This window comes from Saimiri boliviensis, chromosome 4 (genome assembly GCF_048565385.1).
Source record: "Saimiri boliviensis isolate mSaiBol1 chromosome 4, mSaiBol1.pri, whole genome shotgun sequence".
Lineage (NCBI taxonomy): Eukaryota > Metazoa > Chordata > Mammalia > Primates > Cebidae > Saimiri > Saimiri boliviensis.
In genome coordinates, this window is record NC_133452.1 from 36,762,442 (window position 1) to 37,050,799 (window position 288,358).

The window sequence follows — 288,358 nt, forward strand, 5'->3', positions numbered from 1 at the left end:
AGACTATATACTAGAGTGCTTTACAAGGATGTAGGACTAAAGGGCAAAATATAAAGGGAGGTAGTTTATAAAGTGGTCAGAAATATTTATCAACATGGGAACACTCTCCCATGACAAAGAGTTCAATGCCGCATCAGTCTGCTATTGTTACAACCAACCACAGAATCTCAGTGATATACTACAAAGAACTTTTATTTCTCACTTTGCTGAGGTTTGGCTGATACAGGCTGAATTTGGCAAGGATTGCTCCAACCTATAGGTTGAAGCGAGATCTTCAACTCTTGTCTTTCATCTTCTTTGAACCAATGGTTATTTAAGGCATGGTCTTCTCGTGACCAAAGACTGGAATTTAGAGGACCAGCCCAATTGTGCATCCATACTTCGAGCCTCTACTCCTACCATGTTCAATAACATCCCAATGGTTCAAAATAAGTTCTGTGGCCAAGTCCAATGTTTTAAATATCTAAAAAAAAAAAAAGAAATTTTTTTTACATATGACATAGTTGTCTACCTAGAAAACGAAAGGAAGGTATAGATAAAATATTAAAATAATAAGAGACTACAGCAAGATGTCTGGGTACAAAATCCATATACACAGGAAATTGCATTATTATTTGCTAGAAAACAATATTTTAAATATAAACTATAAAAATATAACATTTACAGTTGAAACAAAAAGAAAAAATGTAAAGATAAAAATCAAACAAGAGATACTCGGAATATGTATGGAGAAAATAGTGAAACTTTGAAAAATTGAAGAAGACCTAAATACTTAAAAAAAAAAAAAAAACTCATGTTTAAGGTGGGGATACACAAAATCTTAAGGATATAATTTCTTTTCAACTAATTTCCAAACTTCATTGAAAACCCAACCAAGTTTTAAAACACAAGCAAATTTTTCTGGTGATTTTATGAATAATTCTATAATTTATACACAATGGAAAAGACTCACAAGGAGCCAGAACATTGAGAACACAACAAAAAGAGTAAGGATAGAGGTGAGATGTTATAAAGCTAAATAACAAAGCCGTAATATTAGAATTGAGATAAATAATTTTATCAACTAATCAGAATAAATTGTCCAACTTAAGTCTCACATTGGGGGTTAGGGCAGCTGGTCATCCATATCAAAATACAATTAAATCAAATCTTTACTGTATGTCGGTCACATCCACCCTCTCACGAAAGAGTAATCCTGATGGATTAAAGACTCAAATTTGGTAAACAAAATTTATAAATTTTAGAAGACAATGCAAGAGGAGATTATCACAAACTTGAGATATAAAAAAATTTATGAAATTATATGGAACAAAACTATTAAAAAGTTGATAAATGTGAATCTATTCAAATTATCTCCATTGGTCAGAGTGAGTTACCATGGGCAGGAATTCTCCCAGGTCACGCATACACGAGTACCAAGTGAGTTCCCACGCTACAGTGTCAGAGAATTCCCAGGCAGAAAACAAGGGATCAGAACCACACGGTTGGAGGAAATGTATTAGCAGCTGCATTCACACAAAGCCGTTTACATAGCATGTGGAACTGGGCACTCCATCAATGGCTGGATAAGAGGCAGAATTGAAAGTATATAGGGTGGTGTACAAGTCACCTCATGAAAGTTAATTTTGCTAAAATTAGTCAAATTTATTTTTGTTTATTTAAAGATTTTTACTTAGATAATTTATATGGATTATTTAATAATTCCAATACCTCAGGTTGATTGTGATCACTACTGAAACCCACTTATAGTGGTTTTTTGTGCACTTAATGATCTTTGATTCTGACCTTGATATGATTTGTCTTTGTCCATGAAAACTGATGGTTTAAATTGAGGATGATTACCTTGGGAGAATACTTAAGTTTGTTTCTATTAGAAACAGGAAGGTATTACTGGCCTTGGACAACTTTGTCTTCCCTGGGGAGTTCTTGGGTTAATAATCCTAGAGTTTGATTCATTTCACCCATTTTGTTCAGGGTCCAAGACATATTTTCCCAAATGTAGCATGAAAACAGGCATGTTCCCTAAAAGCAAAGTTATTTTTGAGTGTGTTCATGGTTCCATTTTCAGCTCATGTTTTTGTGTTGGGGGTCACAGTTTCTTTAGAGTTTTTCTTTATTGCCTGCAAGTATGGAAATATGATAAAAACGTTTTATGGGGAAGTTATTTTTTTCCCCTATGAGAATCCTTCAGAGTATCTCGTCTACCATACTGACAAAAGCCGAAGTACTGAATACATAATTTTGGACAGAGCCTGGCAGCTTGTAGTTGGTTGCCCTCAAACTACATTAATGCCTACTTTTCTTTACATAAAACATGCCATGTTTGCTGCTAGCTATGCATTGCTCCTTTTCATCATTTAAATCACTTTAATCACTTCAGTGTAGAATTTTCAAATAATCTTACAATTGCTACAAGATAAGGTGGCATGAAAGATTGCCAGTGGTTTTCCCACTCTTTTCCTGAAACTACAGCTCTTTCTCTGTTTTTATATTAGGGGAAAAAAAACAAATGCCTAGTGTTTATAACTTATACCTTGATAAATTAAACGATATCACAAGATAAAAACCAAGAGCTGACCACAGCGCTAGTAGAAACAGTTGATAATTTGGTCAGCAAATTCCAAAATAGTTGCAATTATGTTTTTACTTTGCAATACTGGCCCATAGCCAGATAGAAAAATGCACGTCATTTTGCTATTCAAGTGCAAGCATACATCATCTCAAGCTTAAATCACATACTGAACAATGCCATTAAACCACTGTAATTTTCCTGCTTTGCTGGGGCTCTAGAATATAAAACATTCTTGGCCAGGTATGGTGGCTTACACCTGTAATCCTAGCACTTCGGAAGGCCAAGGTGGGAGAACTGCTTGAGCCCAGGAGTTTGAGATCATCAGCCTGGGCAACATGGTGAAAACTTGTCTCTATTTTTTTAAAAAAGCTTAAAAAATTATTTTTGAAAAAAGGCAGAATATAAAACATTCTCTCTGTCTCTCTCTTTTACATTCTTGAAACCACAACTTTTAAAGCCTGTGAACTTGTAGTCAGAAAAACATAATCTACCATCATGCTTTTTCCATTTTATTTCACAAATAAAACAAATTGTGAATTTAAAATTTTGGCTTCATTTAGAATCCTAAAAGCTAAGAGCAAACATTTTTCCCCCTCCACTGCTAGTTGAAAGCATACTTTCTAAACTCTTGTTTATTCAAGTAAGAGTGCTCCCTTGTAGAGTTCCTGGTCATATTTCGCTAGTAGTTTAATTAAACTAAGAAAAGAAGTGAATAATGTGATCAGATAAGAATTTAAAACTTCATATTTCATGATCTCCTAAAAATATTTTCTATACCACTTTTCTCCAGCTTTGAGTTAAATTATGAAACATTCATAATTTTACCTTTTAATATGTTTTTCTTACTTGAGAAGAAATAAATTATGAAATATTCATAATTTCACCTTTTAATATGTTTTCCTTACTCAAGAAGATGAGACAATGAGTTTATGCTTACAGAAATGAACTCATTCTGTAAGCTTCTACTCCAAACAGAGGTAATTCAAATAAACATTTCCACTTAAAAAAAAGTTGGACAAAATACTTCTGGGTATATTCTCAAAGGAAATGAAATCTACTAAGATAATAAAGAATTATTGGGACAGATAATGGAAGAGGATAGAAGTCTGGGAATATGCATCTGAAAGTTGAAGCTACTTACCCACTGAGAACACTGCTTCATTCTGGATGGGGCAGCTGTAAGGCTGACCTGTGCATTTGACAAACCAGCAGGACCAGGGATCAGAAACTGGAGTTCAGGGCCTGCCAAAATGGTAAAGTCCTGTTAATTCTCTCTGCTTTTGCTTCACTATATCTTTGAAATTAAGAGTGAACTAGAAGGAAAGAGATCTTCACAGTTGCCAGAACTTAGCTTTACATCGTGAAATGCTTGAAATTGGACTGAATAAATCCCACCTTGCCAGTTCTGCCCAGATGTCTGGCAAAAGCAAATGTAAATCCTCCCTGAAGGAAGATAACATCATTTGAAGCCTCGAATCAATTTCTATAAACAATTTTACAAAAGCAATTAATGGCATGTAACAAAAAATAATAAGTCACACTAAAAGAAAATAACACACCTAAGGAAAATAGTAGAAATAAGAATAAGAAACAGAAATTTGTACAAAATGAAGACAGAAGACGCCGACTATAAAATAACTGTGCTTTTTATGTTCAAAGAAATAAAAGACAAAATTGAGTATTGAAACTGGAAGTTATAAAGAATCAGATAGAAAATGTAGAATTTAAATGACATTTATCAAGATTAAAAATCAGTGCATAGGTATAACAGTAGATTTGACCTAGCAAAAGAGAGAATTATTGGTAGCTGTAAAATAAGAAAAATAAAATCTCTAGAATAAGAAAGATAAACGGAGAGGGATAGAGGGAGAAGAAGAGAAAGAGAACGTAGGAACGGTGATGGGAGATTTACAGGAAACATTAAGAATTCTAATGTGTAAGTATTTAAAACAACAGACATAGAGGAAAGGAAAGCAGAAGAAATATTTGAAGAGATCATCACTGAGAACGTTCAAAAACTGACAAAAGGTATTAAACTACAGATTCCAGAATGCTTACAAACTCCAAGCAATTTTTTTTTCTTAAAAAATCACACCTAGGTGCAAACTTACTGAATAGAGAGAGAGACAGAGGAATAGAATAAATATCCTAAAAGCAGAAAGAAATATAAGACAGATTATCTTCAAAGACACAAAAAGTACACAGAGAGCTGTCTTCTTAACAGGCAAAAAATAAAAGCAACAGAATGAAGTAATATAGCTATAGGTCTGCGGAAAAAACCTGCTAAGGTACAATATTATACCCAATAAAAATATACTTGAAGAATAAAGGAGAAGTAAATACTTTTTGTACAAAGAGAAATCAAGAGAATTCCTCTTCTAAGCACTTGCACTAAAGGGTAGTCATCAAGCATGAGGAAAATAAGTTCAGATGGAAGGCTGGGATGCATGAAGAAATGGAGAGCAATGAAAAGGGCAAATATATTGGTAAAAACAAACATTGATTGTGTATAATTACAATAATCTAAAACTGAAATAGTGAGACATTGGTAAAAGGATAGATTAGGTAAATGGATGAGAATGAGAATCACACAAGTAGACGTGCATATATAGATGACTGATTTATGAAAAAGTTAGCTCTATAGAGCAATGGGGAATAAAATGTGTTGAGACCATTGGTTATCAATATTTTAAAAATGGAAGTTGTTCCTCTACTTCAATAGATATACATAGAAAATAATTCCAGGTAGATTTTTAGATCTAATTGTAAAAAGCAAATAAAAACAAACATTCTAGAAAATACTATAAGAGAATATCTTCATGATCATATAGTAAGAAAAAACTTTCAAAAGACAGAAAATTCACTAACCCTATAGGCAAAGATTGATAAATGGCCTACATTGAAACTAAAAATATCTTTACCAAAAGACAGTTTCAAGAGAGTGAAGAGGCAAGCCAAGGCTGGGAATGGTATGTGCAGTACAAGCATCTGACAAAGGGCTCACATACCAAGTCTACAAAAAACACTTAAAGATAAATAAGAAAAAGGCAGCTCAATAAAAATAATGGGCAAGAGATTTGAACAGGTACTTCAAAGAAGAGAAAAATCCAAAGCATTCAATAAACATCTGGAAGAGGGTTCAATTGTATTAGTAATATGGTTTGGATCTGTGTCCCCATCCAAATTTATGTTGAATTATAATCCCCAATCTTGGAGGTAGGGCCTGGTGGGAGGTGATTGGATCATGGGTGCAGTTTCCCATTGTTTAACACCATTCCTGCTTGTGCCATCATTGCCATGGTGAGTCCTAGTAGAGATCTGGTTGTTTAAAAGTGTGTGGCACCTCCCCTCCTTCCTCCTGCTCTGGCCATCAGTCCCACTTTGCTTTCTGCCATGAGCAGAAGCTTCCTGACACCTTTGCAAAAGTAGAGGTTGCTATGCTTCCTGTACAGCCTGCAGAACTATGAGCCAATTAAGGGTCTTTTCTTTATAAATTACTCAGTCTCAGGTATTTCTTTATAACAATACAAGAATGGACTAATAAACAGCCTGCAGAACTATGAGCCAATTAAGGGTCTTTTCTTTATAAATTACTCAGTCTCAGGTATTTCTTCATAACGATACAAGAATGGACTAATAAAATTAGCAATAATTAAAATGTAAATAAAGCCAAAATGAATAGCTACCTATCCACAAGAACTACTAAAAAGGAAACAACTGATAGCCACAAGTATTGGTGAGGATGTGAAACAAATAAAACTCTCATTCCCTGATGATTGAGTTGTAAATTGGTATAACTTCTTGGAAAACTGTTTGACATTATTTACTGATGTTGAACTTACACATAACTTATTGACTCAACTATTTCTACCCAGTGGCAATGAGTGCATGTACTCCTAGAGACAAGCATGAGAATGTTACAGTAGCATTGTACCTAATAATTCCAAACTAGAAATAACTCAGAAGTCCATCAGAGGTACAAGAGACAAAGAAGTTCTGGTCTAGCCATACAATCCTGAATTATTTGATGAACAACTAAAAACAACATTGTGTATGAATCTCACAAACATAAAGTGAAATGAAAGACCCCAGACTAATAGACTGCATACTCTGTGATTCCATTCAGGTAAACTTCAAAACTCTGTCACTGAAAGAGAGTGTTAAAAGATGCATGCTAGTACAGTTTATCTTTGAAGACAAGCATGAATGTCATTATCATAAAAATGATAGTAATAAAAATTTTCAGAGAAGGAAGTAAGGGATAATGACTAAAGTACACAAAGGGCTTTTTGAATTCTAGAAATTTGCTATTCCTACTTCATGATTACAAGGGCATTCACTTTGTAATAAATCACTTAACTTAGAATTTTTGTTCTGTTTCTGTTCTATATATGTGTTTATACATTACAGTAAAAAAGTTAAAAACTAAACCAATCTAAACTAAACTAAATAAAATTAATATTGGCTCAAGAGTCTACTTTTTCACAAGAAATCATCTTTTGTGATTTTTTTTTTTCAGGAAGAGAAAGAGTAGAGAATTGATACGTAAAGTGTAGAATTGTTATCTTGAGAAGAAAACGGTTTATACATTGTGAATATAACAGAAGTTCGTGTGCTTGTGGTTTTGTTTCATTTTGCATTGTTTTTAACAGTTCCTACAGAGATCAGAACATACTGCTTGAAGGAAACTATTTTTTTTCTTTCTTTCCTTTTCATACTTAGAGAATACAAACTGAAGAAAAAACAAACGACTAGAAAGAATATATTGTGATACAAAGTAACTGAAATTCAGTATGAGAACGTGTTGACCTCTCCCTTTTCCTTTGTGTTGACTCTTAGTTCATTTTAGCAGACTGCGTTTGAGTTGGTACCTTCTGTCTTTAGTTTTCTCCTTTTCTCTTAGGCATTTCTTCAAATTACAAGTACCCCCAAACAACCTTAATTCAAATGTCTTTAATTATAACTTGAAATGCATGATTTCCCATTTTCTATTGCTTTAAAATTTCCCAACGGTGATGACTTCACTGCTATTCTGAAGTTCAAAACCACATACATAGCTACTAATCCATGGTGGATTTGTGCCAAGTGTTACTCCTGTCCTCCAAACTCACAGCATTGATGAGATTGGGATCATTAAAATCCCTCAGGGATGAGAATTTTACACATTCATGCATGTCTTCTGCTCAATCCTTCTTTGCTCAAGCACAAAGGTTCTTTTTGAATTATGCTGAACATGGAGTTGGGTTATTATATTGATATGGCAGTTCTATCTATGCTCTCTTGCCCAGGACATAGATATCTTGAATAACTTATGACTAAAACGATTCAAGCCAAAAGGAGTTCTATGAGAGTAAGTCCTGTGAGATCTGACACCTATTAAATAATGTATTAACACCCCAGTTCTCCACAACACCCAATTAATTGCTAAAACCTATTAATTATTTTTTATTGAAAGAAAGCAAGCCACCATCATTTCTTGCTCAAATGACTGTCTAGGCTTTCTTACTGGTCTCCCTGGTGCTAATCTTGATCTCTTTTGAATGATTACACTAAAGATAAAGATATCCTCTTATTCACTGTTTAAAAGTTTCTTCCTTCCAAAGTTTCCCAATGTTCTCAGCATAAAGTTCAAATTCATTAGCAGGACTCCAGAGCCTTCCTAATTGGGCTTCTGATGACATGAAGATGCTCTGTGAGCCAGCATCTCGAATTACTTCTGTCTGCCCAGAATGTACCATATTCTCTTCTCTTTCTGTGTCTCTGCACTGTTCCCCTACTGAGAATGCCACTTCTATGCCTTCCCTCTTCCTCTCAGAGCTTCACATGGTTAACAGCTATTTCCTATTTGGCCTTTCAGTCTCAGCTTAGATGTTACTTTTTTTGGGTCTCCTTCTCTAAATACCCAAGTCTGGATTACATACCACCCACCATGTGTTTTCATAAGACCCTATACTTAGCCCCATAATGTTCTTATCACTTTGAATTAACTGTTCATTTCCTTTTCTGTCTAAACCACAAGTCAATAAACCCTTCGAGTGCAGGACTTTTATCTGTCACACAGCTAATACCAATGGCTAGCTCTGTGCTGGCACAGACTGGGTACTCTACTAAAAATAATAATTCAGTGTTGGATGAATGAAATGGTTCAGTTAAATGTGGGTTTTAAAAAGCTGTACTATTGTTCAGTATTAAATGTAGTTAATATTAGGTAACTCCAAATGGGAGAATATTAAGAGAGCAGAACATACAAGTAGCTGCTTCATTTATGGCAATGATACCATAAACTATAAACAGAAGGGAAAATGTTTTAAGGAGGTACTGAAAATGTGCTTCAAGTATCTTGCCAAACATTGAGAAAACCATGTTAATAGGCATTACCTCCAAAAATGGAGGTGATGCATTTCAAACCCCAAATCAGAACATATGGTTTGACTAACAATTTTTTGGAGCATGTACATCTATTTACATAGACACTTCAAAATGTTTTAAAATATATCATATTTAATTTGATGCAGTGAATTACCCTTCTTGAAGATAAATTACTTGGGAAAAAAACTATGCTAAAAATCTGAAATATGTGATTTTTGAATCTATGAGTTTAGAATGTTTTTAATGAGAACATGTAAAGTAAATAAAAAATTTACGTCATAAATTTCAGAGATAGGGCAGACTCTGGGATTGGCTCAATTCAGTGACTGCATCTCCGTTTCCCTGCTATGCCTTTAGCTCCCCTTGCCTATGTGGGTGCATCCTCAAATTGGTATAAATGGCAATAGCAGTGCTAGGCCTCACATTGGCACACCACAAGGTATTTACAGGAGAAGAGAGCACTCTCTCAGAAGAGCCTAGCCATCTTTCTTCATGTCAAATTCAATCATATATCACATATAAAATGATTGCTGTGGCTGCATTGATTTAGCACTGTTTCTGAACCTGTCCCTGTGGCAAGGGTATTGGGATTACTGTTTTTTAGCCATAAGCTTCCTTAGAAGCTAATGGACTGCCCAGAAGAGATATGGACAAATAAATAAAGTCAGGACATTCCCAGGAAGGAGAAATGGGGCAATGGTTGATGGAGAAGACAATCAACAATTTCTACTCTAATGAAGAATAGTATAATTGTTTTTTAATTACATTTTCAATTGTTTTTTAATAATTTTAATAATTGTTTTTCAATTATGCTATATACAGAAGGTATAGAAAGGGCATATCTTTATGTTACGTAGATTTTAGCAAAATTAAAATTGAGCTAAAGCTAAAGCTAACTTCAAAACTTAAAGGATCACATTTTAGCACATAGTATGTATTAATCCAGATAACACATACAAAGGCTCACCATTTCCCCTTTGGCGAGTAATAAACAAATTAGAGGACAAATTCCCAAGGCAAAACACTGTTCTAACCCAAAAGAAGTATGGGCATTTAAAAAATATTTTCTGACTGGTTAAAAAAAAGTTTGTTTGAGTAGAGTATTATTAATAAAATATGTATACATGGAAGAAATGTTTACAATTTTTAAATTATGTATATATTTTTATGGTCAAAGGACGGAAGTAGACATACCTATGTTGTTAAGTGCTTCAGTCTTTTGTTTCTCAAAAAAAGTAAAAAGCATATATAATATACAAAAATCTGTTTATGTGTCTTGATTAGAAAATGCATTTAAATTGCGTATTCCAATTTTCTGGCTTCCCTAAGAAAATCATAACCCAAATTTTACAACATGAGCAACATAAAGACAAAGCAAGGAATATATACAACTCCTTCTTAAACTGAAACTGCCTTAAAGCACCAAACAAATGATTTGCTTTATGGTGTGCCTGACTTGGCTGTACTAGCAAATTCAGCCTGAGCCACATGCCCCCAAGATCATCGCTTTCTGCCTTTTCCCACACACAAAATCTCATAATATGTGTAGTATGATTGGTAACTTTTAAGTTAGAAACATAAAGGAAATTTGAAAGCCATCTTTATTTCCTCCATTAACTCATTATTTATATTGAGAATATTTTCATTTTGTTTAATTAAGGTATGCTTTAAACTTTTTATCAAGAAAAAGCAAACTTAAAATGTAATACATTTTACATTATAACAGTTTGCTTTAATAAATCTAGTCTCTCTTCAAATAATGTTGGGGTTATATCATCCTACGTATATTAAACCAAAGTAAACATTAACTATATATATAATATATATATATATAAAATATACATATATATATATATATATATATATATATATATGTTCAGTTCAGGAGCCTAAGTAGATAATATTTTTAAATAAACAATAATATAGAACAAAGCAGGCATTTAAGAATTTTTCATATATTAAATTGTATTTTTAAAAGAAATAAAATGTTACATGTTAAAATGGATATATATATACATATTTCTTTTAGGTTCTAAACAGAAAATTTCCCTGTGTGTATGTGCGAAAAATAGAAAGGAATCATGGTTAGAAGATCTTCAGTGAAAGTAAATTTATTATTTTCCTGTTTTCACATGTATAGCGTTCACAAACATCATCCCATTAGAAGAAAGACACATGACTTACAAACTATTTTAAAAGTAGAACTTCACAGCTTCTTTTAGTGGCTCTAAACTGTACTTATTGCCAGGTTCACTGTGGTTACCAAAACCTTGTTTTTCTAGGACTGAAAGTATTTTGTTACTCAAAAACCATGTCATATTATTTACATAAATATGAATAAATTATATTTATCATATAATTTAGATAAAGAGAGCTTAGGCCAAAATCAGAATAAAAACAGGTTATTTGCACTTGAAGCAACATATCTTTGAAAAGCCCAAAAATATTTATAGAACAGCCCTCCTCACGATGCTGTTCTAGCCTTGACTCTATCGCTCTTTTCTTAAGAGTCTTCAACTTTGTCTGATTTCCAATTGCCTTAAGTGTTTGTGCTGCTATAACACAATACCATAGGCTATTTATAGGTAATTTACAAAGAATTGAAATATATTTCTTTGCAGTTCTAGAGGCTGGAAAACCCATGATCAAAACAATGGCATCTGGTGAGGAACTTCTTGCTGCATTCTTGCATGGCAGAAGGTGGAAGGGCAAGAGAGATGAACATTGTATTCTCACATGGAAGAGCAAAAAGAGACTGAGTTCACACCCACAAGTGCTTTTTATAATTGCATTAATTCATTCTGCCCTTCTGACCTAAATGCCTCTCGAAAGGCCACACCTCCCATTAGGAATTAAGTTGCATTAGGAATTAAGTTTCTAACACAAAAAATTTCGGAGGGAGTACATTCAAACCATGGCACCAACTTTCCAATTTATGTCTCCTAAATAAGAGAGGAGACTCTGTGAAGTTCTTAAAATATCATATAAATGAGGGATAAATACAATAAACACAAAACATTAAGAAAGGTGGTCTGCCACTCAAAAGGGGGGCCAAATTTTTCTAATTATTCCAATGTTGCTTAACTATGTGAGACCGTAAAGATGAGACTCCCCTCAATTTGGTTTATAAAGACAGCATAAATTTATTCCCAGAACCTGTGTACTATATTCCAAAAAATAAAATAAAATTGAATGTGGAATTATTAATGTAAAATTATTGTTTCTAATTTAAAGATTACAGATCTTTAAATGGCATTTGCCTCCCATTACATACTGACATGTAAATAAACAATAAACAAAACTAAATTAAAACTTTGCCTTGCTTAGATATGATAGTATTTAATCAGAAAGAAGTCATTTTTGGCCGGGCGCGGTGGCTCAATCCTGTAATCCCAGCACTTTGGGAGGCCGAGGCAGGTGGATCATGAGGTCAAGAGATCAAGACCATCCTGGTCAACATGGTGAAACCCCGTCTCTACTAAAAATACAAAAAATTAGTTAGGCATGGTGGCGCATGCCTGTAATCCCAGCTACTCAGGAGGCTGAGGCAGTAGAATTGCCTGAACCCAGGAGGCGGAGGTTGCAGTGAGTCGAGATCGCACCATTGCACTCCAGCCTGGGTAACAAGAGCAAAACTCTGTCTCAAAAAAAAAAAAAAAAAAAAAAAAGAGAAAAGAAAGAAGTCATTTTTCAGGGGTTTAGCATCAAGAAACTAATGCAGTCCTGCCCTTTTGTCCTGGTTCTGAGATTTGAGTTTTGGCTCAGTTTTCTGTGCCTGAATCTTGTTCTACAGTCTTCCCAGCTCTGCCCAGCATCTATCCTTTGAAAAGCACTTCTGAATTTGAACACCTTTGCTTAGTTAAGGTCCCCAAACTGCTGACACTAATCCTGAGGCTGACTGCCTTTGACTCACCTTCAGGTTGGAACACCTGGATGCTGACTTATCTGAACTGGCTGATGTCAGAGCTGTTACTACCTCCACTCTGCTGGACCAGACAGCATCTCAGAATATAGCATTCAGTCTGTCCCTTCACCATCTGACTAATCCTCATGGCTATTTAGGTTCTGGGTATCAGTCCCTCCAAGTCTGACTCCTTTTGACTACATTTAACCAAGCAGTGCCTAACAATGACAGACTATGCTTATATATTACCTCCCTACCCTTAATAATCTTCATATCTGTCCCCATAATGACAGCTAAAAAAAGAACACTGATGTGACACTACTATCAAGAAATCAATTTCCCCATGGAGACATACACACACATACACAAGCAGATACATACATATACAGACACACACACAGGAGACTAAATGACAATTAGCCTATAACTTCCTAAATAGGTAGGATTACCTTAAATATTAATGAAACCTATCAATAGATCAATTTCCTCATTCCTCAATAAGTTATGGGGAAAATGACATATTGATAGGTTTCATTAGTATTTAAGGCAGTTTCCTGTACCTCGTAGTACCTGGCAGATGCTTGTTCAGTAACTGACAAGCTATATGCCCTGCTTCAGCCATGGCCCTCCTTGCCATATCCTTCTTGTATTTTCTAATGACATGTCTAGTTTTCCTAACGACTTTGCATTTCACTGCCAAGCCTTTCTATGCCTATGACACTTTTTCTCCTCAGTTCTCAGAAGTGAAGCTTTCTGGATGAAGTTCTCTAGAAAATCTGATACCCATTGTGGTCCCACTGGTAAAACTAAAATGCCTTAAAAATATTAATTGAGTTCATTAAAAACTGTTAGAACATTTTATCTAATATGCATATTTCAAAATACATTTGAATACATACTAATATCAGTTGTATCTCTCTTCAGATTAAAAGGCACATTGTGTTTATTCACCATCAAGAAATCACTTAATATGTCACTTAGAGGGATTAACAAAATGTTTCAGGGTACTAGCGAAATGTCAGGATCAGTACTGACACACACAAGGAATGTTTCTGTTTGAAATATGGCAATACTATTAGGAGAAGAGGCATGTGAAATTCTATATGCTACTTTATTAATGTGGGCAGCAATGCAATTTCTCAAATAGTAGTTTTGTCTGACTTTCAGCATCAGTGGCAGTAAATTCAAGACACATTTCATTATAATTTAATTTATAGCATGTCTGAATCAAGTGTCACCCATCATTCCCTAACCACCTACCACCTACACATATATTTTCACCCACCCATGTTTGCTTATTGAGGCCAACCTATCATATCTTGCTAAGACTGTCTTCCTGAGCACCTCCTGAGTCCCCATTTCTCACAGCCCTCTCCCTATTTTGCCTCCTTTCATCTGTTTGTTTGTTTGTTTATTTATTTATTTATTTATTTATTTATTTTCAGACAGAGTCTCGCTCCATCACCAGGCACCAGGCTGGAGTACAGTGGCACCACCTCAGCTCACTTCAACCTCCGCCTCCTGGGTTCAAGCAATTCTCCTGCCTCAGCCTCCCGAGTAGCTGGGACTACAGGCGCGCATCACCAGGCCCAGCTTTTTTTTTTTTTTTTTTTTTTTTTTGTATTTTTAGTAGAGACAGGGTTTCACCTTGTTGGCCAGGATGGTCTCGATTTCTTGACCTCGTGATCCGCCTGCCTTGGTCTCCCAAAGCGCTGGGATTACAGGCGTGAGCCACCGTGCCCGGCCTCGTCTGTTTTCTTTTGGCCCTGCTCTCTGCGCTTTCTCTCATCCCTAAGCTACCCGGTTCCCACTTCCCAGTGCTGAAAGTGGATGGACAAAGGCAAACTGACTTTGAAACATTTAGGTGGATTCCTTGCTTTAAAATCTTTAACATCATGAAGATCTGTATTGCTTTCACTCAAACCCAAAAACCATTCCAGATTTATATAGTTTTGTCTTTTTCAGAACATCATATAATTGAAATCACACAGTATGTAGCTTTTTCAGACTGGCTTATATCATTTAGGAAAAAAATTTTCTAAAGCAAGTAATTAAGATGTAATGCATTTAAAGTTTAGAAAAATGAATATAAATGTTGAGTATAGATTAAAGTTCATAAGCATCAAATTTAAAATACATGGTCTTTGTAGCACTCAGAGGCACTGGGATGGATAGAAAATACCCAACAACGATCCTTTGTGAAAAAGTTCTTAATTTCTAACCCTGTAAATCAAGGCAGGAACTGTCCGCAGGAGTACACTGGCCAGTCTTAATTGCTGGGGATGGCTGGTCTAACGGGAGAGGTAACTTCTAAAGAAACTAAGATTTATCCACAGCTAGAATTCAAACCATTTAAGGGATATGGTTAAGAGAGTAATTTCATTCTAAATTTGTTATTTCAATACCAGACCTTTTGAGAAACCATATTATGTTTAAAAACCAAATACCCATAGGTATGATACAGTCAAAAATATCCTCCGCATGGCTTAATAGCGTTCTATTTAAAGTGCAAAAATTATACCACACAGAAGCATGAGAAAGAAATGTAATGATCAAGCGGTTAAAGGGAATGTATTCTACTTAAGGACAAGCGATTGTTTCTTGAAAAACGGCATTTAGACAAACTGCAAGTAAAAATATATTTAAGACGTTAAAAAAATTTATTGTTAAACCAACATCATTAGGTAGAAGAATGTTATTTAATTTAATACTGGAGTCTATAGATAAAAATAAAACCTTATGAATTATTCAAATAGAAGATACAGGCAGTATTTTTATTTTAGACTCTTAGGTACCACTCACACTACTGTTATGAGTCAACTACTCGTATTGTGGTATACTTGACTCATGCCAAAGCCAGGAAGTCCTGAACCAGAAATCTTCCAAGAAAGCCTATTGTTATGCGATATTTAATCTGATCTTTTTGGCAAGTAAAAACTAAGAATAATTTTGGACTGGGCTTCTGAACTTTTTGGCTGCTTATCTAAAGCAAATAGAACCAAACTCCTGAAGGCTTTTGTACTTAAAACAAACAAACAAACAAACAAACAACGAAACACTTCTTTAGGGGAAAAAAGATAATTGTTTTGTTCCTTTAAAAACTATTTCAAAGAAGATTTGAGTTATGCCTTCTAGATTCGGGCCAGAAAATTCTATTTTTTATTATAATCAGAGAATAATAAGAAACAAATATCTATGGGCTTCTCTCAGAATAGGCATATCTTTCCCAAATTCTTTAGGATGTCTAGAATAAAACTATGACACTACTAATGATTATTTAAATTTGAAAGGCTTTGGGAACGGAGAGGGCAAAGCCTAATAAGAGTTGTCAAATTATCTAAGATTTTGTCTAGTTGAAACCTTTGGAAATTACTTTTAGCCAATGGAATGGAGGGAGTTTTTTTTTTTTTTTTTTTAAATAAAAATTTTGCATATTTCACCTACAAATTTTTTTAAATTATAACATAAAAAAGTGAGAATATAGGGAAATGGACACCTATATATTGTTGGTGAGAGAGAATAAACAATTCTTAGAATATTTTAGTAATAAAAGTAAAAGCCACTAAATCATGTGCATCTTCAACTCAGTAATTCTATTTCCACTCAGGGAATGGGTCCAAGGATTTAGTTTCAAGAATATTCATCAGAGCACTTACAACGGTAAATACCAGAAACATCAAAATGTCCAATCACTTGATTTTAATAAATAAAAAAAGAACATAAACAATCCTTTTAGACCTTTTAATTTTGCCTATAACTTTATTGGGTAAGTGCTATTGCTACTCCCACTGAGGAAATTTACATGTGAGGAGATTAAGTACCTTGCTTGAGTTCATATCCCCGATAAGCGACAGAGCTGGGATTTGAATCTAGGTTACCTCAGTCCAGAGTCCATACACTTAGTCACAATGAACTATGGTTATGGCTAATATTGACTGAGTTTCTACTGTGTCCATCAAGCTGAGCACATTACCTGTCATATTAACCTCTCTAGTTCTCACAACAATGCTATAAAGTAGACATTCATTATCCATATCTAATTTGTAAGTAAATTGATGTCATTCTCAGTTATAGGAATATTTCTTCCAAGCTGGTTTTCTGCCATTGACCCTTACACCTGTTCTTAGTTTCTGTTAAAAAATAATTCATCAAGCATGGGACGGTAAGACTCCTCACTCTTAGAAAGCCATTCCTCCTTGAGACCTGAGGAGGTGCATATAGACTTGAGTATCTTTCCTTGATTAATTTCAAAATCATTCTCTTAAAAAGATATTTTTATAGAACTACATTGTAAGGAAGTGGCCCTCTTCTAGTTTCATTGAAGATGGGAGAAGGTGGATTAATTTTTATTCGTATCAGCATGTTTCAGCTAGGCAAATGGAATCAATGTGCCTTTTTTTTTTCTTGAGACTGAATCTTGCTCTATCGCCCAGGCTGGAGTGCAATGGCACAATCTCAGCTCACTGCAACCTCCACCTCTCAGGTTCCAGTGATTCTCCTGCATCAGCTTCCCAAGTAGCTGGAGTTACAGGCACCATCCACCACCACACCTGGCAAACTTTTGCATTTTTAGTAGAGACGGGATCTCATCATGTTGGCCAGACTGGTCTCAAAATCCTAACCTCAGGTGATCTGCCCACCTCAGCCTCCCAAAGTGCTGAGATTACAGGCTTGAACCACCACACCTGGCATCGATGTGCCTTTTATGTCATATTTCACTGGTTAAAATCTGTATATTACTTCTGAAATTAAAAAAATTAACATTGAGTTTTTTTCTTTTAAAGTGAATGTACCTAAAAGAAGAAATGAAGAACTTCTTGAGTTAAGAACCAAACTTCTATCTCGAGCTCTATAATATATTCAAATAACAACTGGTCAACTCTGCAGTTGTAGTTTAGCATCATATTTAATGATTTAATATTGCACTTTTTGGCCCAGCTAGTTCTCTTAATTTGTGACCTTTAATCCTCTTTGGGAAATAGCTACAATGCTTTTTGTAAAAAAAAAAAAAAAAAAAAAAAAATCTGGAGAAAGATTATACAGTAGAATAAAAAAATTATCCCCCCAACTCCTTCAACTTTATTTTGAACCCTCATTCTAGCTGATCAAGTCAGATCAGAGTTTGGTCCTTATTAAAAGTGTTAAACTTTGTAACTTATAGCAAAGATAAGTGCAGGAAAAAAGTTTTGCAATTTGAAACATTTTGAGAATCAAAAAGCAAGGCTTTGAATGACTCTGGTAATAAAGTTAATGCATAAATAATTAATACAGAGGATCCTTGGACTGAAAAAGGGAAGAATTAGTTTAAGAGGAAACCAAAGGATTAATACTGTATTAATGAATGTCCATGAATAAGAATCTTGTGCCCTGTCTCCAATTCCAGGAAAAGCCTGTGAGGGCATGAGAGGAAGAGTGATGAGCTGATGGGGGAGATAGAATAAATACCTCATACAGTTATTGTATATTTTAGCATAACAATGATGATTATCATACTTTAGCATGCATCAGAATCACCTAGAGGGCTTGTTAAGCCACATATTATTGAGTCCACACTAGTGATTTTGATTTAACAAGTCAGTGATGGAGCCTAATAATTTGCATTTCTAGTAAGTCTCAGCTGATGTCGATGATGATTAGGGAACACATTTTGAAACCACTGACATAGAGGACTTGTCTTTTATTTCCATGGTGTGCTGAATACTATCCATTTGCCCCTCCAGATCTACTTTCTGCCCTTCTCCACTTTGCTCTGAGTTCCAGGAGGCTGTCCCTGAGCAGTATGAGTGAATCAGTGAATTTCCTTCTCCTTTAGTCACTCATCCATAAGTTAGTGTGTGAATTGAACATTAGTTCAATTCATTTGAACTAATGGAGGATACTAACAGAAGGGAAAGAAGAGAATGGCATTGGATATTTATTCCCCAGGCTTCCTCTTCGCCCTGTCATGGTAGATTGACTGTCTCTCTAAAGGACACAAAAAATGTCATGAGACCCTTTCCAGCCTTCCATAATTGTTCTCTTGACTTGATCCTTACACCAAAGGTTGGTAACGGTTTCCATTGCCTGTAGCCCTGGGTTCCTCCAAATTCCTTATTGTGTTCCCAGAAAATGCCCAAATACTTATAGACTCTTTTTTAGTCTCATCAAATATTTTCAGCATAACAGATGTTTCCTGTCAATATTCTAATAAAGGAGGATAAGTGGTCATGCTTAATCAACTGGTTCCCCTACATCCAAAATGTCTAAGATGAGAGGGTCTACAATAGCTCTGCTGAGTTTTTTGCAGTCCTGAACTTGAAAGCTCTATATGTCTCTCTCAAGAATGTGAAGAGAATGGTCCTGGAGAAAGAAGGGTCCTTATTATACAGTGACAGAAAGTTTAGTAACACTGCCACTAGCAGTATTGTGGAAGGCAGAAAACCAAGTGCATCACTTAAAACTGTATGTAAGCATGCCACTTCAAGAGCAGTTGATGACCAGCCATTTTGAGCCACCAGACAGAATGCAAATCCCTCTGCTCAACTGTCCTCTCAAGTAGCTAAAGAGATTTCAATGCAGTGTGTTGAAGGTGCTGCTTTGTTTCTTCTGATGCATATATTAGAATGCAAGACCGACATGCTGAAGGAAGAACTATTAGCAAAATGCAGCCAAAAATTGTTGCAGTTGAATATTCCCAATTCTCTAAGTGGCTAAAATTAAAACATTAAGAGATGAAGAAATTGCCCCTGGATGTAAGGATCATCTCCAGAGTACTATAAGAGGAACATGGACCAAACACAAAGCTGAGGGTGTGACTATAAAATCTCTTACGACTTCATAAAGAGCTAAGGCATTGTCTCAGAACACCACTTGATCATACAATAGGGCTTCTGCCTAATGGAATGAACCTCAGTAAGACATTAAATTCAAATTAAGGTTAATTTGTTACTCAACTTTAGATAACTAATTGTAGTATAGCGTAAAAACCATATTGTGGCTGTAAGATTAATGATTGTCATGAGGCCCACTCAAACATCTTGCAGGGCTGGCACTGTGCATCACTTAGCAGTGTGATACAATGTGGCCCAGGGATTTCCAAGAAACCAAGCCACCTCAGCACAGAAGCAATTCTCATAAACCTTAAAAGAAAGCTTACCCTTGCAAGAATAGCTTAAATTCTCTTTATGAAAGAAACGTCTGGTGACTGACCTAGACCAAAAACCTTCCTAGTCAGGCAATTCTCTGACTCCCGACTGTATCTAGTTCATACCACTGGGTTGCTCCCACTCTCTGTCTTGTAAAAGCACTATATGAATGGCTTGAACATCAGATGGCACCTAAGACTCCTCTCTGACACAAATCGGACTGATGGGAAAAAGTTGCCCCTAGGGAAACTGATTAACTAGGACCACCCAAGAGCCCCAGACATGACTACTACACTGTGTTGTTGAAATTTGGGTTACTTTTCATTGCTGTTTTGCATAACTAAATTTGAGTCCTGAGAATGCACATCTACAGCATTTTAATATCTCAGAGGAAAACACAAATTCGACTGGATCAAAACTGAATTCTCATTCTCTGTCTCATCGCATGAAATAATCATCCATCTCCTCAGTCACTACGTAGTCCCTTCTTGCAGCTCTCAACTAACACACACACTTGCATTCAGTAACTGGATATCATAGATTCTGCCTCTTTAATGGTCCTCTGCTTTCATTCATATCTTCGTGAAATGCTTTCTGCCTGGATTATTGCAAACCTGACTGATCTGATGGCTTAGTTTCTCACAGATCCATCCACAATGTTACTACAAGAATGACTGTCCTAAAATAAAAATCAGGTTATAGCCCTTTCCTTTATAAAGAACTTTATTGGTTTTTGGGAGAAAGCTCAGACACAAGTCTTGCCATACTTTGATTCCTGACTATATTTCTGCTTTATCCTCCACAGCCTTCTCACATAGATCCTTTCCTCTGACCACACTAGTTTACAAAACATATAATGTGTTCCTTCTCTGTGCTTTTCATACATACGGCATACACAACAGAGGTTACTCTTTCTTTACTTCTCTCACTAGCTAACTCCTTTTTATAGTTTGAAACAGCACCAATATAATGCCCCAACTTATGGCTGTGTAACATTAATCAAATTATTCAAAATTTCTGAGACTTCATTTTCTTACAAGTGAATGGAGATTATGGTAGTATCTATATTCTGGGCTGGAAGGGAGGATTAAAGAGTTTATCAAAGTGTCCAGCGTCATTGTGTGTTTTCACAGCACCATGAAGAAATTTCTTTTTAGAACACTATGACCTTGTTTTAAGAGAGATGATGTTAGCACGCTAACATCCTAGGATACCACTTGAAATCTCAGATGTATACGTGTCACTTCAAATGCAAACACCACAATCATTCTTCTCAACCAACTATTCTCAGCCATCAGACAGAATTTAAATCCTCTGGTCAACTAATTACTCTCAAGTGTTATTATTCTATATTTTTCCTCTGTGAACCTCCTTCCTAATTCTTTTCAAAATTCCTTTTGAAAATAATGTTTCATCAAAATAAATTTTACATTCCCATATTCCAAAAACACTCCCTCTACAAACTTGTCTTAACTAAAATCTTCCTCTTACCCCAAAGCCTTTTGAAATGATGGGTGTTCATTTTCCCACAACGTGTTTATCAAAACATCACAAAGACAATATTTGCATTCTCCTCTTTCCCCTTTTCTGTGGCTACTTCTAGACCATTGCTTGTCTACATTTACAAAAAGTGAACAAACAGACAAAAAAAAAAAAACAGAAAAACTCTTTAAAGATTCAGACATTTCTTCACAATATGCCGAGTCTTTTTGGATATAGTTTGATTTCATGTTTTTACGCCTTATCGTTTGTTGTCTTTTTTAAAACACAGGTAGCACTTGTTTCTTTTTGGTGTGTTTCTACCATTTGCTGTCATCTGCTAGTTGTTCCTCGTGGTGAATTGCTTACTTAATTGTGTTTGTAATCTGGATTGTGGCCTTATCTTCAGAGAATCTTGAGAATGTGTCTTCCTCCAGAGTCCTGTTCTTTTTACATAACTATACAATTATCATAAAGTGATTATAGAAAGTGAGCATTGTTACTCCTACAATATTGTTTCACAGTTTTTGGCTTCCAGACCCTACAGAAAGAGTAAATTCAAGTCTCAAAATCACAGGGCAGAAACTTATGGATACAAATAACCAAAGAGACTCATTTCCCATCCTCACCCCAGGACTAGACAAACTCCCATGTCATCCTTTCTGCTGTGTCAGAAAACCATGGTTGAAAAATGCCTATCCTGACAGGCAGTTGTTTCTGATCCACCATTTGATTGAGGTTGTAGCCCTGGCTTTAGGCAGAAAACTAAGAAGTTCTATCTCAACATAACTTAAATATCCGCTTTCCAAAGGTATGTAAAAGCCAAAACCTTGGCTACTAAGATTGAAAAATACCCCCAGGCTACTGCAAAATAAACCCTTACTGTTCTGGTTTTCATTTTCCTCTTGGGTTCTAACTTCCAGAGATTTCCTTATATCTGCATAGATGTGCTTATATGTATGTATGCGTTTATGTATGTACATATTCTTGCAAGGTCAGTTTGGCATATAAATAGATATTTGATATATTGTATCCAGCAATTCCAGGTGATACAGAAGGGTTTTCAGGTTATCTAATCTGCCACATTGACAGAAATGGAAGTCTTCTGGTCCATTTCACCTATTTTTTTCTTTGTGGTTTTTTCTTCTATTTTTGGCTATTCAGAGCTTTGACTTTTCACGGCCCTTACTCACAATGACATTCTCTTTACCACATGAATACCATGCTTCATGGATTTCACTATTGATATGCCCAAGATACAAGAGGGTTTGTCTCAGCTAACAAGGATTATTTCCTGCTTAAAAAAGCTTTGCAGGCCATCATTACGGGCTACTGGTCAGACTATAGACTGGCTACCCCAGTGGTCTCCCAACTAGCAAAGGCTGCTGAGGACCCCATTACCCAGATGAAGGAAAGCTAACCATTAACATACTGCTTGTTCTTCTACCGAAGATTAACATTCAAAAGCAGCGCAACTGATTGGTCTAGATTTGTCCTTGGCTAGAAGATAACAGGCCTCTGATTATAGCAGTCAGGATGCTGTTTTAAAAAGGAAAATGAATGTTGAGCAGTGAAATAGAATAAAACATGACTGCATAGACAGCAGTTTCGGTAAGCCATGCTTGTCTGCCCTATATTTGCTTTCTTACTGGGAAGAGAAGATGGAGAGTTACAAAACAGTAGGAACCAAGTATTTTATACAAACTCAAAGCATCCTTTAAAAGAGTGTTAAGCACCACATTTTTTAGAAGAAGCCAGTGCTTTAAAAAACTTACGTGTGTGATAAAGATAGCTCCTGATTCAAATCTAGAAGCAAAACAAACAAGTATAATGTACATGTTTTGTAAATATTCTTAAATCAGCAAATACAAGCCTACCACTTGTTGTAAAACAGAAAGGAAAATAAGTTCTCTGCTCCCACCTCAACAGCCTCCTTTTTTTACCCCTGATTTCTCTTGAGGTTTTCATTCTGCCTCCTCTCAGTTTCTTCATGCTCTGTGCTCATTGTGTGTGAGTCATGACAAGGCTCTCAGAAGCAGGGTTGCCAGAGTGGGGCTGGCATCAGCGATCATTCCTGAAGTGCCAATGGGCATGATGTGCAGACAATTCCAGGCTCTTCTTTGCCTTCACAACTTTTGGTAACAGGTGCAGCAAATGAACTCCTGCCATCGTCTTCCTTAAATGCACACAAATAAAGTGTTACTAAGTCTTGGATGTGAAGTGCTGCCTACTTCCATGAATCATATTTTGTGTTCATGACTCTGCAACTGGGTATTAGTCATTTAAACTTAATTAGTTTCTTCAAAATAGAAAATGCTTGTGCCAATAATTTAATATCCAGATATAATTTATATAGCCATGTAATATCAAGAAAAATGCCAATTTGCATGCTCAACCAGTAACAACAAATATATATTTCTTGCACTCTGCTGATAAAACCCCGAATGAACTCCGAGAGTCATGTGTTGAAACTGGCTGCTCTCCTACATTTGTAAGGGCAGTCAGAATTAAGGGCTGACTTTCAGCGATGCTGAATCCAACCAAGAGCTTGACAAGGCCCCATTCAAGGAAAATGCAAACAGAACAAATCATGCTTCAGGCAACTTGTAAAGTTGTATTTAAATTTAATAATTTTATCAGATTTTGACTAAATGACAAAATTACATGACAGACTTGTATTTTTTTAGGTTCCGAAATCACAACTACTAGGAAACAAGCATGCCACTAGAAATATAAATAACTCTTTGAATATGGTGCTTGGTTTTTCTACAACAAACAGGTGCTCAAATGTGTACAAATGGGTCTCATCCTTAGCTTTATTTTTCTATGCATTTAATATTTGCAGAGACAAAAAAAGGGAAATTTTCATGTGTGGACTGTCCCTGAGCTATTTCTTAAACTATTTGCAATCCTCACAAGAGTTTGCTGAGGATGAGCAAAGTATATTTAAATTTCCAACTCAACCAGCAACACTTTTTGAGTTCCTACTGTGATTTAAGTATATGAAACATCTCCGAAAGTGACTGGAATGTGTTCTAGAAACAAGTGTTTGTTTTTAATTTAATAAATATTAATTTAACATCTACTAATATGGATGTGATCGCTAAACAAAATAAGCCTCTTACAATTTTTCAAAGTAGGAAATGTATTACCAGTTTTAACCATCAGAGTCTCGAATAATTGCTATTTAATGAATACTTGATACAAATATCAGTATATGATGATATATGGGGAAATTATTTAATCTGGTGCCTTCTGAGAAGGGCTAGTGATCTATGCCATAACTGAGCAGGAAATGATGAGCTGTGTTAATCAGGACCACCCTTGGAAACTTGAATTAAGTGATATAGATCAAGTGAGGTAGTTAATGGTGAATATAAAATTAAAAGGGTATGATAGAAGTGAACAGAGAAATCATGATGTGCCAAATTAAAGAAAGGGTGGGTCAAGTTCAAGAAGAATCAGAAAAAGAAAAAACAGTTAGTAAAAAAAAAGATAAAGTACCCAGTCTCGAGAGCTATTTTGGGTTTCTGATGAGTTACTGCTTCAGTTGCAAGGTATCTACTTCCTTCAAGTCCCCTTTGTTTTATTACATTGCTGGGTCTACATGGCTTGAGTCTTTTTTTCTTAGCGAACAAACAAAGAGCCCAACTAAGGTATAGTCTACGCCTGTTAATCCTGAGTATGGTTGCATAATGCAGCAGCTGTCTCTCCAAGAATGCTGGGTCTGCAGTCTCTCTGACAATTAAATGTCCTTTGCATGATCACGCATCTCCTGCTCTGGTGACAGAAGGTGAAAAGTTAAAGCCCTCTTGGCATTAATAATTTCTTCCTTTTCGGTTCCTGAGGCAAAAATAAGGCATCTCACTTGAGTAAAGATGAACCCTACAGCACTTCCGGTGCAATGACTTTACATTTCTCTCTCTGGCAGCAGAGCTAGAAAGTATGTCCTGTTAATTACTCTAGGCACTAATATATTTTTTGGTACTGTGCTATATGCCTAAAATGTAAAGATTAGTTAGACATGATACTTACCTTCAAGGGGTTTGGGCTCACACTCTAATGATAAAATTCACATGCAGCTAATTACAGAAGAAAATAATAAATGTTCTAGTTGTAGCTTGTTTATTTTAATATGTCATTCATCTTTTCCTTGTTCATTTATGAGTTATTTATTTATTCTGAATATAACTGGAATCCTTTGTTCCACGTAAGCACTGTGAATTTCTTCTTCTAATCTGTGACTTGTCTTGTATATAAACAACGTTCTAACAGAGGAAGATTTCTGCCTAGAAGTATCAGAAAAGAATTCACTATTGAACTGAACACCAAAATACATGTAGGATTTCATCAGGCATAGAGTGGTAAGGGAATTTTAAGATAAGACAGTTCATAAGAATGAGTGATGGTACAAAGTTGAAAAAAGCGTGAAGCTTAAGAAGTAGCACACCTGGAACCCAAGACACACGTGTCAAGTGAAGCACAATGGAACCTCGGTGGTGGAGGTTGCAGTGAGCTGAGATGGCGCTACTGCCCTCCAGGCTGGGCTCTTTGTTTGTTTGTTAAGGAAAAAAGACTCAACCCATGTACCCAGCAATGTCTCAAAAAGGCGGGATGGTGGGGGGCAGGAGTGGTGGCTTACACCTGCAATCCCAGCACTTTGGGAGGCTGAGGCAGGAGTTCAAGACCAGCCTGACCAACATGGTGAAACCCTGTCTCTACTACATATACAAAATTAGTTGGGTATGGTGGTGCGTGCCTGTAATCCTAGCTGCTTGGGAGGCTGAGGCAGGAGAATCACTTGAACCTGGGAAGTGGAGGTTGCAGTGAGCTAAGATGGTGCAGTGCACTCCAGCCTGGGCAACAGAGCGAGATTTTGCCTGAAAAAGTGGGGAGGGCAGAATTAAAGTGAAATAATAAAGGGCATCCATTATGCATCATGCAAAGAAAAAGAGGGAACCAGTGGAGATTTTTCTAAACATTCTTATGTAGAATCCTTTGATCTTAGTAAAATGAATTTTGATATATAACCACCATTCCAATCAAGACATGAAATATTTGAAATACCCTAAAAGGTACTTTCACCCCTTCTAAGTGAGGCCCTCCTCACCATTAGAGCTAACTATCAATTAGTTTTCCCAATCTTGAACTACATATAAATGACATTTTACAGTCTGCATTCTTTTGTATCTGGTTTTTTTTTTTTCCATCAGCATAGTATCTTTGCAATCCATCAATGTAGTGTGATTCAGTAGTTCATTCATTTTTACCGCTGTGTATACCTTACCTGCATGAATATGTCACAATATATTTACCATTTGTCTTAGCTAGCTTAGGCTCCTTAGATCAGTTTTGGTAGAACATACCATATAGAAATTTATTTTCTCACAGTTCTGGAAGCTGGAAAGTCCAAGAAAAAGGTGCCAACAGGACTGGTGTCTGCTGAGAGCACTCTGCGTGGGTTACAGATGGCCAGCTTCTCACTGTGTCCTTACCTGGCCTTTCCTTAATACTTGTCTCTTTCTCTTCCTACAAGGGACCAAATTCTATCAGGAATGCTGCAACCTCATGACCTCTTCAAAAACTAATTAATTCCCAAAGGCTAAATCACCATATACCATCATATTGTGGGTTAGGGCTTCAACATGAACTTTGAGAGGACGTAATTCAGTTCATAACATCATTTTCCTCTTTGTGAAAATTTTGATTATTTTCAGTTTAGAGCTATTGTAAATAAAACTTCCATATTTTTGTACAAATCATTATGTAGACATACAGACTCATATATTACATGTACATATCTAAGAGTGGAATTCCTAGGTCATTATGTTTAGCTTTAAAGATAATGCAAAAACAGTTTTCTCAAGTTGTAATAATCTTATTTCTCATAGCAATGTATAAGAATTTTAGTTGATCTCTGTCTGTCCTAGCATTTGGTATTGGCAGTCTTTTTAGTTTAGTTAAACTAGTACAGTATAGTGGTATTTCCTGTGTTTCAAATTTGTATTTCCCTGATGAGCAATGATATTAAATACCTTTGCAAATGCTGATGGGTTATTTGGATATTCTTTTTTCTGAAGGGTCTGCCCAAGTCTTTGCTTATTTTTTTTAGCATGTTATTCATCTTTTCCTTATTAACATATGAGTTATCTATTTATTCTAAATATAATTGGAGTTCTTTGTTCCATGTTAGCATTGTGAATACCTCTTTCTAATCTGTGACTTGTCTTTTCACTCTTCCCGTGGTATCTTATTAACATAAGTTAATTTAAATGAAGTCAGATTTATCAATTTTTTTTGTTTTATTTGTTTTAGTACTTTACATGTTCTACTTAAGAAATTTTTGCCTATCTCAAGATCATGAACATATTTTCCTATAACAATTACTTTATAAATTTTTTCTTATTCATATTTTTAGGTCTATAATCCATCTCAAATTATTTTTTGTGCATGGTGTGAGATATGGATCAGGGATAGTGCTAAAGATTCATTTATTCTTTATGGATATCCAATTGTTGTAGTATCATTTACTGTAAAGGCCATCATTTCCATATTGCAATGACACACATCTTTCTCAAATGTAATTGGCCATATCTGTGTAGGTTTACTTCTAGATTTTTAGACTCTGTTCCATTGAGTCTTTTACTGTTTTTTTTCATTGCACCTACATATACTATCTTTATAGTAAATCTTAAAATACGGTAATATAAATCCACCAAATGTGTTTGTGTTCTTCAAAATTGTCTTGTACTTTCTAAGACTTTTGCGATTCTGTGTAATCATAAAATCAAATTGAAAATTTTAACATACAGAACACACACACACTGGAATTTCATTTGGAAATGTATTGAATCAATAGATCTCTTAGGGAAGAATTTAAATTTTAACAATTTTGAGACTTCCAATTCCTGAAAATGATGCATCTCAGCATTTATTTAGGTCTTCTTTCATCTCTCAACAAAGTTTTACAATTCTCAGTATAGAGATCATATACATTTTTCATTAAATCTATTCTTAACTATTTAATTTTTTGATGCTATATGGAATTCATTTTACAATTTTTTCCATTGTTTCTTGCTAATAATCAAAATAACTGACTTTTGTATGTTTATCTTGCATCTAACAATTGTATTAAATTTATTTATTTCTATTATCTTGTTTGAAGATAATTCTGGATTTGACAATCATGTGATTTAGCTTTCTCTGATTTTTTTCAACTACGCCAACATTTTATTTATTTATTTTTGTCTTACTGCAGTGCCTATCATGGAAGGATTTTGAAGAGAAAAATGACCTGGTTGCATCAGTATTTTAAAAGATATTCTGGTAAAGGTACGGAATATATGTTGAAGGGAGAATTTAAGTCTAGAGAAAAGATTTCTCTTAAGAAACATAGGTGGGAATCCAGAGACAGATGTATATTCAAGAAACTTTTCAGAAATATAATTGACAAGGGATGGCAATCAATTATAAAAACTAAGATCTCCAGCCAGGGTGCCTAGCCATTACATGGTGTAAGGGATATTAAAAAAATAAATAAATAAGAATGAACTAAATGTAGGTAGGGAACAGATAATACAGATGAACACATTTTGAATATCTTTGATATCCAACTTGGATCCTATTTCCATATCTTAAAAAACTAAACCAATGATTGTAACACCGACAGACACTAGGTGTCTGCTCCACCTAGGGGAGGGAGGGCGGATATCCCTGAGTAACCACGGTTTGAATTCTCAGACACAGCTAAGAAGTCTAAGTGCAGAATCCAGTGAAAGCAGGTTTATTGGTTGACCAGTGGCCTGTACAGTATAGAGGCCTGGTACTAAAAACTTTGTGCCCCAAAATAGAAATAAGTTTGGACAGCCTGTTTTACTAATTAGAACCATAAAATATGAAGGAATCCAGGTAGTGGAAAGCAGAAGCCAAGCTCAGGGGAAACCTCTAGACATTTGATTTTTTTCAATACAAAGCAAATTTTACTTCATAAATTAGTAATTTTTTCATGTTCACTTAACATTTTTAAAGAGATAAAATATTTTACTCCATACTGATTCTGTTTACCTCCATTATTCTCAAAGAGAATCCTCTCCTAAATGTAATGTGCATCCTGTCATACTAATTTTAATGCTTATTTGGCATATGTATGTATCCCTAACCAATGTAACTATTTTTATAATTTTGCTAGATGTTATGAATCCACAGATAATATGTGCTATTGTTTTCTGCATTCTTATGTAGAAAGAGTAGAAGCCATGAACAAACCACAGTCATGAATTAGCCAAAAGTTTTGAGGTAAAAGAAAGCGAAGAGGAAAAGAAAAGATCTAGAGATAAGGAAAGACAAGTTGCAAAAAGTATTTACATGGAAATTCAACAAATATGAGGGACTTCAAAAAATTTGTGGGGAAATGGAATTAAAAGGTAAAAATAAAATATAAACTTTATTTCTCAACATAACCTTTATCAAGTTCAAGACACTTTGTATTCAATGATACCAGGTATTTAGTCCATTCCTAAAGAACTGAGGGTCCTGGGAATTTAATCATGTCAATGCAGTCTTTTTCACATAATTAACTGAAACAAATGAGTGGCTTTTAGAGATTTTTAAAGATTAGGAAACAAAAAGAAGTCAAAAGGGATAAAATCAGGACCATGAGGTGGATGCCTAATAATTTTTCATTGAAACTCGCACAAAATTGTTACGTTTGAGGCGAGGAATAAGCAGAAGCATTGTCATGGAGAAGGACTTGGTGAAGATTTTCTGAATGTTTTTCTAATAAAGCTTTGGCTAACTTTCTCATAAAAAGCAGGTATCATCATTCTTTGGCCCTCCAGAAAGCCAACAGGCAAAACGCCTTGAGCATCCCAAAGAACTCTTGCCATGTCCTTTGCTTTTGACTGTGACTGGACCACACTTTTGCTGTGACTGGACCACATCCACCTCTTGGCAGCCATCGGTCTGATTGTGCTTTGTCTTCAGAATTATACTGGTAAAGCCATGTTTTATTTCCTGTTACAATTCTTTGAAGAAATGCTCAAGGATCTTGATGCTACTTGTTTAAAAATTTCATTGAAATTTTAACCAGTTGAGATGTCTACAGCATTGGCTATTGTTTCTGCTATCAATCTTCAGTCCTCTTTAAGTAGAGTCTGAACGAGATAAATTTTTTCTTTGCAAGTTGATGTGGATGATCTGCCACTGCAGGCTTTGTCTTCAACACTGTCTCACCCCTTCTCAAAATGAATTATCCATTTGTAAACTGCTGATTTCTTTAGGCCATTATCCCCATCAATTTTTCATAAAGAACCAGTGATTTTACCATTTGCCCTCCCAAATTTCACCATAAATTTGATGTTTGTTCTTGCTTCAATTTTAGCAGAATTCATGTTGCTCTATTTGAGATTCTTTTCATACTGACATCCTTCTTAGGGACTCAAACTAGATCCTGTTCATACATGTTATAACAAGTTAGTACAAGTTTATTTGGGTGCAAGCATTTTTTAAATCTATGCATAGTATTTTCAGAATACACATTTTCCATGAACTTTTTGAAGACCTCACATATCTGAGTACTTACCATGTTCCAGGCATGTTTCTGGATTCTGCAGATGAAGCAGTAAACAAAACAGAAAAAAAAAAAATACCTGCCCTCATGGAAAGACTTTATGTTAGTGTGGAAAGAACAATACAAGAAATGAAAAAAATATATAGCCTATCAGAAGGGGTAAGCTCCACGGAAAAAAGAAAAGCAGGAAAGAGAAATCATGTGTGTTGCATGGAGAGGACTATTTTTAAATGAGGTAAATGAAAGCATAACTAAAATGACAATATGTGCAAAGACGTGAAGGCGGCAACAGGACCCACACTGCATATACCTGAGAGAACAGTGTGCCAGGCCAGGAGCACTGGCCCAGGGCAGCCATGTAAGAGTGTGCCTTGAGAAAGGGCACCTTTTCCTAATTCTCACAAAGGCAACCTTTAGGCTAATGGAAGTCCTGGAAATAGCCACTACAAACGCTCTACGTTAGGACCACATTTGGCATGTTCAGGGAACACCAGAGAAGACAAGTAAGGCTGGGATGGATTAAGCCAAGACGAATGTAGGAGGAGAGAAGTCAGATGCAATGGAGGCCATGAAAATACACACCTCAGATCTCTATTGTCCAGGAGGTAATTGACTGATGGCCCCGGTTGCTACACTTCAAAATCCATCACCGTATTTATGCCAAGGCCACTATTCCCACAGGGTATCCCAGCCAATACCTGGGTGCAGCAGAAATACTAAGGCAGGCCAATTCTTGAGCAATGTTGGACTTCACTGATGGGTGACTTTAGCTACAGGCCTCCCTGATGGCTGTGCACTGCCGTGTAAGAGACTCCCACCCAACCCTGCTTCCTTTCTTCTTTCCTTCACCTGAAGACTGACCTGCATTGCAGTCTTGATGGCTCTCCCACCTTCATATGGCTGCCTTCCTGTTTTCCCTCACAGGTGTGTGGGAAAATGAACTATAAATGGATTGATCACTCCCAGATTCAGTGTCGTTGGCTGGCTGATTTGATGTATCACCAATTCCCTTGGTCTGCCCCATCAGTTAATTGACCTATGACACTAGCATCTGCCAGAGTCAAGTCCAAGTTCACTCCCCTGTTTTGTACAATGTAAGTACCTGTTACTCACTTTAGGGATCCAGTCCCTTTAGCCAAATCAGTGTCCTAAGCTCCCTTCCCCTACTATCCTTTTCTAGTCCTCATTTACGTTGCATCCCATCCCAACCAAACTATGGCTGGGCTTCTTGCACGCAACACAAATTTGCTCCCATTATGATAGAAACGCTATAAACTTTCTTGTTCTTATGGTTGTAAGTTTAGTAGAAAATATTCTCATAGTAGTCAGATTTTCTATTTAAAATAGTAATCCCAGCTATTCAGGAGGCTGAGGCAGGAGAATTGCTTGAACCAGGAGGCAGAGGTTTCAGTGAGCTGAGATCGTGCCACTGCACTTCATCTGGGCAACTGAGACTCCATTTCAAAAAAATAAAAATAAACATAAACATAAAATAGTATTCCTGGAGGAGAAACTCACTTCCACTAGAACAACTCACAAGAGGTCGATGTTTATTGGACGTCCCTCATGGCCTATGAGTTTTCTTTGGGAAGTCGGTCAACTCTCCTTTCATCAGGACAGCCACAAGATTCGCAGAATTATAATGACATTGTAGGTCTACATGAGTCAGACCTAGATAAGCCATTTAATTTCATCTCTTGTAACTTTGGTCTTTTTCCATGTGCTCCAGCCACAGGGCATCCACTGTGCCTCTCCAATCAGGCTGCTCCTCTCATCTGGACAGAAAGTAATAACTCTTCAGGCATCTAATGCTGTGGCTTTATTTGCATTATTCTTCTACTCTGGTTCTTTTGCGCACATAGAAAGAAATGAGCAGCTGCTACATTCATAAAACCTCAGAAATTTCAGGCAAAGAAGATTTTAGATAAAACATGTCTACATATTTTTATATCTTTAAAAAGTTTAAACTAACTCTCCACTTTTTTCTTAATATAGTGGACATCTCCAAAGAAATGATAGCAGAGACATAGCTTGAAAACAAAAGTCCCAATGTGAACCAAGTTTAGAAAAAAAATGAGATGGAAGAATACTCAAGTTGGCTCACCTTCAATAAACAGCAAACTGTAATTTTGGAAAGGAGAAAAATGTCTCACAGAAAAATCATTTAAAAATTTGTGATGACTCTTTCTCTCCTAGAAAAGCTAACAAATTCACAAAGATTTTAGTGTAAGCAAATTTGAAGCTTATAAACAAATTTCTCCCAATGTATAAAAGTTTTCAAAGTTGAAAAGAAAATTATCAGTCCACATAGAACTGGCCAAAATAAAAATGTACAGAAAGATTTGGAGAGAATCAGGAATTGAAAACAACTGCAATTTTACCAATCTGTATCATCAAAGCCCAACCCTGCTGCCCTTGTTAGTGACATTGTAGGTGGACACTGGGGTAAAAGACAAAGGTTCTTGTAAATTCTTGGCATCGTGGTGGGGTGGCCACAGGGAGTGAGAACCATGCTGAGGAAAACAATTAGCCTTGTTCTTGGTGCCCTCAATTTGTAGGATCAAGATCAAATGTTGAAAGCTACAATGAGATAGATTTCACACAGGAAAAAGTAATATTTTTAGATGTTTAGAGATTTCCAAACAGAGTAAGCTTCCTAGTCCAGCAGTGGGATTTTCATCTTTGGTCTGTTAGAAGCCAAGCAACTATTATACTTCACAGATGGTTGTAAAAAAAAGTATTTCCCAAGCTTCAGTCATTTAAAGACATGAGTTTCTATTTATGTATTATGTCTTGATTTTTAAAATTAAAATGATACCTTCTTTGCTTAAATACATTAATGTTGAAAGCAGTAATATCTTTCATATTAAAGATTTGATGTCTTGATATTGTCTTTTTTCCCCAAAATTCTTTAAAATGAACACATAATGTAAAACAGTCACCCACGATCCATCTAAAGTCACCTCATGTACCACCAGTACTACACATTTCAACTTTAGGAAACCTATTATAAAAGACACTTAAGCATAGAGAGGGGCCCTTAATATCCTTTACCCTCTGAGATCTATGATTCTAAATAATTGATAGTTGCTGAAGTGTGACTTTTTTCTTTGGTGCTGCTTAGCACAAAGAAATCCTTACAGTCAAATAGAAACTTCAGCATCAATAACTTTTATCATTTCAAAAGTGCTTTCACTTTTATTATCTAATTTCACCTACTGAGCTCTGCACAGAAATAGTAGGGGTGAGAAAATACAAGCACATATAGTTGCATTAAGCCTAACATCATACAACTAGTTCATGGATAAACTAGGTCTACAGATTAACTCTTAGTCTGATGCTCTTTTTATTAAGAAAACTTATATTTAGTGAAGAGAATTAACTAAATCATTTGCTGTTTTATACAGCCTTTGATAAAAAATATTTTTCTTTATTTCCCTGAATAGAAAAACCACGGCTCAAGTAGCAAAGAAATCTCTGAAAAAAAGTTTGCTTGACTACTTCATCTTTACTCATTCATATAAAAACAGAATGAATAGAAAATGTTATTTCACCTAAAACAAGCATCATGGTAATAAAATTCAAATGTTTGAAGAAAGAATTTGGGTAATGCCACATTTTTTTTGCTGTAATCATTCTTGATGTTGTTTTGAATGACCTTCTGATATTCCAATAAATCAATAACACAACCTGTATTTTTTGAAGGCCTCATATACACTCAGCACTAAGACAGATTCTATGAAAGTTTAGGTAAATGTATAAATCAGTGTGTCAGCATCAAGGTTATAATCAAGATAATAAAACAATTCTAATACAAATGGAAGAAATAGCAAACAGTTTATTCGATGGAAAAACCGTACTAAAAAAAAAAAATACTCTAATGGATCTTTTATACCTTTCAATAAGACACTTATCCTCTCTGCGTTTTTTCATTTGTGAAATAAGAGGGCTATTTTTTTTCTCAATTTTTGAAATTCTAAGATCTCTTAGAGTGGATAAAATTAAATTAAATAAGAAAATCACTAAAGAAACGGGTAAAATGCAAAAAAGATCAATTTGATAGTCATTAAATACATTTTGCAAAGCACTGCTTGAAGGGATATCAATATTTAAAATGTAATTAAACTATAAGGATAAGGTAAAGTTGTAGTGGATTAGTTAACAAATAATTCTTAAGTAGCTTTTCATGCCAGGCACTGTTGTCATAGCTGCTGGTAATTCAGGCAAGAGTGCTTGTCTATAACGGAGCTTATATTCTAGGATTAGGGTGGGAAGCACCAAAAACTAAACATTAGCTAAGGTATTGTTAAGTGCTACCAAGAAAGCAATGCACAGTAACTTGATAGAATCTAGCTATAGCAAGCGCAGAGGGAGTTGCTACAGACCGTTGTTATAGAGCCCTTCTAATAAGGTGATTTCTGAGTAGAAACCTTCTCAAATGTTTAGAAGAGGTCATGCAAAGATTTTGCAAAAAAAAAAAAAAAAAAAAAAAAAAGAGTTTTAGGAGGAACCAAGAGCAAAGGCCAAGTGTCTAAGCAAGGAGCAACTAAGCATTTCTTAAAATAAAATAGAGCAAAAGCTATAGGAATAGCCAAGAAGGTTGAAGGATGCCGAAGTAAAAATGTTGATAGAGCCTTGCAGTCCTTGGCCGTATTTTGGATTGTACTGATGGCATGTAAGCAAGAATTAAGTCATTCCTGGGCGTTTTGGGTGAACTACCTCTTAACAACCACAGTACCATCAATGACTTCTGATTTCTTCTTGAAGTTCCTTCATCAAGGGCAAATTCATCTTTACTCTGGCTGGTCTCTTACTCCTTCTTTTGCCCATAGGCATCCGTGCCTTATTTCTGGTAGCTTCTTATTAGAATCTAAATCATCCCATGCCACTGTTTCACACTTAATGGTCCACAGGATGATCTCACACATCCTCTGGTCTGACAAACCTCAGGAGTGCAAATCTGAACAGAGCTGCCTCACCTTGGCTCCACAGTCAAAGAAATTAGACCATCCATCACTTGCCTTTTAGAATTTTTTTTTCAGATCCAAACACTGACTGAATGTGGGTGTCAGGATCTTATTAAAACCCCTTTCTTTTGACTTAAGATGAAAGAAGACTTACAGCATATCACTTCTCTTAATATCCTGTCCCATTTCTAGCCCTTACTTTTTCTACCTTCTATGTGGGTGACAGGTTAAAAAGATCTAGTTTTTGCCCATCATCTTTGAAAACATGGTGTTATTCAAGCTTCTAAATCTTATTGTCAGAATGTTATCTACAAGAAACACAGAGGGATATACTAATCAAGAATGCAGTCAGTAAAGTACAGAATGTGAAAAACTGAAGGACAAACAACCCAGTTTTTTCAACACATTAATGACAAGGGCAAAAAATAGGAGGGGAAAAAATCTATAAATTAAAAGAAACTAAAGAGACACACCAACCAAGTATGAGTCACAGACTTTGTTTAGATCCTAAGTCAAAGATTCTATCTATAAAAAAAGTTATGAGACAATCAGGAAAACATGAACGTTGGCTAGATATATGATGATATTAAGGAAATACAGTTAAACTTTTCACAGGAATAGTAGTATTTTGGCTACGTTAACATTGAAATTTTCTTATCTTTTAGTAACACATACTAAGATATTTTTAGATGAGGTGATACGATGTCTGGAATTTGCTTTAAAACAATCCACTCGTGGAGGGAGAGGCATAGAGATGAAATAAGACTGGCTATGTGTTGAAGCCCAGTGATGGATACAAAGGGATTCATTCCACTATTCAACAGACTTCTGTAAGTACTTGAAATTTTCCATGAAAATGAAAAAGAAAACGCTGCTTCATGGTCTCACAGCTTTCTTTGAATTGTGGCATTGATTGTCTTGATGCCTCCATTGAAATATCTAAGAGTTTCTGTATGATGTGTTACATGTGCCTACTCAGCCAATTCGTGGGCTGCCTTGTAGGCTGCTCACTTCTACCTTACTGTATTACTTCTCCTTGAAAACTCACCTTCAACAACTGCTCCACTTTCTCCTCGATGCATCAAAAACAGTGTTGGACAGCCATACCATAATGGAAGTAGCATGATATGGAAAAAAGCTCCCCGGATTTTTGGCCTATAAGTCACTTTCTTCTATTATAGCAATTCTGAAATTGAACAAGTTCTATCATGAAGTTCTGTGTAGGAGACAGCTACGGTTCTTATCAGTCTCAAGGGAGTGACTTCATTTTGAGACCAGGCACTTTAAATTACATACATTGATGCCTCCACTTTATAGCCCTTTAACATAATATTTTAATGTAGATGATTTATGAAATATCAGTTGCACCTCTGGAGTACGCTGGAATTAAATGCCATTTAAAGTCTTTTCCTATGATGACATTATGCCACTCTAGACCCTTTCTCTGTAAAATTGCTTCTCTTTTTTAGTATCTACTATAAATTTTATGATTGATTGCAGATATTTGTCTGCAGGGCCCAAAGCCCTTACACTTCTTTCTTGTGTTGCATTCCTTATTAGGTCACCCAAAAATAACAGTGCCAGAAGTTGTTATGAAGACAGACGTTTAAAGGAATTTTAGGGTGAAGCTCATGAAAAGCAAATGAAAAGAAGGAGCTACATAATATGCTCTGCTTAGTGTTTCGCTTTCTCTAAACTCAAATAGTCTTCTTTTTATAACATGGGTAAAAGAGAGGGCAAATTAAACTTTCTCACCACTATTAAACATTACAAGTTACAGATGTATTTCAACTAGGTGTCATTAATATGTCAGAAATTATTTAAATTCTCTTTCCCTTCTTAGGAATGGCAAGGAAATCACACACATACACACACAGATACACACACACAGACAGCCTCAAAATGACAATGAATTCATATCATTAAGTAGAATTTCACAGTATTCTCATTGTATTTCTTTGCACACTAAAATAATGTGTTTGTGGACAAGAAGAATAGACAAGGAGCTATAATCTCATTTAACCAGAATATGTAGATACTTACAACTTAATCTCTTATTAGCAATTGTGAAAAAAGACCAAAGGTTGGCATTGATATATTCCCCAGCTAAAAGAAGGACACAGAACAGGTCATTAAACTTACAGACAAAGTTTGGAAATATAATAAAACTCACTATCCAAAAACCATTTATAAGGAGCAAATTTATTGGATTAAGTAAAATCTTAATGTGATGAGTGAGAATGATAAACCAAATTAGCCTGGTAATACTTTTCATAGAATTGCAAATCTAACAAATCAGCAGAGGAAAACAGGTTTGATAAGTGGACACTGAAAAACCATCTAAGTGTGTCCTATAAATGTATTGAGATAACTGGGATAATGTAGCTTTGCAAATTATGAAGGAGCATACATCTGAGAGGGTGCCTGACCGAGGAATAAGTCAGGAGAGAAAAACAGCACACGTAACAAATGCAATTGAGCAAAAAATAGAGATTATCTTCAGTGACTCACATTTTTATTGATTGCTTAGAATTTCAAATGATATTATTATAACATTACATGAATGACTAGCTCTTCATAATAACTATATTTACAGTGCTCATTATGTATTAGAAACTGCTGTAAGCACTGCACTAATCTTATAATCTTCGCAACAATCCTGTGAAAAGATATTGTTATTATGCCTTATATTACCTGTGATAAACTGAGGCATGAAGAGGTTACTTAACTTGCCCCAGGGCATGGTTGAGTTACAGCTACCATTCCTTACTACCCCTTGCCTTTGAAAAGACAGGACAAACTTACATCAAATAATTAGAGGACAATTATAAATATATTCCTAAAACTATACGTGCATAACATGTTGAGAATAGATATGCATACATTAGAGAAAGGTCTGGGTAAAGGAATGAAAGAAATCCTAATATGTAATTAGGAAATTGCAAAATAAAATATTTTCACATCTGTCATCTAATTCAGGAGAGAAATAAAACAATCTGCATAAAGATGGTACAGAAAAGAGATATAATCTACCACAGTCTCAATCTGAATTAGCAAAATAAAATAAATGAACAATGTATAAATGGCATGAGAATATACTACCATCACACTTAGTCAATTTAGTTTTTGCCGCCATGTGATCATCTGGAACTCAAAAATGCTGGTAAATGGCTGGCATAGTGGCTCACACATGTAATCCCAGCACTTTGGGAGGCAGAGGCAGGAGGATAACCTGAGGTGAGAAATTCGAGACCAGCCTTGCCATCATAGTGACACCCCACCTCTACTAAAAATACAAAAATTAGCCAGGTAAGGTGGCACACGCCTGTAATCCCAGCTTCTTAGGAGGCTGAGGCAGGAGAATCTCTTGAGCCACAGCCAGGAGGTGGAGGTTGCAGTGAGCCAAGATCACGTCACTGCACTCCAGCCTGATCGAAGAGCGAGACTTCGACTAAAAAACAAACAAAAACAAAACAAAACAAACAAACAAAACAACAACAAAGAAAATGCCGAGAAACACTATCCAAACAGCTAGTAAATTTATATTTCCTGTACTCCAGACATTGCTTTATTAGTAGTGTTATTATTTTTATTTTTACTATAAAAGATCCTTGTTGTGGTCCAAAATCAATATTAAAGTAGATAAGGTAAGCCCCAAAGGAATGCAAATGACAGGCCAGCTGTAGTCAGGGCTGGTTCGGAAACAGGTTAGAAAGTCTGCGGCGATAATGATACCATTCATTATCTGACAGGAGAGAATCAGGGCCAGCCAGTGTTCCCTAGCGTGAACTTGTTTCTATCCAACGTTCTCTTCAAAGTAGTCCACATAGTGGAAAGTTGTGAAGGATATTTTATGACTGATGTTAAAAGCTTACTTTAAAAAAATGTTTAATGTAGGAAAGAATGAAATGTTATTTTTAAAAAGGTAGGATCTAGTTTAGATTTAAGAAAAATTTCTCGGCTATAAAAACTTCCAATCTCTGTAATAGCATAGCAACGTAAATTATGGACTCACCTTCTCTTAGCATTTTTATGGCCAAAGGAGAAAGTGATATTGCTGGCCTGCCTAAAATAGGGAGATGGACTAAATAACTTCAAGGATTCCTTCATGCTATAGTTGATTTTGGGGTAACTTCAGGGAAGAACAGACACAGTCTACTGTTAGGTTTTTGGCTTAGTCTCAAGTGACTGCAAAGGTTTAAGAAGACTTGAGTGAAAGCATTCAGATACATGAACTCATTATGGTATCTTAGATATACTTACATCAAAATCCTTAAGGATGTGAAAATACATTTCTACTGACCTTCTTGTATCTAGTATCTGCCGGTCCTCAGCAAATTTAGCCCTGGTGTGTCCCTAGCACTGAGGCAGGGGTTTCAAATTACTGATGAGGTCTTCTGCCTCTTTAAAAGTGGTATTAAGAGTACCTAGGAGTTCTGAGCAATATCGTCCCTTTTTAGATCTGTCCATTCATCATGATCCCATGCCAGAATTTGTTAGGTAAACATGATTGACAGACAGCCATCTTTATCCTTTATATGGCTGGAGGTCAGCTCTGGTGGAAAGTAATGCTTTTTTAATTAGCTGTTAGAGGATTGAGTTTCCTTTGTGTGGATTGCATGCTGCTGCTCTCTCCCTGAGCTGGTATCCAAAGTGGGTATCTCTTATGCCTTACATGCTCTGTATAACTCAGATGACTGAAGAACAGTCATAAAAGATTCATATTGAAGCTGTTTTATAAAAATGTTCACAGCTGGCAAAAAAAATAGAGAAAGAAAACATACTTGAAATAACAGAGTTCTCAGAAAGAAAAACGAGTGGCTTTTCTGAAGGCTATCTTGGCAAATAGTGGCTGCAAAGAAAAAACTGTTTTGTTGCAATTCTTCGGCTGCAAAAATAAAATAAACATAATTTTAACTGTAATGTGCAAAATATAATTACCTCCTAGGAACTGGTCCTTCCATTTTAAGGTAAAATAAACCCCGAAACAGTTTTGGTTTGGCAGAGTTTGCAAAAAAAAAAAAAAAAAAAAAAAAAAGGCAAGCATTCGTGACTAATTCAACAGCACTGCACTACTTCAGCATCTTTTGTGAGGCAGGGTGTTCACTTCAGAAAAAGCTGATGACTTTTATGCCTAAAATAATTAATTCAGCAATATGTGAAACAACTGTGAAATAAAAAATGGGTGTGTACAAAATACTGATACATATTCAAAACACATGCTTTTTATTTAAGTGTAAAATTGTTGGGCTATGAAAGAAACACTCAAGCTTATAATATGAACTTCTAAGTCATTTATAAATATAGTGACTAGATATGCTGGCCTGGTATCAAAGCTAAAGTTATATAAAGAGCCTCAAAGTGAATTTTCTACCTTATGAATCAAAAATAAAATCAATTATTTGTATGCAATGTATAAATAGACACAGACTCTATCTCTTTGGTCTAGTTTCATGTCTAAACTGACCTATTGATCTTCTATATGGCTCTTTTTGTTTTTAATTTCATTGATTTCTATTCTTTTATTTATATTTTCTTCTTCTTGCATTTATTACACCTAAACATTTCTTATGGTTTCTTAAAGTGAAAGTTTAGATAATTGATTTGAATGCTCTCTTCTTTTGAGATGTTTCTTCCATCATGAGCTTTTCTCTCTCTCTCTCTCTCTCTCTCTCTCTCTCTCTCTCTCTCTCTCTCTCTCATTTTTTCATTAAGAGGTAGTATGACATTTAGGTGTATGAGATCTGGACCCAAACTGCCTGAGTTGGAAAGTGAATTCTGCCACCTACCAGCCATGTGATTTTGGGAAAATTACTTAAGCTCTCTGAGCCTCAGTTTCTTAATTTGTTAAATGGGGCTAGAGATACTTTATGCTTATTAGATTGTTTTAAGGCATAAATGATAAAATATATGCAAAGAGCTTAGAAGTTTTTGCAATATGAACAATTTGCATGCTATTGCTACTGCAAGTAGCATGCGTTTATAAAATGTGTATGCTTATCAAATATATTTTACAATAAGCTAACTTCCTTTAAATAACACATCAACATTAGCAAACAATTCCTTGTGTCTTTTCACTTGTGACTCATTTCTCACTTTATAAACAAAATATTGGGTTGTATTTAGGAATGAAGAGGAAAATCTATTTATGATGTTGATGTCATCTATTACTCAATGGTCTCTAAGCTAATCATAGAGACCAGATAGTCTTAGAGAGGCCTCTGAAACTAATCACAGTTTCAATCCAGATAGTCTTGAAGAGGTCTCTGCTGTATGTCTGGTTTATGGCAACCAATGATTAGTTATAAATTGTCTTTATTAGCTAACTGAGCTCAAGGAAATTAATTCATTAGTAAGCTATGTTTTTTTCTCTTTTGACATGGTGAATACATCCTTCAAACAAACAATCACAAAAGCAAATATGCACAGTTCATTAAGAGCCATGATTATAAGACCAGATGAAGTGCACAATTTTTTTAAAGAATCAGGAATGAACTGGTTTTAGGAGACGTCCAACATGATGCAGCTTTGCTCGTTTCATGCACTACGTTAAGCAGGCAAATACTTTCTTCCTGCATCTTTAGGCTTCAGACAGAAAAACTGGTCTGTACGATCAGAAACATGAACCACATTTGATGTCACTTGAGTTTTTAGCTTGGTAAGGTTGAGTTTTTCCCACAAAGGGTCATAATGGCTGTCAAAAAAAAATCCACATATAAAATGTGCTTACCACAGTTTAAACAAGCCATTTAATCTGCAGCTGGTCTGGCTGCATGTGAGGACACTAAGCAAAGCACCAGCCGAGTTGCATGGTGTTCACGGTAGAGATTCGTGTATTTACATGACTTTTAGCCAACACCTGGTGTCTTGGCTTGACTTGTAATGTGTGTATTTGGGAGGGGTATCCAGGAGTTGTGGGCAAAGACAACTAAAATGAGAGAGAGAAAATCAATTTTATTAAGCACCTACTATGTGCCAGGTAATGTGCAAAATAAGCTCTCTACGTATCATCTCATTTGTTCAACTGAATGAAAGCAGAATTATAAAACCCTCCTAAAATGAACAGTTGTGTGAGGATTGCAGGTAACAAAGATGAGCTGTTTTGGTCTGTTGGGATATGCATCACTGAATAGGATTTGAAAATGCTCGTCTGGGGCTGGGCATGGTGGCTCATACCTGTAATCCCAGCACTTTGGGAGGACGAGGCAGGCAGATCACCAAAGGTCAGGAGTTTGAGACCAGCCTGGCCAACATGATGAAGCCCCATCTCTACTAAAAATACAAAACTTAGCCAGGCATCATTGTGGGTGACTGTAATCCCAGCTACTCAGGAGGCTAAGGCAGGAGAATGTTTGAACCCAGAGGCAAAGATTGCAGTGAGCCAAGATCGCACCATTGCACTCCAGCCTGGGCAACAAGAGCGAAAGTCCATCTCAAAAATAAATGCTCATTTGGGAAGGGTTGTTTTATGCCTCTCCTTCCTTCTATGTTACGCTGTTGTAGTGTTCTACCTGAAATAGCTACCTGAAATAGCTAGGTTTCTCATTGTTTATAGGCACACTCATATCCAAATATTAATGAATGTATGCCATTTAAAATATATTGCTTTCATTAAAACAAAGCTGTTACAGGAACAGGTTTTAGCTTTACATTTTTATTCATCTTAATTCTTTTTGGCTGTGATCTAGTTTTGAAGGAAAAATGCTGCTCCTCTGGTGTTTCATCTCATTAAAGTATTCCATGGAAAAGGGTTTGCTAGAAATGTATAAACAAATGCAGCATTATGGGTCTAATTAGCTGGAAGAATACCTGTATAAATGGAATTTGTCAGTCACAAAGCGGGGGCCCTTCCCCCACTTACTTATATAATAATCCTGGCTTTCAGAAGACTAATCTCCACACACCATCTACACAGCATCTAATTTCCTCATCAAATTTCTCTGCTGGGTTTAGCCATGCTTGTCAACTTCCCAGCTCCCTCTTCAATAACTGGGTTTATTCTTAGTGTCTCGCCAATAAACATTCCTATGAGCACACCCATGAAAGAATGAAGTCCACATTTCTTTATTGCTCCCTCTTTCAAGAAAGGGTTTTCTGCTCACACTCCTGGGAAAGGTCACAGGTAATTTTGGCTGGTCACTTTTGGGTGGCAGATTGCAGCGAGCACATTGGGCTCTTTTGTTTAATGGTCTCGCTGACCACCAAAGGCGCCCACGAGCTGCAGTGAGACCATCTGGAACAGCGACAGGGCAATAATGTAGGTAAGACCGCCCGACTCAGTCTCCCTTTAAAACACAAAGTAAATAACTTATCTTTTGTCTCAGGACAAATGTGCCTGTTCTCCAAACAAACTTATATTCCTTATTGCTTATATCCTAACTTTGTTGAATATCTAAAGAGTTTTAAGGCAACGTTTTGTGATGAAAAAAGTGGCCATGAGTGGCTTGAAAGCAAACTCGCTTTCATGTTGTTTTACAGTGGAAGTTCATTTAAATCTGTCATGTTGAATCTCTTTGAAATGGCTGTCTTTCTAGATGCTCAAAAGGAAGGCGGGCCCTCAGTAAATTGTAGAAATTCATAACCACCGAACTGACCATTTTTAAAATAGTCATCATCGGTGGTGCTATGCAAGTTGAATACTATGCCCTCCAAAAAAAAATTTGTTGCAGTACTAACCCCCAGTACCTCAGGATGTGGCTTTATTTGGAGATAAGGTTTTTACAGAGAATTCAAGTTAAAATAAAGTCATTAGGGTAGGCTCTTATTCAACATGATGGTGTCATTATAAAAAGGGGAAACTACACACACACACACACACACACACACAGAGAGAGAGAGAGAGAGAGAGAGAGAGAGAGAGAGACAGAGAGAGAGAGAGACAGAGAGAGAGACAGAGAGAGAATACCATCTGAAAATGAAGACAGAGATCACGATGATGCTGCAGAATCCAGACTGCCAGCCACCCACCAGATGCTAAGAGAGAGGCAGGAAACAGACATTCACAGCCCTCAGAAGGAGGCAACCTTGCCAACACCTTGATCTTGGACTTCTAGCTTCCAGACGTCTGAGATAATTTTTATTGTTTAAACCAACCAGTGTGTGGAACAGTGCCTTGTCAGAGCAGCCCTAGGGAAACTACAGTAGCATCAATGCTAATGATAAGTTCAAGGATTTTTTCTTTTTTCCCAAAAAATAGGTGGAACTGAAAATGCGTTCTTTGCCCACAAATGAATCAGTGGTAGTTCTAAAGGTATGGAATAGATTCTGCTGTTTCATAGGCTTCTCCTTGAGCAAATTGGACATGTTCTTTCCCTCTACTTCCATGACTAAATTGGATAAGTGGGCTGGGCGCAGTGGTTCACGCCTATAATCCCAGCACTTTTGAGGGACGGAGACGGGTGGGTCGCTAGAGCTCAGGAGGTCAAGACCAGCTTGGGCAACATGACAAAACCTTGTTTCTACTAAAAATACAAAAATTAGCTGGGCGTGAAGGTGCATACCTGTAGTCCCAGCTACCAGGCAGGCAGAGGTGGGAGGATCAACTGAGCCTGGGGAAGTCAAGCTGCAGTGAGCTGTAATCATGCCACTGCACTCTAGCCTGGGCAAGAGAATGAGACTGTCAAAAACAAGAAGGAAAAAAAAAGGATTATTAGAGCAACAACAACAACAAAAATAGGCAAATTGGGCTACGTCAAAATTTAAATAAATAAATTGAGTAAGTCCTTCCATTACCCTCAAAAGCTAATAAAACCTCTGACCAGGGTTCCTCACCTCCACAGTGCTAGCATTTGTTGTGGGGGCTGCCCTGTTCACAGTAAAGTATTTAGCAGCATCACTGGCCAGTAGATGCCAGTAACAATTTCTCCTGGGTTGTGACAATGTCTGCAAACATTTTCAGCTGTCCCTTCAGTTGAGAATTACTGCTCTAAACATATTTCCAGGGAGTAATTGTGATCTTTTAACACACACACACACACACACACACACACACACACACAAAGAATTAGAATTGACCTGCCCTAATCCTCAGGTTTTGTGGCTTTCAGAGACTTTTTCCAAATCTTAGTTAAAAAAAAGTCTTGCTTTATTCACAGGCAAACCAATTCTATTCAATTCTATTCAATTCAACGCCTCTCATTGATATCTCCACATTAGAATGGAAACTTCTTGGCATATGAATTTCACAAAACTAACCTCAGAAAGGCATGGACTAGAAGTTATTGCCTAAGAAAGAAAGCTTGCTGAGCAAAAAGGTCTCTGCCTCAAATCATCACCTCTGCCATCGTGTCATAAAAGCAGTCGTAAACACTATGCATTCCAATGAACATAGTTGTGCTCCAATAAAACTTTATTTACAAATATAGGGGAATGGCTGGGTTTTGACAAGGCTGTAGTTTGCTAACCATTATTCTAAAAAGAATAAATAGCTTTCTCTTTTCATGCGTCACTACTTACACTCTACGTGTTGGTGCTTCATTGAAAAGTCACTCCAGATAAAAACTATGCTGATTTTTTTCATTAGGGTTTTACATTCCTGTATACGATTGAGAATAATAATAATTAAATTGGATTTCTCAATAATGGGATGAAATCAGGGCTGAGGACATCAGCCATTCATTGCAGTAAAGAGAAGTTTGGTGGGTTCTTATATTTCACTTCTCCTCAGGAGGACAAATGGGATCTGCCTCGGCTGCAGGCCTAATGTACCATCCTATCCATGGCTGGGCTGCAGGGGTCACTGCTACAGCCCGTGGGCGTGTATGGGTTGGCTCTTCTCCTGCTGATCTAAACAACAGTGAGGACTGATTTCCTTGTCTGACTGCATTGGAAGCCCTGAAGACAAGGCCTGCATTGCATTCGTCCAGTGTCTCTAAGGGCCCAGCACAAGAAATGTCAGAAGCACTCAAGAAATTGTGCTCCATTCATGCTCACAAATCTTTGACCTCCCTGATACAGACTTTGAGTGGTATCGCAAAAATTTAATCTCAGTGAACAGAATACAGGTCAAAGAAAAGAGTTTAGGACACAAAAGTAGTTTCAAAATAACCTCAGTTATTTATTTCCATTTTTAACACCATAAGGGGATTTGCAGAGCAGAGATGCGTCTTTAAAATTCCTCTTTTGCCTGCCATCCATGTGTTTATTAAATTCAGCTTACTTTAAATGTATGTATTAATACCATCTACATGCAGGACAATATTCCTAATATCAAGAATGTAGAATCCTGTTTTCAGGTCTGGAAGGTCTCTCACTTTCCTACAACAAATTTTCCAGAACAAAACTCCCCCAACCCTGGCATTAGGCCTCCTGTGGGTCATCCTTTCCCTTCCCTTTCCTTTAGTTCTTTGTTATTAAACCAAAAGACCAGTCTGCTGACAAGCCAGACTCTTCTTTGGAAGGCAGTGCAAATGAAAAACTGGGAACTCACAGGAATAATCATTTAATCGCAGAGCAACACATCCTGCATCTTGATGTATGATGTTGTGTTTTAAAGCCCTAAATCAGAATTCAAACAAACTTCTGCTCCTTTTGAAAAACCAAAGAGTAGCTACTTGCCCTAAGACAGAAGAGAAAATGAGATGTTTGACAAGAAGAGGAATATAACAACCACTACTACCATTTATAATCTGATGTTCTTTATAGTAGGTAATTTGTGGCATGCACAATGTGGAGACACTTCTCCCTCTCTTGAGAATGCCAGTCCTGTTGATGTTTAAAACCTAGACACCATTTGTACTGAGCATGAATATATTAGTATTCTCTTGCTGCATAAAAAATTACTATGAACTTAGCAGCTTGAAGCAACATCCACTTATTACATCATTACATAGCACAGTGGACTTTCTGCCCAAGGTCTCACCACACTGAAATCAAGATGTCAGCCAAGGTCGGCATCCCTAGATGGGATGAAAAAAGGGCTCCGTGTCCTCTTTCAAACTCACAAGATCTTGACTGAATTCAGTTCCTTGCTGCTGTAAAACTGGGGCCTCTGCTTTCTTTCTGGATGCCAGGTGAGCATCTCTTAGCTCTGAGAGCTCCTGTAGATCTTGCTGTGGTCCTCCCAAGGGCTGTTTCAGTCTCACAACACGGCACTGACTTCTGCAAAGCCAGAATGAGCATGCCTCTGACCTCAATGAGCGCTCAGTCTCTCTTTTACAGGGCTAATTTAATTAAAATAATCTCCTTTTGATTGACTCAAAGTCAACTAAGTAGGGACCTTAATTGCATCTTTAATGTAATTTCTTCACCTTTGCCATATAACACAACATAATCTGGGGGTTGATCTCCCATCATATTCACAAGTTACCAACATTCAAGGAGAAGACAGCTTATAGGAAGTGGGCACTGGGACAGGAATCCTGGGAGGCCACCTTAGAATTCTTCCTACCATTACTATAGTGATGACATTGGCAGCAGTTCATAGCAAACCACTATATATGAGTTTAAGCAGGTTGAGCAGCCCAAATCTGAAAATCCAAAATCTGAAACACTCCAGTTCCAAAACTTTTTGAGCACCAGTAGGAAGCTCAAAGGAAGTGTTCACTGGGGCATTTTAGATATTGGATTTCTGAACTTGGGATGCTCAGCTGATAAGAATAACCCAAATATTTTAAAATCTGAAAAAAACTTGAAATCTGAAACACTTCTGGTCCCAAGCATTTCAGATAAGGGACATTCAACATATATATATGTATATATGTGTGTGTATGCATACGTATGTATATATACACATATAAAAAAGAAATGTTTGTAAAAAAGAAATTATACATACATATATACACATATATGTATATATATTTATATACATATACATATATATTATATATTATTATATATACATTTATATGCACATGTATATATGTGTATACATATATGTATAGCATATATTTAAACTTGTGTATATGTATACACACATATATACACACAAGTTTAAATCTATGCTAACTTTATTATATGTAACATTTCATACATATATGTATATATGTGTGTGTATATATATATATTTATATATATATTCTGTACAAATACACACACACACACATACCCTTAAGAACTCACTTTTAAAGATGGACTCCCAAAATATATAAAATCATGCACATAAGGTCCACAACCACCACATAGAATATTTATTATGTATTTATTAAGACTATTCCACCAAATGGCACACGCATTTAATGCTCTCACTCCACAGAATGAAGTTCAGTCTTGAGATAACTCTAATGATGCAGACAGAAACCCAGATGTGCCTTTCAGGCGATGAGTTTCTCTTGCCTGGAAAACTACAAAGTAAATTTGAAACCACGGGCAGCACGGTGGCAGTCACATGGATACAATTACAAAAAAAGAGGAAGAACAGAAACATCAGGAGCCTTTAAGCTGTTTTCTAAATTCAGAATCGGCAGAATATTTATGTTGGCAGCATCCCTTAACTCACAGCAGGAGATCTGACAGAATGTACTTTATACATAGCCCGCACAAGCCCCAGATCAAGGGGAGAGTATTTGCATAAACAGAATCCTAGAGACCATGTCATCACTATCTTTCTCTTCCTGCTTCTTCCTTCTCTACCCTACAAGCCGGTTGTATTGAGTTTCCTGGGCTACCTTCCACGAACATCAAGGAATGCAACAGAGATGAATGTTACATCGACACCAGCAGTGCCTCAACAAGAGAAAACTGTTTGTACACTCTTTTCATTTCTCAGTGCAAGCAAGCATCTAAAGACTTTGCACCTGTTCTAGTTAGCTCTGACAAATGCAGTCTGTATTTATATTAATAGAATGATGTTTTCATAACAAAATTGACGTGTAGTGATGGTGGCATTCACTTTGGATGCTCTCATACGTGTGCAGATTGGGGGAGGGATAACTCTTACATAAAGTCCTATGGCAAGGAGGAAGACCACACATCCCACACTGAATCATCATGGGAAAGCTTGAGAACTTCTTCTGGAATGACCAGAAACTCAAGTATTGGAAATTAAATTAGATACCTGATAAAGAAGGAAATAAGCTGGATATAAATGGATATTTCATGGGTAGTTCGAAGCTATGAACTCTTTTGTGTTCCATCTCCTATTTCTGTAATTTGTGTCTTATCTCCCCAGAGTAGAGCCGAGAACTGGTGAGATCATCTTTGGCTCCATTCCTGAAAGTTTGTTTTGAGTCACCAGTGTAAATATTGCCCACCCAATCTGTACATTTGCACAAATTAACTGAAACCAGCTACCCAATTCCTTGTTCATATTTGGATCTGTTGATTAAGCCTGACAGCTGTAACCTCATTAGTCCAAGCTCTGGCCATAGCTGAACAGCTGTCAGATTAGAAGGAAGTGAACTCACTGAGGTTGCCTCTATGGACCAGGCATGTTAAAATCAATAGGTGGCTCTAAAAGGCTTCAGTTACTATTTTAATTCTAATTTATGTTGTGCTGTAGGCTTTTCACCTAGATCTATACTATATGTCTGAAATTAGTTGTTTTTGAAGAAAGCAGGGACTCTCTCACAAAGCGGGAACATCGGTTTTACCTGGAAGACATTGGGTCTGCATCGGTTGGAAATGGGTTTTTAGCATGAATTGTAACACAGAGATTTTAATGTATTTTAAAATATTAGTTCCTAATATGTTTTTTGGCAAGAGTCATTCTGTTAGTTTTGACAAGAGGCCAACAGTATCCTGACTAGAAGAATAAGAAAGATCCTGTGGCTAGTACTCACTAGAAAAAGCAGATAAGAAGGGAGAAAAGGGTTAGAAAACACTAATAGGAAAGAATGAGGTTTCCCTAATTAGAAGACAAAGTTCTCAGAGTGAACTCTGTTCATTTCTACATGAATTTGTAAGGAGGAAGTAGGAAGTGAAAATTCACCATATCTACTCATTAAAAGCTGGATGTTCAGAGAAGGAGATCATTTTCCATCTGCCAAAGTGTTGAAAAGGACCCTGGGACAAGGCCAAATGCAATGTGTGAACTTTCTTGGCAGCATTTTCACCATGGGGCGATAGCAGGTTCGAGCAGAAGATGCTCTAAGAAAAATCTGAAGGCCTCAGTTCTGGTGCTAGTTCCGCCACAGTCTGCTAGTATGAGTGTTGGAAGAGTCCTCAATCTCTCTGGGTCATTTATAAAATGAGGAAGTTTCTGAGACGATTGCAACGGTCCTGTCCATCTGCAGTGATCAGAGGCTATCAGAACAAATCATAAGAATATGCTCCATCAGGGCCCAAGGTGGGTCTATGTACTAATTTTCTAGATTTAGGGAATTCTCTTCCAGTCTTTCATAGTGCCCTTTAGCGTATTATGCAGGCAGGTATTGTCCTTTGGCACCCCCTGGTGGCACCTACAGCTGTTACACCTGCTTAATCGTGGGGGCCTCACAGGTAAGAAGGGACTGGTAGGAGGAGAACCCAGGCGCTGTTTACAAAGGAAGAAAGGCAATCCAGAAGTTCATTGTTGCATTTTAGCTTTTAACTCATCCCTTCTTAGAGGCTTAGGTGAGCATGCTGATTTTTAAAAGCAGCTGTATTAATTACATACATGCTGATAAAGTATCTAACCTGCTTCAGGTTGAAGGATTTCGCAAGTGGCCAGGGCTTCTGTTTTTATTATTGTGAGAAAATAGACCAAGAAAAGAGGAAGTATTTAAGTATTTAGTGGAAGCCAAATGCTTCCTTTGCACATGACTAATTTAAAATTCCCAGAAATATTGGATAATGTGTACCCTGACATTTCCTAGGAACAGATTAAAGTAATAAAAAAGTATTGAAAGTTTCTAAGCTTTTTTCTACCCCTTTCCTTCAGTTTAAAAATCATTTACAAAGGAAGTTTTGAAGGTCAGAAGTTAGATTTTTTTAAAAAAAGGAAGAGAGAGAAAGTAGGTTCTTAATGTTATGGAATGATAAGTAAATATATTTTAACTATTGTGAGTCATGATAATCTAAATTCTTCTTCAAATCACAATCTACATGTAACTTATTAATTAGATTATATTTGCCCTAATTGTCTCAGCAGTTCTGCTGCTTTTGTTTACAATTATTCTCTTGCTGCCACTTTGGAAGTATATTGAAACTTTGTAAAAAAAAAAAAAATAGAAATTATCTTTGATTTACTGTAAAAGCATCTATAGCATTTTTAATTTAAATGATTTGAAATGCCAAAAGTTATAACTATGCAAAGAAACCTAAGCAAATACAGTATAAAGAAAAAGGAAAAAAAAACCCACAAAACTTTCATTATTCTAAGTTACGTTAATTTAGTTTGATATGATTATAACAACTATAACTATTTCCAGGTAGGGTTTTTTTTAAAAAGTCGCAGGAAAGAGAAAAGTGAATATTCCCTAAAGGAGAAAAACATTTCTTTGTCGTGTTTACTTGACTCTTTCTGGCAAAAGGCTGTTAACAGTTGTACCACACGGTTCAACCAAGGCTTGTCTCCAGAAAAAAAGTCTATATAATTGCATCTCAGAGATTTGGTTTGGAAAATCTGCTTTTGTTTCCAATGCCTTGTCTCTTTTCAACCACGTTTATAAGCGTTTTCCAAGGTCTTTACGAGCACTTTGCCTGCCTCTCCACGCTCCTAAATATCACCCTCTGCTCCTTATGGCCAGCCACGTTTTCAGCCTTGGCCAAGGAATAAAACATTGGTTCACCTCAAAGACTGCCATTAAATTTACCTCATTTATTGACCAGCAGGAGGTGCACCACCCGACTGAGGTCAGCCTTAGCTACAGTGTTGCAAAGCGCGTTGGCGCCCCAGACTGCTACCCTGTTAAATGACTGGTGGGCCCCTTGGGCCAGGTAAATCCTACTGTTGACATATTGGTGGCAATGCCCTTGGAACACCTTTGATCCATTAGTATACTCTCTCCATTCAAGGGTGTATTTTACTGTGTGTTGAATAAAAGTAACCAGGTATAGAGGAGTGAAGGAAACGAAGTGAGCTCCTACTGGAAGAATAAGCCATTTATACTTCTCTCTCTGCAGTAGATATCAGGCCTATAAGGACATCAAGTTTAAGGCAAATAAAGCCTTGAGAATTCCAGTCTTCGGATAGAACCACCATGGGGCCTCTGCTGCCCTTGAGGTGGTCGGTAGTAAACTACCTACGAGCCGGCAAGCTCACTAAAAGCCGTGCTTTCACTGCAGAATGGCCTTTTGGCATGGATTTCTTTGCTTTTCTTCATCATCACTTTGTCATTCTGTAAAAATGTGAGCTCTCGCAGCACAGTGACTTTTTAAAACAACTTGAGTACTTGAATACACTGTTACATAGTAATAGTGGCTGTAGTATCTGCTTGTATTTTTCAAGAGGCTGATAAAAGATCATATTCAACATAAGGGGGCAGGGGATTTCCTTTTCTTGATGCAATTAAGTATATAAAAATGTGCCAGATGGGAAACCCTAGGTAACTGAATAATCATTTTATTCATAGACTGTCAAATGGCATCAGGCAATAATCCCTTAAATGTTCCCATTTTAAACCCTGCAAACATGCCACTCTCAGCCCTGACCTGGAGTGACCAGGTTAGATGGTCAGGGCTCTCAAATCCGAATGCTGATTCAGGGCTTCTCTCTCTGCTGCCAATAATAGTTCGTCTAGGTGCCAAATTTAGTGGTGGTTTCTTATGATGTGGATACCTGTCCAGCAGGAATTGGACTGTGACCACAAGCCATTTTCCTTAAGTCACAGAATAACTGTCAGATGGTAACTGCTGATAGTCACTGCTCACCAGGCTCAGCAGTTTCCAAGTAAAATACTTTTGTGCCCCCTATTAATCCCACAATTACACAAATGTTGTCATTATGTAGAAATTATCTGGGGTGGTAATTCAGTGTTTGATCTTCAATTATTTCGAACCAAAACAAAACAAACAGAGCAACAACGAATTCCCTTCGTCTCTCCCCCATGGCTTGGTCCTTCTCTTCTTACTCTTGTGTTCATGATTTTCTGTTAAGCCACATCAAATCCTTTCTGGCATCAGTAAGAATTAAATTTTTTTAAGTTACAAGTTTTATTCATGCATTGCATTCTTCTGAGAGTGAAAAGTATTTCTGAAATGTTTCTCATACAGGCTCTGTCTTGTGTAGACGTGTCACATTTTCCTCTTATTTTGCATAAGAGGGATCCAGGATGCCCTCTCTGGAATAGGACAAGGCTAAGCAGAAGGTCCTACAGTAGTAAAATGCCAAAACAAGAAAGCAAACAAAATCAGAATGATAATACATTGCTACTAAACATTTTATGGGATGTTGAGGCCTCTGCATGTACTTGTATTCTTGAGTTGAGTCCAGCAGACTTGGGCAATGTGTTTCAGGTTAAGTGTTAACATGAACAGACAGAAGTTTACTCTGGGTAAGGCTGACTTCCTGGAGTAAATTTCCTAGAAACCCCATATTGTACCAATTTTTGTTTCATTTCCCATAAATGAATAGCAAGCATTGTCATGTATGCTAATACCTAAAAAAATAGTGTTCCTGAAACCACAAAGTAGCATAAGCTCTTAGCAGTTAAAACGTTTCAAATAATAAACCAAATATAAATATGTAAATATAATTTGTGGTTGTATATGTATGCGTGTGTGTGTGTGTGTGTGAGTGTGAATATGAAGGAAAACAGTAAAATATGTTTGTAACTAGAATGATTCAGATTTGAACTCTGAGATCTAAAGCAGAAAGTAAACAGTACACTAAGCTTCCCCAAAATGTGAAGGAAGACTGTTAACCATTTAGAAGCTATTGTACTTTCTTGTGCCTGAAATTGGCAGTCTTTCTTGAAATAAAAAACATCACCATTTTTATTTGAATAAGCTTACAACTTCGTATTTTCTCTCAGAAACAAATGCGTAATTGTAAAATTTCTATATGTAAAGCACCCTGTCTTCCTGAGTTTGTAGAATTTCGGGAATGATGGGGACCTGGGCTGCATGCGGGTTGACTCATTCATCTTACAAAAGAAGACTATGGGGCCCAGAGGGATGGAGAGAACTCTCCAAAATCACATAGCTTGAGTCAAGACTTTGCAGGTGACAGTAGCCTTCAACCTTTCCACTCTTGCCTCACTGGCTCACTGTCAAGCAGCATCATAAATGCTAAGATGTTGAGATTTCTCTGTCCCTATAGAATACCCATCTGGTCTCTTTTCTTGCATTTTCCCTACAGAAAACCCCGATTTTTAAAAAAGTTATAAGCAAGCCCACTTGCTCCATAGACTCCCAGCCTGTTGCCCAAACTGCTGGCTATAATTAATGACTACTAACACTCAAATTGTCTCAAGCATAGACACCTGCAAAAACTTCTTCGAAGTTTTAAACCACATACTGTACATTTCACCTGCAAACACTGGAGTAATAAAATAGGCAAAGAGGTCAAGTTACCATAGACCAAACTAGGGAATACATTTCAAGTATCCTGTACATTTGAAGACTAAAAATGGGCTCCAAATGCCCTCTTCATCCTCCTCAAGCACACCAGAAGTGTCTTGGAAATCAGTGTGATTTTTAATGAAAAACACAATCCGTTTCTGATAATCACTTCAATTGCTACATTTCCTTGGACACATTTTCAAAGGGCTTGAATGGAGCCCCACATGCAAATTATCTTCTCTGAAAAGAAAGCCTTTGCCGGCAAGCAAGCTGGCTGTTGAGTTTTTGTGGCAATGGCAAACAGATACAAGGTATTTTTAACATTCTTGTTTCGTCCTTGTCTCAACTGACACTAGTAATTTGAGAGACGTTGAGGGCGTTACTGAATATAAATTTCAAGAAAAATAACTCTTCCATCTATATTGTTGAAACTAGAATGAATATTCAGTCAAAAATGAATCAAAAAGCTTAGAGGCTGTATATGAGCGTTTGCCTTCCTGAACACAGACTCTTCCCATGATCCTTTCCTCACATGGAGCATCTACAAGAATCACACTGCAATTTGCAACCAACTGTGCTCTGGATGACAGAAATCTGTCTTACATTCATTTGAAAACTCCTTCTACAAAATTATTGCATTCAGAGCTAGAGATGACAGCTCTTTTGCAAAAGAGAAAACTGAGGTCCTGAGAGCAAAGCCATTTGCCTGAGGGTAAAGAATAAGTTAAGCCTTCATTTAAAGACCCAGATTCTAAAGCCTTCGCTAAGAAACCACCTCCCACTCTTCTAAATGGTTAACACCACCCATCTCTCATACTCAATTTGTCTTCTGTGTTTGTATTGAGTTATTCATTCTTCAATTTGTTCCTCTTCCTTCCTTCTTCTTTTCCACCTTCTTTTCTCCTTCTCTCCTTTCCTTCCTTCCCTTCCTCCTAGCTTCCATCCTTTACCCCTTACATTCTTATTCATTTACCATATGCCATTCATTGTGATGATCTTCAGAAACTAAGAAAAGCAGATGATCCATGACTCAAAGAACTTCTCATTTTTAGGGAAGACTGATCTGACTACCAACAGGTCCAAACTCTTGAATGTGGCTTACATGATCCTCCACTCTCTGATCCCTAACCCATCCTCCCTAGCTCCTCTCCCTCTTCTCTGTGCTCCAACCTTACAAGATCCTTTGGGATCACTGAATAAATTATTCCAAGCTGTGCCATCCCATATGCTCACTTCCTGGACAGATGGGATGTCTCTCCCCCACCCTCCTCATTTGGCTGGCACCACACCATCCTTCAGGCCTTAGTCTAGACACCTATTCTCAGGGAGTTCCATGAACCAAAAGACCATGTTAAGTTTCCTGGCTAATTTGCAAACGTTTGGATTATGCCTTTCTATTTCTCTTCACTGCTGAGTTCAATAAGGACAACAATCAGTGGTTTAATTAAGTTAAGTTGTTGGCAAGTTCAGCACTCAAAAGGAATTCATGCACCTTCATACAGTTAGAGTCCTCGAATGAGGGAGATATAATTCTTCACTGCTTTATTTTGACCAGACATTCCTGGGTGCTGTGCTCATTTCTGGGAGCCATGCTGTAAGAGAGGCTGAATTCAAAGGACAGCAATTAGGAACAGACAGTAGCCAAAATTACATTTGCTGGAGGAATTTAAAATAATTGGATAGCTGAGCATGGTGGCTACATCTTGGTAATCCCAGCACTTCAGGAAGCTGAGGAGGAAGGACGGCTTGAGCCCAGGAATTTGAGACCAGCCTGGGCAACACAGGGAGATCCCATCTCCACAAAAAAGTAAAAATCTGCTGGCTGTGGTGGTTCACACCTGTGGTCCCAGCCTCATAAGAGGCTGAAGTAAAAGGATCCCTTGAGCCCAAAAGGTCAAAGCTACAGTGAGCTTTGATCATGCAACTGCACTCCAGCCTTGGTAACCGACCTTGTCTCAAAAAAAAAAAAAAAAAAAAAAAAAAAAAGAAAGCAAACAAAAAAATTGAAGTTTGAGACTCCTGTACAAAACAGAGTTTTGCACTGTCGCCCAGGCTGGAGCGCAATGGCACAATCTTGGATCACTGCAACCTCTGCCTTCTGGGTTCAAGTGATTCTTGTGCCTCAGCCTCCTGAGTAACCTAAAAGAGGACTTCAGAAGGCTGTAATCACTGCCATCACATAAGGGTTTGTCATGTGAGAAAGGGATTAGATTTGTTCCATGATGTTCCAATTACCAAAACCTCAAAGCGACAGATTTTGGTTCAATACAAGCATGTTCTCCAAGGAACAGAGCCTTATCACCTATTTTCATCTCAGAACTGGTAGCTGAACAGATCACTGGCTGAATGTACAGGAGTCTCAAACAAGTTATGCTTTTTTTTTTCTTTTTTTGAGACAGAGTTTTGCACTGTCGCCCAGTCTGGAGCGCAATGGCACAATCCTGGATCACTGCAACCTCTGCCTCCTGGGTTCAAGTGATTCTCATGTCTCAGCCTCCCGAGTAGCTGGGACTACAGGTGCATGCCACCATGCCTGGCTAATTTTTTGTATTTTTAGTAGAGATGGGATTTCACCATGTTACCCAAGATGGTCTCCATCTCCTGACCTCGTGATCCGCCTGCCTCAGCCTCCCAAAGTTTTGGGATTACAGGCGTGAGCCACTGCGCTCGGCCCCAAGCAAAGATTTTTAAAGGATGATAGAGAATTGTATCTCAGTAAAGCCATTATCTAAAAGGGCATGATAGAAGAGAAGATCTTGTCACTTTATCTTCCTTCTCTTCAAAACTTCATAACTCAGTATAAAGAAATGAAACAAAATTATTACTGAAAAGCAAACAAAGTAAAAACAAGGTAGCCTAGAAAGGGAGTGTTAATGTTAGGGCTCTCAACTCTCCACCCTTAATATGGAAACTGAAAACAGAAACTATCAGTTACATTACTCCACCAGAAAAGCACAGAATGATTACTAGTCATGTTGTTTGCCAACCTGTTTCCACAACACGCAAAACCGAAGGCTACAAGAGTGTGAATCTGATAAACCATCCATCCGAACTCCTTCCACACATCACTCTGAGTTACCTACACTAAATTATATTCAGATTTTGGCAGACAAACATCTCGGAAATAAAATCACTGATTTTTCCATTAATCTCAAAGCATGAATGGAATTTTTAAAAATGTCAATCGAATGTCCACAGTGGGAAGTTAAGAGCAACCCACACGTTTCCTTTAAATATATATGTAGAAAAGTCTCCATGAATAAATGCATAACTCAAGAAATTCAAAGACGGTGAATTTAAAAAACTAAAAAAAAAAAGATGAATAAAAGTGACAAATAATCTGCTCTGTTTTTTACAATTTCTAAATGAGACTGAATTTTAAAATGCCACTTATTTAACATGCAACAACTACCAAATCAGTTCCAATACTAAGAATGTTTGCCAAGAAGATAATTTCTGCATCTCAGTCAATTTCTAAAAGAAAAACAGAAACTCTACAAAGTTCATTCTGTCCTGACATCTTTTTAGATTATGAAAGATGGCTGAGGGAAAAGAGAGCAGCCTTACCATTATTTGATGAAGGTAAACAGTGGTTAGTAATTCTTTATGGGAAATTTTATGGGAGATCCATTAGAAAAAGAACAAATTACCACATTCCCGTCGCCTCAAGATAGGACAGGAATAATCTGGCCATATTTCCGGGAAGAGAAGAAAACAGCCAGGCAGAGCCTTCTCTAACGGCAGTGTTTTCAGATGGCTGCAGAAGTCTCTGGGGTTTCTGGTTGGCTGACGGCTGGGATATTACAGTGCGGGGTATGCAGCTACGGATCATTACCGATTGGCACACCTATGGAGTGGAATTACTGCCGTCCCAGATATGCTATGTTTGCTCAAAGGCGTGCTCTGCCTTATTCAGAACTGACGGAGATGTAATTTATGGCATGAATACATGTTTTTTGGAATCACTATATTAAAAATTCTCCAAATATATTATGGAAGTTGTGTAATATGTGCCACTATTTTCCCAAATAAGACTATGCAGATTTTTGAGTTTCTTTGTCTGAATGATATTTTTCCCTTTTTTCTTTTTTTAGCACAGTGGACCAATACTGATAAAAAAAAAACACACACTGATAATCTCTCTCCACATTAAAGTATTAATTATAGAAACAATGAAACTCCAGAAATACATTAGCGAGATAGTCACTCCCAAAGACCAGGCCAGAACGGCCTAAGACCATGATAATATATTCACTAATATATCACAAAATAAGAAAAGTATGGAGGATGTAGTGGTTTGTTTTCAAAGCTACATATATTCTAAGAGTTTGTTATTTGTTCTTATTATGTCAGTCCTATTTTGTTGATATTTTAAAACAAAATCCCTCTAAGAATAGAATGATGGGAGTAGGTGGGTGTGATCTGTTGCTTGTGACCTAAGGTTAGGCATAGCCAGGAAGGGTCAAATCTAGAATTCAAACTCAGGTAACAACAGTACAGAGCCCAAATTCTGAATTAACATGCCCTTCTATCTTTTGTACCTCAATTTCCTCATCTGAAAAATGGAGAGTGATCAAATGTTTCTCTCTAGGGTGTGAACATCACATGAGTTACTATCTATAAGGTTCTTAGTGCAGGATACAATAGTCCAAGCTCTACATTACTGATTGTATTAAAACAACAAGCAAATTGGCATTTTTATCCAAAGTCACACAGCTAATAAGAGTCAGATCTGAGACCCAAACTCATGCAGTTTAGCTACAGCCTACATCCTTAATGTACCTGCACTACTGCCTTGGAATCACACTGATTCACAAACACAAAATGAGTGTGAGAGGCCACTACTAAATTAACTTAGTAGCATACCCAGTTTGAAACGTATCTGGGATAGAGACAGTCAACCACAGAAATGGGTGGTTGTCTTGTTAGCAACTAAGAGACTACAAACATTTCCTCTGGGTGGGAAGAAAAGTGCGGGACCAGGTGGGCTGTTTCCCCAGGGGTCCCAGTACTTGTGCAGCTGTTCTGTGAGGCTAAGAGGCTGAAAATAGAACCAAGCACAATTGCCAACACGGCCCAACCCTGCTTCAGCCCCTGTAGAAAAAAAAAACATTTATAGAAGGAACAATTTATTGATTTTTTTTTTAAAAAAATGCTAGATTTAGCATTAGCCATTGGTTTGCTTTTTAAAGTCTTAAGAGGGAGACGGTTGTGTTTCTCAAAAGCAGGTATATAACACACAAAAAGCATTTCAGTCATCACTGAGGAGGCTCTATTCATAATTAAAGAGTAGAAAGCATGCTCCTGTAGATGTGAAAGGAAAAAAAGAGGTTTTGAGTTTTTTCCCATTATCTCTTAACTTGGGAAGCAAACTGAAGGGGGAAAAAAATGATGGAATTTTTACAGGTTCCTGGTCCCACATCTCTCTATGTTTTGTCTATTACTTGTATTTCATCAGCTCAATGTAAACATCACTGCTCTTTCCCCTGCCAGGTTAGGAAAAACTACTTAGCCTTCCAGGAAATCACTAGCACTTTGAACTTATATCTTGGAGTGAAAATTTGGTGGAAGAATGAATCAGAAGGGCTGAGTGAATGTTTTGGAACCCATTATATTTTGTTATTCATACAGTTGATCATACCAGAGAATGATCTTGCCAATTAGCACAGCCCTTGCAAAGCATCCCACATCAGGGAAGCTGGCTAGTTAGCATCCTCTCCTGCAGCCTCAAACTCAAAATACGGCTCCAGTCTTTCATCGCTTGTCGACTTTTGTAAATAACTCCAACCATATGAAAGGGTTTTCTTTCTTTCACTGGTAACCATGTTTACTATATATATACTGTACAACATAAGTTATGACTTTTTGTTTTGGGTTCCTTTTTTAATTAGTTTTTCTGACCAGGGACCCTCTGGTGTTGAAACAGATGTTGTGGGGCCCAATAATAGCTCTCAGCTGCCAAAAGCAAAATAGGAAACTGTGCCCAGACCACGCAGAACAAATGACTGTAACGAGGGGCTAGCCGAGTCCAAACAATAGAGCAAGTTGACATTTCATATATATAGCAACTTATGTGTGAGCATACACGCGCTGTATTCTCTTCTCTCTTTTGAGCAACTAGCCTGAAAGACATGTACGAATGAGCTCCAAGGGTATTCCTTCCCAAAACAAGAACACTAATATGTACACCCAGGAACCAGCTAACTCACAAACTGAAACTCAAAGACCTTCCCTCACACGCTCACTCAGTCTATAAAATCAGACAAAGATACCTCTACGAAACTAGTTCTGTGTTTTGGAATAACAATCAGCTTTTTTTAAAATTGGTAAACCTAAGGTGTAAATGCAACATAGGTTCACCAGAAGAGTGTGCTGGTAAATATTTTAACAACAGGCTCTCTGCAGGGTCAGGGGGGCAAAAGTTATGATGTGTAGTATTTTCCCATTTTCATGGTGCAAATATTCCCACCATGATCAATTTCAAGCTTTCAATGTGACATCACCAAATGCAGAGTTGGGAAGAACCGTGCAGTTGGACACTATGTAATGGCATTAAGAGTGTCAGTAATTGAGAAATGCAGTAAAGTAATTAGCAAGTAAGGAGATTGATTTATTGCCTTTGTTTTTAATATAGTTTGCTTCATTGTCAGGTTATATGAATTAATTGTTAATTGATTGTGCTTAACAAAACAAACTTCCAACATTCCTGAAAATGTGGCAATTGGCTCTTACAATCCAATAGAAGCTGACGCTAGCACATAGCAAGATCACCACCATCAAATAAAAGGTAATTTAATGCTCTCTTCTTCTGACTGTAGTCCTCAGACCAGCAGCCTGGGCATCACCAGGGAGCTTGTTAGCTCCCTCCTCACACTTCCTGAATTAGAATCTGCATTGAACAGAATCCCCAGGTATTGTTGAGCACATTAACGTTTAAGAAACAATGAACTAAAGAACAATGTGAGTGGACACTAAATTAGGGAATTTTGAAAATATATATGCACAGTTGACCCTTGGACAACATTTTGGACTGTATGGGTCTAGCTATAGGTTCAATTTTTTAAACTAAACATGGAGAGAAAAACATAGTTTAGAGGGTGCAAAACCTGCACAGACCAAAAGCTGACATTTCTTACATATATTTTGCCAGGGCAGACTGCAGATTTTGAGTATTTGAGGATTTTGGTATACACAGAGAATCCTGGAACAAATCTCTCAAGTATAATAAGGGACGACCATGTTCAATTTTGTAAATGCTAGAAGCAAATGGATTTTTGAAGAAAGCCCCTAATAATCATGATGTTTCAAAGCAGCTGCAAAGAACTACTGTAAAATCCATAATGCCCTGAGAGTTTTGTTTGGGTGAATTCTGGATAAAAAGTGTAGTGGTCTCCCAGTGGCTTTGGAGGCAAGAATTCTGCTGTTAAACCCGTTGAATTAAAAATCCTCACTTGCTGCCAAATTTAACAGCTGAGGGATAGCAGCAAAATTATTTAACCTCCCCATACCTCAAATTTCTCATCTGCACAATGGGATCATATTAATAGTACCCATATCGTTAAGTGGTTGTAAGGAGCAATTAAAGTGCTTGCCCCAGTACCTGGCATATAGTAGGTGCTCATTATACATTAGTAATTATTTCTATTTCCCATAGGGGAAAAAAATCCAAACCATTCTCTATGTATGAACCCATGTCTAAAAATAAGAAAGGTGTGTTTTCCTTGGTGTGCCTTCTGAGAATTCTGATTTTGATTGGAAACTTTTACAACATTTTTATTCTCTAAGATTGATCACCAAAAACAATTAAGATTATTTCTAAAATATGTCCAAATTTCAGAGTAATTCATTCCAACTTCAAAAGTCACCTGTAGTAGTTCTAGGAAAAGCTCTTGCATTCATAAAAAAAGGGGGACTCAAAGATTAAGTATGACCTCATTTGCTCAATTCTGTTTCAGCTGCATGTGCTGCCTTGAATTCTGTAGCTGCAGGAGAGTTCAGGATGGCAAAGAGTCAACTGTAAAAACCTGGACTTTAGTGATGCCACTGAGCCCCTGCATTACCAAACCTGTACAACTTGGAGCAGCTCCGCATGGTGCTTTTTGTGATTTGAGAAAATAAATAGTCCATAGTGTTTAAAGTGGATGAGTTATCGAACTCATGCAGATTCCATTGTGTTAAGGAGAGGTTCAAAGTGGTAAAATGACTTGCCCAAATTAGAAGTTCGTACCAGAGCCAGGCTTGACAATACCCATGTGTTTCAAGGTGGGTTATTTGTTTTCTCTCTCTTTCTTCTCCTCCTCTCTCGTCTCCTCTCCTCTCCCTCCTTTTCTTAGTAAACTCACAGTAAACATCACCATTTCAAATTTTTTGGACAGCCTACATGATCCATTTCTACAGGCAATATGTCCAGTGGTATGACAGAGGCCAAAAAGTTCCCAAGAAGCTGTAGACGGCTAAGGAGGCATTCATTCCAAATGTGATTTGAGTAGACTTGCCCTTCGTAACTATGGCGGAGACAGCAACTGTGGTATAAAATTACACTCAAACAAATGAAAAAAATTACTCAGTTATGCAAGAAAATAAATCTATTAAACTGACTAGTATTAAGAAGAAAAAAACTATTATTTTTAAGCTGATTTGAATATTTGCAATATTCGGCCAATATTGTTGATATAACCTAGCCTTTTTTCCCCTGAAATATGCAATCCTGGGACATTTATTCAACGACTTACAAACAAAAGCAACATCGATGAAGTTCTAACCAGGAAAAAAGAAATTTCTTCAAATGATTTTAATGCAGGAAACTGGCTACACAGATGATAAAGAACCTGAGAAGCCATACTGAGGACCGTGAGAAAATCCAGAGATTAGTAACAGAAAGGATGCCATTGATTCAATAGATGAAGAAGACGCTATTATAGAAGCCAGGCCACAGGATTATTCCGGAGAAGCTGGAATAATAGCAGGCACATCTGATAGGAGCTGGAGCTAAGGAGGATATGCAGTCGTTGAAGATGCCACCAGAAGCAGAGAACTGTCCTAGGAAACACCCTGGATTTTCTCTCCTACCCTTAACTATCCCATCACAGCCACCCATTGGTAGAGTCCAGCCAGAAGCTGGCTGACATCTGCACCTGTGAAATGTAGCTTGCAAATATCGGGCACAAGATCAAGACTGGAGCACTGCAAGAGTGAGCAAAGGATCTGAGGACCACGGACCCAGGACCCTCCTACGGGCTTTATTAAACACCTTTTTTTTTCTTTTGAGACAGAGTCTTGCTCTGTCGCCTAAACCAGAGTGCAGTGCCGCAATTTCAACTCACTGCAACTTCTGCCTCCCTGGTTCAAGCAATTCTCCTGCCTCAGCCTCCTGAGTATCTGGGATTACAGGGGCACATTGCCATGCCTGGCTAATTTTTGTATTTTTTAATAGAGACAAGGTGTCAACATGTTTGACTAGGCTGGTCTAGAGCTCCTGGCCTCATGTGATCCACCTGCTTCGGCCTCCCCAAGTGCTGGGATTACAGGCATGAGCCACCACACCGGACCTTAGTAAACACTTTTAAACTCCCTGTAAGAAAACTTCCTCACTGATTCAATTCACTATTACACTTCCTGTCAATGCAGTTGAAAATGTTTCAGCAAAACATGTAGGTCAAAGATAGTTTTATTCTACCTTATTAGGTTTCTAATCAAAATACTTAAGAATTAATTCATAATTCTTAAATTAAGTCATTAAAATGACTATTTTAATCAGACACCAACCTTCCTTCTGGTGGGTAAGTGGGTATTCCCAGGTTTAAAAACAAAATAAGGGCAGACATGAGCACAGTTGAAACCATGAACTCACTCTCACATTCTGTCATCAAACCAAAAGGAGTTTTAAGAGAGGGTGAGAAGGAAAAGGAAAAAAGAAAGTTTGCATGCAAATCAGGAGCATTTTATCTACTACACAAGTCACAACATGGAAGTAATAATGAGCCTTGAATTCTCTAATAATTCACATTCTTTCATCATTTGCTCTCTGAAAGAAACCTATTAATTTTTCAGGGTCTAACTAGATTTCTATTAGCTGGGTTGAAGCAAGTGACTGTAAATTGTATTTTTATATTTTTGAAGACATCATGTACCTTTCCTACATGACATTTGTCTTAAAACATAGTAATACATTTTCTGAAGATTGAGAATTTTTATTCGTCCCATTTTTCTCTTTCAGGGTGAGTTTGCTGGCTTTTAGTCCTACCTTAAAAAGACAGATTGCAGATTCATTCTTGATTACAGACTGTGTGGGGAATAGTCCAATTTTAATTGAAATTGGAATCCCACAATTAAGTTAGAAGAGCACTTTCTCAATGGATTCTTTGGTAGGTTATCTTTTTCTAAGTTGTATAACTAGGAAATGAAACGGATCATCAAGCAAATTCCTTAGGTTTTTTCATTGCCCATCAAGGAAATGTTTAGCTCATATATCAATTCACTTTTTTCCCTTTGGTATTAAGCGATTTTTATCTACAAAACAAGACAACCCAAGGCACTACAAAATGACTTGTAAGTTGATATTAGAAAGTAGGGAAAAGAAGGAATTTTAAACACGATGAATGCAGGAGATTGAATACCAATTACTTGAATAAGGCACATACTTTTTACCATACACAGAAAACCAACAATGTGTGTGTGTTAAAAAAAAAAAAAAAAATGTCCCGTGTATTTAGTGAGTGTTTGGAAATGAAATGAGAATATTAAACTTTATAAAGTGTTTGGTTGGTTGCATTAGATGGGTACCGCTATTTCATGAGATGGATTGATGAAACACCTTTATTGCTGTCAGAACTCAATACAACAGTTCTCATCGAGCAAAAAACACTACAGAAGTATTGTCTGGTAAGAATTTAAAGTCATGTTTCATATCAATAGAAATTATGACTAAGGGCTTGTGTGTAGATTATGTATTAATTCCAAAAAATGTGTTATAGCTCTACCTGGAGAAGATCCTCAAAACCAGGATATTGAAACACTTGAATGTTCATGAGAATATTAGCGTATAGATGACTCCCAAGTAGATTGAGAAAAGAAGGAACAGGACTCCTGTAACACTGAGCTCTTTTCTAGAACAGCATATAACGTAATCTATGTGTTTGTCTGTCTTCTCTACTAAACCTTAAATCCCTTCAAATTAGGAGTCGTATCTTTTAATCTCTACCCCTAGTGTTGGCATACTTCAAGATACATTGGGAATTTAACTATGGTTTTGAAAGAATAGAATGATGAAGTAGTATAATGTTCACTTGCATTAAAACCTTTTATAAATGTAATTGAAAAGGAGTAATATCATGAAATCTAATTCTCAGATTTGATCTGAAATATTGGCCTTATAAGGGAGTGTCTACCTTTGTTCTATTCGCTTAGGGAGTTTTCACAGCATTAGTGACATTGCCATGCAAATTAGCTTTTTGGATAAATAAACAAGATTTGATTTTGCTTTGTTCAAGGAAATAATTGAATTTATAAATTGGGGCAAAATCTTTACTTAAATTTCTTATCGTGGTTTATGAATCAGTAAGATTTTTGACTTGTAATAAGATATTTGGAGCCACATTGGAAGTCATAATAATTGGACAATTACTTATACATTTAGGATGTATAAGTAATTCAAACTTTTAAATTGGTAGAACATGGAAAAATTAATATTACTATAAATTTTTATTCAAAAGATTTAGACTAAATTATTTAAATTATAATTCTAAATGCTATTTTTCTATCTTCTTTGATTTTTATTTTCATAAAGATTTTATTTACACAAAGATTTATTGCATTTCTTGAAGCTATATTGCCTATACTGTGAAGAGATTCTGAATGGCTTTTCAAAATGCACAGCAGAGTACTCAACAGTGTAGGTATTTATTATGCACCAGAAGGTCAAATTTACTATTGTTATTTTGTTATTTAAATGCCTAACTTTTCTTAGGCTGAGAAAAATAGATTTCCCTATTTAATATGGTTTTGTTTCTACTGCTTTCCAGATTTCCGATGTTACAGTTACGTAGTAGAAATTCTGTTGTTTTCCATGTTTTTTTCCCCACCAGTCGTTTTTCTTTTTATTGAGGTAAAATATACATGTATAATTTACAACTTCACCTTTTTTTTTTTTTTTTTTTTTTGAGATGGAGTTTTGTACTGTCGCCTGTGCAACGGCACGATCTCAGCTCACTGCAACCTACTCCTCCCAGGTTCAAGTGATTCTCCTGCTTCAGCCTCCCTGGTAGCTGGGTTTACAGGTATGTGTCACCATGCTCAGCTAATTGTATTTTTAGTAAAGATCAGGTTTCACTATGTTGACTAGGCTGATCTCGAACTCCTGACTTCGTGATCTTCCCACCTCGGCCTCTCAAAGTGCTGGGATTATAGGTGTGAGCCACTGCACCCAGCCCAACTTTACTATTTTTAAGTGTACAGTTTAGTGGTAATAAAATCATTTGTATTCTTGTTGCTCCCTGCATGGCCCAATCTCTCCTACCCTTCCTGGCCTCTGGTAATCAACATTCCACTCTCTATCCTCATAAGTTTTACTTTTTTAGCTCCCACATGTGAGTGAGAGCATGCGATATTTGTCTTTCTGTGCCTGGATTATTCTAACATAATGGCCTCCAGTTCCATCCGTGTTGCTGCAAATGACAGGATTTGATTCTTTTTTATGGCTGGATAATATCTCATTGTGTATGTGTACCACATTTTCTGAATCCATTCTTTTATCGATGGTCACTTAAGTTGATTGCGTATTTTGGCAATTATGAATAGTGTTGCGATAAACATGGGAGAGCAGATATCTCTTTGATATATTGATTTCCTTTCTTTTGGATATATACTCAGTAGTGGAATTGCCGGATTATATAGTAATTCTATTTTTAGCTTTTTGAGCAACCTCCTTACTGTTCTCCATAGTGACTATATTAATTTACATTCTCACCAAGAGTGCACAAGATTCCCCTTTCTCCACATCCTTGCCAACATCTGTTATTTCCTGTCATTTTGATGCAAGCCATTTTGACTAGGGAAAAATGATATTCCATTGTGATTTGCATTTCTTTGATGATTAGTGACGTTGAGCATTTTTTCATATACCTGTTGGCCATTTGTATGTCTTCTTCAAAGAAAGATCTGTTCTGTTCAGATCTCTTGCCATTTTCTAATCAGATTATTTGTAGGGGCTTTTGTTTTGTTTTTGTTTTGTTGAGACAGAGTCTTGCTCTTCCCCCAGGCTGGAGTACTGTGGCATGATCTCGGCTCACTGCAACCTACTCCTCCCAGATTCAAGTGATTCTCCTGCCTCAGCCTCCTGAGTAGCTGGGATTACAGGCGCCTACCACCACGCTCAGCTAATTGTTTGTGTTTTTAGTAGAGACGAAGTTTCACTATGTTGGCCAGGATGGTCTCAAACTCCCGAATTCGTGATCCACCCACCTTGGCCTCTCAAAGTGCTGGGATTATAGGCATGAACCACTGTGTGCAGTGGCATAATCTTGGCTCACTGAAACCTCTGCCTCCCAATTCAAGTGATTCTCCTGCCTCAGCCTCCTGAGTAGCTGGGATTACAGGCATCTGCCACCACGCCTGACTAATTTTTGTATTTTTAGTAGAGAAGGGGTTCACCACATTGGCCAGGTGGGACTAGAACTCCTGACTTCGAGTGATCCGTCAGCCTCCCAGTGTGCTGGGATTATAGGCGTGAGCCACTGCACCCAGCCCCAGCCTATTTGTGGGCTTTTTATTTGCTTGTTTGTTTGGTTTTTGCTATTGAGTTATTTGAACTCCTTATACAGTCTGGTTATTAATCCCTTGTCAGATGGGTAGTTTGCAAATATTTTCTCCTATTCAGTGAATTGTCTCATCATTTAGTTGATTATTTCCTTTGCTGTGCAGCCTACCACCAGTTTTTCTCTCTCAAACTCTCTCTCTCTAGCTCACTTTTTTTTTTTTTTTGAGACGGAGTTTCGCTCTTGTTGCCCAGGCTGAAGTACAATGGCACGATCTCGGCTCACTGCAACTTCCACCTCCAGAGTTCAAGCAATTCTCCTGCCTCGGCCTCTTTTAAAATTATTAAATCAGTAGTCATAGGAAGTAAACAGAATAGTCACTATATGATAGTTTTAAATGCCAAGTGTATGTAGAGTTGACCATTTCTTCCTGCCAGCTTTCTAGGAAGCCATTGTAAGGGCATTGGCCTTGCTCCTAACCCCTGGTTGAGAGCCCAGCCTGGGTGACTTGGGTATCATGATACTCTAAGCAGCCTCAGGCAATTGTATGAAGTGAGCACCTAAGCCAAGGATAGCTAAGTCATATGCCTTCCAATGACATTCGATACGTCCTAGATTGAAAGGAAAAAATGATGGCTACAATCATTCAGATTTCTTTTCCTAGAGATTTTGAGTTAGAAGAAATTCCCAGAGAGCCGTAAGGCCATGAGCCAGTTAATATAAATGCTGAAATGACATCATGATGCTGTGGATCATGATCAGCCAAAGCCATACGTAAGCCAAAGTAATGTTAGGGCAAAATATGTTAGCCATAAAAAAGAGGATGGGCAGGGTGTGGTGGCTCACACCTGTAATCCCAGTACTTTGGGAAGCTGAGGCAGGCAGATCACAAGGTCAGGAGTTCTAGACCAGCATGGCCAACATGGTGATACTCTGTCTCTACTAAAAATACAAAAATTAGCCGGGCATGATGACATGCACCTGCAATCCAGCTACTTTGGAGGCTGAGGTATGAGAATTGCTTGAACCCAGAAGGCAGAGGTTGCAGTGAACAGAGATCATACCATTGCACTCCAGTCTGGGCAACGGAGAGAGACTCCATTCCCTCCACCCTAAAAAAGGACAGAGTGGTTACCCAGCAGGAGCAGAGATGCCCCGAGACTGCATGGCCTGGAGGAAGCCTGGGTGTACTGGTCTCAGAATTGCCTCCTTTCCATTTGCACTTCATTAGTTCCCACCCATGCATGAGTATCCTTCCAGCAGTTTCCCAAAAGGAGAATATCTTTCCAACTTTTCTGATAGTAAATATAAGCCATCATAAAACAAACAAACAAAAAATTTAAATAGAGTAAATAATTTTTAAAAATGAAAACCACTGTAATGCTGTGATTGTTTTATTGACTAGCCATCTGGGCTTTTCTTTAGATGTATTTTGGTGTTTACATAGGATTTTTCACAGCTGGTTTGTAGCTTGCATTTTCGACTCAAATGTCATGAACATATTTCCATGCTCATAAGCAGCTTTGCAGCATTATTTCTAATAATTCATAGTATTCCAGTGTACCCATATTCTCTAATATCCAACAGAAACATCTTCATGATTGACATTTATGTTGTTTCCCATTTTATTCTATAATAAAGAATGCAGAAATAAATCTATTACAGCATTATTTATATTTTATAGATATATTTTTGTCTATTTTTGTAATTTAAAATTTTCAAAGTGGAATTGTGGAAGACAAATAGTGCATATGGTTTTATATGGTTGATTCAATGATAGAATTAGCAATTTACATTATGAGCCATTTACTCTCCCAAACCATTGTTAACACAAAGCATTAATCTTTTCCAGTCAGAGAGGTGAAAAACACTATCTGTCTTTTTTCATTTGCCTTCTTGGATCATTAATGATGTTTTTTGCTTATTTCTGTTTCTCCTCTTGTGAGGTTATTGTTCATAAACTTTGCTATTAGGGTGTGGTTTTGTTATTGATTTAAAGAGTTCTGTAGATAGGAAGATCATTCATACTTTGTCTAGCATATATGTTGTGAACATTTTCTTAGTATGCTATTGGGCTTTTAAATAGTTTAAAATATATTTTGCATTCAAAAGTTTATGACATTTCATAGACAAGATTATCAACCTTTTATGATTCCTGGTTTTCTTGTCATACTGAGAGTGACCTTCCCAAGAATATAAAAATATCCATTCAATTTTCTTTGAGGCTGTTTATGGATTTTTTTATATTTATATATTTGATTCCATCTGGAATTTATCTTGGTATGATTGAACTAAGTATTCAGTTTAATTTTCCCACAATTTTATAGAGTTAGCCCAGCACCATTTCTTGAATAACGTATTGTTTCTCCACTGGCTGATTTAAAATGCTACTTTTATCATGTACTAAATTCCATGATATACTGGAGACACTGTGTAGCATAGTAGTAAAACAGTTTGGCACTAGAATTGGAAAGACTAACTGTGTAACTTTGGATGAGATACTAAATTTGTCTAAGCCTCAGTTTCTTCATCTAAAATATGGAGATAATGGCTCATAAGACGGTGTGAGGAATAAGTGATAAAAGGTATGCAGAACACTCAGTCTGGAGTCAGGCATTATGAAAATTTCAGTAAAATTAATTACTAGCTGTACCTGAGCTTACCTCTCTCCCCCAGGCTGGAGTACAGTGGTGTGATAACAGCTCACTACAGCCTCGAACTGCTGACCTCAAGTGATCCTCCTGCCTCGGACTCCCAAAGTGCTGAGATTATAGGTATGAGTCATTGCACCCAGCTTGATTATTTTTCAGAAAACCCTTCCCTTGAAGTAACTTGAGTGGCCTAATTAAAACAATAACAATTACTTCATCTCTCTGAGTTTCACTTTAAGCATATACAAATTTGGTATAATATCTACTTCTTAGAGTTATGGTAAGAGTTGGATTCTAATATAAACAAATTGCCTAATAGAATATCTGAAATATAAAAGATATTCAATAATTGACAATTTATTATCTATTATGGTATTCAGGTAAATTATCACTGTAATAACTTCATGTTCTAAAAAGTGACAAGCAGAATTCTGCATTGTTATTAATTACTACACAAAGATGAATTCTAATAGTAAACTTAACTACACACAAAAAAATCCTGAAGATCATTGTGTTAGTCCATTCTGCCTTGCTATAAAGGAATACCTGACACTGGGTAATTTATAAAGAAAAGAGGTTTATTTTTGGTTCACACTTCTGCAGGCTGTATGGGAATTGTGGTGCTAGCATCTGCTTCTGGTGAGAGTCTAAGGAAGCTTCCAATCATGGCAGAGGTGAAGGGGGAGTAGACCTATCACGTGGCAAGAAAGGGAACAAGAGAGAGAGGGAAGAGGTGCCACACTCTTTTTAAGCAACCAGACCTCATGTAAACTCATTACCACTCATTACTGTGGGGAAGGCACCAATCCATTCATGACACATCTGCACCCATGAGCCTAACACCTCCCACCAGGCTTCACTTCCAACATTGGGGATCACATCCAGGGCACGCTGGTGCAAGGGGTTAGCTTCCCAGGCCTTAGGACTCTCCACTCCTGAGGCTTTGCAGGGCACAGCCCTCATAACTGATCTCATGGGTTGGAACTGAGTACCTGTGGCTTTTCTAAGGTCAGGGTACAAGCTGCTGGTGGCTCTACAATTCTTGGGTCTGGAGGATGGCAGCCCCATTCCCACAGTCCCACTAGGCAGTGCCCTGATGAGGACTCTGTATCAACGTTCCAACCCTACATTTCTTCTCAGCACTTCCCTAGTAGAGGCTCTTTGTATGGGATCTATCCCTGCAGCAGGCTTCTGTCTAGACATCTATGCTTTCCCACATATCCTCTGAAATCTAAGTGGATGTTGCCAAGTCTCCTTAATTCTTGCATTCTGTGTACCTGGAAGCAGCTTAACACCATATGGAAGCTGCCATGGCTTATGGGTTTAACTCTCTGAAGTGGCTGCCTGAGGCCCTTTGAGTTAAGGCTGGAGCCAGAGAGGCCAAGATGGGAGGAGCGGTGTTCAAAGACTGAACACAGCAGCAGGGTCTCAGGCCTGGCCCCTGAAACCATTGTCCCATTGTTTTGGATGTTAGCACTTTCAGTTCTGCTAATCTCTCTAGAAAGGGGTTGCTCCACAGCCCTCTTAGATTCTTCCCCTTACCTTCCTTCTCTACCACAAGACCAGGTTTTGACTTTTCCAAGTAGATTGTTAAAAGCAGCCACACTGTTTCTTGAATGCTTTGCTGCTTGGAAATTTCTTCTGCCAGATACCCTAGGTCATCACTCTTAGGTTTAATCTTATACAAAGCCCTATGGCGTGGACACAAGGCAGTCGAGCTCTTTGCTAGAGTATAACAAGGGTGACTTTTGCTTCAGTTCACAATATGTTTCTCATTTCCAGCTGAGATTTCACCAGCCTGGCCTTTGCTTGTTCATATCACTATCAGCATTTCAATCACAGGCATTCAACCAGTCTCTCAAAAGCTCCAAACTTCTCCTTTTTGTCCTGTCTTCTTCTAAGCCTTCCAAACTCTTCCAACCTCTGCCCATTACCCAGTTCCAAAGTTGCTTCCACATCTTCAAGCATCTTTAAAGCAACACATCTTCCCTGGTACCAATTTGCTGTGTTAGTTCATTCTGCATTGCTATAAAGGAACACCTAAGACTGGGTAATTTATAAAGAAAAGAGGTTTATTTTGACTCATGGTTTTGCCATGGCACTGGGATCTGTTCCTGGTGAGGGCCTAAGGAGGCTTCCAATTATGGTGAAAAGTGAAGGTGAAGCAGGCATATTACATAATGAGAGAGGGAGCAAGAGAGAGAGAGAGAGAAAGGGGAGAGGTATCATACTCTTTTCAAACAACCAGATTTCACACGAGCTCATTACTACTAATTACTGTGGGGAGGGCACAAACCTTTCCTGAGGGATCTGCTCCCATGACCCAAACACCTCCCACCAGGCCCCACCTCCAACAATGAAGATCACATTTCAGATTTGGAGGGAACAAACATCCAAACTATGTAAATCATGCTACTAGAGATGCAGGTTTAGTACTACAGTTAGTACTTTAGAACACATTGCTGGAGTAGGCAAAAGAGGAGGAGAGTGGACATTTCAACTTTCATTACTTCACTGGGCCCAAAACAAAACTAAAACTTAGTGCTAAAATTACAAAGATCTAGGTGATACTTTACAGACTTTTACCCAAAGATATGTATACAAGACGTACATGGAGGGAAGATATGCAAAGCATTTGTTATTTTTTATGATACTATGTCTAAAGGGTAAATATGAGTTTGCATATTTTTTAAGGATGCTGATGAATTCCAAATTAAAAATTTTTTTGAAAACTAATCAATGAGCCAATTTCCTAAAAGTAATCAGACCTCTGGGCCTAATAATGAAAATAATCTTTTTTTTTTTTTCATTCATTCTCTCTAATACATTCAACAACCAGGGTCTCCTCTCACAACTCATTTTCCATCATCAGTAAAAAAGAAAATTCTGCTCTCCTCCATTACCTCTAATAGAGGAGAAAGAAAATAATTTCAGAACTCTAGTCAAGATAAATATCAAATGTATTATTATTTTTATTGAACCTTCCAGGGAAGGAGAGTTTCTCATCCAAAGGTCCCACACAAAATACCTAAAGTACAGTATCTTCTCACTACAAGCAAAAATCTACTAGTTAAAAGAGGAAACAATGCATAAATAAGAAACAAATCCCAAATTATTTTTGTTTAGTAATTTCCTATTTTAGCAAAAGCATTATAACCAATTAGTGTCTGATGGTAAGAGTTTAAAATGTCTATGATACACTGCATAATATGCCATCTGGGTAATTCTGAATGTTACGGGCAGTCACCTTACTTTTCGATTCTGAGGTTATGTTCATGAAGAGAACTGCAGTTGGTATCACGTTGCACAAGCTCCCGGAGCTTGGGGGAGAATAATGACACGAATCAATAATGCTGTCTGGGAAATGGCTAAGAATAAAATATTACAGAAGGGCATGAACATCACCCAGGGGTAGACTTCGGTGCTGATTAAATATGGCTGCCTCAGCTCTCGTCCATGCAGTGACAGATGGGGAAGGAGTGCTTACTTTGGCTTTTGCTACATTTTTCTGAACTAGGGTTACTCAGGTAGCATGAAAACAGCGTGGTGCATGCCAGCTTATTTAGCTTTGCTGCACTTGGGCGCCCCCCGAAGGTCAAAACTGCACACGTAGGCAAAGAATTTCTTCAGCACTTTCAACTGGAGCTGTAATTTACAATTAGTTTCCAACTCACTACTCTTTTCAAGGCATCCTTGTAAAAAGAAGTTAACACACAAAATAAAGCATTCCCACCTAGAGTTCTTCTTTTCACCAATCCCCACACTCCAAAGGAAACAAAAAAGATAGTTCACTTGTTCAAGTTAACAAAATAAATCATGTACGGAGAATTAACAAAATACTCTAAAAGAAATTCGGATTTTAAAACTATCTAGGTAAATATCAACTTTGAATCATATTTGAATGCATGAAAAAAGAAAAAAACAAATACTAATTTGCACTGCCAGCGTCAAGAAATCGTTCTCTTACTTTCTCTGTGTGTGAACTGCTAAGTTTTGAAAAAATATACCACAAAAAAATAAATATAATGTTCTTCATTCTATCCAACTCTACTATGAACTTATCATAGTTCTAAGCTCAAAAATTCAATACAATTTATTCCACAATAAAGTTTATTCTGCTAACCCTTTTATTATGACCTTTCACTGAGGCAAAACAAACAAACAAAATTTATTTTGTCCCCGAGAGTAAAAACTGTGGGTGGCAGAGACATTACCCATTAGTAGTATAGACACTGAACTTTCTCTGCATGTAAATGTCTGTGTCCCTGGGTACTCTGTGATTGGAGAGACAGGTCCAGGAATGCTTGCTGCCAACTCAGCTCTGTTATAAATTTGATTGAAACCATTAGCTAGAATATAATGAATTCCATGTGTCAGTCTTATTTGGCATTTTTTTTCAAGATAAGATTTTTAGAACACATAATTGTGATAAAACCATTCCAGTTAATTTATGTTTTTCTTTTTAACTAGGGTTTTTTTTGCACATACATATTTTAAACAGTCAACTAGGTACTTACATATTAACTGCTGGTTATGACTCTGCTCTATAAAATTACACATTTTTTTCTGAGATGGAGTCTCACTTTGTCACCCAGGCTGGAGACCAGTGGCACCATCTCAGCTCACTGCAACCTCCGCCTCCTGGGTTCAAGTGATTCTCCTGCCTCAGCCTCCCAAGTAGCTGGGATTACAGGCGTATGTCACCATGCTCAGCTAATTTTTGTATTTTTAGTAGAAACAGGGTTTCGCCATGTTGGCCAGGCTTGTCTCGAATTCCTGACCTCAGCTGATATGCCCGCCTCAGCCTCCCAAAGTGCTTGGATTACAGTCATGAGCCACTGTGCCTGGCCTGAAATTTTTATAATAATTGAATAGCAAGTATTTTGTGCAATCTAAATCCTGAAAACTCAAGCATAATAAGTGTGTATTTCAACATTTTTGTGTTCTAAAACCTTTATTTTAAAGCAGTCACCAGTATTCAAAAGTTTCTTTCAGCCAGTATCATATATGAAAACTGAAGAAAAATCTACTATAACTTGTAAAGACTAAAGTATCCAAAATCTAAATTGAATCAGCCACTCTCTAAAGTTTCTAATTCAGATAGGTAAAGATACTAAATCACATCTTTTAACAAAAGATTTCCTCCAAGCTTCTAGTCATGGTCCTTTAAAATATGTGCACACATACAAACACCAATAAAAGGAACTACAGACCTCTTCTGCACAACTTCCATAATACATTCTTGAGAAACAGGCATTTTTGGAGAAAACAGTAACTGAAAGTCAATTTCCCGTTACTTGTAGTGGAAAAAATTAAAATGTGCTACATGCTAAATCCCAAGCCACCAAACATATGATTAAAACAGAATAAGACTCCTCTACATAAGCAACAAACTAGTAAATTAGAATATCAACTGCTTAAAACATCAGTTCCTAATTATTGAAGAGTTAATACTGCAGTTACAACATGCATTGCCTTGTGTGGAGTACGATGGCCTTAACACCAACAGCCTTTTACACACCATTCTGATGCCAATCGTATTTGGAATATAACACGAGCTTTTTCTCATAGACTAATGAGTTTGGGGGAACAGCTTTTTTTCCTTTACAAAAGTCAGCTAAATAATGTTGTTCTGAGGAGATACACATGTTTGGTTATTGAAGAACAGAGGTCTTTTAGGAAAAGGGATCACCAGGGAGACTTCTGGCAGAGTGTGCCTATGTGGCCACTGTCACTCAGTAACGCCATCAGCTGCCTCAGGAGGAACTGTTTTCTCTCTTTCTGGATAGCACCAAGCTCAAAATGAATGACCCTGTGATTGCAACGACACCCAGCCATTGCCATTGGTCTTCGTTTCCTGGAGGAGTAGTAACAAACTGCTACAAACTTGGTGGCTTAAAACAACAGAACTTTATTCTCTTATAATTCTGGAAACCAGAAGTCCTAAATCAAGGCGTCAGCAGGGTGATTCCTTCTGAACCTGGGAGGGAGAATCTGATCCATGCCCCTCTCCTGGCTTCTCGTGGTTGCCCACAACCCTTGGCATCCCTTGGCTTAGGAACACATTCCTCCAATTTCTGTCTCTGTCTTCACCTTTCCTTCTTCCCTGTTTTCTCCCCTCTCTTCTTTTGAAAGGACACTTGTCCTCAGATTTAGAGCCCATCATAATCCATGATGAGGTCATCTCAGATTCCTTAATTTAACGACATCTGCCAAAGACCCTTTTTCCAAATAAGTTTACATTCACAGGTTCTGGGTGGACATACCTTTGGAGGGGAGAAGGGCACATTTCACCCGCCCCACCATTCAAGTTGAGTTTTTCTGATATCCCCTCCACTGGAAACCAGACCTGCAGGGGCAAGGCAGTCATCTGCCACAAGGCTCCTTCATCTACTTCAGCTACTTTACCTCCTACCTCTGTCGTAATTATCATTTGCTGAGTTTTTTGTTTTTGTTTTTGTTTTTTTTTTTTTAAAGGAGAGACCTGAACTTCACTTACTTCTTTACGGGAGATAATCTGATGTAACTAATTCTGCAGAATTTCTTTAAACTACCACAGTCTATACACCTAAAAATGAGCTGAAAGAGTCAGGAGCCCAAGGGTCTGGTATGAGTGACCCTGTGTCAGGCACAAAGCAGTGGTCTCTGGAAACGTGTCAAGAATTCTTGTGGTTTTTCTGATTTCCTTGCCTAAAAACTGCTTCTAATTCACCTCCATTAAAGTGGTTAAATAGAAATCATTCTAATTGAGAAATAGTGTGTGGGAAAAAAAAAAAAAAAACAAGGAGTGATCTAAAGAAATGGCATCTTTGATGGTACTGCAGATTTTATCACTTGCAACTAAGATGACAATTAGGGTCTTGTAGCCCCCAAGAAAATGAACTCACAGGCTTGACCCAGTTTTTATTCATGTGTAAAGTAAAATTAGTTCATGGTGTTTACAGGTGTGGATGAAGAGTTTATACATTCTCGCAAGCACATACATTTATGTATATACTACCTGTGTGTAATTTATAAACAAATACTCATTGATGTCGCTGTCAAAGCATTTTGTTCTTATCAACTGACTTTCCCATTCTGAAATTCCCCTGCCCCCTGCTTTTCTCTTTTTCCTCTTTTTTATTTTTTTTTAAATGAAGTTTTCTTTCAAGTCCTCTACTGTTACAGTGTTTTGGCCATCAAAGTCTCCTTCTAGCCATTTTCATTTACCTTGTGACTCTGACCCTTTGTGAAGCTGAGCATTTTCGGAGTAAACTGATCCCGCGGGTCCCCAAGGATGTTATTCTCATTTATTCACTCAGCCCTTTGAATGGAGCAGCCTTCACTTGGCAGCCGTTCAGCAGACCAAGATTCAAAGAGCACACAATCCTTTTTCTTCCAGGGGCCTTTCAAAACACGGCCCAAGGTTTGTCGAGGAGCTTTAATGGATGTCAGTCATTTAGCATGTTACGTTTTCTTCATGGCTGCCAGTGAACGTGGTGAGTACAGAAGGAACAAAAGAAAACAGACAGACAATAGGGGAAGGGATAATTTTCTGAGCCTTTTGTGACGTGACATCATAGAGGGCATTTCTGAGCTGCCATTATTCATGATGGGGGGAGTTAAAATAGAAGAGTTAATGTGCTTGTATTTAAAGTTCCACCGAAGCCTCCTAAGCAACTTCAGAGCCAAGCTTTCAGGAAATCAGGGATCAATTTGAAACGTAGATGCTCTGGATTTGAGACAGCTGCAGTGTGGGGAGGCCCTACTTTTTCTCCCCAGGTGGGGTGATGGAGGGATGGGGTCCCTCTTGCACCATCTGCCTGGTCACCTCTGACAGCTGCCTCTCATTTTCTGAACTTCAGACTGTTTGGAGGCAGTCTCTGGGGACCAGAAGTGCAACAGGGAAGCTCAATGACAGTCCCAGCAGGCAGAGAATCAGGGACAGAGGCAAAGGCTTGGGGCTGCGCCCCTCTGTACCTGCCCGCTGGTGTGTCATACTGAGCTAAAATTACTGGCTGGTTAGTTATCTGATTAAAGAAAGCCTTTCATTTGAGGTTTTAAAAAAAATCCAGACTGAAATCTAAACCTTCTAGTAACTTACCAAAACTTTTTTTTTTTTTTTTAACTTGGGCATAATCAACATTTGGGTGGGGGAAAGTGATAAAAAGGCACAGAGCGAAACACTTTGTTATTGGCTACAGGCCATAAATTGTTCTGGGATTCTTTTTCCTTTTCTTTCTTTCTTTTTTCTTTTTCTTTCTTTTTTTTTTTTTTTTTAGGTCCAAAAGCATATATGTGAAACTATTGGCATCAGATTTAATCTTACTTATCTGCACACACACACACACACAGAGAGAGACACACACGGCTACAAGGCCAACTGTATTTTAAAATTAGTAGAATCAATTGATTAAGGTACCAGTGTTCCCCAAAAGCAATTCATTTTTTATTAGTTTTACAATTGCATTGAAATCCCTTTAAATTATAGAGTTCATGAATTATGCCTCTGTCAGGCAGCATCAGAACTACGTTTTTATGGCTCTTGGATTCCACAGAGGCTGTTGTGGTTTGAAAATAACAGAACAATGTGCTGCTGCTTCACCAGCCAGTTAATGACCGGCCTCCTAGTTAAAGGCCTCAAACCGCACAGGGCAAGCTGCGCTGGGGAAGCTGGGCTAAGCCACCCGGGCCAAGGCTGCCTGGCTGGATCCAGGCAAAAATAGGGAAAACATTCCAAATTTCATTATTCAATCCATGCTGACTTGTCTTTTTGAAATTTTATTAATAATTTCTCCATAGTTTACACTGTCTTGTTTGCTTCACCAAAAGGACATTGAAAAGTTGTGGAGTCAGTGCACGGCCTGCACAGGAAAAAGGTGAAACGCCAGGCCAAAACCAAAAGCATTCTCAATCTGTACACAGAAGACTGGGGGGTTTTAAGGGTAGAAAAAAAGTGTGCCCCTTTGTTAGGAAAAGAAAAGAAGAAAATGAGGAGGAAAAGCACAGATGGGGGAGCTAGAGAAGGCAGGAAAAAGGAGGAAGAGGAAGAGCATGGACGAAGGGAAAAAGCAGAAGAGGGAGGAAGAGAAAGACATGTCGCCATCTCTCAATTCATAAATGTATGGCCCATCTTTAGATACCAGCATGAGTGAAAGATTTACCGTAAAAAATACAATAGTCACTAACGCATACACAGAAAAAGCTTTAGAGAGCTGTATAAAGATGGATGCTGACAACAGCAACTTTTAATCTGGTCTTTTCATGTAATATTTCCACCCTACAATTCCCAAGAAAACATAACACACCTTTGCAACACCTTTTTTTCCCATCAAGGAAAACATTATTAGTGTGCACCTCTTACTTTTCTCCAGTATATCTTTTCCTTCACAAGGTACAAAGCAACAACCTGGCTGACCTGTGCCAAGCTAGATCAGGAACTATTGCACTTAGAATAAGAAATAAACCCTGGCAAAAGTTTTCTGCTATGGTTGCTGAATGCGACTTTGATTCACATGTATTTTACTGCTACTTGGCTACCTATCTTGACTATTTTTATCGCAGTTAAGATATGGTAAAAGGAAGAAAGATACAATTGAGAGGCACTGTATGTGTATTAGAGAGAGACAGAGAGAGAGAAAGTCGTTCTCTCTAAATTCATAAAAGAATCCTGAGTGCGTCATTACAGAAATGAAAATGAACTTCAGTTTAAATTTAAAGGGAAAATTTTGACCTAGATCCTGACTATGCTTCTTATATGGAGTACATGAAAGGATCGCTATAGATTCTATCTCAGATTCCCAAGAGCTAGCAGCCCTCACCCTCCCTCCTGCTGCTCAGACAGGTGGGCACGCAGGTCACTCCCGGTGGCCAGCAACTCGCCACTGTTGAGTCAGTCTGTTCATGAGTAACTGTAATTGTTAGAAAACCATTTTCTTCTGGGAGCATAAACTTACCACTCTGTGACTCCACCATTCATTTAGTTCTGTAACTCTGCAGAAAAGTCTACCCCTTCTTCTACCGAACAGCCTTTGAAATTGTTAACACAGCTTGTCATTTTCTTGGGCTAAATGAACACATTTCCCCAGTTATTCCTTATACGATATGGTTTCCAGACCCTTCACTGTCGTTCCTTTGAACATGTTCCAGTTTGCTGTCAACTTCTCCCTAAAAATGTAGTGCCCAGAACTCAATAGAGCACTTCCTGCGTGACCACCAGCAAATGAGGTTAGACTAATAATTTTCTTGATGTGAACACTGTATTTCAACTAATAGACAATAAAACTGAGTTAGGTGTTTAGCAGGAGATCCACACTATTGGGTTAGATTAACTGGCATTAAAATATGTAAATTTACCTTAAAATGCTACCAGATCAGATACTCACTATTCTCCACACAAGAAATTGATTATTTGAACCTAAATGTATGATTTACGTTTACCCTGTTGAATTTTGACTCCTTTGCATCAACCACTTTTTCTAGCTTATAAAATTATTTTCAGTAAATTATTCTCCCCCAACAACTTAGCTAATCAGCCTCAATTTTTATCACTTGCAATTTTGATAAAACGGCTTTCTCTGTCCAAGACAGTTAAAAAAGAGGGGAGTGCAAGTACTTTTACAGGCAGAGTTCAGTATGGCACCTGACACCTGGCATTCAATAAATATTAGCAATGCTTATTGTGAAAATCTTTCAGAATCCTTCCTCTGGCAGGCATCCATTCCTTCTCTCAAAACAGCAACTTATTGGCCAGGAGCAGTGGCTCACACCTGCAATCCCAGTATTTTGGGAGGCTGAGGCAGGCGGATCACTTGAGGCCAGGAGTTCGAGACCAATCTGGCCAACATGGTGAAACCCTGTCTCTACTAAAGATACAAGAATTAGCTGGGTGTGGTGGCAGGTACCTGTAATCCTAGCTACTGGGGAGGCTGAGGCAGGAGAACCGCTTGAACCCAGGAGGCAGAGGTCGCAGTGAGTCGAGATGGCATCACTGCATTCCAGCCTGGATGACGGAGCTAGACTCTGTCTCAAAAAGCAAACAAACAAAAAAACGGTAATTCATAGAGACTTGGAAAACAAACAACAGCAACAACAACAACAATGAAAAGAAATCTTAGAAAGAAAATAGAGAAGTAGGAACAGGAAAATAAAGACTCTCTCAGCATATTTGCCCTTGAGAAGGTCACACTGCTGTAGCCCATGGCTGGGCAGCTGGTGACAGTCAGAAGTCTGGGACAGCTTTGTCCTCAGAGCTCCCTCTGAGATGTGCTCTCATTTGGTCCTGGCTTTTCCTCTCTGCTATTTTAATATAAAAAAGAAAGAGCTAGTAAATTTAGAGTATAAGTCCAAGAGCTTACATTTTATTTCAATGAACAATGTTTCCATCATGTCCACATCAGTAAAATGGTGGTCAGAAATGAACGTTATAAGAATTATTTATTTGTGGTTTAGGAAAACAACCGAATAAGTTTTACTGTGGCAGGACAACATATGATAGAAGGTTTCCTGCTGACTCTAGTTGCATCTATAAGCATTTGCTTGAAGGCAATTCCCTTCAGTGAAATATAAAAAAGTATAATATTACACATTTTTGAAATATATTAAAAAGCATTATCAAAACCACTGGAAAAGACAGTTCTGAAATATGGCAATTGCTGTAACTTTTTTTTCTTTTTCTTCAATATAGCTACATGTATTTTTTATTTATAAAGTAAATAAATCAGCCGGGCACAGTGGCTCACACTGTAATTCCAGCACTTTGGGAGGCTGAGGTGGGTGGATCACCGAGGTCAGGAGTTCGAGACCAGTCTGGCCAACATGGTGAAACCCCATCTTTATTAAAAATACAAAAATTAGTCTGGCATGGTGGTGCACACCTTAGTCCCAGCTACTCCAGAAGCTGAGGCAGAAGAATTGCTTAAACCCAGGAGGTGGAGGTTGAAGTGAGCCAAGATCACACTAAACAACTGCAGCCTGGGCAACAGAGTGAGACTCCATCTCCAAAAAAAAAAAAAGAAAAAAGAAAAGTAAATAAACAGTCTTTACAATGTATACTTCTGGTGTGTATTAAATGTTTTCAAATAAATGAGGGCTTTATAAAGCAACACACTGTCTCTTCATTTCTTGTCTGTTTCCTAATTACCTGTGTTGTAAAGAAAGGCAAAAATAATAATTATTTTCAGGAAAATAGGACTTATAAAATAGAAGAAATATAGGTTTTATATTTATAAATTTTGAACCCTCAAAAATAGCCATACATTCTATAGCAAAATTAATGTAATGAGCATCCTGGAAGCAAACTGAGGAGGTGGATGATGACTGACAGTAAGTATAACACTTGCATTTCTGCTAACTTCTCATATTTCCTATTATTTTAAGGTACTCAAGGACCTCATTTTTAAGGACTGATTTTTTGCTCATATCTATATTTTCTATATAAAAATAATTTTACATGAAAAAGTTCTAATTATGTGACGTTTGAATTCACCACGGTGACTTCTTAATCAGTTTATGAGAAGGAAACAGACATGCATCAACACCCTCAGGTCTGATAAAATAATGTTAAAGAGTTGTAAAACTACAAGGATGTGATCTTTTTCAAGAGACCCCCTTGACTTTGGAAATATGTGAATAGAAAAAAAAAAATTAAAAAGAGCTCCAAAACAGAGAGATACAGTGGAAAGGGCTCTTTCTCAGACCACGGCCACATGTCATGCACATGGGGAACAGGCTGGGCCCTTGTTCTCTGACCACTTCTAGAGTCCACGAGTGCCCAGTCTTTCCATTGTGACGTGAAGGTCATTAATCATGTGCTGTCTTAATTACCAACCCAGGATCCTACAGTTACTGAGGCGTGGGTGAATGAATGGGAGTGAATGGAGAACAGGAGTCCTTACTGGCACAGGTCCTTCCCCCCATATGTACACCTTCAACTGAGAGTGGAAGCATCTGAGAGATGAGGGCCTTCACTGCACTGGCTCCTGCCTTCCCTTCCTAATGGTTTTTGGTATGTGTGCGTGACTTTCAGTTACTGATTCTTTGAAGGTTAGCTGACATCAGATACTTTAAACATCTGCCCACACACTGATGGCTGAGAAAACCAATGAGAAAGAAATTTTCCCAAGTTAAGACACTTGTCAAAAACAACTAGCTTTAAGTAGACATCACTGCACTGGGGGACCACTTGGGTTTTGTAAGACTCTGAGAGAGACGGAGGACAAGACTTTGTTAGCTCTACTTCTGCTAGAAATCTGCTTCAGACCCGGTGATGTTATTTTTTTCCATGACTCCTCTGTAAATATTTTAATATTATCCAAAAAAAACCTTTCTGAATAATTATTTACATTTTTCTTCATGAAAATAAAGGACCTGATTTGTTCATGACTTAATGTTTACTTAGCGATTCCTATATTCTAAGCATTTTATTCTAGAGTTCAAAAACCTCTCCAATAATTTTTCTAAATCTTTCACATGCACTTTTCTTTTATTTGTGGAATATTCCCTTATTTTCATTTAACAAAAAAATAGTTCATACACCCCACCCCATCCCTCGAAATAGAATAAACATTACTTTTTTGAGAGTTTGCAGAGCACAGAAATGCTTCAATTTATTACTGGCAATGATTTTATAACACAGACACTATATTTGTACTCACATTATGAAATTGGGTACTGTGTTTCAGAAGTTTGATAACTTTCCCAAGATCACACAGCTAAGATATATGGAGCTAGGAGACAAAGTACAATTCTGTTCAGAGTAATACTGATTCCCTTCTATGCTTTCTTCCATTGAAACAGTTTCTCAAGCTCTAACATCAGCCTATATTTAACACCAGCTTTCCTTAGTACATAAGGACCCTCAACTCATCAGTCAGGGCAACAGTGATCACACTCTACATAAGAAATGCCTGTATCTTCTACTGATATGCTCAGGTGCGTGTATGTGTGTGAGTGTATGCATACACACGAGCGCAGGAGAAGTGGGGAGCGGGTCTTGTTTTTGTATTAAAAAGCACAAAAAGAAATAAAAATATATTTATCTTTACTGCCAGAAGAAAAAATTATATCCATATTGCCTTAAAATCTATATGGATATTACAAATGTCAAACTCACCTTATTTTTTTTTCTAACATCCATTTGATTAGATCATTTAAAAGTTTATTCTAACTACAGCACCATACTTTTATGCATCATTGTATATTTGAAATTAAAGGGTTTACTTCGTTGGCAATTATAGGGAGAATTTAGGCAAAAAAAAGCTAAACTGTATTATACAGAAGGCCCAAATTACAGTAGTGTCCAGTTGTACACCGATTTTATCTAGACCTCAAGAACAGCACTAGACCTTAAAATACCAAACTTGTATTTGCATAGTCAGTTTTGAATTAGTAAGAAAGATCAAATATGCACTGTATACAACACAATCTAAGAGAATGTTTGCATAATGTCAGCAAACTATGATGGTTATAGTGACAGGGTAAAGCTACTATTTAAAATAATTGTACTTACTCATTTAACACTTAAGATGGTCATATGAGATGAGTACTCTTACATGCCCATTTTAGAGATGAGAAAACTGAGGCACAGACTGTGTTGATAACTTGCTCAAGATCACACAGCTAGTAGGTAGTGAAGCCAGGATTTTCACTTAAGTAGCTGGTTGTAGAGTCCATGTGTTTAACCACTACACTACTTTGATAACACTAATATTGTTATTACTATCTCCTTTTTTTTTTTTTTTGATACCAAGTCTCACTTTGTTGCCCAGGCTGGAGAGCAACGGCACAATCATGGCTCACTGCAGCCTTGACCTCCTGGGCTCAAGGGATCCTCCCACCTCATCCCCCTAAGTAGCTGGGACTATAGGTGTGTACCACCATGCCTGGCAAAAAATAATTGTAATAAAAATATTCAGAGTCCACACAGAGAAAACATCAAAATTCTACCTAAAGATGTATTAGACTCAAATAAACGGAGTCTTCACACATTTTTATGAGGAATCTGAATATTTTACATGTGTAACAATTTTATGTTAATGGCTTCATTGTAACTTACATTGAATGCCGTATAAAAATCGCTGTTAGTACTTGATTACTATTCTCTTTTAGGATACTTCAACATTTGAATTTTATCATTGAAACATGACTGACTTTTCTTAGTTTTTGTCATTTTTAACGATTCTGGCAAGTAATTTTAAATAATTTATTTGTTACTAAAATTTGATATATCCTTAATGATCATTCAGCACATTACCAAATTATAGAACTATCCTAAAATGCTTGATGAATAAATTAATAAAAGTTAATGTTTCTAAAAAAAAAAAAAAGAAAAAGAATAAACAGGTTCTCTGGACTCTATTGGATCCTATGCAGGTTGTCATAGTACAGTATCAGTTAATGTTAAGAAAACATTATCTTGCCATTTAGTAAGGTATCACTCTGAATTCTACTCCTCGCTGGATTGAGTCATTTAGCACTAGAAGGCATTTAATAGCATCTCTTGGATCTATACATTAAAAAAAAAAAAAAAAAAAAAACAGGGCCCTGGGTAGATGGTAGGAAAATACAGATGATGAATGGTTTAGCCAGGTCCCAAACCAGGGCCTCAGATTCCAAGTCCGGTGTTTTTCCCACTGCACCAGGCTCATGTAAAACTCTAAGACACATATTTAAAACAGGATATGCAGTTTGGAAAATTTACTTTGAATTAGAACCTTGTGCCCTCATTATTTTCCATCACTATTTATCTTTGTATCTTTCTGTATCCTAAGGGTTCTCTCTTTTGGATCACTGTTATCTGATTTTTCTAAACATTCCTCCTTGTCTTTCACTTTCTCTTCATAATTGCTTTCCATTTTTAGGCCTTATCTCTACTTTTTTTTTTTTCCTGAGTTCACGCTTTCTGAATTTTTTTTTAAATCCCAAGAGGAGCATTGTTTTGGTTATGAAGGTACCAAGTAACATGTCTTTATTATCAAGAACTTGGATGCTACTTACATAGTCCAGATACTTACAGATATCATTGAAATTGAGTTCCCCTTTCTAATTGTTATAAGGTTATCTAAGCCCTTTCATCCCTTTTGATATCTGTTTTGAAATTTGCTTTGTAGGCTGTGAGAATTCTGTAGATGACAAAAAAAAAAAAAAAAAAAAAAAAAAAAAAAAAAAAAGTAGAATGAGTGCGGTTAGGATAAAGAACAAGACCTTGGCATGTAATCAATATGATTCAGTGGATAAGTAGAATTTCTGACTGTTGTATCAGTTTTAAACCAAATTATGCATTGCCCAATTCAGGAACCTTGATTCTTCCAACATGCTTGAACTATTCTCTGGCAGAGTTAGATGCTTTGAAAGCAGAGCAAAAACCAACAGAGTTTATGGTGTGGTAGAGTCCTATAGCCTCAGAGTTTCTGCAAAACAGGCACAGGGACTTTAAAGACAAGGGATTTGCTCCACTGGATACATTAATGCTTACAAATACACTGTTACCATGCTTGAGTAGCCAATATTTCATATTTTTACAACTTCACACATTTCAGCATTAGGATCAGCAAAGAATTTTGAAGGAGACAACCCTGAATACAAATTCTACAGCTACCAATTATTAGCCCTGGAGCCCATGGAGTTTTATTTAACTTCCTGAGCCTCATCTGTAAACACTGCAAGGTTGTTATGACAATTAAAAGAATGTCTACAAAGTACCTGCCACACAGTGAGTTCCCAGTGAGTGATATGATGATCCTGATGTTACTAAAATCTCCCATTGATTAAAAAAAGGGAAGAGAAAGCCATGTCTCTGGATAAAGCCTCCCAGCAGATATAATTAACACCAAGTAACTTAACAACTGTAAAAATTTTAAAGTATAACAACAATTTAGAAATTAGATTGGTGACTCAATAAATAAGCCTGTTAGGGGAAAAATAAAGTATTCCTAGAAGAAAACCCACAAAAGCTACTCTGACCAATTTATAATGTTTGCATTTGTCCTTGATGAAATCAATAATTTTAAAAGAAAATTTTTAGGAACTTCACAAAGAGTCATTTCTATGTTAAAATTATTTTTCCCAATGTCTTTCATTTTGCTGTATGTAATTAAGAGATCATAAAATATTATTTGTAAGGTTTTATTATACAACATTGTATTTGTTTTGTGATTCTAAACAGTAAATGATCCAGGGAGAATCTGACACCTGGTAAAGAGAGGCAGACACCTACTCTCTGTATTATGCTTCATACATAGAAATGCTTTATACTACACTCAGAGACAATTTTAGAATAATCAAAACTAAGTCTAAAGAACAGGATAACAAATCCCTGTGGAAAAGCAAACTGGTGAATCTACACGGCAAAACTTTCTCACGTTTTCAGTTATGAAAGCAAAGTTCTCCATTGTTGCCACGGGTCCCGTGTTTTGCCATCCCTAAGCCAGACGTAACTTGACAGCAGCTAGTGCTGATGCCTCGCTTGGACAAGGGCCCTCCAGAAAGGGAGGCATGGTGGATAGACAGAGGTTCTTTTGTGCCTCTCGCGGACTCAACAGGAGGTGTCTGATGCTTAAAAGAAGAGCGATAACCCTTTTCTGTTTGCTAAAACTAATATTATTTCTATTATTCTAATTTTATTTACTTTAAAAATTAAAAGTAGTTATTTGAATCAAGCCACATATTCCTAAAAACAAATGAAGTAAGACTTTTTAATATAGACTGCAGCAAAAAACAAAAACAAAAACAAAAGTCCTGCAGCTCCCTCAAATGGGTCTTAAGTGTTGAATAACAGTCTCCAAATAATTGTTTCCTCTATCCCACACTCTTCTCCCTTTTGGTGTATTGCCCAGGTAAGCAGCCAGTACTAAGTATCTGATAACATGCCTTGTTGGACCATGTAGAATAATATTTTCTTCCAAGCCCTGTAATTTTGCCCCATCCACAATCTAAGGCTCCACGCCCAGCACATCTTGTCTCTTGGGAACCCACAGCGTCTCAGTGGTCAATAGTTATACTATTTCTACTTCTTCCAAACCAAGACAAAGATGATTTGAAATTTCTGTTTGTTTATTGTCCACTGAACATACATTCCAAAACTACTGGAGAAAATGCATAGATGAAGTATTCTCTGAATTAGAAGCCAAATGTCTCCTCAAAGCCGATATCTTTTACTGGTTGGTTATATTATGTTTGTAAAGATTATGGGAATTAATTTACATTCACCTGTACTATGAAATTTAGTAAGTGTTAATTATATTTCTTATATAAGAGGAGGCATAACTTTAATTTTTTTGCATATTATCTGCTAGGTGTCTTGATTTTGGAAATATATTAAATGTTTGTATTTACCTAAACACTCTTAGCCCTATTGTAGAGATTAAAAGCTAAAGTTCAGCTTATATCAAAAGATAGGGAATAAAAAACGTTGTCAAGGACGTGGAGAAAAGGGAGCCCTCATACACTGTTGGTGGGAATGTAAATCATTACAACCACAATAAAGAACAATTTGGAGGTTCCTTTAAAAACTAAAATTGAGCTATCATATGATACAGCAATCCCTCTGCTGGGGGTACACCCCACAGAAAGGAAATCAGTATATCGAAGAGATATCTGTACTCCTATGTTTATCGTGCACTGTTCGCGATAGCTAAGATTTGGAAGCAAAATAAGTGTCCATCAACAGATGAATGAATAAAGAAAATATAGTACCTGTACCTATACACAATGGAGTACTATTCAGCCATCAAAAAGAATGAGATGCAGTCAGTTGCAATGAACCTGGAGATCATTATGTTAAGTGTAGTAAGCCAAGCACACAACGACAAACATCACATGTTCTCACATATTTGTGGGATCTAAAAATCAAAACAATTGAACCCCTGAACATAGATGAGTAGAAGGACGGTTACCAGAGGCTGGGAAGGATAGTGAAGGGCTGGCAGGGAGGTGGAGAAGCTTAATGGGTACAAAAAAGATAGAAAGAATGAATTAGGGCTGGGCGTGGTAGCTCACACCTGTAATCCCAGCAGTCTGGGAGGCCGAGGCAGGCAGATCACTTGAAGTCAGGAGTTCAAGACCAGCCTGGCCAATGTGGTGAAACTCCATCTCTACTAAAAATACAAAAAGTAGCCAGGCATAGTGGCACACACCTGTAATCCCAGCTGCTCTGGAGGCTGAGGCAGGAGAATCACTTGAACCAGAGAGGAGGAGGTTGCAATGAGCCGAGATTGTGCCACTGCACTCCAGCCTGGGTGATGGAGCAAGACTCTATCTCAAAAAAAAAAAAAAAAAAAAAAAAAAAAAAACGAAAGAAAAGAAAAGAATAAGACCTACAATTTGATAGCATAATTGGGTGACTACAGTTCACAAGAACTTAATTACACATTTTAAAGTAACATAGTCTCATTGGAGTGCATGTAACTCAAAGGACAAATGCTTGATTTGGATACCCCATTCTTCATGTTGTGTTTTTTTCACATTGCATACCTGTATCAAAACATCTCACTTACTTCATATATATATATATATATATATATATATATATATGCACCTCGTATGTACCCCCCAAAACAAATAAAAGTCTAAAAATTTTTTAAACTCTAAAAAACCAAGTTTTTTAAAAATAAGTACACACACTAAAAATTTTGTTGATTTGATGCTAAGAATGATGTTTAAAGGTTCTCTTGGAAGATGTCTCACCCTGAAACTTGTTAAAAAAGTCTTTTTCCTAAGCTGCCAGTGACTTCTCCTAAATGATGTGTAGGAAAAAGTCATGTTGCTTGGGTTTCTGAGTCCTCAAAGGAAAGATAAGGGATGGAAAAAATTCTAGGTGTTGTTTTTTTCTTCACAGGCTAGTGGCAGTGTAAAAACGGAGAAGTAAAAATTACCATTGTCTTGATCCCAAATTGGTATTCGGTAATTGAATGCTTATGTTGAACAAAATTTGGGGCAACGTAGCTTTTCACATACACTGTTTCAACCAACTCAATACCTTCCCCACTTTTGCCCAGCTGTTCCCTTGATCTCACTAATGCTTTACATGAAGTATATAACTCAGTTTGTGAATTAGAGTGCTCCTAAACAAACCTCTCTGCAGATCACATTTGTGTAAATCAAATCACATTCATCATCCTGCGGCAAATGCAGTCTAGAACAGATTCCTCCGTGCTGTGCTTAATCATACCCTAATTTACAAACCCAATAAATTAAGACATCAGTGTATCTGACTATTTTCTGGTGTAGAACACACATGCATTTGCTCCATAGCAAGTTCATGGTGCTTCAGTACTTGACAAAATCTAAGTCTAGGAGCCACAAACAAGACTCCCTGAGGCACTGTACGTCTGAACAGAAGATGTGGGTGTGAACTTGAGTCAGCTGGAACAGGAGGGGTCAGGAGGAAAAGGTGAAGGAGATCTGTGTTCAGACTTTGGAGGAGTTCTGCAACTCTTCAGAAACAGTCTCCAAAACAATCAGTTTTATTTTTGTAGACATTTTTTAAATCTCTGAATTTCTCAAGTAGCTGATGAATACAATGATGAAGACAGACAAATTAGGGTGAGGAATAACTTAAAATTTCTCTCGATTATTGAGCATTTTAGATGGCCATAACTTTTTTTTTTTAACCACAGTTCAACTCAAGAAATATAAACACCATGTCTCCCAGATGACATATATAAGTCATATTCATGATATCCCCAAACGATTATATAACAAGCCTTCAGTTTCACAGCAAGTGGAGAGGTTGACGGTAAAAGTTGTTTTTATTTCCCTCCTCCTGATAGATGCTTGTGTGAAGTGATGGAACTCCTTATCCTACCTTTTATATGCCTTGGCATGTGGGAATGCAGTCATAGCAGAGACGACTTGAGTATATTGAGTGAGGGACCTTAGGTACGGAGAGGCAGAGGATTGGTAAAGGAAACAGGAAGATTACTAAATGGCCCTCCTCTCCTGTACTCTGTACTCTAACTTTCAGGGAAAAGTCTATGTAGTCAATCTCTCAGGGTATGGCTTAATTCTTGCTTCCAGTTTAAATGGTTCATGGGTCAACTGTTGATCTTCTCTGCATAAGACAGCCTTGAGCAATCGCCCCCTGAGCAGCAGGCTGGGCAAGGTTCCACATTCCATGGTCCTTTGCTGGAGGAGTGGGACACAGGAAGAGAAACAGAAAGCATGAGACTGCCCGCAGTCGACTACGCCAAGACCACCTTTGCTTCTGCATATCTTGAACATCTGAAAGCCTGTGCAGTTTTCTGTTTACAGGAGAAACTATCAAGGATGCCAGCAAAACACAAACAAGTTTCCTAATTTCCAATCGTTTATGGCAAAGTAAGAGTTTTCCATCCCCAGCACCGAAATATGTAACATCGCGTCGGATGTGCTGCTTGTTTACTCTTTCAACTTTTAATTCAGAAGCTCAATTTGTCTTAAATGGCTTGAAGCCCAAACCAACACAGCAGTTATAGCTCTCTGACATACTGTTTGTAACCAGAAAAATCAGCAAAGCCAGAAGCTTTCTGCTGTGAGCACTTTTGTTTCCCCTCTTTTGTTTTATTAACCTCTCCACAGCTGGTGCAGTTGAAAACACTCTTTCATCACATGCTTAGCAGAAGTTCAAGTATAGCAGAGAATGCAGCCAAGAATCTGTCTGCTGGATTCACTGTCAGAATGTCATGTTTCACTTCTAACTTAGCTCCTATCTGATACAGCTGACGGAAACAGACAAAGAAAATCTGCAACAGGAAAGGCTCTCTCTATGGACCCTCTCAAACTGATTAATAATCCAAGGATTCAAGGACAGGTTGACTAGCAGAGTAGTAGTACTTTCACATTCGTGTAAGAATTCAGGATTCACAGGACTTTCTGCTTGTCCGTCCTTTTTTTTTTTTTTTTTTTTTTTTTTTTTTGATATAGTAAACAGTCTACAAATCACAAAGCTGCTGAATTATAAAGCAATCATGCACTCTTGTCTGACACTACTTAGAATTTATAAAACAGACTAAAAATTAAAATAATATCAAAAATTTACCAGACCTCTTGTTTCCTTCTGTATTTTATATTCCTACTCTTTCTCGTCAATATCTTTTTTTATAGCCTAGGGAGTCTTTATCAGTATTGGTTACTATTCAGGTAAATACACATTTAACATACTATTGCTACAAGGTGGTTATTGGCTGTTAGAATTTTTTTAAATAAAATTAGATGAGTACTCCAGTTACTTTTCTTGGAGAGAGGATACATTTTCAGCAGCATTTCGCAAACTACATGGTTTAGGTAAAGGTTTGCCTTTATTATAATGGAAGTATTTCAGCTACTTTCCTAATATATTCATAATTATAAAAGTACTTCAAATTTAGTGAACCATTGTTGGTTCCATCTCCCAAATGTAGGCACACACAATCCTTTTTCTGCTGTGACATTCAATTCATAAGCACATTAACAGAAATTAAGTATCTCCTAACATTTGAGAAAAGGTGATACCTAGGTGATGTTTCAGCCATCATATCCTTTGCCCCAGAACTTCCAAACTGCCTCAGGACCCAGAAATGAAAGTGTGAACACCTGACAGAGCAGGGAACTTAAAGGACTTCAGAATCCTGTAGATAGTCCAAGTGCCTGCCATATAGGTTGCTAAATATTTTTAATATCACTGCTAGTGTAATAGAGGAAATATTCACTTTACAGATATTTACCTATGACATACCAGATATGTTCTAGGTCCTGGGGATGCTAGTCCTAAATGAAATAGATAAAAAAAATACCTGCAATGAAAAGAAGGGGACAGATTCTGGTTGTGTTTTTGAAATAAAGCAGTCAGGACTTGCTGATGGATTTGGTGTAAGGAGAAAGAAGAGAGAGAATTCAAGGAAACATCTTAAGTTTCTTACTCAAGCAAATGCTAGATAAAGGAGGTGCTAGTTATTTACATGGGGGAGAAAGGGAAGGAGTGGGTTGCAAAGATATGCTTCTCAGTAGCCTTGAATTCACAAAAACATATATGGCAAAGGCTGTGAGAAAACTCTGAAATGATCATAGAATCACTTACCCTAGCTATGTGCCAATTCTTCATCTATAAATCTGGGACATTAATATCTACCACACATAATTCAAGAGGTTATGGTAATGATCCAATGTGGTAATAGATACGAAGTCTTATTATTGTTGAAGAAACATGAGTCACTATCACTAACCCCATCACTCAGATTTCTGGGAACAATTATATTTGGTTATTCTAGGCTCTCACCAGATAAAAACATGAGAGGTGGAAGCTCATAGAACATAGAAGAGTAGTAACATTGGAAGGTAAGATCAGCAATTAAAATCTCCCCAAAATTAGGAGACTGTAGAGATGGTCTATACATCAGTTACAACAACATTTCAGAGATGATTTCTCAACCAATCACTTTTTTTCCTTTCCTTTTTTTTTTTTTTTTTTTTTTTTTTAGACGAAGTCTATCTCTGTCACCCAGGCTGGAGTGAGGTGGCATGATCTTGGCCCACTGCAACCTCTCCCTCCTGGGTTAAAGCGGTTTTCCTGTCTCAGTCTCCTGAGTAGCTGGGATTACAGGCCCCTGCCACCACACCTAGCTAATTTTTGTATTTTTAGTAGACACAGGGTCCAGGGTTTCACCATGTTGGCCAGGCTGGTCTTGAACTCCTAATCTCAAATCATCCACCCACCATGGCCTCCCAAAGTGCTGGGATTACAGGTGTGAACCACTGTGCCCGACTTCACTCTTCTTAACATTAATGAAAAACTGGACCAATTTTGACATTGTTTAACTTTTATTTATTTATTTATTTACTTTGAGACAGAGTCTAGCTCTGTCACCCAGGCTGGAGTGAGGTGGTACAGTCTGGGCTCACTGTAACCTCTGCCTCCCAGGTTCAAGCAATTCTCCCATCTCAGCCTCCTGAGTAGCTAGGATTACAGGCACCTGCCACCATGCCTGGTTAATTTTTGTATTTTTAGTAGACACAGGATTTCACCATGTTGGCCAGGCTGGTCTCGAACTCCTGACTTCAAGTCATCCACCTGCCTCGGCCTCCCAAAGTGCTAGGATTACAGGTGTGAGCCACTTTTCTTAACATTAATGAAAAACTGGACCAATTTTGACATTGTTTTTTATTTTATTTTATTTGTTTTTGAGATGGAGTCTAGCTCTGTCATCCAGGCTGGAGTTCAATGGCACAATCTTGGCTCACTACAACTTCTGCCTCCCAGGTTCAAGTGATTCTCCTGCCTCAGCTTCCTGAGTAGCTGTGATTACAGTCAGGCACCACCATGCCCAGCTAATTTTTGTGTTTTTAGTAGAGATAGGGTTTTGGCATGTTGGCCAGCTTGGTCTAGAACTCCTGACCTCATGATTTGCCCACCTCAGCCTTTTAAAGTGTTGGGATTACAGGTGTGAGCCACCACGCCTGGCTGACATTGTTTTACATTAGATAAATGGTATTAAGATAAATTGCAATTAAACTCTCTTACCTAATATAATTATGAAATGCAAAATAAAGGGGAGAGAAAATGAGCAAACGACGTAATTAATATCTGTCACTCATTTTCACATTTTCCCATTCAAGCCTTTGGGCAAATCGAGTCTTTGCATCTATAAGACATGGACCATGAATGCACTGCTTACACCTTCCTGAGTTGTGGAAAGAATCCAGTGAAACAGGGCATGTGAGCATGCTATTCAAATGGGTGTTGTTATTTTAACAGCAGAACATATAGAAAGTACACAGTGGAAAAACTCTTTGCAGGCTACAAAGAGTTAATTATTTGTTTTATATCTTCTTACCTCACCCCATGGCAACCACAGCATCTTGTATGTATTCCAAAGCATTTATCACCCTTCACTGGATTAAATGAATTATTATTGAAGGCAGCAGATGACAAAAATATCATGTGTCTAATATACTGTACCTAGAGGCTTAAGTTCAAAGCTTTGGCACGGTTCCTAAGGTACTTTGCACCCTCCACACCATACCAAACAACTCTTAAAATTTTCAGTAGTTCAAATTCTATGCCAATATTTCTCAGCCTACTCTTTTCCTTTCTGCTAAGGAATGAATAATTTAACTTTCTGAAGCTTAATAAAAAGTAGGCAGTATGGTGTACTGGTTAAAAGCACAGAATTAGAGTTAGGCTGCTTGGGTTTGAAACTTAGTTATATGACTAAACTTTAGCAAGTTATTTAACCACGTTGTCCTCATGCAAGATGTCCATTTCTAGAGTTGTCTGGGAGTAAACAAGCTCTTGCTTATTATGTAAAGTGCATAGATCAGTGGTTGGCATCTAGTATGAATTCAGTGATAGATGACATTATGTCCTCAGAATATGATATGGCATCTACAGTAGAAAAAAAAATTGGATGTGGATATATACATGCGACTACATCTTAATACTGTCGTATAGAAAATTACTATGGAACATCCTTGTCACTAAAACAAGAAAGATAGAGCTCAGATAGAATGTTTACATATAAAATGGATTGACTAAACAAACATTTGTGAGATGTATACTGAGTACCAAGGATTGTGTTCATGCAGGGAGTGTAAAGCAAACATATTCAAACCCTGTCTTTGAGGAATTCACACTGCAGTCGGAAGAATCAATTAGAATTATTAGAATTGAATGATGTTTGTTTATGCTAATCTAATTCCAACTTTCTTATAGAAGTAACACAATGTGAAAAGTGCTAGAACAGACAGAAGCACAGAGGACAGTGTTGTGGAATTCTGAATAAGTTGCATAACCTGGGGAAGCCATTTACAGAGCCAAGAAAAGAGGAGGAATTGAAACTGACCTGTGATACTAGATAAAATGGATTAAAAGCACTTCTAAGAAAATATGATGCTAGGTCGGACTCTTAAGTGATAAGAAGAAGCTTTATTAGATCAGACAGAATGGCGGAGCAAAGGATAGGTATTTGCAGGTCAATAAACAAGACGATGCATGCAAGGATGGCGTAACCTGGCAGTCTGTGGAAATAAATATGGCAGAAATGAAGAGTATGTCTGCATGCATTGGAGGAATTGAGGGGGGAGAGTTTGTCAAGGGTCAAACTACGCAAGGTGGGGTACATGAGGTTTAGAAGTGTGGTCTTAGTGCTGAAGTAATGAGATAGCTTTGAAGGATTTGAGCAAAGGGCCATTATTATCAGACGCATATATTTGAAATATCTGACTGACAACATCCTCACTGCATGCCCAGACTTCTTTACTCCCCTTCTCCTGCTCTATATCCCTTCATTGCACTTAACACCACCGGATACATTATTTGAGGTGTTGCTTGTCAGTCTCCCATAACCAGAAAGTAAGCTTCGTAAGGACGGATGATAAATACCTGTCTTGCATTAAACATCCCATGAGGAAATAAATAGCTGGCATATGGGGCAAATTCCATACAACTTCTCACCTTCCTACTCACCCACTTATTTAGCTTCTTTTCTTCTTGAGAGCACGCTTTTTTAGTGGAGTAGCCAATATTCGGTAAACATGAAGATTAAAATTTTAAGCAGGACCAGGTGCAGTGGTTCATGCCTGAAATCCCAGCACTTTGGTAGGCCAAGGCAGGAAAATTATCTGAGCCCAGGCATTTGAGACCCAGGACAACATAGCAAGATCCCATTTCTATTAAAAATATAAAAACTAGCTGGGCAAGGTGGTACACATTTAGCTACCCCACAGGCTAAGGTGGATCCCTTGAGCCCAGGAGTTTGAGACTGCAGTGAGCCATGATTATGCCACTGCACTCTAGCCTGAGCAATAGAGTGAGACCCCGTCTCTAAAACAATAAAGTAAAATTTTAAGCAGGACTTTCATGGTTACTTTTTTCAATCAGCTTTAAGAAAAGTCACTTAAACATCAGTAATCCATTGTGTCTTTTTCCTCAAATAAAGTGGTTAAGCATCTTGCATTATTCAAAATAGATCTCAAAGGCCATGTTCTTTTAAAAACAGGTAGAAATTGTGTGATGGAATAGCTTCATTTAACAACATTTATTTCAGAGAAATTAATAAAAGCTTATCATTTCTATAATTTTGTTTTACTTTAATACCTGTAGCAAGAAATATAATGCAATGATTTCTGAATTAGGACACCTTGACAGTGAGAGTGTTTTCATAATCTATAACTTTAATCCCTTAAATGTACATTAAGTCAGGTGTGGTGGCACGAGCATATAATCCCAGTACTTTGGGAGGCCGAGGCAGATAGATCACTTGAGGCCAGGAGTTCAAGACCAGCCTGGCTGACATGGTGAAATCCCATTTCTACTAAAAATACAAAAAGTAGCCAGATGTGGTGGTGCATGCTGTAATCCCAGTTACTCGGGAGGCTGAGGCTTGAGAATCACTTGCACCCAGGAGGCAGAGGTTGCAGTGAACCATGATCACACCACTGTACTCCAGCCTGGGCAACAGATCAAAAATTCTCTCTTGAAAAAATAAAAAAGACAAAAACAGAAAGCATTAAATTCCTTAAATAGATAGAACGACTGCATATTTAAATAATTATTTAGTTAATTATATTTAGTGAAGTTCTAACATTGGCAATTCGAGAGGGCCATCTACCATCCACCAGGTTTTCCTGAATGCTCTTATCGCTTCACTGTTTCCTTAAATTTTCTTACCACTTGGGTGAAATCAACTGGATTTCACTGTGCAGCATGGGTCACCAATCTGAGCTGCTTTGGGACCTTTATTTATTTCTGGTCTTTGATCACCAGTCTTGTCCCCTCATTTTGAGTAGGAAAATTCCATGCTTGATTCCATCTAGCCACATCCTACAGCCCTGAAAGCACAGGGTGTAATTTTCCCTTGCCATCTCCAGAGCATTTTAAGCTGCTCATGTCTCACTCCTTGATGATTTCCAAGACCCTTTCTCTGGTTGTATCTCTTGAAAGAAACCGGCTGGGGCTTCCCTGGCTGCCCCCATTGACTGACCCTGGTTTCTACGATGCCTGTACATGCTAGATCTCATTTTACCAAGTCTAAATTCGGTAAACCACAGTGGGCCCACTCTCCATCATCAGTTCAAAGCAGTCCCCTACTTATCATTGCTGCCATTTGCTTCATTTGCTTAATATTTAGGGGGCTACATTAGACTTCTCTTCTTTGGGAAATTGCTCAGCTGGAATGTGATCTCAAGAGTTCAAAATTCAATCCATTGCTTGCTGTGACTCAGAAGCAATTACTCTTCTCACTCAGAAGAAAATTTTTCTGAAATAACTACGCTTTAGAAAAGACTAATTTAAGAAAAGTTGGCCTTTTTAAAAGCCAAGGAAGTAATTTAAATATTATTACTGAAAGATTTTAAAGCAAAATATGTGTCTTAAATGTTGAATAAAAAAATTAGGTGTTTAAATTCTATCCCCAAAATTAAAAATTATAAAATAAAGAAGGAAGAAAAAAGGGAAAAGATTAGAGGCAAAAGTAGAACTCCAAAGAATAAGAAGAGTGCTTTACACTTTTCCATGATATTAAGTGACTCTGCTGATGTAGCTTTTGAAATGTCAGGAACTGTGAAGGGTCTGAGATGTTTAGACCCTACTTGTAAGTTAACAAGTTAGCTAGCTACAGTTCTGTAAATGTCAGAGAACATGAGACTTCTGGGTCAGAGACAAAAGGCTCTGTTACTCACAGCACAGCAGACAGCATGAGCTTCACACTCCCATTGGTTCCACCTTGTCCCCCTAGTCCCATGGGAGTGATACAGGTAGACCTAGGTGAGTGCTACACACAGAGTTGGTCTGTGTCATAACTGAGGAATTCCAAACTTAGGAAAACCCTAATCTAATGAGGGCTTGCCAACAAATCTGCTTAACCTTTTCCAGTGAGAGCTATTATCTTTATTATCCTAGTCAAGAAGAAAATCTTCCCTTTATTCCATAGGGATCTCTGTCTTTCAGGGCTATTTGCAAACATGCATGGCAAACAGCCTTGAAAATGCAGTCTGAAACAGAAACTGTCAGAAGATATGTAGAAATGATATGAAGAAGTGACCTAAAAATATCCATACCTTGATGTCATTTTTAGAAGTATAAAAATTTTGCTGAAATTTTATAGGAACTGCCACTCAATATTATAAAACTTCATTACAGAGTTCATCAAAGCACAAACATAATCACCATTAGTTCAACAAATATTTTGAACCTCAAAACTAGCAGAGTCATCATCAGCAATTTTTAAATATAGCATATTAGGCACATTTCACCTGTGGCAAAACATAAATTTATTTCATAAGATAGGATATTCAACTAATCTATATGACCTGACATTAAGGCATAAAAACAGCTGTGGGCTGATGCAAAGTAAGTGAACAAGAAGGATGACAGTTAAGATTTTTACAATTATGTACATTTCTAAGGGTTAGTGTTTTTATTTTTATGTAGAAACTTGAGACAGGGCACATTGGCTCATGTCTGTAATCCCAACACTTTGGGAGGTCAAGGCAGGCAGATCACTTGAGGTCAGGAGTTTGAGACCAGCTTGGCCAATATGGCGAAACCCTGTCTGTACCAAAAACATAAAAAATCAGCCGGGTGTGGTGGTGCATGCCTGTAATCCCAACTACTCAGGAGGCTGAGGCAGAAGAATCACTTGAACCTGGGAGGTGGAGTTTGCAGTGAGCGAAGATCTTACCACTGCATCCCAGCCTGGATGACGGAGTGAGACTCCATCTCAGAAAAAAGGAAACTTGAAGAGAAAACCTATTACATTACAAATGTAAAGTGGGATATACAATGATGGTTTTACATCATTTCCTTTTCTCTTGTAACTTAAGCACCATCTGCATGCTCCCCACTCTTAGCTAGCACTTCTCTTATTTATCTGAGAAGATAATTGATTAGATGAGAATCATGTCATTTTCCACCACCAAATTTACCAGCCTACCTATCCGTGTTCATATTCTTTGTCTTCTTTCTCTTTAACTAAATCGAATCTTCCTCCTCTCTTCTAAGGCTGTTTTATTCCCTCTTGAGGGAATAAATCTCATCCCTCTTGAGCTTCTTCAGAGACTTTTTCTCACAATTGTCCCCTCCCTCTCTCCTGCATCATCAACTCTTTCATTGTTACTGGCTCAGTATTTTGTAACATGCTTAAAATGCTAAAATTGAAGCATTTTGTAACATGCTTCCAAAATTTCTGGAGAAAAACCTCTCAGCTCCTCCTTTAGTATTCCCTACTTCTTCAAAAGAGTTCTCTCCACTCCCTCACCTTCCTGTCTACTCACCCCGTGATCCTTCCATCCACCACTTCACTGAGGCCATTACTGTATAGGTCAACTTCATTGGTAACATAAAGATAAAATTCTAATTCATTATGCTACTTTATGATCAGTAGATAATTGTACTCAAAAATGCAATCATCAGCTAATTTATAAAATACAGACAATTTTGTCTTCTCTACCTCACAGGGTTGTGAATCAAATGACATCATGCAAGTAAATATTTCACTAAGCCACAATGCACCACAAATCTAAGTGTTACAATTTTCAGAGGCATGGATTTTTGCAGTTCTTATCAAACCCTACTGTAACCTAAGAAACCAGTCAATAATAGAATGTCCACAGACTTTTTTGGACAAACAAATGAATGAACTGAAACACTTGGTTTTGTGGAGAAGTCTGGCTAGAAATAACCAGACGCACCCGACTAGAGTGATGTTAAAGAACACAGCAGCACCTAGGAGCTATAAGCAGAAAAACCATTCCTTCCTTCCATAGCAACATGTAGAACACCCATCTAACACCTTGAATAACAAATAAGCTCTCATTTTGTGCAAGAAATTATCTGAGCCTTCAAAGATTCGTTCTTGTCTAAGTTCCCATTCAACTGAGAAGCTGTCTCACACAGTCACACAGCAAATTGAGATCTTTGTAAGACATGAATAATTACAGTTAAAAATTATAAAGAGAAAAAAGTAAATCACAAAGATCATAAAATGAAAATTATCTCAATAATGTAAAAATATATTTATATAGAAATGTTACTGTATTAAATAATATATGTATACCTTATTTTTATATATACACATATGTACATAAAAGACTAGAATAAAACACATACAGAGGTGTGTGTATTTGTTATACAAAAAAAAGAGGTGTTTTTTGTGCTTAGGCAAGACTCAAACATCAAGACCATCAACTAAAATAGCTAAGGTAAAACATGATAAACTCAGTAAAAATATATTTCTTATCATCTGGTAAGTCATTGCTTTAAGATACAGTTAAAATAAACTCATGGACATCTTGAGGGCCCGAGCTACATACATTATAATAGCCTATTTTGCAAAATCACACTTAAATTATCATGATCTGTCCATCAAATATTTACATTTTGGTGGCCCACGTTATGATTTTCTCCAAGTCTCTGACAGCTTTTCCACATAGTCTAACGAGACACTTTGGAGGCATGACTGGTCAGCATCAGATTGAAATAAATGTGCTGTTTCCAGATATTTCCTTCAGGGTTGGCCAATATCGGTCTACCATGTAACAGTTTATGGGGGAGAGCAAGAAAGCTTGACTTAAGAACAGTACGGCCACCAGAGTAAACAATGCCACAAACCAGAAAAATTCAAAGCACATGCCTTATTGTCAAGTTTAACTTATTTTACAAACCCAAAAAGCCAGCCAGCTTCTAAAAACTCATTTCTGTTTCAATAATTTATACTTAATCATGAAGATAAGACAAATATATTTGTGCATATAAATATATGGTAAGTATAACTGTTGCCAAAGAACTCAACTTGTCACTGTTCCCATGTAACTGTATGAGAAATTGTTAGAAGAAGTAATAATAATGACAGAGAAACATCACAAAAAATGTAAGCAAAACAATATCAGTCAAGAGTTAAGTAAGACATATTCTATTTCTTTCTAAACTAAAGATACACCTATATGTACCTAAAATACAAGGTGATATGGTTTTGCCAATATATTCTCTCTTCCTGCATACCTTATATACCATCCTCCTGAATTATAGTGTACAAATCTTTGTAAGACATGAATAATTGTAGTTGAAAATTATAAAGAGAAAAAAGTAAATCACAAAGATTATAAAATGAAAATTATCTCAATAGTGTAAAAATATATTTATATAGAAATGTGACTGTATTAGATAATATATTTATATCTTGTTTTTATATATATACATATGTACATAAATGACTAGAACAAAACATACTGTAAGTTTTTTATGTGGTTATGCTGCAGTGACAAATAATCCCAGAATTTATAATAACAAATGCTTCATTCTTGCCCTACTTTCACATCAGTTGTAGCTCTGTTTTGAGTCTTCTTTTTTCTATTAATTAGTACAAAGTAACAGCCATTTTTCTGTACTTTGTTCTTCTTATGGTCAAGAGAAAAAACCTAAAGAGAAACCACGTAGTGACTTTTAAAGGTTGTATTCAGAAGCAGCCAATCATTTCCATCACATCTCATCTGCCAAAGCAGGTCCCTTAGACAAGACTCACTTTACTGGAGCAGGAGGAACCATCCCCTCACAGGGAGGACCCCACACATCACATGGAGAAGTAGTGACTACTAGAAAAAAATAATATAATTTACAGCAATAACCATGATCTCTTGGTAATGATATTAGAGCTATTTTTCTTTTTCTTCCTTATGCTTATATATTGGTAACTTTTCTATATAATGAATATGTGTTACTTTTAAAAGTAAATGTCGCACATAAAAACAAAAATAAATCTGTTAAATCATACCACGTCATTCACCTCCCACCTCACTTTCCTCCTGTCATCTCTGGTGAAATGTGTTTTGATGTATCGTTGGCCATGGGTGTTGATCTGTTGGGCTGTCCATTCTTTCTCACTGCGTCATGCGTAGATTTCCTTTCCCCACCACACAGCTCTATAAAATCGACCTATGAACAATATCAATTACATGACTAAAGAGTGCATATTGGTGTGTAGCCCAGCGGTTCTCAGCTCGGGACAATATTGTTTCCTAGAGGTTATTTGCAATGTCTGGAGACACTTATGGTTGTTACAACTTGAGGGCAGAAGGTGCTTTGGTAACTAGTGGCTAGAGGCAAGGGATGCTGCTAAAGGCAGCCCCTCTCAATGTAACATTACCTGGCTGAAAATGTACAGTAAGTACCAAGGTTAAGAAACCATGTGGTCCCATGATAACGTGATTCCTACTTTAAAAGAGAACTGAGAATCTTGCAAGTGCTTTGACACTCAAGTCCTTCAGTCTTCAGGCCATGGAGGTGACGTCTTAGAAGTTGACTATCGTACAAATGTGATCTGTGGCTGAAGATGGTGCGCGAGCTGGATTTACAAGGCAAATCAAAGCACACAATCACATAACTTAAGAACTTTTACCATCAGAACTTAGGGGTTAAATTAATACTTAAAACAATTTAGAAATAATTTCTGGGTGATGAGTGGGGAGAGTGAGTCTTAAGAGGAACTGCTCTGGTATTTTGCATGGATATCGTTGCTGACATGAGGAAGAGAATTTGGAAACAAGCAGGGAATGTTGTGACAGTTTGTCAGTCATGAGTAACTTCAAATCATACAATTATTACCATCATTTGTGTACATGTCTGTCACTTTACTTTAATCTGTTATGTATTTCGGAGATGGAGGAGAACAAGAGTGACATCACCACAATACTTAGAGGTTTCTTGTAACATCTGTATTACACATTGTGTTGTCAAGGGTTATTAATTGACTCTAATCAATTCTAAATTTAAAACAAATGTTACACAAGTTTCTCAATTTAAGAGATTACTTTATGAAAGCTCCTACTTGTAAAAATTATTTTGAAATAATTAAAATATGATCCATGTCCTCTTCATCTGGCCTATACTAGAGGTTCCTTCTCATCAAAACTCAGTGCCCTCTTTTTATTATAGTTCCTGTGCCAGAATTCCACATCCTCAAAAAATGTTCACTCCTTCCTACCTAGTATGTGAATCAGAATCGCTATGCCTATAACTCTTCCCATTATATCACAGTGTTTAACTGTGTCTAAATTATGGCTTCTAAAAGAAAGACCACTTATAATCTGTCTTGTGACCAGAGATTTATGTAATGTCTGCAAGTATTAATCGCTGATTTTATGTTAATATATCCTCTCAATTGCTTGAACTCAGGAGGCGGAGGTTGCGGTGAGCCGAGGTGGCAGTGAGCCGAGGTCGCGCCATTGCACGCCAGTCTGGGTAACAAGAGCGAAACTCTGTCTCAAAAAAAAAAAAAAAAAAGAAAAGAAAAGAAGAAAAGAAAAAAAAAAAATATATATATATATATATATATATATCCTCTCAATGACCCTGTTTCATTGTAAAGAAGGAAAAATGAATCTGAGCTATTTTTTATATTAAGAGATGAATAACTAGCCTTTCAAAAGAACACATATGTGGAGCCAAAGGAATAAATATCTAATAGTAAAGTTCCACCCAGAGAGACAGTAGAATAGGAAAGAAATTTTGAGGCAAGAGAGGCTTCCTAGGTTCAATTCATTACTTAAAAGCAATGGCCCACTCCAACATGACCAGGCCTTGCTCTGTAATAAAGAACTAAAGCTACATCTAGCATAGTGTCCATTATTTGGGTTCCTGAAACTAAAAAATCATTTTTTAAAAATTATAGCGGGGATTACAGGTTCCCACTACCACACCCAGCTAATTTTTGTATTTTTAGTAGAGATGGGGTTTCGTCATGTTGGCCAGGCTGGTCTCGAACCCTGACCTCAGGCAGTCCTCCTGCCTCGGCCTCCCAAAGTGCTGGGATAACAGGCGTGTGCCACTGTGCTTGGCCTATATTGTTAATAAAAAAAAAAAAATTATAGCTGATAAAATTCTAACACATATTGCAATGACATGGCCGGAAAAATATTTAACTGTTAATACCAGCTTGATTTAAGATATATTTATTATTGATATTTTTAAACATACACCTAAATACCACAAAAAATTCTTCTCAATTTCACAGTTTATTAAGTTGTATTTTTATAAAATAGTATGATATATTTTGATTGCTGCTTTTACGGGAGGGGGGATTCAACTTTCATTTGAACTGTCTAACAACAGATACTCTATCAATAGTTGCTGTCTTTTTCCCCGGTTGCCCTTCATCTTAATGGCTACACTTAATGTTTGATGCTTTTGATCATATTTGATTTAGAATTGTATTGTACTTTCTTCTGCGGATCATAAATAACGTTTTTGACATATGTCATCTTTTCCACTGAAAGTTCCTTGAGGGGAGGATTAGATTGCAGACAAGTGTTATCAGTTCACCAGTGGGTTGTTTCCAAAGTTAAATCTTTTCAACGGATCTTTATTGATCAGCTATCCCATGCCAGACTCTGTACTAAACTTTGAAATAAGCACAGTTACTTAATTGGAAGTTGGTTTGTTAAAACTTAGAATGTATTTTTCCATAAAAGCAGTACTTTAAAAGGAAATTAAAATCCCACATGATCCTCGCGAATCAATTTTATATATCACATGATTCAACTGCATTCATTTTATGTTCCTATTAGGTTGGTGCAGATGTAATTGTGGTTTTTACATTCTTGAAATTTGCTCTTTGACATTGGAATACATTCTTAAATAAATGTGGTCATGTTATACAATGTTGCACATTATTTTGATGCACATTCCTCTTTTTTTTGGCTAATGGCTTATTACTTGCTGCTTATTTTATATCTATTTTAGACTTTGGAAATGATGTTAGACAAAAAGCAAATTCAAGTAGCACTCTTATTCGACTTCAAACCTGGTTATAAAGCAGCAAAGACAACTCGTAACATCAACAATGCATTTAGCCTAGGAACTGCTAACCAATGTACAATGCAGCGGTAGTCCAGGAAATTTTGCAAAGGAGACGAGAGCCTAGAAGATGAGGAGCATAGTGGCCGGCCATCGGAAGCTGACAACCGCCAACAGAAAGCAGTCATCGAAGCTGATCCTCTTACGGCTACAGGAGAAGTTACGGAATAACTCACCATTTACCATTCTACAATTGTTTGGCATTTGATGCAAATTGGAAAGGTGCAAAAGCTGATAAGTGGGTGCCTCATGAGTTAGCAAAAATTTTTTAAAACATTGTTTTCAAGTGTCATCTTCTCTTATTCTACACGACAGCACAAACCATTTCTCGATTGGATTGTAATGTGTAATGAAAAGTGAATTTTATACAACTGGCAATGATCAGCTCAGTGGCTGGACTGAGAAGCAGCACCAAAGCACTTCCCAAAGACAAATTTAGGCCAATAAAAGGACATGGGCACTCTTCGGTGGTCTGCTGCCAGTCTGTTGTACTACAGCTCTCTGAGTCCCATCAAAACCATTACATCTGAGAAGTATGCTCAGCAAATCGATGAGATGCACCGAAAACTGCTACACCTGCAACCGGCATGGGTCCACAGAAAGGGCCCAATTCTTCTCCATGACGATGCCCAACCGCACGTCACACAACCAAAGCTTCTCAAGTTGAGAGAATTGGGTTACAAAGTTTTGCCACATCGGCCATTTTCACCTGAGCCCTTGCCAAGTGACTACCACTTCTTCAAGCTGCTTGACAACTTTTTTCAAGGAAAATGCTTCCACGATCAGCAGGATACAGAAAGTGCTTTCCAAGAGTTCATCAAATCCTGAAGCACAGAGTTTTATGCTACAGGATTAAACAAACTTATTTCTCATTGGGAAAAATGTGTGGGTGTGTAATGGGTCAGGTTTTGATAAATAAGATCATTTAAACCTAGCTATAATGACTTAAAATTTACAGTCTGAAACCACAATTACTTTTTTTTTTAATTTATTATTATTATACTTTAAGTTCTGAGATACATGTGTAGAATGTGCAGGTTTGTTACACAGGTATACACGTGCCGTGGTTTGCTGCACCCATGGCACGTGTATACTATGGGTACAGCAAACCCGTCATCTACATTAGGTATTTCTCCTAATGCTATCCGTCCCCCAGACCCCGGTCTGTGATGTTCCCCTCCCTGTGTCCATATGTTCCCGTTGTGAAACCACTATGACTTTTATACCAACCTAACAGAAGAAGAAAATCTAAATTATGGCACATCAAAGTGTTTTCTACAAATGGCAGAAAACAAATAGTGTTATAATATTGCAATGAACAAAAGAGGAGCTAACTTATCCCTCACTCCATACTCCCAGGGTGGATCCTGACTCCTCTGAGTCAATCAGCATGTGGCATTGCCCTGACTGTTCTCTGTGCTTCAAAGACTGTAGGGAAAGATTCCCTACCCCTTTTGAGGTAGGGGACTCTTCCTTTCTCACTGGAAATAACCCAGGAAGGGACAGTGTTGATTCCCCCTGGCTACTCTTGTCACACAGGTAAAATAGCCTGCATGGGCTGGATTCGGTGTCTCATGCCTGTAATCCCAGCATTTTAGGAGGCAAGGCGGTGGATCACCTGAGGTCAGGAGTTCGAGGCCAGCCTGGCCAATGTGGCAAGACCCCATCTCTACTAAAAATACAAAAATTACCTGGGCGTGGTAGTGCGCACCTATAGTCCCAGCTACTCAGGAGGCTGAGACAGAAGAACCACTTGAACCCAGAAGGTGGAGGTTGCAGTGAGCCAAGATGGCACCATTGCACTCCAGCCTGGGTGACAGAGCAAGTCTTTGTGTCAAAAAAAAAAAAAAAAAAAAAAAAAAAAAAAAAAAAAAAGCCTGGCTGGCCCTAGGCAGAGTATGAGAGAAATAGAGAACACTGGCCCCGGATGTCATCTCCGTGCTGCTCAACTCACCACCCCTGAGGCCTGATTTATTTCTGGGATTTATAGGATCCAATATAATAATTTTCCTTTATGTTAAGCCAGTTTGTGTCAGGTTTTTATTACTTACAGCTAATACTATCTTAAACAAACCAATATCAAACCTTTGAGAATAGAGAACATGGTACTCTTCTATTCTTCTTCCAATCCTGGCAATAAGACTTCCTCTATAATTTCCAAGACCCAGTTCTTTTTGGAGACGTCATGGGGCAGATATCCTTTTGCTTATAGAGGAAGCATTCCTGATTCCTGCTACAGCCCATGGTGCCCCACTTTTTCCCCAAACCAGAAAGAAAAAAAAAAAATCTTCAGATACTAAAGGAGGCAAATGGCATGAAGCCCAGAGACAAGCTATTTTTCTTTTTCCACTTCAAATAATGCTCAAATCTCAGCCAGTTTCTTTTCAACGGTTCACCACCACATCCAAAAATCTAAACGTGTGCTGTATTGGTAGTTACCCTGAATTCCAAATTACCCCGAACACCCGTTCCTAATCATGGAGATCTTGATTGGAACTAAATTTGTTCTCTGTGTAGAAATCACTCATGTTCCAAAAGCAGTTTCTCCTCTGGTCAAATTAGCCGTGTAAATATTACAAATAAAAATATATGTAGGGGCAAGTGGATTACAAAAAGGCATTTCCTTATAAATGATCCATATGACCCCAAATTAGAATGTGTCTTGCAAATAGGGAGAGCCTGGGAAAGATTATTAGACCATAACAACGGGTGCCCATAAACTGTCCCAGACTTGTAGGCCAAATTCTCACCAGTGTAAAGCTTAAAAAAAAAAAAGGTTGGCGGGGGTGGGGGGAACATGGGAAAGAGAGAGGAAAATTTTAGGTATAAAATTTTAAAATCCTAAAACACACGCTGGATTTTGAAAAACACGGGAGGGATGGTTTAGGAAGAATGCATAGATTCAGGATTTCCTAGCCTTTTTCCAAATTTCTGCCTTGACTGTGTTTCCATCCTATTGTAAACAACTGAATTCATCCTTTCATAATTTTGTAAGAACCTGTACTTAAATTTGTATAGTGCTTAGAAAGAAAATAAACAAAACCCACCCGACATCTTTTATTATTACATTAAGCTTAGAGGGAATCTTGAGTGTGGTGCTTTCTTCTCTTATGAAGATAGTCGACTGCATTATAAGATGCTTAAAGCCATGAAAATATACACTTACAGCACCATGGTATTCTGCTGCTTTCCTAGGGAAAATCCTGTTTATCCTATGCACGAGTCAGTACCATGGAACAAAACTGTAAAATTTTGGACATCAGGTCTCAATACAGGGGGAAATTGTCAGCAATAGAATACAATCGCTCCTTTTCCTTTGTCTCCTTCTATTATAACATCCAGTGGGAATTTGTTCATTTGATCTTCATCTAAGGAGAAGAAGTAAGCAAATCTTGCTAAGTGTTAAGCCTGTTTCAAACCAACGAACACTCTGCCGATCCTGTGCTGAACTCAGAGGCAACATTGATTACACTTTGATGCTATGATTTTCAGAGAATCCTGAAGGCTAAAGAAAGAGTTATATATTATTTTCTCAGGAAAACTTTATTTTTGAATTAGAACAACATATATGCTTTATGCTATTTGTGTGTGTAAAATAAAACTATTACTATGAACAGTGCTCATTATAGGTAACAAGTAGTGAATTGATTGTAGCTTAGAATAAACTGTCTTACAAGAAATAAGAATATAGTTACAAATCATACTTCAACACTCACCTAAAACAGTTGTTAAAGCCATAGAACAATTCCTCTGAGTTTAGATGTTACACAAATTAATAATTTACAGACCACTACATAATAAATCATGAAAATTTGAATTAGATACTAATTATTAAAATATCTGTTCTACAAAGCTTCTAGACACCATCAAAAAATTACTCCATTTGAATGAAACTGCTTAAAAAAGGACTCCGTGTGTGTGTGTGTGTGTGTGTGTGTGTGTGTGTGTGTGTGTTTCCTTCAAAAAGATGAGACATCTGTTAGATAAATGTGAATAAGGAAAGACATTCCTTCTTGGCCATATCACATAATGCCTCCATTTTAACTAAGTATTTTACCGTGTCATGTCTAACTTTCTCTGTCTTCATTTTAAATGTTCTCCTACCCTCCACTAATCCATTGGATTTCCCACTAATCTCAAACATTCCCTTCCACTCCAGGACGGTCTTTAAATGTATCCCGCCCAGATGCCACACTCAATTCTGCTATTATGATGATGATGACTTTGTTCTTGCTTGAGGAAAGCAGAAAAGTTCAGCCTCACTCCCACCACTATTTTCTTACTTGTCCTAATCCCTTGCATCTTAACTGCCTCCTCTCTCATCACTTCTCTGCAGCCTGACTGATACCTCTCACATCTCTTCATGACAGAATCACACATAAACTAGTCCACGGCAACTCAGCTCTCACTTGTTCTGATTAACTAGCGTAGCATTCGCTTCCCAGCCACACTGTAGACCTACTGAGAGCAAGCACTTTGTTTCTCTCACAGCACAGCAATGTAAGCTACCAAAGCTTTGTACGTTGATTGATTCTTTACAAATATTTTTTCTGTAAATCCTAGCTACAGAAACTTGTTCCAGAAAATACTTTAGTGGAAAAAAGCAAGTATCAAATTATTATACTAGATAACACTATAGGGTATAGTTTGATTTGTGCTTATATATATATATATGAATACCTACTTACATATGTTTCTATAGGCTGTAAAATTTCTAGAAAAATGCACCTCAAACTGTTCTCAGTAATTATCTCCGGAGAACTAACAGGTAAACAGCACTTAAGTGAAAACGTAAGAAGTGACATGGGTTATAAGAGGCTTTAACTTTTCCTTTAAAATTTTTAATACTTGTAGGCCAGGAAGAGTGGCTCACACCTATAATCCCAGCACTTTGGGAAGCCAAGGTAAGTGAATCACCTGAGGTCAGAAGTTCAAGACCAGCCTGGCCAACATGGTGAAACCCCATCTCTACTAAAAATACAAAAATTAGCCAGGCATGATGGCACACACCTGTAATCCCAGCTACTCAGGAGGCTGAGGCAGGAGAATCTCTTGAATCCAGGAGGCGGAGGTTGCAGTGAGCTGGGATTGCACCACTATACTCCAGCCTGGGTGATAGAGTGAGACTCCATCTCAAAAGACAAAATTGTAATATTTGCTTTTATAGAATGAGTATTTTTTATAACGTCAAAAACTTGGAAAAAGTACAGAATTAATAAGTACAAACATTGTATCATGTGATTCACTTTCATTTTTATGAATACTCCATATTTTCAGAGGTGTTACCCAGCAAGTGTAAAACACAGAGCCACAGCCTGCTACCTAGAGACCTTTGAAATTGTCAGGGCCGCTAATTCAGCCACTTTTAACCAATTCAGCCAATTTGGCCAGTATTAGTACATTTGAAAAACTTACCATGTCATAGCTAACTGTTGCTTCTTTGAAGACATACCATATGAAGATAAATATAACGATAATTCATAAAATTTGAACAACCTCTCTGTTTATTTGGTTGAATCAATACCTCGTAATGCAGGGAAAAATATAAACATCATCGATGACACCTCCCTCATCGGGTAAACTTTTTTAGGCTATAACCTGGATCAATTCCCTCTGAGATTAGGCCTGTGTATACTCTGACTGAGAAAGGTTTGACTGAGTACTATCACCTTAGAGAAATTTGAGACTCACTGGATGGTGGTGGTTCTCAAAGTTTAGCAAGCATCAGAATCATCTGAAGTGCAAACAGATTGTTGGTCTCACCCCCAGAATTTCTGATGCAGTAGGGTTTGGGATGGGGCCCCAACATTTGCATTTTTTTTTTCTTTTTCATTTTCTATTTTCCTTCTATTTTTTTTACTATTTTTTTTTTCTTTTTTTACAAACCCTTGTGTCGAGGGCTGACTTTCAATAGATCGCAGCGAGGGAGCTGCTCTGCTACCTACGAAAACCCGACCCAGAAGCAGGTCGTCTACGAATGGTTTAGCGCCAGGTTCCCTACGAACGTGCGTTGCGTGACGGGCGAGGGGGCAGCCGCCTTTCCGGCCGCACCCCGTTTCCCAGGAGGAGAGGCACTCCGCACCGGACCCCGGTCCCGGCGAGCGGCGGGACACGCCCCGCGCAGCCCGCCGGCGGGGACGGCGGGGGACCGGCTATCCGAGGCCAACTGAGGCCAACCGAGGCCAACCGAGGCCAACCGATGCCAACCGAGGCACCGAGGCCAACCAAGGCTCCGCGGCGCTGCCGTATCGTTCCGCCTGGGCGGATTCTGACTTAGAGGCGTTCAGTCATAATCCCACAGATGGTAGCTTTGCCCCATTGGCTCCTCAGCCAAGCACATACACCAAATGTCTGAACCTGCGAACATTTGCATTTCTAACAAATTCACAAGTGGTGGTGATGCTGAAGCTGCTGGACCAGAGAAAAAGCTTGCTTGCTTGCTTGCTTTTTTTTTTTTTTTTTTTTTTTTTTTTTGAGATAAGGTCTCACTGTCAGCCAGGCTGGAATGCAATGGTGCAGAACTCTGCTCACTGCACCTTCAACCTCCCAAGCTCAAGCTATCATCCTACCTCAGCCTCCCGAGTAGCTGGAACTACAAATGCCCACCATCATATCCAGTTAAACTTTATATTTTTTGTAGAGACGGGCTTTGCCAGGTTGACCAGGCTGGTCTCCAACTCCAGGCCTCAAGTGACCCACCTGTCTTGGCCTCCCAAAGTACTAGGGTTACAGAAGAGAGCCACTGCACCCAGCCTTGTTCTTTACTTTTCAAGTAGCAAGGAGACTCCTTTTCCCAACTTCAAGTCTACAGCCATTTTGATTCCAATAAAATTGATTAAAAAGTAGATCAGTCAATTAATATTTCAATACTTAGGGTAAAATCTCTGGCACTTTATAATCCCTGTGATTCATTTTTCTTCATCTGATCAATTTCTCTGCCTTACCACAATCAACATTTCTAAATTATCATTTACCTTCTCATCCCCGTCAATTTCTTATCAATTAACTAAAACAGGCATCCTTGAAATCATATGAGTAGGTTAAAAAAGGAAAAAAATTTAAAAATAACACTCCTAAAAACAAATCATCCTCATCCTCATTATTACCTGCTTGAAAGCATAGATAGTTCCTGTGAACGTAAGTGCTTTAACCTGAAGAGATTTCTTTACAGCATTTAAAGAATCTGGCAGGTTTCTTGGTCAATGATAAAACAAATTTATTCCAAATGAATTGTAGCCCATTCATTGGATGAAATAATTGGTTGTAACATGAAAATCATATATTCTGGTCATGTTCTTAAGAAGATTTCACCGACTTAAATGAGTTAGCAGTTACAAGATGCCTGGTGTCTATGTTAGATAGAAACATACCAATTGTTCAGGAAGACAGCTTTCCCTGCCCTCCTCTGAACAGAAATACCTCTTTGGGGACTCATAAAAAAGACACTGATAAACAACAATCTTAAAAACAACGCTTCAATAAAAACTACAGTCATTTCCTGTGACTGCTTCTCCCTGCTTTCCTCGATGCCTGATGAGGGTGCAACACCATATTCAGTTCAGTAAAAACAATTCCACAAGGGGCCAAAGCAATCTGGTCAAAGCATGTAGACAGTAGACTGGCAACTATTAGAAAAACTGTAGAAGTAAATGGAATGCCTATCCTTTTGGTACTGCTCTTCAAATTATTACTATTATTATTTATTATTATTTTTAGGTAGAGTCTTGCTCTGTTGCCCAGGCTGGAGCGCAGTGGCACAGTCTATGCTCACTGCAACCTCCGCCTCTTGGGCTCAAACAATTCTCCTGCCTCAGCCCCCTGAGTAGTTGGGAATGCAGGCACCCACCACCACACCAGGCTAATTTCTGTATTTTTATCAGAAACAGGGTTTTGCCGTGTTGGCCAGACTTGTCCAGAACTCCTGACCTCAGGTGATCCACCCACCTTGGCTTCCCAAAGTGTTGGGATTACAGATGCGAACCACCAAGCCCAGCCTGCTCTTCAAATATTTCCGGAGACAAAATCTATGGTAAGAGCCAGGTAGCTGAAAAGGAAGAGGGGAAGCAGCTTTACACACCCAATGAGAGTGCAGGAGTGTATGTTGCTGCTAGTGCTGCTGGCGTGATTGTGGGTGGTGGTGGTTAGAGGTATTGCAGGAAGTGGTAGGCAGCTTGCAGTGAGAGAAGAAGTGATTTCTTCCTCCACTTGTCATTTTGCAAATATTCAGGCAGTCCTGGCCTTGTCCACAGTCACCCTTGGTCCTTGAGTCCCAGCGGTGTATACTCTCCATTGGACAATTAAGTTTCCAGCTGGCTTTGGTAGGGCTGCAGTGGCTGATCATCCATTGACCTGCCTGCTACGCCCTAGTCCCATCCCTCAGGAAGGGTTTTTGCTGTGCAAACCCTGCAAACTGGAAGGCAACTAAAAAGATATCATGCAAAGACTATCCAGGACGCTTCGTAATGTGTTATATTGACTTTTGCAGGAAAGCCTAAAGACCTCCTCTACATGCATTTGAATATGATCATATATGCCTTGAGAAACACAAAGAGGAAAGAAAAATGCTATATTCTGCCACTGTTTACATACATTAAATAACATTTTAACTTTGTATATGTTGTAGAGGCGGGAGCATGTTCTAGAAGAACTATGTACCTTTGTAAATAAAATATAAATGCATTCAGAAATGTCTGTGAAAAGGGACAAATAAACAAGATACTATCAAATAGAGTACCATGAAATGGGGCTACCTTTTTACCACGCTTTCAATGCCTCCCTCTCAGTTAGATGGATCCACACAGGGAAATGAAGCTTTCCGTAAACAGGGTTCTGCAGTTATCAAGAGTACCAGCTAGCTCTTTTATTGGCATATAAACAGAGAGAGGACTCAAATGCCCAAACTGATTGCTAATGTCTTACATATTCCCTTTCCTCTGGGAAAGCTTATGGGAGAGTTTCTTTAGGGTCGGCTTCTCTTTCCAATTTCTACTTTTCTAATAGCTCTTCTCTCTTTCCAAGATAATAAAAAAAAATGAGAGTCTCTTAATTTTTGTGTTTGAGGAATTTGAGAATCAATTTGAATTTGAGAATCAACTTGAATTTGAGAATTTTGGATTGGATGCACACTGTATTCTAGAAAAAAATCAGCTTACTGCTTTGGAAAGGCTGAAGTAAAAATAGATTTTTGTCTTCTTGAATTGTAGTCCTCTGAGCTCTGTTTTAGCTTGAGATGAAATATACACATTTATGGGACATACCTACTTAGGCATGGAAATCAGACACTGAATTAAGTTTTAAAATGGTATTTGAAAACTCCAAAGAAAATAAAACAAAAATTAACTTCTGGAATGACTTATCATGTCAGTCCTACTATATATTGTGTGGTAAAAATGTCAAAGCAAAGTACTGGAACATTTGCCATTAAGTTATACTTTGTGTAAAGCTTGTTTCTCTTAACATTTCAAATAGAATCTTATTAACACAAAATTTTGTTTTAGCAGTATAAGTTTCTGAAAGTTAGGAAGATTACCCCATCCTTATTTGCATCTACAGAAACCTGGTGTAAAACACCAGCTTTAAAGCCAAACTGCCTATAGTTTATTATTGGCTATACAATTCTTTTGCTGTTGGAGCAAGTGGTTTAGATTATTTGTGCCTCAGTTTCTTCCTCAATAAAGGAGGATGATAGTAGTGTCTACATCATAGATTAGTCTAATAGATTAGCCCACTAATTTTTCCATCAGTCAGTGAAAAAACTAAGTATTTTAATTTATGTGAAAAAAATTAGAACGATGCCTAGCATATGCTCAAAAATTATTACTACTTTATAAAATGCATATTTCTTAGACACTGCACCTCTTTTTAATCCACCTTGTGCAAATACTTTGTTAAATCCTCTTATTTGGCCACAATTTTTATTATAACTAGGACTATAATACTTAAATCAGAAAACAAAGTAATATACGGAAAAATCAGGATTCTTAGACTAACAGTAGCAAATGTGCATTCTTCAAAGGCCCTGACCTTGGACTTTGGGCTTCAAGGTGTCCAAAGTAAAGCTTTGTTTGATCTTTAACACGGGAGCGCCATACACATTTGTATAAACAAAGGAGATAGACAAATAAGCAAACCTCTCCAGCAATCTTCTTTACCATGATACATTTTCATTACATTGGCCCCTACTCCCAAAACAATATCTGGTTTGGCAGAAAAGAAAAACAGAAATAAGAAATACCCTAATTGAAAAGTGATCAAGTACAAGGAGGCTCTTCTGATCACTTTCACCGACTAGTTGTTAGCCATTCATCCCAATATTATTGTTGTTCCCTTGTCCTTCCCTCCTCCAAAGGAGAAAGAAAAAGTTACCACAGGTGGAAAATTGCTTCTGGCATTAATCCTCCTAGCTCAGATCAAGAAAATGGATATGAGTAATCTCTTCTGGAATCACTGCCATTATTCATTTTAGTTCCATGATGAAAATGCATAGGGAAAAAAGGCTCTTTGGCCACTTTCAAAGAAACTCACTGAAGAAATAAAATGAACAAGCATATCTATGCATACTAAAATGCCAATTTCATCCAACTTGATTAGAAAGCAAAAGCAAGACTCTGTTTTCTTAGAGTGTTTTATTCCCTTAGGGGTTTTGCCAAAAGGCAGACTCCTAAGTTATCAAACTTAGAATTTTCCCCAATTCCTTCTCTTTCCAGTTTGCTTCTTGCGGTTAACTCCATTACTAACTTATAGTGATAAACACCTGGAGTCCATCAAAAACAAAGAGAGGCTTATTCAGTGGGTATAGCCCTGCCTGGTGAACACCCTGAGCAGAAACAAACTACATAATATAAGACTTGAGCAGGAATATGTTTTTTATGATGTGCCAGCATAAGGGGGATCAAAGGCTAAAGCCAAATAAATAGCAACTGGGCACCAGCAGAGGAAACATATTTAGACTTTAAAATAATCAAAAACAAACCCAAAGAACACTAACACCCTCCACATTCGGCAGTCATATTTTCCCTCTTTTTAGACATGGCTTAAACCTGTCAAGAGTTCTGAAGCTAATCACTGAATCTAAAGAAGAATCCTGCCTTCCATTGAGGTTGTGACAATCACCAAAAAGACTAGGGCTGAGAAGATAGATCCTTCCCCCTCCCCCCGCCCCTCCAGCCTCTTCATGCCAACCCCCTCCTCCTTCCTCTATTGGCCTATTATTGAATTTACCTTGGCCAGGTTATGGAATTTGCCGGCTGACATTAACCCATTTATTAAGCTTGACTCCTCCTTATCTGAAACATCTCTAGGCAAACTGAAACAATCTGTCTGCCATCCACTGATTGGCAGGGGAAATTTTTCCAGGTGGTATAACTAGCTCCCTTCAAATGACTCGCCAGCCTTATTTTAGCCTGGCAGAATGATGGAAAGAAGACCTGAGCAACCCATATTTGCTGCCATTCCGTGCCATGTTTGGTACCCACAATGTATTTACGTCAACAATTTTGAAAGATTATTAGTACTGAAAAGACGGTGAGGATGGGGGGCCCAGCACCAAGGGGAGGAGGTAGATACTAGAGCCGAGAATTGACAGGCTCACCCCTGAGGGCAAAAAGTTACATCTGTATTTGATTTGTCAGGGATTTACATTAGTGAAACTTTAACTCTGCAGATGATACATAAGATTACACTTACAGAACAAGCTTATGCAAATACAGCTCAAACTCCATGGTATGTGGCCCAGACAGTGAATTTGGCAGATTTCATAGAGTCTGGTGGCTGGATCTAATAAATTCATTTACATGAAGGATTAGGACATCTGGAAAAGTAGCATGGTGGTTTATTGAAACATAAATAACATTAATTGAAAGGTTACAGGTATGCAAAACACTTCAGGCAGGCGATACAGAATGTTATAAAGCTGCTTCCTTATTCGAATAAAGAAAAAGAGAAGAGTATCTTGCTAACATAAACAGAAAAGGTAATTTCCAGGATCTAATTTAAATGTCACTTTACATAGAGCAAGAGAGGCAACCCATTCTGTTATCTTGGTAGTAAACCCTCTTTTCCAAACCTACACTGGGCTGCCCTTCTGATCTATATCTGAGGCACTAATTAGCAGCAGCAAAGTAGTAACATAATTAAATTTATTTTCAGCTAGAAATCCCCAAACTGTCATGCCATTTTGTAGACAGAAAAGCATGGTTGAGATCTCAAGCTATTTCTTCCATGAGTTTATTTTTATTTTAGTGCTGTAATGTATACTCACTGGTAATGTGGATTGCCGGTTAATGTCTCATGGAGTTGGTTACCATCAGCATAATAACAAATTACCCAGAGGAAAATGAGCAGAGATTGATATCATATGATTTAAAAGCTGAGAGGAAAGCTCAGGTGGTTTACAATCATTTGAGTACCTCAAGATTAATTTATAACTTGGTAACCCATTCAAACACCCCTTCATCATTTATTCTCAAATAAAGAGATGACTTAACTGCTCAGTCACCCAAAATGCCTCCTGCCCAAACCAATAGCAAGCCATTCCTTTTAAAAGGACTGTTTTCTATGTGTCATTATCAAAATGCTGACTTTGAGAAGTCATGCAAATGAGGAAGCAGGAAATCTGGCATTCTCTCAGGTATGGCGATGGAGTGGAGCCCACTCCAGAAACTCTACATAGATTTGACATAAAGTCATCAAGTACAGAGCTGTTTGACCAAAATTGAAAGAGGAACTCCAACAAAAATTGTTTTTAAATGAAATAAGATTTAATGGAGTGATGGATATACTTTGGAGAATAATTTAACAAGATTTTTTTAAAAGAGATGAATATTCTAGATGGTCTTTCTTTCCATTGTATAATAATAAATTAGACAACATGATTTTTGTTTTTAAAGCAGATAATATGATCAGAAAATGAAACAAGTTTTTACTGGCCATTCACATTTCAACATTTGCCATCATGAATACAATTTAAAGAATGTGTACATCTTTTTTTTTTTTTATTTTGAGTCTTGCTCCGTTGCCCAGGCTGGAGTGCAGTGGTGTGATTGCAGCTCCCTGCAACCTCCATCTCCCAGGTTCAAGAGGTTCTCCTGCCTTAGCCTCCTGAATAGTTGGAATTACAGGCACTTGCCACCACTCCCGGCTAACTTTTGTATTTTTAGTAGAAATGGGGTTTCACCTTGTCGGCCAGGCTGGTCTTAAACTCCTGACCTCAAGTGATCCACCCATCTTGGTCTCCCAAAGTGCTGAGATTACAGCTGCGAGCCACTTTACCTGGCCAAGAATGTATAAAATTTTAATACAGTTATTGGTAGGGTTTCTGTCAGAAATTAAACTTAACTAATAATTAAAATTTGTCAAGTACAATATATTGCCACAGTACATTTCTTCCCCCAAAATGGATGTTTTTTAAAAAATCACTAAAAAGAGAAAATATTTTTCATAAACAGCTAAATGACAATAAACACACTGCAAAAAAAAAAAAGCAAATTATGTTTATTAATTCTTAAGGCTCTCCAAAGAACAATTTTGAAGTTTTTATACAGAAATGTTCGTTGGTTGCACAGTGACAATAGAATCTATTTCAAACAGATTGGCCTTATTTAGATAGGTCATCCATTAGGACATCTTGCTGCTGCTCTTCCCTGGCACAGCTGCCACCAGTGCTGCTGGTATGCCAGGAAACATTTCTTTACATACATGGATAGTGGCCAGTCAGAACACCTTTTTTTAAATTTTAGTTTAAGTTCCAGGATACATTTGCAGAATGTGCAGGTTTGATATAGGTATACATGTGCTGTGGTGGTTTGCTGCACCTGTCAACCCATCATCTAGATTTTAAGCCCTGCAAGCATTAGATATTTGTCCTGATTTTCTCCTTCTAACCCAACGCAAGGAAGCTAAGAACCTTGATTAAAAGTTACAGGAACTGCTAACTAGAATAACCAGTTTAGAGAGGAACATAAACGACCTGATGGAGCTAAAAAACACAGCATGAGAACTTTGTGAAGCAGACACAGTATCAGTAGCTGAATCAATCAAGTGGAAGAAAGGAAATCAGAGATTGAAGACCACCTTGCTGAAATAAGGCATGCAGACAACGTTAGAGAAAAAAAGATTGAAAAGGAATGAACACAGTCTCTAAGAAATTTGGGACTATGTGAAAAGACAAAACCCATAATTGATTGGTGTACCCAAAAGTGACAGGGAGAATGAAACCAAGTTGGAAAACATACTTCAGGAAATGATCCAGGAGAACTTCCCCAACCTAGCAAGACAGGCCAATATTCAAATTTAGGAACCAAGGAGAGCACTACTAAGATACTCCACAAGAAGAGAAACCCCAAGACACGTAATTGTCAGATTTACCAAGGTTGAAATGAAAGAAAAACTGTTAAATCCAGCCAGAGAGAAAGGTCAGGTTAGCTACAAAGGGAAACCCATCAGACTAACAGCAGATCTCTTTGCAGAAACCCTATAAGCCAGAAGAGAGTGGGAGCCAATATTCAACATTCTTAAAGAAAAGAATTTTCAACCCAGAATTTCATATCCGGCCAAACTAAGCTTCATAAGTGAAGGAGAAATAAGATCCTTTCTGGACAAGCAAATGCTGAGGGGTTTTGTCACCACCGGGCCTGCCTTGAAAAAATTCCTGAAGGAAGCACTAAATATGGAAAACACAAAAATACACCAAAAAATAAAGACTAATGACACTATGAAGAAATGACACAAGAGCAGAAAATCAAACACCGCATATTCTCACTCATAGGTGGGTGTTGAACAATGAGAACACATGGACACACGGAGGGGAGCACTACACACTGGGGTCCCTTGGGGGGAAATGGGGGAGGGACGGGGGGTGGGGAGGTGGGAAGAGATAGCATGGGGAGAAATGACAGATACAGGTGAGGGGACGGAAGGCAGCAAACCACACTGCCATGTGTGTACCTATGCAACAATCTTGCATGTTCTTCAATTGTACCCCAAAACCTATAATGCAATAAAAAAAATTTTAAAAAAAATAAAAAAAATATAAAAAAGAAATGGCATCAAATAATGTGCAGAATAACCAGCTAGCATCATAATGGCAGTATCAAATTCACACATAACAATATGAACCTTAAATGCAAATGGGCTAAATGCCCCAATTAAAAGACAAAGATTGGTAAATTGGATAAAGAGTCAAGACTCATCGGTGTGCTGTATTCAGGAGACCCATGTCACGTGCAGTGACACACAAAGACTTAAAATAAAGGGATGGGGAAATACTTACCAAGCAAATGGAAATAAAAAAAAAAAAAAAAAAGCAGAGGTTGCAATCCTAGTCTCTGATAGAACATACTTTAAACCAACAAAGATCAAAAAAGACAAAGAAGGAAGTTACATAACGATAAAGGGATCAATGCAACAAGAAGAGCTAAGTATCCTAAATATATATGCACCCGATACAGGAGCACCCAGATTCATAAAAACAAGTTCTTGGAGACCTACAAAGAGACTTAGATGCTCACACAATAATAGCGGGAGACTTGAAAATTTTTAAAAAAACATTCTACCTATAAATAGATCCAATACTTGGAAGAAAGGTGATGGCTTCCTGACAAAAAGAAAAGTATTGTTCATATTACTATATTAGGCCCCAGTGGTCAGAGTAAGTTTTAATGCAACCAGAATGGCCAGCAAGTAGCCTATCCATCCAATTAAATCCTCAGGATGAGTTTTACTAAGTCTCAGCCATTCAGAAGGTTAATTTGCTTGGACACATTCAGAAAAACTAGGATTAGATCTCGAATTCGAAATATCATTTGAAACTCAGTTACGTTTTTGCATATTTTCAACCACCAGGAAGGCAGAGTTCAATAGGAAGTGCTCACTGACTTCCATTAAATCACTGTATGAAGTTCCAATAAAAGTTTCTCAACCCAAGTGAGACTTAAGCAAGAAAAGCCACAGGTAATAAGAGGAAATATACAGATCTCACAGAGGTCAAATTTGAGGTTTGTTTCCTATAACAAGTCATCTGTAATATCTATGCATTTGGTAAATATGAATACCTACTTCATTTACGTGCCTGGAATATAACCTAGATTACAGAAAAGATGTCAGGAACTCTTGAAAACAGGGCTGCACATCTATAATATTCTTTGATTGAACAAGTACAACTTAGGGACACCAAAGTGGTGAGATCAAAGAGAGAACTGGTTGGTGCACAAGTGTGTCCCTGGTTGACAATTTAACCATTTACTAGTTTTAACACATTAAGCAACTTACCCAATGTATCTCACTTTGCTCAACTACAACATGGAGATGATAATTGTACCCACCTAGATGTTACTGCCATAAGGATTGAATGTCTTGTTAAATACATAATGCACTTAGAATTGTGCCTGGCCACATGCATTAGGCTTTGCTACTGCTACTGCTATTGCTGCTGCAACCTAAGAGCCCAGCAGACAATGGCATGTAATAGCTACCACACAATGATGTCTTCTACTATACTTTCTAGAAGGAGCTGAAAATGGCAATAGGTTGCTGAGAAAAATTTATCAAAGTAATCTCACTTAATTCCAAAACAGTAAATAACCAGAGCCTATGGACAGATTCACCAATATGGAAAAAGGAAAGAAGCATTTCCTGAAGAGAAATCTTGAGATGATTAAGAGTGACTGATTTAAGAGACATACAGCAGAGTGGGAAAAGCCTTAGACTAAAGACGTCAGTCACAGGAGTCAACAGAACAAAGAAAAAGAGAAAGTTGAAAGAAGAAAAAATGTCTGTCAAAAAGATGAAAATGGGTAGGGGGACTTGAATCCAAGGATTAAAAGGAAGAGAGTAAGGAAAGCATATAACCATTAAAAAGGCATGATTTCCCCAAAGCAGTCTTCAGTAGTTATTGGGGCAGTGAGGTTCTGAGAGATACCGACATACTGTCAACTTAACCAACTGAAGAGTCCATGTTAATCTAGTTATAAATTCAGAAAGATATAAAAAGTACACAAATATTACCTTATATAGAACGTAGAAGGTACTGAGTTCAAGATATTTTTGAAAGAAAGGAATATTAAAAGGTTATTTCCACGACATCAACAACTGCTTCCCTACATGTTCACAAATTTCACCTTGCCCCTTCGAATATCAGACCCATAGTAACATCTGGATATATGACTTCTCCAGTATCACCAGCCCAAAGATGAACCACCTTCTCCACTGCCTCCTCCTCCAAAAACTTCCTCCGTGTCTGTCGGCAAATGACCTCCCCATAGTATCAGGTGGCCAAACTCAGTGCTTCCTTTCATCTCTTCCATTCATCTCCTTAGCCAATAAAACAGTAAATCCGGTTGACTCTGCCTCTGCCAGTTCTCTCAAATCTAGCCATAGCTAGTCCCTCTCTTCTTAGCCACTGCCTTGTCCAAGACTTAGTGACATTTCATTCACCTGCTTGAAGTCTTCCATTGACGTTTTGCATACAAGTGAAACTTCAAACTCCTTGGTCTAGCATGTGTAGTTCTTTTTTAATTTTTAAAATATTTTTATTATTTCAGGATTTTTACTCTTTTTTTACAGAGTCAGAGTCTCACTGTGTGGTCCAGCCTGGTCTTACACCCCTGGCCTCAAGTGAACCTCCTGCCTCAGCCTCCCAAAGTGCTGGGATTAGAGGCGTGAGCCACTGTACAGCCTCATATGCAGATCTTTAATGTACCAAAGACAGGGATGGGGAACCTTAGAGAGGCAAGTGTTTTCTTATTAGTAGTTTGTGATATAGAGTGCTTAATTTTCCTGGAATTATTTTTACAGAGGCAAATGTTTCATTATTTGTAGTTTGTAATATAGAGTGCTTAATTTTCCTGGAATTATCTTTCTTCTCAGCCTAGTGCAAAAAGAAACAATGATAAGAGAAAAAGCACCACACTAATCACATTGTTCCCTGCTGAGTTAATTCATACACTATCACAAAACATACCATGAGATTTTCCACAACTCTGGATATCTGAACATGTTATTTCCTCTCTCCCTAACCGGCAGGCTCCCACCATCCATCAAGAGTCCGCTCAGATGTCACCTGCTTTATGCAGCTTTTCCCAACTTCCCATGGCAAAGTTTCTTTCTCTCCACTGTATTACCACAGCATTTTAGGACCTCTCCCATGAAATGTATTTTTCATTTAAAATCTCATAGCCAGGTTCTCCAGGGCCAGGCATAATTCACAGGAGGTGCTTAATAAATGTCTATTGAACAAACTGAATCTAGAGGTGTCTAAAATGACAGCTCCATCAGAAGTAGGTAACAAAGCAAATGTATCAATTAAAATAATCTCCTAAAGACAGATGGATGAATATCACTTAAGCAGAAAAGGATTCCCAAGAGCTATTGCTGGCAACTAAACATAGTTAAAAATGAGCTGGAAAAGACTTTCAAGAAAAGTAACTTACCTTTCAAAATATTATTTACTTGTGGTTCTAACCTTGAGAACAGTTTAGCTGGATAAATGTACTCATGCCTGTTGGGGGAAAATCCAAGTTTTTCATTGTCTGGTACACACCAAGCAGTACAACCACTTCCTTTTCCCAAATAATTCTTTTAGCCCTGAATCTTGTCCACAAATTTGTTCATTGCCAATCTTTCCATCCTCTACATGCTACTTCAGAATCTCTTGTCCTCACCACATTTATGAGTAAAATTGGGTGGCTGTAGCTACTTGGTATTGCCACACAACTAGTAGAAGAAAGGAGTGAGGGCCCAGCATCTTTCAACACAGCCAGCTGAAGTCCCATTTGCTACCCAGAAATAATATTAGAAAGACAGCGTAAATTCCCTTTCAACCACACTTCAACTTCCAGCCCTTACAAATGATTCTAGTGATTTGTTTCAAATTTTCTTACCTCAGCCTGCCCTGGTGTTACCTATTTGAAGGTATAGATGGCTATACTCATTTGCTGGGCCTACTGTAAGACAGGCCACTTAAACTCTAGGCCTAAGCATTGGTTACATCTGTTCTAGTTATTTTCATAAAACAGTTCTGTAGTTTGACACCTGAGGTTCTGAGTGACTGCAAAGAAGGCAGTTTTAAAACATGGCCTCATGGCACCCTCCTACTGAGAGGTGGAGCACATGTTCCACTCCTTATACCTGGATTGTGGGGTGGCTTGACCCATAGACAAAGGAAATACCATTGTGTCAGCTTTTGAGCCCAGATCTTAAGAAAATGGCAAGACCTACTTCCTGTCTCTTGGGAGACTGGCTCTCAGGACACTGCCACCATGCTCCTAGGAAGCCCAAGCAGCCCAGGTAAACTGGAACCAAGGCCCCTGGTTCACGGTCCTGACGGAGCTTCAAGCTGACTGCCAGCGACTACTTGCCAGCCAAAGTAAATGAGTCATCTTGAAAGTAAATCCTCTAGACCCAGAGTGAGCTGCCCTATCTGATGCCATGAGGCATGCTAAAGAGTTTTCCCTGCTAGCATCACTCAAATTACAGACTGAGAAATAAAACAAATGATAGTTGTTATTGTAAACCTCAAATTTTTAGGATGGTCTGGTACAGAGCAATATATAAATGATAGAGCAAAGTAACTGCCCAATGAATGATAAGAAAGTATTCAATTCCAGACCAAGTTTTCATATTTTCAAAAAGCCATACTAGATCTGTAAGTCATTTTGCTGAAAATGTTTTTCTTAACTTATTACTCTCAAAACATTTAAATCATACAAAAGTCATGAGTTTATCCATCATGCATGTACCGATGACCTACTCTTAAATAATGTTTACTAAATGACAAATCCAATATGAATTTTAAAGCAAATCCAAGGCATCATAGTATTTCATTCCTAAATACTTCTGGTATATCTTTAACAAAAATCAATTTTTTATTTAGCTGCATTTTTGCAGCTAAATTGGCAAGTCCTTAATAATCTCTTAATGTTACCAAAGATCCTATCACTATTCAAAAAGAATCTTTTTGAGACAGGGTTGGCTCTGTTACCCAGGCTGGAATGCAGTGGTGCAATCTCCACTCACTGCAACCTTTGCCCTCCCTCTCAAGTGATCCTCCCACCTCAGCCTACAGAGTAGCTGGGACCACAGGCGTGCACTCCTTGCCTAGCTGTTTTTTTTTTTTTTTTTTTTTTGTATTTTTAGTAGAGACTGAGTCTCGCCATGTTACCCTGGCTGGTCTCAAACTCCTGAGCTCAAGCGATCTGCTTCCCTTGGCCTCTCAAAGTGCTGGGATTATAGACGTGAGCCACCATGCTCAGCCTTTTTTTTTTTTAATTTGTTAAAGTCTGGATTCACACAGGGCATTAAGCAGATTTGTTATTTAACCCTCATTAAAAAATCTATAGATTCTCCCTCTTGATTTATTATTTCATTTTTATATATTGAAGAACCCTAGCAATTTGTCCTGTAGATTTTCTCATATTCTGGATATTGCCAACTGTATCTCTGTGGTTTGGTTTCACAAGATACTCTGTCCCCTATACTCGGGTTGTGTCCAGATTTTTTTAAATTTCTTGTTTTGCTGAAAATTGATGCTTTGAAGGTTTTCTCAAAACTGATGTTTGAGTCATGAAAAACACGGTATATCTTTGTTCCACAGTCTTAGTACTGAGAGAGCAGTGGCCCAGTTCAGACTTGGTGACAGTGCCAGTTACTTAAAAAAGACTCCTGAGTCTTATAATAGCCATGCAAGTTCATTAGACATAGATCAGATCTTCTCCTAAATAACTCTTTTACTGTCCTGCCTGCCCTTCACAGCACAAATAACATAAACTCATTCATTTTACAAACAGTAAACAAAGATGAATAAAGTAAAATACTTTCATCTTCAAGAAGATCATACTCCAAGGGAACACAGAAATGTGAAATTTATAGGACAAAGTGGCAATTGCCATTACAGAGATAAGCAGTGTTGCAGAGACACCTGCCTGGGCTTACTTCTTTTTTGCCAGTGGATGAAGCTTTTCCCAGGTCAACAGCAGAACCGCAGATATTGGTTCTCACCCACTGAGTAGCTTGATAGCAGGTAAACAAGATAGGAGTGAACAGGTATACTGAAGATGACCTCAATGCACAGCTCATGGTAGCTGAGAACCCAGAGTCTACTACAAGCCACTGTCTAGTTTCAAGACCTGGCAACATCAGTGCAAATCCCCTAACTTCGGTCTGCCTCAATTTCTCTATCTGTAAAATAGGGATAATAAGAAAACAACAAGAGATTATTATGGTAAAGATTGTTAAAGTAAGAATTATCAAAACTAATGTATGAGAAACAGTACCTAAAACACACTAGATATTTATTTGCTCCTATGGAAGTTATCATGAAAATGTATGGCCCTAATAAAATGTTTAAAATCTCTTTTGAGATAATAGGCTACTCAATCAGTACCAAAAAGTCCTGCTTGTTAGGAAAGGCTTGGTCTCCGCTGAAAGAAGCCTTAATCTAGTGCAGACTTTTTTAAGACTATGATAGAATATCTAGACACAGGGCCCCTACGTATAAGCAGAGTAAGAAGTTGCCTAACCAGAATTGTTTTAGGACTCTGCCCCTGTTGCAAACAAACAATCTTCCTACAGGGCCATCGGACATGCCTCTGGGTCAAGAATTCCAGGATACATGGGCTTATTTGTCTGGAAAGGAATAATACATCTAGATCACTGCACCCGGCAAAGCTTCATTTCTTGGGTTAGTCATTCTTTGTTCTTCAAGACTTTTCTTGAGGAACTAAATGCAGGAGAAGTCAATTTGATGTTAAGAAGTCGGGAATGTTCTAGGCCTTCAAATATGCCAGCAGAACAGAGTCATGTAGGGTAATGAAGCAAAAGGCTATAGTCACCCACTGAGTAGCTTGATATCAGGTATCCAAGATAGGTGTGAACAGGTGTACTGAGGGTGACCCTCAATGCATAGTTTGTGCCAAGCCAAACTTCAGCTTCCCTTCATACCATCTCCTTCACACCTATCCTGCCATGTAGCTAATAACCCTTTGTTTAGCTCAAAACCTTTTCCTTAGCAAAAAAAATTATACTTGGGAAAGCATCTAAAAGGATCTGAGGCAAACCACTTACACTTTTGGTTTTAAGACTTCTTTTTGAATTCAGAATGAAAAGTTTTACTTCTCATTAAAGACATTCCAAGACTTTGAAAAGAATAGGGCTTACTTTTACCAGGGAAGTCTTTCTCGTACTCCTGGGGCATAGAATTCAAACATTTAAGGAAACTCTGTGTGCCCTGATGACACGAGCAACGTTGTCTGGGTATTTAATTACTTAAGGGAAATCTCCAAGCTTAAAAACAAAGGACAGCACAAGCAAACTGAACATGAGTCTGTCCTGGGATGCTGCCGACCACGGCCTTGGACTCTCACCTGCAGAAAAAAGGCTTGCAATTAGCTTGCATCACTCTGTCTCTGTTGCTTTGGGTTTCTCATATGTCAAATACTGTTACCAAAATAGAATCATTTGAAATGACCATTATACATCCTGGTTTAGGGAAATCAAGGAAAAAAAAAAAGATTTAATCTAGTTTAGTCTAGTAGCCCTGAATGGGGAATAGCAGTTAGGAACTAGGAAATTGAAAGTAAATTTGTAAACCATGTTTAGACAGCTAAGTTGTTTTCAGATTTTGGATGCTTTGAATACCAGAACCGGAAGTCTGAATCGGATATAAAAGGAGTCATTATAGATACTTAAAGGAAATCCAGGCTGCAAGGAATCAATATGAAAGATAGAGAAAAATGAGAAAAGGCAGGCAAACCAGAGTAATTTGGACGTGACAGATTAAGTGTACAGGTGACTGTGAGAACCTGTGGCTTACATGGTAGCTGTGAGAAAAGGAAAGACGATGCATGTGAATGAGACAACAAGAAAGATATTGATAACAGAAAGGCCCTAAGAAATCAGAAAGAGGAAATAAAGGGGACTCTGTTTTGAGACCTGGACAACCATGAAAATGGTGAAATAAATCCAAGGCCGGTTGTGGTGGCTGATGCCTGTAATCCCAGCACTTTGGGAGGCCAAAGTGGGCAGATCACTTGCAGTCAGGAGTTCAAGACCAGCCAGGCCAACATGGTGGAACTCTGTATCTACTGAAAATGCAAAAATTATCCGGGCATAGTGGCAAGCACATGTAATCCCAGGTACTTAAGAGGCTGAGGCACAAGAATCACTTGAACCTGGGAGGCAGATGTCGTAGTGAGCTGAGATTGCACCACTTCACTGCAGCCTAGGTAACACAGTGAGGCTTCATCTTAAAAAAAAGAAAAAATCCATGGCCTATTTTAAAATATTTTACATTGAGTAAATTTATTGGTAAGAATTTAGTTATTAATCATGGAATTCATCCTGAACTGCTGAAATTATCCCATTTTTTTTCTATTTGTTCATTAAATGCTCAAATAAATATAGAAAATCTCTTTATTATTAACTCCAGCACTACACAGGTTATCAAGTAGGAGTAAATCATTCTTGTTTTTTGAAATGAACAGTGGCAGAACACCATCCGTATGAAAAGGTAGAGATGCTTCTCCAAACCAAAGCTGGATGAGAGTAATCATATTAGGAAGCATTAGGTATTGCACCAAATCTCTCAGTAAACTTACAAAATGTAACTTTTTTGTTTGAAACACTGAAGTAAATGGTTGGTCTTATACACATAAGTAATTATTAAACTGGCAGTAAGTGAAGAATAAGTAAATGGCAATAAGTCAAAAGTAATTCATAAAACTGAATATAGAATATTATGGTTTATGATCATTTTGGATATAGTTTTATCATATCTGAGCACAACCTAAATCTGTATTTATAAAAATAGTCATTTTAATCAGGAATATGCCTTTAACAATGAATTTTTATGTAGAATAATTTTTTTGCAAAATTTATTGGGTCATTTAAGTCCCTTTATTAAGCTTCAAAATGGCACAGTTAACCATTTACATATTTTTGTTATTTTTCTGAACTTACTTTAAGCAGAGTAATTTTTCCAATGTAAATCTTCAATGAAGACTTTTTTCTGAGTCAAACAGCAGAGTAGAACAGTCCTAAAATGTTGAGATCAAAACTTCCTACTTCACATAACAAGACACCTGCAGCAGGGCAGCCATCAGTAGGAAACATGCTGAGAGCTTTCTCAAACATGTCTGGTATAGTAGCCTGCTTCCACTGAAATAACCAAATCATCCTCATTTGTGTGATTTTTAATTTTTAAATCTTTCCTTATTGTTTACTAATACACAAATAATCTTGATCTGTCAACAATTTGTATAATGTCTATCAGGATGGAAGGCAGAAAAAAAAGAGAAAGAAGGAAAGAGAGAGAAAGAGAGAGAAAGAAAGAGAAAAGAAAGAAAGAAAGAAAAAGAAAGAAAGAGAAAGAAAAAGAAAGAAAGAAAGAAAAAGAAAGAAAGAAAGAAAGAGAAAGAAAAAGAGAAAGAAAGAAAGAAGAAAGAAAGAAAGAAAGAAAGAAAGAAAGAAAGAAAGAAAGAAAGAAAGAAAGAAAGAAAGAAAGAAAGAAAGAGGAACAAACAGAAAAGAACCTACTTGTCAACAGTGGAGTCACACGCTCTCCAAAAAGACATTTTCCCAAAATCAACACACGGCATTTCTGATCCTATCTTCACTGCTAAACACTGTACGATTTTTGAATTTCAAGGGACCAGAAAAAAATGCAAAAGTAGATTTCACCACTTAAGCATCAACTGACCGTGGTTCATGCTATAGTGAAATGCATTGGAAATCTCCATGCCTTACGTTCTGAACACCTCGAAAGCATATTGCCAACTATGATTTTCACTCTCTCAATTATTCATTTGTCATTGGCAAGACTTTTTAAATGCATTTCTTGTCTTTGAGACACAAAAAGAGAATATAATGTTTCCCTAGTATGAAGAAATTGGTAGCATGATGGATGAAACTTCAGGATCATTATACTAGCTGCTTGTTTAAACTTTAACAAAAAACACACTTGGGTCTTCCTTGCTAGATTTGAAACTTAATGTGAATTGGCCTGCAAGGAAATCTAAGAACCATTTTTTGCTATAGTTGGATTTTTACGTGTATCAATTGTTCAGAGAAATTGTTTTCTAATTGCTTACACTTGTAGTTTAAAAAAAAAATCCCTAGAATAAAATAATAGTTTCAGAGGCCTTAATGTACTTTTTCAAAATCATTCCTCATATACATATATGAGGAATGTATATGAATATACATATATGTATAAATCATTCCTCTATATATATCTATATATATAGCCAATAATTATTATATGGGGGGAGGAGAGAGAGAGAGAGAGAGAGAGTGTCAGGGTCTCTCTCCGTCACCCAGGCTGGAGTGCAGTGGTACAATCACAGATCACTGCAGCCCTCAACCTCCTGGGCTCAACCGATCCTCCCACCTCAACCTCCCAAGTAGCTGGAACTACAAGGCACACACTATCACACCCAGCTGAGTTATATATTTTTGGTAGAGACCAGTTTTGTCATATTGTCCAGGCTGGTCTTGAACTTCTGGGCTCAAGTAATCTGCCTGCCTCAGCCTCCCAAAGTGCTGAGACTATAGGTGTAAGCCACCACATCCAGCCTCATATATCTTTTTGAAAAGTTGCTGTTTATGGCATTACATGCTATTTTCTCATAGTCTACTCTATTGTATTTTTAGTAGAGACAGGGTCTCACCATGTTACCCTGGCTGGTCTCAAACACACACACACACACACACACACACACACACACACACACACACACATATATATATATATATACTTTTTAACCTGCAATGCAACTCTTGCTAGTTTAATGACTAGACCTTTAATTTAGCCAATAATTATGATATCATTATGTGAGCACTGGAGTGTCATATAAAATGTTATTCTAGTGGGCAAATGGGATGATCATTTAGATGCACAGTCAGAAATGAGAACCAAACTTGGGCATTAAGAATTCATTGCTAGCACTTTGGGAGCCTGAGGGGGGCAGATCAGGAGTTCGAGATCAGCCTGACCAACATGGAGAAACTCTGTCTCTACTAAAAACACAAAAAAATTAGCTGGGCATGGTGGTGCATGACTGTAATCCCAGCTACTCTGGAGGCTGAGGCAGGAGAATCACTTGAACCTGGGAGGCAGAGGTTGTGGTGAGCTGGGATCTCGCCACTGCACTCCCGCCTGGGCAACAAGAGCAAGAGCAAAACTCCATCTCAAAAAAAAAAAAAAAAAAAAAAAGCATTGCTTGCAATTTTCATCCCAAAGAAACATTTGAACAATGATGCTTCTGTGGTTGGCAGCCTTGGATATTCATTAAACTTTATTTGAATTTTACATGGTGCTATTACTTTATTTAATGCCATTTTGTATGCAATTTTAAAAAGCAAAAGATCAAACAAAATGTGTTCATCTAATAAGATTATTTCTAAAAGTTCACAATTATGAAATATAATTCGATTACCATTTATTTCATCCAGATAAATATGTTTCTTTAAAATTATTTTAATGTATAAAGATAAAAGCGATTACATTCATTCATTTTATTAGATGATAATAAATGCATTGTTCACCAAAGAAATCAGCTCTTTTTTGAGACATTTGTGATTTTCTTCCTTATTAACATGTCATGCCAGTGAAGGATTATTGTGGCAGCAATTTGTTTCAGATTTACTCTGTCAGATCAGCCACTGATGACTTGAGACCACCCTCATCTGAGAGAGAAAATGGAGCTCTTTGTTGAAGTGCTGGAACAGCAGATCTAGTCATATAATTTGAAAATGTTTAATCACAAACTTTTTTCATTTATCATTTCTTCCTAGTTCTCAGTCTAAGTTATTCTCTTTAATATTTAGTGGAGAGAACTAAAGCATCTGAAACTTTAGTCTGCCTTTTCAACATAGTGTAATCAAAACGCATTGGGCACACCAATATATAAAGCAACTATTAATTAACTCAATCTCATTAGAATCATATCTACTGCTCTTATTTGTGTCAAACATGAAATGAGATGAATTTTAAAATAAAAAAACTTTTATATATAGAGAGAGAGAGTCTTTTTCTGTTGCCCAGGTTGGAGTGCAGTGGCACCATCTCAGCTCACTGCAACCTCTGCCTCCTGAGTTCCAGTGATTCTCCTGCTTCAGCCTCCCAAGTAGCTGGGATTACAGATGTGCAGCACCATGCCTGGCTAATTTTTGTATTGTTAATAGAGACGGGGTTTTGTCATGTTAGCCAGGCTGGTCTCAAACTCCTGACCTCAGGTGATCCGCTCACTTTGGCCTCCCAAAGTGCTCGGACTACAGGTATGAGCCACCACACCTAGCCGAGTACATGAAGTTTCCATAAGATTTGGTATTCCAGATATGTTTGAAATTAATAAATTATATAAAACTTTCTTAAAGTGAAACATGATGAACCAATGAATTAATTAATTAAATGTGGTATAATGCAATAAAGGAAACTGAACAAGATGGTGGAAAGTTATTTGTGTTCTAATTCCCCATTTACAGTATACAAACAAAACACAAAATCTGGAGCAAGTCACTTAACTTCTCAAAGCTATTGTTGACTCATCTTCAGGCAGGGGATATCATTTATCAGTTTCAGAGCAAGGACTGCACCAAGTTTTCCATGGAGTTCATTTGAAGCTCACAGAACTACTATTTTATTAACATCTACAAATTCCTTACAACCTTCATGATTGAAAATCAGATCATTACAGCACAATTAAAGTTTTACAAGCCATTAATCATCAAATTTAAACATCGAATTACTCAGACAAAAAAAACTGTAAAACTTATTCTCTTAACTAAAAAATATGATTAATAAGTAGCAAATTATTTTTATGTAATCGTGAGTTATATTTACATAGATATGTTCACTTACAACCAATTTTGCCTTTAAAAATATATTTAAATCAGTAATGTAAAAAAAAATTCAGCAAGGTCCAAGCAACCTTTATTCTTACCTCAGAGTAGTTTAATGATCATAATCAAATCCAAATATAATAGAAAATGCAAGGAAAATTGCAAAATTTTTTTAAGAGTGGAATTTTCAGGAATGACCTTGCAAATGGCCTTTTAGAAGTCTCCACTGTGTAAAAGAAATATAAAATATATTCTCTCAAATCAGGCCTAAGCCTATCTACGTAATTTGATAAAGAGTTCCCCTTTCAAATCTCTCAATTTTGTATTTGGATATGTATATGGACAATTAAGTACATGTATGCATCTGCTTGGATGGGTCCATTGAGTATGCTTAAGCTGTAGGATTTTCTCTTGCTTTGTGCATTATACTTACAAGAAATATTTGTACTTTCCCAGTCAACTAAATAATAAAAAATGTTAACTCATTTCGGGATTTGCCTTCATTCACATACTCGTTCAGCAAGCACGCACACACGTGCAAACATATACGTTTTAGATGTACTAAACTTAATGTGAAATTTTAGATTAGAGTCTCATTTATTGGCAATTCGGGGAAAGGGTTTTAGCTTAATCCTCAGTTAATGAAACCCTTGCTAGCGAATTTCCTTTGTCAACACTGCATTTAATGTATAGTGCTTCATACCCGCTAGATCATCAAAACCCACAAAGTGATTAGGCTCAATTGGAAAGCAAAGTTGGAAGGCAAGATTTTTGTAAAAATTGTATAAAAAGATTATGCTCAGAAATTACATTGGCTGACTCTATTTTAAAACTATTTTCCAGCTTCTGTGTTTTGTCATTAAAAGCAATGAGCAGCCTCTGCTTCAAACATAACCATTTCTTGGAAATCAAGCCTGGTTGATAGATGGCTCCTTGAAGAAAAGCAATCAGGTCAGATACTGGCTCAGATTAAGCCACTGTTCCCTCCTTTGTCTTTTTCAGGGCTAGACACATACAAGGAAATGACTTTTAAAAAAGGACACAGCAAATGCCTACCCAGAATTGTTGGCAAATACCGTACATATAATACTTAACCACTGGGCTTAAAGAAAGCTATCAGTGATTCAAACACTATTTTACATCACTCCCCTTTCAGAATGATGGCCTACAATGACATTCAGTAAATACGAAATATATGTAACAATTTTTCTTTGGAGGAGTAAGAGGCACTTCTAGATCTGTCATTGTCATCCAATGTGGTACTCCAGGTAGCTAAAGCAGAATTACCTCCAATAAGTTAACAGTCACAAGGCAGAAACAGGCATTACAGAGATCATCAAAGGCAAAAACACTTGGATTTTAGAGTGAAAAATCTATTATATAGTTGAGGATTAATTTTACTTAATACCATAAAAAATAGTTCTTTGATCATAAAGTATATCATAATTGCATTTTGATGCCTTCACCTTTGGTGTCTCTTCAAGGGAATGAATTCATAATTCTCATACCATATCACTTTAAAACAATAATACTAATTCTTATTCAAAATACAGCAGAAGATAGGTATGAGATCCAATTATTTTTTTAAACTAAGATACAGCATATTTAAAGCTGGTCAGCTAAAAAAAAATGAGACTTATTGTGTATGGATGTTTTTTATATTGAAAGTTGCATGATATTAAATTAGCATGTGGTTCAGCCAAATGCTTTTGAGTAGTTTTTTAGTCTTGTCAGTTTAATTATTACCACATTCATTTGAAGAGAAGCTAAGAAAGGCTGGGCACAGTGGCTCACGCCTATAATTCCAGCACTTTGGAAGGCTCGAGGTGGGTGGATCCCTTGAGCCCAGGAGCTTGAGACCAGCCTGACCAACATGGTAAAACCCCGTATCTACCAAAAATACAAAAAAGTTATCTTGGAGTAGTGGCACATACCTACCAAAAATACCAAAAAACGTTATCCTGGCATGGTGGCATACACCTGTGATCCCAGTTATGTGGGAGACTGAGGTGGGATAATGGCTTGAGCCTGGGAGGCAGAGGTTGCAGTGAACTAATATTGGGCTGCTGCACTCCAGCCTGGGCGACAAACCCAGACCCTGTCTCAAAAATTAACAAAAAAAAGCAAAGGATTTTAATTCAAAATTCTTTATAATTTCAGATACAATTGTTTCAAGTGAACTTTGAATGCTTGGCTATACACACACAAAATCTAAAAAACACAAAGAACAAAAAAGCCAGATAGAGGCCTAACCCCTAGGTATAAAAGAAAAATGTCTGCCAGCTCTTCATAGAGATTGGCATTATCTCTTATGCAGTAAATAGTGTGAGGTTTAATAATTCAATTCTGCCCTTTTAGAAATTGACCAAACGTTTGTTTCTATGACCTCTAGCTCTAAACTCATCAGTCTGATACTTCAGCATGTAAAAAAGTATTCACTTTTCTTTCCTCTGCGATACTACTTACTAATTTTTTAAAATTCTGGATTTCTTTGTATTACATAAAGTTATGTTATGATAAATATGACTTTAAACTTTTATTATATAACACCAAGAGAAAGAAGATATATATATATATGTATGTATATATATATATATATATGTATGTATGTATGTATATATATCTCCCCATGCATATATGTAATGGCAACTTATATTAAAATAAGGAGATTTGTTTCTAAAGAAAAGTATTCATCAAAACATAAAGTCAAAGGAGGAATAAAGGATGTACAGCCCTTGCTCCTGCGTACTGGTCATGTGTGTAAATAGTCTATTATCAACTTATTCTGTCTCAAGCAGAATGCTCTGTGACATGCGGTAGGCTTTGCTCAATGTTTTTAGAATATCCTTCCCTTTCAGGCAGTTAAGTATGGATTCACAGCTCTTTCTCCTCCTTGAACTAGTAAAGCGGGAATGTAGTATACTCCTTCTTTATAAGAATATTTTGAAATACATAATAATGCACCGATTTCAATCTTTGCAATAGGTGCTGTAATATTAGGAACCCCTGAAGACCCCTGAGCTTTTGTGGAAGTAAAATCTCTATAAATTGTAATGAGGTCAATTCTCTCATATTTTGAAGGGCATGAGTGAAGGTTTATGGAAGGGGATGGAGCAAAGGGAGCAAAAGCCTGAATGTTATGATTTTCAAGTGTTTACAACACTTCTGTTCCAGTGACAGAGCAAAGCTAAACTTACAGTCCCTTTAAAATATGAGACTCAAGTTTATTATTACCATGGTGGGTATTCTCTCCATTCTTTTACTGCACCCTGAAATCGCTCCTTCAGTTTATAGGTGAGTTTGTCGTATTTTTAAAAGAAAGGGGAAAAAGAATCTCAAGTAGGTCAATTAAAACAGAAATTTAAACAGGTAGTATGAACACCATTTGGATGTCAGTATATAATACTCATAGAAGAAAAGTAGGTAGGGCAATTGGGAATATTTTAAATATTTCATTATCCCTGTTGGAGACCTGAAAAAATAAATGAATTAATAACACTTTGTACGTCTGTTATCTGTGGGTCATAAATTTGGCTCTATGATTTCAAGCAACAAAAGCACAAATTCAAACATAATAAACTATAAAATTCAATATTCATAAGATTAAAATATAACAACTATTTAGGCAAAATATTCTTTACAGTGAGGCTAGAGAGAATGTTTACCCCTGAGGTTCTCATAAGCTGGACCCTGTGTCATGTAACAAGTAACATCCTTAATGTAGATACAGCAACACAATTGGGGCTTCTTTGCTGCAATCAAAGATTCAAAGATAATGGCCTCATGCCAAAGTGCAATTTCATAAAAGCAACAGGAGTGGATTTGGGGAGAAGAGAGAGGTCGAAGTGTTGGAGCTTTTTTACTCCTGCTGTTCGCTGAGTGGGAGGGAGTGTTACAGCTCTTTTATTCCCACCATGGGCAAGCTCCAGGCTCTTGTCTCATGATCAAGGAAAACAAGACACACAGACACCAGAGAGTAAGTAAGGCAGAGTCAGATATTTTAAGTGACAGAAAAGTTCTCAGCAAGGAAAGGGATCAAAAGAGGGCTGCTGTCTGAGGGGCTAAGTTCAGGGTTTTTACGGACTGGGAAGGAGGAGAAGTGCACTGACTGGTCTGCACATCTTTGAGAAGGCACCACTTAGAAAGACACAGTATAGTGAAAAGTACCATTTGGAGGCAGAGGTGAAGGCTTGGCCCGTAACCAATCAGGGGCTGGAGTGATGTTGCTTTATGCAAATGAAGATTTAGTCCTTGGCCAATCACAGAATATGTAAAATAGGTGAAAGGTCAGGACCAATTGGGAGAAAGCACATGAAACAAGACAAAGGTACACCAAGGAGAGAGAAATATGTCCAAAAAGGGAGTGGAATTTGTTCATCTGGGTTCACAGTAGGTGTTTCCATTCTGGGCCCTGAAGCTTGATTTTCAGGCTGTTATCTGTCTGAAGTTTCACCAAGGACCCACTCTAACTGCCTGCCTGACCCAGCTTCTTCCTTCTTCCTCTCTCAGAAGTCAATGTTGTACAGAGCTGCGGCTCTCTGTGGCTTCATGTTGGAATAGAATTTAGAATATTTATGAGTGAACAAACAACAAATATTTCCCCATATATCTTTACCTAAGACAATATTCTACACATGTTCACTTAACTTTAAAACCTATTGAGTGACATTAGTATATAGATTAAAATTCCTGTCAAGTACTGAGAGTTACCAAGCAAGAAAAAAACGAAACTTTAGTAAAAGATAATTATAGAGGGTTAATAGAATCTCAAGGAACATACAAATGTGCTATTCTTTACACAAAGTGAAGAAAAAGGTTGTAACATTTATTTAAGGGCAGAAACATGTGCAACTATTCAAAAAAAGAACAATGGAAAATGACGATAATGGTGATTAGACCTACCATATATTAAAATCCATTACAAATCTACAATGATTAAATTCATATGGAATTGGTATAATATCAATGGACCAGATCCTAAGACAGTTTTGCTGGAACGAAATAAGCTATTTAGAAAGAAAAACAATCTGAGACATCCAGCAGAAACCATAACCCAAATAAATTGCAGTTCAATATAAAAGTGTGTTATTACAAAAAGAAAGTTTAAACTAGTAGAAAATATAGTTGAAATCCATTTAATCTCCTCTCTAAAAAGGACATTCTTAAACAAATTTTAAAAACAATCTTCAATAAACTAATGAGTCATGCAAAAGATGCAATTATGAAACCTAACTGGATTTTGGATAAAGTAGTAAAAGACTATAAAATAATGGCTTATTTGAGGAGCAATAGGAAAAATTCAAGTATGAACTGAATATTAGATATTATGTAATTTTTGGCTGGGCACAGTGGCTTATGCCAGTAATCCCAATACTTTAGGAGGCTGAAGTGGGTGGATTATCTGAGGTCAGCAGTTCGAGATCTGCCTGGCAAACATGGTGAAACCCCATCCCTACTAAAAATACAAAAATTAGCTGGGCATGGTGGAGGGCACCTGTAATTCCAGCTACTCTGGAAGCTGAGGCAGAAGAATCCCTTGAACACAGACGGCTGTGGTTGCAGTGAGCAACATCACTGCACTGCAGCCTGGGCAACAAGAGCAAAACTCCATCTCAAAAATAATTAATTAACTAATTTTTAAAAAAGATATTATGTAATTTTTGTTAATTGTCTTACATGTTCTGATGGTATTGTAATACATAGGAGAATGTTTATATTCTTACTAGATGCACAATGAAGAAGAGAGCAGCCCAGTGTTATGATGTCTGAAGCTTACTTTCAAATAGTCCAACAATAATAAATATATCTCTCTCAAATATGTATATATACACAAACATATATACACATATATGTATATGTATGTATCATATATGTAAGACAGAGGGGAGAAAATGTGACAAAATTTTATCAGCTGGTGCAATCTAAGTAAAGAGTATAGAGGGCTCATTGGATTTTTCTTTCATTTTTTCTGTGTTTGGAAATTTTAAAACAAAAAGTTGAAAGGAAAAAATAATGTTGAAAACCAAAAGAGCATTAGATTTAATGAGTTAAAAGTGTAAAACATCTACATGTTTAAAAAAGATACTTCTAAGTTACATGGCAAATGGTTATATTTTTAACAAACAAAAGATTCATAAAAGTTATTCAGGAAAACATTAGAAAACCCCAAAAGAAAAAATGATGCAAACAGATGTTCCCCAGAAAAACTTCAAGTGACTAATATATGAGAAAATCATATCTAAGAAAATGATGTCAATCTCACTAGTCATCAAAGAAAATGAAAGATTATTTTCCTCTATACAAATTAGCAGTTTTCTTTATTTGTTTTGTTTTGTTTTTAGTGGTTATGCTCAATACTACAAAGGTGCCAGAAGAGACATCTTTTCATTGTTGAAGAACTTCTTAAATGGTACAAGAATCTTGGAAAGAAAATTAGAAATGGTTTCAGAAACATGAAGAGTGAACAACCTTTAATCAAGTAATTATGTTTCTAGAAATTTATTCTATGAGAATAACCAAAACTTGGACAAAGGTTATACACCAGAAATATACATTGTCACATAATGCAGTTATAATCAAGTAAAACAAGAAAAAATTTCAATGTCCACTGCTAGGGGAGAGGTAAGCAAAACTTTTACTACATGGAACATCCAGGAATAGAATATTATGACATTACTAGCAAGGTATATAAAAAGTTTAATGACATAAGAAATTTTATATAATAAAATATTGAGTGAGAAATACAGGATACCAAGCCATATATGCACTCTTCCTCCATTATGAGAAAAAGTTTATTTAAAAATCCTGAAAAAAAACTATACTACAAGGCTAAGGTAATCAAAGCAGCATGGTACTGATACCAAAAAAGAGATATAGACCAATGGAACAGAACAGAGGCTTCAAAGGCAGCACCACACATCTATGAACATATGCTCTTTGACAAACCTGACAGAAACAAGCAATGGGGAAAGGATTCTCTGTTTAATAAATGGTGTTAGGAAAACTGGCTAGCCATGTGCAGAAAGCAGAAACTGGACCCCTTCCTGACAACTTACACTAAAATTAACTCCAGATGGATAAAAGACTTAAACATAAGACCTAACACCGTAAAATCCCTAGAAGAAAACCTAGGCAAAATCATTCAGGACATAGGCATAGGCAAGGACTTCATGACTAAAACACCAAAAGCATTGGCAACAAAAGCCAAAATAGACAAATGGGATCTAATTAAACTACAGAGCTTCTGCACAGCAACAGAAACAATCATTAGAGTGAACCAGCAACCAACAGAATGGGAAAAAACTTTTGTAATCTACCCATCTGACAAAGGACTAATACCCAGAATCTACAAAGAGTTAAAACAAATTTACAAGAAAAAAAAACAAACAAACCCATTCAAAAGTGGGCAAAGGATATGAACACTTTTCAAAAGAAGATATATATGAGGCCAAAAAACATATGAAAAAATGCTCATCATCACTGGTCATTAGAGAAATGCAAATCAAAACCACATTGAGATACCATCTCACACCAGTTAGAATGGCAATCATTAAAAAATCTGTAGACAACAGATGCTGGAGAGGATGTAGAGAAATAGGAACACTTTTACACTGTTGGTGGGAGTGTAAATTAGTTCAACCATTGTGGAAGACAGTGTGGTGATTCCTCAAGGACCTAGAAACAGAAATTCCATTTGACCCAGCAATCCCATTACTGGGTGTGTATCCAAAGGATTATAAGTCATTCTGTTATAAGGACACATGCACACGTATGTTCATTGTAGCACTGTTTACAATAGCAAAGACCTGGAACCAACCCAAATGCCCATCGATGACAGACTGGACAGGGAAAATGTGGCATATATAGGCCATGGAATACTATGCAACCATAAAAAACAATGAGTTTGTGTCCTTTGTAGGGACATGGATGGATCTGGAAACCATTATTCTCAGCAAACTGACACAAGAACAGAAAGTCAAACACCAAATCTTCTCACTCATAGGCAGGTGTTGTACAATGAGAATACATGGACACAGAGAGGGGAGCATCGCACACTGAGGTCTGTTGGGGGTGGGACTAGGGGAGGGATAGTGTGAGGTAAGGAGTTGGGGAGGGATAACATAGGGAGAAATGCCAGATATAGGTGATGGAGATGGAGGCAGTAAGCCACATTGCCATGTATATACCTATGCAACAATCCTGCATGTTCTTCACATGTACCCCAGAACCTAAAATGCAATTATATATATATATATATATATATATATATATATATATATATATAAAATATTCTGTAAGCTCAATAAAACATCTTCAAATCTATCTAAATAGGAATAAACAGCTAAAGTCAGCTAGAATCTACTCTATGCTCTTGAGTATAGTATAACTAAAGAAAACAGTTAATTTACTAATGGCTGTTATAATAGGTACCTTTGTTTTGAGACAGTCTTGCTTTGTTACCTAGGCCAGAGTGCAGTGGCTTGCAGCAGCCTCAACCTCCCCAGCTCAAACCATTCTCACATGTCAGCCTCCCAAGTAGCTGGGATTGCAGGCACTCACCACCACACCTGCCTAATCATTATATTTTTTGTAGAGATGGTATCTCCCTATGTTACCCACGATGGTCTCAAATTCGTGGTTTCCAGCAATCCTCCTGCCTTTGCATTTCAAAATGCTAGGATTACAGACAAGAGACATTTTGCCTGTACTACCATTTTTTGAGCACCTACATTGTGCCAGGCTCTTGTCTGGGTTCTTTGCACACATTATTCTTTCACTCATTCAACAATATTTATTTTATTTATCATAGTATATGCCACTCACTGTTCACATGTGACAATCCCTGAGAATCTAACAATGAACAAAACAAAGTACCTGCTCTCAGCAAGTTTCTTAGGATTCATTTAATTGTTACAGTCAACTCACTGTTGTTGCTATTGTTTTAAAGGAAGAAAATATCCCCCAAAAGTTAAGCAATTTACGCAAGGTCACCCAATTAATGAGGGGTAGCCTAGACTTCAGACTTAAAATTTCAGATTCTTTTCATTTGACCACACTGCCTCTCATTAAATCATTGACTATGGGAAGTGAGACATATTTATAGCCAGGAGAGCATGGTTATGAAGCTGATAATCACTGATAATCCATTCCAGGACCTTCTCACATATATTAATTTCTTGATGCATTTACTACAAATGTAGATTACTTTCCATAAAGTAATACTCCCATTGAAACTAGTATTTCCTAAAACACTTGAAATACATCATTGGATTATCACTAGATTGGAATCTAAAATACTCTAAGGTCAATACAAACAACTTTCCAGATGTTCAATATAAAGTGAATGCAAGCAATTTTATTAAGTCAAACTAGGCTAATTTTGTTTTTATTTTAATTCATTCATATATATTGAGTGCCTATTATGGGCCAGAACCAGTGCTAAGTGCTTGGATACTAGAATGAAAAAACAAAAAAACAAAAAAACAAAACTCCTACTCCAATGGAGTTCATATAAAAGATATATGTTGTCACAAGGCAGCAAGTGCAGAAAAAAACAATAAAGTATGGTATAGGACTAGAGGCATAAGGGGCCAGGACTTATCATTTTACATAAGCAGGTCAACAAGGGTCCCATTCAAAAGATAAAATTTGAGCAGATTCCTAAAAGAATTGAGACAGTGAGCCACTTGGATGTCCAAAGCAAAATTCACATCAACTTCAGTATTCCTAAGGTGAGCATATCAAGGTTAAGGGGGAACTTCAGGATCGAAGAAGTAGGGAGCACTCGGTTGTATAGGATCTTAGAGGCCATCAAAAGAAGTTTGGCTTTTACTCTGAGTTACATAGGAGGTTACTGGAGAATTTCAAAGAAATTTTATTATACAACAACTGCTTAAAAGAATCCCTGGCTATTGTGTAGAACAGATGATAGGAAGGGACAAGGTGGAAACAAGGAAATGAATTGGGAAACTTGTAATAACCAAAGTGGGAGAGGATAGCACCTTCCATCAGGAGTAGAAGGGTCCATATTCCTGGAGATATTTTGGTTGTAGAGCCAGTAGGGTTTTCTAACAGATTGAATGCGGGGCTTCAGAGAAAGAAAGAAGTCAAAGGTAACAACACAGTTTTTTCCCTAAGCAGAGGGGATGAGAGAGTTGCCATTTACCATGGCAGGAGGAGCACATTTAAAAGGTTACTTGTTTAGGCCATGTTATGTGTGGTTTATAACATGAAGAAAATATTTCCCAGAAGTGAATGCCTGTGTCAAAAGCTACTGATAGGTTGAGTAATAGGAAGACTGAGAGACTAACGGATTTAGCAATATGGAAGTCACTGGTGACTTTGACAGAAGCTGTTGTGATGGAATGAAATGACAGGAATGAAAGACTGTTTAGTATGGATCAAGAAGCAATGGGGAAAGAGGAATTGAAGTCAGCAGGTTAAGTCACATTTTTTGAGAACTATCTCAGTAAGCGGAGAAAATAGGCAAAAAATGAAAGAGAAAAAATAAGTTGAGAAAAATAATAACAGGTTAAATTAAATAGCATTTTTATTTGTTGATAGAAATGGCCCATTAGAAAGCAAAGAATTGGGCCAGGCACAATGGCTCATGCCTGTAATCCCAGTTCTTTGGGAGGCTAAGGCTAGAGGATGGTTGGAAGCTAGGAGTTTGAGATGGGGCTGGACAACATAGTAAGATCCCATTGCTCTAAAAAATGTTAAGAATTAGCTCGGTATGGTGGCACACACCTGTCATCCAGCTATTTGGGAGGCTGACACAGGAAGATTACTTAAGCCTGGGAATTTGAGGCTGCAGTGAGCTATGATGGCACCACTGTACTCTAGCCTTGGCAACAGAGTGAGAGACCCTGTCTCTAAAGAAAAAGAAAAGATAAGAAAAAAAGCAAAAAATTGATGAGATCTATTCTTGCAGAAGGAGAGTGAATGAGATTGATCCTATCCACTTCTAGTGAAGAGACTGATCTTAGAAGTATGGGTAGTTCATCCACATCATCATATACATGCTTTTGTGATTGCAGTAGCTCAGTATATTACATAATTTTATTATGATCCTTACACTACAGCTATGGATATCAATTTCTTTGCAATTTCCTAAAAAGACTGTACCTATTTTCTCACATAAATTTAATTAATCAAAAATGAGTAATCTTGTTTTATTTTTACTACTATTTATCTAAATTTATTTCATGATAAATATTTTAATGTTTACACCAATGCTTACTTCATGTAGCAATGTGTGCATAAATATTGAGAGGAAAGTTATAAATTTAAAGAGGATACAGTCTTCCCTGGAAAACTGTTTCCTAGTTCTCTGCTGCATGGTGTACTATTAATTATTCAGCATTCAAGAAACTCTTCCAGGGAGGCTGTGTCTGGCTCTCACTCTCACCGCCATCGCAGTACATTAAGCTCCATAGAGATAGCACCAGGGCAAGTGAGAGCTGAACCAGCACAGGGCAACTCTGTGCCTTGCTGAGGAAAAATACCAAAACATGGGCAAAGAAGATCCTGTGAAGCTGAGAGGCAAAATGTCTTCAGAGCATTTTTGTGCAAACTTGTCGCGGAGTGCAAGAAGCAGCACCAAGATGCTTCAGTCAATTTCTCAGAATTTCTAAGATGTGCTCAGAGAGGTGGAAGACCATGTCTGCTAAAAAGAACGAAAAATATGAAGATATGGCAGAGGCAAACAAGGCCTGTTATGAAAGAGAAATGAAAACCTGTATCCCTCTTAACAGGGAAATAAAAAGAAAGTTCAAGGATCCCAAAGCATACAAGAGGCCTCCTTTGGCCTTTTTCTTTTTCTGTTCTGAGTATCACCAAAGAATCAAAGGAGAACATCCATCCTGGCCTATCCATTGGCGGTGGTGTGAAGAAAAACTGTACGAGAACCAACTTATTCCACAATAAGCTGGAAAAGCTGTGGAATGACACAGCTGCAAATGACAAGCAGCCTTAGGAAAAGAAGGCTGTGAAGCTGAAGGAAAAATATGAAAAGGATATTGCTGCACACCAAGCTAAAGAAAAACCCGACACAGTGAAAGAGGGCATTGCCAAGACTGAGACAGGCAAGAAAAAGAAGGAAGATAAAGAGGACGAGAAGGAGGAAGATTAAGAGGATGAAGATGAAGAAGAAAATGATGCTGAATAAGTTGGTTCTTGTACAGTTTTTTCTTGTCCATAAAAGATTTAACCCTCCTGTACACAACTTGTTTCTTTTAAAGAAAAAAATTGAGGAGATGATCCAAGATAGCTGAATAGGAACAGCTCTGGAGTGCAGTTCCCAGCAAGAGCACAGAGGGTGAGTGGTCACTGCATTTCCGAATGAATTTTTACTGCCTACAGACCAGGATATTCTCGGGTGGAAAAGTGCCACAAGTCTGTAGCACGGCTGTTTCAGCCAGGGCAGCAAGTCTCCACACAAAAACTTACACAAATCTGGCTGCCCTTTCAACTGGTGCCTGGAACACCTGAAAGACAGTCACCCATTCAACTGAAAAAAAAGGGGGTCTGAAACAGGGGGCCAGGTGATCTGGCTCAGTGGATCTCACCCCCACAAAGACCAGCAATCTGAAATGCTCCGGATTGAGAGTTTCACAGCAAGCACAGCTGTACTCAGGATGGTCTAGCTCTGTGAGGAGAGGGCGTCTACCATTACCGAGGCAGTCCACCACTACCAAGTCAGTCTGCCATTACAGAGAGTCCGCCATTACTGAGGCAGATTGCCATCACCCAGGCAGTTGTAACTATACCTCTATAAACAAAACTGCAAGGAAGTTCACATAGCAGCTGGGCAGAGCCCACAGCAGCTCAGCAAGCCTCTGCTGGCAGGCTGTGACTAGGCTACCTCCTTGCTGGGCAGGGCATCTCTGAAAAAAGGCAGCAGTACATGAGGAACTTGGCTTCCTAGGACAGAGAACCTGGGAAGAAAAGGTGGTTATGAGTTCCACTGCAGCAGACTTAAATGTACCTGCCAGGCAGCTCTTTACAGAACAACAGAGCTCACAGCTCAGCACTTGAGCTCCTATAAAGGATAGACTGTCTCCTCAAGCAGCTCCCCAACCCCAATATATCCTAAAAGACACCTTATAAAGGAGAGCTCAGGCTGACATCTGGCAGGTACCCTTGTAGGACAAAGATAACAGAAGAAGAAACTGACAGCAACTATTACTGTTCTACAGCTCCTGCAGGTGATTCCCAGGCAAGCAGGGTCTGGAGTGGATCTTTAGCAGTCCTATAGCAAAGGGACCTGACTGTTAGAAAGGAAACTGAAAAAACAGAAAGAAATACTTCATCAGCAACAAAAAGGACATCCACTCAGAGACCCCATCCGAAAGTCACCTACTACAAAGACCACAGGTAGATAAATCTACAAAAATGGGAAGAAACCAGCACAAAAAGGATGAAAATACCCAAAACCAGAATGCCTCTCCTCCAAGGGATCACAACTCCTCACCAGCAAGGGAGCAAGGCTGGATGGAGAATGAGTCTGATGAACTGACAGAAACAGGCTTCAGAAAGTGGGCAATAACAAACTTCTCTGAGCTAAAAGAACATGTTCTAACCCAATGCAAAGAAACTAAGAACCTTGAAAAAAGGTTTGATGAAATGCTAATGAAAATAAACAGCTTAGATAAAAATATGAATGAATTGATGAAGCTGAAAAACAACACAAGAACTTCGTGAGCATACACAAGTTTCAATAGCCAAATCGACCAAGCAGAAGAAAGGATATTAGAGATTGAAGATCAACTCAATGAAATAAAATGAGAAGGCAAGATTAGAGGAAAAAGAGGAAAAAGAAATAAACAAAGCCTCCAAGAAATATGGGATAATGTGAAAAGACCTAATCTATGTTTGATAGGTGTACCTGAATGTGATGGAGAGAATGAATTCAAGCTGGAAAACACTCTTCAGGGTATTATCCGGGAGAACTTCCCAACCTAGCAAGGCAAGCCAATATTCAAGTCCAAGAAATATAGAGAACACCACAAAGGTATTCCTCAAGAAGAGCAACCCCAAGGCACATAATTGTCAAATTCACTAGGGTTGAAATGAGGAAAAAATGCTAAGGGCAGCCAGAGAGAAAGGTCAGGTTACCCACAAAGGGAAGCCCATCAGACTTACAGCAGATTTCTTGGCAGAAGCTCTACAAGCCAGAAAAGAGTGGGGGCCAATATTCAACATGCTTAAAGAAAAGAACTTTCAGCCTAGAATTTCATATCCAGCCAAACTAAGCTTCATAAGCAAAGGAGAAATAAAATCCTTTATGAACAAGCAATTGCTCAGAGATTTCATCACCACCAGGCCTGTCTCACAAGAGCTCCTGAAAGAAGCAGTAAACATAGAAAGGAACAACCAGTACCAGTCATTCCAAAAATGTACCAAATGGTAAAGAGCATTGACACAATGAAGAAACTGTGTCAGCTAACAAGCAAAACAACCAGGTAGCATCAAAATGAAAGGATCAAATTCACACATAACAATATTAACCTTAAAATGGGCTAAATGCACCAATTAACAGACACAGACTGGCAAATTGGATAAAAAATCAAAACCCATTGGTGTGCTATATACAAGAAACTCATCTCACATGCAAGAATACACATAGGCTCAAAATAAAGGGATGGAGGAAGATATACCAAGCAAATGGAGAGCAAAAAAAAAAGCAGGAGTTGCAATCTTAGCCTCTGATTAAACAGACTTTAAACCAACAAAGATTGAAAGAGACAAAGAAAAGCATTACATAATGGTAAAAGGATCAATGCAACAAGAAGAGCTAACAATCCTAAATATATATGCACCCAATACAGGAGCACCCAGATACATAAAGCAAGTTCTTAATTACCTGCAAAGAGACTTAGACTCCAACACAGTAATAGTGGGAGGCTTTAACACTCTACTTTCAATATTAGATCAACAAGACAGAAAATTAATAAGGCTATCCAGGACTTGAACTCAGATCTGGACCAAGCAAACCTAATAGACATTTACAGAACTCTCCACCCCAAATCCATTGAATATACAGTTTTCTCAGCATCATATCACACCTACTCTAAAATTGACCACATAACTGGAAGTAAATCACTCCTCAGCAAATGCAAAAGAATGGAAATCATAACAAACAGTCTCTCAGACCACAGTGCAATCAAATTAGAACTTAGGATTTAGAAACTAACTCAGAACCGCACAACTTCATGGAAACAGAACAACTAGTTCTTGAATGTTGACTGGATAAACAATGAAATGAAGGCAGAAATAAAGATGTTCTTCAAAACCAATGAGAACAAAGACACAACATACCAGAATCTCTGGGACACATTTAAAGCAGTGTCTAGAGGAAAATTTATAGCAATAAGTGCCCACAGGAGAAGCAAGGAAAGATCTAAAATTGACATCCTATCATCAAAATTGAAAGAGCTAGAGGAGCAAGATCAAAAACACTCAAAAGCCAGCAGAAGACAAGAAATAACTAAGATCAAAGCAGAACTGAAGAAGATAGAGGCACAAAAAACCTTCAAAAAATTAATAAATCCAGGAGCTGGTTTTTTTAAAAGATCAACAAAATAGACAGATCACTAGCCAGATTAATAAAAAAGAAAAGAGAGAAGAATCAAATAGATGCAATAAAAAACAATAAAGGGGATATCACCACTGATTCCACAGAAATACAGACCACCATCATAGATTACTACAAACAACTCTATAATGAATAAATGAAATATGTGTTTATTCATTTATAAATTCCTGAAGAAATGAATACATTCCTGGACACTTGCACCCTCCCAAGCCTAAACAAGGAAGAAGGTGAAACCCTAAATAGACCAATAACAAGGGCTGAAGTTGAGGCAGCAATTAATAGCCAACCAACCAAAAAATGCCCAGGTCCAGATGGGTTCACAGCCGAATTCTACCAGACATACAGAGAAGAGCTGGTACCACTCTTTCTGAAACTATTCAAAACAATCCAAAAAGAAGGAATCTTTCCCCAATCATTTTATGAGACCAACATCATCCTGATACCAAAACCTGGCAGACACTCAACAAGAAAAGAAAACTTCAGGCCAATATCCATGATGAGCATAGATGCAAAAAATCTTCAATAAAATGCTAGCAAAATGAATGCAACAGCACATCAAAAAGTTTTCACATCACAATCAAGTAGGCTTCATCCTGGGAATGTAAGGCTGGTTCAACATACCCAAGTCTATAAACATAATCCACTTCATAAACAGAACCAAAGACAAAAACCACGATTATGTCAATAGATTCAGAGAAGGCCTTCAGCAAAAGTCAACAGCCCTTTATGCTAAAAATTCTCAATAAACTAGGTATCAACAGAATGTATCTCAAAATAATAAAAGCTATTTACGACAAAACCACAGCCAATATCATACTGAATGGGCAAAAACTGGAAGCATTCCCTTTAGACAAGGATGCCCTCTCTCACCCCTTCTATGCAATATAGTATTAGAAGCTCTAGCCAGAGCAATCAGGCAAGAAAAAGAAATAAAGGGTATTCAATTAGGAAAGGAGGAAGTCAAATTGTCTCTATTTGCAGACGACATGATTGTATATTTAAAAGACCCCATCATCTCAGCCCAAAATCTCCTTAAACTGATAAGCAACTTCAGCAAAGCCTCAGGATACAAAATCAATGTGCAGAAATCACAAGCATTCCTATACACCAATAACAGACTTAAAGAAAGCAAAATCAAAAACTAACTGCCATTCACAATTGCTACGAAGAGAATAAAAAATCTAGGAATACAACTAACAAAGAATGTAAAGGACCTTTTCAAGGAAAACTACAAACCACTGCTCAAGCAAATAAGACAGGACACAAACAGACGGAAAAACATTCCATGCTCATGGTTAGGAAGAATCAATATTGTGAAAATGGCCATACTGCCCAAAGTAATTTATAGATTCAACACTATCCCCATCAAACTACCTATGGCCCTCATCACAGAACTGAAAAAAAAAAAAAACCTTAAACTTCACATTGAACCAAAAGAGAGCCCACTTAGGCAAGTCAATTCTAAACAAAAAGAACAAAGCTAGAGGCATCAAGCTACCTGACTTCATACTATACTACAAAGCTACAGTAATCAAAACAGCATGGTCCTGGTACCAAAACAGAGATGTATACCAATAGAACAGAACAGAGGCCTTGGAGGGAATGCCACACATCAACAAACATCTGCTCTTTGACAAATCTGACAAAAACAAGCAATGGGGAAAGGATTCCCTGTTTAATAAATGGTGTTGAGAAAACTGGCTAGCCATGTGCAGAAAGCAGAAACTGGACCCCTTCCTGACACCTTATACTAAAATTAACTCCAGATGGATTAAAGACTTAAACATAAGACCTAACACCATAAAAACTCTAGAAGAAAACCTAGCTAAACCATTCAGGACATAGGCATAGGCAAGGACTTCATGACTAAAACACCAAAAGCAATGGCAACGAAAGCCAAAATAGATAAATGGGATCTAATTAAATGCAAGAGTTTCTGCACAGCAACAGAAACAATCATTAGAGTGAACCAGCAACCAACAGAATTGGAAGAAACTTTTGCAATCTACCCATCTGACAAAGACTTATATCGAAAATCTACAAAGAACTAAAACAGATTTACAAGAAAAAAACAAACCCATTCAAAAGTGGGTGAAGGATATGAACAGACTCTTTTCAAAAGTAAACATATATGAGGCCAAAAAACATGTGAAAAAATGCTTATCATCACTGGTCATTAGAGAAATGTAAATCAAAACCACATTGAGATACCATCTCATGCCAGTTGGAACGGTGATCATTTAAAAATCTGGAGACAACAGATGCTGGAGAGGATGTGGAGAAATAGAAACACTTTTACACTGTTGGTGGGAGTGTAAATGAATTCAACCACTGTGGAAGACACTGTGGCAATTCCTCAATAACCTAGAAACAGAAATTCAATTTGACCCAGCAATCTCATTACTGGGTATATATCCAAAGGATTATAAATTGTTCTATTATAAAGACACATGCACACATATGTTCATTGTGGCACTGTTTACAATAGCAAAGACCTGGAACCAACTCAAATGCCCATCGATGATAGACTGGACAGGAAAAATGTGGCACATATACACCATGGAATACTATGCAGCCATAAAAAATGATGAGTTTGTGTCCTTTGTAGGGACATGGGTGAACCTGGAAACCATCATTCTCAGCAAACTGACACAAGAACAGAAAATCAAACACCAAATGTTTTCACTCATAGGCGGGTGTTGAACAATGAGATCACATGGACACAGGGAGGGGTGCATCACACACTGGGATCTGTTGGGGGGAACTGGGGGAGGGACAGCAGTTGGTAGGGAGTTGGGGAGGGATAACATGGGAGAAATGCCAGATATAGGTGATGGGGATGAAGGTAGCAAACCACATTGCCATGTATGTACCTATGCAACAATCCTGCATGTTCTTCACATGTACCCCAGAACATAAAGTGCAATTGTATGTGTATATAGAAAAAGAAACTTGAAAACCAGGAAAAAAAGAAAAAAAATTGAATTTATGGCTATGTAAGATTTGTTTTTAAACTATACAGTGTCTTTTTTTTTTTTTTTTTTTTTTTTTTTTTTTTTTGTATAATTAACACACTACCCACTGTGTCTCACTGTGTCTTTAAATAGCCCTGTCTTGGTGATATTCTCAGTAGCCACTAACCTTGCCTGGTACAGTTTGGAAGTTGTAAATTGAACGAAATTTAAATCAGGTTCTTGTTGGTGCACAGCACTAATTAGTTATATACGGTGATGGTAGTTTCTTCATCTTCAATTGTCTCTGATGCAGCTTCTGTGAAATTATTGTTCTGTTAATTGAATACCACTTTAATGACCAAAAAAGTCCCCAGCTCTTTTGTTGACATTCTGAATACTTACAAGGATCCAAATTTTTTTTATTAAAACAAAAGAAAGAGATTCTTTCACTTTGCCTTGTGTCTGATTTATCTCCTACCTCACTGACCATTCCTCCTCCTGTCTCCAATTCTTTACTCCTTTCCATGATCCCATCCTTAGCTCCCTGTATCTTCTCATTTTCAATTTATCGTATTAGAAAATTTGCATGGTTGGCCAGGTACGGTGGCTTATGCCTGTAATCCCAGCACTTTGGTACGCCAAAGCGGGCGGACCACGAGGTCAGGAGTTCGAGACCAGCCTGGCCAAAATGGTGAAACTCTGTTTCTACTAAAAATACAAAAAATAGCTGGGCATGATGGCGCACACCTGTAGTCCTACTTGCTCGGGAGGCTGAGGCAGGAGAATCACTTGAACCCGGGAGCAGAGGTTACAGTGAGCAGAGATCACACCACTGCACTCCAGCCTGGGCGACAGAGTGAGACTCCATCTCAAAAAAACAAAAAAACAAAAAACAAAAAAAAAGAAAAGAAAATTTACATGGTTGTACAGTACAAGCACCTCTTCTTTATATTTCTTCTCCATTTTATTCCTTGCCCTTCTTAGGTGACAGTCAACTGAAAGCAAAGCATCTCAATTTAAAGATTCTGGAATTATCTCAAAGCAACATATCTAAAAGTAAACAAATCATCTCTTCGTCTTGCCGTTTGTGACACAATTCCGCTGGTTCATTGGGCTTGCATCCTCCAGTTAGGGTAGATTTCTCCCATTCTTCTATTTCCACAAATGTAAACAGACAAAAGAGAATTCTCTGATTCTTTGAATACAATTGCTTTTCCTCTCTTATCCTGCCCTCTTTATTGCCACAGCGACTTGTCTAGGATACCACCTCTAAATGAGCTCCTGCTTTCAATCTCTCCTCTACCCAAGCCATTCTTGCACACCCAAATGCCTGGATAATATCACTGAAACATATTTCATCATGTGATTTCTCTAATTGGCAAGACTCAAAGTGCAAACTTAAGCTGGACATTCAAATCTCACCATCACGTGGAAGTCTACCAATTGAACAAGTTTACTTACTTGTTCCATTGTGTTTATCTTTCTCCATTCTATCCTATGGGCACTTTACTAATCCCAAGCTCTTTACTTTCCTCAATATACATAATGTGTTCTTTCCTATTCCTGTTTTCCTTTAGCATCTCCCTCCCTTGGAACTATCTATATCCAGTATCTTCTTCCCAACCAAAATTCACACACGGACCCCATGAGCTTGTCCTTTCTCACATTCTGACTCCCCTCAATGGGTTAACAGCTTAAACTTGGGGAACTAAGCCTTGAGCAACCAAACAACTTGAAGACACAAGGATTAGTCAATGACAGAAGTTATAACAGAGGCAAAGCTGAGGGGGGAAAAAAACCTGAGTTTTTGGATCTGCATTCAAACTCTCTCTAGATTTCAAACAGACATACAAACAAGCTTCAGAATTATTAATACTTTAAAAGATGCTGTATATATTAATTATAGCCAATAAGAGTTACCTAGTTTAATGTTTCAAATCTTATAGAAAATAAACTTGATAATTACAAAGGTCACACGTTATTTTGCTTTGAGTTTTGTTAATAAAAATCTTCCAAGTCTAAAAAAAAAGTACTTATTTTAAAAGCACAAGAGTTCTATTTGGTGCTTTGTAAACATAGGTAATAATCTTATTTTCTAATCAGAAAACAAATCTTACAGCTTTATAAAGCAAAGGCTTCAGGATCATATTCTCTAGCTTTCAAGGATGTATATTTATCAATTAATCATGAATCTATTTACTCAGCACCTGATCCTTGTGGACAACGTTATGAAATTGATGGGAAAGTGCAGTTTGCCATGCTATATTTTTACAGTCACAGGCCTATATTAACTATTCTCTGCAAAACAGAAAATGTTGTTCTAAGATTTATTGAACATGTAATATGAAGAAATAAATACTCCCTTGGGTATCCCCTTTGTATAGAGAAGTTGAGATAAACTGCCTAGGTCACATAGACTGTAAATTCTGGTATTCAAATCAAGTCTGTGTGTGGTTCCAGAAGCCATTGTACAAACCGTTACCTCCCATTGTTACCTGCAACGTGATACTCCTGACTCATTCTGCATAATTAAGATGTAATTCTGACATACTTCTCTAAGTAGAAGAAATTTATCCACAAGAGAATTACAGTTGAAAATCTATTATTTCCTCATAGTAAATATTATCTATACAAATGTCTGGCTTACACAGAATACACTATAGACTACAAAAAAGTTAATACATGTAATATTTCCATATGCACACTGGTTGAGCCCCTGAGATATGGATTGGGATAGTTTGAGTCAACTGGGGGAAATTTTTAGTAAAAATTTACCTTTTTTTTTTTTTACACAGAATCTCACTCTGTTGCCCAGGCTGGAGTGCAGTGGTGCAATCTAGGCTCGCTGCAACCTCTGCCTCCCAGGTTCAAAGGATTCTTCTGCCTCAGCCTCCTGAGTAGCTGGGACTACAGGCAGGTGCCACCATGCCCAGCTAATTTTTGTATTTATTAGTATTATTATTATTATTATTATTACATTTTTTGAGACAGAGTCTTGCTCTGTCACCCAGGCTGGAGTGCAGTGGTGTGGTCTTGGCTCACTGCAACCTACAACTCCCAGATTCAAGTGATTTTCCTGCTTCAGCCTCCCGAGTAGCTGGGACTATAGGCGGGTGCCACCACGCCTGGCTAATTTTTGCATTTTTGGTAGAGACAGGGTTTCACCATGTTGGCCAGGATGGTCTCGAACTCCTGGCATCAGGTGATCCACCCGCCTCAGCCTCCCAAAGTGCTGGGATTACAGGTGGGAACCACCGTGCGCAGCTGTGAAATGTTATCTTTAAATGTTGAAAATTTGATGCATCCAAATTGGAAGGAAGAGATGGGCTAATTAAAGACTGGGGACAGGTGGGCAGATGTGAATAACAGTGTGAAGTGAAAAAGAGAGAACTGAATACAGAGCATAAGATGGGGGTTTCCCTGACCAATGCAATGACAGATTTGGGTGAAAGAGTGTGAACACAGCCACATGACCACAGAGACACATCTAGCAGGGTCATGAGCCTTGCATTTACTTAAGGGATGACTTTGAAGATGGTTTTTGAGAAATAAATTTCCCATATATATTCAACCAATTTGCCTTTCTATAAGGTGTTATGATATAGAATATGGCTATTTAAAGTACTGCCTAGCAGGAACCAGGAATGTCAGCATCACGTGGCAAAGTGTAAGAAATACAGACTCTGTGGCCACATCATTGACATACTGAATGGGAGTCTGCATTTTAACAAGATTTCCAGGTGATGTTTGAGAAGCACTGTGGCTATGTCCCAATCTGATTTGGTTATTTTCTTATCATGTAAATTTATGCAAATTCTTTCATCTCTAAGCCTAAATTACGCAACTCTAAAGTTGAGAGAAACTCTGCCATGCTGATTCAGGGGATTTATAGAAGGATCAAAGTGTAAAAGCATTTGAAAGCTGTAAAGCGTCACTAGATCTCTCCCCTGAAGTGGGGCATCTGCATCCAGGAGAAATTCAGCTGCCTCTACTGTCCCTGTACACAAAGGAAGGCTCAGGTAAGCATCTCACTTAGTAAAACAAATGTCGAGGTTTATTACAGAGTCATGGAGCTAGGTTATCCCAGGAGATTCACAGGTTGATGCCTGACCCAGCTGTTCGCCAAACTAAACCCATTGTATGAGCACACCTGTCCCAACTCTGAGGCGTTACTCTTGGCTCCCTCATACTCTTATCATTGGAGGATGGCAGGGAAGCTGAGGAAACAGGACAAACTGGGAGCTGAGATTCCACAAGGGCTAACACGTCAAGTGAAAGGTTACAGGCTCTAGATGCTCTTCAACAGTGACAGCAAAGTGTCCCATAGCAGATCTCTCAGCCCCAGGATAACTGTCACCTTGGAACTTTCTAGCCCAGCAAACCCCCTTTAAATAAAATTTCTAAGTTATTAAAAGTTAACTGTCACTTTTGCAAAATTTGTGTTTTACAGGATCCTGCTCCTGAAGACGTTTAAGGAACAGAGCTCTGAGGTCAGGTGAGTTCAAGAGAATCCTGTTTAACTTTGCCTAATTACAAATTTTCCAAACACTTGTTTGACTGTAGAACATTCTCCTGTAGTCTTGCTTATTAATACACTGCAGTTTAAGCAGCAGTCCCACTAAGAATATATTTTGGAAATCACTGTGTTTTATGGTTACAAGATCTAATGTAATCTCAGTAAACACAGTAGAGCATAGCATAGCATGCTTTTGTGGAAGGCTACTATTCTGGGCCTGGAGCTTCTTTTCCACAGAAACTGGTTTTTACTGTTCGGCACTTAGCGCAGTACAAGGCATTTAGCGCAGTGCAAGGCACTTAGCCATCTCTCAGTAAATGTTTGTTACATTTTTAAATATCAAAATAGAACTTATTTTTTCCATGAGAAAAGGCTTCTCTACACCAACAGGACAAACAATGTCCTCAAAAGGGTTTTGTGTAGTGAATATCTATATAATTATATATTATAGATATACACATTCTTTTTTTGTGTAGTGAATATATATATATTCTTTATTTTTCGATACAAGGTCTCACTCTGTCACCCCAGGCTGGCTGCAGTGCAATGGTGCAATCTCAGCTCTCTGCAGCCTTGGCCTCCCCAGGCTCAAGTACTCCTCCTACCTCAGGCTCTCGAATAGCTGGGACTACAGGCACATGTCACCACATCTGGCTAATTTTTTTGTATTTTTGTAAAGAGGATGTCTCATCACATTGCCCAGGCTGATCTTGAACTCCTGGACTCAAGCAATTCTCCCACTTCAGCCTTCCAAAATGGATGTATATATTCAAATAACTTATTTGAGCTGAGTATTTGCTACCATAAGTAATAAATAGGGAAAGGCAACCCTAAAAAAAATTATGCATAAGAATACTGTCAACTTAGTCTTCTCCTGTATCACAGTTCCTAAACATTTGGAAAATATCATGTTTCAGTATTTCTAAAGAACAAGAAATTACTTTTTTTTTTTTTTAAAGACAAAAGCCAGTGTTGTTCTCTATAAAACAGTGTAGAAGTTGAATTGTGAACAGAACAGTCTATAGGGAATTGGATTCAGTATTCAAAGTTTATAGTCCTTAGTTATCAAACTGCTGGTAAAGTAGAAAAATACTCGATTACACTGTGTCCTGAGAGGCATTTCGAATCTGCAAAGCTACCAGAAAATACGAAGCGGGGGTGAATGGGGAGGAGAAATGCACCTTCTAAACTAAAAACGGAAACATGGATGCTGACGTTAACAAAGTTTCTTCAAGGAGAGAGCCCTAGGTAAGCAAGCGTAACTTTGAAGTGACCCACAGACATCACCCTTTAAAGAATGTTCTCCGTCTCACCCAGATTGTATTTCCCATAACGGGAAATAAAAGCCCTTTGGGTTCTGCTCAAGTGAGTGATTTGCCATAGTCACAGACCAAGTGTCTAAATATTCCTAGCAAGCTCATGTATTTATTGAATCCTGCTTTTCAAGCTTTTTTCAAACCGTGGTCTTGGAAGAATGAAAGAAATATAAACTGGAAGTAAAAGTCCAGGTTTTCTTGGGCTTGGGAAGGGATTTAACATAAATTGCTCTATTAACAAAATGCTGTTTGTTACAACCCCAAGGAAAAACGAAGTCACCAGGGACAAAGAGTTTTCTTTTTTTTTTTTTTTTTTTTTTTTTTGAGACAGAGTCTCACTCTGTCACCAGGCACTAGGCTGGAGTGCAGTGGCACAATCTCGGCTCACTGCAACCTCCGCCTCCTGGGTTCAAGCAATTCTCTTGCCTCAGCCTCCCAAGTAGCTGGGACTACAGGCACATGCCACCATGCCCAGCTAATTTTTTGTATTTTTAGTAGAGACGGGGTTTCACCATGTTGGCCAGGATGGTCTTGATCTCTTGACCTTGTGATCCGCCCTCCTCGGCTTCCCAAAGTGCTGGGATTACAGGCTTGAGCCACCGCGCCCGGCATAAGTTTTCTAAAATACTGTCCCAAGAATCCCATTGGTGTCTCACTAAATCTCAAGGGCTGCTATTCCATTTTAACCCCTCCTCCTCCCATTTGTTTAACTTTTTACTATGTTATTTTCAAACGCTCCCATGATGCTACCAATAAATGTACAATATTATCTTAAGTCTCCAGTTCAGATTTAGCATATTCTTATTGTCTTTACATATGACATTAACTTTGGATTTATAGATATTGTTATTATCAGTGTATTATTCATTTAGGACAAGTGCCAACTAATGAGACAAAAATCCAAAAGAGCCTCCATAACACAGGCAAAGAACATTCAGATCCAGGAAAGACAGTTAATCACTTGAAACTTTTGTTTCCTCAGCCACAAAGTGGAGATAATACTAGAATATATAGCACAGAGAGGTGTAAGAATTACAAGAGGATGTATTTTAAATACTTGGCCTACTGGGCAGGGTGGCTCATGCCTGTAATCCCAGCACTTTGGGAAGTCGAGGCAGGTGAATCACTTGAGGTCAGGAGTTCGAAACCAGCCTAACCAACATGTTGAAACCCTGCCTCTACTAAAAATACAAAAAATTAGCCAGACATGGTGGTGTGTGCCTATAATTCCAGCTATTCAGGAGGCTGAGGTGGGAGGATTGCTTGAGCCCAGGAGGCAGAGGTTACAGTGAGCCAAGATCATGTGTCACTGTACTCCAGCCTGGGTGACAGAGTGAGACTTCATCTCTAAAACAAAATACAATAAATAAAATAAAATACTTGGCCTATAAATGCTAACTACTATTATTTATGTCACTGTTGTTTTTATACCTTTATTATTATTAAAGCCCTTAAAATTGAAATGATTTTTAGTGTATCCCTGAAGATTGCTATTCAATAGACGTTTTACCAGTGCTAAATATGGCAAAACAATGGAACACAGCTAATGCCACAGCCTAAATTAGAAGTAGGAACAGTGTTTTCTGAGTTCTCAGCCTATTCCTTTCTAACCTCTTCTTAGAACTTTGCCAGCACTGAAAAGTCAGCACTTGCAAATGAAGAAGAAAAAGAATCTACCATCAAATAGGTTACACAAGTTTCCTAGGAACCAAAATTATATGAGTCGTTCATATGTGAATTGGATTCATCCAAACCATTCAGTTTAAATTTAAGTATTTACATTAAAATTCATGAAAAATACAAAAGCATTATATATATTGCAAAGTTACATTCACCATACATTATTGTTAACTCTCAAGCAGGAACAAAAGAAAAAGAAAAAAAAGTGTAAATGAAAAATGTGTGTATTTTCCCCATAAGTAATTTTTGCTTCATTCTGCTTTGTGCTTGAAAAGTCATATAAAATATCAACAACATTCCGATTTTTAAAGACTCCCATTTTGTTTTGTTGTTATGCAGTATTTATAGATTCTGGAATATGGGGAAACTTTACACAATTATTTTGGTAAAATAAACACACACAACTTTCTAAGAGGCTTTCACTTTCATATTTTATATTTGATGGATGTTTCCCCAGATTTTAGGCCAAATATCAAATCTTCCATATAGTACACAAACCTGGCACATAATAGGTTTTCAAGATACATATCTGTCAAATTAAAGAATAGCAATTCATTGTGAAAGCGCCTATTCCTACACAAAATAGGCCCTAAATAATAAATGATTTTTGAATCTGAATGTTATTCCTTGTCTACCAAAATGACAACAGAACTGTAACGAAAGGATTGTAACATGGTTGACCATCGGTCACGTGGAAAACCCTCGAGAGCCCATCTAATTCTCTGCTGTAGTGGTAAGGTTCCTAAGTACTCTAGGCTCTTGAAGGGCAAGTCAGATGAAGTGGCCTAACAGTGCTTCCTTAGTGTGGGATGGTGCACAAAGACTTCTTCGAAACCTCACTTTGAAATATGCTGCCCCACCATCCTTATGATAACTTTGTATTGATCAGTCCTTGAGCCATAGACTGAAGTACAGTATAAAGAGCAGATACTTCTTACCCCTCTATTACATATGACTTAATACCTTTCGGCTAGAGACAAAAGTTGTATCAGGTATATTTAGAGAAAATGTATGTAATGAGAGTGATAATGTATCATGACTTATAAATATCATGCCTAATATGTTTATTAGCTATCTTGACATGTTTTTGAAAGTTCTAATGTTGGAATGAACAACAAACTGACCAAAAGTTAAACACTAATGTGAAAATTGAGCAGTGCTAGATAGAGCCAGAGGGCAGGGAGTTGTGAAAGACTAAAGAAAAGATGGATGAGGCTGGGTGCGGTGGCTCACACTTGTAATCCCAGTACTTTGAGAGGCTGAGGCAGGCAGATCACAAGGTCAGGAGTTCAAGACCAGCCTGGCCAACATGGGGAAACCCTGTCTCTACTTTAAAAATACAAAAATTAGCCAGGCATAATGGTGTGCTCCTGTAATCCCAGCTACCCAGGAGGCTGAGGCAGGAGAATTGCTTGAACTCAAGAGACAGAGGTTGCAGTGAACCAAACTCAGGAGACAGAGGTAGCAGTGAACCAAGATTGTGCCACTGCCCTCCAGCCTGGGCAACAGAGCAGGACAAAAAAAGAAAGAGAGAGAGAGAGAGAGAGAGAGAGAGAGAAAGGAATGGAGGAAGGGAAGGGAAGAGAAGGAAGAAGGAGGGAGGGAGGAAATATTAATACAAAGAAGTTATTAGGTAACGTGGGGTGAAATGTCAGATTAGGTGATGGGGAGGAAGGCAGCAAAGCACATTGCCACGTATGTATCTATGCAACAATCCTGCATGTTCTTCACATGTACCCCAAGACCTAAAACACAATAAAATATATATTTTTAAAAAAAAAAAAGATAGAGAGAAATGGATTATACCCAGAAAAGAGGATGGTAAAAGTCAGAGGAATGCCTAACTAAGAAATCAGAGTATCAGAAAGCTTCAGTTATGCTGAACTTGAGAGTTAACATACAAACTATGCCTGTCTATACAGGCCTGAAACTATTCCAAATCAGTAGGCATAGTGGGCCTTGATTATAGCAAAACTCTTGATGAAGTCTTTAAAGATAAATTTTTAGATGAAATAAATATCACAGGGTGTAATCTTTTTCTATGACTTATCCTATTGCATTACACATATATAGCAGGCACTTATATAGAAAGAATGAGGACTGTGATCTGGAGAATACCACATTAAGTGAATTCATAGCTGGCTGATAACATATTTATTGATCAATGCTTTGAGTTATTGGAAGACAGAAATCATGTAATATTATCTTTGCAATCTTAGCCTGAGCAAAGGGCCTAAATACCCAGTAAATATCTGCAGATCAACTAAACCTGGAGGGACGTATCCAGCAGCTTATCACAGAACATAGATATTCAACTTTTTAATCTGTGATTTGAATGAATACCTAAGAGGTTTAAGCAAATCAAATGTGTGGACAACACAAAGGTTAAAGGACAAGATGCTTTAAATACTTGATTGATCAAGAGAGCACTACCACTCATCTTAAATACAGCAGTTAACGGCAACTATAGCAGCAATAGTCATTGAGCAATTACTATTAATAAATTGAGTAATATATATGAAGAATTATTATTACTATTAATAAATTGAGTAATTTATATGAAGTCAGCACCATTAGAAACAAGTAGATGCAAAGGTAAGTTGAGGGAAAACCATGTTGCCTGCCCTCAAATGAGATTATTTCATTTTTTTCCACTGAATGTCACTTAAATACACAATAAAAATGTAAAATGTAGTGTAAGTCCTTGGAAATACATAATATATGTAATTAACTCTGATTTAAATTTCAGGTGAATTTTATCCAATGTTGAGAAAAGGTTTGAAACTTTAGTTTAAAAAGCAGGAGCACTTCTCAAAAAAAGACATTTATGTGGCCACCGAACATATGAAAAAAAATCTCATCATCATTGGTCATTAGAGAAATGCAAATCAAAAACATATTGAGAAACCATCTCATGCCAGTTAGAATGATGATCATTAAAAAGTCAAGAAACAACAGATGCTGGAGAAGATGTGGAGAAATAGGAACACTTTTACACTATTGGCGGGAGTGTAAATTAGTTCAACCATTGTGGAAGACCATGTGGCAATTCCTCAAGGATCTAGAAATAGAAATTCCATTTGACCCAGCAATCCCATTACTGGGTACATATCCAAAGGATTATAAATCATTCTACTATACTATAAAGACACATACACACATATATTTATTGCCACACTGTTAGCAATAGCAAAGACTTGGAACCAACCCAAATGCCCATCAAAAATAGACTGGATAAAGAAACTGTGGCACATATACACCACAGAATACTATGCAGCTATAAAAAAGGATGAGTTCATGTCCTTTTCAGGGACATGGATGAAGCTGGAAACCATCGTTCTCAGCAAAGTAACACGTGAACAGAAAATCAAACACTGCATGTTCTCACTCACAAGTGGGAGTTGAACAATGAGAACACATGGACACGGGGAGGGGAACATCACACACTGGGGCCTGTCGGTGGGGGTGGATGGGAAGGATTGGGAGGGACAGCTTTAGGAGAAATACCTAATGTATATAATGAATGAATGGGTTGCAGCAAACCACCATGGCACGTATATACCTATATAACAAACAGGCACGTTCTGCACATGTACCCTGGAACTTTAATAATATTTTTTAAAAAAATATTAAGCAGGAGCATGAAATTTTAATTTAAAAAGGAGCAGCTTCATGGCAGTGCCCAAAAAATAATTTTGCAAAAAAAATAGTGTTTTTTGAGTGGCTACCAGACACAAGTGTGGAGTGACCATCTAATTTGAAAAACAGATTGTTCCCCAGTCCTGTTTAGAAAAAAAAATTATAGCATTAATAGGTTTTGAAATAGGCCCTTGCCTGAAAAAAAAATTTGGCCCAAATAGGATACAGGGTCTTTCTGGCACACTTTGAGCTTGGGATAGAGCCATGGAAACTGAGAGACACTACCTTACATTTTGAAGCAGTTCTACTTTCTTAGCAAGAGGATCGCAGGAAAATTCTGTACCTGGAGGGCGATGGAGATCAAGATGTGGGAGGATGGGTTTCCGACTGGCCTTTCAGCAAAGGGTACCCACTTCACAATGGTAAAGATGATGAGCTCAGCTTCACCTTCCTTTGATTATAAAGGCTTATTTCCTGCCATCTCCCACAAAATAAAAAGACCAATTCAGAGGTAAATTTCTATATTAGAAATGGAAATTTCTGACATAAGCAGAAATGTGCAGAGAGTCATATTTCTAACTATGTCATTTTACCCTCTGTTTTCAGTAAGAAATTTAGAATTTTCTTCTCCAAACTCATAATTTTCATGGGATATTGTCATCTCAACGTGACAGCAACTTGAAGGAATAAAAAATTTGAGGGAAGGAAAATTAAAACATCACTTTCAAAGAGTACAGATTGCCATGGAGTAGTTCTGAGGAGTTCAGAAAAGTGGTCCAATGACTAGTGTGTTGCCAGATCATTTGCCAAAATGTTGACATGAGAGTTCCCTGAAAACTCTGTCTTACATTTCCAAAAATTTCAGTGAGGAAATTGCTAAAAGAATAAACAATCAGTTCAATTGCATACAGTGAAGAATAAGGTCTACGCCCAATGTGCATGTTCTCTGTTTATGGCTGGAAATAATTTAAATCACTTTCCTAGCATTCCTTTTCTCTTTTCAAGTATAAACTAACTCAAAAATTACGTAAAAATTGATGATCTAGCAATGTTTCTCTGGCTGCTGTACAGTATGGGCAATGAGTTCTAGACTCCGATTTATTGGTTTGTCAGAAAGTTTGGTTATTTTCATCAATTTAGCTTTACATTTAACATTCCTCTGCTTAATTGAAACCATGCGGACACATTTGGTTAGCATCGACATTCCTACAAAAGTAAAAAGGGCACTTTGTTTCAAATTCTAGCAGTTTACCAGTAAGTTATATTTTTCTTGCAGTAACAATTAAACACACAGTTCGCACTTTATAGCAAGTCCTTCGTAATTCCTATTATCAATGTGTACAACTCAGTTTTGACAAATATCCAGTCAGCTTGGTGAGGAAAAGAGCATTATCAGTAATTTAGCTTTAATAATTGAATAAATGGTTTTCCGGGGACTAATCCCAGGGTTTTAAAACATGGCCTTTGGGAAATTATGACCATTTTAGGAGTTCATTTAATCCCCTTTCTCTATTTCTTGTCCTCCTGTGATCCTGCTTCTAAGTGCTGGCACAAGGTTGAGATCTGAGGGGTAAACTAGTAAGTGCTACAATTGATTACTGCCTGTTCTTCTTACTTTTTCAATCCTATTGTGGAAAATGACTCTGGATGGGTTTATGAAGTGAGTTTAGTGAGAAACAGGTTTCTAGGATTTGTACTTTCTCTGCTTTGGCAGAGATAGCTTGTATAGCTAAAATAACAATATTTTGAGATTGACTGACACTTAAAAAAATGTTCAGGGCCCTTTTCCTGTTTAAAGAAAAATAATGCAAAGAATAAAGTGGAAACACAAGAGGAAGTATGATCAAAAGGATGGGTAAAAAGAACCTGTCATCAACAATAAGTGAGTCATTACGGTCACTCCATACTATCTGCAGAAGTTGGAATTGCCCTCTCATATCTACCGCAGGCCCTCTGCTGGAGACGGAGCCCTCATTCTTCAGCAGATATGTACTGAGCGCTTACTCCACACTGCTCCCCTAGACTCTTCTGCTACACCTTTGTAGCCAGAAGGAGATGAATAAGCCAGATAGGGCGTTGCCTTCCTCTGGTTACATTCTAGTCCCCCACCTGCTTCCTCTGCATTGTTGGTTGCCAGTGTGACCACGTACTGAAACCAGAGCACAGTCACTATGACCATCATGTCAGAAGCTGGAGCAGGGAGGCCACACCAGCCATGAAGGAAGACAGTTGTCCAGAGTGGCTGACCAGGTCCAGAGAGGGCCAGACGTCAGTACAGAGGGAAAGAGTCAGGAAAAGTGCCAAGGGCAATAGTAAGGATTGGTGGCAGGCCACCAAGTCAGCTGTTCTCACCAGGGAGCTCAGAGGCTGCCTGCTGCCCCTGGCTTGTTTGCCCTCATCCTTTTGCACAAAACCAGAGATCTTCCAGTGCGTAAACATGATCCTGCACCCTATTTGTAAAACACATTAAATGAGATCCCATTCATTACATTGAAAGTAAAATTAAAATCCACTGTTTACAATGTCTTCATAACGGTTTTCTTTTTATCTTTTGCTGCCATCCACCCTGGACTTTATACTCCAGCCATTCTGAATGTTTCTCCTATAACTTCTGGGCCTTTGCTCATGCTATTCTCTTTGAGAAGAATAATCCCCTACTCCATCCTGCTCGCCCCACCTCCCTGCCTAAAGCTGTTAGAATTCTAGGTCTTGGTTAAATGTTACTTTTTCCAGATAACCTCGCCTGTCCCTCTAAATCAGAGCTTTTAGGAGGCCAGGGTTGCAATCAATGCATGTTAAAAATACTTCTGGGACCACTCCACATTAACTGAATCATAATCTCTGGGGCTGGGGCCCAAGAAATTGCACTTTTAGCAAGCATTCCATTTATTCTGAGGCACGTGTAGTGTTTCAGGACCACTGACTTAAACTCTGAGATGATATTAAAAATATTATACAGGCCGGGCGTGGTGTCTCACGCCTGTAATCCAAACACTTTGGAGGCCAAAGCGGGCGGATCACCTGAGTTTGGGAGTTCAAGACCAGCCTGACCAACATGGTAAAACCCCATCTCTACTAAAAATATAAAAAATCAGCTGGGCATGGTGGTGTGGGCCTGTAATCCCAGCTACTCAGGAAGCTGAGGCAGGAGAATTGCCTGAACCCAGGAGGCGGAGGTTGCGGTGAGCTGAGATCGCGCCATTGCACTCCAGCCTGGGTAACAAGAGCGAAACTCCGTCTCAAATAAATACATACATACGTACATACATACATATACACATACATACATACATACATAAAATAAATATTAAATAAACCCATACAGTACAGTCATCAACCAATCAAAATGGACCCAGTGACTTATCAGGACAGATGCCATAACCAATCAAAATAGGCTCTGGCTGCTGATCTCCAATAAGTGCTAGTATGTACCAACAACAGCCGGCTGCTCCTATGCCATGTTTCATTCCACCCTGCCCTTTCTCTGGGCTGGAATATACTGGCTGGCTTTTACTTAGCATTTCTTTTCTGCATCACCTCAATTAACTTTCAAGATAATCCTGCTATTATTATTTTTGTTTTACAGAGGGCAAAACGGGCAGCGACATGTTAAGTAAATTGCCCAAGGTGACACAGCCCATGTGTGCAGTACCAGTTCAAATGCAGCCTGGCTCCAAAAGCCTATTTTACACTTCACCTAGCATGGTATGTCTGAGACTGCATTTTAATTGCCAGTCCAGATGTTTGACTTCTCCAGTTCACTGTCACCTTCCTGAGGGTAAAACCTTGTACTTAATAGGTGGTCAGTAAATATTTGGAGAGTGAATGAGATCATACTAATCCCATTTAGGATCAAGAGGAGTAGAGGAGTAGGAGGCTGACTGACTTCTTGGACTATCTCCCAGGGTTCTGAAGCTATCTTTTAAAGGACTTCAAGGATAAGAAGTTTGGGAGGTTGCAGGAATTAAGATACAGCAACTGTCTGAGGCTGCTGAAATCCTTGCACCTAAAAAGCACTAGCTGTAGAATCTGCTTTTCTGCCCCAAACGTTTTTATCCAGAGTGATAAAAAATGAAACTGGCGTATATACCACTGGCCTGTAAAACCATGCCAGAAAGGTTAGAATCAACAGAGAGGCACTAGGGTCTCAACGGCCCATGAAATTAATTTCTTGGAAAAACGTCTCCAGAATGCCTGTTAGGGGAGCCAGATAGAGCCCACAGCCTCAGTATCAACACCAGCTGCGTCATGTAGATCCACCGCACACAATCAAACACTGGACATCTTCCTCCAAAATATAAAGTCAGTTCCTTGCCTCGGGTTGGAGCACTGTGATTGTCACTTACACAGCCATATCCTTTTGAAATGTGGCCCCATCATGAAGTTTCCACAACTGCTGCAACACAGCGCTCCCTCCTTCTGGCCTTCATACCTTCACCAGGTCTTTGTCAGCCTCCCCTGCATTTCTCCCCAAAGTCTCCCCAACTCCCGTTTTGCTACTTTGCAGGCCAAACGGCATGTCTGCTAGACAAACAATCTTCCTAAAACCCTCTAGAAGGGAGGCAACACTTTACCTCTACCCTCCTAGGGCTTCTGGTGGGCCCTGAGAAGTAAGTCAACATAAGACAGATTCACAGGAGAAAAGCATACAGATTATTGACATGTACCTGGAGCCCCACTCGGAAAATGAAGACCCACAGAGGTGGCAGAACCTAAGTGCTTGCATACTAGCATGGTATTGGACACAGAGAAGTAGTTGTAGAAAAGTCACTAAAATATGTGGGGTGTCTTTGTCCATTTGTGATGCTACAAAGAAATACTTGAGGCTGCATAATTTACAAAAAAAAAAAAAACGTGTATTTGGCTCACTGCTGTACAAGCAGCACAGCATCAGTATCTGTTTCTGGTGAGGGCTTCAGGCTGCTTGCTCTCATGGTGGAAGGAGAAGGGGAGCCCACGTAAGCAGATGAAAGAGCAGAAACAAGAGCGAGAGACAGAAAGAGAGGAGGAGAAGGTGCTAGGCTTTTTTCAACAAGCAGTTCTCCCTGAAACTAATAGAGTAAAAACTGACCCTCCCACCATACACCTACCAGGGACAGCACTGATCTATTCATGAGGGATCCGCCTCCCTCCATGACCTCAAACACCTCCCTTTAGGCCCCACCTCCAACAAGTTTCTACATGAAGTTTGGAGGATTGTCTATCCAAACTAGATCATGGGAGGACCAAAGAAAGATAAGAATTGCTCTAACAAGATCTGTATGTACAGAATTCTCTTAGTCTTGACTCCCTGTCTCTGGTGCTAAGAACGTTTCTTACTCCCAATTATAGAATGAGCACCTTTCACATGAGAGATTCATCTCCTGCTTTTAGGAAGGAAAGGGGAAGTTGGTGCAGCCTTCTTGCACCTTCTGTTCTTCAAATTCCTTTAGTTCAAAAGTCATCCTTATGTCAAGTTGCATATTTGGGAATGGCATATTCTGCTACCCTTCACCTCCTTTCATCAAAATGCTATACTTTATACATCAATCCTAAAATCAATAGTTCACCATTACCCTCAAATAAAAGCTTATACTCCTCACACTGACTTTCGAAGTTCTTACATTATTTCTACCTTCCACCAAACACATCTGTTCAAAGCTACCCCTGAGACTTCCCAACATAAGCCAAAGTCCCTGACCCTCTCCCTCAATGTAACTTTTCTGACATCAGGGAACACCACATCATATTTCTGAACAGCTATTTCTTCTCCCTGAAGAAGATCCAGTTAGTGATGCCTCTTCCACAGAAGCCCCTTGACCACTCAAATCCATGTAATTCTCTCCCTGATCTGAAATCATGTAATACTCATCCTTTGAACTTGACACTGACTATATACTGCATTGATTTGTAGTTGAGCTGCCCACACTCAGCACAGCACAGTCCAGTGCTGCTCAGGAGCCATGACACTTGGTGAGTGCACTTTAACTTATAATGGGGCCAAGTCCTTTGTCTTAGTGACTCCTTGCTGCTTTAAAAAGTATTCAGATATTTGGCCACGCACGGTGGCTCATGCCTGTAATCCCAGAACTTTAGGAGGCCAAGGCAGGCAGATCAAGAGAGGCACTACTGCCAGGCGCGGTGGCTCAACCCTGTAATCCCAGCACTTTGGGAGGCCGAGGTGGGTGGATCACGAGGTCTAGAGATCGAGACCATCCTGGTCAACATGGTGAAACCCCCGTCTCTACTAAAAATACAAAAAAAATTAGCTGGGCATGGTGGCGCGTGCCTGTAATCCCAGCTACTCAGGAGGCTGAGGTAGGAGAATTGCCTGAACCCAGGAGGCGGAGGTTGCGGTGAGCCGAGATCGCGCCATTGCACTCCAGCCTGGGTAACAAGAGCGAAACGCCGTCAAAAAAAAAAAAAAAAAGAGAGGCACTACTAATGGACCAAAATCCGGAGTATTGATAATATTTAAAAGTCATTGTACATTCTTCCAACTACCCTCAGGAAGCCACATTCTTTCCTTTTACATCCAAACAGCCAACGGTTCCCACATTGTTAGCAAAGTTGCAAACCTTTGGGAATAGCCCCTCCTCTCTTCATTTACCTCATTTTCCTAAAGAAATGCTTGAAGGATCCAGCATTAATCCTGGACAGCTCCCATCTTAGTTTAAGAGATTTTCCATTGTTTTCTGTGCCTAGACTGGACCTGAACTATATCTTATCCCTGTTTAGACTTGGTGTCTTATAGTTGGCCCTCTCCTAGGGCGAGCGAACAACTAGGAAAATGCAAGATTGGGAAAAATAAAAGTTAGGATTCCCTAACTGCACTTTAACCTGACGGCATATCAACTTCTGGCTATCCCATTTCTGAGCCTCCCTCACACACCATTGGGTGCAAGCCTCACCATTTGCTCCCACAAATCTTTGGTCTTATTCAGTGATAGAAGGGAGCACAGCCGATCTAACTATCTAACTACAGAAACTAATAATTGAAATTAGTGCATGAAACTGATATAAGCCAATATCAAAATTATAGAACTTTTGTTTTTGAATAGGTTATGATGCTTTCAGAACTAGGAAGAGCAAAAAGGTAGAGTCCCAAGTGAATAATCTAACTGGATGAAAAAAGTGAAGTCTTCTAAGTAGTCCTGTACCCTGACTATCTGAAAAGGCTCACTTAGCTGCAAGTTTTTTAGTCTGATTCTAAAATACACATTTCCATGACAATCCTGGTCACTATTTTTAATCAGTTATTTTTCCATAGGTAGAGCAAAAATCAACAAATTTGGCATGTCCTTGAATTGCCATAATTTTTCTATCCCTGACCTAAATAAAAAACTTTATATTGCCCAGTGAATCAGAAAAACAAACAAACAAAAAATAGCTTGAGGGGCAGTGAACAAGAATCCCAAATGACACTTTAGCTCTCGGTGACTGCCCTTTCCTGCAGTGTCTCCCGCCATCCAGGGCCTGCATATCAAGATCGTCCCTGGTCTACACTTTACTGTTTGGTTATCTCTTTCCAGAAGACAGTTCTGTTTCCCATATACATTTAATATGGATGTGCCATTTTAAAAGCAAATAATTACAATAGAAATATATACATTCAGGGAGTGCTTATACAACTCAAATTTCGCTCAGCTAGGGGGTTGCTGACAATGACAAACCACTAGACTTTTGCTTTTTTAGTTTACCAGGTCATTAGGCAAGCTGAGAGGAACTACAGTCCACATGTGCAGTGGGGCACATTTGAAGACCCTTATAATTTGTCAAGAATTAGACTCTTCCAAAGAAATAGTTTGCATTTATTAAGCATTTGATTCCCCTAAAGTCTTTCTGATTATATTACTCACTATAAGACTAAAATCTGAACAGTTTATCATTGTCAGTTGGTTTTCCCAAGAGAAGAATTTCTTTTTTCTTTCTTCTTTTTTTTTTTTTTTTTTTTTTGAAACAGAGTCTTACTCTATCGCCCAGGCTAGAGTGCAGAGTACAGTGGTGTGATACCCGCTCACTGCTGCCTCAACCTCCCCCCATCAGGTGATCCTCTCACCTCAGCCAGCTGAGTAGCTGGGACTACAGGCACATCACCACATCCAGCTTAATTTTTGTGTGTTTGTAGAGACAGTTTTATCCTGTTGGCCAGGCTGATCTCAAACTCCTGGGCTCAGGCAATCCACCTGCCTCCATTCCCCAGAGTGCTAGGAGAACAGGCCTGAGCCACTGTGCCAGGCCCCAAGAGAACAATGTTGTTTGTTTGTTCATTTGTTTGTTGGTTTTGAGATGGAGTCTCACTCTGTCTCATGAGCTGGAATGCAGTGGCATGATCTCGGCTCACTGCAACCTCCACCTCCCAGGCTTAAGCGATTCTCCTGCCTCAGCCTCCCCAGTAGGTGGGATTATAGGTGCCCACCACCATGCCTGGCTAATTTTTGTACTTTTTTTTAGTAGAGGTGAGGTTTCACCATGTTGGCCAGGCTAGTCTTGAGCTCCTGACCTCAGATGATCTACCTGAATTGGCCTGCCAAAGTGCTGGGATCACAGGGGTGCACCACATCACCCGGCCCCAAGAGAACAATATCTACAGAAAATAATATCACGCATTCATATTGTAACTTGGTTTTATTATCAAGATATCAGATGGATTGGAATTTTTAATTTCTAGTTTACCCATATTAGACAAAAGTGCAATTAAGTTTTTATCAGTCTGAAAATCCTAGATGGAGGAAAGAGGTTGGATTAAAAGATAAAAAGTAAGACTGTTTAAAGTAGAAAATAAATACCTAATTAATTAATGAAAAATATGCCATTTCCGGGTGTGGTGGTTTACACCTGTAATCCTAGCACTTTGGGAGGCCGAGGTAAGTGTATCACATGAGTTCAGGAGTTTGAAACCAGCTTGGCCAACATGGTGAATCCCCATCTCTACTAAAAATACAAAAATTAGCCGGGCCCAGTGGTGCACACCTGTAATCCCAGCTACTTGGGAGGATCATGTCACTGTACTCCGGCCTCGGTGACAGAGAAAGACTCCATCTCAAAAAAGGAAAAAGAAAACTAGCCATATATATTATTGCCACATCCAATGTGGATTGATACTTAGGTGAAAATTTTGCAAAAAAAAAAAGCTTCATTTTATTTGTGTTTTCACTCTGTCCTGTCAACTATCAGTTATAACATTTAAAAGGCTGATACATAATACATTTAAAAGTTTACTATCTTGAAAATGTAACTCCCTTTGGGGAATCTGGCATGGTGTTCTTGGATTCTTGCCTCCATTGGTATTTCATTAGGGTTATATCCATGAGTGAGGTCTTGGAAATCTGGTAACCAACCAAATTTTCATGACATAATGTAACTGACTCCCTTAGCAATATGGTGCTAAGACCAAGAAAGTGAAATTTCCTCCACCGTCTTTGGCTATAGCTGAGAATTTCCTTTCAAAAAGACCACAAAGCAGGACCCAATCAGTTTAATAATCCCGATGAAAACAGAGTGAGTAAAGGTAATGAGCATAGACAGAGAGACTGGGAAAACCAGAACAGCAAAGGAAGGAAGCAGACACACAGAGGCAAAGACAATCAGTCACCAGCATCAACTTTACGCGGGGTTATGAACCAGTATACTGGGGAAAGGGAGTGGAGTTGAAAATAGGAGCTGGGAGGAGGGGTTGTTTTTAATATAGTGTTTTTCCTTTCGGTTTTTTCTTTTAATCCTGCGGTGTTGAAAGCACAGCTTTCTCAAAGATGATCTGACCTGTAGTCAACTTTATAAATCACTCTCCTAACCTCATAAGCTGACGGTCTGCAAGGGAGATCTGTAATCAGCATGTAACCCGTTCTCTTAACCACACACTTTTAAAAAATAAACATAACACAAACTAAAGAAAAATGTCTAATATCCTTACAGTCAACTCTAGAAGACAAGTTCCAAGATGTGGTCTCTCCAGGATGAGCTCTTGCCTGAAAACAAACAAACAAACAAACAAACAAAAAAGCAAGATATGGTCCTTTGTCTTTTTATCAGAAAACTTCTATACATCAACACTACTTGAAGCTATTTACTTGTTAATTCAGGGATCAATATCTTGAACATGAATCGCCACTGACATTTTCTAAAATCAATAGATGTAGGGTGCAAGCAATGAGAATATTGTTAATAGTAGGGTTGATAATTCAGTTACCTCCTCAAAATTTAAAACCATGAAAATTCTGCTTTTAAAATTTTAGTCAATGTAATCGGAGGTTTTCCAGTTATTTTGAACCATTTCTGTGTGTAATTGTCACATCAGCCTACCAGTTGACTAGTAAACAGACTGGTTTCTGCATATCAACCAAACATGAATCTGTAGGACAAGATGCAAAAAGCTAAACTCCAGAGTAGCTCACGTGCGGTCCCACAAAAGTGCCAAAGGCTGGTAACAGCATAAAACAGTAAACAAGGAAATACATAATAGGATTGCAAAAATGACAGTATGGTTCCAGATTCAGGAAACATTTAGTGTCCTTATGCTCTGTGTTGGTCATAACCCTCCTAGATTGCTGTGGCTGCATCCGGGTATTATATTGTCAAATGGACAAAACAAAATGAGACAGTGTCCAATGGAGGGCAATTGGTTTAGAAGTCATGAACTATAAAGAAAAGTGCTGAAAAATTTGTCACAAAAGCATTTCTGTGACAACTTGGGAAAGAAAATGCGAGGGTAGAATATAACAGTATATGTTAAAGGTTGAAGAAGTAGTCTCTACAGCTTCAGAAAACACAAGCACATAGTTTTGCTAATACGATATTTTACTCAATAGGGAGCAAAAATGGAATGGTAAAAAGAAATAGAGACAGCCAATTATTACCTTGAGCATCGAGCAGGGACTGTGTGATCATGTACTAAGGGGGATGATAAAAAGATTCATGGCCAAGTGCAGTGGCTCATGCTTGTAATCCCAGCACTTTGGGAGGTCATGGTCAGGAGTTCAAGACCAGCCTGGTAAACATGGTGAAACCCCATCTATACTAAAAACAGAAAAATTAGCTGGGTGTGGTAGTAGGCACCTGTAATCCCAGTTAGGAAGCAGAAGCAAGAGAATCGCTTGAACACAGGAAGCAAAGGTTGCAGTGAGCCAAAATCGTGCCACTACACTCCAGCCTGGGCGAGAGTGAGACTCCATCCCAGAAAAAGAAAAAAAAAAGATTATTTTCACCCAAAACTATGATTTCATATATATCAATGCATAACTCTTTGCCAAACAACTTTTCATTTAAAACTTTTAGAGATCAAATAGGCAGAAATCACTTAAAAGTTTTAATTTAGCTCTTGACAAAGATGCATAACCATCCTTTAATATTCACTAAATTTATCTTGGGCTTATGACAGTTTAGTGCAAATTAAATATTGTTATAAATTACATACTCAAGATGAAATAATAAGAAAAGGCAGAAGAGTCAGACACTACTTATATTACTAAACATGCTAATAATAGTTTAGTAATAATATTGTCTAGCGGGTGAAGACTATTACATGCAGTACAACATGAGAAAAATGTTAAACATAAACAGTGGCACCAGAATTTGAAGTTGGCAGAGCTGACGCTATCACTAACATTTCATAGATTTCCATATGTCATTTTTGCATATTAAAAAGACCATAAGTGTGCCTAGGTTGAGACACACACACACACACACACACACACACGCACACGCACACGCACACACACTGGGATAACTCAGATTCCCTTGCCTCTCAGACTCTCTTCTCCATGTCACCGATTAATCCGTTTAGTCATCAATTATCAAAATATATATTTATATCTCCATGATAGAAGGGTATAACTTCTTCCTTTTCAATCCATTTCCTTGAATTCTACATACTTTACAAGCATTCGCATCTTACTATATCAGGCTATAATTTTAATACAATTTTCTATTGTATTTAAGGAATTGACCCTCACCCTCATCCTAACCCTCACTCTCACCCTAGCCCGTTAAAAAAAAAAAAAAAAAAAAAAAAAAAAGGAATTACTTGGTAGGAACTGATTAGAAGACTTTACCTTAAGTTCCTCTTGAAAGATTTTTTTGTTTTGCCAAATTCCTTCTGTCTTCTACAAATGATTGAATTTCTTCATGCCCACAAGTTAGTGATTGCTCCTAGAGTTGGATGCATGCTCAGTAGACCCATAACAATCATTCACGTTTAGGATCTATAAAGCCTTTTCCATTTTTATCTATCCCCTTACCTTGATTAATTTTTCTTCAGAGCACTTAGCACTCCCTGACATTTTATAACAGGTCCACATCTCATATCGAAAACCCTAAGGATCAGTTTCAGAATTCAATGTTTAAAAAAAAATTTTTTATAAAGACTTATGGCATACTCTTATCAGGCTCTGTCACAGCTCTCCATAATCAAACATTAACACTTCTTCAATGCAGTGCATGGATATTCCTACTAACAGAGATAAATAAAGACTACAAATAGCTTCACTTTTTTTCAGGTCAAGTTTTGCTGCCAGATGAGTTCAAGTCAGGTCAGAATTTGCTGCCAAATGAGTTAGGAAATACTGTTTCATGTGAAGAGCTTTTTGAATTTCGAAATCACAGGTAAGAGATTATGGGTCTGTAAATATTTACTCTATTCTCTGTTCATCCCTCCAACTAGGATTTAAGAGCAATAGAAACCTGAATATTTTGTTTAACTTCTTCTTCACGGTGTCTCCAAGCTCTAGAATAATGAAAGACACAGTCTCAATAAATCACTGTTGAATGAATGAATGAATGAATGAATGAATGAATAAAAAGATCTGATATCAGAGTTCTGCCTAATAAGGGAGCTCCCTTACTTTGGCATATTTTATGCCAGATCTTCTCTCTTAGGGAACTTGAACAGTGGGATACAGACTATGGTCTGATGCTAAAACTGAAAAGCAAGACAAAACAAAACAACCCACGGACAGAAAAAGCATTAAGCAAAAGCAGTGAGGCAGTAAAAGATCTAAGTAAGCAGAAACCATGAGGTATAAGCAGAGAAAAGGTCATTAGTCAGAGGCAGGTTCTCAAACATTAATAGACAGAATTACCAAGAGGGATTGTTAAAACTCTGATTGCTGAACCCCACTCCCTAAGTTTAATTTAAGACTGAGGGTGCAAGAGAATTTACCTTTCTAAGGTAAAGCTGATTGTATTCATACGTTAGAGTTCTCCAGAGAAACAGAACCAACAAGATGTGTGTGTGTGCGCGCACACATATAGAGCAAAAGAGAGAGAAAATCCAAAGGCATGAAGTCTGAAGGCCTGAGGACCAGGAGAGCCAATGGTAAGTTCCAGTCTGAGTCCAAAGGCAGAAGACTGACGTCCCAGATTTTTTGTTTGTTTTTTGTTTTTATGATGTTGTTTTGAGATGGAGTCTCACTCTGTTGCCCAGGCTGGAGTGCAGTGGTGTAATCTCGGCTGACTGCAACCTCTGCCTCCCAGGTTGAAGTGATTCTCCTGCCTCAGCCTCCCAAGTAGCTGGGACTACAGGTACATACCACCATGCCCAGCTAATTTTTGTATTTTTGGTAGAGACAGGGATTCACCATGTTGGCTAGGCTAGCCTTGAACTCCTGACCTTAGGTGATCCACTGGCCTTGGCCTCCCAAAATGCTGGGATTACAGGTATGAGCCACCACCCCCGGCCTGACTTCAAAGTCCCAGATTTGAAGACTGTCAGGCAGAGACTGTGAATTCTCCCTTACCTGACTTTTTGTTCTGTTCACGCCTCTAACAGACTAGATGAGGCCCACTCACACTGGGGTTGGCAATCTGCCTTAGTTAATCTACTGATTAAAATCTCATCTAGAAACACCCTCACAGTCATACCCATAATAATATTTAACCAAATATCTGGGCACCCCATGACTCATTCAGATTAACATAAAATTACACTGATGCTTGCTGATGTGGAGACTACAGTTTGAGAACTGCTGGTACACTACATAAGCAATATTTATTTTATAAAACACATGTGAGTAATTATTCAAATTCCAGTGTCCTTTAAAAATAATTTGAGTTTGCCCATCTGCAAAAGCAGGTCAATGTTCCTATCCACTCATGATATTCAGTTTGATTTCCAATCCTAAAATGCACTTTCTTCTAGAGAAAAAAAGTAAGAGATTTCTTCTCACTTCAAAGCTGATTTTAACCATGAAGCTAACTTTTTTGAAATTAAGTGAAACTCGTGTTTAGTATTGTCTCAGAGACATCCAGAGATGGGTCTCCACAGGAAAAAAAAAAAATTCAGTATTCCTGTTTCCTCTGGATTTACTTGTGGCATCTGCTTATGTTCTAGTAGCCAAAAGTCTTGAATTTCAAATGGCATAGCATAGAAAATCTAAGTCCATCTGAGTTTAAGGATCTAATAAAGTTGCTCACTGTCCTGGCAGTAAATCTTTATGCACCAAAAACTTCATAGAATAATTTTGATTGCTCTTACCAGTGCAAAAAGGGAGCTATAGAGCTTGATTTTTTAAACACTCAGATCAAAATTATTATTATAAAAAATATTTCAAACATGGAAGTTTTAAATGCAAAGTTTCAGAAATCCATATCCACCAAATTAATAGAATTACTTATTTGGGCATAATTATACTTCAAAGAAAGTAAATGCCATTGTTCACTTCCAAAGACAAGAAAATAAGTGTAAATCACTGTAAGTGCTTGTAGCTCACTGGGAAACTTCTAGAAAAAAAGTATTTTATTAGCATATGACACCTAGGCGAAGCTACCTGCACAGCTTTCCTGTGGGAGAAAAATCATGGTGGAAGCAGAGGTAGCCTAGGGCATTATTTTAGGTGATTGATCCATGGGTGATTAATTATCATATACAAATATGGGTGTGACAAAGTATATAAAAGGCACTCAAAGTACATATCTGGGTCACCTGATGCTCTTGTAGAAATGAGCGATGGATCCCTAAAGACTGAAGTATGCGTAGTACCATAGTCAGAAAAAAGAAGATGGAAAAGGAAAGATTAAAAGGTTGATGGCAGGATTTTTTTTTTTTCTGAAGTCAATTTATTTTTCTTTGAGCTAAAAGGACTCTGCCTGGAGGCTGGTGTAAAACAGCCTTGCCAGGAAGCCACATTCATCACACCAAGGAAAAGCACCACAAAGGAGACAGCATGATAAATACCTGGTTTGGGGATCCCAGGATAGAGTGTCCAGAAATGAGGGTAAAAATGTATTTATCTCTTTGAAGCCTGGGCTCAAGCACAAATAATATTCTCGGCAAAGTTTGTTTCAAAACACTCAGTCGATTCATTAGTTTAAGATATTAAATATGTTAATTACATGTTGCTTCATCATATTCTAAAAACGCTGATAGAGTTGCTCACTGATGTAGGACCCACATGCAAGCTATTTGTTATGGTGATTGCTTACTTTGCAGAGTCTGTGCCCTTGACCCAAACCCATAGATCAATGTCAGGCCAAGTAAGATCTCCAGCAAGGACAACATGAACCCTCTCCTCAAGGTTAGGTTGTCGAAGTTAAAAGCTTATAGTGAATTCTAGGATCAGACTGACCTAGGTTTCAATTTTATCTTCAAACTTAAAGTTGTGTGACCTTAAGTGACTTAACCTTTGGAAACATTAATTTCCTTATATATCAAATTAAGCTAATTATAAACCAGGCCTCAAAGGATGTTTGCAAGTCGAATGTGAGTTATTACACATGAAGTGTCTATTTCTGCAACATATTAAGTGTTCAATAAATAATAATTAGTATTGCTACATTGTTTTTTATCATAGAGCTTCTATTAATGACCTTCCATGAATTGATTCATCAGATTAATTTATCATGTTGTCCATTCCTTCCGTTAAACATGTTAGACTGATGCCTGTGACATTCTAAGTGCTCTCAATAACAGACTACTATACATCTTAGAAGGACAGTACAATATTGCTACTGACAGTTTCATGCTCTACAAAAGTCAAGTTTATTCCCAAACCTTCTTATGACGGTTGTGTTATTGAGCTTTTGCAATTTAACAAATAAAATGTAAACTTATGAAACAGAAAAGCAAAACCAAAAAGTATCTTTGTGAAAACTAACTTAAATCCTTTGGAAAAATAAGAAGAAATGTGAATTTCTGTCAAATTAAATGATGGAATTATAAAAAGTTAGAAAAAGTCACAATAATCTAGAAAATACTATACTCAGATTGTAGCATGAGTACTTTAAGATCTTCCTAGCCTGGGTGTGGTGGCTCACATCAGTAATCTAGCAGTTTGTGAGTCTGAGGCCAGGAGTTCAAAACCAGCCTAGCCAACATAGCAAGACCCTATCTCTTCAATAAATAAATAAAATAGAAAGATCTTTCTACATTTTAAAGAAACTAGAAGTGGAATTTGTAAAGGAAGCATTTTAGATGTTGCTTATGGAAGACAGGTAATGCAGAGCTGCAATTTGCAGACCAACATGTCAAGAAAACATTAGCCCTACATCATAATATTGATAATAAATGTCTGTGTGTATCTTTTAAATTAAACTAAAAGGTTTGCTATACAAATATATCATCTCCCCCCTTTAAATGGAGTTTCAAAAGGAAAGTGGCTGAACGTTGGTGGCTCACGCCTGTAATACCAGCACTTTGGGAGGCCAAGGCAGGTGGATCATGAGGTCAAGGGATCAAGACCATCCTGGCCAACATGGTGAAACCCTGTCTGTACTAAAAATACAAAAATTAGCTATGCATCATGTTGAGCACCTGTAGTCTCAGCTACCTGGGAGGCTGAGGCAGGAGAGTTTCTTGAACCCAGGAGGTGGAAGTTGCAGTGAGCTGAGATTGTGCCACTGCACTCCAGCCTGGCTACAGAGTGAGACTCTGTCTCAAAAAAAAAAAAAGGTAAGTGGCCATTGTTCCTCCAAACTGAATCAGAAGAGAGGTGCCACAGCATTATGCAAATACCTTTAGTAATTAAGCTAATTCTTAAAGAATTCTACATTTTATTAAGGGAGATGTTGGTCAAAGGACACAATATTTCTGTTAGATGGGAGGGATAAGTTCAAAGGATCTACTGTACATTATGGTGACCACAGTGGATATATTGTATACTTGAAAACTGCTAACAGAGTAGATTTTAAGTGTTTTTTCCATTTAAAAAAAAGTATGCAAGGTAATACATAGCTGAATTAGCTTGATCTAGCCATTCCACAGTGTACAAATATATCGAAACACCAGATTGTACAGCATATAGATAATGTTTACCTGTTCATTAAAAATTAACATGTATAAAAATAAATTTAAATAAGTTAAGGGATACAACTACTTTAGGAAGCAGGTAATCCCTTGGGGTTTTTCTGTGATTTACCCACGACCATATTCAGTCACATGAAAGAGTACTTCCTGCAGCATATGGGATCCCAAAACAAAAAGCGCTGTCATGAGGTGGGAAAACAGGGCAGACAGAGCAGAAGTTCTCAAACGTTGTTCTCCTGAGTGCCTCAAAACCACCTGGAGAGCCTTCCAAAAATACAGATTCCTACAGCTCATTCCAGCATCCTGATTTAGTAGGTCTGTGATAGGGACCAGGAAACTGTTTTTTTTGTTTGTTTGTTTGTTTGTTTGTTTGTGTTTTTTTTGCTTTGTTTTGTTTTCTTTTTCTTTCTTTCTTTCTTTCTTTTTTTGAGATGGAGTCTCTCACTCTGTCGCCCAGGCTGAAGTACAGAGGCGTGATCTCGGCTCACTGTAACCTCTGTCTCCAGGGTTCAAGCGATTCTCCTGCCTCAGCCTGCTGAGTATCTGGGACTACTGGTGTGCACCATGCCCGCTAATTTTTGTATTTTTAGTATAGACAGGGTTTCACCATGTTGGTCAGGCTGGTCTCGAACTCCTGAGCTCAGGTGGTCTGCCTACTGCCTCAGCCTCCCAAAGTGCTGAGACTATAGGCGTGAGCCACCATACTCAGCTATGTTTTGTTTTCTTTCTTAGATGCTTCTGATGGATAACTAGATTTGAGAAAGACCGATATTGAGCTGTGCTCTCGAATTGAAACATAATGTGAGCCACATATTCTAGTAGCCTCATTTTTAAAAGATAAAGGAAAGAAAACTTTTTAGTAAAACATTTTAATTTCTTTCTTTTTCTTTTTCTTTTTTTTCTTGAGACAAGAGTTTCACTCTTGTCACCTAGGCTGGAATGCAATGGCATGGTCTCCACTCACTGCAACCCCGGCCTCCTGGATTGAAGCAATTCTCCTGCCTCAGCCTCCCCAGTAGCTAGGATTACAGGCATGAGCCACCACGCCCGGCTAATTTTGTATTTTTAGTAGAGACAGGGTTTCAACATGTTGGCCAGACTGGTCCTGAACTCCTCACCTCAGGTAATACACCTGCCTTGGCTCCCCAAAGTGCTGGGATTACAAGTGTGAGCCACCATGCCCGACCTCATTTTAATTTCTTAATAATATATTTTATTTATACTAATAAGTCCCAAATATTATTATTTCAACACAATAGTCAATATAAAATTATGAATAAGCTATTTTAGATCCTTTTCACTTTCAGTAATTCTTGGAAATCCAGCACATATTTTATACTTAACAGCGCATCTCAGCTTGGACTAACCCTACTGCAAGTATTCAACAGTTGCATGTGGCTACTGACTACTTCATTGGGAAAGGTATATAGAGAGTATAAAGGGGCAGACTGTCTTAGTAAGGTAGGCTGTCTTGATAATTGTTCTGTATTTTGAAGGGTCACACCACTAAGTGCTTAAGAAAAGGGGATGATTCGAAAGGTCAAAAAGGGAAATTAAAGAACATGGAGAATCCGAGAGGAGCATCTCACCTAACTGGAAGGGTTATGTGATGTGAGTTCAGGAGGTGTGCATAACTATAAGGGGAAACAAGTGAAACTGATGTCCACGCTCAAGAAGGAAGAAAATTTGAAAACTCTAATGAGGTAAGAGTAAAAAACTGAAACTGGGCACAGTGGCTCATGCCTGTAATCCCAGCACTTTGGGAGTCCAAGGCGGGTGGATCACCTGAAGTCAGGAGTTTGAGACCAGCCTGACCAACATGAAGAAACCCAGTCTCTACTAAAAATACAAAGTACCGTGCAGTGGTGGTGCATGCCTGTAATCTCAGCTACAGGCTGAGGTAGGAGAATCACCTGAACCCGGGAGCCAGAGGTTGCATTGAGCCAAGATTGCACCATTGCACTCTAGCCTGGGCAACAAGAATGAAACTCCATCTAAAAAGAGAGAGAGAGAGAGAGAGAGAGAGAGAGAGAGAGAGAGCAAAAACCTGTATACCATGCAACTCCAGTTTTAAAATCCAAAAATAGAATTCCCACAAAGTTCATGCTCACCTTTCAGAAACTGATGGGACAGTAGAGTGTGGAATAGAAATACCTTTACAGAGAAAGTAAACTGCCAGCATAAAGTTACAGAGTGGAAGCATTTCCAAATGTTTTAAGCTGTGCACACACTTCTTGCATTTATCACACTATTAGATTAGTCAAAACACATTTTGGAAGCTGAAATAATAAGTCTGAACAAAGAGCTTAACATAGGACTGATGCACATTCTCCTGTGGGAATTCAACTAATGTTTTTTACTTAAAGACTTCAACAGACAAATATTCTAACCAGGAATATCACAGCCCCTCATGCTGTAAATCAAATAAAACATTTGGGAAGGAAAGTTCCTGAATTCCTCACCAAACACTTGTATCAATGAAAAACAATGAGAATAGAAAAAAATTCAACATAAGAAGTTAACAGAAATGTGCAAGGTATCAGATTGCAGACTTTTATTATACAGTATGTAAAAATTATATAGGTGCCCAGTTTTATTTTTAAATCTAAAGCCTAAAGTTGCACCCAAATTTACATATCTATCATATTTCTTCAGTATAGTTTTCCATTTTCTTCCTCTTACCCAATGCTCACAAATGGCATAAAATTGACTTTCAAGGCAACTATAGAGGCATTGATAAAATTCTAATAATTCTACCTAAAATGGAATTCTCTGATATGCAGATTTACAAATACAAAAATGATGACAGAGATGCCCCGTCTGGGGCTACATCTGGTACTCGTCCATCCAATAGAGGCACTGGATTTTCACTGCCCTGTTGTCTACACTTTTGTCCAGTTTAGCATGGCCAAGGAAACTCAGGATCCAAATTAGAAACAAGTAATAACTTGAGAACATGAGCATCGAATTTGCATATTAACATACACATGTCCAATGGCTGCATATTAGTGATTAACAAATTAATAGATTTGTCTGTAATTCCTATAGCAATAGATTCAAAAAGTGTTTGAATTCACACCAATTAACTTTTAGCAATGTAAACAGATGCTAAACGTATATCTTTAATAGGCCCAATAAATACTATTATCGATTAAGAGAGCCCAATTAAAACAACAATAAGTTAAATAAGCAAAACATTACACTGAGGACAAAAGTGCTAATTTACTGATATGCTGATGATCAGTGCTCATTTTCCAGTAAATTATTATTTTTCATTCATTCATTTTTCATTATCATTTTTCATGCAACTAATGCTTATATTTTCAATATGCAAAGTCCTTTGCTAGGTACAGTACTGTTAACACATTACAATAATTTCTTCTTTATGTTCAATCCATGAGCATTGCAAATATTTGCAAATAAAACTGCAAGATTAATGCACACTTATTTAAAAAAACTATGCTATGCCTTAAAGACTGTATTGATTTCCTGAGTAACCAGCCTGCTCTCTTCATCATAGATGAATGTCAACTTTTCCCCCAAAAGTTCCTCTACCATAACAGAGTTGGTATATAAATTGCTACCCAAATGCTGCGATATCTCAGGTTTATTTTTTTTCCTTCTGTTTATTTTGGGTTGCTCTGGTCACCTAAGTGCCCTCTCATCCTCCACAGATGTCTTCCTCTTTAGAGCTATTTCCTGATACAGGTGAACCAGTGGTGGCCCATTTGTTAATCCTACTTTACAAATAAATATCATGCAATAATCACAGCACTTGCTAAATAAATGTAACAGTGAAAGAGATTTTGGGGTCTGGAGGGCGTACATACCAAGGAAATGGAAAAAGTGACTTCTTATCATCACCTTTCTGTGAACCTTTGACTGGTTGGAACTTAATTTTGCAGAAAGGGTGTCATCAGTGTGTAAACTTCCCCAAAAATGTATCCTAATTCATGTCTCCATCTTTATGATCAGCATAGATCAGCATGAATTTGGACCACTTGAAATCCAGCTTGCTTTATTCTCTACTTGCAGATGTCTAGTTTCAGTAAGGGTACACACTTCTCTGCCAGGCATTTTGCAGTAGAACTTCGGTCTCCTCTGATTGGTCTCTGCAGTTTGTTTTATAGAATTTGTACAAAATCACATTCTCTTTTATCTTCTTTTTTTTTTTTTTTTTTTTTTTTTTTTGAGACTTAGTTTCATTCTTGTTGCCCAGGCTGGAGTGCAATGGCGCGATCTCGGCTCACTGCAACCTCCGCCTCCTGTGTTCAGGCAATTCTCCTACCTCAGCCTCCTGAGTAGCTGGGATTACAGGCATGTGCCACCATGCCCAGCTAATTTTTTGTATTTTTAGTAGAGACGGGGTTTCACCATGTTGACCAGGATGGTCTCGATCTCTTGACCTCGTGATCCACCTGCCTCGGCCTCCCAAAGTGCTAGGATTACAGGCTTGAGCCACCGTACCCGGCTTATCTTCTTTAGCTTTCCCAAATTCTTCCTTTAGAGTATCCTGTATTTTTTTATCAATCTGTGTCCAAACAGGAAATCAATGGCATATTCAAACTGAACAATTAAGCAAATTTAAACCAAAAAAATTGTTTACAGAAAGAGTAAGCAGGGTTTGAAGATACAGTAGGATGGTATAGGATTCCAGGACTAGCAACAGAGAAAAAAAAGCTGTTCCTAACCTTGAAGAGTATAGCTGGTAGAACACAAGAGATACTCATGAGCAGTTCATTTAGGTCAGTCTCCCCACAAAGTTGGAGAATGGATTTAGAGATGCAAGAAAGAAAAAAAATACCAAGGACAAGCCTGAGACGATGTCGAGGTTTTTTTGTTTTTGGTTTTTTGGGGTTTTTCTTCAGACATGGTCTCAATCTGTCTCCCAGGTTAGAGTCCTGTGGTGCAATGATGGCTCACTGCAGCCTCAACCTCACTTAATCGCTCAAGCAATCCTCCTACCTCAGCCTCCTGAGTAGCTGGGACCACACCACTACATCCAGCTACTTTTTGCATTTTTTGTAGAGACAGGGTTTTACCATGTTGGCCAGGCTGGTCTCAAACTTTTGAGCTCCAGAGATCCACTGGCCTCAGTCTCCCAAAGTGCTGGGATTACAGGAATGAGCCACTGCATCTGGCCTGATGTTGAGATTTTTGAAGGAAAACATGGTGCTAACATTTTCACATTTTCATGATGACTGCCTATCACCTTTCCCCAACTCTGAAAAATTCCGACTCCCACTTCAATTTACAATCTATCACTGTACATTTTTTAACAACTGCTCCTGTAAGATTTCTTTCAAACCCCTTCTCATCCCATTTTGTGAATTCCATCAGGTCCTATTAACATTCGTGGTTTTTTGTTTGTTTGTTTGTTTTGTTTTGTTTTGTTTTTAAGAGACATTATCTTGCTCCTTTGCCCAGGCTGGAGTGCAGTGGTGTCATCATAGCTAAGTGCAGCCTAGAACTCCTGGCCTCAAGCAGTCCCCCTGGCCTGGCCTCCCAAAGCGCTGGAATTATAGGTGTGAGCCATCAGGCCTGGTCTAAGACAGCTTTTGATGCAAAAACTTACCCTGAAATTTGTACAGGGTATTTACTACCCTCAGGGATGTACATCTAGTCTAGAAATATCACTGTTCTTTAATTTCTTTGGAGGCCTTTTCTACACAAGCTTCAGCATGATGTCACTTCCTTGCTTCCCTGAAGAATATGTCCAACCTCCTGATTCTTACAGCCCAGTTTTTTTTTGGGGGGGGGTGGGAACTATAACCTTTCCACCATTTAACATGAAGCTTGAGGGGCAGCTGCCATCTTTCTGTAGCCTCCACATTCCTGGCCACAGGAATCGGTCTAAGAGGTGAAGAAGTGGCACAAGCTGGACCAGACTTACTGCTCTACTCCTCCAATCAGTCTCTTAACTAAAGAGGGCTCATCGAAGTCCTTCTCTGGAGTTTTTGAACATAGGACTGGAGAGACTAACACTGAATTACTTTCTGGTCCTGAATGTGATGAGCTGAGCCTGAGAGCTCCTGGTGGTCATAATTTCAGCCGTCATGGAGGAGTCCAGTGTGAGGGAGTGAGGCCTTATCTAGTTTTTTCTCTTCACCCTGTTTCCTCCCACAAAAGAAAGCCTACACATGTGTCTTTCTCTTTGCCTGGAAGAATCTTCTCTAGGCCTATTTAATTTCTCCTCCTCTTTGATATTTCAATTCAAGAGTCACTTCTTCAGGAAGCCCTTCTTTACCTCTCTATCCTATGAAAATAAAAATTATGTTTTAACAGAGGAAGATATATAATACACAAGTAAGTAATTTAAATACTTTGTCAAATGGTGTCAATGGTGATGAATGGTACCGAGACGACTTAAGAAAGAAAATGGAGGCTGGGTGCAGTGGCTCATGCCTGTAATCCCAGCATTTTAGAATGCCAAGGCAGATGGATCACCTGAGGTCAGGAGTTGGAGACCAGCCTGGTCAACATGGTGAAACCCCATCTCTACTAAAAGTACAAAAATTAGCCAGCCATGGTGGCACATGCCTGTAATCCCAGCTACTCAGAATGCTGAGGCAGGAGAATCACTTGAACCTGGGAGGCAGAGGTTGCAGTGAGCCGTGATCGCACCACTGCACTCCATCCTGGGCAACAGAGCAAGACTCTGTCTCAAACACACACACACACACACACACACACACACACACACACGGACACACACAGACACACACACACACACACGCATGCGTGTACACATGCAAAAGAAAGTGAGAAAGTAAGAAAGGAGCCTGAAGACTGTTCTTTCAGGAATCATTTCTATAGCTCGTTGCTAGAACAGAAAGGAGTCAGTGCAAAGACGGGTTGCTATTTTCAACAAGATGATCAAGAGAGCGCATTCATAAAGTGTCCTCTGAGCAGAAATCTGAAGGGGATGGAGGAGTAAGGCATGCAAAAACTCAGGGGAAGACCACTCTGTGCAGAGGAGACAGCAAGTCCTGAGGTGCTGAGGTGGGTCTATGGTTGGTACTGTCAAAGATCAACAAGGAGGCCAGCGTTGCTAAGTAAAGGAAGGGAGGGAGGGAGGAAAGGGGAAAAGTTACAGAGGCAACAGTCAGATTGTAAAAGGCCTGGTAGGTGACCACAAAGACTGCCTTTTTCTCAGCATGAGATGGAGATCCACTAGAGGATTTGAGCAGAGGAGTAAAATAATCAAATTTAGGTTTTATTCCTGTGGCTGCTGTTTGGGAGAACAGACTGTCAGGGTCAAAGATGGAGAGGGATTAAAAAGCTATTGCCGTTATCCAGGGGAGAGATGACAGGGATCTGGACTAGAATTGAAGCAGTAATGGTAGTAAGAAATCACCACATGTTGACTGAATGTTGAAGGCAAAGCCAACGAGATTTATTGACAGAGATGAATATGGAGTATAAGAGAAAGAAAGGATACAGGAGTGACTCTAAATTTTTTGGCCCGAGCAATTAAGAAGGTAGAGCTGGCCTGGCGCAGTGGCTCACATCTGTAATCTCAGCACTTTGAGACACTGACGCAGATGGATCACCTGAGGTCGGAAGTTTGAGACCAACCTGGCCAACATGGTGAAACCCCGTCTCTACTAAAAATACAAAATAATGATAATAATAATAGCTGAGCATGGTGATGTGTGCCTGTAATCCCAACTTCTCAGAAGGCTGAGGCAAGAGAATCTTTTGAACCTGGGAGGCAGAGGCTGCAGTGAGCCGAGATAGCACCACTGCACTCCAGTCTAGGCAACAGAGCAGGACTACATCTCAAAAAGAAAAAGAAAAAGAAAGAAAAAGAAGGTAGAGTTGTCCTTAGATTAATAAGGAAGAATTCAGAGTAGAATAAGTTTTTTGAGGAAAGATCAGAAGTTTGATTAAAGAAGCCTGTTAGACATCCAAGTAGAAATGTTAAGTGAGCAGTTAAGTATGTGCACCTGGAGATCAGGGAAAAGGTCTGGAATGGAGATGTAAATTTGGAAGCCCTCCACGTAAGAAGGATAATATCACCAAGAGAGTAAGTGTGGATAGAAAAAAGAAGAGATCCAGGAAGATCCAAACTGAGTTTGCAATATTTAGGACAGAGACAGGGGGAGGAATTGGTAATGTGACTGAGAAGGAGAAACAAATGAAGCAGGAAAAAAACAGAAGGGTAGAAGATTCTAGAAGACAAGTAAAGAAAGTCTCTCAAGAGGAGGGAATGATCAACTGTCAAATGCTGCTGAGATGTCAAGGAAGTTAAAAGACTGAGGATGAACCATTAAATTTAGGAACATGGAAATAACCAGTGACCTTGAGAAGACAAGTTTCAGGGAAATGTTGACAGCAAATACCTTAATGAAGTGAGTTCAAGATCAACTGGAAGTGGAACTAACAACGGGGAGAACAGACCACTCTTTTGAGGAGTTTTGGTATAAACAGGAATCAAGAAATGGGGACCACAGCTTAAGGGGATATAGGATCACGTGCTTTGTCTGTTTCCTCTGTCATCCTCCTCTCACCTCAAATCTCCACCACCACCTCCTCCCTCATCCTCCTTCTGGCTAATGAACTTACTTCCTTATTCCACTGAGAGAAAATAGAAACAATTAGAAAGTAACATTCCCTAAGTTGCTGCCACCACATCTATCCTTCTCCCTGAATCCTTATACACTCAGAGGAAACAAGTTGCTTGGTTGTGTGCTTTTCTGCAATAACGTTCAGGTGTGTGGTGCAGGAATAAATGAAGAGAAGTGTTGTATGGACCAAGATAGGGGTTTTATTAGGTAAGGATGACGAAGGGTGATGGAGACAAAGACAAAATAATTTTAGAATTAAAACTGCAATTCTATTCTCTATTACTCCTGAAAGCATAACAACAGCCCTACGGTCAAAGCCCGGGTCCTACCAGTCCGGTAGGATGGCTCAGTCTTGGCAGAGATCCCAAGATGGCGGCGGCTGATACTGGCCTTAAAGCATAGAGATACATTCAAAATATGCAGCTTCCTTTGATTATTCATTCTACAACTTTCCTCCATACTTACTCAAATCTTTGTCTTTTCAGAACATATCATCTCTTGGAGTAATGTGTTGTCTATCCCATATGTAAATGAGCGTTTTGTTTTATTTAATTGTTTGATGGATCAACCTAAATAGTAATGGGAAAAAGACTGTTTTTTTTTTTTTCAATTTGTACTATTCATCATCTCTGTCACAGTCAATTATCATCTTTCCAGAATGAAGAGCCCCCGTTTCAGCTTAATCATATTTGGCAGTGCAAATAGTATTTGGCATCCCCAGCACAGCAAATATGATCATTGATTATATTAATGTCCTCATTTTAAGTACTTTTGAACAAAGTATCTTATTAGCCATTGAGGAAAGCACATAAGTGTGTTCCCTACCTTGGAGAAACCCTGAACCAAAGATGCAACCTATAGGCTAATTTGGGCTGTGTAAACAAAGGCCCGGAAGAGCTAAGAACGGGCAGGGGAAGAAGAATGAAGAGCAAGGAACAAGATTATCTGACCTCATTGCTCAAAGACCTGAATTGTAACTGGAAGACAGCACAAAGCGCTGGACGTCAAAGAACTCCTAAGGCAGAGGCCTGGACTTTGGAAATATTTAAATGAAATATTTAAACTCATTTTGTTTCTTAAGTGACAAAGAGTTCTACATAAATAAAAAGTGAAACATTGTGTTAAACACTCAGTAACTGGTGTGTAAAAATGAATGTTCTGTTTGGGCAGTGCTCTTCAGAGCAGCAACAGCTCTAAATGGCTACAACCAACGCACTTAACAAGCATGCCATCTCCAGGGGCACAAAGCCACAGTTGAGAGCTGAAGCCAAGAGCAAGGGTCTGAACAGACATAAACACCCATTGGACTGAACGGTTTTCTATAATCTTTCTAAATAATCTTTAGACAGGCTTCTATAGACCCCTTAGGACTGGGACCCTAATAAAGTCCATGGCCTATGAAAGCTATTTGTAAAACTTTTTGAAGAAGGTTACACAAATATATTGTCTCAAGCACTGTGTAACTAAAAGTTATAACCTATTCCATAGGGAATATTTGAGTTTTAACAGATCTTAAAACTATCTTTATATAGGTTAGGGTTTTATAAAGAAAAAGTAATCAAAGAGTATTCTTTGAAAATATTATATACATCTAAACTTGTTCTGATCATTCTGTATTATAATGACAACCACCATTACTTATGTTTGAGACACTAGACAAAAGCACTTCATACATATCATCTCATCCTCACAAAAACATTATGTGACAGGTATTATCAAACCTATTTTAGAGAAAAAAACAGCTGAGGTTCATACAAGTGAAATGACTTCTCTGTTGTCTCCCAATCAGTAACTAGCAAAGCAGGATTCATATCCAAGCTCTCCTGACTATAAAGCCAACGCATGTCGACCAACCACAGAGAGAGAGAGAGAGAGGGAGATACAGACATCTTAAAATCCCTTCATTCACCTCTCTGAGTCATCACGTTTCAAAGGCCTTAATATGAACACCATAAGAATCTCCAATCTGATGCTTAGTGGTTGGCCCTACAAATAGACCAAGACTCTGTCAAATATCACATTTGAAAGCCCTTAGCATGTCAAAGAGGCTAAAAATTAGGACCAGTGTCTTTGTTCACAATTACTTAATGAAAAGACAGAATGTATTGAAAGAGAAAAGGAGAATAGATTTTAAGATCAGTTACGCCCTCCCCAGTATTTATGGAGCCCAGGATAAACCTCTGACTGCATCATGATTAAACATCTATGGTTTTCATTTATTCAAACTCACACTCAAGTCATTATTTCTGATATAGTAACCCTGCCAGTGACATAAGCTGCCAAGTGGTAGACTAAATTTCAGGTTCACATTTGGATCTCTGGTGAACCCATAAAAGCTATATTTATGTATGCGATAGCCTTGGATTTTAATGGAAAACGGTTAGCATATTAATAAAATGTTCTGCGTAGTACATACAAGTCAAATTTATGCCAATATGAAAAGGTTGCTTTCTCAAAAGAGGAAAAAAGCAATCATAGCCTAAAGCAGATTATGTGCAGATATGAGGAAATTAAAACTCAGACATTAGTTAAAATGAGCAACAGAAATCCATATTTTAAAAATAGGGTTTGGGAAAATATCTCCTAAACAAGGCTTCTAAGAATACAGAATTTAAAATGAAGATAAAAACTGGAATGCAAGTCTCCAATTTAAAACAATTCTTTCATTCTTTTCTTCCTTAACCAGGGTAAAGATCTAACATCTTCATCAAGAAAACTTCTACTTAGGACTTCATTTTCTCTTCTTTTACTTAAAGTTAATAACCTTTTTGGCTGGCCACAGTGGCTCACGCCTTTAATCCCAACACTTTGGGAGGCTGAGGCGGGTGGATCACGAGGTCAGGAGACAGAGACCATCCTGGCCAACATGGTGAAACCCCGTCACTAAGCAAAATACAAAAATTATCTGGGTGTGGTGGCATGTGCCTGTAGTCCCACCTACTCGGGAGGCTGGGGCCAGAGAATCACTTGAACCTGGAGGGCAGAGGTTGCAGTGAGCCAAGATTGTGCCACCTCACTCCAGCCTGGCAAAAGAGCAAGACTCCATCTTAAAAAATAAAAAAATAAACTTTTTGGTTTTCCAAGTACTCTTCCAATAGCTGGTTAGATTTCCTGAAGGAAGCTAAGAAAGACTATTACAAATTCTTTACAAATAAAACAAAAGTAAATTTATTTACAGATATATTTTAAAAGTCAGGAAAATATATCCAGTTTGCACATTACAGATCTGTATTCCTTAGAAGTTGCTTCCTCAAAGAGAGGTATCAAATTAGATATGAAAAAGGATCTGAGGCCTTGAGGCCCGTGAATTTCCCAATCTAATATTTTATCTCCTGCATTAATAATTGTAACAGATATTAATAGTTTGGATCATGTATGTATTTTTTGATCTGAGACCCAAGTTCCATACTATTATTAATATCTGCTTCGAAATTTAAGAATAAAGAGTGTCTAGTGTTCTTAGAACATTACTACTTCATTTTAAAAATAGAGATTAAAAATCCTACAGCTGTAGGTAGAGCCAAGCTCTTTGTTATGCATGCACAGCTTTGTATATGCCATAAAAATCTCAACATCTGACCCATTTCACTTTTACAAGGGAAGGGCCTATTACACTGGAAAATATGCGTAAAAATCTGCAACATTCAGAGGCATTAAACAGTTTTATTTCACATTTGTTTCCTATGTATCCTACATAGGAAACATACATTCCTCTGTTCTGTATACATTGTAGCACCTGCTGCGAAATCTCTGCTCTCTGTCAGCTCCCAACCTTCTCTTTTTTAGAAGGGATTGTCTTTTTGAATGGCTGAAGTAATGCTGCCATCTCCTGTTAGCTGAATAGAATGTAATGAAATTACCCTAAAAAAAAATGAAAACTAAAATTGGATAAAACCACAAACTAGAGACTGTTGGCCCTTTTTAAATAATTTTTTTTCTAGCATAGATTAAAAATCAATCTTATTCAAATTGACAATGTCATAATAATGTTTTAAATTTGATATGTCTTTAAATAGAAGTTATTCTAAATAAATTTTAGTCTTTATCCAAACACTAAATTGGTACTTTACCTCATTTTTCAGACTGTTACTCTCCTCATATTACCTAAATTTCAGTCATTTATTTTGTACAATGTAAACATAAAAAAATTTAAACCTAAAAAAACCATATATATTAAGTTTTAATATTAGCTAAAGTGTTCTCAGGAAATTGATTTATCACCAACAATCCCAAATGTAGAATACTCACAGAAAGGAGGAAGGCAAAAGTTCCCAACAACCAAAACAATAGAAATTACTGTCTTATTTTGGAATTTTACCAAAGCAGATACAAATAATAATTTTTTAAAAAAACTTTAAAAAATTATTTTTACCTCTAACTCTTAGAATCTGAAAACATATCCACTAGAGAAGTCCATGTCTTCAAAAATACATAGATTTTCTTTTGCTCTTATTCTTGCTATAAATCTATTGGGCATTAATGTGATCATGTTCCCCAGGTTTTGTGAATAGGAATTCCATTCTAGTTGAGGATGAGAATCTGTGCCTTAGTCTGACTTGTTAAAGAGATCCTTAAGAGGCATTCTCTCTTCCAATTACAAACAGCAGCATTCCACCAACAGGTCTCAGAAGAATGTGTGCTTAACCCAGTATTATATTTAAAAGTCACAAAAAAAAAAAAAGTCCAATTCCCCTTACAATTAACTCTAGGTAGCAACACTGCTCATTTAAAGATATTATAACCGCTTCTAAAAATTAATTCTTATTTGTTTCTTTCATGGCAAGGCAAAACAGCTAGCTGTAATCTTTTATAAAATATACCCTCATCATATACTTCCAGACTGGTTTTCTTCAAATCACTATGTTCTGGACAAATAGCTCCCTTCTCTTCCCTTGTCTTTAAAGATGTCTCCTTGGCCCTATTAATTCACCTGTGTTGCTCCCCTGCTGAAGATCCAGTGTTGTAGCTCTCTCTTTCTGGAGACTTCACCATGCTGAACCACTGTTGTTGGTCTGGATAATATGGACTAAGTAGAGATCAGGAAAATATTGCAGCTTTTGCATAGCAAGACTCAAAGTGCAAAGCACTGCAAATGAACGGCTTATGGAAGACTGTACATTTGAGTTTTAGCTTTGTATAAACAGTTTTCTTCCAAATCTCTACATGCCTCTTGTGAAAGCTACCTACCAATATATAAAATATAATCCTTCTACATATATTAAATAAAGAATATTCTAATATGCAACAAAAAGGTAAATCCTATGATCAGTCAGTATACCCAAATGTTCAAAGGCTTCTTGGGTCATGTCCTCGAACTTGGGGTTCTATCTTCTCATTTAGAAAATGAAGGAATCAAACTAGACCATTTCTCATGTCTCTTCCATCTTAAAAACTCAGACTCGGCCAAGCACAGTGGCTCACACCTGCAATCCCAGCACTTTGGAAGGCCAAGGCAGGTGGATCACCTGAGGTCAGGAGTTCGAGACCAACTTGATCAAACCCCGTCTTTATTAAAAATACAAACAAAATTAGCTGAGCATGGTGGTGTGTGCCTGTAGTCCCAGCTACTTGGGAGGCTGAGGCAGCAGAATCACTTGAACCAAGGAGGTGGAGGCTGCACTGAGCCAAGATCGCACCGCTGCACTCCAGCCTGGGTGGCAGAGTGAAACTCCGTCTCAAGAAAAAAATTAAAAAAAAAAAAAAAAAAAAAAAAACTCAGGCTCCAATATCAGTAGAGTCTGCAGTGGGAAAATGTCATATCAGGCTTAATTTCTCTAGAGGCAAGAGAAAGCATTTTCTTCAGAAATACAGGAAAGAAAGTAGGAAGGTCACATTTTGGTCAGGCCATATAATTACTTCTAGAAAATAACAAAACCAATAATGATAATAGAGATAAGGCGGCTGCTGACACTCAGGAAAATAACTTACCACAAGCCCATTAATATTGATTTACCTTTGGTGACAGTACTAAAGATCACTTATGTCATCAGGAAGTATTATAATAGTTTGCTTTAATTCCCTAAATTTTGCATCATTTAACAATAAGCTAACTCTGAGATATGATCATCATGATAAATACGATATATACCTTTTTGTTTTACTCTAAATGGTTAAATAGACCCTTGTATTATGTAAGAGTCCCTCCCCCATGGTAGACTCTCTTCAAGACTAAAATGAAAATTGAAGCAATTTGGGAATCACAGAAGATAACAAGATATTATTATAAAACAAATTCCCATTATTTATTTGTACAATGATTTAACTCTTGTTATCAAGTCATTGAAGTAGAAATCAAAGAATCTATAGAATTCTGGAATCACAGAACAAGGTTAAAAGGAGACAGTTTACATACTCTCCCACTCAATTCTATTGAGTTTTATTATTGTTTATATATTATTTATATGTTGGGGCCAGGTGCAGTGGCTCATGCCTGTAATTTCAGCATTTTGGGAGGCCAAGATGGGTGGATCGCCGGAGGTCAGGAGTTTGAGACCAGCCTGACCAACATGGTGAAACCCTGTCTCTACTAAAAGTACAAAAATTAGCTGGGCTTGGTGGCTCATGCCTGTAATCCAGCCATTCAGGAGGCTGAGGCCTAAGAATTGCTTGAATCCAGGAGGCAGAGGCTGCAGTGAGTTGAGACCATGCTACTGCACTCCAGCCTGGGTGACAGAGAGAGACACCATCTCAAAATAAATAATTAAAATTATATATACATATATATATTATTTTTTGGTTGTTTTCTGTTTTAGATAAGACAAAATAACTGTTAAATATACTGTTTTTCTTAAATAGAAGTTTGCATCTCTCACCCAAACTAGCTGTTAATTTTCAAATTTGAATGTCTTAGTAGAATAGACTTAAAGTGCACAGGTAGGGAAACATTTTATTTGCTGCCTTTAGAAAGATTTTCAGCACAAGTACAAATGTGTGAACTGACAGTTATTATAAGTTCTTTTCACTTCAATAAAATGCTATTTCACTTGAGTCTTTTTGTGATCTCCTGAGAAAACAACTACCGAGTTCTATTCAATGCAATGAAAGTGGAATTGGTTAGGTAATATTCAGTTTATTTACATTTATTTTCAACTAATGATTGCATCAAGCTTAATTTCCAAAATCAAAAGTGAATCCTGGCATTTTGTTTTCATTTTTTAACTTGAGAAAATAACCAGCATGGGGAAAAAAAAAAAAAAAAAAACAGGAATCCTCTATACTAGTTTATAGTGACCTGATCATTTTTCTCTCCTTTCATCTCCCTATCTCTCCATTCCTCCCTTGCTTTCTCTGCCTCTTTTTCCCATCACCTCCTCCCTACCACCAAGAAATACTGCTTGCTTTTTTTTTTTTTTTTTTTTTTTTGAGATGGAGTCTCACTCTGTTGCTCAGGCTGCAGTTCAGTGGCTGATCTCTTCTCACTGCAACCTCTGCCCGCCTCAGCCCCCAAAAGTGCGGGGATTGCAGGTGTGAGCCACCACGCCTGGCCACAAGCTGCATTTTGAAATAAAATTATCCTTTTAAAAATACTATATTCCAAATTTCTATTATCTGAAGACTCTAGAAAGTTTGCTCTAATGAAAATAACAATGTGAACAACGCTAAAGTGCAAAAGCAGAATTCAGAGTTGTATGTGAAGAGGAAATGATATACAATAAATCTGTATGTGAAGAGGAAATGATACACAATAAATCTGTTAGATATTTTGAGGTTGGGGGTTCGATACCAGTCTGACCAACATGAATAAACCCCATCTCTACTAAAAATACAAAATTAGCTGGGCAAGGTGGTACATACCTGGAATCCAAGCTACTTGGGAGGCTGAGGGAAGAAAATCACTTGAACCCAGGAGGTGGAGGTTGTGAGCTAAGATCATGCCATTGCACTCCAGCCTGGGCAAAAAGAGCAAAACTCCGTCTCAAAGAAAAAAAATGCAGCTTGTGGGGAAATGTAGAAAAGGTTTTAATTTCTTCTTAAATTATATATGCATTCCCTCCTGAAAGAGTGGTATAGCTGCATCACGTTATGACCCTCATGTGGCTAACTAAGTACCTCCCTGCAAGACACAATATGTACTCATTTTAGCAAAACATCTGCTGACCCCTAGAATTCATCATGTTTATCCAGCATCAGATCTACGAGAGAAGGCAGGATTTTTAATTTGTAGTATTTTGTATGCTAATATTTTATTTTACCCTTATGGATCTCACATTTATTTTTTATGTGCATTTTGCTTCTTTTAACCTGGGGGCAGCACTGTGAAATATCACAGACCTTTGACTCAGTATTTCTCTAACAAGCCAACCAGGTACAAACAGGATTTTTATATCCGTTTGTAAATTTTAGTGGGGGGTAGTTGAGAGAAGGAAAAATAAAAAGACAAATACTACATTTGTATAAGGTTTAATTCACATCACTCATATAATTCTGTGCTGTTGGCATATGTCTCAATAAATAAGCTTCAAAAAGAAATTATTGCAATGTAAAAATAGTTTCCCTGAATTCACATGCTTTTTACTGTTCCCAGGTCTCACAATGGCTTTTAAACTTATTTTTTCAGCTCTTAGAGCCATGTACTCCATATTGTGATAGGATATGTTTCTCTGCCCTGCTCCCTAGAGTGGAGCTGGAGAGAAAGGAAGTTGAGACAGCTTGGCACCACACTCATCTCAAAGAAGCCCAACTTGAAAGACCTACTTTGGTTAAGAGAGGAAAAGAAACCTTAAAAAACAGAGTGAAAAAAAGGCTGAAGAGTTTAAGCCTGAAAAGAAAACCCACAAACAAACAAGTGAAATAGCTGAGTGCCTATCACACCACGCACTGTCCTAGGCACAGGAGATAACGGCTCAGAACACAGGTAATGCTTCCATGGAGCTACGGTGTGGAGAATTTAACCTCCAAAATATACACCTTGCCTGGATAATCTCCAAATTATGCCCATTTTCCAGAATAGGCCTTCTCTGGAAATTTGTTCTTTAGGTAGTTCTAGGCATACCCTCAATATGGTGGAGAAAACATTGCAAATCAACGGTTTAAATTTTTATAATTTCTGATTTTTATTTCATACATATATATTGCAATTGAGCAAAATTAGTAACCTTGGAAGAAAAATAAAAAACAGCCAGTGTCCACTGGTGGTTAGAGAATTTAATTGATATTGCGATCATTAATAAGATAATCATTTTACTTATAAAACTTCATTAAACTACTTAAAACTACAACTAATTGAAATAATGTTATGTGAGTTAGAAACTGACAATGTCCTTTAGTATTTAATAGTTTAAATGTAAATGGTCTAAGAGCAAAGCTAATTATTATTATTTTTAGAGGCTTTTATTAAACTCAATCCAAATGATGGGTAACAAAAAGCAAATAAATGCAACCAGAAGTAGTAAACTAAGCTCAGCAATATCCTGTAATTTCTATTCCTACAAATAGAATTCTCAAAATCTCGAGAGAATGGGATAAGAATCTATTCCTAGGATGAATCTGCTATAGTCCCTGCTCCTTACCTTGTCTTCCTGTTTTCACTGACCTGTCCCTCAGCTGGCATCAGTTTCTTACTGCCCTCTGCTGGCTCGGCATGAATTCATTCGTTTTAAGCAGTTTTGTTTTTAACAAGTGCCAAGTGCAGACAAGTATAAATTCACTTGATTCACAAAACATAAATTTTTTAAAAAGATTGTTAAATTAATGGCACTCAAAATTAACCCCAAGAACATACTGTATCATTATTTCATCTCTCTAATTTAAAATGTTTTCTTGGCACTTGACTTGCTCAGGGCCCACTTGAGCTTCTTCCAAGTAAACTTTCCTTTAAAAATTAAAAATTAAAAATAAATATTTTACTTCAAAAGCAATACATGTTGATTAGGGGGGAAAAAAAGCAAGCAAATGGGAAACCTTTCTAGAAACATTAACAACTTGATCTATACCCTTCCAACCTGTCTTCTCTGAAGCATGTACCTTTATATTCTTTTTTTTTTTTTTTTTTTTTTTGGAACTGAGCCACTCTGTCACCCAGGCTGGAGTGAAGTGGCACGATCTGGGCTCACTGCAACCTCTATCTCCCGGGTTCAAGTGATTCTCCTGCCTCAGCCTCCTGAGTAGCTGGGACTACAGGCACCTGCCACCACACCCGGCTAATTTTTGTATTTTTGGCAGAGATGGGGTTTCACCATGTTGGCCAGGCTGGTCTCCTGACCTCAAGTGACCCACCCGCCTCAGCCTACCAAAGCACTGGGATTACTGTCGTGGGCCACCGCGCCCAGCCCCTTTATATTCTTTTACTATTTCCTTTTTTTTTTTTTTTTTTTACAAAATGCTATCCTATGGTACATTTTGAATACTTCTTTTCAAAACATGTATGTTAACATCCATACTGTCCATTTCAGAGGCATCCTAATATCCCATTATATAAATGTACATTTTATTCAATTCTCCTGCATCAACACAGAGAAGTATTATAGCTCTGTGGTGAATACTTACAGCTATGCCTATTCTTTTATTTGAAATTGGCCTAATAAATGTTTTCTAAAGCATTCTGAGTTGCTGCTTTACAATTTTTTCTCCCTTTATCATCAAAAAATGAAAGGCAAATATAACCTCATTGATTGATAGGGCCTCAGGAGGATCACCGGGGTCTCTATCTTCACAACCTTTGTCACTCAGTTTGGTTAATTCATATTTAAAAAACAAACTCAAAAGAGATGGAAAAATACAACAAAAAGACAATTCTGTCTCTTCTCTGGCACATTTCCTTCCAAAAACTAAAATACTGTGGAAACCAAATTAACAGTGTGGTGATGAAGACAGTCAAGGAACATTTAGGAAAAAAAAAAAAAAGAAGAAGAAGAAAGGAAAAAAGAATGGAAGAAAAAGGAGGAGGAAAAGGGTAGAAAAAATACTCTCTAGGAATATTTTATATAAAGCAGGGAAGAGCTTAGAAAATTGCCCGTCAATGTAGGTGAAGAATCCTTAGGAGGAAGATTCATCCTCCTCCCTGGTTCGTAAGCCTTTTCAAGCAAAAGCTAGATTTGAATACAACTTATCAACAAAGATTACAATCTTTAAACTCTGGGGAAAAAAAGCTGGCTGAAACATCTCACTTACAATAAAGCAATTTGAATTGAGATGTACTGTTACATTTGAAGTGTCAAACCATGTTTTCAAAAAAGAACTCACTATTTTAATCTGGGGTGAGCTTGGTCCCAGTCCTTCTCAACATTCTACTATGTCAATATTTCTATATCCCAAGCCACCAGCAGTGAGTCAGGCTGGGGGCCTCTCCCCAGGTCACCTCCTTAACTAGGCCATCTCTTTCACTCTTGCTGGGACTTACTGTTGAATTTGTTCTAGCATGTGGATTGACTTTCCTGAAAATGCCTGCTGTGAAGACAATACTGTACCCTTCTCAGCCATCAGCCTGTCCCATCCTTGTCCTGGAGTGGTGATGGCTGGGACCTTATTCCCTGACTGCATATTCTCTTCCTTCTCAGTGGGTCTCATAAGTACTTATGCTTAACAGTCCTTGAACACAACTCTTAAAAAATAACTCATTTAAAAGAAGAAATTCAAACTCCATTAAGGGCTCGATTGGTCCTCAGTAACACTAGTAGATGTTTCCACACTTTTCTAGGGTTTATAAGCCCTGTCTATGTAATGCTTGTGTTGCCTCGACAATCCAGTTAAAGACCAACATTACCTGTTTATAACAGCAGTCTAATACATAAAACAGCCTTTTTACAATTTCTCTGTAGATGGTCTCATTTTTTAAAGCATTTAAAGTAGTTTATCAGAAATACAGAATACACTTTAATAAAATCAGAATGAGGCAAAATATAAAAAACAATAGTTAAGAACATAAAGAAAATGGAATATTTCACTTGGAGGCTCTTACAGCCAAAGTACACAGGGATTCACATCTCATTGTCTGTGGATGCGAAAAACATCAAGTGCTGGGCTCAAACAGCTTTCCTTTTGAGTCCATGAGGGATGTCCTCAACAAGATTCTGAGCACACACAGCAACTGGTTTCATTAAACCATTTTCCCCCATTAAAAAAAAATGGCATCTGCTTCTGCCCTGGCACTTTTACTTCAGTGGGCTCCCCAGTGAATCCCATGTAAGCTAAACAGGTAAATCACACTCGAAAGCTGGCATTACATTTGCACTGTTTTGAAGAATGAGTAGGAGATATCCAGGTGGAGAAAAGAAGACGTACTTCAAACAACCAACCAAAGTTATCAAGATACGAACATGATCACTTTTCAATGGCTACAACTCAGAAGTCTGGATAAATAACTGAAGTGACTCATGTCTTGAATGAGTCATCTGGATGAGACTGACAATAAGAAGACCTTTAAAACACAGGTAGGCGTTGAGGATGCCAAGGCCTTTAGTTTGGGAAGGTGGTAAGCAGTATAACAGGCGATAATGGATGCAGTCTGGTACACACCACATAGTTAGCTTTCTATTCCTCTAACAAAAACATGTTAGTGATGATGTTCACTTCAAGGCTTGCGAAATTTGAGGTGCAAGTGGGTGTTCCTGGGGAAATTGTCTGGTATGGCTTAGAGTGATCAAAGAAAGCAAAAGACTTGCGAATCAGGGGAAGCTGTGGGAGTGGGAGAATGTCCCAGAAAGGCTGCAGAGAAGCAAACTGATGCCAGCCTGAACTCTGGAAACTATAATTGAAAGCATAGGGAGAGGAAGAGAAAGAACTGAAATGTGGTAAAGGCCAAAATGGCAACACAGCATTTAAAACAAAATCCTGGAGGTCAGGAAAAGGCTGTGATCGAGCCATTGCATTTGACCAGAGGCTGCTGGCAAGCAGTCTCTGGTGAGGACAACAGCTAGAAAACAGATTGAGCCCGAGAATGGAGACATTTTAATGACTTGAAGGAGCCAACACAGAGCAACAGTAAAGGAAAATGTAGAGTTTAAGGTTAGATTTGGGGGCAGGTAAAGTAATACACCTGTAATCCCAGCACTTTGGGAAGCCAATCCAGCACTTAAGGTCGAGTTCCAGACCAGCCTGGCCAACATGGTGAAACCCTGTCTCTACTAAAAATACAAAAACTGGCTGAGTATGGTGGAATGTGCCTGTAATCCCACCTACTCTAGATACTGAATCAAAATCACTTGAACCCAAATAGAGGTGGTAACCAGTCAAGATTGCCATCATTGCACTCCGGCCTGGATGACAAGAACGAAATTCTGCCTCAAGGAAAAAGAAAAAAAAAACAAGTTGGGAGGTAGCATTCTGTTTTGCAGCCGAGCTGACAGTGGACACAAACACCAACACAGGGAGTATCAGCCTGGGTAATACAGTGAAAACCCGTCTCTACCAAAGGCCACTTCATCTGCCTTCCATTCTAATTAAACATATTTAACAGCCCTAACTGCCATATATGCAACAGGCACTCAAAAATGTCTAAACAGATTGGTGACACAAGGAAACAATTCAAAGTGAACTTTCCTCAGCAAAGTCGGTACATGAGGTTGACAATTTCCATTTTGGCTGATAGTCAAAGATTGTACCATCGTGAGTTTATCCAGACACCACAAAATTCAGCTCTAGAGCTCCTTGCTTTCCATGAGGCCACCCAATATATCACTACAGTGAGGTCAACCAGCGTTAGCCACGTTACAGATTACTACCAAACCAACCAGTACAGGTGACCCTACTCTGGCAGATTGCTAAAGCCTTAAGCCTGTGATACACAATACCAAGAAAAACCCTTACGTGTATGGCCTCACATTAACTGTACACTCATCCAAATTTGCAATGTACATCAGTCATGGCTTCTCTTGGGGCAGAAGCTCCTGGGCTGGATTGAAGCACCTCCTGCACTGCACCACGTGGCCAGGTGGCTCACAACTGTAATCCCAGCACTTTGGGAGGCCAAAGAAGGTGGATCACCTGAGTTCAGGAGTTTGAGCCCGGCCTGGCCTATACAGTGAAACCAGTCTACTAAAAATACAAAAAAACTGCCAAACATCTGTAATACCAGCTGCTTGGGAGGTTGAGGCATGAGAATAACTTGAACCCAGGAAGCAAAGGTTGCAATGAATCAAGATTGCACCATTGCACTCCAGCCTGGGCAACAAAAGTGAAATGCTCTCAAATTGTCAAAGGAATGTCCCCAAACATTCCTGGACATCAGACTTGTCCCATAGCCAAAACTTGATCCTGCCCAACTTTGTACTTTCTGCTAACCTGCCCAGCATGTCACTCACTGTCCTGCCATAGATTGCAATCTACGGCACACACCCTCTCTCCAGATTCTAGGCTGGTCTAGTGGGAGATAAATGCCCATTCCTGGTCACCACCAATACCTCATGGCAGACCTGTTTTTGCTAGGGCTGTCCAGGTTTGACATAGTCACTGTTTGGGGAGACTTTCATCTAGAACCCAGGAAAGGTTAAATATGTGTATCACGTTTCCAGTTAATCTATAGTAATTAGATTTTATGTTGCTAAAAGGGGACCTTGTTTTACTGCCCCAAATAAAAAGTCAGACATGAGCAATGTGAGCCAAATAATTTATTTCTTCATTTCTTGCATTTGAAGTACTCTTCAATGACATCCTTGGCCTGAGACTCCTTCCCATAGTCCTAAAAAAAAATTAGGAATTTCAACAAGTTCTCAATAACAATTCTTACAGAAATGTTTCCCATTGTAATTTGCTATAGCCATTTTCAGGGACCTTAACGACTTCAATGTCCTTAAGGCTCGTAACATGGCTTTACTATTGCCAGTTTTTAAAGTATGCCTGCACAAACACAATCAGGTAGGCAGATTCATTGGCTGGCTTTATTACAGTTTCTATTTCTTCATGAAATGCATTAGATGCTTTGAAACTGATCAGTCCATTTTTTTCCTTTGCAAGATCCCCAACTTATTTCAATACAAAGTTATACATGGTTAACCAGCATAACGTTCATCCCTCAAATAGTGACTTACCTTAACTACTACACAACTGCAACCAACCACTTTCCGGGGCTTCCCCTCTCTGTCAATTTTACAGAGGCCTACCCATTCCCCTAGTTTCTTGTTGTCATCAACCTATTGGGAGAAAGTTAAACAAAACAAAACATCACATTAACAAACATTAACACTACCAAAAATAAATTAAACCCAGAAGGTGGCTGTAGTCAGAAGGGTGACATGGCAGTTTCCTCACCACAGTTCAGTAGAGGGAGCCAGTTGTCATCATGTACAGCAAGCACAAAGATAATCTATAGGCCTGCTACTAATCTTTGTTGTATTCTAAGGTCAAAATTAGCATTCAATTCTGCAGGTATAAAATGTCTCTACCTATAAAATGCTTCTACCTACAATGACCTTTAAAATGGCCAATTATCAGGTCCATGTAATGTTTACACCTGCACAAACCAACAGCTTGAGACCTCACAAAATTTACCCTGGTACACAAGCATCACTGTGGATCACATCAGTCCCAACACAATCCTTAGCAGTCTTACCTTAATTAGGTTGATCTGGTGTTCAGCACAAAGGGCCTCCACCAACTTGACATACATAGGCTCATCACAGTTGGATGCAAGCACACAAAGATGGGCTTGGCGCCTGAAATTCAAATTACAATGAAAATGAAACTAAAATTCAAATTACAATGAAAATGAAACTCGGATCTAAATCCATCACGCTTGCATTTTTAGGAGGGTTATCTTTACTAACACTGGCAAAACATAAGCAGCAAATCAGAAATGTGTACAAAACTGTTTAGGTCTCATTAATCTGCTACAGAGCATATACACATTCACTTAACGTACAGTAACACTGGTTTTCAGTAAAACTTCTTTCCCTGACAGTGAATTTGTAGAAGTATTTTTTAAATCTTGTGGCCAAAACCCAACTGTGATAACTTTCTTGTAAGCCAGCTTCATATATCTACAGAAACATGTGAAAGGCTGGGCACGATGCCTCACACCTCTAATTCCAGCACTTTGGGAGGCTGGGGCAGACATATCACCTGAGATTAAGAGACCAGCCCAACATTCTGAAACCAAGTCTCTACTAAAAATACAAATATTAGCCGGCTGTATTGGCAGGGGCCTGTAATCCCAGCTATTCAGAAGGCTGAGGCAGGAGAATTGCTTGAACCAGGGAGGCAGAGGTTGCAGTGAGCTAAGATGGTATCATTGCACTCCAGCCTGGGCAAGACTCCGTCTCCCCCACCCCCCAAAAAAGTGAAGTAAACTTTCAGATGATGAGAGTCGTGACATTAGGCCAGGCGCGATGGCTCATGCCTGCACCCCAGCACTTTACGAAGCCAAAGGAGCAGATCACCTGAGGCCAGGAGTTCGAGACCAGCCTGGCCAACCAACATAGTAAACCTCATTTCTACTCAAAGTAGAAAAACTAGCAGGCCTGGTGGCATGCGCCTCTAATTCCAGCTACTTGGGGGGCTGAGGCAGGAGAATCACTTGGACCTAATAGGCAAAGGTTGCAATGAGATAGTGACTGCTGCACTTCAGCCTGGGCGACAGAGCTGACCATCTCAAAAAAAGAGAAAAAAAAAAGCTGTGACATTAATTAACAACTATTCATTAAATGCCATTGTTAACTATTCATTAACATTGCCAAGGTACAAATATTACAAAGAATTCATACTAGGACCTACTGAATACATCAAACAAGAATGCAGTTTCCCTCGGATTGAAGTGGCCAGATTACAACAAAACGAACTTGTCCCGTAAACCCTTAAAACTGCATATAAATTCAGCTCAAGAGTAGGCTGCTTTGTCAATGCAATCACCCTAAAAGACACATAACTCGATCCACCCAATTACATTAACAAACATCCCAGATTCGAATAAATCTCCAATTATACAACTAAATTCATCTAAGACCAAATGCTTCTGAAACCTGAGCTTGACGTTCCATTAACTTAATGCTTGTTTTACAAACTGCCAAATGTAACATGTCTCATCTAATCAATCAGCCAGGTACGTATAAAACTGATTAGCCCCACAACCTACAGGTTTGTCAGACTCTGATTTTCACTCATAAAAGGAGTGAAGGGGTATCCGACAACTTAAGTCATCATTCAAACACTGTAGTTTTGAGTGCTTATTCCCATTGCAAACAGCAACCCACACATTTGAAGTGGGCTTTATAGAACTGAGTTCTGATACCTTTTCCTAGGTTTCCTGTAGGTTGGATGCCATTCAGAACTTTTGCGCTAACACCATGAACTCCATGCCTTCTTCCCTTGGGTGGCAGTTTTGTTCCGGTTGCAAGAACCCACAGTATGAGATTGATACACGTACTTGTCTAAGGCTTTGGCAGCTTCGCGAATTCCACGTGCTAGGCCATCGTGGATGAGGGCGGTCTTCAGCACCTCTTGTAAAGCAGTATTAACGTCCATTACACCTCCAGCAGCAATGCTGAAACGCGACACCACATCAGAACAATCAATCAGTTAGAGGCTCACACCGCGTCTAAGGCTTTGGACTCAGCAAAGACCTAGGTGTACAACACACCAACGCCGTTTACGGCGACCCGCCTGACCCAGCCCTGCTCCGCCAGCTCTCGGCCAACGCCTCAGCCGCACCCCGACCCCAACTCCAACCCCCCCCAGCCCCTGGGCTCACCCTTCCTCGGCCATGGCGGTGGGTTACGGGTGAAGCGGAATCTTGAACGCACTGAAATACAAAAGCATTGACTTACTAGAGAACCAAATATTCGTCAACAATCCCAGTAGGAACACACCAGGCCACGAATCACAACCAACACAACCTCTACTGCCGCTCCCAACTTACCTCAAGCTTCCGCCTCCGCACGACTCGGCGGCGGCAGGCAAAAAGACCGCACGCGCTCGCATGACGGTATTTAAGGGCCTTTTCAGGCCCCCTGTGCGCATGTGCACTCCCAGCCTCGAAAGAGGTGACTCCGGCGGTGCCGGGCCTAGGGAGTTTCTGTTTCCGGATTGAGGCGGTTCTGACTCGCGTTTTCTATCTCTTTCGGGCCTGTCCTTGGCGAGCGCAACAGGCACTACGCGGGCAGCTTCCCGTTGCCCTCCTCTACGGGGGCGTAACCCATGGAGGCCCTGGGAATTCATTCTACGGAGCCCGACAGGAGCCAAATAGGTGTGCCCGCGTGGTGTTTTTTTTTTTTTTTTTAAGGCACCTAGAGCTTTGTATCCCGCCTAGCGCTAGTTTTAACCCTTTCCACACCACGTTTTACTTTTCCTGTTGTTTCTACAAGACTTAGCCTTCCCTTAGCGCACTTTGTTCCTTTGCTTCTAAGTCACTTCGTGTCGTTGTGGGGGTGATCCTCATCTTGGTCCTCATGAAACGAGAGCCAACACGCTTTCACTGTTTCTAGCAGGCTGAAGTGCAATGGCGGGGTCTCGGCTCTCTGTAACCTCTGGTTCCCGGTTTCAAGCGATTCTCCTGCCTCAGCCTCCCGAGTAGCTGGGATTATAGGCGCCCGCCCACCACGCCCGGCTAATTTTTTGTATTTTTAGTAGAGACGGGGGTTTCAACGTGTTGGCCAGGTTGGTCTTGAACTCCTGACTTCAGGTGATCTGCCCGCCTCAGCCACCCAAACTGCTGGGATTACAGGTGTAGGCCACCGCCCCCGGCCGCTTTCACTATTTCTAGGCACTTTCCCTGAGGTGTGTTAGTAAAGAGGACCCTGCAGCCAGGGGGTCAATTCTAGTTTCTAAATATAGTCAGAGTCGCTTGTGAACGAGGTTTGTGCATCTGTCTTTGGTTTTTAACGGTGGATTCTGCTCGGAATACACAGTCCTGCGCAAATCAGGATTCCTCCGGTGCATTTTCAACATCTGCAATGTGCCTGACGCACGACCAGGGCCTGGGGCTATACACATGAAATACTCAGTCTATGAGGAATCCAGCATTATTCCATCCCGGACTTGGCGAAGTTAGGAATGTAATCCTAAGAACTGCCAAACTCCAATTTTCTTCCAGGAAGCAACATTTTAAATTTGGAAGTGATTGGCCATCCCCCAGTCCCCACTTCTAAAGCAAACGAATGAAACATTGCTGAATATGATCAATAGTGCCTTTTGTTTTAATTTCCTCTCCTAAGTAGTCAGCCGCCAATCCAGTGAGCAATGATTAGGCGCTTGGCACGTGCCAGCGATGTGAATCCAGTGAGCAACTGTTTATTGCTAAGACGCTTGAGTGCAAAAAACAAAAATGGGTGGCCGGGCGCGGTGGCTCAAGCTTGTAATCCCAGCACTTTGGGAGGCCGAGGCGGGCGGATCACGAGGTCGAGAGATCTAGACCATCCTGGTCAACATGGTGAAACCCCGTCTCTACTAAAAATACAAAAAATTAGCTGGGCATGGTGGTGCGTGCCTGTAATCCCAGCTACTCAGGAGGCTGAGGCAGGAGAATTGCGTGAACCCAGGAGGCGGAGGTTGCGGTGAGCCAAGATCGCGCCATTGCACTCCAGCCTGGGTAACAAGAGCAAAACTCCGTCTCAAAAAAAAAAAAAAAAAAAAAAAATGGGCAACGCGGTGAGAACTGCCACGGAGTTCACCAGAACGGAGACCTGCTGGAATGTTAATAAACTGATATAGAGTTCAGTTTTACATTTTCCTCTGCTTTCAGTTTCATTTTTAAAGCGTTGAAGCTGCTTCTCTGTCAGTAACTCGTGCAAATGTTTCTTGAGCTTTTGATTGAAAAACGGCAGAAAACTTCGAGATGTATAAAGATGAGGAATCATTTCTGCTGCCCTGCTTTTTTGTGGTGGGATTAAGAGTTGAGACAAAAATCAGAATTCCTCAGGGCCACAGGGAAGATGCAGAATTGCAGGGGGTTAGGGAGTGGCGTGGAAGGGTAAGAGGACCTCAGGCTTCTGGCAGCATTTGAACAGGCTCAAAACAAAAACTAGGCCTGTCCTAGCACTTTGGGATATCAAGGCGGGCGAAGCACCTGAGGTCAGCAGTTTGAGACCAGCCTGGACAACGTGGTGAAACCCCGTCTCTACTAAAAATACAAATACTAGCTGGGCGTGAGGGCGGGCATCTGTAATCCCAGCTACTCGGGAGGCTGAGGCAGAGAATTGCTTGAACCCAGGAGGCAGAGGTTACAGTGAGCCGAGACTCCAGCCTGGGTAACAGAGCGAGACTCCTTCTCAAAAAAAGAAAGAAAAAGCAAAAATTATTCAGGTGTAGTTGTGCGCACCTCTAATCCTAGCTACTCTGGAAGCTGAGGCAGGAGAATGGCTTCAACCCAGGAGATAGAGGTTTCAGTGAGCCAAGATCCACCACTGCGCTCCAGCCTGGGAGACAGGCAAGACCCTGTCTCCAAAAAACAAAACAAAACAAAAAAAAAACCACTAAAGGATTCCAAATCAGTGAGCATGGAAGGAGAGGACAGGATATTCTAAATGGATGAAAGTGTAAGGGCAAAAGCATGAAGGCCTTCTTGCCTCTTCTGGAGGTTATAATTAACACACGTATTTTTTAAAGAGAATGTGGCAAATGGTGTTTCAGCACATTTCTCATTCTCTAAAGATAGTAAAGTTAATATGCTAAGCATATTAGATTTCTTCCCCCCCCCCCCACCAAAAAAAAAGATTTTTAAGGAAGAAGCAGGGAATTTGGGAAACCTAAGTGAAAATAATCACTGCCAAACAGCATATTTATGTTGGGGGAAAATGATCAAGTGCCTTGTTAGGTAAGGCAGTTGTTCCAGTACCAACCAATTCAGACTTGGTTTGTCGTTGAGCAGCTGCTAATCTGTTCTATTGACTCAGACATCGTGGATCTCCACTTTAATATTTCACCACATTAAATGTCTTTTCTATCAGTCACAAACCTCCCTCCTTAGAGCTGGAGCTACATTTTTTTTTTAAGTCCTGGTTATATAACCAGTTCTAACCCCAGAATGAAGTCAATGGGGACACAGGTGATATAGGAGTTTTTGTTTTGTTTTTTAAAGGGGTTCTTTAATATAGATTCTCCTAGTTCACTTTTTTTTTTTTTTTTTTTTTTTTCTGAGACAGAGTTTTGCTGTTGTTGCCCAGGTTACAGTGCAATGGCATGATCTCTGCTCACTGCAACCTCTGCCTCCTGGGTTCAAGTGGTTCTCCTGCCTCAGTCTCCCAAGTAGTTGGGATTACGGGCTTGTGCCACCATGCCTGGCTAATTTTGTATCTTTAGTAGAAATGGTTTTCTCCGTGTTGGTCAGGCTGGCCTCAAACTTCCGACCTCAGGTAAGCTGCCCACCTTTTGCTCCCAAAGTGCTGGGATTAAAGGCATGAGCCACCGAGGCTAACCCTCCTAGTTCAGTATTTTTGTTTGTTTGTTTGTTTGTTTGTTTAAAAATGGGGTTTCACCATGTTGGTCAGGCTGGTCTTGAACTCCCGACCTCAGGTGATCCGCCCACCTTAGCCTCCAAAGTGCTTGGATTACAGGCGTGAGCCACCATGCTCGGCCCTAGTTCAGTTTCTTAAGGTTACCTCCTCTCAATTTCAGAAACTGAAAGGTGGGAGACAAGACTACATAGAGGTTAGTGGCTAGTTACTCTTATACTAGCAGAGTATAACACATCATGTGCACAAATATGAGTCTGACAATACATATGAAAAATAAATGTATTTAAAGTTTGTTTTAGGAACAACACTGATATTAACAGGTAATTTGTTTCACTTTTTCTATATGCCAGGTAAGTTGCTAAATTCTTTTCAGGCATTTTTTCCCTTTATTGTTATAGAGACCCTATCTGATTTGACGCTATCAGCCCTCTTTAATAGGTCAGGAAACCAAGGCTGAGGTAGTTGCCCAAGATCACACAGCTAATAAATGTGGAAGCTGATATTTAAGCTCAGTGAACTTCAAAGCCTGTGCTCCTAACCCTTTAGCCATTTGAATGATTGTCAGAATATGGAAAGGAGGTCACTGAGAATTCAAGAATGACTCTACATCTCTGATTTGGCAAAAATACAACTGGTTCTATCCCACTGTGCTAAAAGCTATATAGGTGGAAAAGGGAATATTGGTGTTAGATTTTTGGATTTGGATTTGGATTTACGAATTTGGATTTCTGAATTATCTAAGTGTCGCTGTATAGTTTGCTAGGGCTGCCATAACGAAGTACCACAAACTGGGTGATTTAACCAACAGAAATCTATTATCTCATAGTGCTGAAGGCTGGAAGTGTGAAGTCAGTGTTGGCAGGGTTGTTTCCTTCTGAAGGTGTGAGGAAGAATCTGTTTCACGCCTCTTTCCTAGCTTCTGGAGGTTTGCTGGCAATCTTGGTGTTTTGTAACTTGTGTTCGCATAACTCCAATCTTTGCATGATATTCTCCCTGTGTGCATGTCTGATTTTGTGTTTAAATTTTTCCTTTTGATAAGAGTATCAGCCATATTGGCTTAAGGACCCACCTGCTCCAGCATGACCTCATCTTAACTGATTACATCTACAACAAACCTATTCCAAATAAGGTCTTGTTCTGAGGTGGAAGGGGTTAGGATTTCAACATACGAATTTTGAGGGATCACACAGTTCAACTCATAACAGATGACAAAGAAGGAGGAGATACAGAGCGATCAAGTGAAAGAAAGCATCTATGAGATGAATTGAAAAAAACACTTGGAAGACCAGAGCTGGAGAGAAAAACCGAGCTGAGGCATAATAATGATTTCCTATCTTGGAGTGGTCAGGATGACCCAGTGGTGCGGGGTTAAAATTCCAGCTTACTTTGTGACCTTTTGATCTATGGGGTCAAAAAAATACAAATAAAAATTCCACCATGTTGTTTGGAAAAAATGATATTTCTGTAGAAATTCAAAGTAACTAAAATATTCAAACCATTCTTGAAAAAGAATAAAGTTGGGGATTGTTTTACTGCTGACTTCAAATACATCGAGTCTTGATATGCAATGGAAGCAAGTGAGTGGAAGAAGCTAGCACCACCTAAAATCTCTTCTGGTGAAAGTGGCTGCATTCTTGAGGAGTGGGGCTGATGTTCTAGCTACAGTGTCTTACACCTGGCTCCAATGGTATCAGCAGCACATGCTGCAAAAGTACGTTCAGCTGGATTCAATGCCATGCATACAGGACCATTTAGGTGGTGTGAGTTTAGGCACTTAATCTCTAAGTGGTATGCATGATCCTCTTGATGATACTATGTGTTACCTAATAATCAATGATCAATTCATTTTCTGCTTAAATTAGCCAATGTTTCTTTCTTTTTAATTAGCAGGAGTGACCCCTGACTGATAGAAATGCTAGGAAGAAAAATAGAAAGGTGAAAGGGCAAAAGACGGCTGGGGCTGTATTTGGATAAGGGGATAAGAATGAATTTCTTGGCCAGGTGTGGTGGCTCACGGCAGTAATCTCTGCACGTTGGGGGACCACGGCAGGTGGATCGCTTGAGTACAGGAGTTTGAGACCAGCCCAGGCAACATGGTGAAAACTGGTCTCTATTATTAAATAAATAAATAAATAAATAATAATAAAGAATGAATTTCTCTGAGGAGGTGGCATTTACAAAGACAGTAATTTTTTTCTTTACAAACTAAAATGGAGTAATACAAAGACCGTATTATTCCATTTTAGTTTGTAAAGAAAAAAAATTCCATATACGTATATATGTCTAAATGAAGATATAAAACTATGATTAGATAATTCTGGTAGGCTGATAATGGCTTCCAAAGATCTCGTCCTAATTCCTGAAGCCTGTAAATGTTACCATATATGAAAAAAAAGGATCTGTGCAAATGTGACTAACTTGGAGAACTTGAGATGAGGAGATCATTCCGGATTATTCAGGCTGGCCCTAAAGTCATTCAAAATATCCTTACGAGAGTCGCACATGAAGATTACACATAGAAGAGAAGAGGCACAGTGACCCCAGAGGCAGAGATCAGAGTGATGTGGCACAAAATGCCAGTTGCCACTAGAAGCTTCAAGAGGCAAGACACAGACTTTTCCCTGGAGCCTCTAAGGGGACATGATCCAGCTGAGACCTTGATTTTGGCTCAGAGACACTGATGTTGAACTTCTGACTTCCAGGACCTTGTTTTAAGCTATGAAGTTTGTGGTGATTTGTACAGCAGCCCCAGAAAACTAACACAATAATATATTTGATTATAAAACTGATCATCTGAAGGGAGAAAGAGACACAGAGATTAGAAGAAGAGAGGAGGATAGGGATATGAATAGCCTTTATGTAAATTAAAGATAGATGGACACACAAGAACACAGATTTTTTTTTTGAGAACATGGAGAAAGTGATTTGCATTAAACATGCAAGAATGATTGCAAATGGGGAAAGGAATGAGAATGGAGATACAAGGAAATAGATGGCAATAGAAATGAAAAATTCGGTTGGCAAGATACAGTTGGCAAAAATTCAGATGGCAAGATACAGGTAGGGATACTTACTATAAGATGGAGGGAAAAAAAGAAAAATTAATAACTAGGTAGGAGTGGCAGCACATGCCTGTAGTCCCACCTACTCAGGAGGCTCACTTGAGCCCAGGAGGTTGAGGCAGCGGTGAGTCATGATAGTGCCATGGTAGCTTGAGCAACAGAGTGAGACCAAAAAGAAAAAAATAAGAAAGAAGGAAAAGAGAAATAAGAAAAACGGGCCAGTTTGGATGACCCAACATCTACAGACCAGAAATAAAGCAAAAGAGGAAATGAATCATCAAAGAAATCATTCAAGAAAATTTCCCTCTACAGATTGATGTTAGATTTAAGAGAAAGCATAGAACTAAATGAGACTGGAGAAGCTGTCAGGGGTTAGATCATAAACGTTTCATAAGGCTACTTTAGGGAACTTTTGCTAGAGTGGAACTTTCTGTTTAGAGTAGTTCTAAAGGTTCTCCTTCCAACTTGCTCACTGGGGAATTTTTGCATAAACTTCAAGAACCAAGGTAACATCACTTCCTTGGGAAGTCATTCAGGACCCCTTTGCCAAAGTAAGTGGTTCTTCCAATATGTTTGTATACAACCGATTGCATTCTAGATTATTAATTAGTGTGGATTTTATCTGTTAGAAGGAGTGCTACTTGAGGGCAGAGTCTGGATGGGGCTCGTTCATCTTTAATTTCATAATGCCTGGCACAAAGTGGTAACTCTTTTGTTTTGCTTTGGCTTCAAATCAAGAATTTCCCAGTCCTTAAACTTTATTTATTTATGTGAGATGGAGTTTCTGCTCTTTTGTCAGGCTGGAGCGAAGTGGTACAATTACAAACTTACTATCAGCCATCCCATATATTGGAATAGACTTTGTACAGTGTATCTGAGGCAGATTCTCAGTCGATAAAGGCACACACACGATTCTTCAGGATCTTGGCTCACTGCAACCTCTGCCTCCCAGGTTCAAGCAATTCTCCTACTTCGTCCTCCCACGTAGCTGGGATTACAGGCATGTGTCACCAAGCCTGGATAATTTTTTTGTATTTTTAGTAGAGACAGGGTTTCACCACTTTGGCCAGGCTGATCTCGAACTCCTGATCTCAGGTGATCCGCTCACCTTGGCCTCTCAAAGTGCTGAAATTACAGACGTGAGCCAATGCGCCCGGGCAGTCTTCAAGCTTTAACACTTCCCAAATAGTAAATAAGGTGAAAATAGGTGAAACCTATTTTTTTTTTTTTTTTTTTTTTTTTTTTTTTTTTTTTTTTGTGCAAGAAAACTGAGTGTGAGAGTAGGGTAGCAGCCATCATGTTCATGTCCTGGGTGCTAACACCTTATCGCCAATGCTCACAGCTGCCCAACAAAATAAACATTATAATCCCAGTTGTACAGATGGAGAAACTGACCTTGTCATCTGAAGTTACAGCCAGTAAAGTGCCCTGGCTTGGAACCCTGGCACCTGCCTCCAGAGGTCGCACTCCTAGCCACTTCACCATGCTTCCTCAATATTCACTAGTATTTTTGCAAATATTTTTCGACCCCAGCTGCTTCACATCGGTTAATTCATTTTTGGTTCACTAATGTCTGGTTTCAATAATTACAAACTCTACCCCATTTACTCACTGTGAAAAATAATTCACTCTTCCAAAGGTCCTGAATAAACCTAATTTTCGGCTGGGTGCCTTGGCTCATGCCTGTAATCCAAGCACTTTGGGAGACCGAGGCAGGTGGATCACAAGGTCAGGAGTTCGAGACCCAGCCTGGCAAATATGGTGAAACCCCGTCTCTACTAAAAATACAAAAATTAGTCGGGCGTGGTGGCAGGCGCCTGCAGTACCAGCTACTTGAGATGCTGAGGCAGGAGAATCTCTTGAACCCGGGAGGCGGAGGTTGCAGTGAACCGAGACTGGGCCACTGCAATCCAGCTTGGCAGACAATAGAGAGACTCCATCTCAAATTAATAAATAAAAATAAACCTAATTTTCTAATTCACTTTCGTGTCTTTCAGTTGAGGTACTCCCTACCTTTTCTGTGTCTAAAGAGCTTCCTTTCTTTCTTTTAATAGGAATAAATTGAACTAATTTTAAGATAGAGGGGAGTCCAACTGTATGGAATATAGACTTATCTTTTTTCCCTCTCTCACATACAGAATGAAAAAGGACAGCATGATACAGCAGCTGAGGTGGTGGATTAAGATAATGGGGCGGGGGGAGCCTTGCTCCACCCCCGCCCCGCCCCCCGCCTGCCTCCCGAGGACTCAGAGTGCTGGAAGGTTTTGCAGAGCTCCGGGCAGAGCTCCGGGCAGGGCGAATCGCTCGCTGCCCGCAGGGAGTCGGGAATGCCAGGGCCCAGCTGAGCAGCGCCGCCCACCGGAGTGCCAGCGGATCGTTGGAGATCCGATCCAAGGACGTGACTTGAACCCGGGAGCTGGGGGCACCGGAGTCCACCTACCGGGCATGGACGCGCCGGCTGACCTCGAGGGCCCACGCGCACCAGGAGGTGACCATGAATTTCGTGGCCGGGAACTGGGAGCACGGCGGCGGCTTCGGGCCTGCCCCTTTAGGAACGATTGAATTGCTTTTAGTTTGATTCGTTTCCGAGAGATCGGAAAAGTCTGGGGCCTGAGCATGGCCAGCGTTTACTTTTCTCTCTGAACGGGGTGAAGTTCCAGGACTGGATATGTGTCGTGATTTCTAATGATTTTCTAACCTATACCTCTGCTTTTAAGTACTGTGTGTTTAATGCATTCAAATAAATATGCCATTAGGCAAATGTAAAACGTTACCTTTCAGGCACCCACTGTTGTTGCCCTTCTTTTTTAACTTTCTCTCATTTCCCTTTCTCATCTAGTACAAACATTTTACAAAGAATCTTAGACTTCCTCATGTTGCACAGATTTTTTTGTTGTTGTTGTTCTTTTCTGGGCTGCAATGGCAACCTCTGAAAAATAGAGCAAACCAAATATATTTTTCTTAAGTTTTTCCTTAAAAACATTTAATTTATAAATGGCTGATGGATTTGCTTGGATATTTGAAACTCTGAGTAATTGACTTCATGTCTTTACATGGCAATTTAGCCCTGGAAATAAGTGTTAAATTAACTGATGCAAATGACCAGTAATTAATGTAAAAAAAATTGATTTATGAATTTGTGGGACTTGTTTATCCAGAAGCATACCATTGTAAGTATTAATTCACCAGCTGAATGACTTAGCTTGTTTTCTCCTACTTACACTTCATTTGACCTCAATACTGCCTTAGAAATCTTACTAAGTTAGCATTACATGCTTGAAATATTGAGTTTCATGTAGCATATGATGCTAGTAAGTTGAGAAAATAGGACATTATGCTTCAGAGAGCATCACCCTTTGGAGATCACCCTGCCACCTCATCCTTTTTGAAGGGTTATTAAAGACCAGAGAAACAGACTTAAAGGTGAAGGCAAAAGATCAGATGGTTTGATGATTTCTGCATTGAAATTCTAACAGCAAATGGTACGTAAATGAAAGCAGTATGTTTTCAAAACTCCAGTAATGTACAAGGATTATGTTCCATTTGATCAAATGTGCTATATTCATCATAGCCCTAAGTTCAGTAAATGATATCTTCAGAGTGCAACATATGTGCACAGAAATCACATTTGTGTACTTTGATCAGTGCTGTCAATTATATGGCTAACTGCATCATGTTTGCATTCAAGGTGATGACCCTGTAGGAAGTGCAGGAGAGACTCCCAGGTGGCTTTCCAGAGAACAGGTTTTTGTACTGATATCGGCAGCTTCAGTGAACTTAGGTTCCATGATGTGCTATTCTATACTTGGACCCTTTTTCCCCAAGGAGGTAAGACATTTTTAAATCTTTAGGAGCTCTATTTTTTTAAAAAGCTTTTTAAATTATTTCATTTTATAGTATGTAAAATGTAAAAATCTGCATATAGCACAGATGATGTATGGAACTCCAGCCACTAGAATACTTTTTATGGAATGCCTGATACCCGGAAAACAAATCTAGTCAGAAAGAACATCTTCTTGGGAGATAATTCACCTAGAAGTAGCTGATCTTCTGAGAATTTCATGCTTACCATGCAGTCTGATTAATCTTTATTTGGTTTCTGCAACTGAAAAAAAAGGAGTGCATGAATAACTGAGATTCAAATGTTACTGCAATAGGTCTGTGTAAAGACACAAACTATTTCTGGGGGGTTTTATCCACATTTAGAATTAGGAAGTTTTGATTCCCCAGATCCTCCACACCCCTCGCCCTTTTTTTTTGTTTTGTTTTGAGACAGGGTTTCACTCTTGTTGCCCAGGCTGGAGTGCAATGGTGTGGTCTTGGCTCCATCACTGCAGTGAAGTGCAATGGTGTGGTCTGCCTCCCTGGTTCAAGTGAATCTCCTGCCTTAGCTTCCTGAGTAGCTGGCATTACAGGCACGCGCCACCACGCCAGGGTAATTTTTGTGTTTTTAGTAGAGCCAGGGTTTTGTCATGTTGGCCAGGCTGGTCTCAAACTTCTGACCTCAGGTGATCTGCCTACCTCAGTCTCCCAAAGTGCTGGGATTACAGGCATAAGCCACCATGGCTAACCCCACAATATCCCCTCTTTTGACTTGAATTTCTTAAGGACTGTAGCAGCAATGTTTATGCAAGGGAGGAATTCTGATTAATATGGCCTGTTCCTTCTAGTCCTAGCCTTTTGTATGGTGGTAGGGTTTATAGATAATGACACACATTCAAAGAGAATAATCCCTGTGAGTCCAACTGGATTCCAGACATAAATAGGATATAGTATGAAATGAATGTGACTGGTTTGGAGTGCAGACCACATGTCCATGTGTTTTATTTTGTGCTTTTTGCCAAATCCTTGGCTCACAGTGCAGTGACGGCTTCTTAAACCTCAGACTGGAGTTAAAACATGTAGTCCTTCATTCCGTGTGCTACAAAAGAAGATAAAGTGGCGTCTCTACTAAAGAAACAATATTGCCATGTACCTATACAGTGCTCTCTGGCTTTTAGTGCGCGTTCCCCCCATTTATCCATTTGATCCCTGCAACAGCCTCATACAGTAGGTAGAATTGTGAGAATCTTGGCATGTTGCAAATGAGGAAACAGTCTCAGAAGCTGTGACTTGCCCAATCCAGTTCTGTTAACTAGAGGTTTAATGAGTTCCTACTCTAGGGCAGGTAAGCGTGGGATGTATTAAGGTAGAATTCAAAAATCAGGGAAATGGCTCTCGTTTGCCCATTGGGAGTGAAAAAATATGGGGAAAAAGGTTTCCAATGATTTGGATATCCCTGAAGAAAAGGATGTCCAGAATGTTACATGACTGTGCTTTTTTCTTTTTTCTTTTTTTAATTATCATTCTCTTCTGGCTTCCTTCTATCCATGCTAATGTTATGAGACCCTAAAAGGAAGAATGGTTAATTCTGCAGATAGGAGAAGAAAGAGTGTTACTTTCAGGATAAATCCAAGGTGGGACTTTTTTTTTTTTTTTGAGACAGGGTTTCACAGTTACCGAGGCTGGAAGTACAGTGGCATGATCAGGGTTCACTGCTGCCTCAGCCCCAGGCTCAAGAGATCCTTTCACCTCAGCCCCCTGAGGAGCTGGGGCACAGGCCAAACCTAGCTATTTTTTCTATCTTTAGTAGAGATGGGGTATCACCATGTTGCCCAGGCTGACCTTGAACTACTGAGCTCAAGTGATCCACCTACCTCGGTCTCTCAAAGTGCTGATATTTACAGGCATGAGCCACTGGACCTGGCCTATGGTGGGTCCTAAGAGATGGTAATTCTTACGGTGAACAATAGAGGTGGAGGTGTTCTAGGTACAGTCACAGGAAGAGCAGAGTGAATGGCATGTTTCTGGGAAACAGCAGACAGTCTTTTTTTTTTTTTTTTTTTTTTTGAGACGGAGTTTCGCTCTTGTTACCCAGGCTGGAGTGCAATGGCGCGATCTCGGCTCACTGCAACCTCCGCCTCCTGGGCTCAGGCAATTCTCCTGCCTCAGCCTCCTAAGTAGCTGGGATTACAGGCACACGCCACCACGCCCAGCTAGTTTTTTGTATTTTTAGTAGAGACGGGGTTTCACCATGTTGACCAGGATGGTCTCGATCTCTTGACCTCGTGATCCACCCGCCTCAGCCTCCCAAAGTGCTGGGATTACAGGCTTGAGCCACCACGCCCGGCTCAGCAGACAGTCTTTTGATGTGGCTTGGGCCTGGGGTGAAGTGAGGTCTAACAGGAAACTGTGGATTGGAGGGGACAGGGCTGAGATAGGAAGGAAGGGCACTTGCATACATACCAAGGACTTAGTGGGCAATCATCAGAGGTGTTTGAGCAAGACAGACCAGTCTGGCCAGACTTGGGTTTTGTAAATAATAATAATAATAATAGGAGCCTGTAGAATTGAGATGGAGAAGAATGCGAGTGGATCAACTAGCGAGAAGGGCATTTCCTAGCTCAGCTGGAACTCAGTGAGCGCAACCAATGTTAGTTTCCTCTAAATGAATAGTACAAAGGAAAACCAGGCTGTGGTGTGTGCTTTTTAAGTTTGAGTTTTTTGCTTATAGGAAATGTTCACTAAAGAAGAAAGTCAAGCTTTTAAAGAATTAAAGTTCATTTTATTCAAAAGTACTGAGGACTACAGGCTGAGTATTTAAGTTCACAGTTTGTCTTCAGGTAGTGGAGATTCAGTATGTGCAAGGTCTCACCAAAATTTGAGTACAAGAGTACATCTGGTTATAGATTTCTTTTTTTTTTTTTTTTTTTGAGACGGAGTTTCGCTCTTGTTACCCAGGCTGGAGTGCAATGGCACGATCTCGGCTCACCGCAGCCTCCGCCTCCTGGGTTCAGGCAATTCTCCTGCCTCAGCCTCCTGAGTAGCTGGGATTATAGGCACGTGCCACCATGCCCAGCTAATTTTTTGTATTTTTAGTAGAGACGGGGTTTCACCATGTTGACCAGGTTGGTCTCGATCTCTCGACCTTGTGATCCACCCGCCTCGGCCTCCCAAAGTGCTGGGATTACAGGCTTGAGCCACCGCGCCCGGCCCTGGTTATAGATTTCTAACATACTTTTGGTTTTAGTTTATAATAGCATAATCATAACCTATTAGATGCTTATGAGTAGTAAGAGGCAAGGCTGGGCATGTATCATTTAATGTAATAGCTTAGGCAAGAGATGTGGGGGTCATGTGCTTTATCCTGTTCTGTCTTCAACGCATCCAAGAGCTGCATGTTGTCACAAAGTCAGGGGCTTTGGGACATTATGCTGGCAAGCAGAAATGAGCAAAATGTGGCTTCTGACATTTGCTATTTTGTCTCGCCTTGCAGAGGGAAGGCCTTTCTTAAATTCTAGTGTGGGATTCCTACTTCTATTCATCATTTTTCTTGCAAGGCTCATCCTTTATCAGACGACTAGAAATTGCTTTATTTATTTATTTATTGAGACAGAGTCTCACTATGACCCAGGCTGGAATGCAGTGGCATCATCTCAGCTCACTGCAATCTCCACCTCCTGGGTTCAAGCGATTCTCTCGCCTCAGTCTCTCAAATAGCTGGGATTACAGGTAGGCATCACCACACCTGGCCAATTTTTTTGTATTTTTAATAGAGATGGGGTTTAACCATACTGGCCTGGCTGGTCTTGAAATCCTGCCCTGGCCTCCCAAATTGCTGGGATTACAAGCATGAGCCACTGCGCCTGGCCCAGAAATTGCTTTTAATAGCTGTTTTTGCTTTCCTAATGTGAAGCAGCATCCATGTTTCAAAAATGGCATTCAGCTATATGGTTCTAGCATATCCTGTGTTAGCGTTTCATTTCCACAGCAAATATGGGAACATGCACACGATCCAAACTGTAGTGGTGCATGACCTGGTAACCTTTGCAAGTCCCTGTCCTCATCTATAAACCAGCTAAAAATACATCCCTTATTTAATTGTTGTTAGATGCCATGTAAAACAGCACTTAATAGAGATTCTGGCTCATAATGAGGGTCTAATAAGTATTCATTTCTATGGCCATTATAGGTTTTCTGCTGGATTCTAAATTAAACACTTATCAGAACTACCAAGCAAAGAACATTGATAATATAACTTGACTAATGAATGCTCTTCTTTTTTTTTTTTTTTTTTTAAGCCTGGGTTTCACCATGTTGGTCAGGCTGGTCTTGAACTCCTGACCTCAGGTGATCCGACCGCCTTGACCTCCAAAGTGCTTGGAATACAGGCGTGAGCCACCACGCCTGGCCATGAATGCTCTTCTTATGCCTTAATTGACACTTTTGACAGTCCTTTATCTTTGAGGAACCTGAGCTGTGTGTAGTAGAAATGTAGACCTCGTGTTCCAGTCAACATACGGCATAACCATTTGTTACAGTGCCATTAAAGGTATTTTAATGAGATCGCTCTTGTAACCACACCATTATTTCCTGTGATTATTTGTAAGTGGAGGGGGAATGGCTAGTTATGAAGCCCAAGAATTATGGACTTAAATCTTGCCCAAGCAATTACTGTGGAGCTGTGGGCCCATCGTCCCTGCCCTCACCTGCCATCAAGTGCTTAGGGACATTTCTGAGGACTTTCCTAGAGTAAAAGAGAGGCCCTTCCTAAAATTTAGCTTAGAACAATAGAGTTCACTTACCTGGCTTCCTGTGGTATGACGCAATGAGGAATGTAGAGTTTGTTTAAAAAAGTCTAGTCTGACATGGAAAAAATGTCCTTGGGAAAGACAAAGATTGAATGATGATACTATCTTTAGGTGAGAAGGGATGGAGAAAATTTTTATCTTAAACTGTAGTTAGAGAGAAAAGGTAAAGAAAGGCAATCATGGTAGTAGAGAAGGGTTGCTGAAGAGTGCAAAAGTGTGTGTACAGGTGTCCATTTCTGTATTGATCATGAAATTGTTGCAAAAATCTGAAGCTCTGCCAAAAGAATGGATCTAAAGTGGACTTTTCTGACCATAAGTATTCACTGCTGGTACAATGCCTCATATGTACAAGATGGTCAGTACATGACTGATGACAGTTCAAGCTTGCACTTTGTAGTATGCTAAGTTGCCAGTCCTATATTAAAGAAATTAAACTCATATGTTGATTCCTTAAATTCCTATAGCTGGAACCTGATATAAGGATCTGCCGTAGTTCCAGGACTTGACAAAGTTTCTGAAACTTTCTATTTTTATACATGAATGTAGTTGTGTATCAGTGGTAGCATTTGAAATTCAAAAGAAGTAGATTTAGGATAAATAATATTTGTCGCAAACTTTAGGAGCTCACTGATAGAATAGGCAATACACAGTAGTAACTACAACTGATGGATGATAAACTACCTTGGCTGTTTCAGGATAATGTAGCATGTCAGGGGAGCATCTTTCACCTGTGTTGTTGATGACAGGAAGGAAAACTGTCTTCTCCAAACTGTCAGGTAATTGGTATTACTGTCAGAAACAGAGACCTAGACTGATTGAACCTTGATCTGACCCATGTGCCGACTCATAGAACTTCCTATCCTTGAATTTGTAGACTGGCAAGTGTTTTTTGTTTGTTTCCTATAACTAAATGTGATACCCCAAAGGAAGTGTGTCTAAATCAGCTGTTTCCTCAGTCCTGTTACTATGCAATAGAGCCCAGATTTCCTTATCCAAGACTTTTTTGTGTTTGTTTATATTCTCTGATTCTGACTTTTGCAGCTAAAGCTAACAATTCTCTATAGGATGGGTGAGTGAATTATTTTCATGTCAGAGACTATGGCTTACTATGCAAACTATTAATAGTTTCCCTTCCCCACCCCATTTATTTGAAAAGAACAATCTTTTTGAAATTGATATACAGATAAAGTTCACAAGAAGATGAAGCTCTGATCTTATATTGCCATTTTTTCATATTAATGCTCATTTTTCTTTCAAACTTTGTTTCCATTTCTATTCTTTAAAGGCTGAGAAGAAGGGAGCCAGCAATACGATTATCGGGATGATCTTTGGATGTTTTGCTTTGTCTGAGTTGCTGGCATCCTTGGTATTTGGAAACTATGTAAGCATAAAGTTCATATGTACATCTTAATTTTTAAAAATTGCATGGTGAATTATTTTCATTTACTAGTCTAGAATTTGCATTGATACTGAATAGCCATCTTTGTAGTTTTATAAATTGTAACACTGTTAACAGTTCCTTCCTCAGAATTGATTGATTTTTAACTCTTTCCATGTTTGTAAGCAATGTGTACTGTCACTCTGTTAAAGAGTTATTATAACGTATTAACTGTACATGTCTTCCCCCATCCTGTATTTTCCAATACAGTGGATTTGTTTATATTAATAGAGACTTATAGAAGTCATAAATTGACCACTCTATTTTGACATTTATTATAGCTCGTACAAATTGGAGCGAAATTTATGTTTGTAGCTGGAATGTTTGTCTCAGGAGGAGTTACAATTCTCTTTGGGTGAGTCATTTTCTGATTATATTTGGAAGCCTGAACAGATTTTGTAATCTATCTTCAGTTTAAAATGTTAAAGGCTCTTTAAGTCAATGGTTCCATTATTGTTTGTGGAATGCATAGCATGTGATAATGACAGGAGTTGAGAGAGTAGAGAACGGGGATAAATGGCACTGATTTTAAGGAAACAGGTCTCTGGGGGATGTCCATGATGCTTGCTACTGAACCTCTTCATTAGGATTCCTGTGATTGTGAGTGACAGAAACGTAGCTCGCTTTTCTGAGTCACGGAAACTTACTAGCTTCAGTAAAAAACTGAATTTCTTCAACAAAGTCAACTCAAAAAATATCAGAATACAGATTTGAAACAACGTCACGAGAAACGTTTCTTCTTGTGATTTGAACACGCCCTCTCCGTTAGGTGGCAAGGTGACCCCTAGCAGCTTCAGTAGAAAGTGCCAGTCTCCTAACAGTTCCTATTAGAGTCACAGAATGAACCCTCCCTGGCCTGGTCTTTGCTGATGGTGGTGGGTGGGGGAGACGTTCTGATTGGCCAGGCTGGGTCACATGCTCAGTCAGCACATGGCTTTCAACAGAATGGTTTCACCCATTGCTACTTCCAGGAAAAGGAAAAAGGAATGCCAGAAGCAAAACAGATGTGAAAGTTCTTAAGCTTAGCGTTCTTAATCCAGCCGTGCAGTGCGCAGTGCCAAATAATATGGAAGCGCTTATATAAGTACATGGGAACATAGAGGAATACGATTATAATGAAGTAAACTCAAGAGCACTTAAATGAAATGAGGTTAAAAATTTTTTGGAGGAGTCTTTTATTTTCTTTTTTTATTCCTTGTTTGTTTGTTTGTTTTTGAAGATTTGAGTCCTACCCTGGGAGAGACCTGAAACTGAGTTCTTTTTTCTGTTTAGGTCTTGTCAGAGTGATTCTACATGGTTTTTTTTGTTGTTTGTGTTTTTTTTTTGTTTTGTTTTTTGTTTTTTGTTTTTTTTTGAGGTGGAGTCTCGCTCTATTGCCTAGGCTGGAGTGCAGTGGCACAATCTCAGCTCACTGCAATCTCTGCCTCCCAGATTCAAGTGACTCTCCTGTCTCAGCCTCCCAAGTAACTGGGATTACAGGTGCTCACCACCATGCCCAACTAGTTTTTGTATATTTTAGTAGAGATGGGATTTCACCATGTTGGCCAGGCTGGTCTTGAACTCCTGACCTCAGAGGATCCGGGCCTGCCTCAGCCTCCCAAAGTGTTGGAATTACAGGTGTGAGCCACCACATCCAAATCATTCTACATATTCTAAAAAGGTCTATTTAATACTATCATCTAGGGGACCAGTATATCAGCAGAAAAGGGCAACTAAGCTGTCATTATGACTCAAATTGTTACCAAAAAATGACAAAGGGGAATTTCCTCCTACTGAAAAGATAACAAAGCAACTGTTTTAAAAAAAATCATATTGTAAAGTGATTTATTCTCATAACTATGGGTGATATACTACTCTTTTTGGTGAATACAGTTAAAAAGGAAAACCAGCTTGACATTTGAGAATTGTCTTATTCCTTTTTAGTGTATTGGACCGAGTTCCAGATGGACCAGTATTTATTGCTATGTGTTTTCTAGTGAGAATAATAGATGCAGTTAGCTTTGCTGCAGCAATAACTGCGTCTTCCTCTATCCTGGCAAAGGCTTTTCCAAATAACGTGGCTACAGTATTGGTATGTATTTAATCAGTATTTCCTACTTTCCTTCTTGCCTTTCCAAGTTAAAGCTGAGGTCCATTCTTCTATACTTGTATTTCTCTACTCCCTGTATTATTGTTGCCTTTCACCCTGAGTTCAACTAGCAGCAAGCCTGTCAATAAATGACCTATTGGTGTTACTTAGGTGCTCTTCCTGGTTTTAGAATTCCTGAATGGGCAGTTTGACTGGTAAGTGTGGTCCACATCAGTCGTTCTTTTTACGCCTTAAAAAAAAAAAAAAAAAAAAAAAAAAAAAAAAAAAAAAAAAATTCAGGCCGGATGGATGGCTCAGGCCTCTAATCCCAGCGTTTTGGGAGGCTGAGGTGGCTGGATCACCTGAGGTCGGGAGTTCGAGACCAGCCTGACCAACATGGAGAAACCCCATCTCCACCAAAAAGACAAAATTAGCTGGGCGTGGTGGGGCATGCCTGTAATCCCAGCTACTTGGGAGGCTGAGGCAGGAGACTGGCTTGAACCCGAGAGGCGGAGGTTGCGGTGAGCCAAGGTTGCACCATTGCACTCCAGCCTGGGCATCAAGAGTGAAACTCCATCTCAAAAGCAAAAGCAAAAAGTCTCCTTGGTAGTGTTTTGCTATCTCCCTGTAGCCTAGATTGTGGCTGAGCTGCCTGAAGCATTCCTCTGCTTTAGAAAAGAGTTACCCCTAGTGGCAAAATAATCCGTTCATACTAGAGCCTACCTTGACTTGCCCCAGATTAATTCAGGGGATCTTAGAAATCATCTTGAAATGCTTAAATGCTTCTGTGCTGTCTATATGAGGAGTGCTTTTGCATTTTGACATAAACATCCGGATCCTGGTGGCATCATATTGACATATGTTTTTGTGTACTGCCTAGGTGCTTATAGACCTAGTGTTAGTGACATATCAGATTCCCATCCCATCTCTAGGCAGCTGTCTCTCTGACCCCTGAGAAGGCTTTCCCATCATAGCACTGTCTGTCTGGGCCCATGCACTTCTGAAACACTCATATCATAGTCTGCACAGCACCCTTATACCATGTAATTGTTCTCTAGACTTCAGAGTCTAATCAACTTAGTACCAAGGACTCCCTCATTTTCTCATTTAATACTGCAGTTTGAAAATTTGCACTGTCAGATAAACCCTTTGCTGTGTAAATAGTTCTTCCTACTTTTTATTAAGCATTTGTGTATATAGCTGGATAGGTTTAAGTTTTATTGCCATTTGGCAGGTATACCACTTACATATCCAGGCAATATATTTCTCAGAAAGGGCTCAGAACATTAGTCTGTTGACATACTCTGTAAGATAAGGGTTTATAGCTAAGCAGGTTTGGAGAGTGTTATATGCTGTCCTCTAACTTAGAGATGTCCAGTTCACATTAATATCTTAAGGCCTTGAAAATCATAGAGTAGGGATACTTTATTTAATGTTCCACAACTCACTTTAACTTCTTTAACTGTGGAACCACATTTTTTTTTTCTTTTCTTTTTTATTTTTTTCTGTAGAGACAGGGTCTTGCAGACCTGTCTGTTGCCCAGGCTGGTCTTCAACTCCTGGCCTCAAGCAGTTCTCCCACTTTGGCCTCCCACGGTGGCTGGAATTGTAAGTGTGAGCCACCATGCCTGGTTGGAGCTATTTTTTTCAAACAAAACTTTTGATCTTTTAAAGAGCTGGTTTTCTGTGGAACACTCTGGAAAATGCTACCTAATAAGTTCCTGTGATAATCATAACAGTCCATTGGATTTTCTAATCAGCAAGAGACATCTGTGTTGCTAGGCCAAGTTTCTGTATAAAATTGCAGCCAACAGCTAACAAACTAACATGGTAATTGATCTGGATGACCTTATTGTGATTAAAGAATTTCAATGTTCTTTATGAAGTGTTGAAAGTTATGAATGGAACACTTTTGTGTACTCTATGAGGTCTGAGGATATAAGGTTGCAAGCCACAGATCTCTGTTTAAGGTCCCTAAAAACTAGATTGATTTAAAATATTGGCAATTTCTATAGTGGTAAACCCTTTTTACCATAGCATTGTTTTGTTTAACATTAAACAAAATAATTTTATATGATACAAAATTCGAAAGTTACGGGAGGCAGCATAGAATATAGTAAATATATTCTACATATAACTGTTGCCTAGCCTTTGTATAACAGAAGTTGTGCGGGTGCCCAGCCTTCCATCCCCTTAGGGAAGGCAACAGATAATGTAGGTTTCTTCCAGAGAAATTCCACATATATGCATGTACACACACACACACACACACACACACACACACACACACACACACAGCATGATTTCTCTCCCCCTTTTTTCTTCTTCTTTCTTTTCTTGGACAGGAATATTGAGGTATCTCTCTTTTTTTCTTTCCTTCTTTTTTTTTTTTTTTTTTTTTTTTTTTTTTTGAGACAGCGTCTCGCTCTGTCGCCCAGGCTGGAGTGCAGTGGCGCAATCTTGGCTCACTGGAACTTCCACCTCCTGGATTCAAGCAATTCTCCTGCCTCAGCTTCTTGAGTAGCTGAGACTACAGGCACGTGCCACCACACCTGGCTAATCTTTTGTATTTTTAGTAGAGATGGGGTTTCACCATATTAGCCAGGATGCTCTCGATCTCCTGACCTTGTGATCCACCTGCCTCGGCCTCCCAAAGTGCTGGGATTACAGGCGTGAGCCACCGCGCCTGGCCTCCCTCTTTTTTTTTCTTTACACAAATGGTAGCCTACCATAGGTACCATTCAGCACCTGACTGGTTACCAACAATGAAATCATCTTGGAGATCTTCCGGTACCTACAGATAAGGAGCTTTCTTACTCTTTACTTTTCTTACTGGCTGTATGGCATTTTACTGCGTGGATATAACCAATTTACTTACATCATTGATGAATATTGAGATTGTTTTTATCTTTTGCTGTTGCAAAACTGCACTATAGTGCATAAGCTTGTATACATACCATGTCACATCTGCATGTCTATACTTGTATGTTAAATTCTTAGAAGTGGAATTCTGGATCATAAGGTATATGCATATGGATAGATTTGCCAAATTGCCTACTGATGTTCACTCACCAGCATAGTGTGTTAAATAGGAGATAGGTGAAACTGGTATCTTGTGGTTTAAATTTGTTCATTTCTTTTAAGAAGTGAGAATGAACTTCTAAAAGATCGTTGTGTTTTACTTTATGTGTCAACCGTTTATTTATAGCATTTGCTCATTTTTCTATGGGTTGTTTATCTTTTCCTCATTGTAGCACTTGTGATGTATTAGGCGAATTAGTTCTTTGTCATTTTTTTCTCTGTTCTTCATTTATCTTTTGATTTTTTGTGCGTCATTTTTCATATTTTCATGTAATCAGATTTATCAGTCTTTTCTATCTTCTGTGTTTTATGTCATATTTAGAATACCTTCCCTACCATAAGAATTTTTTTTAATTCCTTATTTTATTTTTCTAATATTTTTATAATTTCAGTATGTGCATTTAAACTTTGGGTCCACCTTGGAAATGTGTGTATGTAAATTATGAAGAAGATAAAAAATTTTTTTAGATAGTACCTTGTTAATTCTTCAAATGAAACATATGAACTGATTTTTTTTTTTTTTTCTCATTTTAAGGGAAGTCTTGAGACTTTTTCTGGACTGGGACTAATACTAGGCCCTCCTGTAGGTGGCTTTTTGTATCAATCCTTTGGCTATGAAGTGCCCTTTATTGTTCTGGGATGCATAGTTTTGCTGATGGTACCACTCAATATGTATATTTTACCCAATTATGGTAAGTCCATGCTTATCATTCACTTTAAGAACCTTAAATATATGTTTATACCTTTGTAAGACACCAGTTTACCAGATAATGTTTTATTTTATATAATCAAAAATAGCTTTTAAAAATAAATGATTCTTTTTTCAGTAATACAGGCAATTAGTTTATATGAATTTCTGTAAATTGCAAATTCTTTCCAAACTTTAAAGCTAGCAAATATTTAATTTCTGACCATAAACAATTACCATATGCCATGTCTACCAGAGTTCTTCTTGGACTGAACTAAATACTAAAACAGGAAGTTTCTATGGGCCACACATGGCCCAGTCTTCCTAGAATGCTATGAGCTAGAAGAACAACGCCCATCCGTCTTTCCCAGTGGTCCTTGCAGCTGTCCTCACAGTGTAGCTCAGATGCAAGGATGTAGATTCAGGTGTTTTCATTTAGCAGTGCTTTTAAAAATTATAAACTGGGCCAGGCACGGTGGCTCATGCCCATAATCACAGCATTTTGGGATGCCAAGGCTGACAGATCACTTGAAGCCGGGAGCTGGAGACCAGCCTGGCCAACATGGTGAAATCCTGTGGTCTACTCAAAATACAAAAATTAGCTAGATGTGGTGGTGCACACCTGTAGTCCAAACTACTCAGGAGACTGAGGCACGAGAATCGCTTGAACCCAGGAGGCAGAGGTTGCAGTGAGCCGAGATCATACCACTGTACTCCAGCCTGGGTGAGAGAGGGAGACTCTGTCTTAAAAAAAAAAAAAGAAAGAAACTAACACCTAGGTTTAACTTTATCTCTTACATCCTGAAAAAATCTAAGTATACCACTTAAAATAGTTGAACCACACTTCATGATATTTTTCCGCTTGGCCCCATATTTGATCATGATTCCACAAGTATTTATAGAATATCGAACTATGCAGGATGTTGTAGGAGAAATGGGGATAAATGAGGGCTTCTCATAGCCATCAAAGAGCTTCCACATCCATAATTGGGAGGCTGAGATGGGAGGATCACTTGAAGTCAAACATGTGAGACTAGCCTGGGCAACATAGGGAGACCCCATCTCTAAAAGTGTTTTAAATGAGCTGGGTGAGGTGATGCACACCTGTACTCCCAGCTACTTAGGAAACTGAGGCAGGAGGATCACTTGAGCCCAGGATTTGGAGGCTGCGGTGAACTGTAATAATACCACTGCACTCCAGCCTGGGTAACAGAGCAAGACACTTCATCTCTTAAAAAAAAAAAAAAAAAAAAAAAAAAAAAAGCTTCATGTCTGATATGATTTGGCTATATCCCCACCCAAATCTCACCTTGAATTATAATAATCCCCACATTTCAAGGGTGGGGCCAGGTGGAGGTAATTGAATCATGGGGGTGGTTCCCCCATACTGTTTTCATGGTATTAAATAAGTCCCACAAGAGCTGATGTTTTTCATAAATGGGAGTCCTCCCTGCACAAGCTCTCTTGTCTGCTCCCATGTCACATGTCCCTTTACTCTTCTTTCATCTTCCACCATGATTGTGAGGCTTCCCCAGCCATGTAGAAATTTGAGTTTATTAAACTTCTTTCCTTTATAAATTACCCAGTCTTAGGTATGTCTTTATTAGTTGTGTAAGAACAGATTAATACAAGGTCCAAACCTGATATTATCTCTGGCTAGGATAAGCATAATAGTTACAACCTGTAACCTAAGACCCTTTTTCCCCTGACACTCTGATTCTTTTTAAATGTGGGAAATTATTTTTGATAAATTAAATGTGGCCTCTAGATTTGAATAACTTATATTCGAGTGTAGATGATGTACAATTTTAGGCAAACTCAGAGGTTGAGTTGTTTTGATTACCAGATAAAGATGGCCTTACCAGTTTTCAGTTTTCAAAATAAGTTAAAATTAAGCGATTTTAATTCCTTTGTTTTTCTTTTTCTTTTTTTCTTTTTCCCCAAAGAGTCTGATCCAGGTGAACACTCATTCTGGAAACTGATTGCCTTACCCAAAATTGGCCTTATAGCCTTTGTCATCAACTCACTCAGCTCGTGTTTTGGCTTCCTTGATCCTACTCTGTCTCTCTTTGTTTTGGAGAAGGTAGGTTGCTTGATTGCTGAAGAGGGCTGCATGGTAGCAGGTGGATGTAACTGCTTGTTCTTAGGCCTGGCTTTGTGGAAAGATCCTTGCATGGCTGTGAGAAGGAGGCAGAATGGGCACTACACACTGACCCTGTAGGTGTGTGGCCTGTCCCTCTCTGCTGTCCCTGTGAACTGGGGACCTGATTTAGTAAAAATGAAAGAAGTCTTTCACTAAGTGGCCGAAACATTGGTTTCCTTCTTTCCAAGACCTTGCTTATGCCATTCCAGGTCTAGCTTGGGCATCATCCGTGCTGCTTAACAAGGACACATTTCCTCTATTTGTTTGAATTGCAGTAAGACATTAGGGGCACACAGTAGTTCATTTGATGTGAGATGTGCTTCTTCTGTAATAGATCTTCCCTGGGTCCACTTATATTTTTGTCTACTTCATATAATCAAATGACTATGAACTACATTATTCTCGAAATGGAGAAAGTAGCCAAGAATCTCTAGCATTAAAAAATAATATGTTGAGGCCGCACACAGTGGCTGATGTCTGTAATCCCAGCACTTTGGGAGGCCGAGGCGGGCAGATCACCTGAGGTCAGGAGTTCGAGACCAGCCTGACCAACATGGAGAAACCCTGTCTCTACTAAAAATATAAAATTAGCCATGTGTGGTGGCACATGCCTATAATCCCAGCTACTCGGGAGGCTGAGGCAGGAGAATCGCTTGAACCAGGGAGGCAGAGGTAACAGTGAGCCGAGATCGCACCGCTGCACTCCAGCCTGGGCAACAAGAGTGAAACTCCATCTCCAAAAAAAAAAAAAAAAAAAAAAAAAAATTGTTGAATTCTAAAAGTTTGATGTCATTGAAATTTGTTCTTAGATATTTTTGGAAAAGTATTTTTCCTGATACAGTAAAGTCCATTACCAGGTATAGTAGTTAATTATACTGGAGAATTAATATGTTTTGATAAAGGGCAAAAATGACTAACTTTAGCCAATAATGACTTTATTGGAGGCACTAGATTTAAAATAGCACAAAAACTTAAGTTTCAATATAGTTTCTAATGTGATCAATAAAGTTTCTAATATGATCATTTCAAATACTTTCTGAACATTTACGTATCATAGAATGTAAAGATGAAAATTAATTTTTGTTAGAATTTTATACTACCCCTTGAAATCACTAAAGACAATTTGGGATACTTTACAGGTAAACTTGGGGACTGTTATTTTAGTGCCTGGTCCAAGATTTAGAGAGTTATATAATATTGCCTTTAGCCGGTGAGTATCCATAAGGTACCCACAAGAAAAATGTTTTGTGATTATGGTAACACAGTCCATTTAGATCATCAACAACCTGTATTTTTGAGCCATTTTTCTGTGCTTTTAAGAAGCTGTGTCTAAACAATGAAAATCTATAATCTCTGGGAAATCCGAGTTGTTTGTGTATATCTTATAAGAAATCTTTTTTTGTTGTTGTTTCTCAAGTAAATATAATTTATTTTAAAAAGACGAGGAAGACAGGAGGTTTCCTCAAAGATAACTATAGTTGACCCATCTGTGACATGGGAGGTAGTAAAGGCCCTGCTTGCTTCTGGCTGATGATGGACTGTACCAGACCATTTTTTTTCTTTTGAGACAGTCTTGCTGTGTCACCCAGGCTGGAGTACAGTGGCAAAATCTCGGCTCACCACAGCCTCTGCCTCCCGGGTTCAAGCTATTGTCCTGCCTCAGCCTCCTGAATAGCTGGGATTATACGCATGCGCCACCACACCAGGCTAATTTCTATATTGTTTAGTAAAGACGGGGTTTCATCATGTTGGCCAGGCTTGTCTCAGACTCCTGACCTGAAGTGATCCACCTGCCTCGGCCTCCGGAAGTGCTGGGATTACAGGCATGTGCCACCCCACCCGGCCTTACGTCAGACTTTGCTCCCTCAGGGCTGTTGGTGGAACCTTACCACTGCCATTCCCTTTTCAGGTTGAAGTGCTGTGACCCATCCCATTAGCCAACTCCAACCTAAGAAATTTTTTTTTTTTTTTTTAAGATGGAGTCTAGCTCTGTCGCCCAGGCTGGAGTGTAGTGGTAAAATCTCAGCTCACTGCAACGTCTGCCTCCTGGGTTCAAGCAGTTCTCCTGCCTCAGCCTCCTGAGTAGCGGGGTTTACAGGCGTGTGCCACCACACCAGGCTAATTTTTGTATTTTTAGTAGAGATGGGGGTTTCGCCATGTCATTCAGGCTGGTCTTGAACGCCTCACTTCATGATCCTCCTGCCTCAGTCTCTCAAAGTGCTGGGATTACAGGTGTGAACCACCGTGCCTGGCCCAACCTAAGAAATATTTAGAAATTTATTTTCCTCTTTTTTCTGAATCAGAAATCCTATGGTTGGAATCCAAGAACCTCTCTTAGCAAGTTCTCCTAGTAATTTTTATACACACTAAAGTCTGCAAAACATTAATTTACATATCAAAATGCTGAGTTATGGAAGCAAAATATGTTCAATGCCAAAGGCTACAAAGCAAAAAAGCTACTCTTCTGACATCTGCTCAGGTTGTTCCCCCGTAGAGAAACAGTTATGCATTTTCAAAGGTAAGACAAAAATTAGGAAAAATGCAGAATATTATTAGTAGACTCATGGTAATAACAAGAGCTAAAATGCAGAATATTGTTAGTAGACTCATGGTAATAACAAGAGCTAAAAAAAATGGTAGAAGGAAAAAAGGGATGTTTATTTAAAAATGACTTAATTATGTAACTTTAATACAGGATTTCTTTTACAGTTTAATTTACCAGCTGGATATGTGGGACTGGTATTCCTGGGTCTGGCATTGTCCTATGCCATCTCTTCACCACTGTTTGGTCTCCTCAGTGATAAAATGCCAGTATGTACACTTAATTTATATTTGAGTCACTTTAGTATGTTTAGAGTAGTGGTTTTCCAACTGTTCCTTTGGAACTCTAGGGGTCCACTGGTTAGAACTGATATATTCAATTGGACTGATGGAGAGGTTTCGGTGTCTTCTATCACCCTAAGGGTCAGCTATCACTCTAAGCCAATTCACTTTAAATTGCTTTACCTGCAAAAAGAGGAAGTCTTATGCTTAAAAAGAAAAAAAAAAAAAGGAAAGAAAACTATTGGATTAGACTTTCTTCTTCTTCTAATTTCTTATCTCCACTTTGTCATCCAGGCTGGAGTATAGTGGCATGATCATGGCTCACTGCAGCCTTGAACTCTTGGGCTCAAGTGATACCTCCAGCATCAGCCTCCTAAGTAGCTGGGATTACAGGCATGTGCCACCACATCCGGCTCCTGGATTAGACTCTCTAAAGGAAAAAAACTCTCTTAATGCAAAAACATGGATTGATCTTAATAAAAAGGGCAGGGTCCTAGAGGCTATTAGGGACTTGATCAAATTGAGAGATTCTTCTTTAGGAGGAGATAATTTAGATTTTCTGAGTGAAAGAACTGACCACATAAATACAGTGGTTATCCCATAGCCTTTCTGATGAAAAACTTCTTCTGTTCTCTTTCAACTAGGTTTAAACCATTCAGTCCAGATGACAAAAGTATAGAATTAGTACTGTTAGTCAAATCTTAAACTTCTGTGGCTTTAGGGCTTATATTTTGCATTTCCCCTCTTTATTTGATTTGCTGATATATTTATCAAGAACAAAATTACTTGCAGATTACTTTGTAACCCAGATGACAAAAAGCCGGTATCTTAAACAGTGTTTGGAGCTTGGTTTTCAGACATAATCTTACATAATTGAGCAGATATGGTACCCCTGTCATTTTTGTCCTGATTCAAGTAGTTTATAAGGGATAAATTTATTGGGTACAATCTTAGTCCCTTCAGGATACTACAGCAAAATACCATAAACTGAGAGGCTTTATAAACAATGGAAATGTATTTCCAATAGTTGTGGAAACCAGGTTGGCCAGAATTAAGGCACTGGCAGATTTGATGTGTGATGAGGGCCTGTTGCCTGGTGCACAGATTGTCGCCTTTCACTGTACCCTCATCATGATAGAATGGGCACGGGAGCTCTCTGGGGCCTCTTGTATACGGGTACTAATCCTATTCATGAAGGCTGCACCTTCATTACCTAATCCCCTCCCAAAGGTGCACCCCTGGATACTGTCACATTGGGTGTTAAGATTTAACATATAAATTTTGGGGGGACATAAGCATTCAGTCTCTAGCAGGTAATTTTTTAATAATGTGATTTTTTTTTTTAGGTATTGTAACTATTAATACTTGGTGGGGATTTTTTGGTGGTCACTGCTGTTTTTCTTTCTTTCTTTCTTTCATTTATTTATTTATTTATTTATTTATTTATTTTTGAGACGGAGTTCTGCTCTTATCACCCAGGCTGGAGTGCAATGGCGCGATCTCGGCTCACCGCAACCTCCGCCTCCTGGATTCAGGCAATTCTCCTGCCTCAGCCTCCTGAGTAGCTGGGATTACAGGCACGCGCCACCATGCCCAGCTAATTTTTTGTATTTTTAGTAGAGACGGGGTTTCACCATGTTGACCAGGTTGGTCTCGATCTCTCGACCTTGTGATCCACCCGCCTCGGCCTCCCAAAGTGCTGGGATTACAGGCTTGAGCCACCGTGCCCGCCCTATTTATTTATTTATTTATTTATTTATTTATTTATTTATTTTGAGACAGAGTCTTGCTCTGTCACAAGGATGGAATGTAGTGGTGTCATCTTGGCTCACTGCAACCTCTGCTTTCCGGGTTCAAGCAATTCTCCTGCCTCAGCCTCCCAAGTAGCTGGGATTACAGATTTGCACCACCATGCCCAGCTAATTTTTGTATTTTTTTAGTAGACGGGGTTTCACCTTGTTGGCCAGGCTGGTCTCAAACTTGTGAACTCAAGCGATCTTCCCGCCTCGATCTCCCAAAGTGTTGGGATTACAGGTGTGAGCCACCGTGCCTGGCCCGTCACTGCTTTTTATAGTTAGTTTTTTCATTGTTACATTTGGAATAGTTCATCATGTGCAAAATCTGATCTGCTGCTAAGAAATCTTTGTCCTTTGTTCACTTTCTGTCTTGTTATATATTGCCCTTGCTTTCGAGTTTATCATCTACTTATTTTCTCTTAAATGTAAAGTTTCGTTTTCTTCATTACATTTGGGTTTTTGAATATTACGACCTGTGTTCTTTACTAATGTTTTACATTGTTTGATTACCGAGGGTCTTCACCTCTAAGAATCACTTTGACTCTCTTTCTCCTTACCAGCATCTAAGGAAATGGCTTCTAGTGTTTGGAAACTTAATCACTGCTGGGTGCTACATGCTCCTAGGGCCTGTCCCGATCTTGCATATTAAAAGGTAATGTTTTTCTTCTTCTGTATGTTTGGCCACATAACATTAGGAATTATTTATAAAACTCTTGTTGTAACACTGGTGTAGTTTAGTATTTTGAGCCTTAATATTTAAATAATTAACTTTAGGATTCTATGCAGTTGTTAGGCTGACAATATGTTACCCTACTAGAACCACCAGTGGGACAAGCAGAAAAAAATGCATAAAATCGGTCTCAGATGACAAAAATGCGTATTTGCCTTCTGTGTTTCAATTGTACATACTTGTTTGTACTTTATTTTTAAAATAGCATTTGTTGCTTCCTACCTTTTAGTTGATAGTTCTCAGAATATATTTTTGTTTTTTTCTGTTCGTCTTCCTTATTCCTTGAGGCAGGGACCAAATCTGTTTTTGTTTCTGTATCAGCCTTACCATGTATTAGCTGCTTATTAAAGCTTGCTTAATATAATTTAGTTGCTAAAATAAACTAAATTTCTTAGACCTTTTGAGGTACTTCTGGGATAAAACATGGTAACATGGAGAGAAAGGGATTTCAGAGTCCTTCAGACTTGAGTTTATATTTTGGCTTTGCCATGTGCTATTAGTGTGAACTTGGGCAAATCACTTAAGAGCCTCAGTTTTCTCATCTACCAAAAGGAGCTGATAATGGTACTTACGTCACAAGGATTAAATCTGATAACATGTTAAGTAACTGGCATAGTCTTCTCGAATGGAACAAGTGTGTCTCCTGCCTCTTTTACTTGTTTCCTTCTATGCCATTTTTAAATTAATTGAAGTTCAAAGCCAGGTGATTGAAAGAACCATGTTAGTATTGACATTTTTACCAATTTTGAAGGGATTTTGTCTGGTGAGAAGCCAGGTTGGTTCCAGACGTGATACATGTGACCAAAAGACCAAAGAGATGGAGGTAATCAGAGTGAATTCCCACACCCAAATTGTAAGGAGCCAAAGGGCACTCTAACTGAATGAAATGAGTTAGATGGGAAGAGAATGAGACTAGGCACATAATCAGTGAAATTAACTTCTCTGGGATCCTAACTTCCTTAGCATTTAAACTTTGTGTTTCTTAAACACTAATATTTTTCTTTTTGTTTTTGTTTTCTCCAAAACCCTTTCGCAGTCAGCTCTGGCTGCTGGTGCTGATATTAGTTATAAATGGCATCTCTGCTGGAATGAGTATAATTCCAACTTTCCCGGAAATTCTCAGTTGTGCATAGTAAGTTACTTCCAATGCTTGAAGAGCTGTATTGTAAGTAGTAAGTATCGCAGGCTTTCTTCAATTTCTCAATTTTGCAGCATGTTGGATATTTTTGCCCCGATGTTAAATCTTCATGATTTTGTAGCCTATGATATTATGATGATGTACATAGTAATAATACACTAACAGAAATGATCGTAGTACTCCTAATACAGTAATAGCTAAAATGGGTTGAGGACAGATGGCTGGCTTGGTTCATGCCTCAGTATGTATGTAATTTTGAAAAGCGAAAGCAAAATAAACAGGTCTCAGCATTGTTCCTCGTTCAGGGAGGAGGTCCATGCCAGACTAGGTGAGTGACCAGGCATCTGTCACCTGGTCATTATTCTTTTGTTTAATAGGTGTGATGATGAAGGACTATGCTGGGTCAATTCAACGGTTCTCACAGGAATAAGGAGCCATCTCTGTTTTTTAAAAGTTGCCTTAGTTCTCTTTCCATCTTCTTCTCATTTTAAGAATGTTTTAGTTATATATTTTTATAAGCGTTTAATGCAAATGAGCAATGCTTCTTTTTTTTTTTTTTTGAGACAGAGTCTTGCTCTGTCACCCAGGCCAGGGTGCAGTGGTGTGATCTAGGCTAACTGCAACCTCTGCTTCCTGGGTTCAAGCAATTCTCCTGACTCAGCCTCCCGAGTAGCTGGGATGATAGGCACATGCCGCCATGCCCAGCTAATTTTTTAAATTTGTATTTTAATACAGATGAGGTTTCACTGTGTTTTTCAGGCTGGTCTCGAACTCCTGAGTTCAGGCAATCTGCCCGTCTCAGCCTCCCAAAGTGCTAGGATTATAGCCGTGAGCCACTGTTCCCAGCCTCTTCTTAGTATCAATATATGTAGAAAAATTATTTCTGGAAAACCTTGGAGTGAATGTAACTATGAAAAATTTTTAAATTAGATTTGCTTTTATGTTAGGAGTGTTCTTGCTGTTGGTCCAGATGATCCCTGGTTTATCTTAATTGGTCTATCATACAATTTTTTCTTTCACACAGGTTTTCCTTTTAATAATGGACACACTCATGTCTCTTTTTGCAGTGAAAATGAGTTTGAAGAGGGATTAAGTACACTGGGACTCGTATCAGGTCTTTTTAGTGCAATGTGGTCAATTGGGTGAGTAGTCATTTAATTTCTTTCTTTCTTTCTTTCTTTCTTTCTTTCTTTCTTTTTTTGAGACAGAGTTTCACTCTCATCACCCAGACTGGAGTGCAAGGGTGCAGTCGTGGCTCACTGCAACCTCTGCCTCCAGGTTCAAGAGATTCTTCTGTCTCAGCCAGCTGAGTGGCTGAGATTACAGATGCCCACCTCCATGCCTGGCAAATTTTTGTGTTTTTAATAGAGACAGGGTTTCACCATGTTGGCCAGGCTGGTCCTGAACTCCTGACCTCAGGTGATCTGCCCTCTTTGGCCTCCCAAATGCTGGGATTACAAGTGTGAGCCACGGCACCCGGCCTCGTTTAATTTCATTCACACCTGTAAGATGGAAAATATTAATACTATCCCCGCTTTAGTTGATGAAGAAATTGAAACACTGAGTTATCAGATGGGTTTCTCACAGACAGTTCATCTGGGGCAGAGCCAGAATTCTAATCCATACCCTCTCACTCCACAATCAATGCTTATACCAGCAGTTTTAATACTTAGTCAAAATGGTTTCATATACTTTATCTTATTTAAGTGATATTTATAAGTTCCTTTAATAGAAACATGTCTCCAATTATTATAATTTTTTTCATTTATTCATTCATTTATTTTTTTTTTACCTTCTACCAGAAGGGTAACTATGCTAACAATGTAATATATTATTTTGAATTGAGTTATATTGGTTGCAAATACTGAGAATAGAATAATATAAAGAATTTTTTAAACTGGTTACATTGTTTTTATTTTTATATAAGCCATCAACTTTTCAGAAGCAGTAATAATTTCACAATTGTCTTAAAATGTTGAATATCATAATCAGGTAGACTTATTTTCTTTTACTCAATGCTGTGCCCAGGAATTAACTTTTTCTTTAGTACTTACATTCCAATTTAAGGAAGACTTACAATTGAAGGATCATGTAGCTTTTATGAAGTAATTATTATTTTTTGCACTATTGAATACTTTTTTCTTTTTCTTTTGTTAGTGGTTTTATAGGACCAACACTGGGTGGATTTCTGTACGAGAAAATTGGTTTTGAATGGGCAGCAGCTGCACAAGGTCTATGGGCTCTGATAAGTGTGAGTAACCAGTCTTTTATTTTCATTTTTCTTATATTTGTGGAAAAACTGGACTTGGAAAATTTACATTAATCAGTACCTTTGATTGTGTTTAAGGGATTAGCCATGGGCTTGTTTTATCTACTGGAGTATTCAAGGAGAAGAAGGTATGATCAATTTTTAGGCTTTTTTCTCTCTTTAAAAGTTAGCCAGTGCAAGTGGAAAATAAGTAACATTTTACAGCCATAACAAATCCAGTCAGTGGATTTCTAGGCACTCTGAGGCTTATCAGTTGGTAGATGCTTTTTTAAATTTTTATTTGTTGAGATGGTGTCTTGCTCTGTCACCAGACTGGCATGCGGTAGCATAATCTCAGCTCACTGCAACCTCTGCCTCCCAGGTTCAAGCGATTCTCCTGCCTCAGCCTCCCACGTAGCTGGGAATACAGGCATGAGCCACCATGCCCTGCTAATTTTTGTATTTTTGGTAGAGATAGGGTTTCACTGTGTTGGCCAGGCTGGTTTCGAATTCCTGACCCCAAGTGATCCACCTACCTCGGCCTCCCAAAATGCTGGGATTACAGGCCTGAACCACTGCACCTGGCCAGTAGATGCTTTTTAAAAAAGATAGCTAGATGAAGATACAGGTGCTGGGTTTTCTGTTATGTTTTGTTTTTGTTTTCTAAGATGAGGAATACTGAGATTCATCTCTTCTTTCCCTCAATGTAGGACTAAATCTCGAAATATCCTCAGCACAGAGGAGGAACAAACTACTCTCTTGCCTGATGACACCTAGCCCTACCGATCCCGGATTGATACAAGGTTGAGAGATGAATGCTCCTGGCCTTAAACATCACTGTAGGAAGGATTTTTAAAATTTTACGCACAAAACTCCATAGACCCCATGCCAGTATCTTGGAAGTGTCAACGTGTTTTTGGATGATCTTGTATTGCACTGTACTTACTGTGATACTGACAGTTTGTAGTATGAACTGTTGAACCAGCTATACTTGAAATATTAATTGTGAAAGAGGTAGTTGAAAACAAGCAAAAAAAAAACAACACACACTTGTGTTTTTAAGTGACCAAACTTGTCCTCGAAGATGTTGTTATTGAATTACTTGTCTTGTTTCCTCTGTTTATGTTTTATTCTAAATACTGCTGATTCTGTGAATGTATCTTTTTTTGTTAACAGGGAAAAGAAATGAATTAATTTTATATGCTCTAAATACTTAAAGATGCTTCAAAATATATAGAAACATTACTATGAAATCAGTTTTTAAAAGATACACTTTTTCATTGTCCTGAGGTTTTCGGTCTTGTTTGAAAGGAAGAATTCTTGCCTGCCATACAGAAACTCTCTAGCACTCCCTGGCCTCAAGCTTTTCTAAAAATTCTGCTTGTGTGAGAAGTGCAAGAATAACAATACTTACAATTTCCATTTTTGTAACCTACTTTCAATTACGATCTGGATTTATAAACATGACTTGGTATAATGTTGTTCATTTCCTTTAAGGTCTCTGTTTTTTGGTTCTACTATCTGTTTTGTTTTTGTTTTTATTCATATTCTTGGTGAATGTATTTCATCCCTAGAGCAGGTCAGCCTTTTCCCCCTAATGCGAATGCTTGTTCTGTTAGGGAAGGGCTTCACCAAATTTGTGTGAAATCCGTGCTGTTGTTTGAAGTGAATAAACATCCGTTGTGTAACTTTCACACTTCTTGATCTATTTGCATGGTATAGTAGCCACATCTATAGTAATTTTTTTTTAAAGAAGAAATGGTTTTATCTATTTATTCAAAAATATCTTTTTGAATGCCTTCTCTGGGCAGACACTGTGCCAGATGCTAGGGATTTGGCTGTAATCAAGATAAACACAATCTCTGTTTTTTATTTTTTGGTTTTATTTTCGTTTTTTTTTTTTTTTTTTTTTTTTTGAGATGGAGTCTCCCTCTATCACCCCGCTGGAGTGCAGTGGCACAATCTTGGCTCACAGCAACCTCTGCCTCCCAGGTTCAAGTGATTCTCCCACCTCAGCCTCCTGAGTAGCTGGGACTATAGGCACCCACCACCACACCTGGCTGGTTTTTGTATTTTTAGTAGAGACGAGGTTTTACCATATTGGCCAGCATGGTCTCCGTCTCCTAACCTTGTGATCCTCCCACGTCGGCCTCCCAAAGTGCTGGGATTACAGGTGCGAGCCACCTCGCCTGGTGTAATCTCTGATTTTATGTAACTTATGCTAGTGGAAGAGACAAACAAGAAGTAAATATCAGACTCTGCAATTATCTTACAGAAATGCTAAGAAGGAAAAAAAACCATGGTGATGTGATAGAGTAGTTGGCTGGGGTTGTTTAGATGTGAGTGCCTAATTTGAAAAAGTCCATGGAATTGGGAACTTTGAGTTAAGATCTGAAGGAGGAGAATGTAACCACCATTCATTCTGACAGAGGACAGTTTGTAGTATGTGTACAATGGCTTGACATGGTCAAAGAAGGTTCTATGATCTTGTCCTGCCTGCCTGCCTGGCTGCCACCCCGATAGGAAAAGGAGTGGGGCCGTGATTCACTTTTCAGGGAAATGCCAAGCTGTTTTCTAGAGCAGCTGTATCATCTACATCCCCAACAGCAATGTGTGAGTAATACAGTTACACAGCAGGTCGTTTAGCGTTTGTTTTTTTTGTTTGTTTGTTTGTTTGTTTGTTTTTTGTTTGTTTGTTTTAAATAGAATGGTGCATGAAATAGGTGGAATGAAAGCTTTTGATCAGAAAGAGAATCTATGGTACAATTGGAGGGAATGCCATCAAGATTAGCAAGTAGAAACAGAATTTAGGTTCATATATTAGGAGAAACCATTCAGATCAGGTTGACCTGAAAGAGAAGAAATTCGAAAGACTTCGTGGAGACAAAACAATGCAAAAATAAAGAAGTAGACACATTGACGTTCTTCTAACAAGACAGTATCTCACCAGGGAGAGTTAAAGACCTAGGTCAAAGCTGTCTTGGGCATGGCCCTTGTAATAGGACCTCCATCTTGTAGGAATGAAGCAATATATCACCATTTTGCAGATAAGGAAAACTGAAGCACAGAGAGGGCACATAACTTGCTCACAGTCACATAGCTAGGAACCTGGCAAGTGGAGGTTATAGTGAGCTGAGATGGTGCCACTGCACTCCAGCCTGGGTGACAGAGTGAGACTGTCTCAAAAAAGGCAAAGAAGAAAGAATGAAAGAAAGAATGGAAGGAAGGATGGAGGGAAGAAAGAAAGAAAGAGGGAGGGAAGGAAGGAAGGAAGGAGAGAGGGAGAGAGGGAGGGAGGGAAGGAAGGAAAGAAAAAAATGGCCGTGTTTAACAGCCAGCTGTCAAAGTTCATGGAAATTTACCAATCTGTTCTCATGAGTCTGTGCACCACTGGCTCCAACACACACTTGTTCTAACCAATCTAGAATAAGACAGCATATTGCCTTGACCTGTCACACACAGTGTGTCTCAGAATGAGCCTTTACTAATTCAATTTCCACTTCCCACAATGTCTTCTGCCATACAGCCCTTGGAAGAAATTCCTAAAAGCTCTTTTTTTTCTGGCAGCTTGTGTCCCCCTCCAGGAAATCGACCAGTTCAGTTTTTTCTTCTCAGACCTCCTGAGCACTTAACCTGTTTTCTCTGTTTAGAATCCACTCCGTTTGTTTCACCATTAGCTCTTAAGCTTCTTGAGGGAAGGATGTGATGTAAACCTCTCTGGTTCCTAATTGTCTTGCACATAATCGAACTCAGTGAATCACTGCTGCTGATTTTGACTTTCCATTAATGGTTACATTCGATTGTTGAAACTAAAATCTTGGGCCCTCTTGAATTGCTCTAGTCTTCATTACATAGTAGATAGCTGTCCCCTGCCTGGCCTATTTGCTGCTTCCTCCTCAATCAGGAATGATTTGACTATGGATTATATCTAGGTTGGTTTCAAAATCATTAATTTGCTTTTAATGTGTATGTTAAGAAAGCTGACTGTACTTTTCCCACTTTTTCTTTAGGTGCTGAAAGACGGGTGTTTGGTAAATAAGAACGGATCAACTGAGCCTGTACTAACAGTGTCTCTCCTTGGGAGGTGGTACACAAAGGACTCACTTTATAGGTCATGTGGGACCAGCAATTCAGCAATAACTTACCTGCTAATATTCATAATTGTTAATGATCGTAGCTTTGCAAAATATTGTAATGGTATAGGGGATCTCTTTATCACTCTGTTTCTGCTTCATATACTTGGCTAAAGGTGTTTATCAGCTTCCCAAGTTTACTAAGAAACTTTGAAGGGCTATTTTGGTAGTATAGACCAGTGAATCCTAAATATTTTTTCTCGTCAAGAATGCTTTATGAGTATTATATAATGTTGTTCCTGTTTTGGGCTCCTCTGAAATGTTGCAGTGTGGAACAATGGAAAGAGTCCGGCCGTTTGAGTTGGATAAATGAAGATCAAACCCCAGCTCCATGCTCATTTGCTTGAGACTTTGTGTGGGTTTGTATGTGTGCGAGGGTGCTGAGTGAGGAGTTTCAGGGCCATTGCAAACACAGCTGTGCCCTTGAAGAGAATAGTAGTGATGGAAATTTAGAGGTTTATAACTGAATTTCTCTTTGACATTAAAGACAATTTGAAGTCACCTAGTTTTCTGTGCTGATGATTACCAGGAGATTTACTTTCCAATTAAAAGGTAACATGGATATTTATTTCTACAGTGAACGTAGTTTGAGTGCTAGGAGAATTGACTGCTGTGCCAAGTTCACATCAAAGGAGAGCTGATCCAGGGCACTCATAGCCCCAGCTGTCCCACCTGAAGGCTAAGGTTTAATTTAATAGGCAGAAATCATATAACGCAAAGTCCATGACAGTTAAAAGTAACATTATTTTCAGCATTTGGTCTATTTTTTTACAAAATACACGTATTCCATGCTACTTGAAATATAATAGTATATTTGTTATTGATTGTTTAATTCAGATACTCTTAAAATTAAATGATTCTGAGTTTTCAGATTTATTTTCTGATTTTTTCACCCCAAGCAATTTTAAAGTCAACACTTTTACATTAAAAAAATCACAATTGAAACATTTATCTTTTATTTTTACATATTGTCATAAACCTACTTATGGATTCGATTTTAATATTCTACTATATTACACTAGAAGATTAAGACTCCTTTTATAATCTAGTGGTTACTATTAAGAGAAGGGATATGGAAGTTAAACCACACTTTTCATTTGATTTTGAAAAGGGCATACATATTCCCTATGCTCACCATTAGGACATCAAAGATGGTCATTTTAAAGCTGTAGTGAACATGTGTTTGTGTATGTAGTCCAAATCATATAATCATCAAAATTTTGTGTTCTCTTTTTTTTTTTTTTTTTTTTTTTTTTTATGGAGTCTCACTCTGTCACCCAGACTGCAGTGCAATGGTGGGAGCTCGGCTCATTGCAACCTCCGCTTCTTGGGTTCAAGTGATTCTCCTGCCTCAGCCACCCGAGTAGCTGGAATTACAGGAGCCCACCACCACACCTCGCTAATTTTTGTATTTTTAGTAGAGACGGGGTTTCATCATGTTGGCCATGCCAGTTTCACACTTCTGACCTCAGGTGATCCGCCCACCTTGACCTCCTAAAGTGCTGGGACTACAGGGATAAGCCACTGCGCCTGGCTGCTTTTTTCTTTTCATAAAGTATGGGACATTTAAGATTTGCCAAATTTTACTTGAGGAAGTTAGATGTTGTGCAATGTTTTGCAGCATGTATTTTGCCTCTTGGGCAGTGACGTTTCATTTGCAGAAGTTTAGGTGTTGATTGAAAGTGAACAGCTGGCCTTAAACCAATTGGTTTGAGTAAGATACAAGCAAGGAGCTCCTTTCACAGAAAGTGACAGTTCTGATTCAAGCTTGGAGCTGTCAGCTGTACCTCAATTTGCTAAAACACAAAAACAAAAAACAAAAGCACCGAGTGCCAAGGAAATGAAAGAGTACTTAGACTCTGCTGTGAAACTGCCGGCACCACATCTTAACCCAACTCCACAATGGTTTCAAGCATACATTTTATTTTATCAAAACCAAGCATCGTTTCATTCGGCCTTAATAGTTCTTTGATAACTATCTTTCATCCCACTTTACAATTTCATGTTACTCCTTGAGTCCCTTGTGGTTCTGGTGATAGTAAAAGTTCTTATTTTCTCCTATGTGGCTTTCTTTAGGCTTTTTTCCTGAAATGTTCTTTTACAACTTCCTGATTACAGCCACCTGTATGACAAAGTCACATGCTCAGCAGCAGCTTTCTCTCAGGGCTCACTATCTAGCCTTCCTTTATTCATTCAGGAAGCATTAATGACCTACCGTATCCCAAGCACTAAGCACTGGGACGGTGGTCTATGCATTCTCTTTGCTCCTTTTGCCACTCTGTGACATGGCCCTCTTTGCTATGTTCTATTTCCATAATTTCTGGGATATGCTTACAACCTGCTTTGCAATTACACGGCCCCTTTCTACTTTCTTTGCATTTTGAGCTGTTCTCACAGTGTCAGCTCATTGCTCTGTACAGGGGATTCCCAGCAGCATTCTTTTTGTGTTGGCCTCTTTCGTAATTTCATTTTGCATGTCTAACTCCATTCTGACCATTATTCTAAGATATTCCATAGGTGAGCATGTTTTAAAAGGTATCTGAGGTTGGATGCCTGCTTAGGTCAATATGGTTATTACATCCATACCCACATTCACACACTTACACAGAGGCACACACAGCTACTTCCAATGAAGGCATTTCTGAGAAGACATTTGGATAAAGAAACAGGGACAACTGTGAAGAGGATTTCTTGAATATGCAAATGAGACAGACAGTACTTGGAATGGGAAAGAAAACGTGCCTGTAATCCTGGTACTTTGGGAGGCTGAGACAGGATGTTGCAGGAGCGGCTGTGGGAAACAGATCTCTCAGACACTGAATATTGGAGGAAGGAGTTTATTCGGCCAGGAGCAAGGTGGCATATTTGCCCAATATCCAAGCTCCCCTAACAAAAAGAAGATTCCTTCTTTATATAAGCTTATACTTTAGATGTTACACGTGGAAGAATCTTAAGTTCATAGCTTAACATATGAAAAGGGTCTCAGTTTACAGTCCTAGGAAAAGGGAGGTACACAGTCTTAGAATTACATATGAAAAGGGGTTTCAGTTTACAGTCTTAGGAATTACATATGAAAAGGGGAAGTTTACGATCTTAGGAATAAAAAGCATTTCAGTTTACAATCTTAGGAATGAAATGGGAAGAAAAGGGAAGTTGATCTGAGATGCCTGAGTCCCCCTCTTCAAGGAGAATCGCTTGAGCTCAGGAGTTTGAGACCAGCCTGGGCAACATGGTAAAACCCTGTCTGTACCAAAATACAAAAAATCAACCAGGCGTGGTGGTGTGTGCCTGTGTTCTCAGCTACTCGGAAGGCTGAGGTGGGAGGATCACTTGAACCTCTGAGGTCAAGACAGCAGTGCGCTGTGATTGCACCACTGCACTCCAGCTTGGGTGAAAAAGCAAGACCTTGTCTCAATAAAGAAAAAAATTAACTATTTCTTTGAGAATTTCTGGATCACGTGAAGCTATGTAAAAGGGAAAGAATAAGAAAAGTGAACTAATTTCAATTTATCTGTCTTAGAGAATTCGGTGACATGTTACTTGGTTTAAATACAGTTTGAACAACCCTGCTGATAGCTTTGATCAGTTATGGTATAAACCTTTGCTTCCCTGTTACTTTTCATTTTGCATTCCAGAAGTTAATTTAAAAAAATACTGCACATGTACAACCATCTGATCTTCAACAAACTGGACAAAAACAAGCAATGGGGAAAGACTTCCCTATGTAATAAATAGTGCAGGGAAAATCGGCTAGCCATATGCAGAAAATGGAAACTGGACCCCTTCTTACACCTTATACAAAAATTAACTGAGGATGGATTAAAGACTTCAGAGTAAAACCCAAAACTATAAAAGCCCTAGAAGAGAATCTGGACAATACCATTCAGGACATAGGCGCGGATGAAGATTTCATGACAAAAACGCCAAAAGCAATTGCAACAAAAGCAATAATTGACAAATGGAATCTAATTAAAGAGCTTCTGCACAGCCCAGAGATGTTCAGAAACACAAGTTGTTCTGCCTTCATTGCACTGATTTCTCCCAGAAAGAGAAGGCCAAACTGATCAAGGGGATCAGAAGTTAAATTTAGAAACTTCTGGACGCCGGTGGTTGTCTAAAGAGCTGGGTCGCGAGCCTCCCCCGCGCACGCGGCCTGGCCTCCAGCACCTACGTGGTCCCAGAGGTAAACAGAGGTAAGAATGAGAATGAATCGGGAAAAGGGGAATTGGTATTCAAAGAGGATGGTCAGGAGTCTGGTCAGGTAATCAAAATGTTGGGAAATGGACTGCTAAAAGCAATGTGTTTCGGTGGTGTAAAGAGGTTATGTCACATCGGAGGAAAACTGAGAAAAAGAGTTTGGATAGATACCTCGGACGTTATATTGGTCGATCTCGGAGACTACCAGGACAACAAAGCTGATGTAATTTTAAAATATAATGCAGACGAAACTGGAAGTCTGAAGGCATATGGCGAACTTCCAGAGCATGCTAAAATCTCATTAATGAGACGGATACATTGGGTCCCGGAGATGATGATGAAATTCAGTTCGATGATACTGGAGATGATAATGAAGATATTGATGACATCTAAATTGAACCCAACATTTCACATGCCATCTTTTCTGAAGATTGTCCTACAATTTAGATTTTGGCCATGATAAAGAGGACTAAAATTCAATCAGCATGAATGCAATTTGTTAAAGCAGACTGATTTCTTTCTAAAGTATTTTGTTTCTTTTAAAAGAGTTCATGCTGAATTATCTTAATTGCGATGTTAAGCTCACTTTGTTATTTTAATGTAATGGAGCTTATGGGTAGAAGACCACATCTACTATTAAAAAAAAAAAAAAAAAAAAAAAGCATTGCTGCTTTTCCAACCACTTCCGATAAGAAAATGGATGTTTTGAAGAAATCATTTGTCTTGTCCTCATTACGGAATATGACTAAGCCCTGGCCTTTTAATTGTATAGAGTCGTTGTGCATATTCCAATTACCTAGATATTTCCTTGAGATTTTGATACAATTTGAGGGAGGCAGAAATCTGCATTTGAAGTAAAAAATGTCTGTCATATTTAAGTAGCCAGTGGCTATTTTTATACTGATTTTGATATCGTGTGTTCTTTTCATAATCGTATTTTGCCACCACAAACATTAAAAAAAAAAAAAAAAAAAAAAGGCATTTCCAAAATGCGGTTTTCAGGACCTGGCTTTTAACAGCAATTTTGAATTTGTATGCTTAGTAGTTGCATAAATTGAACACTAGGTGGCACTCCGTTATCTTAACATTGGAAGTACTGACAAAAATTGTTGACTTTTACTATGTGTAAGAAATATCCCAGACACGAAAAAATTGTTTTGATCATATGCATGTATGTAGAATATTTTTACAGTGCAGAAAGATTGTTAAAAGTGTGATTTTTTTAATTTTCCGAAATCATATACACATGTAAGCTACAATTTAAGTGCTTTATAAACACTTAAGATACATGTAAATGAAATTTTAATTTCATAACAACTTGCAAAAAAAAAACGTTGAAAAGCCTTTTTCAACATATATCTAAGCTAGGGGAAGAGGAGGGAATAACAACTCAATGAAAAGATGGTCTCCCATTTCTGAATGGAAAAGCTACAGCTGAGAAATAAAACACCATACTGCAGAATATCTTATACGCTTATTTTGTGTTAAGGATATATTTTGTTATGTGAACAGTTTTGGTGTTTTATTTTTGTTTGTTTTTGGTTTTTTGCTTGTATTGGGAACTAGGTTTACTGGTAACTTCTTTGTTTAGTTTTTAGTTGTCAACTCTCATAAAATGAAACTAGGGCTTAGCTAGTTAGCCTTCACCAACCAAACTGAAATCATCTGCAACATTAAAAGAAGAGACCTGTCATGTAGCTTGTGACACTTTTATTCTTTTTTTGGGGAGGGGGATGGAGTTTCGCTCTGTCATCAGGCTGGAGTGCAGTGGTGTGATCTCAGCTCACTGCAACCTCCACCTTCCCGGTTCAAGAGATTCTCCTGCCTCAGCCTCTCAGGTAGCTGGGATTACAGGCACACATCACCATGCCCAATTAATTTTTGTAATTTTAGTCAAGACAGTGTTTCACCATGTTGGCCAGGATGGTCTCAATCTTTTGACCTCGTGATCCGCCTGCCTTAGCCTCCCAAAGTGCGGGGATTACAGGCGTGAACCACCCAGGCTGGCCATGACACTTTTATTCTATTAGTCTCCAGGGAACTTTTTAGTGATGAAAAGTAATACACAGGGGAATAAACTTTCACATGGCTTCAAAAGAAAAACAAGCAAATCTTCTCTAATCTACTCTTACTATAATTTCCTAAGTGTACAAACTCTTAATTCAAAAATCTGAGGCACTATAAAACATTAAGTTGAAGAATAGAAATTAAGAGTACATATTCATGGTTTATATTTCTTATTCTATGGGGGTGAACAGTCTCCCTCTGTCACCCAGGCTGTGGCACAATCTCTGCTCACTGCAACCTCTGCCTCCCTAGTTCAAGCAATTCTCCTGCCTCAGCCCCCTGGGTAGCTGGGATTACAGGTGCATGCCACCACACCTGGTTAATTTTTGTAATTTTTGTATTTTTAGTAGAGATGGGGTTTTACCATGTTAGCCAGGCTGGGCTTGAACTTCTGATCTCAAGTGATTCTCCCACCTTGGCCTCCCAAAGTGCTGGGATTACAGAAGTGAGCCACCATTCCTGGCCTCTCCCTTCTTTCTTAAAGGGAATGTATTACATATAGTTTGGCTGGGCGTCATCCCTCTTGGCTCCAGGGTGTGCATACATTGCCTAGGCCTACCCAACGACAGACTGGACCCACTGGGCACAGAGACTCACACGGGGCTGAGCCAGGCCAGGCCCGTGAAGCCAGGCCAGGGAGCATCCTCCCTAGGACTTTTGATTCAACAAATGGGAAAAATGTACTCTCTTCTGTGAATAGAGGCACAGGAAACATGTAAATCTGGAGCTTTCAGGAGCCATCTTTACTGCAAATTGAAAAGCACCAAGACCAGGAATAAGGAGAAGGGAGAGCTAAGCCAGCGAGCTCTGAAGAGATCATTTCAGCACCTGGATCCAGCCAGGTGAAGCTAGTACTCCATTAGAGTTTCCAGTTCAGTGAGCCAAGGAGTGTCATTTTTTTTTTCTTCTAACATTCTTTTGAGTTGGATTGCTATCACTTGGACAAACGCACTTCCTCAGTTTTGTTACCCTTATCTAATTTTGCATAGTGAGTTGCGTAACGCCTCCGAATGCAAAGGCTCTGTGTGCTTTCTTCAGGGTAGGGGTGGTGCTTTGAAGCCTTGGTATCACTCTTCTGCCAGTCTTGGGCGTAATAAGCTCAGAAAACAAAGTGGGAGGAGCAATAGCTCCACAGAGGACAATGTGTGGCTTTTGTCTCCTGTGGAGAGAACGGGGAGGAAGGCTACACTAGAACTGAGGAAAGAGGCCTCTTAGGGGACTTGGAACTATCAAAGCCTAGGGGGAGTTTCCTTATGAAACACTCATTTAAAAAACAAATGCGATTTTTGATGAGTTCACGTCCTTTATAGGGACATGGATGAACCTGAAAACCATCATTCTCAGCAAACTGACACAAGAGCAGAAAATCAAACACGGTATATTCTCACTCATAGACGGGTGTTGAACAATGAGAACATATGGACACAGGGAGGGGAGCACTACACACTGGGGTCCGTTGGGGGCAAATGGGGGAGGGGCGGGGGGGTGGGGAGGTGGGAAGAGATAGCATGGGGAGAAATGACAGATACAGGTGAGGGGACGGAAGGCAGCAAAGCACACTGCCATGTGTGTACCTATGCAACAATCTTGCATGTTCATCACATGTACCCCAAAACCTAAAATGCAATAAAAAAAAAAAAAGAAAAAAAAATAAATTTAAAAAAAAAAAAAAAATGCGGCCAGTGGCTCACACCTGTAATCTCAGCCCTTTGGGAGGCTGAGGCGGGAGGATCACTTGAGGTCAGGAGTTTGAGACCAGCCTGGCCAACGTGGTAAAACCCAGTCTCTACTAAAAGTACAAAAATTAGCCAGGTGTGGTGGCAGGCACCTGTAGTCCCAGCGACTGGGGAGGCTGAGGTGGGCGAATCTCTTGAGCCTAGGGGGTGGAGGTTGCAGTGAGCTGAGATCCTGCCACTGCACTCCAGCCTGGGAGGCGAAGTGAAACTCTGCCTAAAAAAAAAAAAAAAGCGTATTTCAAGTTATTTAAAAATGTTATTTCGCAGGTGTTTCTGACACACAGATTGTTTTGCATAGCAATCACTCCTGGGCCCACAGCCCAGCTTATGCAATAAGACAATATGAACAGGGCAGAAGCCTCTGTGTCTCAGACCCATCAGATGTTCTCCTTTCTCCATCTCTTTCCCTCCTAAGATTGTGATAGATCGTTCCCATGACTGACTTCTTGGTAGTTTTCTACATAGGTACACAACCGTACTTAATACAATGTTGCATCTTTTTCCAGGAGGCTGAGGAAGGAGAATTGCTTGACCCTGGGAAGTGGAGACTGCAGTGAGCCAAGATTGTGCCACTGCACTCCAGCCTGGGTGATGGAGCAAAACTCTATCTCACAAAAAAAAAAAAAAAAAAAAAAAGGGCGGAGCATGGTGGCTCATGCCTATAATCCCAGGACTTTGGGAGGCTGAGGTGAGCAGATCACTTGAGGTCAGGAGTTCGAGACCAACCTGGCCAAACAGGAAAACCCCATCTCTGCTAAAAATACAAAAATTAGCCAGGTTTTGGGACAGGTGCCTGTAATCCCAGTTACTTAGGAGGCTGAGGCAGAAGAATCTTTTGAACCTGGGAGTTAGAGGTTGCAGTGAGCCAACATTGACCTACTGCACTCCAGCCTGTGTGACAGTGAGACCTCATCTCACAAAACAAACAAACAAATGAACACACAAACAGAGGGAAGAACTTCTGTTTGTGGAGCAATGTCCTTGGGCTCCAGCGCTCAAGGATAGGGGTTAGATTTAAACAGGGTCAAGAGCAGTCATTTACAGTAAGGAGAGGAGAGACAGAATTTATAGGTACAGATGGCTGGCGGGTGGGTTGGTACCTGGTGAGAGCTTGTGGAAGGTCTCTTTTGAGTTAGATAAATAGGCCTGAAGTTCACACGGAAATTTGAGCTGAAGATAGAGACACAGTAGTTATCATTTTGTAGGAGACAGTTGAGGGAATGTGGGGAACACTCCTGTGTGAGACCCCTAAAAGGCGTGAGTCTCACTATACGGTGAGTTTGATCCCAAACACAGTTTCCTACTGGAGGCAGTCGAGCTATCCGGAAATATAGGAACTTAAAGATGAATGATCAGTTTCTAATATCCACCACAATATCGTTTGGGCCTAAAATTATGCGTTGCTGCTAGACTGAGTGACCCCCTACCAGCAACCGGTTCCTGCTTTTAACCTTTTTATGACTCTTTAAGAATAAGCCTTAAACCTTACCTAACTGCCTTGTACCCTAGATAATGGTTTGTCTGTCGATATTTGCAAAGCAAAATGCCACCATAAGGGATGGCTTTGATTCCTGACTCAGAGACTCCTGAATGGGGAAGTTGAGTTAAATTGAGTCAGGAGTAGACAAAGGAGAATCTGATTAAAAGATATTCTGATGAGCAAAACCAAAAAACCTTTTCACATCTCAGTTCTAAAACAAGGTCAAACCAGAGATACCTGCAGCCAGGAGGAATAATGTTTGGATGTCAACAAGCTTTGTGAATAATGTTTGGATGTCAACAAGCTTTGTGAATAATGTTTGGATGCAAACAAACTTTGTGATTACAGGAAATTCTGTTACTTTTTACAACCACTGATTGCATATCTGACTTCTCTATTGTATAGGCCATGTGAGGCATACATTTGCATTTCCTCTTACTATGACGTAAACCAGAGCCAAGAAAGTGTATTTATTCCTGGCCTTTGAAAAATAAAATTTGCTGTTTAGGCACAGCCTATCAGCCCTCCAGACGCCTCGCTTTCTCTCTCTCTCTGTCTTTATTATTTTTCCAGGTGCACTCCCTCTTCCAGGTATTGGAACCCTCTTGCAGGTCGAGAGACCCCCGGGCAGACGTGCCTACCCGTCCCGGACGGTCCACGACAAGAGAATGAAGTAGAAAAAAATCTGGGGGCCGAGGAGAGGTAGAGTAACGGATTGAAAGACAATGAACAACAATGCGGCTACTGACCATAAGTACGTTAAGAGTTTAGAGAAGGGAATAGCAACAAGACTGGAGAGGCAATGGATTTGAGTTCAAAAGGTAGAATTTGGTCAGAATCATTCCAGGATCAGAGCAACAGTGATTGTGTTATAATAAGAAGAGTGGTTTCAGCTGAGAACACAAAATATAAAATGGGACCAAGAGAAAGAAGGCTCTGACTGTCTGGTTTGATTTGATATATGCATGGGGAATATCTTAATTAATGAAAGCAATGGTCAAGGGAACTCTAACGGATTACAGTATCGAGGGTTGGGGTGGGAGGAGGGGGATCAGAAAGGCTGATGAAGAGCCTGAAAGAGGATTTCTTGCTCATGGGGTCAGGATATTGATAAGGAGAATGGAGAAGAGATTTTTTAATGAGTATTAGAAATAAAGTTTTGGGGAAAGTCAATAAATTCTTAGAGATTTTATTCTAGCACCTCTTCTCTCCTTTAAAATGTGACCCTTACATATTTAAAAGAAGAATTCTATTTATTGTAATACAAAACTTCTGACTCTAAACTTCTTAATCCTACAACAATAGTAAACTGTCATAAGGATAATGTACAATATAGTGTTTCAAATAACCTGTACCGGCTAGCCTGAATCCTTATGCACCTATGAAGCAAAGGCATTACTAACAACATTTGATAATAAACTATTTAATTCAAGTTTCTATTGATTTCAAGATAATAAAAAGCTGGTACATTTCCTGGAACTAGGGGCTGGGGGAATCATGGGAAATTCCCATATGTTTCCTTTTGATTCTATTCCAAAAGTCAGGTGAACCAAGAAAAGACTTAGAATTTCAACTTGAAATAGGAAAATCATTTTCTTCTCGTCTCAGATCAGTCCATCTGTCTTACACAGTTTCCCTCTTCTCCTCTGACATTTTCTCTGAAAAGAATTTATGTCTGATGTCTGATGAAAACAATTTATGTCAGACATAAATTCAGAATTTAGGGCTGAATTTATGTTCATGTGTCCTTAGGTCCTAAAATGATATCAGGGCATAAGGATATATGGAAACTCCCTGGGGTACCTGGGAGAATAAATATTTTGATAATGGAAAAGTTTATTGAAGCCAGGGGACTTTGAATTATTGAACCAAATCAAACCCAAAATAGACACAAATCTCCATAACTTACAAGTTTCCTTATATCAAATGAGGTTTAGAAAGACTCTCAAGAGGGAGAAGCAGTGTTAATGGCTTTAGAATCAGAGATTTAAACCTTAAAAAAAAATCTACATTTTAAATTAATTCATATTTAAACAAGGAGGTTCAATCCAAAATTAGACGAGGGAATTAGTTTAATCAAAAAATATTTACAAAGCTTAGCACAGTATAAATTTCTATAGGAGCAGCACCCTGCCCTTAAAGGACTTACTAGGATGATATGTTTAAAAAATAAAAGAATTAAGAGAGAACGTAACATTTTTTGAGTTATTGATCAGTGTTCATGTGGAAGCAGGTTTAAACTGCAGAAGACAGGTGAAGCAAGTTGCACCTCAATTATGAGAAAGAGTGTTCTCAAAATTGGCAATGTTCAAACGTGGAATAGACTGGCCCATCGGATAGTGGATTCCTCATTCAACATTCATTCATATATTGAGCTTTCACCATCTGTCACGCATGTGCCAGGGTGATGAGGTTCAACAGTGAGCAGGACCTCACTGTTGAACCTCACCCTCCAGGGGCCACACCCCGGGCAAACATCATCTCTAGATATTTATTGGACATGGATATTCTGAAAGAAAACATCAAGTTTCTTTTTAATCTCTTTAAGAAGACAAAATATGCATATACAACCTTAAGTATTGGTATTATGTTTAAATAAAGGGCCAGGACAACAGCAAGGAGTGAGAGACATTCCACGGCACAGAAAAAAAAAAATGCTATAGGAGTTCAGAAATATCACTTAGGGCTGGGGTGGATTTGGGAGGACTCTAGGGGGAGCTGGAGCTTAGACAGATGGAGAACAAGGGCTTTTCAAATAGAAATGGCCATACAAATGTGTAAGTAGAGTGCTCAACAAATTGCTGCTATGATGACTACCTTCTGGAGCAGTCCAACATAGGCCCTCTGAATAGGTATATTGGTTTACCAGGAAAATGTTTTTTATTCAAAGAAAAGACTTCAACTGCCAGTGTGTTTTGGACTGGGGTGAATTCATCTGGTTGGCTCAATCTTTCAGTGTCGGGTTGACCTCTGAACAACGTCAACATCCGCATTATATGCTTGAGTCAATCCAATCATGTCCCGACTGTCAGTTTGCTTGCACAACACCCTTTTCAGTGCTGTGTTGTGGTGTTGTGTAATGTATTTGTGGGAAAATATAAAGAGCTGATTGCCAAAAGGGATTTAACATAAAGTTTTTCCAGTGAAACAAGGCATGAGAATCTGAGTTTGTTTTTCAAAGATCACTAAAGTCTAGTTATGAGTAGATCATATTTTCCGAAATGCGTGGCCCTTTCTGCCCTTCTCGTCCTGAGTGTTGGTGCGCTGGACACTTTTATTGCTGCAGTATATGAGCATGCGGTGATATTACCAAACAGAACAGAAACACCTGTTTCAAAAGAAGCAGCTTTGCTCCTGATGAACAATAACATAGATGTTTTGGAGAAAGCAGTTAAGCTGGCAGCCAAGCAGGTATTACCCTTTTATACTTATAAAGGAGACTTGCAATTTGGTAAGAGAGTATTTGGAATTCATGAGAAATTTTTTGCCCCACTTGTTTTGAGCAGGGTGCACATATCATTGTGACCCCAGAAGATGGAATCTATGGTTGGGTCTTCACCAGGGAGAGCATTTACCCCTATCTGGAGGATATACCAGACCCTGAAGTGAACTGGATTCCGTGCAGAGACCCTGGGAGGTAATGTCATGTCATTACTCTGATTTCTAAACAAAAAGTTGTAATTTTGTAAAACACCAACAGTAAACTCACTAAATGTGACTGGTAATTGTGTTGACAAATAGTCGATCTGTGACATAGGATATAAATGCTTTTTTTTTCCCTATAATTTCAACTTTTATTTTAGATTGAGGGAGTACATGTGCAGGTTTGTTACATGGGCAAATTGCATGATGCTGAGGTTTGGGGTACAATGATCGCACCACCCCGATAGTGAGCACAGTATCCAATAGGTAGTTTTTCAGCCCTTGCCTTCCTCCCTCTCTCTGTTAGTTCCCAGTGTTATTGGCCCCATCTTTATGGCCATGAGTTCTCAGTGCTTAGCTCCCACTTATAAGTGAGAACATGCAGTATTTGGTTTGCTATTCCTGTGTTAACTGGCTGAGGATAATGTCCTTTGTTACTGCAAAAGACATGCTTTTGTTCTTTCTTATGGTTGCATAGCATTACGTAGTGTGTATGAACCACATTTTCTTTATCCAATCCACCACTAATGGGCACCTAAGTTAATTCCATATCTTTGGTGTTGTGGAAAGTGCTGCAATGAGAAATTGTACAGGACTTGAAAAAGGAAGCACTGCTTCTGGGACCACATTTTAGTAATTATTAGTGGATGTAATTTAGGCATAAATTTCTTAAAGAAAATATGCATAATAAATAATCTATTTATGAAATAGACATTTTAGTTGTATTAACATTTTAAAATAGTTCAAGATTATTTATTTAAATGGCAAAATGGATGGGTTAAGAAGTCATTTAACTTGCTAATTTTAAACTTACATGCACCTGTTTAGAACTACCTCTATTGTGCAAAAAGAGAAACTTCTCTGATAATTTTGACTGTGTAAAATTAAGTGGAAAGTCAAGCTCAGTGGTACAACATTCAGGCTCAGCTATGTGAATCAAGCCTCACTCTGGGATTTTTACCTTTGGAACAATATTCTCTAAATATTGCATGGTCTGTGTTTACAGAGACTGTGTCACTATGACTCAGCACCTACTTGCTTATGAGGCATGTCCCAGAATAGGAAGGAATCATTATTCACTGCAATTCATGAGGCTTACACTAAAATGTACTCTATTTAACTGGGCTAATAAAACTGACTTTTCCAGAGGAAAGAGATCAGTAAATCTGATAATTAGCTATAGATAAATAATTTTAAGTTGAGAAGGTATGTGACTGATGAAATTTCAACATTATGAATTCTTACACCTACTTATTCAAATTACAACCTTTCAGTTCTGTGTTATAAAAAGGAGCAATCCAGTATTTAATATAATTATAATATTGGAAAAGAAAGTCAGTCTTTTCCCTAGCAATATTTATCCCTGAAGGGAATAATAGAGAGCCATGCAATTATCTTTGTGTGTTTAAATATTACTATTTAGAGGCCAGGCGCAGTGGCTCAAGCCTGTAATCTTGGTGAGACAAATGAGGGCAGATCACGAGGTCAGGAGTTCGAGACTAGCCTAACCAACATGATGAAACCCTGTCTCTACTAAAAATATAAAATTAGCTGGGCATGGTGCCTTGTGCCTGTAGTCCCAGCTACTCAGGTGACTGAGGTAGGAGAATTGCTTGAACCCAGGAGGCAGAGGTTGCAGTGAGTGAGAGCACGCCATTGCACTCCAGCCTGGGCAGCAGAGTGAGACTCCATCTCAAAAAAAAAAAAAAAAAAAGAGTACTATTTAGAATGCTGACATGTCAAACAGTTCCATGGGTTTTTTTTTTTTTTTTTTTTTTTTTTTTTTTTTTTTTTTTTTTTTCATGAGGAACTAGTAAGAAATATTAAATAACTCAAATTATTTAGTTAAAAAAAGAAAAATTAAACAAAGGACATGATAAACTTATTAAAGGTCTTAATGAATGTGAATATTAACAGCATTTCTCTTTCTTTTTTTTAAGAAAATAAAAAGAAAAGACCTAAACCAGTAGGCCATTAATCTGTCCTTTTTATTCAAAGATTAGCTTAACATCAATTGCAGAGAGGCTGTGAGATCATAGGGAGACATAGAATGGCCTCTAAAAGCAATAAAGCCATCATGACTGGGGCTGCCTTCTTGTAATCACACAATCCATAATAGCAATTCTCATTTATGGAGCACTTACTTGATCCCGAGAACTGTACCTAGTATACTATACACATTTTCTCATTCAATTTATGTAGTTGGCGTTACCATTTGCATTATAAATAATGTGAAAAAAGGAAGGCTTATGGTCTCATAATTGGTCACTAGATTGGCTGGAATTAAAACAGCCATGTCCTTTAAGCTGTGCTAACCGAATGGACTCTGAGGGCCTAGATGTACCATATTATAATATAATTTTTAGGGACTAGCAAATACACTTATTTGACAGAGTGAGCTCGTTACTAAACTTTATTTTTTGTCTTATTTTCTGCTGAAATCTGCCTCTCTTTGACTTCCTTTCATCATTTTCCTGTAATCTATGTTATGTTCACACATGACCCATCTCCAATAAATTAAGCCTTTCAAATATTTGAAGTCAGCTATCACCTTGCCACATTCCCTTCTTATATCAAGGATATATATATATATATGTTTTTGCTCTTGTTGCCCAGGCTGGAGTGCAATGGCGAGATCTCGGCTCACCGCAACCTCCACCTCCAGGGTTCAAACGATTCTCCTGACTCAGCCTCCTGAGTAGCTGGGATTACAGGCATGCGCCCCCATGCCCAGCTAATTTTGTATTTTTAGTGGAGGCGGGGTTTCTCCATGTTGGTCAGGCTGGTCTTGAACTCCTGACCTCAGGTAATCCACCTGCCTTGGCCTCCCAAAGTGCTGGGATTACAGGCATGAGCCACCACGCTCAGCCAGGGATAAAATATCTTTAATATGGATGGACTTGGCATTACTTGGTAAAGCAATTTCACGTCTGTACTTATCTCAGGATTTCTCATGTGGCTCCACTAAGTCAGAAAAGAAGCTATTACATTGCATTTGACAGATGAGGAAACTGAGCCAGCACGGTGAAGTGCTTTTTATTTTTTATTTTAACCTTTAACATTTCCACTACTTGATGCTATATTTACTTTCTATAGAAGACAATCTGCAGGGACAAACTATTTACTGTCACCTGGCATTTCTGTTTCCAGCCACAACTTATATCGGCAAGCTTGTACAAACTATGGCTTGGATTATAAACAAGGTCCTCTCTATTAGCAGAGTCTGCTAGATTTCAAGTGCTTCATTTACCTTCCTGGGAGCACTCCATAAGAGAATGGGCTGCTTCTTTTCATCCTCCTCTTCTTCCATCTTTTCTTTCCATCAATCTTGTACTGTAATCTGGAGTTTGGCATACTAATATAGGTTAGCTTTCAGGAAGAGAAATGCCATATCTCACATGAGAGTTTTAAAATATTTTCTGCTGCAAATTTTTTGTTGATTCTAGGGCTGCTGTGTTATGGGTAATGGACAAATAAAGTATCACTTTGGTATTTCAAAAATTACTAAAATATAGTAAGTTTGAGGAAATGTCTATTGAATTAGATTCGGCAACACACCAGTGCAAGAAAGACTCAGCTGCCTGGCCAAGGACAACTCTATCTATGTCGTGGCTAATATTGGGGACAAGAAGCCATGCAATGCCAGTGACCCTCAGTGTCCCCCCGATGGCCGTTACCAATACAACACTGATGTGGTGTTTGATTCTCAGGGAAAATTGGTGGCACGCTATCATAAGGTGAGAATCACTTGTGCCTTAGCTCAACTTGTTACTTCTTCGGTGTGCATGTGTGTTTGTTGAATGCTGGGGAGGGAACTGTTATAGATGCATCTTATAATTATTATATCATAGTTGAAAAGGGGACTTAATTCAGTTCCATGTAAGGGTTCTGGGCTTGAATTAATCATAAAACACAATGTGGTAGAATATCTAAATGGATGTGACAATAACGACACAAAGATTTTAATGTTCTCTGAAAAAGAAGTAAAAATTCTGTTTCATTCATGATTTAATATCAGGTTCATGTTTTAGCCCAAATTGTTAGCACTTCATACTAAGTGACCATATATTCTATTAGAACTGTTTCGATTGCAATGGAAACACAACCTCAACTGAAGATGGCTTTAAAAAGATGGGAATTACCTTGCTTACACACATGTAAAATTGTGTATCACAGAACTCATTTCAGTGCAGTGTGACATTCAGAGGCTCCAAAGTTGTCATCTATCCCTCTAGTTCTCCTAGCCCTTTGTTACAGCTTTTTTTCTCAGGGGAACTCTCCTTTTAGAGGTCACATAGCTGGAACAACACGAAGTTCACATCTTTATCAAAAAAATCTACAGGAAGAGTGTATTTCTCCCTCCTGGAACTCTGCAAAGGCCTTATCACTCCTTAATTCAATTAGGTGGCATGCTTTTCCTGAGCCATTCACCAAAGGATGAAGGAGGGGCTGCCACACGAGAGGAGAATGGAGTGGCAAGAGATCTCTAGGGACCACAGGGGTGAGGAGTAGCTTTCACCAGAGCACACGCAGGCACATAACAGGCCAAACAAAAACCCAAGCAAAGCATATGCTGTACTCCTGAGCCCAGGTTAAGCGGCGTTTTAAAAAAAGAATCAAGCTGAAAAAAAATAAAATTACAAATGGGTTGCTAATTAACAATATGTAGCAACTGCATTGTCTAAATTCATTTTCAATGGACTTCACTTCTATAAACCTGGCAATATCACTGGGAGACATGACAAAGTTTATTTTATTAACATGGTAGTGCTGTTGAAATTTAAAGAATACAGTGGAAAACAATCTGAGAAGTGTAGGAGTCAAGATTTCAACCTGTGATTTTAAGATAGAAATATTCACACTTTAAATATCATTTGTGGACGTGGTTTCATTCATTGGTTGTAAAAGAAAATGAAATTTTTTGATTAATGTCAGCATAAGAAAATTGATAGACAGTGGTACAGTGGGCATGATTTTTGCAAATTTATGTGTAACAGTTTATTTTGTTTTTGTTATTTTTGTTGTTGTTTTTGGAGATGGAATCTCACTCTGTCGTTCAGGCTGGAATGCAGTGGTGTGATCTTGGCTAATTGCAACCTTCGCCTCTAGGGTTCAGGGAATCCTCCTGCCTCAGCCTCCAAGTAGCTGGAATTACAGGAGCATACCACCATGCCTGGCTAATTTTTCCTTTTTGGTATTTGTAGTAGAGACAGGGTTTCACCACATTGGCTAGTCTGGTCTCGAAATCCTGACCTCAAGTCATCTGCTTGCCTCAGCCTCCTAAAGTACTGGGATTACAGGTGTAAGCCACTGCACCTGGCCTATGTGTAACACTTTTAAACATGCATGTCAACATACATGGGAGGAAAGATTTAATGGGGACTTAAATGATCACATCTATCTGGCAGTTTCCTATTAATTTTCTTCTTCTTTGCTTTTGTTAACAGTATAATCTTTTTGCACCTGAAATTCAATTTGATTTCCCCAAGGATTCAGAATTTGTGACTTTCGACACTCCCTTTGGGAAGTTTGGCATTTTTACTTGCTTTGACATTTTTTCTTATGACCCAGCTGTGGTGGTGGTGGATGAATTTCAAGTTGACAGCATTGTCTACCCCACAGCATGGTACAACACGCTGCCCCTCCTCTCGGCTGTTCCCTTTCATTCAGCATGGGCCAAGGCCATGGGAGTCAATCTACTTGCTGCAAATACCCACAACACCAGCATGCACATGACAGGTAACTCACGCTGGCATGCACCAAGTGGGAGCGATGGTCTTAGGAAGGCCTCTTGACTTTCAAGCCATATTTTGGTTTAATAACTTTATTACCAATTTTAACATCACAAAGTTAATAATAGTATTTGTTTCTACTTAAGGAATATCATCCTTGTGAATAAAGGAGGCAAACATTATTATCTCAATTTTACTTGAAAGAAAATTGGAGTTGGAGAGAAGTCATGTAAAAAAACCAAAGCCAGTTCTAAAGAACTTCCTAGCGAATATGCATGAGTAATGTCAAAATAAATCTTGTGGTTCAGAGTAAACAGATAACCTACACAGCAGAAGAAAACACTTGCAAACTATGCATCTCATAAAGGTCTAATATCCAGAATCCATAAGGAAATTAAATCAACAAACGAAAGCAAACTATCCCATTAAAAAATGAACAAAGGACATGAACAGACACTTCTCAAAAGACGACATACATATGGCCAACAGGCATGTAAAAATGCTCAACATCATTGATCATTAGAGAAATGCAAATCAAAACCACAACGAGATACCATCTCACACCAGTCAGAATGGCTATGATTAAAAAAAAAAAAATACAAACAGATGCTGGTGAGCTTATGAAGAAAAGGGAATGCTTACACTGCTGGTGAAAATGTACATGAGTTCAGCCACCGTGGAAAACAGTGTGGAGATTTCTCAGAGAACTTAAAACAGAACTGCCATTTGACCCAGCAATCCCATTAATAGGTATATACCTGAGGGAATAGAAATCGTTCTACCATAAAGCCACATTCACTTGTATGTTAACTGTGGCACTTTTCACAATAGCAAAGAATGGAATCAACCCAGGTGCTCACCAACAGTGAAATGGATAAAGAAAATGTGATACATATACACCATGGAATACTACCACGGAATATAGCCATAAGAAGGAATGAAATCATGTCCTTTGCAACGACATGGATGCAAATGGAGGTCATTATCCTCAGTGAGTCATCACAGGAACAGAAAATGAAATACCATATGTTCCCACTTACAAGTGGAAGTTAAACATTGAGTACACATGGGCACAAAGAGGGGAACAGTAGACACCAGGGCTTACTTGAGAGTGGAGGGTGGGAGGAGAGTGATGACTGAAAAACTACCTGTTGGATGCTCTGCTCACTGCCTGGGTGACAAAATCATTTGCACATCAAACCCCAGCAACATGCAATTTACCCATGCAACAAACCTTCACGTGTTCCCCTTCTAAACCTGCGATAAAAATTGGAAGAAAGAAATACAAATAAATAAAAATATTTCAAGCCGAAATATTTTTTCACTAAATCATTTCACTAAAAAAAGCTGAAGGGATAAAAATCACTTTTGACTTAATCAGGTTTTTAGAGTTTCTCCTTTGTAATATCCATGTTCAAAGTAATGCAAGCTTCCTTCTTAACTGCTCTGTTATCTGTTGGATAACAAATCCCAAACACAAAGAAATTAAATCGTCAGTGGAGAGCTAAAATTATTCTTCATGTTGGGGGGATTTTTCTAGTGTGTTGCTCAGTTAGCTTAAAACTATGCGCCTCCATGTCAAATGATAATTTCAGTTCAAGTAGTACCTGACGGAGGACGCAGAGTCAAATTGGAACTTACGCCAATATAACAGCTATCTCCTTAACTATCTTGAAAGCATGCTTTAATAACTTTGTATTTAACTTCACACGGGAATATTCTATCAGTCGATCACCATAACAAATCTGAAACCAATGTTTGTATTTCTTTATGTTGCCTGTAGGGAGTGGACTTTATGCCCCAGAAGCAGTCAAGGGGTACCACTACGACATGGAAACAGAGAGCGGTCAGCTGATGCTATCAGAATTGAAGTCTCGGCCTCGCCATGAGCCCACCTACCCTGCAGCTGTTGACTGGCACGCTTATGCCAGCAGTGTCAAGCCCTTCTCCTCTGAGCAGTCAGATTTTCCAGGGATGATTTATTTTGATGAGTTTACCTTCACTGAGCTTAAGAAAAATACAGGAAATCACACAGTTTGCCAGAAAGACCTGTGCTGTCACTTAACTTACGAGATGTCTGAGAAGCGAACAGATGAGGTCTATGCCCTAGGTGCTTTTGATGGACTGCACACGGTAGAAGGCCAATATTACTTACAGGTAGAAATGCTTAAATATGTTAGAGTGGCCTTATTATTAGTTTTTCTTCTAGGTCATCATTGCTTTTCTTTGAAAGTTGGGCTGGATTTAGCTAATTGGTGTAATGTTATCTCTATCACCGAATTTTGTCCGCAGAGCACTTTCTTTATTCAGTCTCAGCAAGAGCAGAATGAGTTATTTCAGTTGTAAGGCAAAAACATAAAGCAAATTGATTAGTTCTCAGCAGGTCAGGTTCAGGTTTCCAAAGCTGCAACTTCTGTGCACTCTCTTTTTCCATCAGGTTACCTTAGAGCAGTGCTTTTTTCAAATTGACCTCAACTAAATCCAGAGGAAGAAGGATATTTTACACCATAACCCACTGTAGCCAAGTGGATATGTGACTGAATTAAAAAATATTTAATTGAAACAGTTTATGAAATAATTTAAAATGAAATTAGAAATAGCTATTATTATGTGCCATGCACTCTGATTTTTAAAATTCTAGTATTCTATTTGACTTCATTTAAAAAAGTGTTAATCCTGATCCACTAAGTTGATTTTAGGATTCACTAATAAGTTGTTACCTATGGTTTGAAAAATACTTCTTATGAGGCAATTTAAATATTCCTTTATTCTTTGAAGTTGCATTATTTAGCTGAGAAAATATTTGCAAGTTTTCTAACTCCTTCTCTTTTGTGTTCTTCCATAGATATGCACATTACTGAAGTGTCAAACCACTGACCTCAAAACGTGTGGAGAGCCTGTGGGTTCAGCTTTTACCAAGTTTGAAGAATTCTCCCTCAGTGGCACATTCAGAACGCGTTATGTTTTCCCACAGATCACTCTAAGTGGAAGTCAGCTTGCCCCTGAAAGACATTATGAGGTAGGAGGCGTGCAGGAATGATAAATTCCTTTGAGCAGAGCAGATGGCTAGAGCAGCGTAATGAAAATCTTTGAAATAATGAGAGTATAGCAATGCCGTCATTCACATTCCACAAGAAACACTTTAAAGATGTGGAAACTATGATACAGAATACAAGTCGTGGTTTTATTTTTATTTTTTTGTTTTTTTGCGGCAGAGTTTTGCTCTTGTTTTCCAGGCTGGATTGCAATGGCATGATCTCAGCTCTCTGCAATCTCCGCTTCCCGGGTTCAAGTGATTCTCCTGCCTCAGCCTCCCAAGTAGCTGGGATTTCAGGCATGCGCCACTGTACATAGCCAATTTTGTATTTTTAGTAAAGATAGGTTTCACCATGTGGGTCAGGCTGATCTGGAACTCCTGACCTCAGGTGATCCACCCACCTCGGCCTCCAAGGATTACAGGCATGAGCCACTGTGCCCAGCCCAAGTTGTGGTTTTAGATTGCCATTAGGCTAGATGAAGAATTTGGGGTGCATTTTTTTAAACATAAATGTGATGCTGATATTCAAGGCAACAGTGAATTTACAGAGAAACTGAAACAAAAATATTGATTGCTGATAATTGCAATAGTGTTGTCCTTTGCATGGTGTAGAAGGTGCAAATTAAATACATTAAATAATGCATCTACAGCTTATTTCCTGGGTATGCTATTTTGAGAAGTTGTTATAATTATAGTAATAACTAATACTTTGTGTAGTGTTTCATGGGTTTGAAGACACTTTTTCTACATGGTCTTACTTGACCACCTGTGCAAGAAATTTGTTTGCCACATTTTCACCCAAAGTCTCTCTACTTTCAGACTTGAAACATGAATCTGGGTTTTCCAACACCAAATCCTGTGTGATCTTTTCCATTCTACATTGCTTTAGGAGTGATGTTGCCAGAGAAGGGCTCTAGGTTGTAACCTGAACTCTGCATTGAAGTTAATCCTTTGCTTTCTTTGACCAGATTTCAAGAGATGGACGGCTGAGGAGCCGGAGTGGAGCCCCTTTGCCTGTCTTAGTTATGGCCCTGTATGGAAGAGTCTTTGAGAAGGACCCTCCACGCTTAGGGCAGGGACCTGGGAAGTTACAGTGATCTCCTTTAGCAGGGCCCTTTCAGGATCAGCCTGGCTAAGAAAGGAAGAAAATAAAGAGACCTGTTAGTGTCTGTTTAGAAGAGATGGCATAAACTTATGGAAACAAATATAATAAACTTAAGCAGATTTAAAAAGCAACGAGTTTGTGTGCAAATTTTACATTTTACATATTTGGTATAGCACAGGTTCCTTTGTGGGAGCTGCATCATCCTCCAGGTATGTAAGTTTAACTATATGTATGTACGTATATGTATAGTGGAACATATATTTAAATAGGAGGAGTGCCTAGAAAAATCCTTTTGCAGTAACTCCGCTAATGTAGGCAAGTGTTGTTGACATCATATGATGGTTAATTTTAGGTGTTGATTTGACTGGGTCATGAGATGCCTAGATAGCTGGTTAACCATTGTTTCTGGGTGTGTCTGTGAGGGTACTTTAAGGAAGAGAAGAGCATTTGATTTGGGGGACTGAGTAAAGCAGATGGTCCTCCCCAATGTGGATGGGCTTCGTCCAGTAACCTTGACGGCCTGCAGCGAGAAGCAAGGAGGAGGAGGTTTGAATTCATTTTCTGCCAGACTACTTGAGCTGGACAGAGATCTTCTCCTGCCTTCATGGGCTCCTGGTTCTCAGGCCTTCAAGCCTGCACTGGAAGCAACACCATCAACTCTTCCCCTCTCAGGCCTTCCAATGGCAGACCTGACCGTGGGACTTCTCAGCTTTCCTAACTGTCCGAGCCAATACCTTATCATAAATCTCTTTCTCTCTCTCTCTCCTTTTGGCTCTGTTTCTCTGGAGAACACTGACTAACACACTTTGTCAGTGTATTGCTGAGTTTAAAATGAGGAAACTGAGGCCAGTATAAAAAAAATTAAATGCTAATTTATTCAGCTGCCGGGCGCGGTTCTCTGGTCCGAGGAAAGGGGCCAGAGAAGTCGCGCTGACTTCCTGGGGCAGGGTTTTTACGGCTATGAGGAATGAGCAACAGCTGGGTGCTCTGATTGGCTCCAGGAGAGTGGGATTGGGATGGGGCAGGCCGCTATTGGTTGTCGGGTTGTTGGGTGGGTTTTCCGGTGTGAGAGCCAGCAAGAGTTGCATTAGCCTGAGCCTTCCAGGGGAGCCATGCGGCAGAGCTAGGTGCCGAATGCAGAGCCTGGTGCCGGGTGCAGAGGTGGGTGTGTCCAGCCTCCCGGCGAGGCAAGTGGCCTTACACACTCCATTTGTAAATACATAAGATGAACTTTGAATATGCAAAGAATATTAGACTCTAGTCAATTAAGATATAGGAAGTTAAAGAATAAGGACATGTTTGTCTGGGTCCCAACTCCTTGAGGGAGAAATATAAGAGTAGACAGTCAGATATGAGCAGGCATGAGGGGGAAGTATTCATGTTGGAAACAACCCCCCGGAACACCTCTTAGGGTGCCCAGTACTCACACCATGGTTGAACTGTCAGAATGCTGTTAACTAGATCCTGATAAGAAAGGAAAGAGAAAAAAGGGGAATTCCTGAGAGCTGAGCAGGCACAATTAGTACAAAATTGACTGCTATACCTTCCCCAGGTGGTGGTAAGAAGCAGTGCCACCATTAGATAGGATTCGTAGTGATCACTCGTTCCCGTGCATGTGCATTAAGCACAGTAAGGGAGGATATCCTAAAGTTTGGTGAGAACTGGGTAAAGAAAGAACTGAGGCAATAGAAGATCACAAGGTACAATGTCTTCGGCATGTTTCCAGCAGGGTCAGCCCGCTCCTCTCTCTTGGAATATACTTGTACTTCCCCAATAAAACTTTTGCTTGCTTAAAAAAAATAAAAAAATTAAAAATAAGGACATCTTTTGAAATATCTAGGAACAACTTTTCAGCTAATTAAAATGGTTGTATTGTCCCTTTAGTCATAACTTATTTGACTTTTGCGTTCTATTTGTATGGAAATTCAATACTTAAAATGGATTTTTTTAAAAGATGGACTCCCACTCTGTTGCCCAGGCTGGAGTGCAGTGGCATGGTCTTGGTTCACTGCAACCTCTGCCTCCTGGGTTCAAGTGATTCTCCTGCCTCAGCCTCCTGAGTAGCTGGGGCTACAGGCCTGCACCACCACACTGGGATAATTTTTTATGTTTTTGGTAGGGATGGGATTTCACCATGTTGGCTAGGCTGGTCTGGAACTCCTGTCCTCAAGTGATCTACTTGCCTTGGCATCCCAAAGTGCTGGGATTATAGGCGTGAGCAACCTCACCTGGCCAAAACAGAAATGTAAAAAAGTAAATTATGTTGGTCGGGTGCCGTGGCTCACGCATCTAATCCCAGCACTTTGGGAGGCTGAGGCAGGTGGATCACCTGAGGTCAGGAGATCGAGACCAGCCTGGTCAACATGGAGCAACCCTGTCTCTACTAAAAATACAAAAATTAGTTGGATATCGTGATGGGCACCTGTGATCCCAGCTACCTGGGAGGCTGGGACAGGAGAATCACCTGAGCCCAGGAGGCAGAGGTTGCAGTGAGCTGAGACCACACCATTGCATTCCAGCCTAGGCAAGAAGAGCAAAACTCCGTCTCAAAAAAATAAATAAATAAAATGAAATAAATTATGTCATTCAGATCACATCTCATTTCCTTTTGAAATTATTCTGTTCTAAAATCAAGCCAATCTTGGTTGAGCCCCTCTCAGCTGTCAGGGGTTTACCGCAGGCTGTGCCAGGCTGGGAGCTGCCTAGACAGGGCCTCTGTGTCACTTTTTCCCCATTTACCTTTGGCTCACTGTCCTGGCTCTCTGAGTCATTTTTCTGTCTGGTGACTGATTAACTCTGGAAAGAGACACACTGAAGAGCAGGTGGGTTCTCTGGGTTACGTAGGAGATACCTCTTATGCCCACAAAATGTATGACAGCTGCATTTCTGGACTTCTCCTAGGTGTTTATTTCCACCTGCTAGAATTCAGTCCAATACCAGGAAGTCAGAGATATTCTGGGCAGCAGAAAATGCACTTTCTTTCTCCTTTCCATCTTTCCTGGATTCTCTCTTCAGGGGCTATCACGCTCGGATCTTAGGTTTGTGCCCCCAATTCCTCTGTGTGCAGGAGATGGGCATCGTCCCTCTCTGTGACCTCACATTGATTCCTTTTGGACTTCTTTCTTCTCTTTCCTTAGCCAGTCGTCTGGAGCCTGTTATGCACGCTGATTGCCCCAGCTTCCTCAGCACCTCTCCCCTCATGCGTTTTTATGTAAGCTGCCTCCTGCCTCCTCTCTTTATTAAAAGGAACTTTAAACTCAGATCTCAGGTCAGGCCACAATGACTCACACCTGTAATCTCAGCACTTTGGAAGGCCAACATTGGCAGATGGCTTGAGCCAAGGAGTTTGAGACCAGCCTGGACAATATGGTGAAACCTTGACTCTACAAACGACAACAACAACAAATTAGCTGAGTATGGTGGTATGTGCCTGTGATCCCAGCTACGCAGGAGGCTGAGGTGGGAGGATCACTTGAGCCCAGGAGGTAGAGGCTGCAGTGAGCCAAGATTATACCACTGCACTCCAGCCTAGGCAACAGAGTGAGACCTTGTCTAAAAGAAAAAAGAAATGAAGAAAAAAGTAAAATCTCGTGATCATTTCTCAGCTCTTACTAAGCCTGTGCTTCTTGGAGTTATTTTACCCCCCCACATTTTAATACCGTTCGCTTTTTATTATTATTATTTTTTTACCTTTTGTCTCTTCTCCCTTCCCCAGCCACACTTATTTTATCATTGACATAAATGATGCACTCTGCTAGTCTCAGCTCTCACAGCTGTATCTTCCTCATCTAAAATCCTTCTACGGAGAGTGAAGTTACTTGTACGGCTTTAATTAATATTTCTGATGCAGCAGAGTATAACTCACTGGTAAGCAAAAGAGTTTTTTTTTTTTTTTTTTTCCTGAGAGCAAGTTCAAGCCATACCATAATGTTTACAGGCGGGAGAGATCCAAGATGGCCGATTAGACACAACTCCAGTGCACAACACCCAGCGAGAGAACGGAAAAATCCAGAGATCTCCTAGCTCCAAACGAGGTACCAGGTGCATTTCAAGGGGTCTGGTCCGATGGTGAGCAAAGCCCATTCAGGGCAGACCGAGACAGGGAGGGGTGCTGCTTCCCCCAGAAAGTGCATCTGACCAGCGAGTCAGAGGCTCCCCTCTGGCACTCCGGTCCAGATACAGCACTTCCCCCAAAGCCTCAGCAATAAACAGAACAGGGGATCTTTGCCAGTCAAGCCCCAGAATCACAAGTGCTGACTTGAACAAGAGCCTGGGGACTGAGCTATCGCCCCCTCCCTCCCCTGGAGAGAGGGAGCTGTAAGGGGGAGCAGCTGGGCGGGTCCATAATGTTTCCAGGCTACATTCACAATGAAAAAATAGTTCCATTATGCCCTATGCAAACTTATGTATTCTTGTAACATTAACAACTTGTGATATTATAGTTCCTGGTTTTTAACTCCCAATCCTTTGTTATATTCTTTTTTTTTTTTTTTTTTAAATAACACGGAAGGTGGGGGTTTAGGCCTCAGGAGCCGGCCTCAGGAAACAGAATCTCCCTTTCTAACCTTCCCCTGCCCTCCCTTCACCTGCCTAAGGCAGGACTCTAATCTGATTGTGGCTCAAAAGACTCTCATTCCAGAGAGGGTCCCACCCCATACCCTAGAGGAAGGAATGCTACAGAAAGATGTCAAGACAAACTTGAACAGACAAGCTTTACTGGGTTTCCCCTCTCAGGCTGGTAGTACGGATCACACCCTTTTTGTCCAGTCACACATCTACATGGTTGTCAATTGTGATTATGTAACGAAGCTTCCATAAAAACCCAAAAGGATTGGGTTCGGAGAGTTTCCTTCCAGCTGAACTGGCGGAGACTCCTGGAGGGTGGCCCATCTAGGGGGTGCATGCAGGGCTCCCCAGTCCTCCCATACCTCGCTCTATGCACCTCTTCATTTGTGTCCTTTGCAATATTCTTTATTATAAGCCACCAAACATAAGTGTTTCCCTGAGTTCTGTGAGCCACTCTAGCCAATTAATTAAGCCCAAAGAAGGGGTCATGGGAACCCCAACCCAGAGCCATTTGGTCAGAAGATCTGGAGGCCCAGACTTGTTCCTGGTGGGAAGAAGGGGGCGGTTTTGTGGGACTCGGCCCTTAATCTGTGGGATCTGATACTATATTTGGATAAATAGTGTTTGGATTGAACTGGAAGATAGCCAGCTGTGTCTGCTGCAGAGTTGATTGCTTGCTATCTAGTGGGGAGAAATTCCCATCAATTTGGGAGGAAACCTGTCTTTTGTGTTAATTGCTATGGTGTGAGAGCAGAAGAAAAACGGATAGTTTTTCCTGAAACCAGATTAATGTCAACAAGGGAATTGACATGGTGTTGTAGCCACTATATATTAGTATGTGGGTGTATATGTTGAGTAGCGATGCAGAGGCCGACTGCCAATCTTTTTTGACACACACGTTTGTGGGCACACGGCTGTGCACACGGCTTTTTAGAGTTCACCAGGTGAAGTGCAAGAGGCAGTGCCCACTCCACTCAGTCCTTCCTCTCCCCTCCTTTTCCCTTGTTTCTCGTTGTCTCTGCGTGAGCTGGGTGGGACTTGCTTCTGAGTTCCTTTGGGGGCCTGCTGCCTGGGTTGGGGTGATCACTGCTCTGCTAGAAAAATCCAGAATACCGTGTGTCTTGCCCTATTCTGGATGGTGCAATGTCATGTTTTCCTTGCAAGAGGCAATCTGCTCCATCCATGGAAATTTGGTTGGAGGAGTGTGGAGATCTCAATTAGGGCTTCTGTCTACACTCAAAGTTATTTCCTTGGAGACAATTCTCCCAGTTTCTACTCTGCCTGAGCAGAAAGGCTGCATTTAGGGAGCTTGGCAGGCTGTACAGTAGGGTTAAGGATCTAGAGAACCAGCCTAGGACTTATAGTAGAGGCTGTTGGTGCCTCCCAGTTCCAGCTCTTGCTGATGACACTCTACTTCAAGAAAGAACTGTACTATTTCTATTTCTTTCTTTTTTTTTTTTTTTTTGAGACGAAGCCTCGCTCTGTCACCAGGCTGGAATGCAGTGGCGTGATCGCAACTCACGGCAACCTCTGCCTCCCGGGTTCAAGCGATGCTCTTGCCTCAGTCTCCCGGGTAGCTGGGATTATAGGCACCCCCCGCCCACCATGCCTAGCCAATTTTTGTATTTTTAGAAGAGACAGGGTTTCACCCTGTTGGCCAGGCTGGTCTGGAACTCCTGTCCTCAGGTGATCTGCCCTCCTCGGCCTCCCAAAGCACTGGGATTATAGGCATGAGCCACTGCGCCCGGCTGCTGAACTGCACTATTTCATCTAAAGATTTGCTCTCAGCTAGTGCATGCTAGGTAGGCAGAAAGGCTAGATTCTTGTGGCAGTGACACGCTGGGGGAGGACAGGGTTATTGGTCTGATGATTCAGTCTCAGTCTTTTAGTGAGCCTGTAATACTGGGTTTATGACCTTCACTTGGCTTTTTTCTTCTGCCCTTGGTTAGCATAAAAACAAGCTAGAGCTGGCATTTTCCCTTTCCCCATGTTAAAGATGAGAGTGGCTGAGGTTGGAGTTTTTCCTTCCCCTAGGCAGGTTAGGTTCGGTAAAATCCTTTCCCTTGAGGGCAGGCTTTTGTTAAGAACAGACCAGAACTTTCAACGTTGTCCACCCTGAGCCTCCAGCAATTCATCAATTACAGTTCAAGTGACCTTCCTACACTGTCACCAACCCCAGAGGACTCTGCTCTGCTCCCAGTAGGCTCTTTTTTTTTTTTTTTTTTTTTTTTTTGAGACGGAGTTTCGCTCTTGTTACCCAGGCTGGAGTGCAATAGCGCAATCTCGGCTCACCGCAACCTCCGCCTCCTGGGTTCAGGCAATTCTCCTGCCTCAGCCTCCTGAGTAGCTGGGATTACAGGCACGCACCACCACGCCCAGCTAGTTTTTTGTATTTTTAGTAGAGACGGGGTTTCACCATGTTGACCAAGATGGTCTCGATCTCTCGACCTCGTGATCCACCCGCCTCGGCCTCCCAAAGTGCTGGGATTACAGGCTTGAGCCACTGCGCCCGGCCCCAGTAGGCTCTTACCTCTGCATTCTCCTCTTTCTCCAATTCTGGGGACTGCAGTTTGTCCTGTGATCTCAATCTCTAAGGCATCTTAGAAAAAATATTGATATTCACTTGTTTAGCTTTTTCTTGCTGTGAGCATGGGAAAGATGACCACCAAGCTCTTTAGGAGTTGGACTAGAAACTCCACAGGAGGTTCGTATTTAATATTTTTAATCTAAGAAGGTCAAAGAAGTAATTTTTTAACTTCTTGGCAACTCATCTCAGTTTTAACTTTTATTTCAGTGCTTCCTTTTATAAACTGTTACATAATGATGACATCTTCCTGGGAAACATGTGGTATTCCCACCCACCTGGGCATGGAAAGGCCGTAAAAGGTCAGGAAGCAGTCAGAGGGGCTGGTGTTTCCTGGAGACTCAGGAGGACCAGCCAACCACAACCTCTGGGTTACCTTGGCAGTTGCAGAATAAATGCATTATAGTTACTGAAGCAAAAAATTGGATAGGTCTGTTTGCAGATTGAGCTGTAAAAATGCCATTCAAAGACAAATAGCCTAAAAATAAAATGTAAAAACATAAACACTAATTCTGTAAATATGATACATAACGCACAACTGAAACAAAATTTGCCAACTTGCTCAACATAAAAATCTATGAACAGTTTTTCAATGTTATATAATTTCCCCCTCCTCTCTCTGGATCTTGCTTTCCAGAGCTCATTCTTTATAGTCCTCTGTTGCCTCTGTGATAAGCAGCTTCGGAGATGGTCCCTAATGATCCTGCCTCATCCCTGCCCTTGTGTAATCCCCTACCACAGTGCAGGGTACACCGACTGATTTGTTTTAATTGATAGAATACAACAAAAGTGATGAGGTGTCCTTTCCTGATTACATTACAAAGCTTTCCTGGCTTCTATCTCAGTGGGTTCTCTTGCTCTCTGGCTCTAAGGGAATCCAGAAAATATAATGCAGGCTGCCCTATGGTGAGGGCTGCATAGCTAGGAATTCATGTCTCTGAGCAACAACAAATGAGGTCCTGAGCCCTGCTGCCAGTCACATGAGGGTGCTTGGAGCTTGGAAGTGAAGATTTGAAATAACTCCGGGAGTCAAGCCTTGAAATAACTAGCCCTGGCAGCTGCTTCATCGCAGGCTTGTGAAAGAGACCTTGGGCCAGAGGCACCAGCTAAACTGCCCCTGGATTCCTGACCCACAGAAAGTTAAAGATAATGTGTTTTGCTTTTTGAAGCTGCTGAATTTGGGGATAATTTGTTAAATAGCAATAGAAAATGAGTAACTCTTGTATTCCTCTTTGTCGTGGCTCCTCCATTTTGAGAAAACTGAAATGAGTCAAAGTGTAGAGCTGAAATATTCAAATGAAAAAAATAATAAAGTCCAGGCGCAGAAGCTCACGCCTGTAATCCCAACACTTTGGGTGGTCAAGGCGGGCGGATCATGAGGTCAGGAGTTCAAGACCAGCCTGGCCAATATGGTGAAGCTGTTAGGCATATCACTTGTGTAAAGAGACCACCAGGCACACTTTGTGTGAACAACATAGCTGTTTATTCATCTTGGTGCAGGCGGACTAAGTCCAAAAAGAGAGTCAGCAGAGGGTGGTGGGATAGGAGTTGGTTTTACAGTTTGGGGCAAGTGGTCAGTTAAAGGTGGTAACCTATTTTAGGGAGGGGAAGGGCATCATGGGATGCATGGTCACAAGGGTAGTGGTGATCTGTTACAAACAGGCGTGATCATAAGAGTGGGGGCATCAGCTGCAAGCAGAGGGGAGGGTGTGGTAAATTACATAGTTACAGGGGTGGGATCTTGAGAAACCCAAGATCTAGGGAGGAAATTCCGCAAGGCTGAGCAGGAACAATGGTTGCAGCTTGCAGGGGGAGAGCAATTAGTTGAGGCAGGAACAAGTTGTTTCACTTCTTTCTGTGGCCACCTGGTTATTTGTGGTTACCTCAGACTTTCTGGCTTCTGGGGACCATGCAGAGGTGTACATGCAGGTCACCAAGACTATAATGGCCAGGCTTTGACTCGGAGGCCTAACAGAAACCCCATCCCTACTAATAATACAAAAATCAGCTGCGCGTGGTGGTACACACCTGTAGTCCCAGCTACTCGGGAGGCTGAGGCAGGAGAATGGCTTGAACCCGGGAGGTAGAGGGTGCAGTGAGTTGAGATCATGCCACTGCACTCCAGCCTGGGCAATAGAGCAAGACTCCATCTAAAAAAAATAATAAAAGATAATAAGAATACAGATTTTAAAATTATTTGAAGTTCTATGTTTTGACATTCCAAAACATATGTATTGCAAAAAATTTACATGTTGAAGTCCTAATTGCCAGTATCTTAGAATGTAACCTTTTTTGGAAACGGGGTAATTTCAGATCTAATTAGTTAAGATGAAGTCATACTGGAGTACAGTGGGCACTAAATCTAATTGATCCTATGATTAGGATCAGTCTCAGTCTTTTAGTGAGCCTGTAGCCCTGGGTTTATGACCTTCACTTGGCTTTTTTCTTCTGCGCTTAGTTTGCATAAACACACCACCCTCAGGAGGAAACAACTCTGTTGATACCTTCATCTGGGACTCCTACCCTCCAGAACTGTGAGGCAACACATTTTTTATTTTTTACGCCACCCAGTTTGTTGTATTTTATTAGGCAGCCCTAGGAAACTGATATACATACATTTCCTGATTTAATCCTCACAAATCCCTGCAATAAGGGAAGGTCCTTTGTTATCTGACAGTACTGTGAAATCACAGAGTTTTCTTAAAATTAACTTCTGTAATTTATTTTTAAGGTACTAAGGTCTAGACACCACGTGTCTTCTCTCTGTAAATACCAGGCTGTGCTCTGTTTTCCAGCAGTCACTGGACTTCAGCATGACTACTTCTCAGTTGCTGGCGTATGTCGCAGTTTTGCTTTTTTACTTCTCAAGAGCCAGCTGCCTAGATACTTTTGTTGCAGCTGTTTATGAGCATGCAGTGATATTGCCCAGTACCACCCTAACACCAGTGTCTCGTGAGGAGGCGCTGGCATTAATGAATCGGAATCTGGACCTTTTGGAAGGCGCGATCACATCAGCAGCAGAGCAGGTACCATCTCTACCGTTTCTCCCAGGATTCTTTGAGAAAGGAGGGGATGCTTTCTCATAGAATACATGTGTACCAGGGTAGCCAAGAAACTTTATTTTACAGTTAGAATTCTACTTTCCTCTCAAAATTAGAGCAAGGACACTTCCTTATCAGTAAGAACCAAGTTAAGGAAAGAACAATTTGGTCATCATCAAGAAGTAGCAGACCTTTGAGGAACCGGCCATAAATTCAACATCTTTGTTCCCCTTTTCTGGTGCAGACGGAGGATGAATGATAAATGGGTCAGGGATCAGGTGCTATTCTTAGAGTGTTAGTGGCCTTGATGTACTCTTGTGCTATTAAGGGTTTGCAGGTTTTGGAATAAGTTTATAATCTGAAAACAATTAAACTTAAGTTGTCAGTTCCTTGGCAGCATGCATTATATACTTCATACTTCACTCTAATTACAAGATAAAAGTACATATAATGCATTGTGAGTCATGGAGTTGAGTGAAGATTTCAGTTTAAAGTTAATCCTACAGTATAAATTGTGGTTTACAAGAATATAATTTTAAAAGCTAATAATCGATTAGGTGTAGACCAGGAATATATGAAGTGTGATACAAGTCATAGATAAATATGTAAGAGATAGGGTTTTGCCATGTTGCCCAGGCTGACTTGAACTCCTGACATCAGGCTATCCACTCACCTCAGCCTGCCAATATGCTGGGATTACGGGCATGAGCTATCATGCCTGTCCTATATTCTTATATATACTAATATTTTAAAAGTTATCAGGAGTTCTGATGTTCTTTTTCACCCTTAGTCCAACTATTTCCTTAAAGGTCACAGAGTGACTCTCTCTATGGTGACCCTCCAATTGGAAAGTGCCCAGGTTAGCTCAGGCAGTATTTGTAGGCATGGCACAATTCAAGTAACCAGTTTGTGGCTCCTCTTTTGCTGAGGAGCTGGAGTCATGTTTGCAGGGTATGATGCAGGAGAAGGCCGGGGCAGAGGAGGAAATAAAGAGAGCATTTGAGTTATAAATCAATCCTGATGCAGGCACGATCATCAGCCAAAGTTCAAGGAGAGGCTTGGTTCCAGGATGAGCTAGGATTTTAGTTAACAACTGCCGTAGGAAGCAACAATGGCAAGAGTAAAATGCTTGACTAGAAGCCCAAACCTCACCATTCTGTAACATATCCATGTAACTAAACTGCATATGTACCCTCTGAATCTAAAATTAAAAATAAAAGAAAATAAAAATAAAAAGAAGTGACAGTGCACTGAAAAAAAGAAAATTTAAATGCTTTGGAAAAGAAAATAAATTATAAAAATATAGAAAACAAATTAAGATTTAAGGGATGTCAGAGGGAAGCCCAAATAATTGTTACTCAGCTGCTCAGTTCCTCAGCTTCCTTTTTGATTAAGCTGCATTTTTAACAGGGTGCACATATTATTGTGACTCCAGAAGATGCTCTTTATGGCTGGAACTTCAACAGGGAATCCATCTACCCGTATTTGGAGGACATCCCACACCCTCAAGTAAACTGGATCCCCTGTGATAATCCTAACAGGTAAAGAAGTAAGTTGTGAAAAATTCACTAGTGAACATCAAATTGTTTTACCTGGGAAAACTTTGTGGACGATCGTTGCATAGATCCATCATCAACTCTAAGTTTCAGGATAGCTTATCTTTCATCTACTATGGGTATATTTACTGGGAAAGTAAATATGAATTATGAAGTCACAGAAATCAGAGCTGGAAGGTAGCTTAGAAATCATCACATTCAATGTGAATGTCTCTGGTCTCTGACTCCTCACCAGTGAACAGAAAAATATTTCCCTGTGTGGCTCTGAGATTTGAAAACTGTAAGAGTAAATGGCAAAGTAGACTCATGTCAGTTTAAGATTAATAGTTTTTCCTTTCTCGTTGATAAGATAACTGATGAGGTTAATGTAGTAAAGTCCTTAAGCTGATTGTAACCTCAGAGGTGATATGGCAGGATTGAAAGTGGTGTAATTCAGGTTCAGACTAAAGAGATACTAAGTATGATGAAAGCAGCACTATTAATTTTAATGTAAGGAAACCAATACTTTATACACCTAAGAAAATCATGTCAGTTCACATACTTGTTTCTGAATACACATGACTAAAATTGTTTTAGGAATTCCTCTTTTGGGACTGTTCTCCAAACCACACAATGTCAGTTAGAATGGCGATCATTAAAAAGGAAACAACAGATGCTGGAGAGGATGTGGAGAAATAGGAACACTTTAACACTGTTGATGGGAGTCTAAATTAGTTCAACCATTATGGAAGACAGTGTGGCGATTCCTCAAGGATCTAGAACCAGAAATAACATTTGACCCAGCAATCCCATTACTGGGTGTATGCCCAAAGGATTATAAATCACTCTACTCTAAAGACACATGCACATGTATGTTTATTGTGGCACTGTTCACAATAGCAAAGACTTGGAACCAACCCAAGCCTATCAGTGATAGACTGGATAAAGAAATGTGGCACATATACAGCATGGAAAACTATACAGCCATAAAAAATGAGTTCATGTCCTTTGCAGGGACATGGATGAAGCTGGAAACCATCATTCTCAGCAGACTAACAGAACAGAAAACCAAACACTGCATGTTCTCACTCATAAGTGGGACGTGAACAGTGAGAACACATGGACACATGGAGGGGAACATCACACACTGGGGCCTGTCAGGGGGTGGGGGCTAGAGGAGGGATAGCATTAGGAGATGCCTAATGTAGAGGGCAGACTGATGGGGTACAGCCAACCACTGTGACACATGCATACCTGTGTAATAAACCTGCAGGTTCTGCACATGTATCCCAGAACTTAAAGTATAATAATAAAAAAACAAAAACAATAAATAAGCCCACAAACTGGATGGGCATGGTAGCTTACTCCTGTAATTCCAGCACTTTGGGAGGCTGAGGTGGGTGGATCACCTGAGGTCAGGAGTTTGAGACCAGCCTGGCCAATATGGCAAAACCCCATCTCTATTAAAAATACAAAAATTAGTGGGGCGCAGTGGTGGGCACCTATTATCCCAGCTACTGAGGAGGCTGAGGCATAGAGAACTGCTTGAAGGGAGGTGGAGGTGGCAGTGAGCCAAGATAGTGCCACTGCACTCCAGCCCGGGTGACAGAGCTGGACTCTGTCTCAACAAACCAACCCATGATGATTATTTATAGAGATACCTTGGTTTTGACAAGGTGAATTTTGACAAAATCCAATGTTATTGATCATAATCATTTACTCTATTCTTATTTAATTGTATCATAATTATTTCTTTTTGAAACATGTTATATGTCAGTGGTTCCGTTTCTAAAAGGCAAGCACTCTTTTATGACATCCACTATGAATTGAACTGACTTATTTCTGAATTCCCTAGAACCTCATCTCCAAGGGCCTCCTGAATATTCCTAAAAGGATTTCCCATTCACTTCATTGCAAGGAACCCGATTGCCTCTTCATGTTTTCCATCACTAATGATGTCTCAATGTCTTGCCTTAATTCTGTCTCTCTCTCTTTTTTTTAAATTTTTTTTTGAGAGAGACTGTGTCACCCAGGCTGGAGTGCAGTGGTGTGATCTCAGCTTACTGCAACCTCTGCCTCCTGGGTCCAAGCAATTCTCGTGCCTCAGCCTCCTGAGTATCTGGGACGACAGGTGTGAGCCACAACATCTGGCTAGTTTTTTCTATTTTTAGTAAAGACAGGTTTCACCACGTTGGCCAGGCTGGTCTTGAACTGCTGGCCTCAAGTGATCCACCTGTTTGGCCTCCCAAAGTGCTAAGATTACAGGTGTGAGCCATCTTGCCCAGCTGCCTTAATTAATTAACTCAGCAATTTTTTTAAAAATATCTATTATGTCTAGACATTGTTCTGGGCAATGAAGTGAACAAAACAGCTTAAAAATTCCTGGCCTCTTGAAATTTATATTCTAGTGTGGGGAGGTAATAATTTTTTTAAAAAGATAATTATCTATCTAATCTATCTATTTATCTATCTGTCATCTATCTATCTTTATATAGATATCTTTCATCTGTCTACCTATTTATAATATGAGGTGAAAGTAAATGTTATGGAAAAAGTAAAGCAGAGAAGGTGAATAGGGTGGCAAGCCTGGGGCTGAAATTTTTAAAAGGTCATCAGAGGGCATCACAGTGACATTTCAGCAAAGGCCTGAAGGAAATGAGGCAGTAAATCATACAAGTATCTGAGAAAAGTGCATTTCAGGCTGGCGGAATTCTAAATTCCAAGATCCAGAGGTCAGAGTATGTGTCTAACTTATAGAACGGAAAAAGGGTTAGTGTGGTTGAAGTGATGTGACAGAGGAGGAGAAAAGTAGGAAATGGAGGCGGAAGGGCAGGAGGAACACAATGTAGAGAACACACTCCAGGTATAGGTCAGCAAAGAAGCAGGGGGCAGTTAAAAGCTGTAGTGATTCGGGCAGAGAGATGATGGTGCCTGAGACCAAGATGGTAGACGTTTCGGTATTGAGAAGTAAACAGATTCTGAACGCAGTTTGGAGGTATTTTTTCTCTTGTCTGATTACTTTAGTGAGGACCTCCAGTGCTATGTTGAATAATAGTGGTGAAAATGGACATCTTCATCTTTTCTAGATCTTAGAGGAAACCTTTGTTTTTCCCCACTCAGTATGATACTAGCCATGGGCCTGTCATAAATGGCTATTACTGTGTTGAGGTATGCTCCTTCTATACCCAGTTATTGAGAGTTTTTATTATGAAGGAATGTGGAATGTTATCAAATGTTTTTTCAGTGTCAGTTGAAATGATCATACAGTTTTTTTCTTCATTCTCTTAATATGATGTGTCACATTAATTTTTTTGCATATGTTGAACCATCCTTGCACTTCTTGGATAAATCCGACTTGGTCATAATGAATAATTTTTAAATGTGTTCTTGCATTTGATTCGCTAGCATTTTGTTGAAGATTTTTGCATCAATGTTCATCAGGGATGTTGGGCTGTAGTTTTCTTTTTTGTGTCTTTGTCTGGTTTTGGTATCAGGGTAATTCTAGCCTCATTGAATAAGTTTGGAAGTATTCCCTTCTCTATCCTTTGGAATAGTTTGAATAGGATTGGTGTTAGTTCTTCTTTAATTGTTTGTTAAAATTCAGCACTGAAGCCATTAAGTCCTGTCCTTTTCTTGCTGGGAGAACTTTTATTACAGCTTCAATCTGATTATTTGTTATTGGTCTATTCAGGTTTTGAACTTCTTCATGGTTCAATCTGGTTAGGTTGTATGTGTCTAGGAATTTATTCATGTCTTCTAGGTTTTCCAATTTATCCATATATAGTTGCTCATAGTAATCTATAAAGATCTTTTGAATTTCTGCAGTATTGGTTATAATGTCTCATTTTGCATCTCTGAGTTTACTTGTCCCCTATCTTTTTTCTTAGTCTCAATAAAAGTCAATTTTGTTTATCTTTTCAAAAAACCAACTTTTTGTTTTGTTGTTCTTTTGCATTGTTTTTTATTTCAATTTCATTTATTTCATTCTGATGTTTATTATTTTTCTTCTACAAATTTCAGGTTTGGTTTGCTCTTCCTTTTCTAGTCTTTTTTTTTTTTTTTAAATGCATCATTAGGCTGTTTATTTGAAGGTTTTCTTCTTTGTTAGTGTAGGCACTTATAGCTATGAAATTTCCTCTTAGACTGGCTTTGCTGTATTTCATAGGTTTTGGTATGTTGCATAACTTTCTTCTTGATTTTTTCATTAACTCACTGGTAATTCAGGAGCAGATTGTTAAATTTCTGTATGTTTGTATAGTTATCAAAATTCCTTTTGCTATTGATTTCTAGTATTATTCCATTTTGGTCAGAGAAGATACTTGATATGATTTCAATTTTTAAAAATGTTTTAAGATTTGTTTTGTGACCTAACATATGGTCTCTCCTTGAGAATGATCCCTGTGTTGGGGAGATGAACGTTTATTCAGCAGCCACCGGATGAAATTTTCTGTTAGGTCCAGTTGATCTATTATGCAGATTAAGTCCAATGTTTCTTTATTGTTTTTCCCCCTGGATGATCTGTCTAATGCTGAAAGTGGGGTGTTGAAATCTCCAGCTATTATTGCGTTGAGGTCTATCTCTCTCTTTAGCTCTAATATTATTTTTTTAATATGTATCTGTGTGTGCAAGTATTAGGTGCATATATATTTACAATTGTTATATCATCTGACTAAGTTGACCTCTTTATCATTATATAAGTAATTTCTTTGTCTCTTTTTATGGTTTTTGTCCTGAAATCTATTCTGTTTGATAAAAATGTAGCTACCCCTGCTCCTTTTTGCTTTCCATTTGCATGGAATATCTTTTGCTATTTCTTTATTTTCAGTCTATGTGTATCTTTATCTGTGAAATGTGTTTCTTGTACACAATAGATCATTGCCTTTTATTTATTTATTTTTATCCATTCAGCCACTCTGTCTTTTGCCTGGAGAGTTTAGTCCATGTACATTCAATGTTACCATGGCTAACTAAGGACATACTCCTGCCATTTTGTTTTCTCTTTTCTGTTTGTTTTTTTGGTGTTGTCTTCCTTTTTGAAGGCATTTTTCTCGATGGTATATTTTAATTTTTGCATTCTATTTTTTGTGTATCCATTGTAGGTTTTTTTATTTGATGTTAGTATGCAGCTTGCAAATAACAACGTGTAATTTATTATTTTAAACTGATGACAACTTAACATCTATTACATAAACAAACAAGCAAAGCGAAAACTAATAAAAACTCCATACTTTAACTTCATCCCCCATACTTCCTAATTTTAATAGTTTCCATTTCTATCTTATTATACTGTCTACATCTTAAAAAGCTTTTATAGTTATTATTTTTTATTGGTTCTTGTTTTAGTTTTTCTAATCAAGATATGAGAAGTTTATACCACAATTAGAATTATAACACTCCATGTTTGTCTGTGTACTTACTACTACCAGTGTGTTTTGTACCTTCAGATGATTTCTTATTGATTATTGATGTCCTTTTCTTTCAGATTGAAGAAATTTCTTTAGCATTTCTCTTTTTTTTTTTTTTTTTTTGAGACGGAGTTTCGCTCTTGTTACCCAGGCTGGAGTGCAATGGTGCGATCTCGGCTCACCACAACCTCCGCCTCCTGGGTTCAGGCAATTCTCCTGCCTCAGCCTCCTGAGTAGCTGGGATTACAGGCACGCGCCACCACGCCCAGCTAATTTTTTGTATTTTTAGTGGAGACGGGGTTTCCCCATGTTGACCAGGTTGGTCTCGATCTCTCGACCTTGTGATCCACCCGCCTTGGCCTCCCAAAGTGCTGGGATTATAGGCTTGAGCCACCGCGCCCGGCCTCTTTAGCATTTCTTATAGGAGAGGGCAGTGGGTTCTTTTCTGATCCAGGGTGGGTCTAGAAATCCCATCCAGGAGATAAGTCCCGGAATTAGAATTGAGGGCTTTAGGAGTCTGCTTGGTGCTTTATGTTACTGTGGCTAAGTTGGTACCCAATTTGTAAGACAAAGCACTTTTTACTCTTCCCTCTCCTTTTCCAAAGCAGGAGTCTCTCCCCATGGCCACCATAGCTAGGAATGTGCTGGGTCACACCTGAAGCCAGCATGTTACTGGGTCTCACCCAAGGCTCGTGGTGAGTACTGCCTGGCTATCACTGATGTTTATTCAAGAGCCAAGGGCTCTTAGTTAGCAGAAGATGAATCTTGCCAGGACTGGGTTCTTCCATTCAAGGCAGGAAGTTCTTTTGTAGTTCTGTGTATGTCTAGAAATGTCATCAGGGAGCTAGGGCCTGGGTTGGGGGGCTTTAGTACTCTGTTTGGTGCTTTATTTTACTGTGGTTTAACTATTATCCAAGTTGCAAGACCAAGTCCTCTTTATGCTCCTCTCTCCTTTTTTTAAGGCAGAGGGACAGAGTCTCTCTCAAAGCTGTGACCTGTGCTGCCTAGAGTTGGAGGAGGGGTGATGCAAGCACTCCTTTGACCACTCAGCTGGTGTCTCACTAGGTTATGTGCACTCTGAGTCTACTGGTTCTGGGCTCAGTACAGCACTATGACTTGCCTAGGAATTGCAGTCCTTATAGCCTAGATCAGTAGTCGTCAACATTTTTGGTGCCAGGGACTGGTTTTGCGGAAGGCAGTTTTTCAATGGACAGGATGGAGGATGGTTTCTGGATAACACTGTTACACCTCAGATCATCAGGTTAAATTCTCATAAGGAGCATGCAGGGTAGATCCCTCAGATGCACAGTTCACAATAGGCTTGCACTCCTATGAGAATCTAATGCTGCAACTGATCTGACAGGAAGTGGAGTTCAGGCAGTAATGCCACTCACCTCCTGCTGTGCAGCCAGTTTCTAACAGGCCACGGACTGGTACTGCTGTGCAGCACAATTCCTAACAGGCCACAGTCTGTGGCTTAGGGTTTGGGAAACCCTGGCCTAGACTACCTTTCAAGTTTATTTAGGACCCCGGAGAACTTTACCCCACACTGGTGATGCTTGGTGGAACTCAGGTTCTGACCGCTGGGAGGGACAATTCTCCTCTGGCTAGAGCTGTTCTAAATGCGCTTTCTGTGGGCACTGGCTGAATTCTGTGCCATGTTGCTTTCTGCTGTCACATGGCAGCACTGACTTTCAATGCAAAGTCCTGCAATTACTGCACTTTCCCTCCACCAAGAGCACAGATTTTCTCTCCACAGCATGTGCTAACCTGGAGGATGGCGGAGAGTGGTGTTGGCAATTGAAGACTTTCTTTCCTACCTTCTTCAGTGCCTTTTTCCTAGATATGATTTTAAAACCAGGTACTGTGATTGCTTTCCTAATTTTTGGTCCTTATGAAGGTGTTTTCTTGTGTGGATGGCTGCTCAGTTTGGGGCTCTTGCAGGAGGACAGTTGCTGGAGGGTTCTATTTGGCCATCTTGCACTGCTTCCTCATCTTTTATTTTTTTCTCTTACCTGATTGCTCCAGCTAGGACTTCCAGTACGATGTTGACTAGAAGTGGTGAAGGTAGGGTTTCTTGTCTTGTTACAGGTCTTA

General features: G+C 38.8%; 4 protein-coding genes, 1 long non-coding RNA gene and 3 other non-coding genes across 10 annotated transcripts in view; 3 read left to right on the plus strand and 5 right to left on the minus strand.

Annotated features, from left to right (window-relative positions):
• Positions 1–212: 212 nt before the first annotated feature.
• Positions 213–175,811, minus strand: LOC141584262 (uncharacterized). The gene is made up of 3 exons (XR_012517183.1): positions 174,947–175,811; positions 3,714–3,814; positions 213–463 (listed from the first exon to the last, which is right to left on the minus strand). It is a non-coding gene; the product is annotated as an uncharacterized LOC141584262 (long non-coding RNA).
• A 29,553-nt stretch (positions 175,812–205,364) lies between these two features.
• RPS12 (ribosomal protein S12) lies at positions 205,365–208,733 on the minus strand. The gene is made up of 6 exons (XM_039467809.2): positions 208,625–208,733; positions 208,457–208,507; positions 208,133–208,249; positions 206,324–206,426; positions 205,803–205,904; positions 205,365–205,453 (listed from the first exon to the last, which is right to left on the minus strand). Exons 2-6 carry the CDS (start codon positions 208,468–208,470, stop codon positions 205,391–205,393), a joined length of 399 nt encoding a protein of 132 aa, XP_039323743.1. The 5' UTR covers positions 208,471–208,507; positions 208,625–208,733; the 3' UTR covers positions 205,365–205,390.
• Positions 205,524–205,653, minus strand: LOC120363493 (small nucleolar RNA SNORA33). Its single transcript, XR_005579038.1, has one exon. It is a non-coding gene; the product is annotated as a small nucleolar RNA SNORA33 (small nucleolar RNA).
• Positions 205,987–206,062, minus strand: LOC120363496 (small nucleolar RNA SNORD100). The gene has a single exon (XR_005579040.2). It is a non-coding gene; the product is annotated as a small nucleolar RNA SNORD100 (small nucleolar RNA).
• On the minus strand, positions 207,844–207,915 carry LOC120363471 (small nucleolar RNA SNORD101). Its single transcript, XR_005579016.1, has one exon. It is a non-coding gene; the product is annotated as a small nucleolar RNA SNORD101 (small nucleolar RNA).
• An 8,729-nt stretch (positions 208,734–217,462) lies between the features above and the next one.
• On the plus strand, positions 217,463–245,230 carry SLC18B1 (solute carrier family 18 member B1). 2 transcript variants are annotated; one of them, XM_003932449.4, is made up of 14 exons: positions 217,463–217,706; positions 218,907–219,046; positions 225,134–225,229; positions 225,568–225,641; positions 227,210–227,357; positions 230,971–231,127; positions 233,070–233,206; positions 235,976–236,077; positions 238,446–238,537; positions 239,652–239,747; positions 240,821–240,895; positions 241,911–242,004; positions 242,101–242,150; positions 242,712–245,230. In XM_003932449.4, the coding sequence occupies exons 1-14, from the start codon at positions 217,664–217,666 to the stop codon at positions 242,776–242,778; spliced, it is 1,371 nt and encodes a 456-aa protein (XP_003932498.3). In that variant the 5' UTR covers positions 217,463–217,663; the 3' UTR covers positions 242,779–245,230. The 2 variants fall into 2 exon arrangements, with proteins under 2 accessions (XP_003932498.3, XP_010341319.3); XM_010343017.3 differs by lacking the exon at positions 242,101–242,150.
• Positions 245,231–258,366: 13,136 nt separating this feature from the next.
• On the plus strand, positions 258,367–269,261 carry LOC101042912 (vascular non-inflammatory molecule 3). Of its 2 annotated transcripts, none has more exons than XM_039467576.2 (7): positions 258,367–259,025; positions 259,121–259,251; positions 262,801–262,993; positions 265,820–265,979; positions 266,772–267,145; positions 267,834–268,007; positions 268,994–269,261. In XM_039467576.2, the coding sequence occupies exons 1-7, from the start codon at positions 258,813–258,815 to the stop codon at positions 269,120–269,122; spliced, it is 1,374 nt and encodes a 457-aa protein (XP_039323510.2). In that variant the 5' UTR covers positions 258,367–258,812; the 3' UTR covers positions 269,123–269,261. The 2 variants fall into 2 exon arrangements, with proteins under 2 accessions (XP_039323510.2, XP_003932496.1); XM_003932447.3 differs by lacking the exon at positions 265,820–265,979 and adding an exon at positions 264,704–264,995 and having other exon boundaries at positions 258,488–259,025.
• A 3,192-nt stretch (positions 269,262–272,453) lies between these two features.
• The window catches only part of LOC101043241 (pantetheinase), a 37,692-nt gene continuing 21,787 nt past the window's right edge, over positions 272,454–288,358 (plus strand). The window contains exons 1-5 of the mRNA XM_003932448.4: positions 272,454–272,552; positions 272,846–272,997; positions 273,068–273,164; positions 279,076–279,306; positions 280,732–280,862. Coding sequence (XP_003932497.2) covers positions 279,094–279,306; positions 280,732–280,862 — 344 coding nt within the window. The 5' untranslated portion in view covers positions 272,454–272,552; positions 272,846–272,997; positions 273,068–273,164; positions 279,076–279,093. The remainder of the gene's footprint in view (positions 272,553–272,845; positions 272,998–273,067; positions 273,165–279,075; positions 279,307–280,731; positions 280,863–288,358) is intronic.

Bases quoted from the DNA above. Each gene is read 5' to 3' on its own strand.
- RPS12 (XM_039467809.2), bottom strand. The intron at 205,905-206,323 runs GTAAGACTGCTA...TTCTCCCAATAG, and splicing joins ACCAGATCAACCTAATTAAG to GTTGATGACAACAAGAAACT. The intron at 205,454-205,802 runs GTAAGTCACTAT...ATTTTTTTTTAG, and splicing joins GCAGTTGTGTAGTAGTTAAG to GACTATGGGAAGGAGTCTCA.
- SLC18B1 (XM_003932449.4), top strand. From the start codon at position 217,664: ATGGACGCGCCGGCTGACCTCGAGGGCCCACGCGCACCAGGAG. The intron at 225,642-227,209 runs GTGAGTCATTTT...ATTCCTTTTTAG, and splicing joins GGAGTTACAATTCTCTTTGG to TGTATTGGACCGAGTTCCAG. The intron at 236,078-238,445 runs GTATGTACACTT...TCTCCTTACCAG, and splicing joins TCCTCAGTGATAAAATGCCA to CATCTAAGGAAATGGCTTCT.
- LOC101042912 (XM_003932447.3), top strand. From the start codon at position 258,813: ATGAGTAGATCATATTTTCCGAAATGCGTGGCCCTTTCTGCCCTTCTC. The intron at 262,994-264,703 runs GTGAGAATCACT...TTTTGTTAACAG, and splicing joins TGGTGGCACGCTATCATAAG to TATAATCTTTTTGCACCTGA. The intron at 268,008-268,993 runs GTAGGAGGCGTG...TTCTTTGACCAG, and splicing joins CCCCTGAAAGACATTATGAG to ATTTCAAGAGATGGACGGCT.